Source organism: Macaca thibetana, chromosome 20 (assembly GCF_024542745.1).
Source record: "Macaca thibetana thibetana isolate TM-01 chromosome 20, ASM2454274v1, whole genome shotgun sequence".
Classification (NCBI taxonomy): Eukaryota; Metazoa; Chordata; class Mammalia; order Primates; family Cercopithecidae; genus Macaca; species Macaca thibetana.
The window spans coordinates 19,553,802-19,842,159 of NC_065597.1; the positions used below are offsets into that span (position 1 = coordinate 19,553,802).

At 36.3% G+C, this 288,358-nt stretch overlaps 1 long non-coding RNA gene and 1 pseudogene across 1 annotated transcript; one reads left to right on the plus strand and one right to left on the minus strand.

Annotated features, from left to right (window-relative positions):
• The first annotated feature begins 32,599 nt into the window (after positions 1-32,599).
• Positions 32,600-219,823, plus strand: LOC126943795 (uncharacterized). Its single transcript, XR_007721860.1, has 7 exons — positions 32,600-32,747; positions 33,101-33,227; positions 195,817-195,887; positions 201,019-201,239; positions 201,985-202,059; positions 209,096-211,721; positions 213,349-219,823. It is a non-coding gene; the product is annotated as an uncharacterized LOC126943795 (long non-coding RNA).
• Positions 219,824-270,140: 50,317 nt separating this feature from the next.
• On the minus strand, positions 270,141-271,184 carry LOC126945093 (mitotic spindle assembly checkpoint protein MAD2A-like; annotated as a pseudogene).
• Positions 271,185-288,358: the final 17,174 nt, after the last annotated feature.

Below are 288,358 nucleotides of genomic sequence, written 5' to 3' on the forward strand. Positions count from 1 at the left end.
ATATTGAAAAAGGGATTGCCTTGGGCCTCTTTCATGTGAGTAGAGCCCTCAGGATTTAGTCACCATCTAAAGGCCTTACCTCTTAATAAGACTGGATTGAGGATGAGGTTCCAACATATGAATTTGATGGAAGCAGAATCATTTCGACCAAAGCAATAGGTTGTATTGTAATTAGAGGTATAAAGAGGTGTAGCTGACTAAACAAATTGGCTTTTGTGCAGGATGATAGTACCACTGTGGCCACTCAGGATTCTCATTTATTCATTCAATCAATTAGTCAACACTTATTTATTGAGATACCAGGTAGCAAGAATGCAGTTGTCTGCAAGACAGATATCTATCCTGACTTCACGGGTCTTACAATTTAAATGAGACAGGCAATAGTGTGATAAATTGTAAGACTCAGAAGTCCATATACTCTGGAATATATGAAGAAGGTTTGGGGGAGTCAGCCCCATAGAGGATGTGATTCTAACTTGAGATAGAAAATGATGAAAAAGTGCTCATCATCACTCACCATCAGAGAAATGCAAATCAAAACCACAAAGAGATACCGTCTCAGAAACAACAGGTGCTGGAGAAATAGGAACACTTTTACACTGTTGGTGGGACTGTAAACTAGTTCAACCATTGTGGAAAACAGTGTGGTGATTCCTCAAGGATCTAGAACTAGAAATACCATTTGACCCAGCCATCCCATTACTGGGGATATACCCAAAGGATTATAAGTCATGCTGCTATAAAGACACATGCACACGTATGTTCATTGCGGCACTATTCACAATAGCAAAGACTTGGAATCAACCCAAATGTCCATCAATGACAGACTGGATTAAGAAAATATGGCACATATACACCATGGAATACTATGCAGCCATAAAAAGGATGAGTTCATGTCCTTTGTAGGGACATTGATGCAGCCAGAAACCATCATTCTCAGTAAACTATCGCAAGAACAGAAAACCAAACACCGCATGTTCTCACTCATAGGTGGGAACTGAACAATGAGATCACTTGGACACAGGAAGGGGAACATCACACACTGGGTCCTATTGTGGGGAGGGGGGAGGGATAGCATTAGGAGATATACCTAATGTAAATGACGAGTTAATGGGTGCAGCACACCAACATGGCACATGTGTATATATATATATACATATATATATATATGTAACAAACCTGCACGTTGTGCACATGTACCCTAGAACTTAAAGTATAATTAAAAAATTAAAAAATTTAAAAATTTTAAAAAAAGAAAGAAAATGAACCTAGGCTGGTCTAGGTCCTAGCTTAGAGCCATCTTGTCCAGACAATTCTAAAAGTGCTCTGTGGGTTTATCATTCTCTTGGGTTTGACCAGCAATCACAGGGACACAGATATCTGATATGTAAAATAAAATTCCAAGTAAATTATTTATTATGTGGAATCAAAACTTTAGTAGGCAGATCTTAGCTGTTCACTCTCAAGGGCATCCTTTTACTGCCAGTGGTCTTAATGCTAAACCCAATTTTTAATTAAACTGGCAATTGAATCATTTTTATTGCAAAGTTCAACAAAGTCATGCTGAACTCTGAAAAAAATCATCCAGGTCTCAGATTAGACTGTATATCTTTTCACGTAAGTTCGTGCACCCTTCTTTTAGTTTTCCTGTCCTCTGGGTCGTTCAGGATATATTTTGTCATTCCCCAATTTTAAAGCTGTCAGTCACCCTAAGTATGTTTAACTATCCTTTCTTCTTACATGCCACAATTCACTAAGATGGCCTTCAGCCATATTCAACTTGGACACTAACACATTGTCTCAACCATATCACTAGCCATCATAAACACGAGAGGAATCATAAATAAACACTGGGTTCAAATCTCTGTTCTGCCACCCTTTCACTGTGTGATGTTATCAAAAGTCATAAACCTATTTAAATGGGGTAATCATTACAGCCACACAAGGTGTTTAACAGGATTGCTATTAAAAAGTAAAAAGTTTCAGTATTAACATCCACCGTAGAGTAGACCAGGCAACGTATGACACCGATTATTACTTTGTTGCTACTGCCAGTCCTTTCTTATTCTTACTCCCACCAACACTACTAATTTCCTTATTCACAATGTATTAATTTTCTACACATCAGGCTGTCAGTGAGGAACCTGTTTCCAACATCTAGGGGAACCTTACATTGAATGGATGCATAAATTACAGGTGGTTATTAAAAGCAAGAAATAGATATCAGTAAAAGTAGATGAACATTTTTGAACAAAGAATGGTAGACAACAGAAAACTTAAAAAGTGGGATAAGAGAAAATATAATTGTCAGGAAGTAAAGCTTGTAAGTGGTAGGATGACGAATAAGGTGAGAAAAGAATGAAGGAACGAAAATCAGTGTTTTATTCAGATAACTGTTGCATTTATTTAAGCAACTTTTAAATCCCAAATGTCTTTCTAGGAGAAACTCTGATTTAAGTACATGTAAAATTTACTCTTTTAAGTAGGCCTATGTTGGTTTCTCTCTCTCTCCAGAGAGAGAAGAGAGAGAGAGAAGGAGGAGAAAATAAAGCAAAAACCCACTCCCGATTTGTAACTTTTGCTCATATCCGTGGTGTAAACATTCCCACCATAGTCGATTTCAAGCTACTACTTGACGATCACTGAATGAAGAATTGAAAAAAAAAAAATTCACAAAATTGACTTTCATGTGAGCTGGTACAAGCTGGCTCCAGAATACCTCTGCTTTTAAACCTTGTCAAAAGAAGAAAATGAACACCAATAGCACTGTATTTTTAATGGTGACCACAAAATGGGTCTTAATCCACATGTAAGGAGTCTAAGTGGGCCCAGCACATGTTGTGTTACTGACTCTTTATGGGCTCTAAGGCTGCATGTTAGGGATTTCTCATTTCCTTCTGAGTTCCATGCATGGCTTGAATTACAGTTAATTGTGACCATAAAAACCATTAATCATTTGGCAAAGGCTACTTCTGTGTGTGGGGAAATCAGGAGAATAGATTAACACATTAGGCAGGTAATAATGGTTTCTCCATCATAAAAATTTTATTAGAAATGGCAAAACATAGCATATAACTATCAACTCTTATTATTTATATCAACATTAAGCAAATTTTAAAAGAATACAAGCATAGAGGTCCAATTCAACTGTGACTTAGCCTCCATCTCATTAACCTATAAATGTTACTGTTATTTCTCCTAAATCTAACATTTTTTCCCCCTTGATAGACTTTAAAGAGATTTCTCTTTCCTCCTGGTGGTGTTTTGAGCCTCAGAAAACCAAGGCCTTGACATTTATATGTGTTTTTCTGATTTAGTCACTTACAGTTTTTTTTTTTTTTTTTTCTGTTGTAAGTTTCATCAATGCCTATTCTAAGTACATCTTTGGGAGGACCTTCTGATGTGTGGAAGCCAGCCGGAGGTGATGAGGGTGGTCCTGCAAGTGAATACTGAAACAACAAGCACATAGCTCTGATCAGGCAAATACAAATCGCCCCTTTCATCTATCATCAAGGCAGTGGTAAAAGGCTGGGCCTGCTTAGCTTGATCAATGAGCCTGTATTCTGCTACAAGGCACAGAAGAATGGGCAGCAGGGATGCTGAGGTGCTTTACGCCACCAATGCATCAGGTTGGTTCCCTGAAGGAGCTAAAGAGCCTCAGCCATACTCACTAAGAAACATTTTTTGAAGACATTCCAGCATAGAAATGTGCCCCCTATCACAGAGATACTAGTTAGCTGTCCTCTAGAGGTGGTATTGACAGGTTAAAAGAACATTATCAATTCTTTCAGAAGCCAAACACTGTTTTTAGATAGACATGAATGGGGCAGTGGATTCCCCAGAGAATTTATGCCATTAGAGGCATTGAGAGCTGTCCAACCAGGGGCCAGTTTGAAGTAATTGCAGAGAGCTGGTGCTGACCTTGGCAACCTCCGTAAGCCACCTCTGGAGGCACAGGAAATCCTTGGGAGGGAGTTCATCGTGGCCCAGATATTTTGTGCCACAAGCGTGATGTTTTCCTCCATGCAAAAGGCATCAACTCTGTTTACTCTTTAACATCCAAAGGGAACATGGAAAATGTTGCTTTTTTTTCTTTCATCATGGTATTTCACTTTTCCCTTCAGTTTTATTGAGCTATGATTGAGAACTAAAATTTGTACATATCTAAGGTATACATTTTCTCTTTTTTTTTTTTTTTTTTTTTGAGACAAGGTCTTGCTTTGTTGCCCAGGTTGGAGTGCAGTGGCATGATTGCAGCTCACTGCAGCCTTAAGCTCGTGTGCTCAAGCGATCCTCCCACCACAACCTCCTCAGTCCTGAGTAGCTGGGACTACAGGTGTGCACCACTATGTCCAGCTACATTTTTTTTTTAATGTTTTGTAGAGATCAGGTCTTGTTTTGTTGCCCATGCTGGCCTACAGTTCCTGGCCTCAAACAATCTTCCTGACTTGGGTTCCCAAAGTGCTGGGATTACAGGTGTGAGCCACTATGCCTGGCCACAATGTGATGTTTTGATGTACATATACATTGTGAAATGATTACCACAATCAGTACCACAATCACTAATGAGTGTATCTGTCCTTCACATGGTTGCCGTTTTATGTTTTTGTAGTGAAAACATTTGAGTTGTATAAGATACATCATTCAGGTATAAAATACATCATAATTAACTGTAGTCATCATGCTGCACATTCGATCTCCAGAACTTACTCATCTTATAACTGAAAGTTTGTACCCTTTGACCAACATCTCTCCATTTCCCCCCCCCCCACTCCCCTCTCCCCATTCCCTGGTAGCCACTCTTCTCCTCCATTCCTATGAGTCTGGCTTTATTTACATTCCACATGTGAGTACCATCATGCTCTTTCTTAAGCTTACATAAAATCTATTTAAACTTAGGAGTTCTGGAAGTTACTTAAAACTTACTGTAGAGACTCAGCTCAATCAGCAGTCAAAGCGGTTGACTTAGGTACTCGAGCTCTGAGCTGTAGGAATTAGTGTTTCAATACCCTAATGAGCTTTCAGCCTTCTCTAGGGTTCAAGTTTAGACATGAAAGAACCCAGCGCTTTAAAGAAGAATGCTTATGTATAACATATTCAGAAAGAATAATTATCGCTTACCTCACACTCTTATTTTCAGGCGCTTTGCTTAGAAATCAAAATTCATTATCTTATTTACTACTCACCATTACAATGAGACAGGTGCCATTATGTCCAAATTAAATGTGGGAAAACTGTTATAGAGTGAATATACATTGTGCCCAAGGATTTAAAGTTAGGAATTAACTTAAACTCGATGATTTGAGACTCCTAAGAGACTAATGGTTTACTACCTGTGGCACTGAATACATACATATGTGTTAGACATTTAAGAAAAGTACTTAAATTTTCCAAGTAGATTACTTAGAGAACTAAAAGTTTATTAGGTTTCTATTTTATTTTTGCTTTTAATCTATCACCTGTGGTTATCAGAGAAATCTTAATTAGGATTTACACATGTATGATTAAGTAAAAAAAGGAAGGAATTACCCAGGTAAATCAGACTCATGGAAATGTTTTCACATGAGTAGTTGAATATTTGAAACTTCGTTTTTGGCTTTAGTTATGTCTTTTTGTTTGGCTGATTATTTATTGAATGTAAAGGTAAAACCCAGTTTTTAAATTCTGTGGTATGTGGGGTGAGCAGATACTTAGGAAGTTTTCTAGTCCTCAGGGAAAGAAGTGAAGAAAGGACAGGAAAGCATTACTGAAGGGGCTTGAAATGGAAGCTCATCTGCAAGCAAGATGATATTTATGGTTTAATATCTTGGAAAACCAGTTTTGAGGAGCTGATTTAGCATTCTACCATCATAGAGTGAATTGATCCTCTTGTCCTTGCCTGAAGTCAGATGTAGTTAGATGAGATGAAGCTGATATTATTTGTCTGCAAACTCACATGAGCCAAATGTTAACCAGCTATTAAAAGCTGAAATGTTATCTCTTTCCCATGTTTTAAAAGACAGCCAGAGCAGAGCCACTCAGCATCACTCAAACATTCTCTGCCTGTAGAGTTCAGTTAATTTATTTTATTTTAAAAAATGTATTTTCTACTGTAAGAACCTCTAAAAAGGATGATCATAATTGTTTTTGCCCATGGAAAAGCATAAAGAATGCCTAAACTTGTATGGTCCAGTTATTTTTTTAGACATGCAAACACAGCAGTTCCTTTTACATTTGACTACCCAGCAATTTCCATAGTATCTTCCCAATTATATATTGTATACATTCTTTCACTACATAATAAATATTTTTATTTCTTGATTCAAAATTTTATGGTAGAAAGATCATCATGGCACCCAAAAAATGTGGAAAATTCCTCTTATTTTTAATGCCATCTGGATTTCTATAATCTATGCCAAATGACTATATGGATTCTAAAAATTATATAAAATTGCTTACTTAACTTCAATCTTACAATCTTTAGAATTTCATATGGAATTAGAGTCATTGTATTTCACCTTGCTGTTGATTTTTAAATATCTATTTTCAAAACAGTGAGAAAAATCTGAAAAAAAAAATCTTTCCACGTAAAAGATTCCCACTATTATTTTTAATGACAAATGTATACAATTCAAGCAATGAACAAAGTAAAAAAAAAAAATATGAGACTCTGGCAAAGTTGTGGACAAAAAGGAACTCTCATACACTGTTGGTGGAAGCATAAATTAGTTCCACCATTGTGGAAAACAGTGTGGCAATTCTTCAAAGATCTAAAGACAGAAACACCACTCGACCCAGCAATATATACCCAAAGGAATATAAATTATTCTAATATAAAGACACATGTACATGTATGTTCATTGCAGCACTGTTCACAATAGCAAAGACATGGACTCAACCTAAATGCCCATCAGTGTTAAGCTAGATAAAGAAAATGTGGTACATATACATCATGGAATACTATGCAGCCATAAAAAGAACAAGATCATATCCTTTGCAGGAACATGGATGGAGCGGGAGGCCATTATCCTTAGCAAACTAGCACAAGAACAGAAAACCAAATACTTCATATTTTCATTTAAAGGGGAAGCTAAATGATGAGAATACATGGACACATACAGGGGAACAATACACACTGGGGCCTTTCAGAGGGTAGAAAGAGGTAGAGTATCAGGAAAAATAACGCATGGGTAATAGGCTTAATACATACCTGAGTGATGAAATAATCTATACAACAAACCCCCATGACCCAAATTTACCCATATAACAAACCTGCACATATAACCCTGAACTTAAAAGTTTTAAAAAAAAAAAAGAAGAAAGTGTACATGTAGAAAAAAGGCATTTCCCCAAATCTCACCATCCAAAATGAATAATTATTTACATTTGGAGAAACTAATTCTAGTCACTTTGAAAAACACATGTACAAAAAGCAAAATAGATGAATAGATAAAAGTACATTCAAATAATAAAGTCTATTCTACAATTTAAATTATTTTATGGTCAAGTAATATATACAAGTCATAAAAAGCTATGTAAATTAACATCCTGTCTCCAAAAAATGATACAAATGATACAAATTAGTCTAACATCCTGACACCAAAAAACAGTAAACTAGGAAACACTTCAAAGAAAATATTTGAGATGGTAATCAAAAAACATGGGAGAATTTTCAAGATAAGTATGGTGTGCGTGTGTGTGTGTGTGTGTGTGTGTGTGTGTGTGTGTGTAAGTTGTGTGGTTAATGTGAGTGTAGGCAGTGTTTCTATGTATCCAGAACATCAGATACTATATCGGGAAGCTACAAAGCAGCCTGAATCAATTGGTAAATTCCATGTAGTGGTATAGATGAGATACAGACACAATGCAAGAAACTTAAATAAAGGAAATGAATTTGGTGAAGAAATTAATGCAGTAATAGAGGACTTTGTATGCCTTGAAAAGGCACTTCCTTCTGTAGGTGATGTTGTGCAATAGAAGATTTTAATTAATGAAGGACAAATTTATGCTGTAGAAGGATGACTGGCAGTTGTTTGTAGATTAAAGCGATGAATGGTGAGAGTGAAAACATAGTGATAAGACCATCATCATTCTTTTAGTGAGAGATGATGCGATCTTTTGTTTTATCAACATTTTTGGTATTGCTTAGAAAATACAAACAATTCAGGGAAAAACAGTACCTGAAACATGAAAAAAATATTGTCTGAAATGAAGAGCAATATGGTTTCATTTAAGGAAGTTTGAACGGGAGGATGTCTATTTTCAATATGAAAATTAAGGGCAGTTCAGGAATATAACATGAGAACTAATAAGCAATTGCAACAAAATAATACCAAGGTGTCTGTCCAAAATTTGCACGTAATTGACTGCAGTGCTTCTGTATCAGGTGAAATGATTGATCTTGATAAGATACTCAAACTCTCAAAGATATCTTTTGTCAATAAAACAGGTGAAACATATTATCAAGATGCTTTTTTTTTTTTTTTTTTTTTTTTTTTTTTTTGTCAGAACTACAGAATCAGAACCGATGCACAACAAAACTCTTTGAGGAGTATAGCCATGAGAGTAACTTTGCAGTCATGTAAAATCTGTGGTAGTCAGGGATATGCAGTAAAGCTCTGAGCAAACAGTTTCACAAGTGTAAGATGACTTGGGCACATTTAACCTAGAATGGGAATTAGTATCTTCCTTGCCATCATCATTCCCATTATTACCATTAATTAAATTCTAAACACTATGTACATTCAGCTCTAAGAAGTTGGCACTATTTTAACACTTCTCTCTCTGTCTCTTTTAAATCTCCCTTTCTCTCTCTCTCTCTCTAGCCCACGGGAAAACATGGTATTAAATGATTTAGGTTACTAGCCTCAGTCAATAACCAAGTCACCACCCAATCTGTCTAATTTTGGAGCCCATGCTGAATTAAGGAATGTTGAGAGTAAAAGCCTCTTTCTTCTGCCTGATTCAAAGGGATGGAACTAGAACAGTGAGCAGATAGCTCTGGACTGAATAGCAGAAAGAAATCATCAATAATATTTGTTGACCAAATATAATAGATTTATTTGAGATGACCCAAACAAGACTAGGTACTCAGTATGGGAAAGGAGGAGGGATGGGTGGGTATCAGGCATGATTTTTTTTTTTTTTTCTTGAGATGGAGTTTCGTTCTTGTTGCGAGGCTGGAGTGCAGTGGTGTGATCTTGGCTCACTATAACCTCAGCCTTCCAGGTTCAAGCAATTCTCCTGCCTCAGCCTCCTGTGTAGCTGGGGTTACAGGGATCCGCCACCATACCCAGCTAATTTTTTTTGTATTTTTAGTAGCGATGGGATTTCACCATGTTGGCCAGGCTGGTCTTGAACTCCTGACCTCTGGTGATTCACCCAACCAGGCATGATTCTAAATGTTTTATATGTAATAACTCGTTGAATCTTTATAATAATATTTTTAACAGGTCCTATTATTGTCATTCCCATTTTATACATGAGGAAAATGAAGCTCTAGCAGGTTAAGTAACTGGCCCCATGCTGAAAGCTAGGAGCTGGGATTAAAACCCATGTAGCCAAGCTCCAGAGTGAGCTTCTCTCTAGAAACACTTCAAGCATCAGAACACGTGGTTGAACTAAGTGAGTTTTAAGTTCCCTTCTAACCTTGAGACTCAATGATCGTAAGCACTCAGCTGGCTGACACATTCTTATAGAATATCTCCACATAGCATCTCTTCGATTGTGCACTGTCTGTCACATTTGGAAATTCTTGAAAAGAACTATCTTTGAAGGTCATTCATCTGCAAGTGCTATAATGTGAAGGGAATTGAAATCCTAATTTGAAGAAATGCTCCATTTGCATCTACAGCAGCTTTATGATTTATGACAGGGAGAGTTTTCAGCTTAGAGAGTTTTACAATGTAAGTGATTTTTCATTTTCCAATCTTAACAAGAACTTAGAAATAAAAAAATTAATCAATACATTTTAATGTTTATTAGAAAGAGTAATTTAAAAGGACATTTCCAAAGTTTTCTTGTTGAACACACTAGTTTACTAATCTTTGGTTGCAATCCCAATATAACAGGCAAATAAAGTCTCTAAAAGTGACAAGACAGAAAACATTTAAAAAACTCACAAAATTATAATGTAGTAGTTTGCTAATCATGAGAAGTCTCGAAAATACTAGCACTTAGCAACTTGAGGAAGCTGATCAATACAAAAAGTGATTATTGTAAATATTCATAAACCTTTGTGACATTTGACCCTCACTACACAACTTTCAAAATCCTATTTTTTTTCATTTCTTAGAATTATTCTGTATAGGAATGTCACTAATACAAGTGAACACAGTAAAATGTTGTGCTGCTCACACCTTTCTATATTGCAACAGATAAAAGATAATTCAGGAATATAATTATTATATACATAAAATTATTCTTCTTCAAGCAGACTTTTTATCTAAATATAATAAAGATGGGATGTTTTACCTTCTCATGGAATAACATTTTTTTATCTTCTTCTCCCCTCAGTAGGCAGAGAATAGCAGCAGTTATTGAAATGAAGGCAGTGAGGAGATACCAGTGTGAAAGATAATGCACAACCCAGTTCATCTAAATAGGTTAGGAAATTTCATTTCCACCAGATAATAACTCCTAGAGAGTCAACTTTCTATCTTAGCTGAAAACTCTCACGTCATAAATCATAAAGCTGCATGTAGATGCAAATGGAGCATTTCTTCAAATTAGGGTTTCAATTCCTTTGGAATGAATCAAATGGGAGTTTTTTGATTTTATTTCTCTAGGTCAGCATAGCTTGTCAGATTTAGTTATAATCAGTGTTAATAACATACCCACTAACGTTATGCTTATCCAAATGACACAGCTTAATAGTAGGAAAGTATTCCTTGAATAAAATAGAAGTTTAATGAACCACTGATTGATTCCTGACTCCAAACAGGTTCTTACAATGTAAATATAATTAAGTAATAAGCAACTGTAAAGACATTTAAATATAAATTTTTGCCTAACTATACAAGTGTTTGTAGTTTTCATTAGAAATTTCAAAATTCTGATTTTTTTTCTTTTCTTTTCTTTTCTTTTTTTTTTTTGAGATAGAGTCTCACTCTGTGGCCCAGGCTGGTGTGCAGTGGCACGATCTTGGCTCATGCAACCCCCGCCTTCTGGGTTCAAGCGATTCTCCTGCCTCAGCCTCCCAAGTAGCTGGGACTGCAAGCATGTGCCACCATGCCTGGCTGATTTTTGTATTTTTAGTACAAACATGGTTTCACCATGTTGGCCAGGCTGGTGTGGAACTCCTGACCTCAGGTGATCTGTCTGTCTTGGCCTCCCAAAGTGCTGGGATTACAGGTGTAAGCCACTGTGCCCGGCCTTTTTTTTTTTTTTTTTTTTTTTTTTTTTTTTCCATAAACTAAAAATTTGCCCAAATAGCTCTTCTCCACTCACTCTGGCCCACAGAATTTATGAATAGAATGATCATGAAGTGGAATTTTTGGACCTGGAACTCTTTACAACTCAAGTGTGATTACTTAAGAGTTAAGTGAACATTCTAAAGAAGGCAATTGGGAATGTTAAGATGCAAGGTTTCCATGTAATGGATGCTGCTGCACTATATCCTAGTATAGTTCCTAATGCACTAGACAATGATTAAAGGCATCTTGTAAGATTTTACCCATTTTAAAATCTCTACTTGTGTGAAATATTCAATGTCAGTGCTCCTTTTCAAACTTCAAGCTGAATGATGTGGAGAGTAGGAAGAGATAAGAAATTCCAAATGGACACATCTTCCAGAGAAAAACCTGTGCTAAATACTTGAAATGACAACTGGTTAACTAGTGGTAGCCAGAAAATAACTGCTGAACATTTTACATTTTTTGTTTTGCCTATGGGTATGACTAAATTTCAGTGTTTTACCTGCATGAACCCAATCTCAAATCCTATTTTCAAAAGCAAGCCTCATGTGTTTCTAGATATCTCTGATGCTTGTAAATAATTTAATTAAAATGACCAGGAATTATTTATTATAATTGCATGAAGGAGATTATTGTGGGTTTTAAGTAATTTTACAATATATATGTATTTTAGATGCCAATTGAATTATATATATACACACACACGATTTTGTTTTATATATATACATATAACACAGCCATATAAACATAATTTGCCTGTTTAATTAACAGCATTCTTAAAAGCAAATTATTTACAGTAAAAATGGGATACTATACTGAAACAATTTCAATGGAAAAAGGATATTATTAATAGCCATATATCAATAGTTGTATTAAATCCAAAATCACGACTGCCAGCAAGTTTATATTTGTCTCTCTCAGAGTTTCCAGATGGATGCTGGGTGAGATGAAATTGTGTTTTACAGAGGCAGTTAGTTTATTCTTAGGATAATTTTTCAACAGTAAGAAGTATGTACACTTAGCAAGGAATTCATTTTGTTTTCCTATGTGACAAATGGCAGTTCTTTGGTAGTTGGCCATTCAGCCCAAAGTGCCAGCTGGGAAACGAATCAAGACCATTTTTGTTTCCTTTCTTGGCATGTTGCCTATATGAATGCAGAAGAGATGCTTTTTAAATTATAGTACTAAAGAGAATCTTGGGTCCTGGCGTAGAAATGTATTAATGATCATGGAGATTTCAGATCACAGCATAGTGTGTGGTTAAAGTTCCAACTTACAGGTATCTAATTTCTCTTTATTGCAATGCTGATCATTGTTTAAGAACCTGTCTATAGGTTATGTCAGGCAAAAACAGATCTGAAGGTAAGAGTCTTTTTATAATCTCACGACTATATTATATACATTTGAGCAATACATATCAGAGTAGAAACTTAGTCTTTTAATGTTTCAGGAAAGTGGAAATTGTAAGAATGAGGTTAATTTTGGAAAATGGATTACTGAGGCAAACACACTTGCAGTCCTTGAATTAGAGCTTTTCGTGTGGCTTAAATTGAAATTACTTTTCCATCTGTTTGGTGACATAGATAAGAGCTGTACCAGTCACTTTCAGTATGTGTTGGGCAGGCCATTTCACCCCTCTAAGCAATTGTGCCCTTATCTGTGACCATGATGTCAGCTGCACCAACCTTACAGGATAAATGTGATCCTATGCCAAAAAAAAAAGCAATCGCCTATTTCCTGGCAAATGGTATGGGTTATTGTACTTGCTTGCATGCATGGGAAATTTTTTTGAAACTTGGAAAATAAGCATCTTAACTGCCATGCATCAGGCATGATAAATGGTAAGCATTTATAAACATTAACTTATCTAATCCACATTCCAGCCCCATATATATTAAAAGCAACAACAAACACTGAGTCTCTGAAATTTTAAATACCATGTCCAAGGTCATACAGCTACAGAGGTGTTAGGTGGCAGATCTGGCATTCAAATGTTTCCGCTTTCCAAACTCCATGCTCTCGTATAACATATTATTTTAGCTAATTGTTGTAAATATCATTTATAGGGAAATATATAAATATGCGTTAATCATACATAGCGGAAATATAAAGCAATTGAAAATTTATGTAAATTGATTTATTTCCTTTTATAATTTTCATAAAATATATGTAGATGTAAATATAAATATACTATATAAATATATAACACAGCAGTTGCATAGATATGTGTCTGTGTGTGTGTATGTGTGTATATGTAAATTGCTTTATCTTCTCTTGATCATTTCTATAGCAAAGTTTCTAATTAATCACAATGTTTCCCAGGCTTTACGCTCACTTTCTTGGAGACGACACTGGTGTATCTGAAAGGTCACTGGGCTGGGAGGAAGAGAGACAGGTCCTATTTCAGACTGTAACTTTACTTTCCTCATTTATGAAATGAAGGTGTTATGTCTAAGGATCATTCAGATTCTAAGAAGGCCTTGTTCTGGGAAGGTGCTAAAGATTTTCTAGTACTGTGCTGTGGTGAGAGAAGGAAGAGGAGCATCAGCAGACATTTCAGAAACATCCCATCTGCCATGACGTTTACAACAATTCAAAAAGAACGATAATAACCGAAAAATTTCTGATCAAAGCCATGGCTGAATTTATGAATTTGATTTTCATGCACATTCAGCTCTGAACATGAAGTGAGTCGTGAAATGGAATTTGAAGGGGTCATGACTGACTGAAACATGACTGACTGAAACATCCATCTGCCCAGCTCTCTACCCAAGCCCCCATGCTCACAAAGAAGATCTCATCCAGGTTGATATTTATCAGCTGCTATAAAATGGATTTAATCATTTGAAAACAGGAAAATCAAGTTGTCTTTAGACTGGTGATGAAACTCCTATTTGTTTTGGAGACTTTTCCCCCATTGGAAACATTAAAACATTACAAAATCTTACCTATTAAAAATTGTATGCAAATATATCTTAGGAATATGCTTGATTGCCTAAGTTTGTAGAGAATCAGTAAAAATTCTGATTCGCTGCTAAAGTTGTCATAAAAGTTTACAAAAAAGAACAAAAAAGAAACGAGGAAAGCTACATTAGTGTAGAACTTTAATATCTTTCATTCAAATAACGAGGATGATAAAGCAGAAAATATCTATAATACATATATTTGTAATTTTATTTTAACTTTAATGTTTAGAACTTTTAATAATTTAGTAAAGCTGAGTTTTCAAGGGTAGTGAATAATTTATGTTTTAACTGAACTGCTTAATCATATTAATAGTTTTCACATCATACCTCCAAATGAGAGTCTTTAATGTTTCAATTCAGATTAGTCTTCATTCTTCAGTCCAGAAAAACTAACTCTCAAACCAAAGAAAAATGATTGATGCTATAATTTACATCACTTTAAATTTGTTATTTCTATTTTATGTTTCACCTCATATTGTATGATTGATTGAGAAGTTTCAATGGATAGAATTTGTTCTGAAAGTTAATATAATAATATTGTCTTGCAAATTCAAAACCAATTTTTATTTTACGTTTTTACAAACAGAATATGTCTCGTTTACTGGCTTTGATAATTTTGACCCACAAATGCATATTATTGTATGTCTCAAAAATGACCATGAAATTAAAAAATAAGAAATTTGTAGACAAGTAACTCCAATGTCCTAAAACTGAATTCATTGTCAATTCTTTTATATCTAGATACCTGAAATAAAATTTCAACCTTAAGTGATTACTAAGAAAATTCACAGTTCCAAGAGCAGCTTTCATATTGTAAATTTGAGTTGTAAAACATAGATTCTCAGAGCTCCTCTGTGTTGGTTTTCCCATGAAACAGAATAGTATTACTGTTCTTATTAATGTAATAACCAGAATAGCACTTTTAATATTGTATTTCTAGACTTTGTTTATGTTTTTAATTTATTTTCTTTACCATAGTTGTATTAACATTATTTAATCATAGGCCTAGCTATTTACTTTTCAGACAACAGGATATTATTTATTCAGAACACATAGTTTTCATATTAGCCAAAGCTTTCTGAAATCATTCTTGTGTGTTAGTTGAATGTATAATTAGGCATTTTTCTAAATACACAATAATTACCCAGTAGAAAATGCTACCATTTCTATTTCTTAGTTTTAACATACAAAGAGCGGTTAGTAACAATAACAGAAGTGAAAGATCCAAACACTCTTTGAGTTTTAAAGTAAGTTTCCTATTGAGGCATAACCTCTATAAAGGAAAAGGCACAAACCTTAACTATGCAGTTCAGTGAATTTTCACAAAGCGAAGATATCCAGGTAGCTGCTGCAGAACATTACCAGTTCAATTATTTGTAGTTATTATGTATCCATATGTAACTCCAATGCTAACTTCTTTTTTTTCTTTTTTGAGATGGAGTCTTGCTCTGTGGCCCAGGCTGGAGTGCGGTGGCACAATTTCAGCTTACTGCAAACTCCGCCTCCTGGGTTCACGTCACTCTCCTGCCTCAGCCTCCCAAGTAGCTGGGACTACAGGTGCCCGCCACCATGCCTGGCTAATTTTTTGTATTTTTTAGTAGAGATGGGGTTTCACCATGTTATTCAGGATGGTCTTGATCTCCTGACCTCATGATCCTCCCGTCTCGGCCTCCCAAAGTGCTGGGATTACAGGCGTGAGCCACCGCGCCCAGCCTCCAATGCTAACTTCTACCAGCATTGATCAGTTTGACTTCTTTCATTAGCATTATATGAATAAAATTATAAGGTAAGAGCTTTTGTATTTTTGGCTTGTTTCACTCAACATTACATTTCTGAGATATACTCATGTTGTTGCGCCTGACGTTAACTGATCACCCTTCATTCCTCTGTAGTACTGCTTTATGTGAATATACCGGAAAGATACAGCCCTTGGTGGATGAGGATGTTCATAATGGGCCTGAAGTAACTAAATGATACACCTGGTTCACATATTAAATTTTGACCTGTGTGATGTGTGGAAAAGGGACTGCAGTGGGTCACAGCATAGCTGTCAAGAACAGGTGTAAGAGACTGGGACAGCTTGGAAGGTGGCCTTAGGGCAGAGGTAACTGGGAGATTAGAAAATATTTTTATGTAAACTACAAGGGTTTTCTAATTACTAGTGTGTAGGAGGTGAGAGTGGGAAAACTGTAAAGACGGACATTTCTTTATCAACTGGGTGGATGGAAATTATTTTTATTAAGATTACTATCAGAATATCAATAATATCAATGTTCCCCTCCTGAGCATGTGAAGTCTGAGCTATCCTGAAATATTCATATCTGTTAACTGGGCATTTGACTAAATGGACCAGAAGCTCATTAGAGCTGGAATGTAAGGTTTGAAGCTATTGATATACAGGTAGTATTTAAAGCCGTGAGAATGAATGCTATCATCTAGGAGGAAAATAGAGAGTTAAAAGAGGAGATCCTAGACTGAACCTTACAAAAATTCAATATTTTAGGGACCATATGAAAAGAGAACCTTGAAAGAGAGACAGACTCAGAAGAATTTCAGTTATAGAAGCAACAATGGTTAGGGTGGTGATGTAAAAGTCAAAAGAGAAGAGTGTAAGGGAGCGGGAGAACAACGGAATCAAATGCTGTTGGGTGTGTGGTAAGATAAGGACTGAAAAATGCCTATTGGATGTTACAAAATGGGTATCTGAGTTTGGCAGCCAGGTTGGAGTGAGCCATGAATGACGGAGAACTGAAGGCACCATGTGTAGACTACTCCTTTAAAAAGTCACCTCTGAGGGAAGTGGAGTATACAGTGGTACCTGTGGATTGTTTTTCATGTTAGAAATGATAAGGTGCATTGGAATGCTGATAAGAATGACTTAATTGAAAGCGATACAAGATACTGAACAGATCAATAAATAACCCAAGCCAGAGAGAACTCACTCTCCCGTAGTCATCATTCGGAGCTCCAGAACCATCTTCCCAGTTGCCAGATTCAGATGAGAGGTTGAACTTTCCCAAGGAGTGGCGTAAAGGCTTCCCAAGTAGCTTCTTAATCACTCAGACCCCCTCAGGTCACCTGAGATAGCACATGGCACAGAGACCACTCAACCAACAAGCAAAGCATTTGCAATCACAGTGCTAGGAGAGCAATAAACACCCTGCCCTGTGCTTTGCATCACCCATTACCCCAGGGAAGAGTCCAGTCATCCATATAAACCAGAGCACCGATGAACTTTGTTTCATGGCTCATCCTTCAGGTCTCAGATAAAAGACAATTCATTGTGGTGACTTCTCTGTGGACTGGAAAAGCCTAGAGATGAAGTACTGTGTTTTGTTCTCCCACTTACCTAATGTTGATTCAATAAATATTTATTAAACACATTATTAAGTTCCTAGGGCACTTTGTAATGCCTAACCCACAATAGATGCTGCAAGAAAATTTGTAAAATAAATAAAGAAATTAATTAATAAATGAATAAAGTCTAATAGAAGGAGTAATCAGGGTTGTTTTTTGTGGTAATTATCTCTCTGGAGCACATTTAAAAATTCTCCTGAACTTTGGTATTTAATGTACTGAGAACAATGTTTTGTCATATGTTTACTTACTTTTCCAAAAATTACACCCTTTATAAAACATTGAATCCATTGTGGAATGATATGAATGTTTAAAACACCATCTTTATTTATTAAGAAATCCTTCAAACAATTTAAATACATTGTTTTATGCAACAAACTAATTTTTCCCTAAGCTCATGTGACATACCAACATAAGCAGCATATAAGTCTATGAAATTCTAAATTGTGTAGTATCCACCCGAAATTAAAATACAGTGACCAACTAGGGCTTCACTCAAACATATGCTAGAAGGAAGAAACCCTGTCTTATTGCCTTAACTAAAGATCTCACTAGAATCATTCAAAAAGCTATTTATAGTTGAATATATAGACATTATTCAATATGGCTAGAAAATAATCAAATTAGAAAGTATGTTTTCTATTTTCTGACAGTAGGGTGGTGATATTTTCTGACAAATAAATCCAAAGGTAGATATATGGAGTCTTGCATTTCCTTCTTAACACATGTAAATATATTGAAGGTATGCTTCATTTACCATCAGCTTGTTTCTTTCTTAACTAAAACTACAACACAGTCCTCTCTCCCCATTGCAAAGGCTGAGTGTCCAATGGATGTCAGTGTTACTTATACTATGAAACATGTTTTTCTGAACTTTGCTTCCAGTTGTATGTGGTTTGAAAGCAGAAACCATGCTCAATTTGTGTTTTCTACCCAGATTTTAGAATAGCATCTGGCCTTTAGGAGAAGCATAATGTATTTATTAAATGAATGAATGAAGGAATGTATAAAAATCTTCCAGCATCAATGCAGGAGCAAGAGCTTGAATGGTGAAGTAGTGACCCAGGACTGGTAACTATCACCAAGGCCTAGTGCTATGTGTTCTTTAGAACATGATGAGTTCAACTAAGAGAGATTGTGTGTAATTTAAAAGTATTTTCCTGCACAAAACTCATGAGGATGGTCTAGTGTTAGGCGTGCTACAAGAGTCGCATCGGTACTCACTGCCCATCCTGCCATTGTTTTCCTCTGCCTGATTGTGGTTTCACCTCCGCATCCCAGTAGGATTCAGAATCACCATCCATGATGGTTGAAGGATTTCCTCTGCCCCTGCCCCTCCTCTATTCTACCCTTAGACTGGGGAAGACTTTCAAGTATCAGCCTCACATTTACAGAAGACATTGGTTCTGAACCATTCTTCTCAAATACACAGATATGATGGGGCTGAGATGGGATTACAGAGGAGTACATAGCAAGCCTTCAACTCCACTAAATCTATCCTCCTTTAAGTTAATAGTGACCCAAGATTGCCAAATTTGATGACTGCACTTCTGGCTTCAATTTAATTAATGTCTCTGTTAAGCCTAAATAGCCATACCCCTTTTCTGAGCATAAAATTTTCATCTCTTGTGCATTTATTTATTTTTGTGTCCATTCATTGATTTGAACAAATAATTTTGGATGCTGACTCCAAGCCAGCTGATATACAAATGCCTAAGGTATCATAGTAAACAAACAAAAAATAAAATCTCTATCAGGAGAGATCTTATGTTCTGAGGGCAGAGGCTAGGTGAAGACATGAGAAATAAACACATAAATGAAAGGGCAGATAGTTATGCAAATCTTAAAGAAAAATAAAAAGGGTACGATGGATAAAGGGCCAGAGATATGGGTCAAGATTACTATTTTATTTATAGTTATCAGAAAAATGCCATGGTAACAAAGTGATATTTGAATTGAGACCTGAGAACATGAAGAAGCATAATGTGAATATCAGAGCAATGGGCCTTCCAGGAAGATGGAACAGCATGTGCAAATGCATAGAGGTAAGAGCATGATCAGTGTATCTGCAAGAAGGATGATCTGGATGAAGAGGCATGAATAGATGTGATGGTAAATGATGTTATAAAGTAGCAGGTGGCTAGATTACATGGGACCCATGGGTCACAAAGAAGTATTCTGGTTTTACTTTTACTTTAATGAAATGATCTGACTTATAATACAAAAATGGATGCTTTATGGAAAATAAACATAAGGGGATGAAGAATGCAAAGAGAGAATGAATAGTTAGCTGACTACTGCAAAAATCCAATGAGATGATGTTGGATCAAGAAGTTGATCATGGAAGTACTGAAAAGTGGTTGGATTCCAAACATTTTGAATGGACAGATGGGTAATTTTATTGGTGGATTGGTTGTGGCTTGTGGCAAATAAAATGGATTTAAATAAAAAGAACTATGGGATAATTCCAAGTTTTTGGTCAAAGCAGCTGAAAAGATGGCAATATGGTTTACTAAGGTGGGAGAGACCACAAGAAATCAGGAGGGTAGAATTCTTACTAGCATCCAAGCTGTATTGCCTAGAACAATAAATCGGTAGTCTAAAATATGGAAGTCATAATCATTTATGTGTGCTTCACAATACCAATACGAAACTTATTTAAGTAGAAAACTATCTCTACCAATAATATGTGGGTGTGCATGCACACGTTACTGCAAATAAAACACACACACACAACAACAAAAAAGCATTTAGACTTGAAGAAGTTCTAATTTTCACTTCAAAGAACAGATGACTTTCCCCCTGATTTGATTTTTCACATCTAGACCATGGTGCTTGGTATGGACTATCATTCAGATTCTTCTAACTTGTGACATCAAAATACTGAATATATGAACAAGTGCCAAAAATAAATGTTCTGCTTCCTTAACTTTTTCTCTTGGCTTGAGTTTTCTAGGGGAAAATAACCAAGCTGCAAATAGCAGCTGCGTCCTGACTGCTGAACTGTCACCAGACCAAAAAACAAACTATGTAACAAGTTTGAGAATAGAGTAGTTCTTGCTCAGGTGGTTACAGAGGGATGGCATAACAGCCCCAAGACACACATGAGCTCAAGGCCTCATCATCACATACCTGGGATGAAGGGTGTATGTGCTTCTCTCCATTCTCAAATAAAGACTCAAATAATGAATGTCCAGGCATCTCAACAATTCACCCCAGATTGTTTCCTTTCATTGAGAGACAGGGTATGGCCAACTCTGAGGAGAATATACTTACTGGAATATCTCTGATTCAGTCCATCTTATTCCTCCATTGTTATTCTCCTAATTACCTTCATTTTTTCTCCACCAGTTACAGTTGTTTGTGTTGATATGGGATCAATACACTATGAAACACAAAGAGGAAATGTTGTCATATAGTGCCTTTGTATAGATAATAGATTGTAAAGATTGCAATATGAACACTTCACTTAGCCTTCTATGTGTAATCTACAAGATAATTAAAACTAAAAAATGGTTAAAATAGGTGACAGTGGGGACATAAAATTATAGGTTAGAAGAGTTTTACTTTTCATGATAAGTCCTTTGGCACTATTTATTTTTAACATGTGCATCAACTGCTTCGATTATGTATATTTTTAGGTAAATAAAAAGGGAATTTAAAATTTTGATAATGTCAATTAAATAAGTACTCTTAGCTATGAATAGCTAATTATACAGATAGCTATATATAAAGTCAGGAATATAATGAGTTACTCTCATAGTGTCAACACACCATTAACAATTGCAAAAAAAACCTACATGGTGCACTTTAATGGAAATGTCCATATGTAATTATCTGCTGTTCTTTGATCTTTTATTCTAAGAGGCTGAACTAAGACTAATAGGTCGATAAATGTCTGTAGATTGAAAAAATTGAAAGGTTCTGAAACTAGGATTCAATCCTCATTAGAGACTCATTGGAAGGGCCAATTAAATTTTGGAAAGCACAAGAAATTGTTGTGATATCTCAAAGTTCATTTTTATAAAGTTTATTTTAAATTTAAAACCATGCCATGTTTAATACACTAGCATATTTTATTTTACTGAAAATATATGCTTCTAATTTCTGTGTAAATCCTACTGTCAATCTGTTATTATATACCACAGAAGTAATATTTCTGGAGGAATCTGTGGGATAGTTGTCATTAAAAATATTACCCAGAATCTGAACACCCTTCTCAAATTAGTAGCAGGCCTTATTGTGTCAGGTGTTCAACATGCAAGAAATCAGCTTAATTCTCTTGTGGTGGCGAAGGCACAGACGTGTGTTATTTGAGTTCTTTCAACTGAATGCACCCACACAGGATTTGAGGGAGAGACATAAGTCCAGAAGGAGTGGAAACATCAATGTCATTAATTATTCAGTAATGCAGGTGTTCAAATTCAGAGTGGTCTTGGTTGTTTTTCCTACTGCCTGTCCTCTCTTTCAGTTCCTGATAGTTGACTAAGTCTTATTCTCCAACTTTCCAGGCATTTTTTTAGGCTTTCAGATCTCCCTTCTAGGCCTTATTTTTCTACTTAAGTTATCCAGAGTTATTTTGAGTTGCTTACAACCAAGAAGCATTACTGATAAAATAATGTAATGATGACATACTAGAATAAAATGAACTTATGTGCATGCAAGTTAATTATCAGTATAAAGACTTTAACAATTATTAGCTACAACTTGTATTTTGCAGGACAAGTAATAGGGGTATCAGAGCAACCAGAGTGAGTAAAAATGATTTTTAAAGCAACACAACTGCTTTGTAAGGGAATTAGAAAATATTTAAGGGCTCACTGTGATGTTTGATTTTATGTGTCAACTTGACCGTGGTACAAGTCCCCAGACATTTGTTCAAACATTATTCTGGCTATGTCTTTGAGGGTGCTTCTGGCTGAGATTAACATCTGAATTAGTAGACCCAGTGGAGTAGATTGCCCTCCCTAATGTGAATGGGCTTCATCCAAGTGTAGGGGAGATGAATTGTCTGCCCGTGGGAATGAGATGTAAAGGAGAAGTCACAATTCACTTGTTCCTTTTCACTAGTGAAGAATATAACTACGTAGAGCAGCCCTGACCAGCTGAAATACAATGTGAGCCACACAGGTAATTAAACAATTTCTGGCTGGGTGCAGTGGCCTAGAACCACTGTAGTTTGGTCACACCTGTAACCCCAGTATTTTGGGAGGCCGAGGCAGGCAGATCACATGAGGCCAGGAGTTCGAGACCAGCCTAGCCAACATGGAAAAACCCTGTGTCTACTGAAAATATAAAAATTAACCGAGCATGGTGGCTCATGTCTGTAATCCCAGCTACTTGGGATGCCAAGGCAGCAGAATTGCTTGAATCCAGGAGGTGGAAATTGCAGTCAGCCGAGATCGTGCCACTGCACTCCAGCCTGGGCAATAGAGCAAGACTCTGACTCAAAAAAATTCTGGTAACCACATTTAAAGTAAAAAGAAATAGGTAATATGGACTTAATAATTTATTTAAACCAAGGTATTCAAAATGTGATCATTTCAATATGTAATACATGTAAAATTTTATTAATGAAATATTTTATGACTTAAAAGATTTATATTCAATGTTCAAAATTCAATGAGTATTTTTACAGGACATTTCAATTCGGGCTAGCCACACTTCATATCCACAGTAGCCACATGCTGCTAAGGGCTACCATACTGGATGGCAGACCTAGTGCCACCAGGGAAAATAACAATGCTACTTTCAGATATTTTTCACTTCTTTGTTTTAAGAAAGTGGTATTTGGCTAACAAAGAGAATCACTAAGTGGATTTTTTTTTTTTTTTTTTTTTTTTTTTTTTTTTCCCGAGACAGAGTCTCGCTCTGTCACCCAGGCTGGAGTGCAGTGGTGCGATCTCGGCTTACTGCAAGCTCTGCCTCCCGGGTTCATGCGATCCTCTTGCCTCAGCCTCTAGAGTAGCTGGGACTGCAGGTGCCCGCCACCACACCCGGCTAATTTTTTGTGTGTTTTTAGTAGAGATGGGGCTTCACCATGTTAGACAGGACGGTCTTGATCTCCTGACCTCCTGATCTGCCTACTGTGGCCTCCCAAAGTGCTGGGATTACAGGCGTGAGCCACCACGCCCTGCCAAGCATCACTAAATGGCTTTTTAAATACCTTTGAACCACCAGTGAATAAGTTGTTGTAAAACCTGTGATTTAGAATGAATACCTACAGCTATGAGAACTGTGGTTTCACCACTCTGCCAACATTCTCTCTGCCTCAATTCCAGCCATGACCTGCATGCAAAAGGGCTCCATTTTCACATTTCCTAGAAATTCTTATCACCATGATGCAAACCAGTGACTTTTGATTTCATTTCATTTCTTTGTGTGTCATTCAGAGGGGTGGAAAGATGAGGAAAAATCTGAACAGAATGTTTGTATAAAATTCTGTGGTCCAGTTTAGCCATTCACAATATGTAAATAACCAAGGAGACATGTGTGTTCATGTTTGTGTGCAATGTCTATAAATTATCAGTGGCTAAAGCTCCAAAGACAATACAGACCATGAAGACATGTAGAATCATGACTGGAGAGAAATCCAATGGCAGGTTCACCAATCTGTCCCTGTCACATTGGCTTTCTGTTAAGAAAATAGCTATGTAACTCTTAAAGCTTTGTATTTACTTGGTTATATACGTATAAAAATGTGATTTTTGAATTGTCTATGAGCACTGGTGAGCTAAATGTTAGTTCAAACTAAGAGTACAGAGTATACTATAGAGAGCAGATATTCACAGCCATTCCCCATAATTCTCTTGCTATATGGTAGGTACTACCCTGGATGTATCTACTCTGCTTCCTTTCTTCTCTTATCTTTCCTATTGGCACATGGAGGTAATGAGATCTAAGTGCATATATGGAAATATGTGAGTATGAGCATGTGTGAAGGCACATGCCTTTTATGTATTTTTGTGTTTTTTAGCTTCATTGAGGTATAACTGATAAATAAAAATTGTGTATTTATTTAAAGCGTAAAACATGATGCTGTCATATATGTATACATTGAGGAAGGATTGCCACCATCAAACTAACATATCCATCACCTCATATAGTTACTTTTTAATGGTAGGAATGCTTAAGATCAACTCTGTTAGCAAATTTCACCTATAAAATACATTATTATTAATATACCACCATGTTGTACATTAGGTCTCCAGAACTTATTCATCTTATAACTGAAAGTTTGTACCATTTTACCAACATTTTACCATTTTCCCAACTCCAGCCCCAGGCAACCACTTTTCTACCCTGTTTCTCTGAGTTCAACTTTTTAAGATTCTGCACATAAGTAATATCATGTAGTATTTATGTTTGTGTGTCTAGATTATTTCATTTAGCACAATGTCCTCTATGTTCAACTCTGTTGTTGCAAATGGCAGGATTTCTTTCTATATTAAGGCCAACTAATATTCCATTGTACACACATGTACAATGGAATTGTAGAACACATTCCATGTATCTTTATTCATTCATCTGTTAACAGACTCTTAGGTTGTTTCCATTATCTTGGTTATTGTAAATAATACTGTAAAGAACATGGGGATGCAGATATATCTTCAATATAGTGACATTATTTCCTTTGGGTATATACCAAGTAGTGGGATTGCTGGATCATATGATAGTTCTATATTTGAATTTTTAAGGAACCTCTATACGAATTTCTATAACAGCTGCACAAATTTTCAATACCACCAAAGCAAAAAGGGCTCACTTTTCTCTGCATCTTAGCCAACACTTGTTGTCTTTTGACCATTTGCTAGTAGCCATAATAACAAGCATGAAGTGATATCTCATTTTGGTTTTGATTTACATTTTACAGATGAGTGATGTTGAGCATTTCTTCATATAATATTGGTCATTTCTGTCTTCTTTAGAAAAATGTTTATTCAGATTCTTAGCCCTTTTTTAAAAAAAAATCAGGCTATTTATTTTTTGCTCTTGAGTTGTATAAATTGGTTACATATTTTTGTTATTAACTCATTATTGGATAAATGGCTCACAAATATTTTCTCCCATTCATTAGGTTTCTTTTTCATTTAATTGATTGTTTCTTTGCTGTTCAGGAACTACTTTTCAGTTTGATGTGGTCCTACTTGTTTATTTTTGACTTGATTGCTTGTGCTTTTGGTATCATATCGAAAAACTCCCTGCTGAAACCAATGCATGGAGCTTTTCCTCTGTTTTCTCCTGAGAGTTTTAAGGTTTCAGGTATTATGGATAAGACTTTTATCCATTTTGTGTTGATCTTTCTGTATGGTATAAAATAAGAATTCAATTTTATTTTGTTTTGCTTTGTGTGGCTATTCGATTTTCTTGACACTATTTACTGAAGAGATTATACATTTCCCATTGTGTATACTTGGTACCATATGCCTGTTTTTGTGCCTGTGCCATACTTTTTTACTGTACGTTTGTAATATAATTTAAAATAAAGAAGTATGATGCCTCTGTCTTTGTTCTTCTTAATCAAGATTATTTTAGGTCTTTGGGATCTTTCATAATTTTATTTTAATTTGAAGATATATTTTTTCTATTTCTGTGAAAAATACTATCATGATTTTAACAAGTACTGCATTGATTTTATAGATTATCAAGGTTAGTATAGACATTTTGACAAATTAATTCTTCCAGTCTATGAACATGGGATATCTTTTCATTCATTTGTATCTTCTCCAATTTGTTTCATCAATGTTTACATTTTTCAACGTACAAATCTTTCACCCCTTTGGTTAATTTACTCTTGTGCATTTTATTCTTTTTTATGCTTTTGTAAATGGGATACTTTTCTTAATTTTGGAGGGATAGTGTATAGAAATGCAACTAATTTTTGTGTTTTGATTTTTGTATCCTGCAACTTAGTGAATTTGTTTTTTCTGTTTTTGCTAGAGTATTTAGGATTTCTATATATAAGAATGTGTCATCTGCAAACAAAAGCAATTTAACTTCTGACTTTCTGATTTGGGTGTCTTTTATTTCTTTTTCTTGCTTAATTGATCTGCTTTACTTCCTGTAGTATGTTGAATAGAGGTATCAAAAGTGGGAATCCTTGCCTTGTCCCTGATCTTAGAGAAAAAACTTTCAAATTTTCACTGTTGAGTATGATGTTATCCCTGAGCTTGTAATATATGACTTTTATTGTGTTAAGGTACATTTTTCTATACCCAATTTGTTGACAGTTTCTATCCTGAAAGGATATTAAATTTTGTCAAACATTCTTTCTGCACTTATTGAGACAATATCACATTTATTGATGCATATGTTGAACCATCATTGCTTCTTGGGGATAAACTCTGCTTGATTATGAATAATGATACTTTTACTGTGCTGTTGAATTTGGTTTGCTAGGATTGTGTTGAGGATTTTTTGCATCTATGTTAATCAGAAATTATTGTCCTGTTATTTTATTTTCCTGTAGTGTTCTTGTTTGGCTTTGGTATCAGGGTAATACTAGTGCTGTAAAACATGTTTGGAAGTGTTTTATTCCCTTCATTTTTTGGAAGAGTTTGAGATAGATTGGTATTAATTTTTATTTAAATGTTTGGTAGAATTAGCCAGTGATGTCATCAAGTCCTGGAATTTTCTTTGATGGAAGACTTTTGATTACTGATTAAATCTTCTTACTCATTATTAGTCTGTTCTGATTTTCTATTTATGATTCACTCTTCACAGGGCATATGTTTCTAGGAATTTAAATATTTTCATAGATTATCCAATTTGTTGGCATATAATTTTTCCTAGTAATTTCTAACGATTCTTTGTATTTCTGTGGTATCAGATGTAATATATTCTCTTTAATTTCAAATTCTATGTATTTGAGTCTCTTTTTTTCTTAATCTTGATGAAGTTTTGTCAACATCATTTATGTTTCAAAACAATACCTCAGTTTTGTTTATATTTTTATAGTGTGTTTCAGTCTGTATTTCATTTATTTCTGCTCTGATCTTTGTTATTTACTTCCTTCTACTAACTTTGGGCTGAGTGTGTTGTTTTTCCTATTCCAGGAGGTGTAATGTTATTTATTTGAGATATTTTTTCCTTTTTAATACAGGCATTTATTACTCTTCCCTCTTATAAATTCTTTTGTCCCATCCCATAACGTTTGTATGTTGAATTTTCATTTTCATTTATCTCAAAGTATTTTTAAATTTCCCTTTTGATTTCTTTTTTGACTCCTTCATTGATGAGGATTGTGTTATTTAATTTCCACATATTTATACATTTTCTAATTTTTCTCTTGTTATTGATTTCTAGTTTTATACCATTATGTTTGGGACGATGCCTTTTATGATTTCAGTCTTCTTAAATTGGTAAGAGTGGTTTTGTGGCCTAATCTATGATTTATCCTGGAAAATATTTTATGTATGCTTAAGATAAATGTGTATTCTGCTGCTGTTGGATGTTATGTTCTGTATATATCTCTTGGTTCCATTTAGTGTAAAGTATGGTTTAAGTCCAATGTTTTCTTAGTGATTTTTCTGTCTGGATGATATATCCATTGTTAAAAGTGATGTGTAGAAATCCTTTACAATTATTGCATTACTGTATTTTTCCTGTCAGATCTCTTAATATTTGCTTTGTCTATTCATTTGCTCCTATTTTGGGTACATCTATATTTACAACTATTATATCCTCTTGAGAAATGGACCCCTTTATTATTATAAAACAGCCCTCTCTATCTCTTGTTCTAGTTTTTGACTTAAAGTCTATTTTGTTTTCTGTACAGCTACTCCTGCTCTCTTGGTTTTCATTTGGAAAATCTTTTCCCATTACTTCATTTTCAGCCTATTTGTGTCCTTACAAGGGAAGTGACTCTTTTTAAGGTCGTCATATAATTGGATCTTATTATTTTATCAATTCAGACACTCACTATTTTTATTGGAGATTTTAATCTATTTACATTATTGATAGGTATTGCTGCCATTTTGGTAATTGTTTTCTGACTGCTTTGTAGATTATTTGTTCTTTTCATCCTCTCTTGCTCTCTTCCTTTTTAATTTTATCCTTTAATTATTTTCTCCTTATCTTTTGTGTATCTACTATAGATTTTTGCTTTGTAGTTACCATGAGGCTTACATAAAATCTTTTAGAGTTATAACAAACTATTTTAAGCTAATAACTTTACTTCAGTCATACATAAAAACTACACTCCCAACAGTATGCTTCTGAGATCACAATTTATATCTTTTTAGATTGTGTAGTTATCGTAGCTATAATTATTTTTACTACATTTATTTTTTAAGACAATACACTTACGATTTCGTGTGAGTTTTATACTTTCATGTGTTTTTATGTTACTAGTTAGCGTCATTTTCTTTCAATTCAGAGGCTTCCCTTTATCATTTTGTGTAAAACAGCTCTAGTGATGATGAACATCCTCAGCTTGTATTCATTTGGAGAAGTCTTTATCTCCCTTTCATTTCTGAACAACAGTTTTGCTGGGTAAAGCATTTTTGGTTGGCAGTTTGTCTTTCTTTTAGCACTTTAAATATATCATCCTACTTTTCCTTGGCCTGCAGGGTTTCTGCTTATAAACCCACTGATAGCCTGATGGAATTTCTTTATATATCATTAGCCTCTTTTCTCTTGGTGCTTTCAAAATCCTCGATCTTTGATTTGTGTGTGTGTGTGTTAGTAATCTTTTATTGGAGCTTGATTCTATGTCTTGGTAAAGTCTTCTTTGGACTGAAGCTTATTGGAAATCTTTGAGCTTCATATACCTAGACGCTTATACTCTACCTACATTTGAGAATTTTTTAGCCATTATTTTTCTAAATAAGCTTTCTAGGCCTTTCTGTTTCTCTTCTCTTTATTATACACCCATTAGGCAAAAGTTAGCTCTGATGATGGTGTCCATAAATTTCATAATCTTCATTCATTTTCATTCTTTTTTTTCCTCCTTTCACTGTATATGTTCAAATGATCTGCCTCTGAGTTCACAAATTGTTTTTGTTTGCTTGATCAAGTCTGCTGCTATTGTTTTCTACTGTATTTTAAATTTCATTCACTGTCTTTTTCAGCTACAGAATTTTCTTTGGTTCTTTTTAATATCTATCTTTTTACTGAACTTCCAATTTTGTTTACATATTGCTTTTCTGTTTTTATTGACTTGCCTATCCGTGTTCTCTTGTAGCTCACTAAGCTTCCATTGAACAATTATTTTGAATTGTCAGGCAATTTGTCTAACTCCATTTCTTTGGAGGTGGTTAGTGGAATATTTTTGTGTTCTTTTGGTGGTGTCTTGTTTCTTGATTTTTCTTGATCCCTGAGTCTTGTGTTGCTTTATTCACATTTTAAAAAGTCATCTCCAGTTTTTACTGGCTGACTGCAGGAAAGAAATACCTTCACCAAACATCTCAGGAATTTCATGGCTCTTTCAGATCTTTTCTGTAGATGTGCCTGCTATTGTTTTCTATGAGGGAGAATTCTTAATACCGTATGCCTTCTCTTGAAACTTCAAAGCTGGTGCTGATACCCTCTTGTTGTTTTTGGGTGGCACCCTAAAATACTCAAGTTTGTGTACTTTTTCCCAATCATGCAGAGTTAGGATGTCCGTCTGTACAAGCTGCTTGTAGTTGCCACCCACAAGGGTGTTTCTGATGAGTTGTCCTGGGTGAAAGAGTGAGGCACATTGAGCCTTTGAGGAGCCTGCTGGCCAGTTAGAAGTTCACAGGTGAGGTCTGCTAAGTGACTGATGGTTGGGCTTCCTGATGGAGTCTGTGGAGTGGTTAGTAGGGTCTGGAGTTTCACTTCTGTGCTCCCAGCCCTCTCAACCCCTCAGACATGTTGATTACTTCAGTACTTTGGGTAGGATGAGAAAAAAAAAGTGGGCCTCTTGAGCAATACCCCACATAGCTGAAGGAGTCAGATGCTCTGTCACTATGCTGTAACTTTCCCTTGTGGGAGAAACAGCAAACCAGTAGGGTGTCTCTCAGCATTAAGCGATGCTGTCTCAGGGGATAGAAAATTCCTTTTCTGCCATCTTGCTAACATACTTTTCAGATGTTTTATTAAAAGTTTAGGCTGGGCGCAGTGGCACACGCTTGTAATCCCAGCACTTTGGGAGGCCAAGACAGGCGGATCACGAGGTCAGGAAATCGAGACCATGGTGAAACCCCGTTTCTACTAAAAATACAAAAAATTAGCTGGCCGCAGTGGCGGGCGCCTGTAGTCCCAGCTGTTCAGGAGGCTGAGACAGGAGAACGGCGTGGACCCGGGAGGCAGAGCTTGCAGTGAGCCGAGACAGTGCCACTGCACTGCAGCCTGGGTGACAGAGCGAGACTTGGTCTCAAAAAAAAAAAAAAAAAAAAAGTGTATTGATGAATAGGTACACAAAATAAATGTACAACATGTATGTGAGATTCTCGTTCTGATGACATACATTTAAAAATATGTTATTTATTGCTTCAGGTATTACTTCAACAAATATTAAATGTCAAATTTGTTTGAGGCTTGAATCAAACATGCAGAATGCTGAGAATAAAGTGATAAGACATGCGTAATCCTTATCCTTGAGGAAACAAAATATGTTTCTTTTAGCTAGGCAGATGAAATTAGTAAAACCTGGGGCATAAGATGAGTTATACTGAAGAGTTTAGCCTTTTCCCAAAGACTCCGGAAAGCAGGTAGAGAATCTGGTTCATGTAATTACATGTTTATATAGCAAATATTACTCTGGTTTCAGGTAAAAATGAAGGAAGGGGAAAAAGAGTGAGAGTGAAGTGTGGAGATCAGAATGAAGTTGATACAGTCAGGCCAGGCGCAGTGGCTCACGCCTGTAATCCCAGCATTTTGGGAGGCCGAGGTGGGCAGATCACGATGTCAGGAGATCGAGACTGTCCTGGCTAACACAGTGAAACCCTGTCTCTTTTAAAAATACAAAAAAATTAGTTGGGCGTGATGGCAGGTGCCTGTAGTCCCAGCTACTCTGGAAGCTGAGGCAGGAGAATGGTGTAAACCTGGGAAGCGGAGCTTGCAGTGAGCCAAGATCGTGCCACTGCACTCCAGCCTGGACGACGGAGCGAGACTCTGTCTCACAAAAAAAAAAAAAAAAAAGAAGTTGATACAGTGAAAGGTGGGATATGATAGCTCCCAAATCACGGATCATGACTATGAATTAAGGAAACTAGATGAATTTTAGAAATCTTTATGATGTGAGCTTGCCTAATTTGGTTAGTAGATATTGCAGAGATAAGAAAGAAAAAAGAGATTAAAAAAAGTTTTGTAGCAAATTAATTGGGCACCCAACTTAAACATTTAACCAATTTTTCATATACAGTCTTGAAACAACCTAGAGATGGAAGTTTCACTTGTCAGTTCATGTATGTAGTATCATAATGGGTCAACTGATGTTATTGTGTTGATTTAGTATTTAATACTTTAAATAAGAAATAGGAGGCAATAGCTTGTATTGTCTCAACCTGTACAGAAAAGGTTTTGAAACCTAATATATTAGCTATTGCTTAAAACAATACATTATCTCATGTATTCTGTGTCATGAGTCGAGGAATAATTTAGTTAGCGTCCCGTTTAGAGTTTAACAAAGCTGCAATCAATATGTTAGCCAGAGTACTAGTCTCATCTAAGGCTCAACTGGAGAAGGAACTTCGTTTAAGCTCATGTGATTGTTGGCAAAATTCAGTCTTCTTGCAGGTTATCGCACTGAGCGTTATGACTTTTTTACCAGCTGCTGGACAGAGGCCACCCTCGGTTGTCATGTGGCCCTCTCCATATTCTAACTCACAAGATGCTCCGACCTCCCGCCTGGGCGCCCCAGTGGCGCGAACCAGAGTGCGCCTGCGCGCGGGCCACAAGGCGCTTGCAGCTGGGAGAAGCGCGGCCACACTGAGAGTCACGTGGTGCGGTATGCTGGGAAGCCGCCCCGCCTCTCCAAGACCTCCCTGCCGCGTCCCGCCCCACCCCTTTCCCGGCGGGAAGCTCTGAGCCGCTCTGAACTGCGAACTGCGCAGGGTGGCCAGGGGTGAGTGTCCATGAGGGTCGTGCGTCGCGCAGACCAGGACAGGTCCACGCTGGGGCGCCGGCTGTCAGTATGCCTTGCAGGGACCAGGGGACAAAATGGCGGCGGGGTGCGCCTCTTTAACTTTCATAGTACTTCATCACTCTTAAAACTTGAAGTCAGTTTCAGACTTGTTTGTTTCTCACATTCTATTTATTTGAAACCGACAAAAAGCAAGAAAACATATGGGAAATACACCAATGGCAGCTGGTTTCTTAAAAGCCAGCAAGGGAAATAATGTCTCCTAGGAAGACAGCTGTTAACAATCTTACATGTCATAATTACATATAGCATGCCACTTTTGTTGTATTCTGCAGGCTAGAACAAACTCACGAGTCTGACCTAAACTCAAAGGGAGAAGAGTATGCAAGAGCCAAAGCATGAGATGGAAACCATGGGGCCATCTTTGAGTCTGTCTGCCGCAGAAAGATGAACACAAATCCTGTGAGTCTCTAGATTATGTTTTTTCTATATGGTCAAAGATTTAAGGATACAATGATACCTAAACCAAAACAATAGTGTATTATAAACATACCTTTCTTGTTTTAACCTGTCTTACATGTTTGCTTTTCAATATCTCAAAAGTTGTGTTTGTAGACTTCAAATAAGTAATTATCCAGATATACTTGACTCAGAAAATACAACATTATTTTCCAAAGCAGTGAAAATTGTGCTTTGCGGCTCTGGAGATACTACTTTGAGCAAAAAAAAAAAAAAAAAAAAAAAAAAAAAAAGGTTAGAAAAAAATGTGCCTAAGTATCAGGGTGTCTTGTAATTCAATTGAAATTCTTAAAGCTTCTTTCTATTCTAATATTCTTTGTGTAATCCCTGATGAGTATTCTGTGTATATGGTAACACAAACAGGCTTAAATTTGGGACAATTTTAATACTGACTGGTAAGAAATTTATAGAAGAGATGAAAGAGCTGTTCTTACTGTTGCTTGTTCATCTTTTCTACTAAGTCTTATTGAGCAGAATGGTAAGAAAATAACTCCTAATACACATCACATAAGCAATGCATATAGACTACATGTATTGTCATTCATAAAATTTGTCTCTAACAACAACTATGTCAAAACTATGAATGTTGCATCCCATTTAGTCTTCTGTAATGCTTTTCATTCCTTAATTCACTATTGGCCGTGTTCTTGCCTATCTAAGACCAATTACAAAAGATAGTTTACTTTCATTTTTTTCTCCCGTTGCCATAGTTTCATATCAGTTAGGTAGAGCAGCAACTCCCAAGTGTTCCTATAATTATTTAGCGCAGAATTCTGAGTATCTGAAAATGCAAAATCCTGCAATACTGTCCAATTGTTTAATCACAGATATATGAAAGAATTAAAAAACCTGCAATGGTATGGCTAGCATGAGTACTCCAAAATAAATTAGGCATGACTGTTGCCATCAAGGGGCATGCAATCTATTTTGATAAATATATCTATGAAACAATGCCTCATGTTCTAAGTGCTGTGAGACTAACAATAACAGAAGAGCAGTGGTAAAACTACTAACAACTTTAGTATCAGGAACGGTATATCCTTTTTACATGAATCATCTAGTTTAAAATTAGTCCCATTTCTGTGAGGATGAGTTCATTTTATTTTTTTTATTGTGAGTATTAAAAATTAACACAATTTTAGTGTCTTAAAACAGTATAAATGTATTATGTTACAGTTCTGTAGATCCAGGTCTAGCACCAGTTTTAGTGGGCTAAAATTGAGGTGTGGCCAGGGCTGTTTCTCTCTGGAGGCCCTGGGAGACAATGTCTTTCTTTGCTCATTTAGATTTTTGGCAGAATTCGGTTATATGTGGTTGTAGGACTGAGGTCTTCATTTCCTTGCTTCTAGGAGCTACCCACATTCTATGACTCATGGTCTCTCTCCATCTTTAAAGCCACCCAGAGTCGGTCAGGTCCTTGTGTTGCATCTGACATATTCATCTACCTTGTTCTTCTACTTTTAGAAACCCATGTGATTAGGTTGGACCTACTTTAGTAGTCAAAGATAATCTAATCTCAGGAAGATTTACTCTTGTCTACACAGTTCCTTTTGTGGTATAAGGCAATATATTCACAGAAAATTAGGGTGTGGACATCTTTGGTACTCGCTATCTACCAACACAGCAATCGTTGTAGCCGTTTAAAAGATGAGAAAAGTCATTTCCAAAGCTACAAAGGACATTATTTAGACCCAGGGTGTATAATCTGTTTCAAGGCAATAATTAGAATCCATGAGTAGAGTAGAGACACAGAGGTGGGGCTCTATGTGGTTGGGGTTGCTTATATTCTTCAAAGTTTAGTGATCACCATTTTTTGTTTTTGCAGTAAAAGTCCTAGAAATGGACTGAAGGATATTTTATCCTCAACTAAGGGTGCAGGTTTATACATGGGTGGATAAACACTAGTCAAATTTCTCTGTTTATATGTTCCCCAAAATCTGTTCTATGGTCCATGCTATCATATTAATATATGTGTGCAATGACCTTTTCACATATTCAGACTCATCCATACCTTACTATCGCGTTTAAGTATAATAGCAGGTATTTAATCTAATTTCTGTATACGAATGTCCTGAACAAACTGGTTTTTCAGTGTTTTTTTCTGTTATCTGTTGACTTGTGCCTTAGATGCTTTTCCTTTTTCCTGCCTTTGCCCTTCCATTTACACCAGCTGAGTTACATGCTTGTCAAGAATTGGTTCTGTTCCCTTCAAAACTGCTTATGCTACCTGTAGTGGTTACGTGTTTTAATTAAATACCAAAAATATGATTAAATGAGTTTAAAGTAGAGGAAGTTTGTGGTTCAATTTAAAATGAAATTAGAAGCTTCCAAGAGACTCTAAAGAGTAGATTTAAAATCTCACCAAATTAGGTGTTTACACTATAACTGTAGGAGACCAGAAAAATATTTGGACGAATTTAGCCCTGAGAATGACCCCAAAAATGGCTGATTTTTCACACGGTTTGAAATGATGTAGAACTGGGACTCTAAAAAGATGCGTTATGCATTATTTGGATCTTGAGAAAATTACGGAGAGACAGTATTGGATCACAGTCACAGAAAGACCTTATAGATTTTTCCAAACACTGTTGGGGATAAATATATACATTTATGAGTTTGAAGTTAAAATATTAAGTTGATATCATTATGGTTCAGGTTTTAGTTAAATTTTAATTGACATATATAATTTACATACTAAAAAATCACCCTTTAAAGTATACAGTTTATTTTTAATATATTTATAAAGCTGTCAACTACTATTAGAAGAGCTACTCCTTGTTCCCCTCCTCCAGCTACTGGCAACCACTAATCTACTTTCTGTCTCAATGGGATTTTATTTTCTGGGCATTTCATATAAATTGAATCACACAATATGTAGCCTTTTGTGGTTGGCTTCTTTCACTTAGCATGTTTTCAAGGTTTGTGCACGTTCTTGCATGAATCAGTAGTGCATTCCTTTTTATAGCTGAATAATATTTAATTTATGGATATAACAAATTTTGTTTATTCATCAGTTGATAGACGTGGAATTTTTCACTTTTTGGCAATTATGGACAATGCTGTGAGGAACATTCATGTACGAGCTTTTGCATGGACAAATATTTTCAGTTCTCTTGGGGGCATACCTAGGAGTAAAATAGCTGAGTGATACGGCAATTCTATATTTAACTTTCTAAAGCAATATCTGCTTTCCAGAGGAGAATTGCACCATTTCACATTTTCACAAGCTACATATGAGGGATCTGATTTCTCTACATCCTTGCCAACACTTTTTATTTTCTGCCTTTTAAAATTATAGCCATTCTAGGGCAATTAGGCAAGAGAAAGAAATCAAGGGTACTCAGTTAGGAAAAGAAGAAGTCAAATTGTCCCTGTTTGCAGATGACATGATTGTATATTTAGAAAACCCCATTGTCTCAGCCCAAAATCTCCTTAAGCTGATAAGCAACTTCAGCAAAGTCTCAGGATACAAAATTAATGTGCAAAAATCACAAGCATTCTTATACACCAGTAACAGACAAACAGAGAGCCAAATCAGGAATGAACTTCCATTCACAATTGCTTCAAAGAGAATAAAATACCTAGGAATCCAACTGACAAGGGATGTAAAGAACCTCTTCAAGGAGAACTACAAACCACTGCTCAGTGAAATAAAAGAGGACACAAACAAATGGAAGAACATACCATGCTCATGGATAGGAAGAATCAATATCGTGAAAATGGCCATACTGCCCAAGGTAACTTATAGATTCAATGCCATCCCCATCAAGCTACCAATGAGTTTCTTCACAGAATTGGAAAAAAAAACTGCTTTAAAGTTCATATGGAACCAAAAAAGAGCCCGCGTCTCCAAGACAATCCTAAGTCAAAAGAACAAAGCTGGAGGCATCACGCTACCTGACTTCAAACTATACTACAAGGCTACAGTAACCAAAACAGCATGGTACTGGTACCAAAACAGAGATATAGACCAATGGAACAGAACAGAGTCCTCAGAAATAATACCACACATCTACAGCCATCTGATCTTTGACAAACCTGAGAGAAACAAGAAATGGGGAAAGAATTCCCTATTTAATAAATGGTGCTGGGAAAATTGGCTAGCCATAAGTAGAAAGCTGAAACTGGATCCTTTCCTTACTCCTTATACGAAAATTAATTCAAGATGGATTAGAGACTTAAATGTTAGACCTAATACCATAAAAATCCTAGAGGAAAACCTAGGTAGTACCATTCAGGAATAGGCATGGGCAAAGACTTCATGTCTAAAACACCAAAAGCAACGGCAGCAAAAGCCAAAATTGACAAATGGGATCTCATTAAACTAAAGAACTTCTGCACGGCAAAAGAAACTACCATCAGAGTGAACAGGCAACCTACAGAATGGGAGAAAATTTTTGCAATCTACTCATCTGACAAAGGGCTAATATCCAGAACCTACAAAGAACTCAAACAAATTTACAAGAAAAAAACAAACAACCCCATCAAAAAGTGGGCAAAGGATATGAACAGTCATTTCTCAACAGAAGACATTCATACAGCCAACAGACACATGAAAAAATGCTAATCATCACTGGCCATCAGAGAAATGCAAATCAAAACCACAATGAGATACCATCTCACACCAGTTAGAATGGCGATCATTAAAAAGTCAGGAAACAACAGGTGCTGGAGAGGATGTGGAGAAATAGGAACACTTTTACACTGTTGGTGGGATTGTAAACTAGTTCAACCATTATGGAAAACAGTATGGCGATTCCTCAAGGATCTAGAACTAGATGTACCATATGACCCAGCCATCCCATTACTCGGGATATACCCAAAGGATTATAAATCATGCTGCTATAAAGACACATGCACACGTATGTTTATTGCAGCACTATTCACAATAGCAAAGACTTGGAATCAACCCAAATGTCCATCAGTGACAGATTGGATTAAGAAAATGTGGCACATATACACCATGGAATACTATGCAGCCATCAAAAAGGATGAGTTTGTGTCCTTTGTAGGGACATGGATGCAGCTGGAAACCATCATTCTTAGCAAACTATCACAAGAACAGAAAACCAAACACCGCATGTTCTCACTCATAGGTGGGAACTGAACAATGAGATCACTTGGACTCAGGAAGGGGAACATCACACACCGGGGCCTATCATGGGGAGGGGGGAGGGGGGAGGGGGGAGGGATTGCATTGGGAGTTATACCTGATGTAAATGACGAGTTGATGGGTGCAGCACACCAACATGGCACAAGTATACATATGTAACAAACCTGCACGTTATGCACATGTACCCTACAACTTAAAGTATAATAATAATAAATAAATTAAAAAAAATAAAATTATAGCCATTTAGGAGAACATCTAGTGGTATGTCATTGAGGTTTTAACTTGCATTTCACTGATGACTCTTGATTTTGAAGATTTTTAAACATTAGTCACATATATGTCTTCTTTGAAGAAATGTCTACGAAATCCTTTGCTTCTCCTTGTTTTTGTACCATTTTGGATGTTCTTTTGTACTTTTAATTGACAAATATAGCATATATATTTATTGTGTACCATATGATGTTTTGAAATACATTTACGTTGTAGAATGGCTTAAAATGTTCTTAAATGGAATGAGTTGCATTGGGAAAAAATGAGTTGTCAGTTAACAAATTAAGCACATGCTGGATGAGCATCTATGTGGCCTTTACATGTATATATAGCGAGTGATTCATGATTGTCCAACAATGTGTATGTAAGTTGCATGAGCTATGAGATGATGACACACATGTCTTTGCTGCAGTTTCTCTTGTCAAACCCTGATTCATTGAAGATATAAATCTCCTTGTAAAAGTCCTGTGCCCATTTTTAATTATCTCATTTTGTGTGTTATCTTTTCACTGTTTTGATAATATCCTTTAAAATACAAAAGTTTTGAAGTTTGTAAAGTTTAATTTGTCTGTTTTTCTTTGGTTGCTTGTGCTTTTGCTGTCAAATGTAGGTAAACCATTGCTTAATCCAAGGTCACCAAAATATACAATTATGTTTTTAAGCAGTTTACAGTTTTTACTCTTATATTTAGGATTTGGGTTTTTGATTCACTTGAGTTAATTTTTATAGATGATGGTACAGCACAAGCAAGCCTCAACTTTTGGGTTCAGTCCAGAAGGGTTCTTGGCTTTGCACAGGAAAGAATTCAAGGGTGAGCCAGTGCTGTTAGTCATCTCTTAGAACTGTAGGTACTGTTCTTTGTAGAACAGGCCTAACTCATAGGCAGGGGGCCCAGAGTCACCAACTTATGGGCTCTTTTACAAACTGTATTTGTACTCCCTTACATTCGCTTTCAATTACATGGATGGGTGAGTCAATTCAAATTGGGGGGAGAAGTTTATTTATAACTTTCTAGGAAAGGGGTGGTAACTTCTGGGTAGTTGCCTTGGCACTTGTAAACTGTTATGGCGTTGGTGGGAGTATCCCAGTCCAATGAGCAATGAGGGCAACTAGGGATCGCTTTCATCGCCCTCTGCTGGTTCCTGCTAATTTCTTCACTTTATCCTGTTTGGGCCAGATCTTGTTTTGGTCAGCAGGGTTGTGACCAGAAAACAAGTCGTGGCAGTCTGTTACCACAATATAACGTAGAGTTCCAAAATCTTTTTCTTTTTTTTTTCCATGTTGATATCCAATTATCCCAGCCCATTTATAAAACAGATTACTCTTCTCTAGTTGAAGTTTTGACATCTTTGTTGAAAATTAACTGATCATGAATGTATGTCTTTATTTCAGAATTCTCAATTCTGTTCCATAGATCTGTATGTCTGTCCTCATGCTGGTACAAAACAGTCTCGATTACTGTAGCTGTGTAGTAAGTTTTGAAATTGGAAAGTGTGAGTCCTCTGACCTTGTTCTTCATTTTCAGTACTACTGTGACTATTCAGGGTGCCTTGCATTTCCATTTAAATTTTAAATCGCCTTATTTTGCATAAAGGCAACTGAGATTTTCATAGTGATTCCATTGAATCTGTAGATCATTTTTGAAAATATTTCCGTCTTTAAAAGATTGTCTTCCAGTCTATAAATGTGAGATGTCTTTACATTTATTTATATTTTTTTAAATTTCTTTCAGAAATTTTTGCAGTTTTGAGTATGCTCATCTTACACTTTTTGGTTATGTTTATTCCTAGGTGTGCCATTCATGTTGTGCTAGTGAAAATGGAATTGATTTCTTAAATTCATGTCCAGATTGTTTATTGCTAGTCTGTAGAAATATAACTGATTTTTATATCTTGATTTTGTATCCTTCATACATTAGAAACTGAGTTTCTAATAACTCAGTTATGGCCTCTAATTTTTTATAGATTCCTTAGGATTTTCTCTGTGCAAGATCATATCAATTGCAAATAGAGGTAGTTTCATTCTTCCTTTCCAATATGATTACCTTGTTTCTTTTTCTTGCCTAAGTGCCATAACTGGATCCTGTAGTACCGTGTTGAATATAAGGGATGAAAACTGACATTCTTGTCTTGTTCCTGATATTAGGAAGAAAACTTTCAGTCACTAATCACTAAGAATGAAGATAGCATTGAGCTTTTCATAGATGTCCTTTGTCAGGCTCCTTCCTATTGCCAATAGGTTTTCCTTTTTAATTGTGGAAGGGTTTGAATTTTGTCATATGTTTATTTTCTGTCTACTGGGATGGTCACGTGTTTTTCATCCTATGGTATTTGTTGATTTTTATATGATATGCCAACTATGCATTCCTCAAGAGAAATCCCACTCATCCATTGTGTATAATCCTTCACATGTTACATGTGTACTAGTATTTTGATGAGAATTTTTGCAACAGTGTTCATGAGGGAAATTGGTGCGGTGGTGTGTGTGTGTGTGTGTGTGTGTGTTGGGGGATGTCTTTGATTTTGTTTTCAGAATGATACTGGCCTCATAGAATGAGTTGTGAAGTGTCTCTCCTCTCTTTCCTCTTCTGTTTTTTTGGAGGAATCTGTAGAAGATTGTTGTTGATTCTTCTTCAAACGTTTGGTAGAATTCACCAGTGAAGCCATCTGGTCCTGTACTTTTTCTTATAGGAAGTTTTTCACTATTAATTCAGTCTTTTTTCTTCTTATAGGTCTATTCCAATTTTCTAATTTTTTTCCTGTTTCTTTTTTTGAGTCTGTTGTTTCTGTCGTTCTGAGGATTTGACCATTTCATTTAGGTTATCTTAATTTGTTGGTATATGATTGTTTATAGCATTTCTTTATAATACTTTTAATTTCTAAGATACGTAAAATATAAGTAAAAATACCTCCTCTTTTATTTCTGATTTTAGTAACTTGCATCTTCTATCTTTGTTTCTTTATCAGTCTTACAGGTTGTCAATTTGGTTTGATCTCGTCAAAGAACCTACTTTTGGTTTGGTTATTTGATCTTTTCAAAAAACCTGCTTTTGGTTTTGGTTACTTTCCCTACTCTTTTTCATTTATTACCACTGTAATCTTTATTTTTTCCTTCTGTTTGCTTTGGCTTTAGTTTCCTCTTCTTACTCTAGTTACTTAAGAAGTTGCAAAGATAGGTTATTAGTCTGAAAACGTCTTATTTTTTTAAGAGAAGGTTAGAGCTATAAATTTGCCTTTAAGTAGTGTTTTAGGTGCATTTCATGTATTTTAATATGTTGTGTTTTCCTTCACTTATTTCCAAGTCTTTTCAAATTTACCTGGGATTTCTTCTTGACCTATTGGTTATTTAATAGTGTATTATTGATGTCCACATTTTTGTGAGTTTTCCATATTTCATTGTTACTGATTTCTAATATAATTGCATTATGGCCAGAAAACATACTTTGTATGATTTGAATATTTTTAAGTTTATTGGGCTTTGTTTTAAGGACTACCATAGGGCCTAATCTGTAGTCTGTTCTGTTGGGTGGAGTATTTTATAGATGTTAGTTCTAGTTCATTTATAGTGCTGTTCAAATGTTGAATTTCCTTCTTGAATTTCTTTCCAGTTTTTTATTTATTGTTTAAAGGGGGATTGATTTTTGCAGCTGCTAAGGTTGACGTGCCTCTCCTTCAAATCTGCAATTTTTCTTTATGAATATTGAGCTCTATTGTTGGATTATAATATATTTTAAATTGTTATATTTTCTAGATGAATTAACCTCTTATTATAAAATCACCTTTGTATCTAACAACAATATTTTGCCTTATAGTCTATATTGTCTGATATTAGTATAGCCACACCAGTTCTCTTACTATTGTTTACATAGTATATCTCTTTCCATCCTTTTAATTTTAACCTGTTTGTGTCTTTGAATACAAAGTGTACCTTTGTAGATAGGTTATAGTTGACTTGTGTTTAGTTGACTTGTGTATAGTTGTGTTTAGTTGACTTGTGTTTTAGTTGACTTGTGTATAGTTGTGTTTAGTTGACTTGTGTATAGTTGTGTTTAGTTGACTTGTGTATAGTTGACCATTCTTCCAATCTCTACTTTTAATTCGAGTGCTTAGTCCATTATTATGTAATGCATTTACTGATAAGATAGGACTCACATCCACCATATTTGTGTTTATTTTATGTACTTCTTATGCATTTTTGAATTCTATTAAATTACTGTCTTTTGTTAGGTACTTCTAGCATATCATTTAATTCATTTGTCATTTCTTTTAATATGATTTTGAGTTTTTTTAGTGATTGGTCTGAGGATCACAATTAACATTTAACTTATAAAAATCTAGTTGAGATAATATCAACCTAATTTCAATAGTATACAAGGACTTTGCTCTCATAAAGCTCATTCCCTACTCTTTCAGTGTACCATTTTGTCACACAAATTGTACCTTTATATATTGTATGTCCATCAACATAGACTTATAAATACTGTTTTATACAGTTGAGGAAAAAATTAGTTAATAACAAAAAATACATTTATATTCCGTTTTCTATTTACCTGTAAAGTTACTTTTCCGATGCTTTTCTTTCTTTGAATTCAAGTTATTGTCTAGCCTCCTTTTATTTCAGCATGAAAGAATCTCCATTTAATTTCTTGTAGAGAACTTCTGCTAGTGATTTTTATGGTTTTCTTCTTGCCCATTTAAAATAAATGATATATTTTTTCATTGACAGACTTTCCTGCCACTTCTTTATATTACCTTGCCACTCATCTGTTCATCAACCCTGGACATTTGTAAGGTTTTCCATAGTATAGACTTTACTTGTTATGTGCTAATGGTGTGGTTTAACGTGTTCTTTGTCCTTGCTATTTCTTTAAATACTTGGTGCTGGATCTCAGGCTACAGCAGGCTCATGTTCCTTCCGTTCCATTGGAAAGACTGTAGGTGGTATTGTATTTTTTTTTTTTTTTCTTTTTTGAGATGGAGTCTTGCTCATCGCCCAGGCTGGAGTGCAGTGGCGCGATCTCAGCTCACTGCAAGCTCTGCCTCCCAGGTTCACGCCATTCTCCTGTCTCAGCCTCCCAAGTAGGTGAGACTACAGGTGCCTGCCACCACACCCGGCTAATTTTTTGTATTTTTAGCAGAGACGGGGTTTCACCATGTTAGGCAGAATGGTCTCGATCTCCTGACCTCATGATCCTCCCGCCTCGGCCTCCCAAAGTGCTGGGATTACAGGCGTGAGCCACTGCGCCCGGCCGGTATTGTATTCTTTAATCAGGAGGTACGTGATGTCTAGTTGCCTCACTCTTTGTTATATTAGCAGCAAAATGCTCAATGATTAGATTCATTAATTAGCTATTTTTGAAAAATTAGAGCATTTAAGTTCTGTCAGTTCTGTCAGCTTTTTTTTTCTTTTTTTTTATTATACTTTAAGTTCTAGGGTACATATGCACAATGTGCAGTTTTGTTACATATGTATACTTGTGCCATGTTGGTGTGCTGCACCCATCAACTCATCAGCACCCATCATCTCGTCATTTACATCAGGTATAATTCCCATGCCATCGCTCCCCACCACAATCCCCATAATAGGCCCCGGTGTGTGATGTTCCCCTTCCCGAATCCAAGTGATCTCATTGTTCAGTTCCCACCTATGAGTGAGAACATGCAGTGTTTGGTTTTCTGTTCTTGCGATAGTTTGCTGAGAATGATGGTTTCCGGCTACATCCATGTTCCTACAAAGAACACACACTCATCCTTTTTTATGGCTGCTTAGTGTTCCATGGTGTATATGTGCCACATTTTCTTAATCCAGTGTGTCACTGATGGACATTTGGGTTGATTCCAAGTCTTTGCTATCGTGAATAGTGCCGCAATAAACATACGTGTGCATGTGTCTTTATAGCAGCATGATTTATAATCCTTTGGGTATATACCCCGTAAGGGGATGGCTGGGTCAAATGGTATTTCTAGTTCTAGATCCTTGAGGAATCGCCATACTGTTTTCCATAATGGTTGAACTAGTTTACAATCCCACCAACAGTGTAAAAGTGTTCCTATTTCTCCACATCCTCTCCAGCACAAGAACTCAAACAAATTTACAAGAAAAAAACAAACAATCCCATCAAAAAGTGGGCAAAGGATATGAACAGACATTTCTCAAAAGAAGACATTCATACAGCCAACAGACACATGAAAAAGTGCTCGGCATCACTGGCCATCAGAGAAATGCAAATCAAAACTACAATGAGATACCATCTCACACCAGTTAGAAGAGTTTTTTTTTCTTTTTAATTTGCTGTGATGTTTTATAAGGAGACATTTCTTATGGGCTACTCTTTTGTTAATTACCTAGTGGTACTTCCTATAGACAAGGCAGGATAAATGCTTGATACTTTCCCTTTATTTACCGTTTTTAATGATATGATTCAGTTTCCTCTTGTCCTCCAAAGAATATTCTTTTTCTTAAATTTGTTCGCTTGATACTATGTTGTTGTTGTTATTTTTTGGTACTCTTTTGGAAACCAGAAATATAAAATTGGACAGAATGAGAGTCCATGCCTTTGAAACCCCCCAACCTATTTTCAGATTAAGCCATGTTTTGAGGCGATTTAGGAAAAATCACATAAAAATGGGATCTTCCCTTTGATTGTATAAAAACTTTGACCCTCCTGTACACATCTCCGGAATTCAGAAGTACTGAACAATTCCAGTAATCAACAGCATTTGTAAGCACTAGAAAGGAATCAGGTCATAGAACTTAGAATAGAGATAGGACAGACAATAAGCCAAAAAATTCATTTATAAATACACAAATATCCAAATATTATAGATGTTCTGAATACATCAAATGGAGTGCAATGAGTAAATCTAATAAAGAACAACTTATTGAAACAGAATGGTGATTTGAAAAAATCAATTTTTAAATTGGGTCTGGAAGAATGAGTGGAAGTCAACCCAAGCAAAGACAAGGGAAAAAACTTTCAGGCCCCAAGGGCAACGCATGTGGAGGGAGTTGAGGCATGAAATAACTTGGTGTAATTTAGGCAAAGACAGGAGGCTTCCCCTGAGAATGTCACTTAACTTGACCTGGGAACTGCCAGGTACAACTTGAGATGCGATAATAACATTGTTTCTTCCCAGTTTACAAATTAATTTTTTTCTAAACATGAACTTACTACTAATCAATGGGAGTAAAGAAAATAACTGATGTTAACCTTTGGTTGGTTGGTTGGTTGTTTTCAGAGATAGGGTCTCACTCTGTTGCCTAGGCTGGTTTTAAACTCCTGGGCTCAAGCAATCCTCCCATCTCAACCTCCCAAAATGTTGGGATTACAGGTATGAGCCTGTATCTGTTTCAACTGCATCTATTTCTATGTAATTTTGTGTATGATATGAGATAAGAAACAAAGTTCTTCTATTTTTCATTTGGACATCTAATTGTTTTCGTTGGATTTGTTGAAAAGAAAACCTTTTCCCTATTGAATTATCTTGGCAACTCTGTTGAAAATCGGTTATTATACCCATGGACATATTTCTAGACACTTTCTTTTCTTTCTTCCTTTGTTTATTTATTTACTTGAGACGGGGTCTCGCTCTGTCGCCCAGTCTGGAGCTCAGTGGTGCAGTCTCGGCTCACTGCAACCCTGCCCAGGCAACAAATTATTGTTTTGTCAAGCTGCCCTACCTAGTATTAGATTTACAACAAGTTTCCAAATCTCCAAGTACAAAAACATTTGTTTGACTACCAGAGAGTCAAAGTTTTCCTCAGATTCTTTGAAATCAGAGGAAATCAGTTTCTGAAATATTTCCAGTAACTGATAAGTGTGGACTAGTTCATGCACTGAAGGCAAGGTCTCTTTCATTCCTGGAGTTTCTAGGGTGGAAAAAAGAATGGTTTACTCCATTCAGTGCCTCAGATACAGTGTCCACTACCCTTTCTATTGCAGTTTTTAAACCAAATCAATTGATTAATTTACATAAAATAAAATTCATCGATTTTAAATATACTGTTAGATGAATTTTGACAAATACATACACCCTTGAAGCCATTATCATGATCAAAATGTAGAACATGTCTGTCACCCCCAAATGTTCCATTATGCCTTTTAAAAGTCACCACCCTTGACTCCAGGCAAGCACTGATCTTGCTGTCACTACAGGTTAGTTTATCTTATTCTAGATTTTTATATAGATAGAACTATAAGCTATCGACTTTTAGTGTAGGTTTTCTTTTTTCCAGCAGAATGTTTTTGAGATTGGTTCATGTTCTCATGTATCCGTAGTCCATTCTTTATTGCTAAGTAAAAGTATGTTCTATTGTTTTGATATACTAGTATTTACTTATTCGCCATTTGGTCAATTTTTGGAGTATTTCTGATTTTGGTCTATTATACATAAAGGTGCTGTAGACAATTATGTGGAAATCCTTGTGTGGACATAAGTTTTCATTTTTTCCTGGGTAGATTTCTAGAGGTAAAACTGATGAGGCATTTATACATATAGTAAACATATGTATAAGAAACTGCCAGTCTGGTTTTCAGAGTAGTTCTCCAGTTTTGCATCCCCATAAAACATGTAGAAGATTTCCATTTGCTCTGCGTGCTTCTGAACACTCGAAATTGCCAGACTTCTGAGTTTCAGGTATCTTAGAGAAATCTCATTATGCTAACATGCATTTTCTTGATGATTACAGATATTGATCATATTCATGTGTATTGGTCATTTATAAATCTTCTTTTGTAAATTATTTGATCAAACAAGTTGCACATTTTAAAGTTAGGTAGTTTGCTTTGTTACTGAGTTACAGTCGTCAGGATTATTAATCTATTCTTGATGTGCCCAATTATGTAATGCATCATCTATTCTTGATATGAAATCTAATGATATATAAATCTACTTTATAATGTAATTTATAATCTATTCCTGATATACCCAATTATGTAATTTTTACTGTCTTATTGAAGTTTAGACTTACACAATTTTGATAAAATCTAATTTTTTATTTTGTAATTCATTTACTTATTTATGCTTTTCAAATATCAGATTTTTAAAATGATTTGTGTTCTATTTAGAAATCATTGCATTCATAAATGTTGTGAGGATATTATATAATCTTTTCTAGAAATTATATTTATAATTTACCTTTCAGTGTTTCAACTGCATCTATTTTTATGTAATTTGGTGTATGGTATGAGATAAGAAACAAAGTTCTTCTATTTTTCATTTGGACATCTAATTGTTTTCATTGGATTTGTTGAAAAGAAAACCTTTTCCCTATTGAATTATCTTGGCAACTCTGTTGAAAATCGGTTATTATACCCATGGGCATATTTCTAGACACTTTCTTTTCTTTCTTCCTTTGTTTATTTATTTGAGACGGGGTCTCGCTCTGTCGCCCAGTCTGGAGTGCAGTGGTGCAGTGTTGGCTCACTGCAACCTCCCCATCACAGGTTCCAACGATTCTCCTGCCTCAGCCTTCCGAGTAGCTGGGACTACAGGTGCATGCCACCGCACCCAGCTATTTTATGTATTTTTTGTAAAGGTAGGGTTTCACCGTGTTGGCCTGGTAATTCTCGAACTCCTGACCTCGGGTTATCCACCCTCTTCAGCCTCCCAAAGTGCTGGGATTACAGATGTGAGCCACCATGCCCGGCCTAGACACTCTATTTTCTTTCATTGATCTATTTTTACCCTTTTTTTACACCAGTGCTATACCATTTTGATTAATGTAGCTATAAATATACATTTGAAATCAGATAGTGTAAGTCCCCCCACTTTGTTCTTATTGTACACAGTGTTTTTGCATCTTCTGGGTCTTTTGAATGGCCATATAAATTTTAGAATTAGCTCATCCATTTCTATTAAAAAGTCTGTAGGATCTTTGCATAGGATTGCCTTGAATGTTTGGTTTAAAGAGAACTGAGATTGGTTTAAAGAGAACTGAGGTCTTCACAATAGTTAGCCTGCTGATTCTCAAGAACATTGTATCTCTCCATTTACTTTCATCTTTTTTCATTTCTCTATGCAGTGTGCTTTTTCCGTTTATCATAAGACAGTTCTTATATCAATTTTAAATCTGTTCCTATTATTTTAAGTTTTTGGATGCTACAATAAACCATTCTTTTTAAATTTGAATTTACAATTCTTATAAGAATATATGTATTTCATTGTGTTACATTGTTAGCTTCCCATATTAGTTCTAGCAGCAGCTTTTAAAATAGCTTCCTTAGCATTTTCTCTATACACAATCATGTCTTCTGTCTTCATTTCTGTCTTACTTTCTAATGATTAAACCCATAACCTATTTTGCCTTGAAGTTTTTATTGGAACTTAAAAGTTCTTTCAGAAAAGGCAATTTGAAGACAGGCAACCATCTGTAGATAGTTAGTTTCTTTCCATTCTCTGTGTTCTTTTTCTTCTTCTTGCCTTATTGTACTGGTTACACTTCCAGTGCAATGTTGAATACAGGTTATAAAAGAGAAATTCTTGCCTTGTTAGTGATCTTAAGGAAAATCCAGAGTCTTTCATTGCTGGGAATGCTGTTATCTGTAAATTCTTCACAGGTGCCCTTTAAAATTCTGAAAAGATTCTTCATTTCTATGTATATGAGGGATTGGTCTGTACTCTATTAAAATATTGTATTTTTTGGCTTGTTTTGGTATAATGCTGGCATTATAAAATGTGTTGATAAGTAGAAGAGAAAATACACAATAGAAATTATTGTTAAGTAGAACAGTTAGTGTTTAGTTTATACAAAATTTCAATGTGGAACGTTTCTAGATGGGGGAAGAAAAAGCACAAAGTTTAATAGTACAGTCAGATTTCTTTAGAGAAACTAAGATTCAATACAGACATAGATATATAAGTATATACAAATATATTTAATTAAATATACACATTTAATTAAACCAGGAATTGTAAATGATGCTGAAAGTATCAATGTAGTTATTATAGGGTGAATTAATCTGAAAAATCTTTCTAAACAGAATTCTCAGGATGAGCTTTGGAATACATAAGCTTTGTAATAATTCTCCTAATTGTAATGTTCCCAACACCCTTTCCTGAATCTGAAAGAAGAAAATTTCTTACTTGTACTCAGGTTTGTTTTTAGTCAGTGGTTTATTATGTGGGCAGTCTCATATTCTATTATCTGTTTTACTTTCTCATGATGAGACCCAAAACCTCTTTGCTATGAGAATCTTATTACAAATTTTAAATCCCTTGAAAACAGCCAATCCTCAAAAATCCAGTTGCTTCTCTTTTCTGTAATTCCTTGAGTTTTTTTGTTGTTATCTTGAAAAATAGGTAGGGATACTCCAGAAGATTTTATACATTATCTCATGGTCAAAGGATGGACCATTATAGATATTACTATTGATATGGGAAAGGTTCCCTTGTCCCTCTGGCAGGATATGCGATGGGGGTGTGGCTTTCTTTTTCAGTGCCCGGCTACTCAAACCCCTAGGGGAGCACAGAGACGGGCAGACTGTGGGGGCTCCAAACCCACAGCAATGTATAGGGGAGATTGTTTATAGCTTCTGAAGCAGTGGGCACATGTTACAGGGTGTTTTCTTAGTTTGCATCTATAGATAGGTTGTGTTAACCAGCTCAATTAGACCCCATTTCTCATCACAAGGACAAAGGGATTTCTGTATCTCGGGGTTTCTTGCCTTGATGTACCAGAAGAATCAGATCCGTGGGCTTGGAGTATGAGTGCAAGGTTTTACTGAGTAGAAGTAGCTTTTAGCAGATGGGGGAGCCAGAAAGGAGATGGTTTTCCCCTAAATTCGGACTGCTGAGCAATCCTCCGACTTCCCCAGCCAGCCAATTGTGTCTTCTTTCTCCCACGTGTTCCTCACAACGTCCAGAAACTTCTGCCCTTTAGGGTCTAGGGTTTTTATAGGCCCAGGGTGGGGGGTGTGGCAGGCCAGGGTGGTCTTGGGAAATGCAACATTTGGCCGGGAAATGCCTGCCCTCACCTAAGTCCCTGCGGGTGGAGCCCTAGCTAGGGACCCACCCATCTCTATCCAGCACTTCCCTTCCCCACCTTCCATATCATTTAAAGGGACCACACTCTCCTTCCTGGCACTCCTGTATCACTAAGTTAATTCAAAAATAATCCAATAAAGTTTTACTTTTATGTCAGTTATCTTAAAACTTTACTTCATATTGCCACAAGCCAATTTCTTGAGTCTGTGTGTGTGTGTGTGTCTGTGTGTGTGTGTGTGTGTGTGTGTGTGCATCAAACAGAAAATCTGGTCTCATCTGTAAAGCTTGACCCAATGACACTTTTGAAATAGGTAATATTTGACAGCTCTTTTCTTCAAAATACAGCCTCACTTGATTGCACTGTATCTTGGGTTTTAGCTTTTCTTTAGTCAATCTCTTCCTTCAACTACGAAACTCCATATTGATGTTTTTCACCTCAAATGGATTCATTGATTTGGTTAAGAAGTTCTCAATTTCGCCATGTGTATAACTGAAATGGATGTCTCTTCAAGACAAAGGGATGTGTATTTTACTGATTCTTTCAGTTGATTAAGTGACTTTATGTTTATTACATTATTATATGCAAATGATCATTGTAAAAGGAAGCACAAAGTGTAAAAATTGAGTCTTTTCTTATATTCACCCTGATCCCACTAGTCAGATGTAACAGTAACAACTTGATTTGAGTCCTTCCAGATATATAGTGCTAGAAAAATAGATGATAGATAAGTAAATAGAATAAATGGAAAGTCGTATGAGATAATTTATTAAATTGTTTTACTCCTGTCTCCCACCATGGAATTTTAATACCACAGATACCTATTTATCTATGTGTGTATTGATGCATATCTATTGTTTTATACATAAAAAGAGTAAGTTTTTTTTTCCCCAAGAACCATTTTTTTCTTCCTTGAGTAAGATATTGCCCCTACAGAGAACATATGATTTAGATTATTGTGTTATTAAAGCTCTAGTTTGTAAAAGAAGAGATGTAAGAGTTTCACAGTTCAGAATATGACTTCATATGAAAGAAATTTATGAAAAGGAATCCAAAATAGAAGTTTTTAATAACAATAATGAATATCATATAATAAAAAGACCACCTTTGATGTTTATTAATTTGGATGTCATGATTATTTGCTTAAATTAGCCAGTTCTTGTCTAACATGTTCTGTTTCATAGAATAGTTAAGATATGAACATTGTAAGATCCTTGTATGATTTAACTAAATGATCCAGGGGGCTTTCGAGACGGAGAACACTTTTTTAAAAATAACTTTTGACTTTTCTCTTTTGTCAGCGTGCAGAAAAGTCTGAGACTAAAAGAGCCAACCTGACACTACTATCCTTAGAAAAGCCTACATACAAGGTTGGCTGTCATCTGGGAATGTAGGTGATCAAGAGTTCTCTCCACTGACATAAACTTCCTTTAAATAATAAGGATGACTCATTGTGACTAGACTATGCAAATGATGTGGTGTGTGTTAAACATCTACTTTCCTTCTGGGAGTCTGGAATTTTGGTATATGATAAGCAGTGGGTGCCTGCAAGACCAGCCTCAAATAAAAACCCTGGGCACTGAGTCTCTAAAAAGACTCCCAGTAGACAATATTTCACACGTGTTGTCACAACTCACTGCTGGAGGAATTATGCACACCTGTGTGACTCTATTGGAAAAAGACTCTTGGAATCTTACGCCTGATTCTTACCAACTTCTCCACATAATCCTTTTTTTCCTTGTCGATTATGCTTTGTATCCTTTCCGTGTAATAAACCTTGGCCATGAATGTTGTGAATTCTTCTAATGGTCATTGAACTGGGCGCTGGTCTTGAAGACCCTTGACACAGTTAACCTATTTGGGATTCCTACTAGAGTGTCTGTATGGGTTGAATTGTGTTTCCCCAAGAAGAAGTGTTTAAGTCCTAGCCCCCAGTATCTGTGACTGTGACCTTATTTGGAAATCGGGTCTTTTCAGATGTGATCAACTTAAGATAGGGTCATACTGAATTAAAGTGGTTCTTCATCTAATGTGACTGGAATCCTTATAAGATCAGAAGAGAGAGAGAGACAGACACAGAGGGAAGAAGGCCATATGAAGATGGAAGCAAAAGTTGGAGATATACTGCCAGATGAAAGCAAAAGTTGGAGATATACTGCCATAAATCAAGAAGCACCTTGGGCATGTAGAAGCTGGAAGAGGAAAGAGAGAATCCCCTGAGCCCTAGAGGCTGCAGAGGGAGCATGACCCTTTGAAAACCTTGATTTGGGACTTCTAGTCTCCAGAATAGTGACAGAATAAATTATATTCTGTATATTTTATATCATTATATATTAATTACATATATAATGTGTAATATATAGTCTACAATATAATTATATAATAAGGGATTACATTCAGCCTGTTTAATATATATAATTATATATATTATATAATATATAGCAATATACTATATACTACATATAATTACATAATATACTATATATAATTATATAATATATAGCATAATAGAATATATAATATAATTATATATTATATAGTCATAATATATAAATATATCATATAGTATTATAGTATATATTTATATAACGTATGACATATCATATGTTATATAACATATAGCATATGTTATATATGTTATATATTATATAAAATATATAATACATTACATATTGTATTATACAGTATGTATTATACATAGTATATATTATATGCTGTATAATTACATATTATATGCATATGCATACTGTCTTTGAAATCCCATATGCATTTTATGCATATGACAGTTCTCATTTGGACTTGCCACACTTCAAATGCTCAACAGTCATATGTAGCTTGCAGCTACCTTATTGGACTGCACACTTCTACTGACATCTTGTCAGTAGCACCAATGTATGTTAAATACATCTGATTTTATTATTATTAAAACATCCCCTGAGTAAAGGCAGATGCTGTTTCCCAGAGTTGCTGGCAAGCTTGATGTTTGATGAGTCTAGTAATGCACAGTATCTGTTCTCAGGTTGCTTCATCAGCTATAGCCTGTCTCCTGAAAGATAGCTCCCTCTAATGTCTCTACTTAGTGAGTCGATTTGATGTAAATGCCCTTTCAGCCTTTTTCCTTCTCCCACTAAGGATTTAGCATATGCAGGACAGGTAACTGCTGAATTTCCGAAACAGCCTCATGAAATCCAGTCAGTACATTTAGCAACTATTTTGTATGGCCAGGGGATAATTTAAAGGCTTAGACAATTCAGCAGCTACAGCAGGGAGATCCTTGGACTGTGGATCAGGATGGGCTGGAAAGGGTAGGGAGGGTTACTATTGGCTCCAAATGCAAGGGAGAGATCTATTCATAAATGCTGTGAACTTTGGAACCCCCAGCCAAAGTGTACTCTTGAGCACCATTTTCATTTAACAGTGTGCTCCATTGAGGTGTTTCCTCAATTTGAGTGTTTCTCAGACATCACCCAAGTCATGATGGGTGTTTCTGGTTTCAGGATTGCCGGGTCTCTTGATGTAGGACCAATTTCTGCCAATGCCTAACAACAAGCTCACAATTATGTTTCTAAAGGGCTGAATTGAGCAGCTGCATCAGACCGCTTTCAAGTCCAAAATCTCTGCCGTCTCCACTGAACAGCAATATTGATTTCTGCCAAAAGCTCTAGTCTGTGTGTGTTCCAGTTGTTGACACTTCTACAATCATTTGTGCATTCGGGTCATAAGGCTCAAGAGACACTGCCTGATTGACAGCCCTTTATAAATCTTTTATTTGCTTGTTTCTGTCAGGGCACAATTCAATCTCAGATTTCTTTCTAGTGACTTTGTGGAAAGGACTAACAATATCCCAGAGTGGAAGATGTGATTATGCCATAACTCAAACAGATTCTCCAGTCTCTGGACTGTTTAGTAACAAGGTCAAGACAGATTCTAAATTATTTCTTACGATAGGAGGAAAGCCTCTTCTGATCTGGCTCATGTTCTTTTCTAAATTTTTAGGACTGGGGCAGGTCTTGAATTGTACGGGGGTTTATCTGCCATGCTTTATTGACAGATGGGTGACTCAGTCTCTAAAGTATACTTCGCTTTTTCCTCTGAGGAGGCAATTAAGATATCATTGATGTTATCAACTCACTCCTACTGGTTATCAAGATCAAGCACACCTACCCTAGATTGTGGTAGTGTACTGGTTAACTTCAGTGTCTTTTTGCAAGCCCTGTTAATACGTGGAGGCAGTGTTCTTGCCTGACTTCTGAAATAGGTGTAGAAAAGAAAGCATGAGCTAAAATCTATACTGAATGGTCTTTGATCCATTTCCGCTTAGTGTACTTGTATTGGTTTTGCTTTCTGGTTTTCTGAATTATGTCTACGGCATATCCAAGGCTATGTTGGATCTACCTAGACAAATTCCCAATGGTCCACTATCAGTATGTGTAGCTAACTGCTTTACCTTTTTGGTGTGTAAGGGCTATTAAAAGAGAATCAATGGATTTACTGATTTTTTAAAGGTTGAGTAGTATTCTGTTGTGTATACGTACTATGTATTCTTTATTGATCTATTGATGGATACTTGGGTTGATTCCATGTCTTGGCTATGGTGAATTATACTGCAGTTAACATGGGAGTGCAGCTATCTCTTTGCCATATTCCCTTTACTTCCTTTGGGAATATACCAAAAAGTGGGATTGCTGAAACTACCGTATGGTAGTTCTAATTAGAGTTTTTTGAGGAACCTTTACATTGTTTTCTATAATGGCTATACTTACATTTAAACATACATTAAAATTCCACATTGTATACCATAAATATAAATTTTCATTTATCATTTAAGGAAAATAATTAATTGAGATCAGTATCCCTATTTTGATCATTAATGCTGATTAAGGCATTAATGTTCTCTTTTACTCCTGGAACTCTGTATTATTTAATGTTTTCTACAGAGGAGGTCTTAGGCAATTGCAAAGATTCTCGTTTATCATTTCAGGTAACACGAGGTGGAGGGTGACTATGGAACATGGAACACATTCAGTGTAATAATGTATGGGCAGAGTCCTCCATTCTCACATGACATCCATCCCTGTTATATACTTAGGTGATGGAGGTGAAATGAGAGAATACTTTCTCCAGTTGTATTTTCCAAATTAGAGTTTTAACTATTATGTTGTTCTTGTCTACCACAGCATATCAGCATTCTCCAAGTTTCACCTTTAGGCCTCTTAGACTGTCCTCCCAGCCCCTATGTGGATTTCTGTAGACTGATTGCCAAGAGTTAATAATTCCACATATTTTAGTTATTGCCCTCAAGCCATTCCATCCACATCACTTTTTAGTTCTTTGGATTCTCTTACTGAGGGGTGGTGGGCAGATCCCAAACCCTTATTTAATTTACATAAAAAAGAAATATGGCTTTAACTGAGGGATTACATTCAGCGTGTATAAGTATTTTCCATTCCAAATCATAATCCTTATGATTGGATTTGTACTTATCCATGCTAAGTTATATGCAGTGACTTTGAGGGGGCTTCTTAAGGTATGCATGTCATAGCCAACAATGAAGTTGGATTTTTACCTCTCAAGCCTCAAGATTAGGCCGCCAAAACCCTACTGAAAACCCTCTCAATTCCCCCTTTTTTATCCCGTTTTTCAGCAGCAGTGGAACAGTTCCAGCAGAGTAGGTCAAGCATCACTACTTTCTTTCTTCTTTATAATTTCCCTCTTTAGTCTCACCTTTCTTTTGGGAAGCGTGTACATTCCTGCTACCAATTAATCCCATACATAATAACTGAGGTTACTGTCTCTTGAGTACTTCTTGACTACTAGCTAAAAATATGATACATAAAAAGTGCAAATTTAGGGATCCCCCTAATCATAGCATCTATCATGGTTTGGGTCAGTGGTATCAAATGAGTATCCATTGTCTTGATTGTATTTATGATTTCAGGGATGCATACATATGCCAAAACTTAAAGTATATGCAATTTGTTGTATGTCAATTATATCTCAATTAAAGCTGTCAAAAACTATAGATGTATTATCCCAATTGCCATTTAACCAATCTAAAGTTGCCTCCACCTTTATCATTTCTACTGTTTCAGAACCACCAAGCTTGTGCATAATTATCAATGGATAAGAGACAGAAGAAGCAATATACATAACATCTGGGAGGCTCCTAATCCACAGATACAGCTTCCTAAGCTTCCTTTTCTATGCCAGACATATTTTGGTGTTGGAGTATGTCAAGCACATGGGACACATTAGCCATGAAGGCTGCTGAGTTCTGGAGTTCCACTAGACACATGGCTTTGCTCTGATTATATGTATAACTTACATGCTTCAGCCCAGCTTCCCATGATTTGCAGGATAATTTAATATAAGCAATCTAAATGGACCAGGACGTAATGCTGAAATCATTTCTAGATCAGTAGTCAGGATATAGCCAACCCTTTCAGGACCCTCATTTGTCTTCTATGTTAGTGTATTCCATGAGTCGATATTTGCAAAGAATTCTGGTCAGTGTCAAAACTTCTTCAGAGATCCCTGAGGAGGGAGGAATAAATTACAGCCCCATGGTTACTCTTTCATATAATATCTAAAAGGCCATTATGTGAAAAGATTGTCTCTGAAATCTAATTCTTGCCTCAGCCAGGTCAATTTAGGAAAACTGCACTGGCAGCAGCCAGCTCTGTAATGCTGCCCAAGCAGATAAAAGCTTGTAGATTTGAGTAAGGCCCAGACCACGCTTGCTGCCTCTATGGAAACAGATGTTTTCCTGTGTGAAAACAGCCACTTGCCTATGGACAAAGCTTTTTATAAGCTGGTTGTGGACACAGATGTCTTCAATTTTTTTTCCCTATAATGATACTGCAGCGAACAGCTTCTGAGATGGCCCCTAGCAATCCTGCCTCCACATCCAGGCCTTTATTCCTTCCCTGTGAATGGGTGCTGGCTGAGTAGTTCGTTTCAAACCAGCAGAATATGGCAAAAGTGGTGAGTTGTCACTCCCATGATTAGGTTACATGATATAGTCGAGTGGATGTATTCCTTTGCTGGCTTTGATGAGGCAAGTTGTTTTATCAAGAAGGTCCACATGGCAAGGAACTGAGGGCAACCTCCGACCAACAGCCAGCTAGAAAATGAACCCTCAACCCAACAGCTCATGGGAACTGGATCCTGCCAGTGATCATATAAGTGGACTTGGCAGTTGATCCTTTCCCAGTCAAAACTTAGATAAGAACACAGCCCTGGCTGACAACTTAATTACAGCCTCATGAGAAATTCTAAAGGAGAGAGCCCAGGTAACAATCATACAAACTGTCTCATAGGCCGGATACAGTGGTTAACACCTATAATCCTAGCAGTTTGGGAGGCCAAAGCAGAAGGATTGCTTAAGACCAGGAGGTGGCGGGGAAGGAGTGGCTTTGGGTATAAGTGCAATTTAGGCTGAATCCTAGAGGAAACTTAAAATTTCCTTTGGAAGATTTGAGGTTTATAATTAAAAGAGATTCCATAGGCTTGGCAATTAAAAAATACCAGATGTTGCATTGTGAACAGGAGGGTATCAATTCAGCACCTCTACCCCCCAGAAAGAAAAGAAATTCAGGGAGGGAGCAAAGAAACATTCCTAAAATGAATTAGAGCCAGAGGCCATTATCCTAAGTGAATTAATGCAAGAACAGAAAACCAAATACTGCATGCTCTCATTTATAAGTGGGAGCTTAACACTGAGCACATGTGGACATAAACATGGGAATTACAGATACTATGGAATGCTAGAGTCAGGAGGGAGAAAGGGAGCATGGGTTGAAAAACTACCAATTGGGTGCTGTGCCCACTACCTGGGTGCAATACGCCCATGTAAAAAAAACTGCCTATATATGCCCTGTATCTAAAATAAAATAAAATAAAATAAATAAAAAGTTGAAATTAAAAAAATACGTATATATACACACACATATGTGTATATATACATATAAGTATATACGTATATATGTATATGTATATATACATAAATATATACACATACGCACACACATCCAAGAGACAAAGATAATTGGGAAAAATATAACTATATTTTGGCATACTTTATGGTTCTATATTTTATGTTTTATCAGTTTTTTAAGGAATCACACAATAGCAATCTCTGGAAAAACAAATCCCTTAGAAGCAAAAGAATACTATTTAAATCACTATTCTCATTGCAAAGTATAGAGATAGTGAGACATTCAGATCATTATATTCATCTTCTAATGTTAGATTATTTTTGTATTTAAACTTTGAAGTTCACTGAGCTTTTACGTTTTAAAGATATTAAAATATGAAATTACTTATGTTTTAGTTTGAATAATTTTCTTTAATTAACTATATACTTCTCTGGAATATTTTGAAGGCTATCTAGTTAGCAGGAAAAAGCTATTTTTCTCTACGTTTTACTGCTTCCCATATTCTGGTGGAAATTACCAAAACAATTCAAAATGTGTTCAGGATATATGTAAACTTACCTCGGTAATTTTGAGGATTTCTGCTATATTTAACAGAGATTGGATCATTTTGAACTGAGATTGTAAGGATAACCCAGCAAATCTCCCTTTTTTGGTGAAACCATGTCAAGTCATTCGGTTGGGTATCATTAGAGACTGTTCTCTAAGATATTTAATGAAAACAATGGAAATCAATAGCTTGGAGGTTGGGGCAAACTGAGCCAAACAACAAACATTTCATTTGGAATCCTGTTTGTCATTAAATATCAAAAAAATTTGAAACAGGAATGTCCCAGGAACATAGTAGGTGCTCAACAAATTGATTAAATGTGTGTGTGTGTGTGTGTGTGTGTGTGTGTGTGTGTGTGTGTGTGTGTGAAAAACTAAGGGTTTGCCTACTAGTCTTCCATGGGCAGGAAGAAGGCTTTGTACATGACCTGTGGCTTTTTCAGGGTTTTCCCCTGACAAATACTGCAATTCTGCTTATGCCTAGTTGGTAGAATCTACTTACAAATGTTTAAATAGACCACCTGCACTCCCATAATTACCAGTGGATTTAATTCATTGAAACTTACCAGATTCTAGTGGTGTGAAAAAGTACATTACCTTTGAAATGATTTGATCTGTCTGTTTTTCTGGTTGCCTTAAATTCTATCCATTTATTAATCCAGAGGAGGAGTGAGTCATGAACCCATCATTCTGATAAAACCATGGGATACCCTTTTCTCCAGAACACAATTTTCCATCATTGTCACTAAAATTTTGAGAGGCGTATTACCATACAGCACGATAAACACTGTGTAACTTAGTATAAGGTATTGTTGAGAAAGTTAAATGCTTTACCTGAGATGTTTTTAATGATGCCCATGGGAGGGAAGGTTTTCTGAGCAGATGTAACTATAATTTTGTTGCCTCTGAGCATCGTCTTAGCATCGTTAAGACACTACCAAGCCGGAGGGAAGGTGTGCTGCCTTCACTTGACAGACTGAAGGAGAAAATGAAACCAATTCAGCTCACCTTTTTGGTAATTTTGTATGGACCAAGTTTTGTGTTGTATTCTGTATGTTTGTTTGTTTTACCTGATCTTTACTACTTAAGTTTTATTATTTTAAAAAGTAATAGTTCTTATTCTCATTAAACTCATTATACTCTTATTATACAGTTAATATCATACTCAAAATATTTTTATTATTTTTCAATTTATACAAACTTATGAGGAACTTATAAAATTTTGTTACATGTATATAATGTGTAGTGATGAAGTTAAGGTATTTAGTGTGTCTATTACCTGAGTAAAATAAATTTTTCTTAACTTTAGTCACACTACTCCATGTATTTGGAAAGTTGCTGGAAATCATTTTTGGAAGAAACTAGGATAAATTATTCAATATTTAAATACCAGGGAAAATATATAAAATATGCTCAATACTTTAAAAATATCTGCATTTAGGGCAAAGGACATGAACAGATACTTCTCAAAAGAAGACATACATGTGGCCAAAATGCATATGAAAAAAGGCTCAACAACACTAATCATTGGAGAAACGCAAATGTAAATGACAATGAGATACCGTCTCACACCAGTCTGAATGGCGATTATTAAAATGCCAAGAAACAACAAATGTTGGCAAGGTTGTGGAGAAATGGGAACACTTATACACTGTTGGTGGGAATGCAAACTAGTTCAGCCACTGTATAAAGTAGTTGGAGACTTCTCAAAGAACTTAAAACAGAACTACCATTTGACCCAACCATCCCACTACTAGGTGTATATATCCATAGGAAACTAACTTACTCTGTCAAAAAGACACACGCACCCATATGTTCATTGCAGTGCTGTTCACAATAACAAAGACATGGAATCAGCCTAACTGCCCGTCAACAATGGATTGATTAAAGAAAATGTGGTACATATACTTCACTGAATACGGTGCAGCCAAAAAATGAATGGAATCATGTCTTTTGCAGCAACATGAATGGAGCTGGAGGTGATTATCTTAAGTAACCTAGCACAAGAGCAGAAAACCAAATACCACATATTCTCACATATAAATGGGAGCTAAACATTGAATACACATAAAATAAAGATGCGAACAACAGACACTGTGTATCAGTAGATGGGGAAGGGAGGGTGGGCTCGAGAGCTGTCTGTTGGGCGCTGTGCCTCCTGCCTGTGTGATAGAATCATTAGTACCCCCAGCCTCAGCGTCACTCAATTTACCCGTGTAACAAACCTGCACATGTAGCCTTTAATCAGTAGTAGAAGTTGAAATTTAAAATTAAAAATAAAATACTAATAAAAGGATTTAAAATATTAAAATATATTTATTTTTAGTGATAATAATATATGAATGCATTATAGCATATGACTATCTTATAATTAATTTATTGCAAATCATAATAGAGTTTTTAAAATTTATATCTATTTTTGTAAGCATTGGACACAACTGTTAAGATATTTATAAAGGGATCATGAAGACAAAGTTATAGAGTTAGGATTATGAAGAGGTTAGCAACATAAAGTATTGCCAGGAAAGGAAGAGGCATTATTTTGTTAGAGAAATAACAGGTACAGTTTCAGGCAGGGAAAAATAAGTGAGGTATTTACAAATGTCTCTTCGTCTTCTACTCCTGTGATTTTTCTGTTAACTCTGAATACACCAAGGATAAATATTATTGAAGATAATTACTTGCCTTGGGAAATACCATGGGTGTTTTTTTCCTCCTCAAACACAAATAACAGCCTGTTCTGTTCAGTCACGTAATTTCTAAAATCTCATTCTGACATTTTCCCCAAGTGATTCAAAGTCTTGTGAGGAAACATTCTAGTCTTCAGAAACAAGTTTAGGATGCAGGTCTCTGACAAATTAAGCCTCATGATGCCTGAAAAAAAGGACTCTTGGGAGTGCAAAACGGAGAAGGTCAGTATCCTCTGCATATTCCTGAAAGAGAAAACTCACTCCTGGGGAATGACTTATTTCCTTCGTAACAAGGAAAAAGTGGATCAGGGTAAATATTTTTCTCTCTGATAAATGTATCTCTTGTAGTTATGGTTGTTTCTATGACAACTTCCATCACTTTTGAGAACAAGATACTCCCTAAATGCAAATTTTAAAAAGTAAACTACTGTACTTTTTGTGAAAGAAACCAAACCAAAACAAAACAAAAACACTTGTATGTAATGCAAAGGTAAATTATTATTATTTTTTCCATGATGCAGAATTACCTTTGCATCTTTCAGGATAGTTCTCATACGAATTGATTGATCTATGGATGGCATGGGTAGATCGAGTGATTCGAGTTATTTGGAATGATCCTTAGATATTCAACTTCTTATAGTGTTATTAACAACCAAATATAATAGTAATATGCAAATAAGCATTTAAGGACACTTGCAAAACCAACAGTGCAAAATTCTTGATACTTTAGATATCAATTTTTCCCTGAATTTTATTAAAATACATATTTCTTTTAACATATAAAGAATGAAAATAATAAAGGTAATAATTGGTAAATTAAACTACAATACGTGAGAATTTCTGTTCCTCATAGTTAATACTAGAATAGGATTTTTTAAATTGGGCAATATTAAGTATTTATGAGGATGTGAAGTAACAGGAATTCTTATTCACTGCTTATGGGACTTTTTATTTATATGACCATTTTAGAAAATAATTGGACACCATAAGATTAGGAAAAAAAATGTTGGCTAACACTTTAAATTATAGGTAAAAGATTGAGCAATGAGATTTATTATTTCTTTAGTTCTTTAGTTTGCTTTGAGAAATTGCTTTGAATTATATAGACACATGAAGAGACTGATGTGATCATTCTAGTTTTATTAATGCCAGGAATAGAGCAAAGTATTAAATGGCACTTTGACACTTTCGATATTATTTTAGTATTTGAGATATGAAGCTTTAGGCAAAAGAGGCAGGAATTAGAAGATAGAACTAGATAGCAACCATTATCAGGAAAGAATTACAGCATAACCTTTTATAATGTAGAAAAGAGATCCTTGATTAATAGCAAAAAATAAATCAAGCAATAAAAATGATTTTGAACTCAGAATTTCCCAGTGACAGAAGTTGGAGCCAGAAGATGGGGATGTGTACAAATTAAATTGTTTGGCTAAACTTCTGGTATAATACTTGAATTTCCTGAGAAAGTGAAAGGTTCTGAGAACAAAAAGACTTTAATTAATTGAAATTATGAATACTTATAAGAATGATCATTTTACTTATAGTATTTAGAAAATACTTTAAAAAAGTAAATACATCTAGTGACTGACAAATTATAAGATAGTTTTTATTCAAACAAAAAATTCTGAAATTGATTTTGAAGATTATTTGTGGTAGGGTGTGGAGAAGTTTAAACAGGAAATTATATAATACCATGATCAAGAAAATCAGTTCAATTAATTATTGATGATAGAAGCTAACACCACATAGTATTAGCTGGAAATCTTAGTTATTCACTTGTAAGACAATGTGAAAAAGAAAGAAATAATAATATTAAATATCAGAATGAAATACTTACACATTCTGACCTATTAATTGCTTTTCAGTAAAATAAACAAATTTTATCTGACTTTAAGGACAGTAAGGGCTACATGAGTGGAATAATACTAAGGATAAAGCTTCTTCAGACCTGTGGTATTTTTAGAAGATCATTTAATCAATCTGATTCCACGCAATTGATCTGAGTCCATAGGTCTGGTTTGATTGACATCAGTGATTCCAGTAGATCCTGGAAACAGCCAGGTGATGAGATCTGCTATAGGATATTATTTTAGGAACATGGAGATAGCACAGCCTCTTTCTCTTGCTGGCACTTATGGTGAAGACTTCTGTTGGTTCTGGCCTGTGTCCATGCTGTGCCTAGAGATACAAGCTTGATCCATTCACATATAATGTTAATACATGAAGGCATCTTTCGTCATCATTATGGTAACACACTGTAAAGAGTGAAGAAATGTTGAAATTATCTTGTGTGGTGGGTAATACCCAAAGTTAGGCACCTGTTACTCCTTCCCTGCACCTCCACGCAGCTGCTTCCATCACGAGATGAAGTCTAATCCACTTCCAGACCTCTTGAGTCTGGGCTGCTCTTAACGACTGACTTGATCAGTGGAATGCAATGGAATTGATCTTCTGGGATTTTGGAAGCAACTCATAGGAAGGTGGCAGCTTCCTATGCTTGCCCAGGGAAAACTGGGTCATGTAAGAAATCTGATAACCATGAGACCATCATGCTATGAACTACACAGTAGCCTCAAGGAAAGCCTGCCTGGAGAGAGAAGATTCCTGATCACCCTGTAGCTGTTCCAGCCACTCACTTGTACCTGACAAGTGAGTCTTGAGCTCCAGTCACCATCTAATGGCAACTGTATAAGAGACCTCAAATGCATACTACCTAGCTAAGTCCAGCCAACTCTCGTTACTATGACTAATAACACTAAATTATTGTGTAAGCCCATACATTGGGAGTTGGAGGTCGTTACTGCGATGTATAACTAAACATATTGACTTCAAATGGGGATATTTAGCATTTTATATTCTCCATTCTGCATTTTAATAACCTCCAAAAGTATCTTCTTGGCGTGTTTCTTGTTGTTGTTCATCTAATTAGCACCCTGATAAATTATTTGCCAAGAGTGGCTTTACTTCAGGCTACATTTCTTGTGTAGGTGTGTGCTTTCTACTGGGCTGTCAGCTCAATGATGCTACAAGCCTCTAAATTCTTTCAAGACTGCAGCACACATTATTTTTTGGCATGCTTTGATTATATCCCCTTTGCTGTCTGTCCCTGAACTATTTATGGTAAAAATTGATGTCGTGAAGGAGGCCCCCAAAAAAGAGCCTGCAAATAATATCAAAGCACAATATGTATTTATCTCTCTCGTCATATTAGCCATTAACAACACAATATGGTGGTCCCTTCTTAAGATCAATTTCCTCAAAATATACTACAGTTTCTCCTGTGTAAGACTGAAATATTGGCTCTAATTTGCATTTTTCCTGATTACCAGTGAGGCTGAACATTTTCTTTCCATGTGTTTATTGCTTTTCAGGTGATTGCTCATACATATTTTGTGCAGTATTGATTTTTAGGATTTCTTTATACTGGCTGCCTGAATAAGCTATAAAGATACTCCTTGCCTGTGTCTTGTGTTTTGAATCTGTTTATGATTGATTTTATTGCGTAGGTGTAGCAGTATTTCCTGTTTGATTGTGCAGGTTTGTTTAAGAGAGTCTTCTTTACCCTGATACCCCAAGAATAATTACCTATATATTTTCTAGACATTTTAGATAAGCTTTACTCATTGGGATGTTTACTATATTTGAGCTTGACTTTGCTATGTGATGTGAGCATGGGATGTATTTTTCCTATGGATGTTCAATTTTCCCATTAGCATTTAATAAAAGCCATCATTTCTCAGTGATTTGTAATGCCTCCCTTTTTCACAAGCCAGGTTTCCAGGCACACCTGAGTATGTGTCTGTGCTCAGTATTCTCTTATCTTGTCTCTTTGCCTGTGTCATATTAATACCATGCTCCATTAAAATATAGGTAATAGTTTAAACTTTTGTTTCTAGTTACCTCACAGTATTTTTCTTTTGCTGTTATAAAGGAGAGTGGTTTTTAAAATTACATTTTGTAATTAATCATTGCATTTGAGTGTAGTGTACAAAGGAAGTGAGTATATAACCAAAAGCATTCATGTTGGCACTACACTGCCTGATTTTTAACCCCAACATTACCACCTGGTAGTGACTTGTAAGTCTGCTGATTTTTGCCTTTTGCAGTCTGCAGCTCAGTTAATAAAATCAATTATGTTTAGAGTTACACTGCTAAATGACTCTAAAAGCCTTTTAACTATATTATTTGCTAATTCTCTGTGTGCCAGGCATAGCAAACTTGAGGTAGCAGGTATTTCAGTTACATGAAAGGAAAATGTTATAATTAATCTTGACACTTGAAGAAAATGTTGCTAAATGATATAAGGTATGGTTATAGTATGATCTGTCCAGCAGAGGGACTAGCAGACATAATACGTTGAAATTGAAATAGAAATATATTTGTTCCACCATATTGTGTCACTTAGGTTTCACTGTATTTTCAGCATATTTTATATAGCATTTTTCTCATGCCATGGACATCTGCATACATTTTTGCCCAATACTCTTTGCTTTTAGAGAAAAACAATGTTTCCCGTTTTAATAATCATTTCTGAAATCCTGGTGACTATTTTTGTGATAATCACTAATACTGTTCACAAAATATTCTTGGCTCTTTGCTTTCAATGCGCAAAAATGATTGCATTTCCTGAAACTCATAGTTTATTGAAGTCATGTGACTTATGATGACCTGTAAGCAGAAGTGACCAGTGACTCTTTGGTCAGAGCATTTAATTGCTGGTTTGAGATCCTCCAGAGATCTTTTCCCCTTTGTGAATGTTTTAAATGATGATTGTCCCATCAGCCTGTATCCCTGGGTCACTGTGAAGTGCAGAGCCCACCTGCTGCCTGTGATAGGGGAAAGTATAACTCTTGTTCTAAGCACTGAGACTTGGGGTTATTTATTATCACACCTGTCACATCCTAACTGTTACAGGTAATCATACCTAGAAAAAGGGCCTGCCGTAATGAAAACAGATATATGTAACCGCGTAATAGTTAATTGTCAGACTGAAAGTGAACTGATATTAAAGGCTCTAAGAGTGGTTATTCATTTTATTCTGTGATGAAAATATTTGGTCAAACTATGGCCTGAAATAGCAGTAAAAGAGCATAGAGACTGTATGGGACACATAGGGTTGTAAGAAGCAACTGCTGTTTATCATCAATTAGTGAAAGACAAAACTCAGAAGGCTTTTGTTAATGAAGGAAGTCGGACTCATATTGCAACAGTATGACCTTCACCCAGTGTTCCAACTTCTAAATGGATTAAAAAGACAGCTTTTAATTTTTTTAGGTTGTGAATGTGTGTTTATTAGCACAATTAAGTGCATACTTGGACAAATTCTTTTCATAAGGCCATGCTTTTTATTTTTATTTTTTTAGAGACAGTCTTGCTTTGTCACTCAGGCTGGAGTGGAATGGTACAATTATATCTCATTGCAGCCACGTCCTCCTGGGCTCAAGGCATCCTCCCACCTCTGCCTCTTGGGTAGCTGGGACTACAGGCACGCACCGAGTACAGCTAATTAAAAAAAAAAAATTAAAGATAAGGTCTCACTATGTATGTTACCCAGGATGGTCTTGAACTCCTGGGCTCAAGTGATTCTCCTGTCTCAACCTCCCAGTGTTGAGATTACAGTCATGAGCCACCACGCCTGCCCAGGTCATGCTTTTTTGATGAATTATTTCTTTTAGATCCCAAACTGGTTTAGCGTATGTATGGCACATCCCTTTAACAAATTTTCTCAGATTAAGTGGATTTCTAAAAAAGCCTCAAACAATTTTTTGCATGCTTAATTTATTGGGTTTCCTTACTCCTAAACGAGCCATCTTTGTTCATTGTTTTTAATAATTCTGCTAATTTTTCTTCTATATTTGTGATTCCTTCTGGCAACATATTGATTTCATTCAGTAGTTACCCAGAATTTTTCACACCAGAGACACTGATTTTCAGACATTTGCATCATCTTCATAACAAAATCCATATTTAAACATTTTGCTACGTCCTAAGCCTAGGGGCTACTCATATTGGATATTGCAATTTCCTATAGTCCCCTGGGTGAATGTATTTTATCACCTTCTTTGCCCAAAAATTCACAGCAGGAAGACTCAAGAACAATACTGCATTTGATGTGACACTCAATTTCTATTTTTCTGTATTCTCTGTAGTAGTTGGGCCTTGACACTTAGGAGCTTGTGCCGCCTAGTGTTCATGACCTTTATAATTCCCACTCTTTCAGCATAGGCAGGACCTGTGATTTGGTTCTAGCCAATGGAATATGGCAAAGATAAAGGGACTTGTCAGATGTAATTAAGGCCCCACATCAGTTGGAAGATGAGGCCGGGCACAGTGGCTCACACCTGTAATCCCAGCACTTTGGGGGGCCAAGGCAGTTGGATCATTTGACGTCAGGAGTTTGAGACCAGCCTGGCTAACATGGTGAAACCTTGTCTCTACTGAAAATACAAAAATTAGTCAGGCATGGTGGCACATGCCTGTAATCCTAACTACTCAGGAGGCCGAGGCAGGAGAATTGCTTGAACCTAGGAGACAGAGGTTGCAGTGAGCCAAGATCCTGCCATTGCATTCCAGCCTGGGTGACAGAGTGAGACTCCATCTCAAAAAATAAATAAAAAAATAACCAAACAAAAGGAAGATGACACTGGGTGGGCCAGACTTAATCAGAGGAAAATCTTTAAAGAGATTCTACTGGCAGCCTTCATAATTTTGTGGTCATGCTGTGAAAGGGCTATGTGACAAAGGACTGTGGCCAGCCTTTAGAGGGTAGTGCAACCCTGGCTGACAGCCAAAAAAGGGAGACCTCAGTCTTCCAAGCACAGGGAAGTGAATTCAGCCACCAGATAGGTCATTCATCCCAGTCTACGTCTGGATTACAATCTTTTGAGACCCTGTGCAGAGGACCCACTAAGTAGTTTCCAGACTCCTGACCCATGGAAACTGTGAGATAATAAATTTATGTTGTTTTATTAAAAATTTAATTGTATTTTAAACTGACAAGTAATAATTGTATATATTTGTGAAATGTTGTGACCGTAAAGTAATAATAAGTATGTGAGGTAATGAATATGTTAGTTCAACCTAATTTTTCCATAATGCACACATGTATCATTACATGAAATGTGTGTTGTTTTAAGCCAATAAATTTGTGAAATTTTGCTAAGCAATATAAAAAAGTACAGTTTCTTGCTATTTTTAATGTTAAACCTCTTTATTGATCTTAACATAGAATAAAATTTTCCTCTTTAAAGTATACAATTTAATGACTATTAGTATATTCACAGAGTTAGGGAATTATTATCACCAAAATCTAAGTTTAGAACATGTTAATTGCCCCTAGGTAACCATTTAACCATTAACAGTCATTTCCCCATACCACCCACAGCCTGGGCACACAATAATCTGCTTTCTGACTCTATCGATCTATTTTGAACATCTCATGTAAATAGAATTTTGTAATATGTAGGCTATTGTGACTGGCTTCCTTCACTTAGTATGGTGTTTTAAAGGTTCATTCATGTTGTAGCATGTATCACCACTTCGTTCCTTTTTATAACCAAATATTTTCCTTGCATGGATCTGTGACATTTTATTTACACACTCATCAGTTTACAGATATTTGGATTGTTCGAACTTTTGAAATATTGTAAGTAATGCTTACATGAACATTTGTATGTATGTTTTTGTGAGGCCGTATGTTTTAATTACCTTGAATATATACCTGGGAGTGGAATTGCTGAGCCATATGATATTCCTGTGTTTAGCATTGAGGAACTGTCAAGTTATTTTTCCAAGAGGCTGCACCATTATATATTCCTACCAAAAACGAATGAGAGTTTTAATTTCTCCATGACCTGTCTGACATTATTTTTGTCTTTCTGTTTTACTATAGTCATACCTGTGAGTATGAAGTCATATTTTGGTTTTGATTTGCAGTTCTCTAATGTCTGATGATGTTGAGTGTTGAGAATTTTAATATGCTTATTGAGGATTTGTATATCCTTTTGGAGAAATGTCTATTTAGGTACATCATTTATTGCTTTTAAAATTGAGTTGTCTTTTTATTATTCATTTATAAGTGTGATTTATATTCATACGCTTTTCTATGTGTGTACTAAAAATATTTGCAATTTATATATCTGATAAGGGACTTAAATATATACAAGTACTTATGTGTGTATTTGTATCTGTGTATATATACACACTTTTTTATCAGAAATATAATTTGCAAATATTTTTTCCTATTCTATGGACTATATTTTCACCTTTTTGATGGTATCATTTGTAGCACGTTTTTAATTTTGATGGGATCATTTATTTATCTCTTCTTTTGTCACTTGTGGTTTTTGTGTCATATCTGAGGAACTATTCCATAACCCAAAGCCACAAAGATTTACTCCTATGTTTTCTTCTGAATTTTTAACACTTGTAACTTGTGTGCTTGTTTCATAATTTATTTTGAGTTAATTTTGTTTAAGGGATGAGTTAAGGGCCCAACCTCATTACTTTGTATGTGGATAGACAGATGTCTCTGCACCATGTCCGGTGCTGTGTGGGCCTTACCCTGGGTCAGCATAAGCTACATTTTGGTCAGATGTTGTGCTTAAGCCCTCTTAGCTCACTAGACTTTGGCCTTTACCATTTGATGAGATCAAGGCTTGGAGGCTGTGATTACGGTTCATAAAGTTTAGGTTCTTGCCCTCATGTTCAGCCAGGGACTCATAGCTTGGCATTCCCCCTGCAATCCCTCCTACAGGGATATAGCTTTGGGCATGCACACAGCATTTCAGACTGCCAGAGATTGTTCTGATTTTATTTTAAAGCCCAGTTTCCTTTGAGTTTCATCTGAGTCATAGTTGCTCCTGTTTGCCCAGGGTTTGGGTCAGAAGTTACGCTTAACCCCCTAGTGACAGTGAGACTTCTGCCCTTTGTGGCTGGATCTCCACGTGACTTGTTGAATGATTTTAAGTCTGTGTCACCCTGTGTTATGATTGCTCCTAAGTGGGTGCATCTTAGCACTGTATATAGCTTTCCCAACCCCCAGGGATGACTGAGAATCCAGGATGGCTCTTACTGGCTTTCTCTTTCCTTGGTTCTCTCTGTTAAACATCCAGGTGCTCTGCCCTTTTATTTGTTACTACAATTATCATGGAGCTGTACACTGCCCCTTAATCATTCTCCACCAGAATCTCTGTTGTTTTGACAGTGTCCTTAGGCACAGACTTTTCCATATTCTTCTGCAAAGTCCATCCTATCAGGCAAGAGCTCCTCCTGGATACAGAATGAATGGATGTGTGAGTACTGCTTCCAGTGTGACACCTTGCTATGAAAGCAGGTGCTGGGAGGTTGGCAGCATCTAGGCTTCATGGCTTTCTTCTCCAGCACACAACTTCTGTCTCTCTCAAGAGTAAGCCAGGGCTAGGACAATTAGTGCCAAGCATTCTTGGTTTCCTGTGCTTGGAGTAGAGCTCCTATTCCATGCAGGAGAAGGAGGGCTTCCCTGTCAGCCACGCCTTCAAGAGTAGAGCTTGGGCAACAAAGACCTAAGGGAAATGAGAAATGTTAATGACCTACCTTTTTAGGGATGAACTGCAATCCTAACTTGTGACCTGAGAAAGAAGAGACTGTATTTCCAGCTACAGGACACACAGTAAAACTTCCATCACACTGAGCTTAGGGACTGGGGAGGGAGTAGGTTGTGGCTCAAATGCCATAGGTTTTCACTGTTCTTACCACTATTCAGTAGATTTTCTTGAACAGATCTTTCTTCATTCTCTGTATAACTTTAGGACAATTTCCAGATACCTTAGGGGGTTTTTAATAATTTCCTCCAGTTCAATGATTGTTTTGTTAGAGAGTGTGCTGGGCCCCACCATTCTGAAAGCCAATTTCTTCTATTATGTTTTGTGTTCATAATAATTTCACCTTTATGCTGCAAACTTCCTATTATTAATCTGTGATTCTGTTTCCAGTAAAACATATAAATCTTTTTACACATTAAAAATATAAAGGAATATATTATAAAAACAAGTGGGATTTTTAAATACTGTCATATTAAAGAGGAATTTGTCATGCTTAGAAGTAGATATAAATATTGCAACAAGTTGTAAAGAAACTTATTAAATAAAGTATGATAAGAAGGTACCCTGGAGTTTTGGAAACAGGTATTTTTCTGGGTGTGTAATGATTTCACATATTGAAAAATAAATACAGACTAAGTAATTAATTAATTAGAGCATGCCAACAATGGATGGAAATTATAGTTTAATTCTTTTTTTTTTTTGAGTCAGAATTTCGCTCTGTTGCCCAGGCTGGAGTGCACTGGCTTGATCTCGGCTCACTGCAAGCTCTGCCTCCCAGGTTCATGCCATCCTCCTGCCTCAGCCTCACGAGTAGCTGGAACTACAGGCACCCACCACCACACCCAGCTAATTTTTGTATTTTTAGTAGATACGGAGTTGCACCATGTTAGCCAGGATGGTCTCGATCTCCTGACCTCCTGAGCCGCCTGCCTCGGCCTCCGAAAGTGCTGGGATTACAAGTGTGAGCTACCGCGCCCAGCCTTGTAATTTAATTCTTAGTAAGTGGAAAGAAAACATTATAACCAGTCATGTTGAGATTAAAACATGAGAAATTGATATGGACTCATGTCTTTTAACATATGGATGATAGATCAATATATTTGCTACTTATATTCATATAAGTGTTGATTCTTGGATTCTAATCCAAGATAAGAGCTAGAAGCATCAACATCCTGTGATGAGCATACCTAGTGCCTGGACCTTGGTTTCCATAAACCATGACCCACTAAAGGAATTGGAAATTCTTGTTGAAATGGCTGATTTCCATGTTGGGGTAGGAAAAGTGGAAGCTAAGCCTGGAATGTCTCGTGCCCACAACTACGGGAGTACTTAAAATATTATGAGAGCAGGTCAGATGTCAGCTTGAAGGGGCTCCTTCTGGCAAAATCTGTGACAATCTGGGCATCAGAATAATAAGAGTAACAGAATATTTATGGAATAAAATACGCAAATATGAATCTGTACTGATATACATAAATTAATGGTGGAAAAGAGATAGCTGTTACGTGTGGCAGAGGACCAAACTAGGAAATGCAGAACTAATGATTTCTTATAAAATCACCTTCCTGTAACCATCATATAATGATTGATTCAGGCAAGGATCATTAATAGCTGCTATAATAGTGGGTAAAATTTTAATGAGGAACAAAATATTTACATAATTTCAAAGTATCTCCTTCAAATACTTATTAATCACACACACAAAAAATGGTAACTTCATAGGGAAGAAACCTGGTATACAATACCTAATGAAGAGATCAACTTCACATCATTAGTAAAGAAACAAACTGATGTTTTGTGTCTCCTAAAATAATGCTGTCCAGTGAGTACAGCATCACGTATGCAGTTTTCCTAGTAAAAATGCATAACCTGCATCTAGTCATGAGGAAACACAAGGCAAATATAAGTTGAAGGAAATTTTACAAAATAATTGGCTTGTACGCTTCAAAAGTCTTGAGGTCATGGAAAACAAAAAACGGTCTGAAAATTGTTTTATATTAAAGAAGAATAAAGATACATGACAATTAAATGTGATTCTGGTTTGGACTGTGACTAAAAATTTATGGTGTGATAGACATTTTTAAGACAATGGGTAAAATTTGAGTATGGGCTATAGAATAGATAATACTATTGTATAGTTGTTATGTACTCTAATTTTGATAATTATACTGCAATTACGTGAGAGAAAATGCAAATTCTTAGAAAATAGTTACTGAATTTATTGTAGAAAAAGGGATGTGATGTCTATGACTTACATTCAAATCATTCGGAAATATATATGTGTATATTATGTAAAGGTAAAGAAATATATATATATACACACATATATGTGACTACACACACATGATTAACAAAAGTCATTTAAAAAGCATACAGCATTTGACCCAGAAATAACACTACATATTATAAAATGCATTTGTTCTAAAAAAAATGACAATGGAGAAAAATCTATTTGCCTATCTATTGAACTGCAGGTTAGTTTTAATCATTTAAGTAGAAGCAACTTTAATTTCCCATAATAAAAGATTGATTAAGAAAACTAAATCAGGTTTATATAATATTAGGTTTCCACAAAATATTATTATAAAATAAATATGGTAATAGCAGAAATGCTTATGCTAACATACCCATATAAAAAGTATTAATGATAGTGGTATAAAATTAACTTGTGAAGTTGGAGTGGCAAGAAATGTGAAAATAAGTTGTAATGGAATTCTGAACAACTTTCTTTACTTTTTTATATTCTTGTGTAAATGTTCTCTAATAAAATATGAATGCAAAAAAAGTGGAGAGATCAGTCTTACAACCCAGCAAAATTACACTGCAAATATTCTGAGCTACATGTAGCCTTTGAATTCAAGTGAATTCATTTTTGTGAGCAGTAAATGAAATGGAAACAATGATGGTTGTAGTGTTCAACCAATTTGGATAGAGGATGGATTACCAGCCAAGAAAATTTCACTTAAATCCTTGGTTTATTTACCACATTCTCACACAGTCCTCAGCAAGCCCACAGTAAGTCCATAAAAAAATTATTCCGATTTCTTTTCTTTCTTTCTTTCTTTTTTTTTTTTTTTTGAGTGGGGTAAGTAGAAAAGAAAGTACTTCCCAAGTTCTAGAGGCTTTGTTTCATGTAATCAAGCTCAGTTGGATACATTCATGATACGTACACTATGCAGTGGAGAATGAAACAAGGGTTTTGTCAAAGGATTTTTTAAAAACTCAAACAACAACAGCAAAACACAAAAACAAGCCTTGTCTGAAGAGTACAGATATTATAGTCATGAGCACAAAAAGTAAAAGGAAGATAAATAAAGGGAAAAATCCTGTTTTTGAATTTGTTATGACTTAAAAATATCAAAGATGGGACAGTTATTCTAAGAAATTGTAAAAGAAAGATAATAACAATTTTGTAATCAGAGGAGTTAATATTTGATAAAACATTTAGCTTAAGATTAAGTCAGCTTTGTTCTGATTAGTTTATTTTCAGGTCTAAATGAATAAGGAATTAAATTAGTATCCTAAACACAGATTTCAAAGGTACCACAAAAGCAACTGAAGCTAGTATAAAACAAAACTTTTTTTCTTAGGTCTGGGTTCATTTATATGCCACCCTTAAGAACATACCTGTGAAGAATTTCACTGAGTAGTTAGAGGAGAGGGAATGTCATGGGTTTCAGCTGTTAAAAAAGGCATTTCATGGTGGGCATTCTGATTCAGGATTGAAAGCTAGTTCTCGGGATAGGAAGGATGCAGCGATAGTTCTGTGTATGATTAGTTAAAACTAATGACATTTTTTCTTGGTGAGAAAAGAGTCTTCATTTGGTTCAATGGCAGTCTAGCACATGGTGGGAGAGGGGGAGTGTATAGTAGGAGAAAACAAACAAGCTTTTTTCACCTGCTATATTCTCAACACACAACACAGGACACTTGTGTGATTGGATGTATGTGTGTGCGTTTCTTCCACACTAACCAGTTCCCCCACACCAGCTCGGTGTCCTGTAATTCAATTCAGTTGTGACACTGCTTACCTGGAATTTGTGCCAGATCCCATAGGCTAAGGTTTTAATCCCACAAGACTTTACTTCAGATTCCAGTTGCAAGTCCAGGCTTCCAGTACGTCTGACCTACCAGCTATAAATGGGAGGTTCTTGTAACCCCCTTCTTGGGTTCAATCATTTGCTAGAATGGCTCACTGAACTCAGGGAAACATATTATTTACTATTGCCAATATATTACAAAGGATATTTGAAAATACATAAATGAATATCCAGATGAAGAGATGTTGATAAGAGGAGGTTCAGAAGGATCCTGAGAGCAGGAGCTTCTGTTCTCCTGAAGTTGGGGCAGGCCACCCTCCTGGCAGTGGTCATGTTCAGCAGCCTAGAAGCTCTGCCAATCCCATCCTCTGGATTTTTAAGGAGGCTTCATTGCACAGACATGATAAATTACATCATTGACCATTGATGATCAATTCAACCTTCAGTGAAAGTTACAACCCTCTATTCACATTCCCCTGGCTGCCAACGGTCATCCAGAGGCTATCTAGCAGCCTCAGTCATCTCACTTCCAGATAAAAAGACACTTATCACTGCAGAGATTCCAACGCCCTTTGTGCCAGGAAATGGGGGCAGAAACTAAATTTATATTCTTATTGTTTTACAGGAAGCCACTCAAAGCCTGATTGTTCAACAAAGCTAGTTGGTTAGAATAATGTTAATAATAGTGCTTTCATTTAATATATCCTGGACAAATGCTGTTGTAAGGGAATATTTTCCTTTTATATAATTATAATTTAAGAAAGATTTCTAGCAGATTGATCTTGCAGAATTAATATAATGTAATATTGTCAAATGTGTTTATTCCCAACAAAATTTAGTTGGAGAGTGTCTATTTCAAAAGCAATTCAATCCAAAAGTTACATAAACAACAGCTGAAGAAAGTAATCTCAAGGGGTTGGTAATAGCTTATGTGTATATACACACACACCATATGCATATACACATATGTGTATAAATACAAGAACATATTACATATATGTAATAAAGATATTTGCAAAGCATAAAGGTAATAACAAAAACGTAGGAATATAACAGTCCAATGAATTAATCTTCCCAGAGAGCTACTGCCCAGAAAAGCCAATGTACTGAGAATAGCAGGTATTGCAGCAAAGAAAGAGTTTAACTATCGCAGGGCCAGTCAAGGGGAAGGACAGGAGGCGTTTCCCAAGTCTGCCTCCCTGAAAGCTCCTGGGGTGGCAGGGTTATCAAGGATAGTTTGGTGGGCAGAGGGCTGGGGAATGGGTGCTGCTACTTAGTTGGGGATGAAATCACAGGAATGCCCAATCTGTCTTTGTGCAGTGAGTCAGCTTCTAGGTGAGAGTCACAGAACCGGTCAAGCTGGTTCCTTGGTAGGAGTTAGGAATCTGAGTGAGTCAGTTGGTCACCAGAATGCAAAAGTCTGAAAAATATCTCAAAGACAAACCTTAGATATTGACAATAGTAATGTTGTCTATAGGAGCAATTGAGGAATTTGCAAATCCTGTGACTCCCCAGCTACGTGATTCTTGAGCAGAGCCTGTTTGCCCACAGCTCTGGCAACCAAGTGAATGGATGGTACTAAGAATTGCCTCCTTGGGAATTCCGTGTAGTTCATGGCTTTTATGATTGAAATAGCATTGATACAGGTCTGACCTTGTGGAAAGAAACAGATGTTCATGGACTTGGTTATGCCTGACCTTGCACCACTCATGTTAATGTGCAGTTTCCTGATTTTCACTGTAAGCTATACATTCCAAAACAAATTCTCTGGGTTTCATGGCTTTAAAATCAGGTTTAAACCTACAATTTATTTTCATGTGATAGTTTATTTTTTGGGGATTGTCATTAAGTCTCTGAAATGACATACCATTGATAACATCTTAGCAATATAAAAAACTAGGCATTTTTTGTACAAGTTACTAATATCAAAATGGAGTCACTTATGTGAAGCCCTAAAGAAATGGAGCTGGGAGGTCATGAAAAAGGAGACTTCATGCCCATATGCCTATAATTGGACTTATAAGAGCTTCTAGCCTATATGCCTAGGATGGGAATTATGCAAGGAACTCCTTAAAAATGTAGTATTCCAGATAAGCCACTTGCACGAGGATGCTTGCCTGACAACGTCTGTCTCTGCCAAGGAGCTAATGTCAACTCTTGCAAGAACCAATGGTTTTTGTTTCACAGAAACTTGCATGGATTTCTCCTTTTTGTCTTTAAAAGCTTCCCTGCATCCTAGCTCCTTTAAATGTGCCCATGGTTCACCGTAGCGTGTGTATCCCAGATTGCAATTGTCTGCTATTCCTGAATAAACTCTCCCTTTGGAAATCTTGTCTCTCTGTTATTCTTTTAATAATATAATAAACTCAAAAAACTAAATATTTAGTATTCTGAGTAGAGTATAAAAAAGGAATGCAGAATTTGTGAAAGCAAGATTTAGTATTAAATACAAGTTTAAAAATAGGAAGGAGTGAAGTATGAAAAAGAAAACTAGGGTTTGGGCTCTGACAACTAAGTTAATTATTCAGTGCTATTATGCAGATTGTTGATTTTTGAGAAATGATTAAATAGCTAAAAATATGTTTCCATAAATCTGTGTCCTACATTAGCTAATTTCCTCAATTTGGAGGTTACCATTATATTAGTAGACTCTTTAGAGCTGACTAGTGCAGAATAATAAAGACTCCAAAAAAGAAGGAACCTGTGGGAATGCATTAAAATAACTTTACCTGTAGAGGACTTAGGAAGTTGGCAAATGGGGCCCGAGGTGTACAGCCGAAAGTATCTTCAGTTGCTGAATAGAGAGAGAGAAAAAAGTGAGTATCTAGAAAGAAGCAATTTGCATTGTAAGGTGTATATCAAATGATCTGAGAGATAGCAACACATCAGGTGAATAATAACTTCATCTGCTGCAAGCATTCTTAACGTCTCCATTTAGTGCTTGAATGCATCTTTCTATTTTATTCTCCTATCTCCTACTCTCTCAAAGTACTCAGCACTACACAATATCTAAAGTTATCATTTCTAAGGCTAACTACATCTAATTTTTATCATGGGTTGTAGTTTTCCCATGTAGACTACTCTAAGGAAAGCTACGTTTCCACCTTTCCTTTTTGCTATATCACAGTGCAAATGTAAATTGCAAATCTCTTTACCTCTGAGATCGTGTTCTGGGTCCCCTGCAGTTACGGAAATAATGCAGTTATCATCAGAAGGTCAGAATCTCCCTACCTATATGGCCATGGAAAGCATAGTTTCCTGCTTCCAAATTGGATCATTTTTTTAAAAAAGCTGCATCTTGTTTGCCTCAGGGTTCTCTTCTGATATTCACATATTTCCAAACAGATTTTATTATACAGATAAGAAAAAATTATGATTGTTTCCATTTCTCTGAAACTATAAAAATTTACAAGAACCTCTATGTCAAGTTTCTGATTTTCCCCCATTAGGTAACTAGTTTATTTAATAACAGTGGTATAGGAATGTTTCTCAGAGATAGTCACTTTCCTGAAAGACATTATTGGAATTTCATAAAGCCCTTTACAGGGTGCTTTTGTCTCCCAGGCTCACTGCCTATCGTGGTTAACTTCATGTGTCAACTTGGGTAGGCCATGGTATGCAGCTGTCTATTCAAACAGCAGTCTAGGTGTTGCTGGGAAGGTATTTTTTAGATAAAATTAACCCTAAATTCAGTAATTTTGAGTAAAGCAGTGTACTCTCCATATGGAGGTGGGCCTTATCAGATTAGTTGAAGGTCTTAAGACTGAGGACCTTTGAGGAACAGGGAATTGTGCCAACAGACTGCCTTCAGATTCCAGCTGCATTGTCAACTCCTCCCTGGGTTTCCAGCCTGCCAGCCTTCCTTGCAAATTTCAGACTTGCCAGCCCACACAGCTGTATGCACCAGTTCCATTAAGTAAATCTCCCTCACTCTCTATTTTTACCCAAATCTATATAAATCTATATCTAGACCTATATATGTTGATATCATATATTGATATGTAGATCTATATATATAGATGTATATCAACAAGATTGATATAGATATAGAATCTTATTATGTTTTTCTGAAGAACTCTTCTTTCTTTATGATTGCTTTAGTATGTTTTAAGAGACTTAAATACATTGGCCAAGAGACTTAAATATATTATAATTACCCTCAGCTTGACTACACTTTACATAGGTTTCTTCCTGACTCTAGGGCCCTGGTCTCCATTTTTGTATAGCATTTACTGTAGAAAACATAAATGTAAATTTTTCTCTGCCCCTTTGAGATGTGATTTAAAAACAAACAAGCAAACAAAAAACCAAACCTCTTAGTAGTTTTTACAACCTAACTCTTTGAATGTAAGTATCAAGGGAGATAACACCCCCATCTCCTGGTTTCTATGGAAGGGTAGCAGCCTAACTTTGGTGACTGCCTTGTTCCTATTGTAAAACTACCCTTTTGTCACTAAGAGAGCAGAAAATGTACATTTCTATGGGTAGAGTCAGCTAGAAAACACATTTAACCTATGCATTCTCTCTCATCTCAGAACTTAAAATTTGTCTCACTCTTTGTTTCAGTGGAGTTGAGCTCAGACCAAATTCTGGCCTCTCTCTTTTACTGCAATAGACTTGAAAAAATTCTTTCTTCCCTGTTCAGCTTTTCCTGATGTAAATTACAATATAAAGAGGCTCCTCTTATGCAGAGGCATAAACATGATACAGTGGACTTTGGGGACTTTGTGGGGGAAAGGGTGGGAAGTGGGTGAGGGATAAAAGACTACAAACTGGATTCAGTGTATGCTACTTGGGTGATGCGTGCACCAAAATCTCACAAATCACCTCTGAAGAACTTAATCATGCAACCAGTTACTACCTGTTCCCCCAAAAAACTATGAAAATAGAAAGTAAAACAAAGAGGTTCCTCTTTTCTGAGTTTAATATTGAAGTTGTTAAAAGTTGGCCACAATCTTCAATCAATCAGATTTATATGGAATATTTAAATTTCTTTAATTGTTCAGAAACAATATAGCTGCCTGATAATGAACATAAATTTGCTTATTAAAATTACAGTGTTAAACCACACTGTACACAGAAGAAGTAAATAGTGTAATTCCAGAAGTTAAAAAGTTTACAGTAAAACAATGAATGATCTAGGAAAGTTTAGTAGCCATATGTGATGAATGTCAATTGTCTCTCTTTGTTCTACATCTCTCAATTCATCTGCTTACTGTTAAATCAGTTTCCCTGTAGCACTACTTTCTCCTCTGCATTTCATTGGTCAAAACTTCTCAACTCTTCCTCTGTGAACAAGGATTAAAACCACATGTTTTAGCCAAATATCCCAAGTCCAACAGACTTCTATCTGAATTCTAGTTTTCCAAAATTATATAAATCTAGGAAATGAAGGTTAAAGTGTCATTCTGATATTGCAAGATACTACTTTGTATGTGAATACTTACTGGTGAATGCCTAATATCAATTTCTGAAGATTTTTTTTCTCTTCTTGAGTTAATCTAATTCCCCTGAGATGAAATATTTATATATTTTTCTCTGTTGAATTTAAGCCTCACAAGTTAAATAAACCCTTATGAATTACAGACTGGAACCCTCCTCATGTTGTGAAATAATGAAATGCAAATCACACTTCAAATTGCTGCTCTACCTACTCTCCTCCTTTTTACTCCTGTTAATTAATCCTATTGGAGAAGCCATTGTCCATTTTGTGGACCACCAGCTGGATGATCAGTTTGCCTTGACTTACTTTAAAACTGAAAATTACTGTGCTGGCGGATGTCATTTTCTATGGTAATATATAGCCCTCCTGTACACAAGATTCCCATTGTTTAGTCAGGACTTTCTAGAATCTGTCCAGATGAACAGAAGATGTCAAGCCCCACCATGATTGGCCCATGCTCATAGAATTTATGCTTCTGGGATGATTTACTCAAGAACTAGACGGAGTGCGTTAGAACCAGTGCCTTTACTTGTTCACCAAATACATTTTATGTACTTGGTACATTGCAAGCTTTGTTCTACATGTTGAAGATGGAGAGGCAGGAAGACGCTTTCCTGGAAGAGCTGAGAAAAGACACTAGATTATATGTTAATTTTTTGTTAACAGTACTTTTTAAAGCAAAGTTTTTGCTAAATATTTAATTTCAGGCATTTTAGGTTCTATATGTTTCACAAGAAGATATGATATGTCAAGCATTTCATGGTTAGGAATATAATAAGGCTTCATTTGATAACAATGTTTTTCAATGGGAACAAAAAAAATAGACTTTACTGCTTGGCCTGTATGACACTGGCTTATGATCAGATCAGACAATGCTTGTCGTGTCCAAAAAAGGCAGGAGAAATTGCCAAGGGGCAGGAGAAATTGCCACTGAGCAGGATGCATTCTTTTGGCTCTGAATTTATAGGGAAAAATCAAGCCACAGTGACTGTATTACGTCTTAACAACACATTTTGTGTATTTGACACATTGCTGCTAACTTTTCAGCTATTTTTTTTTTGTCTCCTTCCTACTTCATTTGTTTCTGCCTTTAGAGACTGCTTTTTATGTTCTTACGAAGAAAAATTAATCATTATTCTGAAATTTGTTCATTTGTTGTTTATTTACATCTGCTTACACCCAAGGAGGTTCTAAGAAGCTTTCTAATAAGAAACTTGAATATGATTTTGATATGAAACCAAGATCAAAATAAGAGACTGCTAGTAAAAATGTAGAAAATATTTTATAAGAAAATTTACACTAAGTTTACAACTAAATTTACCTCGGAGATTTATCTCAGTGACTTAGAAGAACACACATAAATAAGATACATTCTCTTACTCTAATTCCTAGCAATAAACATCTTAACATTAATTTTTACAAAGTTTTGGGAGCCAGTGAACAATGTTATATTCCACAATTGCCTAATTTTCTTTTCTCTGTGTGTGTGTACCCATGAGTTTCTGTTTATATTATTTATCTTTTACTAATTATTTTTATTAATTATCTGTAGATTAATTTTGATGAGTGATAGTTATGTTGTAAAATGATAAAAATTGAATGTTCTAGACTAGTAATCTACAATGATTAATGAACAGAATTTAATATAATATGAATTTAGTCATTTCTGACTTGTACTGTATGTAACACTTTTTGCTTAATTTGGTTGCTCTTTGTTTTAATAATTCATTACTCCTTCAGCTTTTCAGTTGAAAGCTATTTTTATATCTTTTTTTCTGAAGAACAGCTAAACTTATTTCAGTCTCCTATAAATTCACAAAAAGAGGCACAAAGATGTTTGTCTTCCTCTTTATGACTCTGTGTGGCCCCTCCTGACTTTGGTTTCCCCAACGCTTTTGCCATGCTTACATTGATTTCTTTGCATGGAAGCCCAGATGATTTAATTTATATCTCTCTTCCTTATCTTTAGCTTTCCAGCTTCATATTTCTGCGTATTAAAATTCCAGATTAATAGTAGAATTTACTCTTTATGTCATTAGTGTTTTGTTTCCATCTCAACTGGTAAAACACCACCTGGGTGTTCTGAAATTTAAGGCTGGCACTAACTACTTAGAGTTAGTGTCAGACTCCACAGGTTTAAGGGCCCGGTCTTCCATAAGACTTCTCTTACTTCAGATACCAGACACAAGTGGTGTCCTCAGACAACCCATTCTTCTGACCAGCTGACTATCAATGTACAGGTTCCTATGATTACCCCTCAGGTTCAGTAACTTGCTAGAATGACCTAGGGAACTCATAGAAAATGTTGTAGTTATGATTACAGTTTTATTACAAAGGATGCATACAGAACATGGTCTGGGAGTGAAAAAACATACCTTCCATGTCTTTTCTGCATAGAGTTAGGGTGTGCTGCCCTCCTAGCACATCAGTGTGTTTACCCATCAGGATGCTGTACTGAGCTTTGAGTCCAGAGATTTTATTGGGGTTGTGTTATGAAGGCTTGCTTCTTGTATCATTGGCCATGTGATAGAACTCAGCTCCTAGCCCTAATCCTCTCCCTGGAGGTCATGCTAACCCAAAGACCAGCCCCCATCCTGGTGCTATTTACAGGTCTCCCATGAGTCACCTCATTTGTATAAAAAAGAGACTCCAGTCACTCAATCAATTGTAAGGGTTTAGAAGCTTTGTGCCTGGAACCAGAGACAAAGACCAGAGATATTCTTTATTACATCACAGATAATAGCTCCAAAGACTTCAGATGTGTGAAAACTGTAAAGGGGATGATATAAAGATTAACTGTTGGTAGATCTAAATCGAGGCTCAGGATTTCCTAATTTTTACAAGTATGAAAAGAACTTTACGTGGTTTATGAATGTGTAAATTGGCACAATCACTTGGGGGAAATATCTGCTAATATCGATTAAATTAGAATATATGAATATTCTTGATCCAGCAAATACACTTCTAGGTAAATGCCTGACAAAATTGTCCACTGTGAAGAAAAACTGTATGACATTTAAAAATGCGTATACACCCACACAAAAGATTACTGGGTTTTCTGCCTAGCTCATCCTTCTGGGTTTTCTAATTTATTGGTTTTGGGCTATTTTATAACTCTAGAGGGTGTAGGAAATGTAATGCTGTACATTAGTATTTTTTTCCTAGGAAGGTTAATGTATTTAATCTTCTGGAATGCAACTTACTATTGCCCTGCTGATGCTGACCAGTTTTACATTTACTTATTAATTTGTTTCAGCCTTTCTGTTTTCCTATATATGGTGTATTTGAATTTTCCTTTGAACCAAACACACATTTTGCTGGTTTGTTAATTCATTAGTAAGTTATATGTGCCTTTGGCATGTGTTATTTTTATATTTTATGGAATTCATGATTTTGCCTTTTAAAGAATATATCATTTACCACCATCATAAATGCTGCAATATTTATGGAAGCTTTATTTGTACGGGGAGAATAGGGTTAGTAGGGGGTTTGCAACTCTGTTTTATCCTCCTTAGGGACATTCTAGGCAGCTTTGACCTCCTTTAAACATACTGATGGAATTTACTAGCTGGAAGATAAACGAGGGCCTTCTGGGGCGGCTATATACCGATTTCTTACCTAAGAAAACCTTTTAGTATGCTATACCTGGTGTGTCTGGGTTGTATATTGTAAATAAACCTCCAGTGAGGATGTGCAGGGGATTCATTCCTCTGAACCCAAAAAACATACTCAGGTGGAAAACAAGGTGACCTATGGAGCTGCATCTAGAAAGAAACAAAATAATGATTGCTTTTGATATATGTCAGAGCATTTTATAAAAATTCAACTTGACTCTCATTTGATACTCTTGAAGGTGTAACTTTGCGGTCACAGCAGATTTGACTAACAACCCACAACTGATAAATGTGCAAGTAGTTTATGGCTCTTTAAAGTTGGAGGTTAACCAGCAAATATTGATAACATAATTTACTGCACTTCTGAGAGTCAGTCTCATGCATAATTTAGTCATTTTATTTAGACATATTTAGACATTTTTTTCTTGACTAGCTGGACAAATTCCCTTCTTTCTCAGTTCTTCCATAAGTGAACTTTGTTGTGTTCTTGATGGTTCCCTCATGGATGAGTTCCATACAATTTTGAGAGTTGTGTTTTATATCCTATTATCCTCAAGGGCTAAGAAGAAAAGGCATTCCAATATACTCGTGCAAAGGAAGGTTCTATATTTCATTACTTACTCTTAAATATTGTTTAAATTTTACTATTTTAAATACTTCATTCAATAGTTTCTTCATTGAAAAACTTAACAAGTCAGGAAATACTCTTACAAGAAGACAAGTACAACACTCATCCCAACAAAACTTACTCAAAAGTTAGACTTTTATAATATTTGTAATTAGGACCAGCATGGATTTTTTTTCTTTCTGGTCAGAGTGGGAAGACAAATTTGCTTTTTAAAATGCTTCCCGTATTGATTTCCTCATACCAACAGTAATATTTCCCTTAACAGAACTCTATGCTCTTGTAGGAATCAACATCTCAATGGGATTTTTGTTTATGAAAGAAAAGACTTATATGAGAGAGGTGAGGAAAATGTAGAACTAACTTGCTCTCCAAATTTAATATAAAAAGGAATTTTGGAGAAAAGAAATTGTTTTTGTTTTCCTTTTTAATCTCACAGATTGTTAAAAACATGTCTCTGCTAGTTATAGTAGGGGCCCTGTAGTTTTATTCTGTATGAATGGACTTTGAGTTTTTCAATGCCTTGTAAAATAAAGTAGTCAATGGAGTTTCAGTGTTCAATGTGGCATATAAGGAGCTTGAACACTTCATCCTAACAACAAGTAAAATTTAAGCGATCTGAAAAACAAGCAACTCATCTCAGATCTGTCAGAGAAGTGATATCACAGGGAAAATTTCTGCCTCAAAATCAGAAAAAGACTGTTGAACACAAAGACTCACAACTTATTAGAGTGGAGGCTTACAAGCAGGAACCTTCATTGTAACAAGAATCAAGTTCCTTTTACCTAGTTCATCACACCTGGCTATCAAGGAAAAAATTACATGGCATACTAAAAGGTATAAACCACAGTTTGAACAGACAGAACAAGCATAAGAACCAAATTCAGATGTGACAGAGATGTTGGAATTGTCAGCTCAGGAATTTAATACAACTACGATTAATAGGATAAGGGTTCTAATAAATGAAGTGCACAGCATGCCAGAACAGATGGATAATATAAAGGAAAGGAGGAATGCCTTTGATGGACTCATTAGTAGACTGAACATGGCTGAGAAAATAATCTTTGAACTTGAAGATATCTCCTAAAACTAGAAAAAAGAGGGTAAAAAAGGACTGAAAAAACCCAGAATAGACTATCCAAGAAGCGTGGGACAATTACAAAAGGTACAACTTAAGCATAATGAAAATATTGGAAGGAGAAAAATGGGCAAACAAAAGGCATCTTTCAAACAATGATGACTGTTAATTTTCCCAAGTTAATGTCATGTAACAAACCACACCCCCAGGAAGCTTGGAGAACACCAAACAGAATAAATGTGAAAGCATGTATACTAAGGCGTATCATATTGAAACTTTAGAAAATCAAGGGCACAGAAAAATTGTGAAAGGAATCAGAGAGAAAAATAGCTTACCTATAGAGGAGCAAAGATAAAAATTCTATCTGACTTCTCCTCAGAAATCATATAAGCAAAAAGAGAGCACGCAAAATATTTCCAGTACTGGGAGAAAAACAACATAAAATTTTATACGCTGTGTAATTACCCTTCAAAACTGAAGGAGAAATACTTTATCCAAAAATCACAAATTAAAAAAAAATTGTTGCCAGTAAACCTGCCTTGTAAGTAATATTAAAAGAAATTTTTCTGAAGAATGGAAAATTATATAAGATCAAAAACTCAGATCTGCATAAAGAAAGGAAGAGCATAGGAGAAGGAATAAGTGAAAGCAAAATAAAAACATTTATTATTCTTAACTGATGTAACATATAAGAAGTTTTTCAAAATTCCAGTAGCAGAAATATATTTTATTATGCTTAATCAATGTATTAGATAATAGATGTATGAAGTTTTAAAATATATATGTTTATGTATAAATGAATTGAATGACAGCAGTGATACAAAGGGCTGGAAGAATTAGAATTATTTTGTTATTGTGGGGTACTTTATCTATAAAGTGCTATAGTTTTATTTGAAAGTGGGGATTGATTCGTTGTAAGTATATATTCCAGGGAAACCACCAAAAATTTTTTTAAAAACCAAGAAATATAACTGATCTGCTAAGCATAGAAACCAAATCATACAAAATTCAATTAAAACCACAAAAAGCAGTAAGAGAGTAGAAGACAAAAATAGGAACAAAAAAGAAAGGCAAAAATAGAAGAGAGTAACAAATATATATATTTATGCAACTATATCAATAATCACTTTAAATGGCAATGATCTAAATTTAACACCAATTAAAAAAGAGAGATTATCAGAGCAGCTAAAAAAACAAGACTCAAATGTATGTTGTCTACCAGAAACCCACTGAAATTTAAACAGACACATATAAATTAGAAGTAAATGGATGGAAGGCTGGGCACGGTGGTTCACATCTGTAATCCTAACACTTTGGGAGGCCAAGGAAGGCAGATCGCTTGAGCCCAGGAGTACGAGACCAGCCTGGCCAACATGGTGAATTTCCATCTCTACTGAATACACACACACACACACACACACACACACACACAGACACACAAAAGCTGGGCGTGGTGGTGCGCACCTAGATTAATGTAATTTATTAGTGTCTTGTTAGGCTTCTTTTAAAATAAGAGGACACAAATTACTAACATTAGAAGTAAAAGAGGAGATATCACTGCAAATCTTATGAACATTAAAATGATACTCAAAGGAAACTATGAAGAACTAACTCTATGTCCAAAAATTTGATAACCCAGATGAAACGAATCAATTCTTTGAAAGACACAATCTGCCTAAACTCACTTAAGAAGAGATAGATAAACTGAATAGGCCTATATCTTCTAAATAAATTGAATCAATAATTAATAAACTTCCAAAACAGAAAGCACCAGGCCTAAATTGGTACACTGGTGGTTTTTAATCAAACACTTAAGAAATAATTTATATCAGTTCATATGTAACAAAAAAAGGAGCTCGAATAGCCAAGACAATCCTAAGCAAAAAGAACAAAGCTGGAGGCATCACATTATCTGACTTCAAACTATACTACAAGACTACAGTAACCAAAACAGTGTGGTACTGGTACAAAAACAGATACATTGACCACTGGAACAGAATATCCAGCCCAGAAATAATGCAGCACACCTGCAACCATCTGAAATCCTGAACCTAAAATAAAAGTTAAAATAAATCCTACAATGTGTTTCAGAAGATAGAAGCAGAGGGAATACTCCCTAATTCATTCTGTGAGGCCAGTGTTTCCCTGATACCAACCAAAGAATTATAATAAAGGAAAATTAAAGACCAATATCACGCAAGAGCATAGCTTCAAAAATTCTCATCAAAATATTAGCAAATCAAATCCAACAATGTATAAAAGAACTCTACATCAAGACCAAGTGGGATTTAGCCCAAGTATTCAGCCTGTTTCAACATTTGGAAAGCAATTAATGTAATCTGTCACAAAACCAAGATGCAATCCATGAAAGAATTAAACCTGAGCTTCTTTAAAATTAAAAATTTCTGTTCCACAGAAGACACTATAAAGAGAATGAGAAGACAAGTCAGAGAGAGGGAGAAATGATTTGCAAAACACATACCTGATAAATGACTGTTATCCAAAATATACAAATAACTTCGACAGCTTTATTGAGGTATCATTGACATAAAAATTGTATGTGTTTAAAGTGTAACACTGGATGTTTTGATATATATGTGTACCATGAAATGATCACCACAATTAAGCTAATTAGCACGTCCATCATTCTTACATAGTTACCACATGTGTGCGTGTGTGAGTGGTGAGAAGATTTAACTTAAGATCCACCACTCTCACCACCACCACAACAGAAACAAAGGCATCCAAATTATTGTGCACTTTCTTTGTGGCATGCATAGTGCTTAATGTGCATTTATTTAGTCCTCATTGCAACCTTATGTTTTCTTTAAAGATAAGAAAATGGGCTTAGAGAGTTTTAGACATTTTCTGAAGGAAACATGGTAAAGTGTAGAGTTCTGTTGTTAACCATTCATTTTAGCTGTTACAGAGAAGACAAAGGCAGAACAATTGAGCAGAACTTAGGAAAAACAAGAAACAAAAAACTAAATCAAAATCAAACTTTGCCATTTCAGGTCAGTCTTTAGTGGCTCCAAACAGTCTTTGGATACTCATCTAGGAATTGTAACCAAGTCTAACTCTTTATGTGTTTTGCTGAGCATTTGCTTCCTGATGGCAAGTTTACCAGCATCTGAAAAGTCAGTTGTCATGTGGCCAGTTTGTAAGTCAAGGAACCACTGGGTGTGGCCTGGTCTGCCTTTAGGAAGACCACTCCTTCCTCTTCCTAGAAGCCAGCTCCTCCAGCTCGGAGCAGCCTATATCTGGAGTCAGGGTGAGTGCAGCTTTAGAAAAGATACAATTTTTTAATTGTTTGTTTTGTTTTTCTAGCTTTATTGAGGTATAATTGAGAAATAAAAATTATACATATATTTATGGTGTGCACGTCGTGTTTTGATATATGTATACATTGTGAAATGATCACTCTAATCAAGATAATTGGCATATCCTTCACCTCCATAGTTACGTATGTATGCTAAGAACTTTTACGATCAATTCTCTTAGCAAACTTCAAGTATACAATACTGTGTTGCTAACTATTGTTGCCATGTTGTACATTATATCTCCAGAACTTACTCATCCTGCGTAATTGAAATTTGCATTTTTAAATCAACATTACTCAGTTTCCCCCTTCCCTCGGCCGCTGGCAACCATCATTCTACTCTGTGCTTCTGTGAATTTGACCATTTTAGATTCTACTTATAAGTCAGATAAAGCAGTATTTCTCTGTGTTTTTTTTTTTTTTTGAAACAGGGTCTCACTCTGTTGCCTAGGCTAGAGTGTAATGGTATGATCTCAGCTCGTGCAGCTTCCAGCTTCTGAGTTCAAATAATTCTCGTGCCCCAGCCTTCCAAGTAACTGGGACTACAGGCATGCATTACCATGCCTGGGTAATTTTTGTAGTTTTAGTGGAGATAGGGTTATAGGGTTTCACCACATTGGCCAGGCTGGTCTTGAACTCCTGGCCTCAAGTGACCTCGACTTCCTGAAGTGCTGGGATAATAGGTGTGAGCTACTGCACCTGGCCTTGTATCTTTCTTATTTAGCTTAGCATAATGTCTTCTAGTTCCCTCCATGTTGTCACAAATGGCAATATGTTAAGGCAGAATAATATTCCATTGCATGTATATGGCACATTTTCTTTCTTTCTTTCTTTCTTTCTTTCTTTCTTTCTTTCTTTCTTTCTTTCTTTCTTTCTTTCTTTCTTTCTTTCTTTCTTCTTTTCTTTTCTTTTCTTTTCTTTTCTTTTCTTTCTTTTTTTTTTGATGGAGTCTCGCTCTGTCTCCCAGGCTGGAGTGCAGTGGCATGATCTCAGCTCACTGTAACCTCCACCTCCCAGGTTCCAGCAATTCTACTGCCTCAGCCTCCTGAGTAGCTGGGACTACAGGCATACGCCACCACGCCCAGCTAACTTTTGTATTTTTTAGTAGAGGTGGGGTTTCACCTTATTAATCAGGCTGGTCTTGAACTCCTGACCCTGTGATCCACCCGCCTCGGCCTCCCAAAGTGCTGGGATTACAGGCGTGAGCCACCGCACCTGGCCTGTGGCACACTTTCTTTATTCATCCATCCACTGAAGGACATTTAGGTATTTTTCATAACTTGGCTATTGTGAATAATACTGCAGTGAACACTGGATTGAAGATACCTCTTTGTGATTCTGATTTCCACTTCTTTGGATTTATACCCAGCAGTGGGATTGCTGGGTCATATGGTATTTCCACTTTAATTTTTTTTAGAAATTCCATACTGGTTCCCATGTCGTTACTAATTGACATTTCTATCAACAGTGTATAAAGGTCCCTTTTTCCATGTCCTTGCCAACACTTGTTATCTTTTGTCTTGTTGACAGTAACTTTTCTAACAGATGTGAGGTGATAGCTCATTAGGGTTTTAATTTACATTTGTAGGATAATTAGATGTCTTGAGAACCTTTTCATATACCTGTTGGCCATATTAATTTTGTTTATTTGAGAAGTGTCTGTTTAGGTACATTGCCCATTTTTAAATTGGGATATTTGTATTTTAGTATTAAGTTGTATGTTTTCCTTGTGTATTTTGGATATTAACCCTGTATGAGATATATGGTTTGCAAATAAATTTTCTATTCTGCAGGTTGCCATTTCATTTTGTTGACTTTTTCCTTTCCTGTGCAGTATGGGCATAAAAACAGACATATAGACAGGTACAATTAAACAGATAGAGAGTCCAGAAATAAATCCACACATATACAGTCAACTAACATCTTCAGCAAGGATACCAAGAATACAGTTGGGGGAAGAATAATCTCTTCAATAAATGGTTTTTGGAAAACTGGATGTCAACCTTCAAAAGAATGAAATTGGACCCTTTTCTTATGCCATACACAAAAATCAACTCAAAATGAATCAAAGATTTAGATGTAAGACCTGAAACTGTAAAACTCCTAGAAGAAAACATAAGGTAAATACTCTTTGGCATTGGTCTTGGCAATGAATTTTTTTGGATATGAAACCAAAGCACAAACAACAAAAGAAAAAATAAGTGGAATTATATTAAATTAAAATGCTTTGGCACAGCAAAAGAAACAATCTACAAAGAACTCATGAAAACTCAACAATAAGAAAATGAACATCCTGATTAAAAATTGGCAAAAGACCTGAACAGATATCTCACCAAGGAAGATATACAAATGGCAAATAAGCATATGAAAAGATGCTCAACATCATAAGTCATTGGAGAACTGCAAATGAAAACAACAATAAGATACCATGAAACACCAATTAGAATGGAGAAAATCCAAAAAAAAAAAAAAAAACCCACCAAAACAAACAAACAAACAAAAAACACATGGATAACATCAAATGCTGTTGGGGATGTTGGGCAACAGAAACTCTTATTCTTTGCTGATAGGAATGCAAAATGGGCCAGCCACTTTGGAAGACATTTTGCTAGTATCTTACAGATCTAAACATTCTTAATATGTGATCCACTAGTCATGCTCTTTAGTTAATTTACTGAAAAGAGCTAAGAGCTAAAAACTTATATCCACACCAAAACCATCACATGGATGTTTATAGACCCCTTCATTTATTATTTCCAAAACTTGAAAGCAACCAAGATGTACTTCAGTAGGTTAATAAAGTATGGTACATCCAGACAATGAAATATTATTAAGCACCAAAAAGAAATGAGCTATCAAGCCATGAAAATACATGGAAGAATTCTAAATGCACATTAATGAGTGAAAGAAACCAATCTGAAAAGGCTATGTACTTTATGATTCCAACTATATAAGATTCTGGAAAAGGTAAACTATGGAGACAGAAAAAATATTAGTGATTGCCAGATCTTGCGGGGAGAAAGGGATGAATAGGCAGAGCACAGAGGATTTTTAAGGCAGTGAAATTACTCTGTATGATATTATAATGGTGGACACATGCCATTATGCATTTGCCAAAACCCACAGAATGTACATCACTAAGAGCAAATGCTAATGAAAACTATAAACTTTGAATGATAATAATATGTGAGTGTGGGTTATTTGATTGTGACAAATGTATCATTTTAGTGCAGGATTTTGACAGTGTGTAAGACAGTTTGTATATATGATGACAGACAGTACATGGGAAATCTCTGTATCTTCCACTTAGTTTTGTTGTGAATCTAAAACTTCTCTTAAAAGGTCTCTTTAAAAACAGTGGCCATGGGTCTATATATCTGTTTTGGTACCAGTACCATGCTGTTTTGGTTACTGTAGCCTTGTAGTATAGTTTGAAGTCAGGTAGCGTGATGCCTCCAGCTTTGTTCTTTTGACTTAGGATTGTCTTGGCAATGTGGGCTCTTTTTTGGTTCCATATGAACTTTAAAGCAGTTTATTCCAATTCTGTGAAGAAAGTCATTGGTAGCTTGATGGGGATGGGCAGTATGACCATTTTCATAATATTGATTCTTCCTATCCATGAGCATGGAATGTTTTTCCATTTGTTTGTGTCCTCTCTTATTTCCTTGAACAGTGGTTTGTAGTTCTAATTGAAGAGTTCCTTCACATCCCTTGTCAGTTGTATTCCTAGGTATTTTATTCTCTTTTTAGCAATAGATAATGAGAGTTCACTCATGATTTGGCTCTCTGTTGGTCTATTATTGGTGAGTAGGAATGCTTGTGATTTTGGCACATTGATTTTGTATCCTGAGACTTTGCTGAAGTTGCTTATCAGCTTAAGGAGTTTTTGGGCTGAGACAATGGGGTTTTCTAAATATACAATCATGTTATCTGCAAACAGAGACAATTTGACTTCCTCTCTTCCTATTTGAATACTATTTCTTGCTCTTACCTGATTGCCCTGGCCAGAACTTCCAATACTGTGTTGAATAGGAGTAGTGAGAGAGGACATCCTTGTCTTGTGCCGGTTTTCAAAGGGAATGCTTCCAGTTTTTGCCCATTCAGTATGATACTGGCTGTGGGTTTGTCATAAATAGCTCTTATTATTTTGAGATACATTTCATCAATACCTAGTTTATTGAGAGTTTTTAGCATGAAGGGGTGTTGAATTTTATCGAAGGCCTTTTCTGCATCTGTTGAGATTATCATATGGTTTTCATCATTGGATCTGTTTATGTGATGGATTATGTTTATTGATTTGCATATGTTGAACCAGTGTAGCATCCAGGGATGAAGCTGACTTGATAGTGGTGGATAAACTTTTTGGTGTGCTGCTGGATTTGGTTTGCCAGTATTTTATTTAGGATATTTGCATTGGTGTTTATCAGGAATATTGTCTTGAAATTTTCTTTTTTTGTTGTGTCTCTGCCAGGCTTTGGTATCAGGATGATGCTGGCCCCATAAAATGAGTTAGGGAGGAGTCCTTCTTTTTCTATTGTTTGGAATAGTTTCTGAAGGAATTGTACCAGCTTCTCTTTGTACCTGTGGTAGAATTCACCTGTGAATCCATCTGGTCCTGGGCTTTTTTTGTTTGATAGGGTATTGATTACTGCCTCAATTTCAGAACTTGTTATTGGCCTATTCAGGCATTTGATTTCTTCCTGGTTTAGACTTGGGAGGGTGTATGTGTTCAGGAATTTATCCATTTCTTCTAGATTTTCTAGTTTATTTGTGTAGAGGTGTTTATAGTATTATTTGATGGTAGTTTGTATTTTTGTGGCTCAGTAGTGAGATCCCCTTTATAATTTTTTATTGTGTCTATTTGATTCTTCTCACTTTTCTTCTTTATTAGTCTGGCTAGTGGTCTATCTATTTTGTTGATCTTTTCAAAAAACCAACTCCTGGATTCATTGATTTTTTTGAAGGGTTTTCTGTTTCTCTGTCTCCTTCAGTTCTGCTCTGATCTTAGTTATTTCTTGTCTTCTGCTAGCTTTTGAATTTGTTTGCTCTTGCTTCTCTAGTTATTTTCATTGTGATGTTAGGGTGTCAATTTTAGATCTTTCCTGCTTTCTGTTGTGGGCATTTAGGGGCCTCAGAAATAACACCACTCATCTCCAACCGTCTGATCTTTGACAAACCTGTCAAAAACAAGCAATGGGGAAGGGATTCCCTATTTAATAAATGGTGTTGGGAAAACTGGCTAGCCATATGCAGAAAACTGAAACTGGATCCCTTCCTTACAGTTTATACAAAAATTAACTCACGATGGATTAAAGAATTAAGCATAAGACCTAAAACCATAAAAACCCTAAAAGAAAACCTAGGCAATACCATTCAGGACACAGGCATGGGCAAAGACTTCATGACTAAAACACCAATAGCAATGGCAACAAAAGCCAAAATTGACAAATGGGATCTAATTAAACTAAAGAGCTTCTGCACAGCAAAAGAAACTATCATCAGAGTGAACAGGCAACCTACAGAATCGGAGAAAATTTTTGCAATCTATCCATCTGACAAATGGCTTATATCCAGAATCTACAAAGAACTTAAACAAATTTACAAGAAAAAAAAATCCAAAAGTGGATGAAGGACATGAACAGACACTTCTCAAAAGAAGATATTTGTGCAGCCAACAGACATGAAAAAAAGCTCATCATCACTGATAATTAGAGAAATGCAAATCAAAACCACAATGAGATACCATCTGATGCCAGTTAGAATGGCGATCATTAAAATGTCAGGAAACAACAGATGCTAGAGAGGATGTGGAGAAATAGGAACACTTTTACATTGTTGGTGGGAGTATAAATTAGTTCAACCATTGTGGAAGACAGTGTGGCGATTCCTCAAGGATCTAGAACCAGAAATACCATTTAACCCAGCAATCCCATTACTATTCTATTATAAAGATACATGCACACGTATGTTTATTGTGGCACTGTTCACAATAGCAAAGACTTGGAACCAACCCAAATGCCCATCAATGATAGACTGGATAAAGAAAATGTGGCACATATACACCATGGAATACTATGCAGCCATAAAAAAGGATGAGTTCATGTCCTTTGCAAGGACATGGATGAAGCTGGAAACCATCATTCTCAGCAAACTAACACAAGTGCAGAAAACCAAACACTGCATGTTCTCACTCATAGGTGGGAGTTGAACAATGAGAACACATGGATACGGTGAGGGGAACATCACATACTGGGGCCTGTCAGGGGTTGGGGGGCTTGGGGAGGGATAACTTTAGGAGAAATATCCAATATGGATGATGGATTGATGGGTGCAGCAAACCCCCCTGGCACGTGTATACCTGTGTAACAAACCTGCACGTTTTGTGTGTGTATCCCATCATTTAAAGTATAATAAATTTTAAAAAATCAGTGGAATAAATTTACTAGAATTCTAAAAAAAAAAAACAAAAAACAAAAACAAAAAACCAGTGGCCAATGCACTTTAGGAAAAAACATTTTCTGATATAACTTTAAGATTGCTTTTTTCCATTCCATGTTCTAAACTCCCTCAATTATTTGGAAAACTTCAAAAAAGTTAGACAACTCATAAGAGATGGACTCATGTCTATTGTGCTTGGGAAATAAACCAGAGGATCCACGTCTATGTTAGATGCAAGGTGGCACAAAGAGAGAAAAATGGTTGCAGGAATTTGGGGAAAAAGCTAATCAAAGATAAATCTGTACTATAATTTGATAAAAGACAAAATAGACTATAACTGGGAAGATAATGAGTTTCTCTAACCATTGCCTGGGTACATAAGACTGTCTTGCAGCTAACTGAGATTAGATCGTAGGATAGTAGAGATCTAGAGGTAAAAAAAACTTCATATTTTAAGAGTGTACTGAGCCTGCCACATGCAGCTAAAATCACACATACACAGCATAAGGAAGGTTGAAGAAAAACATCAAGTAGTCTCGATTTTCATATATTTAAAAAATTGTATTTTTCACTTAATAGTCAATGAATGGTTTTTAAAATCATTGTATGGAATTTTAAGCTGCCTTTTCATAATGTTTTATTGATCCGTATCATGTACAGAAAAAAAAAAGCACACTTCATAAAGGTGCAGGTTGATGTACAGTCACAAGCCAAATCCATTTATATTGCCAGCATCCACATCAAGAAACAAAACATTACCAACATTCTGGAAGGCCCCACTGTGACTCCTCACAGGCACTAAACCTCAATAATAACCACTATTTAGTTTCTAAGAGCAGAGATTCATTTTGCCAATTTTTGTCCTTTTTTATAACTGGAAACATAGAGTATATGTTACTTTGTGTCAGCCTTCTTTTGCTCAACATTACATTTGTGATATTCATCTATATTAATGTGGATTATTCATTTCATTGCTCTGTGGTATTTTACCTATAAAATGTCACATTTTACAAATCCATTAGCATTTAGTTCGTAATTTAGGAGTACTATGAAAAGTGATAACAAATATTCTAGTGCATGTCTTCTGGTGAACAAATGTACACATTTCTGTGATATTATACATAGGAGTGGACTTGATAGGTAATTTAGGTTTGCTTATGTTCACTATTAGTCCGTATCAACAGGAGTCATTGATGGCATCAATTTATCCTCTCAAAGCAGTGTATGGCAGTTTAAGTTTCTTCATAATCTTGCCAACACTTTTTGCCTTACTGAAGTCGATTTGGTAGACATGTAGATGTAATATATTGCAATCTTCATTTGCATTTACCTGATGACTAATGAAGTTGAAGATTTCCATGTTTGTTGGCCATTTAAAACTGTCCTGCCATGTCCTTTTGTCTATTTTTTGTCTTTTATTGTTTTTAGGAATTCTGCATATATTCTTATGAAGCAGGTTATGCACTAGTTAACAACTTATTGGAAGCTGATGAGAGAGAACACCCACACATATAAGTTACATAAAAAGTGATTAGTATTTACAGATAGTCAGCAAGAAACCAAAGAAGCCTAAGGTTCATTGCAGGTCAATCCCTGAAGGCTCTGGAAAGCTGCACATGGCAGATAGAGTTTCACTGCACATGTCCCACTTGCACCACAGCTGAAAGACCCTGAAGAGCAGCCTGCCCAGGGTTTTACACCTCAGGAGAAACAGGGCACAGTGGGCTAAAGTGTTAAAGAACATCCTATTCTAGGGAGAAGCTGGAACAAAGCCTGGGTTGTTCCAGCCAGTTCTCTCTTATCTCAGGATATTGCATTCCCATCAAAACTGTACAGTTAATTTTGAGATCTGCAAGTGAGAAAATCGGGGAGAACCAGGTCAGTCCAAGGCCACCCAGATAATTTTCCAGCAATTCTAAACACATGTTTTCTCTGATGGGTTTATAGTAAATATTTTATCACCCTCTTTGACTTGCCTTTTCATTCTCTTAATGTTGTCTTTATATGAATGGCTTTTACTTTAGACATTGCCCAATTTATACATTTTTCCTTAAATTGTTTTTGACTTAGTTAAGAAACATTTACTTCTTTATGGTCATAGAAATATTCTTCCAGGTATTCCTGTAAAAGCTTTATTTGATTACCTTTCATACTTTGATTTGCAAACTACCAGATGTTGATTTTTGTGTATAAGATACACAGTTAAGATACAGGTAAATATTAATTGTTTATTTTCAACACAGTGATCCACTTAACCTGGAGATGTTTGTTGAAAACCTCCTCCTTTTGCTTATAGAAATTTGATTTGTTTCAATGTTCAGTTGTCTAGTCTTGCCTAAATGCTGCATCAAAATTACCGTAGCTTTTTACTAGCTTTTTATTGTGGCATCACAATATAGTATGGATTTATCGTCATGTGTTTAACCATTCACCCACCCATTGAAGGATATTTGAGTAAGCTGTTTCAAGTTTTGGGCTAGTACAAATAAAGTTACTACCAATATTCATGTACACATTTTTGTGTGAACATAAGGTGTCATTTCTGTGGTTTAAATGCCCAGAAGTAAACTCACTGGGTCATATTGTAGTCCCATGTTTAGTTTTTGAAAAAAATTCCAAATTGTTTTACCAAGTGGCTGTCACATTTTACATCCAACTGACAATAAATGAGTGAATCGGTTTCTTTAAATCCCCATAATATATAGCATTGTCACTATTTGCATTTTAGATGTTATGAAAGGTATTTAGTGATACCTCATTGTTATTTAATTGGTGTCGAACATCTTTTCAGGTATTGTTGTTTGTATATTCTCTTTGGTTAAATGTTTCTTTGTGGGAATTTTTTTTTTTTTTTGCTCATTTTCTAATTAGAGTTTTTTTATTTTTACTATTGAGTTTTGAGAGTTCTTTATATATTTTAGAAAATTGTCTTCTGTTGTATATGTGGTTTACAAATATTTCCTCCAACTTTGTAGTTTGCCTCATAATCTACTTAACAGAGACTTTCTTAGAGCAAAGTTTTGAATTTTGATAAAGTCCAAGGTATTTTTTCTATTCATGAATAGGGCTTTTGGAGTCAAATATGAGAACTCTTTGCCTTGCCATACATACTGAAGATTTTATGCTGTTTATTTCTAAAATATTATAGTTCATATTTTACATTTAAGTCTGTGATCCATTTTTCATATGATGTGTCAGACTTAGGTCAGTGTTCATTTTTTTGCCTAATGATAGTCAGTTGTTGTTCTAGTACCATTTGTTGAAAGGCCATCTTTCCTTTATCAAATTGCGTTTGTACTTATGTGAAATATCATTTGCAATTTTGTGTGGGTCTATTTCTGGATTCTGTCTCACTGATCCATATATCTACCCTCCTACAAATACCACACAATCTTGATTGCTGTAGCTGTATGATAATCCTTGATTGTGGATAGACTGATTCCTTCTACCTTAGTTTTACTTTTAAAAATTGTTTTTCCTATTCTAATTATTTTGAATTAATATATACATTTTAGAATAATCTTGCCTATATCTACAAAAGAATCTTGCTAGAATCTTGATAGAAATTGGAGTAAATCTATGTATCATTTAGGAGAGAATTGATATATTTACTATATTGAATCTTCCAATCCAGGGACTTAATATGTCTCTCCATTTATTGATTTTATTTTTTATTTCTTTCATTAGCATTTTTTTTTTTTTTAGTTTTCAGCATTCAAGTGTTGTACATGTTTTGTTAGATTTGCGCTTAAATATTTCATTTTTGAGCTAATGTAAATAGTATTGTATTTTTAATTTTGGTGTCTACATGTTCATTACTAGGATATGGAAAAGAAATTTTTATCTTGTAGACTGCTACCTCGATGAACTTATTAACTTTAAGAGACTGTTTTATATTTCCTGCAGAAAAGTAGACATTTCAAGGGGTCTTCCTATAAAGACCCTTCAGAAGTAAACAAAACTCCTGAATGGCTCTCCAACAAGTAAAAAAATAAATAAATTTGTAATTGAAAGCCTCCACATACAAAAACAAGCAAACAAAAACTCGGGATAAGGAGGCTTTATTAGGGAATTCATTTAAGGAAGAAAGACTAGCAACTCTTTACTCCAACTACTTCAGAAAATAGAGAAAGCAGGTATAATTTCAATCTGATTTTATGAAGCCAGAAATACCTGATAAAGACATTAAAGAAAAATAAAACTCTTGAACAATGTCTTTCAGGGGTAGATGAACAAAAGTCCTTAACGAACTATGAACAAAACAAATTCATCCATATATTAAAAGGGAATACACAATGACTAAGTGCAGAACATTCCATAAATGCAAAGCTAATTTAACATCCAAACATATTTTAATGTAATTCACTATATAACTGGAACAAAGATAAGAGTCATATTATGATCTCAACAGATGCAGAAAATTCATTTGAAATAATTCAACACCTGTACATAATAAAATGTCTGAGCAAATTAGAAATGGAAGGTATGGTAGCTTTGTAATATGTCAACTTGACTAGAGACCAATAATTTTTCTCCAAATTCTCTTTCTTCTATGTTTCCAATAACATTGGGTCCAGAAGAGATACAATGTGCATAAAGTTTGGAGGTCGGGGTGAATAAGTCATCATCTTTCACTCACTTGTGCTAGGAAGGTAGGAGCAGGCACTTTCATAGCTGGTACAACTTGTTGCTCTATTGACTCACATCATCTAAGTAGGACAGCGGCAAGACCAGCAATGGCAGAACCTTCTGCTTAATCTTCCTTCAAGTTCATTGACTTTTGGGCCAGGTGTGTGTTTAGCTTTGCAGTTGCTATTGCTTTGCTATTGTATGAAAGATATTGAGTGAAGGACATCAGCTTCTCCTGCAAGACACCCACATCATTAAGATTGAGAAAAATGAAAACCAACATAGGTTTCTTCCTTCCTCATAGGTTCCAGCTCATGTGTATGGGTTACAGCTTATCCATAACTCCATTCACCTGTCCTCTTTCCCTGCCTGTTCCTTTGAGTTCAATCTCAAGCATTACATACAAAGACAGAGACTGCTTAGTCATCTTCCACAATTGCATAATATCAGGTACCTGAGATAGACAGATGATAAATATACAGATAGATAACTTACAGCCAACTTCATGCTTAATGGTGAAAGATTGATATTTTCCTCTAAGTTCAAGAATAAGACAAGATGCTTACTCTTATAACTTCTATTTCAGTGTTGTCCTAGAAATTCTAGGCAAATAAATGAGACTAAAGAAATAAAAGGAATACTTATTGGAAATGAAAATGTAAAAATATCTATAATCATAAATGACATGATCATTTATGTAGAAATTTCTAAAGAATCTAAATAAAAAGCTACCAGAACAAATAAATGAGTTTAACAAATGTGGAGGATTTAAACAAAACAAGAAAGAGTACATTAAATATATATGACTCTTGAATTCTAGAAAACAGAAATCTAATCCATCTTGACAGAGCACACTTGTGGTTGCCTGAGGCTGGACCTTGTATAAGTTTGATTGGCAAGGATCACAATAATGTATGTGCTCACACAGTTACATACAGAGGTGGATTTCTTTAAATTGAGTTTTTTATTTGATACGAGCTTGAATAGGTCATTTGATGTCTTTGGACAGAGGTTTAAATTTGAAAAAGCAGAATTTTATTGATGTAATTTCTGTATAGTTGGGATCTCATTTAGGGACAGCAAGATCTATAGGGCTGTCCAACAGGACCTTCTATGAAAATACAAGAGTTCTATACCTGCACTGTTCAATACAGTAGCCACAACTGAAAAATTATATTTAACATTATTTACTTTGAATTAGTTTAAATTTAAATAGCTATATGCAGCTGGTGGCTAATATATTAGACAGTTTAGAATTTTAGTTCCTTTGGTCTGAATCTTCTATTCTATGAGTTTATAGCTGCACCCAGTAATAAAGTCAACTCCTAAAATAAGTAGTACCTCAAAATTTTATGTGCAACTTGAGTTAACAGTCTGTGATACAGTGTGAATTATAGAAGACACAATGCCATGGCAGGGATAGAATGCAAATGTATTCACCAGAAATAAGGGGTTCTAATGGGTATGTGTTTAATTTCTGACTCTGGTATGTGTCAGCACACATACAACTGGCTGGTAAGATAAATGTTACCAAGTGTATTCTGTGAAGGAGTAAAAACTACTTGGATGCACTTTAAATGGTGATAATGCAAGTAAACAAGAACAGTGGTATTAAATTGTTTTCAGAGAACCAAAATATAACTTGCATTTGGAGAACACCACTCATTTAGCTTAATGCCAGTTTTTCTTTTTCTGGTGATTTCAACATTTATTTTAGATATGGAGGTACATGGACAGGTTTGTTGCATGGGTATATTACATGATGCTGAGGTTTGGGGTACAGATCTTATTACCTAGGTACTGAGTATAGTACCCAATAGGTGGTTTTTCAGTCCATGCCCCACTCCCTGCCACCTGCTTCTAGTCCACAGTGTTTATTGCTCTCATCTTGATGTCCATGAGTACCCAACGTTTAGCTCCCACTTATAAGTGAGAACGTGAGATATTTGGTTTGCTGTTTCTGTGTTAATTAACTTAGGATTATGGACCCCAGATTCATCCATGTTGCTGCAAGGGACACAATTTCATGAAATTTATTGTTTCTGAAAGTTGATTTGTTAAGAATTTTTCCCCACAAATTTGCTCGTTTTATACAATGTTTAAAGATGTGCACGGTATTCTTAAAAGTGATTGTCAATTTTCAAATAGACACATTCCCACAAGAAACAATGTTGGAAAATAATATTCTGCTTTCTCTTGAAGTGTGAAATCAAGACCTAAGTACAAGTAATTATTTAACCTTAACAGGCCTATAAATATTCAGCTTATAAGTAGAGGGAACAACGATAACACAGGAGTCCCTGGAATAACTTGCAGTGTTTTACTACCATTTTTTATCTGATTTATCCTTAAGAAATGTCTATGATGTACAGAGGTCAAGTCAAAATTATACTTTTACTATGAAGGTAAGTCTTGACTCAAGGGATTTGTTACTATGCAGAAAAATAAAGATTCTGTCTAAAAAATATATTTCAATATATAGCTGTAGCTCTATATCCATCAATATCTTTATTCTCTCTATATTGCATATTTCACATCTTTCAGAGTTCTTTGGGCACCCCTCTTATGAAAGTAAATGTACACATCACATATGACATGTAATAAATGACAATGATAGGTGTGGATAATATAATGTAAAACAGCATTTTGAACACATTTTCCAAGGAACACAACTCTTTTGAGATTGTCTGTTACAGAACTGTCTCATGGTCAAACAGAATGGGGGAAAACCTGTCTACCTTCCCTTTGGAAGATGCATTGATCCTATCTGCACACTAATGCACCTGAACTCATATATGACAGTGGGACTTGGATATTGTTGTCTAACCAAGTAGTTTACAAATGTATTTGAACAAAGTACCCCTTTCCATTGAAACACTCATTAACCTACTTCAAAACTAATGGTCCCAGGAAATCAACTGGGGGCAAGCTATCATGGAAAAGCTCCACTTGTTTTCAAGTGGGATTATAACATTCATCTTAGTACTTATTCAAATTTAATCCATATAACTTCTGGTGCTAACACAATTTTCCTTAGTTTACAGCAGCCTGACATAAGATGTTTCTTCCTATATTTAATAAATGGACTTCAATATAATACTCATATATGTATTTTTCCTGTAAAATTTTCTGATATCATTTCTATGTATATAGATTATGCATATATAACATGACATATCATGTGTTAAAACATAGTATTTTGTATTATTTATGGCTTTATTTTATAGATGAAAAGTTTCTATGCATTGTTAATTGACTGAAGTTTCCTATTGACTGACATAGCCAACAAACAAATGACAAACTGTACAAAAAGCCCCATCTTCAGGAACTTCTAATTTCTGACTGTCTGGTTAGAATGCTTGGCTAAGCAAGATGAGCTCTCTAAGCTTCATTTTAACATGCAATAGAGAGAAAGAAGACAAATTTATATCCTATCCTGTGTTAAAAAGAATCTTAGATATTTTCTAGAAATATATATTCATACTCTGTTATGTAATACATAATGAGAAATTATATGTATTTCTTATAAATAAGAAAAAATTAAATTGATAAAGGGAAAATAATAGTACAGAGATTTAACAAGTAAATGCAAGGCTGAGGAGGATTGCATAAGCGAGTTCTTAAAAATGTTGTTCCCTCCAATAGTCTTAGATTCTGTATTTGGAAATGGGTGTACAATTGATTTTATTTGAGTTTACTGGCTCTCTTTTTTTGCTTTTCCAGTATAACATCTAGCAACTAGATAAATATGCTGTTAAAATGCATCTTTAAAGAAAATTATATTCTGAATTTATCTAAATCAGAATGTGTTTTAGAAGAATTGTTTACAGAACTTGAAGACAATTGAATACAACCGTAATAGGAATTTATATGTTTGCATATTAAATGTTTATTCCATACTGGTTATAAATTTATATGCACATTCCAATCTGTATATTATTAATATGTATTTTACTGCGTCGTCACTGCTTCTTAATTATTCTGTTTTGCCAAAATTATTCTTTTGAAACGCAAATTTAAATAATTTCAGTGTCTCTTATTTATAGCCTTATTTCTTCATTATATTGACTATTCATTTTAGAAATATTCTATTAAAGACGTTTCAGTCATATGAAGTTTTTCAAGTTACTTGTTGCTTTTATGATTTGTTATGTTTACTTAGAGGAAATATACTTCTTGACATTCTTTATGTATTTTTGAGCATCTCTTCATAATATTATATTAGCGGAAGAGTGGTAAATAAGACTCATCCTGTATACATTTCTGGTTGGTTTGGTAGTAGCTGCCTGGAGTGTCTTCTGGAATAATAGGACATTTAGCATATTTGAAATGAGGAGTGTTATTAATTTTCAATGTCTACTATGGCTGCTGAATAGGGAAGTGTTCACTCTTATGCTAGCCTGTTTTTCTCCCTCTCTTCTAGTGTTCTAAAAATACTGTAGTATCCACTCCATAGTGTTTTCTGTGTTTTGTTATTTTGTTTGGATTATATATTCCATGATTAAACAATGAGAACAATCATGCACTTTCATGAATTTTTAACATTTTATTAAACAATATACAAAGTAGGAATACCTAAGTAGTTATTCCAAGTTATCCTTTTTCAATAACAATAATAAGATTTATAAGATATATATACACAAATACATATATTATTTTGAACTGTATGGTAAGTGTTTATTTTCTTGAGATGACACAGAGAAAGCATACAATTTCAATATTATCCAGCTGGGTGCGTTGACTCACTCCTGTGATCCCTGCACTTTGGGAGGCTGAAGCGGGTGGATCACCTGAGATCAGGAGTTTGAGAACAGCCTGGCCAACATGTTGAAACCCCATCTCTACTAAAAATGCAAAAATTAGCCAGGCATGGTAGCGGGTGCCTATAATCTCAGCTACTTTGGAGGCTGAGTAATGAGAATGGCATGAACCCAGGAGGCGGAGGTTGCAGTGAGGTAAGATCGTGCCACTGCACTCCAGCCTAGTCAACAGAGCAAAACTCCGTCTCAAAAACAACCAACCAACCAACCAACCAATCACACAATTCAATATTACCAGCCAATTGCAATTTACTATATAGTAGGCACTGTGTCAAGTGAATAACATATAAACAATAACATTTAACTCTCATAAAAACCTTTTTTGAGATTCCAATAAAAGTGGTACGTAGAGATTACTCAGTTTACCCAAAGCACCATAGTTGCAGCAGGGCAAGGAACAGACATACACACACACACACACACACACACACACACACACACACACACACACAGCCAGAGAATCCAGCTACTTATACTTGTACTCTTGGCAATTATTCTATCTGTAATTTTTTCCCCGCACCATCTCTAGTCTAACACAACTAAAAGTAATTATAAAATTAGTATAGAAATTTACCTGTGGTGGTTTGGGACCAGAAGATTTCCATGACTGGGAGAAATTAATCTTATTTAGGAAAGTAGAATGGGTTAGAAAATCACTGATAGGAAAGAGAACATGGAGTTCCCAAACCAGGTACAAATTTTTACAGTGATGACAATGTGCTCCAGTTTTAAAATGTTTTCACAAGCATTTGCTTTTTGATAATACAAATATCAGATTAAAAGTACTTGACTCTACTAAAATGCAGAGAAACAAATAGTTTTTTTTTCATGTTTTTGTAATCAAAGTGAGCAGAAATTCGGACTTGGCTGAATCAATTTTAGGTAAGTTCCACAGATAGCTTGTGTCTAGTCAATGGAACAGGAGATTTCTATAGTATCTTCTGAAAGATGTTGATGAGTTGTTTAGAATTAGAGTGAATCATACTAGATGTCAGTCTAGTGGTTTTCAGTAAGTTTTGTTTAATGTTCTATTATAGGACAAACAAAACAAAATATTATTTTCACCTGTAAAATATGAGCAAACTGAATTAGGCAAGCTTCTTTTGGTCCTTTTCTCCACCCCAGGGCTACCCCACAGTATGTCAGGGATCCTGTGTGGTTTCGGAACCACCAGTCTGTAAATTCTTGTTACGTGTGTGTGGTATCTTCTACCTTTGTATCATTGTGAATTAAAACACATTTTCAGTCCTCAGTGTTGCATTTTTTACTTTCTTTTCCATTTTGTTCTTTGGATTAACATTTAGCCTTCAGTGGTAGGCAGAATGAAGACACCCCCAAATATGGCCATATATTATTCTCTAGAACCTGTGAATATGCTACCTTTCATGACAAAAGGGCAATTTTGGTTGCAGATAACATTAATGTTGGTAATGAACTGACTTGATAATATGGAGATTATCTTGGATTACTCGGGTAAGTCCAATGTAATAACAAGGGAAGATAAATAAAATAAAATGCAAAGATAGAGACTGAAGGTCGGTCAGAATAATGCAATGTGATGTGAGAACTCTCTCTCTCCTAGCTGGCTTTGAAGATGGAGGAAGGAGCTGTGAACCAAGAACTGTAGCTGTCTCTAATGTGGAAAAGACAAGGAAATGCATTCTTCCCTAGAGTCACAGAAGGAACACAACCTGCAGATATCTTGATTTTAGTCCACTGACACCCATTTCAGATTTCTGACTTCCACGGCTCTAAGACAATAGTTTCATACTGTTTTAAGCCAGTAAGTTTGTAGAAATTTGTTATGTTAGTGTTGGAAAACTAAAATCCAACCTAGAAAACATAGCCCACAAATTACCTCTTCATTCAACGTTCCTCTGAATACCCCAGACTGCCAGGCTAGTTTGTGAGCTCTCCTTTGAGCTCTCAGACCTTCACCCCATCCTGTGTTGATTTGTGTAGTGGTTAGAGAGGAGATAGAGGAGAAATCTGCACTTGCCTGAGACTTCATCTTTAATTTTTGAATCTCTGTGATCACTCTTCTTGTTCAGAGGTGCTATAAAATGCATTGAATATGACTGTTGGTTATTATGTGCAAATAAAGTTATTTTAGAATATAATTAAACAATACACACATGCATATATAGTGTGTGTATATATATAATATGTACCTATATATACATATGATATATAGGTATATACATATGATACATATGATATATAGGTACATATTTTATATATTTTATATATAATATATATACTATATATATTATATATGAAATATCTACCTAGAGAATTCTAGTAGTTAACGTATCTTATACAGACTAATTTTATATAATATTTGAGACAACACCATGAGATAGGTGCTGTTATTGTTGCTATCATCATCAGCAACATCATCATCATTCAGTTTTATTTCTTTGGAAACTAAACTGAAGCACAGAAAAGTTGGCAAATCGTTGAACAAACTCCATGGTGGTATGCTTTACCGTCTTGTTTTCAACTTTGGCAGTGTGCCGCCTCCAAATCCTGAGTACTTAATCAACACAATCTGACAGCTGTTCAATATGTCCATATAAAAAAAGTCTATCCTCATAAATCACCTGTGATGCTAAAAGAGGAGGCTTTAGCTAAAAATATTAGGGCTATCGTACTGAAAATGACAGATCCAGCCAGGGGAGTGGATGAAAGCTGAAATCAAGTCACTGCAAGGTAGACGTACTTCAGGATGGCCTCCAGCCCAGGATTTTATGGGACAGTTTCCTCCTGCAAGAGATACATAGTTCTGTAATGAAGACAAACCATCTAACTTATACTCCTGTTTCCATTTGGCAGGAGTCTAAAAGTTTATTTTCTGTGGTCTAAGGAAAACATCTAAATGCCTCTAGAGGTATGTTGACTTGTTCTTGTTTATAACATGCTCCAGAGTCTCTGAAATGGAAGGACTCCTGTAGTTTCATGGTTATATGGTGGATACTGCAGTGCTCCAATCAGATGCTCACTTCAGGGCCCAGGCACTTATCCCTCAGCTGCTGGTGATATTAATTGGTGGTGGTTCACAGCAGCACCCCTCAATCTGTCTCCTCAGATCCTAGTGCTCTGCCTGTGAACAATGACTGGCTGAAGTGGGGAAACAAAGACACTGAATTTTGCCTTCTGCATGGAACTCTCTGTCTTTGGAGTCTGTTTCCATGGAATCCAGGCTAAGATTGTTTAGTATCATTTTATTGTTTTTCTTTTAATTTTCCTTTATTGTAGTAAAAACATGTAACATGAATTCTACTCTCAACAAAATTGTAACTGCACATCACATTATTTTCAGCACACATCACATTGTGGTTGACTAGAGGTACAGTGCCGCACAGCAGCTCTCTAGAGCTTACTCATTTTGCTTCACTGAAACTTCATGCCCCTTGATCAGTAACTCCCAGTTTCCTCCACCCTCTAACCCCTGGCAACCACTGTTCTACCCTTTGATTCTACGAACTTGACTATTTTGGGTACCTCAAATAAGTGGAATCAAACAAAAAAAAAAAAAGCATTTGTTTTTCTTGTTACTGAAGAAGAATCTGAGTCCTGAGAGGCATCGTGACGTTTTCTAGTTTGACAGAACCATAACCCAGAACTCCTGATTCCAGTCTAATGACTCCTTCAAAAAAGACTTGTAGTTGCTCGCAGTATGGAAAGAGCAGAGAATACAACTCAGTTTTATTTTTTTAAATCACTAAATGATATACAGTGTTAAATGATCTTATAGAGAGTCATGTAACTACTTAATGATTATGGATCTGGAAATTATCCAAATGCTATAAAGCTAAAATATGGCATATTTTAAAAATTATAATTAACATTCAATTTTAACAATTTATGTTATGCATCTTCCTGGGGAAAGTAAATTCTTTTCAAATCATGGTGGCGTGTGATAAAATTTTAGAGACAATAAAATCTTTAATACAAATTTAAAAGTAAAGAATGATAGTTTAATTAATAAAGTAACATATATGACTCAGTAAACATGGTACTTTTGTGCCTTGCACAAAATAACCATTCAATAAATGTTCTATATTATTATTATGAGTGAGTGCCAAACATGTATTAGACATTGTTGTGTGATTTGTCTAATTTAAATGTAAAGTCAACCCTATGCTACATTTATAATTATCACAGTTTTAGATATGAGGAAGCTGAACCTTTGTGAGGTTAAATAACTTGACCAATGTTACGCAGAAAAGCTACCCAAATCTATTTGGGTTCAAACCATGTACTTTTTCCATTGTATAAAATGGAGTCTTCCCAATAGGTAACATTGTTGTCAAAATAAAAATCATTTGAATTCCATTTTTCTCTGGATCCTCTGTGCAACAAATAAAGGATCATAATGCAGATAAAGCAATTCAAAAATTCTACATACTTTAAAGTAGACAAAGTTCTCCAGTTGTGCTCGTGTAGATATTGCCCTACCCTTCTTAGTGTGAAAATTTCTAAACTCTCAGTGAGCAAATATTTTGGTGGGAAATAAAGGAATGAATTAAAAAAGAAGATTGTGTTTATTTCTAACATTTAATTCTGAAAATTTCAAACAAATACAAAAATAGAGAAAATAGTCTCTGTACATTATTTGGAATTCTTCTAAAAGACTTGGCTCTTCTTCCTGATTTATTTATTTATTTGTTTATTCATTCATTCAAACATTTGTTTAAGTCCATTTAAATTCATGGATATATTTTGGGTTATAATCTAATACTATACTATTTATTTTGTTCCTCAAATAATTTCAGCTTTGACCACTGGGAGCTGTTTGATGTTGGCCTCTATATCCCTTTGGTACAGCCCATTCTTTTATTTTTTGAGTATATCTCTATATTTTAGTAGTATAAGATGTTCTAGTCTCATCTTACATATTTCCTGCTCTAGCCCTAGAATCAACTATTTCTCCAAGGAGCCTTGGTTCCTTTTATTAGTGAATGGTATTTAAAAGCCAAGATTTGGCAGTTGGGAGCTCTCATTTCTATGAGGATGTCATTGATTCTAAGCCCTGTCAATAAATGATAGTAGGTTGTATATATACATATATATGAAACACTGTATTCACACATATCTACAATGATTTCTATATCCATCTGTGTATGTATATACATGTGTATATTTGTGTGTGTGTGTGTGTGTATGTGTATTATCACTGGGTTCTAGATTTTTGTGCTTCCTTTTCTAACTTGCCTTTCTGAGAGGGGATAGTTTCTATTGAAAAATCTTCTGTTTTCTTATGTTTTTGTTTTTCTGTATGAAATACAGTCTTTCTAATTTTAAGATGTTCTCTTTGACATTTTTCAGCAATATATTTATTATGTGTTTTGGTGTGGTTTTCATTATAGTTGTCCTCTTTGATTTTCATTGACATTCTTAGAATTCTGAGTTTATAGTTTTCTTAAATTTGGAAAAAAATCTCTATTTTTTGGGACAGTTGGAAGACAGTGTTTGAAGAAATAGAGCTTTTTAAAATAGTTTCTGAATCTGTGCTTGTTTTCAGTGTTTCATCTTTCTGTGATTCACTTTAAATAGATTTCATTGTTAAGCCATAAGTTCACTGATCTTCTGCAATCTCTAGCAGTTCCAGTGTTTAAAAAATATCTTTCTTTTTTATCCTTGTATTCATGTTTTCCTTTAAATATGTAAGCATTATTATAATAGTTGTTTTAAAATATACATCTGCCAGTGTCATAGTTTCTGTCATTTTTGTGTCTATTTATATTGGCCGATTTTTCTCTTGGATATGGAGCATAGTAGGCTGCTTCTTCCTATGTTTAATAATTTTTAATGGATGCCACACATTGTAAAGGCTATCTTGTAGAGTTATCTGAATTTTGTTATCTTTATCTGAAGAATATTGACAGACATTTAAGTACTTTTGGATCATGTGATCCACCTGAGGCCTATTCTTATGCCAGGCTAGGGAAGTTCTAGTTTCTACATGAATCCAGTGATAGTTCACTCTTACATTAAGCTTACTGAATATCTCTGGTAGTCACCACATTCTCTCCAATCTGACCAGTTGGACATTAACATCTTCCCACACTATGTGAGCTCTCAGAATTATTCTGCTTACTGTTCCCCATGAGCCCAACATTATGGACTTTCCCTTTATACATGCAAGGCCTAGATCTCAGCAAGACTCGAGAACAACCTTATATATATTTTGGAGCTTTTGTTCTCCATAACTCCCTCTTTCCTAGATCCCTGCCTTACAATATCCAGCAACCTACACCTTCCCAAGCTCTGGTCTTGATCTCTTCATCTAAGGGAGGATACTCAGCCTTGTTTGGGTTCTGACTTGGAAAATGTTGTCCAACAGAAATGTAATATAATTACACAACACGTCTTATTTGTTGCTTTTTGTTAAGATATTACAGCCTTTCATGGCTTGATATAATGTCTGTAAATGTTTTATATTATATATTCGTATAGTTTTCAGTGGGGACATATTTTTTTCCCTGCTTTTACGTCATTGTTGAAATTGGAATTTCAAGTTGTTTTTCTCAGTATTTTTTCCTAGCTATTCTTACTCACTTGTGTTTACAAATAAACTTTTTAATTATCTCATCTGTTTCCAGAGAAAGCCTGAGGTTTTTGTTGTTATTGTTATTTGAACTTCGCAAATTTGTCATTTCCACTTTAACTCATATCTTCTCTAAGAACTTAGTATGTTTCCATTTTTTATATTTAATTTTTGTCTTTTGGAAGTGATCAATAATATTCCACATCTGTGTTTTAAACATTTTAGTTAAGGTTCCAATTAGGGATCTTGTTGGGTTTTTTGGCTATTGTAAATTTAGTCATTTCTTCCACTATATTTTCTAAACCTATTCTTGTTTGCATATAGGAAGGGTTTAGTTTGTGTATATAATTTTAAGTTAATTTTATTAACTCTATTTTTAGTAAATTATCTCATTAATTATGTTAGTGTTTCTGTTTATTCTTCTGGGGTTTCCAGATACATTACCATATCAATTGCATATAGATATAATTTACTTCCTTACTTTCAATTTTTATGTCACTAATTGCCTTCTCTTGGCTAATATCTTTGGCTAAAATTTCACTCAGTATACAGTGTTAAGCAGTGATAATTATATTGGGGATCACTTTCCTGATCCTGATTTTGGTGAACAAGTGTTTATTGTTTTCCTATTAAGCAAGAGTTGTGCTTTTGAAGTATCCACTAATTCCTATTTTATTGGGAGTTTCCATTATTTATTTATTTAGACCACAGATGGCTGTTGAATTTTATGCAGTATATTTTCTGGTCCTGTGGAGATGAATATGGTTTTTCTTTCTGGCTGTATAGATATGTTAGGTTATAACAATAAAACTTCTGGTATTGAGTAGCTCTTGAATCCTGGTTAAACTCAAATCAGTCATGATATTTTAATTTTTAATGAAGCTTTTACTATTTTTGCTAATTTTCTTTAGAAATTTTCTATCCATATTCATAAATATTAGTCTATCATTTTCTTTTACATACAATAATTATCATTTTTTAATTCTGGCATTAGTGTTACACTTGAATGATAAACAACATCTAAATGGCATTACAATTAGGTGATCTTCAAAAATAGTATATAATTAGTGAAAATGTTGGGGATGGGTGCTTTTAGAGAAAGCTTTTTTTTAGTGGTGTTTTAATACTAACTCTATCCTTACTATTTTTTTTAGTTGTTTTATATACTAGCAATATTTTGACCCATAAAAGTTTGCTAATTAGCTATCAGAAACTTTTTTTAACTTTATACTTAGCAGTAATATACAGTACTATCAAATGCAGTAAGAGATAGGGAAATATTTCTCCAAGCATAATAAAAGTTCATATATAGTTTGACCCTAGATTTAAAAATACTTTCTAATATCTGAATATTTTCTGATTTACAGCATCTAAATTCCAATGTTTGACACAATAACATTATTTTCATTAAGTGATTTGAAAGAAAACCTCATGTTTTCTAGATAAAATATTGAATGATTCAGAAGGCAAATGGTTACATTGACAAACTGGAAATAATATTTAGAATGGGCTGTTAATTGAGGAAGATTATTATATATTTAATATGCTAAAATAAAGCTTTTCTGGTGAGGAAAAAAATAGTAGCATTATCTATTCTGATTAAGAAGTCTAATTAACCTTTCTTTGAAAAGTGAACCCATGAAAATTTTGGCATGAGATATACTAAAAACGAAAAACAAAACCCAAAGTGCCCATAAAGGTCATGAGCTTTGCATATTGCTTTTTATTCTGAGACCTTCAACCATTGAATATGCATTGTCATAAGACAAATTCATGGAAGAAGTCTCCAAATACTAGATTGAAGGTTGTCTCAGCTCACTGAATGTGAACAGAAGAGAACTGTTATAATATTCATAAGCCAAAGTTAGTCTGAAAAGAAGTTTTTTTCAAAAAAGCAGAGCACATTTTATAATACATCAAACTACAATATTTATTCATATTCAATAAGCCTAGTTGTGTTTTATGATTAAAGATAATAAGGTCTTGTATGAATGACATTCTTGATGTACTTGAAGAAAATAAATGTTTAATGATATAAAAGCATACAATTTAAGGGCAGGTTTTTAAAAAGCAGCTTTCAAAAAAGAGTTCAAATTTACTGTTACAAAAAATAATACTATTTATGCAAGTCAAGAGTTCCACATTTTTCCTTTAATTTGACAATTGAGTTTTAGTTGTCTGTTTCCTTTAGTATTCGCACTTCTTCCAAGAAATTGAAGAAAGTGGTATATCTGTAATCAGATTATAGTCATTAATTTATCCTGAAGGGAAATAGAGAAACACATCCTGAATTTTTGTAGAGACTTGACTTTTTAGACAGTAGAGAGAGGAATTAAAGTTACCACAGATAAGGTAACTTTCAGCTATGGGAACTTAACAGTTTTAGCTAAAATAATGACTCAAATGCTCAACTTAATTATATATGTACATGAATGCCTATCTATGTCTATACCTATGTGTGTGTGTCTGTCTATATCTATTTAAGGAAGTAGGAGTTTTTGCCAGGTAAAAAGGAAATTAATTCCTATAGCAGTTATCTTATTTCACCTGAAATTTGGGTCTCTTAATGAAAATAGAAAAGAAAAATAGTATTTATTGCAAGAGTGGAAGTGAGGGAATCATAGCGAATGGGAGTCAGGACTAGATTGCAGCTCTGGACAAAGCAGCATGCAAGGCTTGCATTGTGAATTTTACCTCCAAATCAACTGAAAGAACAAACAACAGCAATCCCAAGAAGACCCACAGGCCCTCTGAAGGAAGTGGACTGCTCCTGCAGGACCCAGGAGACACCCCAAATACTCTGGGAGGTGGGTAGTCTCAGGCAAGTTTTCAAGCCCACCTGACCCTCCACCTAGAAACAGACTCAGGGCTGCTGTGGAGGGCACAGTGGGAGTGAGAGTAGCCTTTCAGTTTGAGTAGGAGCTAGGTGAGGCCTGTGACTGCTGACTTTCCCCCACCTCCCTGACAACCTGCATGACTCAGCAGAGGCAGCCATAATCCTCCTAGGTACCCAACTCCAGTGACCTGGGAATCTCACCCTCATCCCCTACAGCAGCTGCAGCAAGATCCACCCAAGGAGAGTCTGAGCTCAGACATGGCTAGCCTCACCCGCCCCCACCTGATGGTCCTTTCATATCCACCCTGGTAGCAGAAGACAAAGGGCATATAATCTTGGGAGTTCTAGGGCCCCACACACTGCCAGGTCATCTCCACACTACTATAGCCGATGCTTTCTGGAAAGCGCCATCTCCTGGTAGGAGGCCAACCAGCATAAAAATAGACCATTAAACCACCAAAGCTAAGGACCCTCACTGAGTCCAGTGTGCCCTGCACCACCTCCACCAGAACAGGCACTGGTATCCATAGGTGAGAGACCCATAGACAGTTCACATCACAGGACTCCGTGCAGACAACCCCCAGTACCTTTCCATAGCCAGGTAGACTTGCTGGGTGGCTAGACCCAGAAGTGAGACAACAATCTCTGCAGTTCAGCTCACAGGAAGCCACATCCGTAGGAAAAGGGGTAGAATACTACATCAAGGGAACACCCCATGGGATAAAAGAATCTGAACAACAGCCTTCAGCTCTAGACCTTCCCTCTGACAGAGCCTACCCAAATGAGAAGGAACCAGAAAACCAACCCTGGTAATAGGACAAAACAAGGCTCTTCATCACCCCCCAAAAAAATCACACTAGCTCATCAGCAACGGATCCAAACAAAGAAGAAATCCCTGATTTACCTGAAAAAGAATTCAGGAGGTTAGTTATTAAGCTAACCAAGGAGAAACCAGAGAAAGGTGAAGCCCAATGCAAGGAAATAAAAAAAAAAAATGATACAAGAAGTGAATACAAGAAATATTCAAGGAAATAGATAGCTTAAAGAAAAAACAAACATTCAGGAAACTTTGGACACACTTTTAGAAATGTGAAATGCTCTGGAAAGTCTCAGTAATAGAATTGATCAAGTAGATGAAAGAAATTCAAAACTCAAAGACAAGGTCTTCGAATTAACCCAATCCAACAAAGACAAAGAAAAAAGAATAAGAAAATATGAACAAAGCCTCCAAGAATTCTGGGATTATATTAAATGGCCAAACCTAAGAATAATCAGTATTCTTGAGGAAGAAGAGACTTCTAAAAGCCTGGAAAACATTTTTGCAGGAATAATAGAGGAAAACTTCTCTGGCCTTGCAAGAGACCTGGACATCAAAATACAAGAAGCACAAAGAACACCTGGGAAATTCATCGCAAAAAGATCTTCGCCTATGCACATTTTCATCAGGCTATCCAAAGTTAAGAAAAGTGAGCAGGGTTAGCTATTCTTTTATCAGACAAAACAAACTTTAAAGCAAAAGTGGTTAAAAGAGACAAAGAGGGGGCTGGGTGTGGTGGCTCAGGCCTATAATCCCAGCACTTTGGGAGGGCAAGGTGAGCGGATCGCCTGAGGTCAGGAGTTCGAGACCAGACTGGCCAACATGGTGAAACTCTGTCTTTACTAAAAATACAAAAATTAGCTGGGCGTGGTGGCAGGTGCCTGTAATCCCAGCTACTCGGGAGGGTGAGGCAGGAGATTCGCTTGAACCTGGAAGGCGGAGGTTGCAGTGAGCCAAGATTGTGCCATTGTACTCTAGCCTGGGGGACAAGAGTGAGACTTCATCTCAAAAAAAAAAAAAAAAAAAAAAAGACAAAGGGGCATTATATAAAGGTAAAAGGTCTTGTTCAACAGGAAAATATCACAATCCTAAACATATATCACAATCCTAGCACTGGAGCTCCCAAATTTATAAAACAATTACTAATGGACCTAAGAAATGAGATAGACAGCAACACAATAATAGTGGAGGACTTCAGTACTCCACTGACAGCACTAGACAGGTCATCAAGACAGAAAGCCAACAAAGAAACATTGGATTTAAACTATACCTTGAAACAAATGGACTTAACAGGTATATATAGAACATTTCATTCAACAACCACAGAATACACATTCTATTCAACAGTGCATGGAACTTTCTCCAAGACAGACCATATGATAGGCCATACAACGAATCTCAATAAGTTTAAGAAAATTGAAATTATATCAAGCACTCTCTCAGACCATAGTGGAATAAAACTGGAAGCCAACTCCCAAAGTAACCTTCAAAACCATGCAAATACATGGAAATTAAATAACCTGCTCCTTAATGAGCACTGGGTCAAAAACAAAATCAAGATGGAAATTTAAAAATTCTTTGAACTGAATGACAATAATGACACAGTCTGTCAAAACCACTGGGATACAGCAAAGGCAGTGCTAAGAGGAAAGTTCATAGCTTTAAATGCCTACATTGAAAAGTCTGAAAGAGCACAAACAGACAGTCTAAGGTCACACTTGAAGGAACTGGAGAAACAAGAACCAATCAAACCCAAACTCAGCAGAAGAAAGGAAATAACCAAGAGCAGAACAGAACTAAATGAAATTGAAACAAACAAACAAAAAAATACAAAAGATGAATGAAACAAAAATCTGGTTCTTTGAAAAGATAAATAAAATTGATAGACCATTAGCAAGATTAACCAATAAAAGAAGAGAGAAAATCCAAATAAACTCACTAAGGAACGGAACAGGAGATATTACAACTGACACCACAGAAATACAAAAGATCATTCAAGGCTACTGTTAACACCTGTATGCACATAAGCTGGAAAACCTAGAAGAGATGGATAAATGCCTGAAAAAATACAACCCTCCTAGCTTAAATCAGGAGGAATTAGATACCCTGAACAGACCAGTAACAAGCAGCGAAATTGAAATGGTAATTTAAAAATTACCAACAAAAAACGTCCAGGACCAGATGATTCACAGCAGAATTCTACCAGACATTCAAAGAATCGGTATCAATCCTTTTGACACTATTCCACAAGATAGATAAAGAAGGAACCCTCCCTAATTCGTTCTATGAATCCAGCATCACCCTAATACCAAAACCAGGAAAGGACTTAACCAAAAAAGAAAACTACATATTGACATTTTTGATGAACATAGATGCTAAAATCCTTAACAAAATACTAGTGAGCCAAATCCAACAACATATCAAAAAGATAATCCACCATGGTCAAGTAGGTTTCATACCAGGGATGCAAGGATGGTTTAACATACACAAGTCAATTAATGTGATACACCATATAAACAGAATTAAAAGCAATCACATGATCATCTCAATAGATGCAGAAAAAGCATTAGACAAAATCCAGCATCCCTTTATGATTAAAACTCTCAGCAAAATAGGGATACAAGGGACATACCTTAATGTGACAAAAGCCATCTATGACAAACCCAAAGCCAACACATTACTGAATGGGGAAAAGTTGAAAGCGTTCCCTCTCAGAACTGGAACAAGACAAGGATGCCCACTCTCACCACTCCTCTTCAACATAGTACTGGAAGTCATAGCCAGAGCAATCAGACAAGAGAAAGAAATAAAGGGCATCCAAATCGGTAAAGAGGAAGTCAAACTGTCACTGTTTGCTGATGATATGATCCTTTACCTTGAAAACCCTAAGGACTCCTCCAGAAAGCTCCTAGAACTGATAAAAGAACTCAACGAAGCTTCCGGATACAAGATTGATGTACACACTCAGTAGCTCTTCTATACACCAACAACAACCAAGCAGAGGATCAAATTAAGAACTCAACCCCTTTTATAATAGCTACCAAAAAAAAAAAAAATCTTGAATATACCTAACAAAGGAGTTGAAGGACCTCTACAAGGAAAACTACAAAACACTGCTGAAAGAAATAATAGATGACACAAACAAATTGAAATGCATCCCATGCTCATGGATGGGTAGAATCAATATTGTGAAAATAACCATACTGCCAAAAGCAGCCTACAAATTCAATGCAGTCTTCATCAGAATACTTCCATCATTTTTCACAGAATTAGAAAAAACAATTCTAAAATTCATATGTAACCAAAAAAGACCCCGCATGGCCAAAGCAAACTAAGCGAAAAGAGCAAATCTAGAGCCATCACACTACCTGATATCAAACTATACAATAAGGCCACGGTCACCAAAACAGCGTGGTACTGGTCTAAAAATAGGCATGTAGACCAATGGAACAGAAAGAGAATCCAGAAATGAACCCAGATACTTATAGCCAACTGATCTTCAACAAAGCAAACAAAAATATAAAGTGGGAAAAGGACACCCTTTTCAACAAATGGTGCTGGGATAATTGGCTAGCCACATGTAGGAGAATAAAACTGGATCCTCATCTCTCACCTTACACAAAAATCAACTCAAAATGGATTAAGGACTTAAGACCTGAAACTATAAAAATTCTAGAAGATAACATTGGAAAAATCTTTCTAGACATTGGCTTAGGCAAGCATTTCATGATGAAGAACCCAAAAACAAATGCAATAAAAACAAAGATAAATAGCTGGGACCGAATTAAACTGAAGCGCTTTTGCACAGCAAAAGAAACACTCAGCAAAGTAAACAGACAACCCACAGAGTGGGAGAAAATCTTCACAATCTGTACATCTGACAAAGGGCTGATATCTAGAATCTACAATGAACTCAAATCGGTAAGAACGAAACAATCCCATCAAAAATTGGGCTAAGGACATAAATAGACAGTTCTCAAATGGCCAACAAACATATGAAAAAATGTTCAACATCACTAACAGTCAGGGAAGTGTAAATCAAAACCTGCAAGAATGGCTGTAATAATAAAATCAAAAAACAGTAGATGCTGGCGTGGATGCAATGAACAGCGAACACATCTACACTGTTGGTAGGAATGTAAACTAGTAAAGCCACTATGGAAAACAGTGTGGAGATTCCTTAAAGAGCTGAAAGTAGGGCCAGACACATGGTGGCTCATGCCTGTAATCCCAGCACTTTGGGAGGCCGAGGCGGTTGCATCACCTAAGGTCAGAAGTTCGAGACCAGCATGACCAATATGGTGAAACCCCATCTCTACTTTTGTATGAAACTTTTGTATGAAAATTAGCTGGGCATGATGGCAGATGCCTGTAGTCCCAGCCACTCAGGAGGCTGAGACAAGAGAATTGCTTAAACCCAGGAGGTGGAGGTTGCAGTGAGCTGAGATCATACCACTGCACTCCAGCCTGGGAGACAGACAGAGACTCTGTCTCAAAAACAAAACTAAAGTAAACTAAAAGTAGAACTACCATTTGATCCAGCAATCCCACTACCCAGTAGTGCTGGAGAAAAAGAAGTCATTATTAGAAAAAGATAGTTTCACGTGCATGTTTATAGCAGCACAATTCACGATTGCAAAATCATGGAACCAACCCAAATGCCCATCAATCAGCAGATAAACAGTTGTGTATATGTATATATAATATATATAATATATAATATACATATATAATATATAACAATATAATATATAATAATATAATATATGTATATGTATACTATAATAAAATAATATATAATGTATAATATAATAATATAATATATAATAATATATACATATATGTGATGGAATGCTATGCAGCCATAAAAAGGAATGAGTTAACAGCATTTGCAGTGACCTGGATAAGATTGGAGACTATTATTCTAAGTGAAGTAACTCAGGAATGGAAAACCCAACATCATATGTTCTCACTAATATGTGGGAGCTAAGCTATGAGAACACAAAAGCATAAAAATGATATAATGGACTTTAGGAACTTGGGGGGAAGAGCGGGAAGGGGGTGAGGAATAAAAGGCTACAAATACAGTGCAGTGTATACTGCTTGGGTGATCAGTGCACCAGAATCTCACAAATCACCACTAAAGAACTGTGTAACCAAATACTACCTGTACCCCAATAACTTATAGAAAAATAATAAAATAAAATAAATTATCAATAAATAAAAAAGAAAATAGTGGAAGTGTTCAGCAAAAGGTATAGAAAGTTCCTTTAAATTGACTTACATTGATACCACTGAATATTCACAATGTGTTAATTATATATAGTTAAAGAATGTACTGGGAAGTCTAAACAGCAGAGATCTGAATAAATAGGTAGGATGTAGTCAGAATCCACGCTAACTCACATTTAAAAGGTTTTTCATTATCTCAAAACAGAATAAAATATAGTTTGTTATTATCCATGGTAATCAAAAATATAGCTAGCATAATGGATAAGTAATCCCTGAACCTCACATAGGTCGTGGTTTACCTACCATCACGTAAACTTGCCCAGAGCTGAAACCAAGGCACTAAACAGTCTTAGGTAACTTCTACCCTCCTTTCTTCTCATCAGCCTTGATTGGAAAAACAAAGTTCAAGTGGATTCTAGGAAATTTGTGGATAAGCAATATGCTGCATAGTGACAACACAGAAGATACAAGTGTCTGGAGAAGCCAGCTTGATATTTTTCACAATTATTGTAGAACACGCTGTCAGAAGGAGACCACCTATTGAAAACTTTTCTTAGTTATAAGTTGATTCATAACATTTAGAATTTGAAGCAGCGTGTAGGCAAAGATTTGTAAACCACCACCTATGGATGGAGACATTGGAAATCTTCATTTGGGGTACTGTTCATGTGATCTATGAAACTGACTGGAGAATATTTACAGGATCAACACGTTTTCATTTCATCCAAAGATGACAGTAGGTCTTGACTTTATGTATCAGTTTCTACTAACTTTGAACATCAATCCCTCAGGCCACTCCATTTCCCACAGCAAATACTTAACCAACATCATCAATGTCTCAAGTGTAAGTGTTTAAACAAAGCACATAGTGTATGTTCAAGCACAGTGGTATTTAATACAATATTACTGAGGAACATTTTGGGTCTCAGTAAATAATGAATACAAAGGTAACTATTCTCAAAGATAATTTCAAATAGTTCCTGTCTCAGAGATGGTACAATTTTTGTGCTTGTCAAAAGAAAACAGTAATACTGATTCAGTTCTTTTTACTCTTTGTGAAACAGTAGCTAGCAAAGGTTTATTTTTTTTTCCTTGGGTGATATTTCTAGATGAAGTGAAGTGCCTGAAAATTTCTTTTAATTTATTTGCAAAGCCGAATTCAGCACCATGATTCATTGTAACTGCTTCAGAACACCATGTGAGAATACAAAATAAAAACTCAGTAGAAAGGAAAATTCAAAGCACGCTATTGGTTAGAATCAAAATTTTTTTTTTTTGCAAGCATAGCACTTCAATCTCAATAGTGTTTGAAAGCCTCCAAAGCTTATAATGGTGTTGATACATATATTTTTTCCTCTCTGAAAATAACAGTCCAAGAGATAATGAAACCATAATTTCAAAATATTGCAACTGATATAAAATGGCTACATGTGTGATTCTGAAACACTGTATGTGAGCACTGTCTGTAAAATAATCATGTATTAAACACAAGGAGTAAGGGGAAAGAATTTTTTAAAAGGGAAGGCAAAGCAAGGAAATACTCAATATTGTGAAATAGCACTCTATTCAAATCAACGTTTCATTAATCCAACTTGAATAAACTTAATTCCCTCCCACATCTTAATCAAGACAGCCATGAAAGGATAGAAACCTGGAGATAGAGTTAAAAGTCAGTGAATTTAGCAAAGCCAATTTGTTCCTTTATATAAGAAATTACATCAATATCAAATGCCTTTTCTTTTCATTTTTTGAGATGGAGTTGTGCTCTGTCACCTAAGCTGGAGTGCAGTGGTTTGATCTCAGCTCACTGCAACCTCCACCTCCCAGGTTCAAACGATTCTCCTGCCTCAGCCTCCCGAGTAGCTGGGATTACAGGCACCTGCCACCACACCTGGCTAATTTTTGTATTTTTGTAGAGACGGGGTTTTGCCATGTTGGCCAGGTCAGTCTTGAACTCCTGACCTCAGTTGATCCGCCCAACTCTGCATCCCTAAGTGCTGGGATTACAGGCGTGAGGCACCATACGGGCATATCAAATGCCTTTTCTATCACACAGGTGTGCAATTTTAAACCCTTTTAGTATAGTCTTTAGATGATTATGGAAAAATTGTATCTCTCAATTTGTACATGCATACCCATAAGTGCATTACACAGTATATTTACTTGCAGCTGGCATACATTGGGTGAAAAGGGGAGAGCTAACACTTATTTTTAAGTTTGGTTTTCTTTCTCATTTATCAAAGGGTTAAAATAAGGTCCCAGTGGTAGGTATGCTTGAATCCAAAGGGTTTTTCTTTGTTTGTTTGTTCTTTATGGATTCTCTCCAATGTTTTTGTTAAGTTCTTGGGAGTCTTCCAGAACATTAGTTGGAAATCAGTATGACAGTCCTAAGTCTCTTGTTTTATTAATGGGAAGACTGCAGGTTAAATTACTTACTAAATACTATGTAATTTGCAGATGAGCTTCTGAGACCAGCATCAGGGTCCTACTTTGCCACACTGAAGAAACTTATTTTGACCTTTATTCTTGTGCCAGCAAGACTTTCACTAGTTATATTTCCCTTTAGTTCTACTAAAAATAGAAAAAATTAGCCGGGCGCAGGGGCGGGCGCCTGTAGTCCCAGCTACTCGGGAGGCTGAGGCAGGAGAATGGCGTGAACCCGGGAGGCGGAGCTTGCAGTGAGCCGAGATTGCGCCACTGCACTCCAGCCTGGGCGACAGAGCGAGACTCCGTCTCAAAAAAAAAAAAAAAAAAAAAAAATATGTAACTGCCATTTTAAGATTTGGATTTAATTCATGCAACACACTCTGTAATATAAAACAAAAATGAACATTTATCTTTTAAAAATTAGTATCATTATGGACCTGGTGCTTTTGTTTCTTCTCCCCTTCAATACCTTCAGTAGACATTTCACAGTGAAATATTTCAAACTGTTTTTCAAAACCCTTTATTGTGACATAATTGGTTTATAAATTTAGACTTGTTTGAAATTCTAAAACCATAAGGAATGTATTAAAAGCCACACTCAGAAGAAAATCAATAAATGCATACAAAATATTTTAAATAACCTAAATATACGTATACTTTTTGTTCTCTGTACAAACACACGTGTATGTGCATATATGTATATGTAGACATATATGTGTATGTTGACAAATATATGTAGACAAATATATGTAGAACAAATATATGTAGACAAATTACAGACTAAAAAATGTAAGTTAAATGATAATAAACTAGAAAAATTTGCAATACATATGAAGATTTATTTTCTTGATTTGCAGAGAGCTTACACAAAACAATGACAAAGTAAAATAATATACATATACACACATACCCATATATATACACACATATTTATGCAGATTCCAGAAAAATAAGTATTAAAGAGAATACTGTAATGAAAAGACATGATTGTACACAAAACAGATTCTCTAAGAAGATGAAAAATGATTTTATACCACTTGGTATCAAAGTATTCACTATCTGTACTACATAATGACGTATGCAAACTTAAAAATCCTGCTAGTGATCAGGATTGGGAATGATCCAGCAGATTCAATAGGGAGACAACTCTAAGTAGGTTTGGAAAGACTAAATTTATGATATAAAAGACTTCACATAGAAATCACTTTACATAAAAATGTAGTGATATGCAAAGTTTTTTCCTGGAAATTGCTTTAAAATGTTTAAGGCATTTAAAAGAGAAAACTAGAATTGAGATGTCTAAAGATTATATATATTTAGAAAAATGTATTAGTGATTCTAAAAATAGAGGGCTTTTACTAGCTAGTTCAATATGTGTATGTGTACACACCCATACACAGAAGCTAATATGCATACATATATTGCATCTGTAAATTTCTTTGTATAAATGTATATTACTCTAACTTAGATATTTATATTGGTATAATTATATGCAAGATTGACATTCACAGAATAAAACATGAAATCTTGTAACAGCACTTGGGAATTTTTAATTTTTGAGATACCCCATTGCCCATGGTTAGAAATCACTTCATGTGGATCTGCATTAATTTTGTAAACAAGGCTTTTAATTTGCTTTAGAATTTTTGATATACATTTAAATTGTTGACATAAAACCTTTGAACTTCTCTGAATTAAATCATACCCTTGGAAGTAAATTAGGACATGTGAGAGCTCTTATTGACTAACTTTCAGAGTAGTTGTGTTGGTTTATATTTCTTTGAGTGTTTTGTCATTTCTAAATTAAAATATTTCTAGATTAGAATTTTACATTTCAAGAGTTTTAATGAACAACTTTTAGTCAAAAAAATCACAGCCAATAATTTTTAGGTAGACATGGTCTTCTCGGAGTTATTTTAATAAACTACACTCATTTATAGTGAACACCTTTCTATGTAGTATCCAACTCACTGATTTTGCAAGCTCCTGAGTCAAGTAATCATGTGAAAATACTCACATTGTTTAGTTATTGAAGGGGTAAAATAATAACTTTATTGATGCATTTGAAATTCAATAAGATTTCTGCAAAATATTTTGGAAGCCTTAAAATATATACTATATCATTGTTTTCAGAGGGTGGAAGTTTTAGGAGTTGCTGCTTTTGAATGTCTTCATTGCTTCACATATTATTTTCTATTATATGTTTCAACAATGAACACATTTGAATGATTCTTTATAAATGCAGGTCACTTATATTTCACATTTAAAATTTTCAAGGAAACAGTCCAATGCAAAGGTGTCTTTTATTACTTCCTCGCTACCTGTTACTGCTATGCAACAATTTACATCACTTTTTTAAAATTATTTTTCTTGATTTAAGGCAATTCCATCCTTCCAATAGCTCAGGTCAGAATCCTTGTGGTTGTCCTTGATGCCTGTCTCTCTGTCATACTGTACATTAAATTTGTCTGCATAATCTGTCAGCAATGTGTCATAATACCCCGGAAACCAACCACTCTCAGAAACCAGCCTTCCCTGCAGCCCACAGTGTCTGAGTAGCCTTGTCTTTACCTGCGTCACTGTAGTAGACTCCCAACATCCAACCTTGACTTTTATCTTGCTCCCGTCAGTTTCTTCTCAGCACGACCACCAGAGTGGTTCTGCAAATATACACACTAGCTCTTCACACTCTCTTGTGTCTGCCCGTTTTCATTCAGGGTCTTGCATGGCTCATGAAGCTCTCAGGGTGCCCCCAACACCATCTCCCACCTCATCTTGACTCTCCCGCCTGCTCTCTCTGGTCCAGCCACAACTGGCCTCGCTACTATTCTTTGGATACTCCAAACATGTTCTCACTTGAGGCCCTTGGACCTGGCTGTTTCATCTCATATGAATGCCTTTTCCCAGAAAGAATCAAGTTTGCAATACATCCTAGCATGTCCACAAGATTTAGAATTTTAACACCACCTCCAAGAATCCCACACCATATTTTTTAAACACCTGACTCTGCTTTGCTGTTCTCATAATTCATATAGTATTTATCAATGTCTAATATCTTATATGATAAATTTATTTGCTTTTTTTTGTAATCTTTCTTTCTTTTTAATGATACATGCTACCGTGAGGTTAAGAAATCACCATACTCCCAAAGCACAGTACCGCATATATAGTATGTGCTGAATAGATATTTGAATAAATACATTTCAGTGTCTTTATCTTAATATTCACCAGAAATTCTATTTAGTAACAACACTCTACATATCATCATGATAAGATAGTAAACCTAAATGACTTTGGATGTTAGATATAAAAATACGAATTTTTTCTCAATAGAACTTTGACAGAGTAATGATTAAATACCAACTGGAATATTAAGGGCAGCTTACAGCTTAAGGTCACTTACACAATAGCTAGCCTTGTTTTATATACTGCAGGGGCTTATTGAGTCAATGGAAGAGATAGAAAGACTCACCAACATGAAATATGATCTTACAAAGTTCTCACAAAGACATAGTCGTGGCCAGAAGAGGATTCTTGTAACTTTGGATCAAGCTGTAAATTAATTAGAAAATTAACATTTCTAGAATGGGAGAATAGACGTGATTTTTAAAACAATGAATGCAGTTATTTCAGGCAGAGGCTAGACATTATGGAAAGGTACAAAAATGGTAAGTCTGGGGATCTTCATGAACTAGAGGATGTGAATTGGTGAGGAATGGAAAGTGAGTGTCCTTAGACAAGAAATGGTCAGTTTGTGATATATTTTTTTCAGCCATGACAAGGTTTTCTCTGATGTGTTTAAAGATCATGAATGTTGCAATGTTAAGACTAAGTAACTGAAAAAATTGCTAATTCTTGTATGTAATTATTCTATAAGTTTTTAGTACATGTTTCTGAGTCGAATTGATATTAATAATTTTAAAATACCATAATTGTAGGAGTAATTTGTTATACTAAATATTTTGATACATGAGTTTAAATTGTATTTTCAATATAATTCATTTGTATAACATGTATTATACAAATAAAGTCACAATTATGGATGTATCTTCAATATTAAGACTTAAGTGATTCATGTGATTTATATGAGACTAATTAAATAATTTATACATCATCGTATATATCCGATGAGTCTAATCCCTAGGTAATGTAATTTTAGATAAAATTATCATTCTACTTGCAATTCTAAATTTAAGTTAAACTTAGAGAAAAAACAGAGGTCACTTTGAATTGGTTTTGGGTACATGGTTTTGAATAAATAAAACTATCTAGGGATCATACATTTCTTGTACATGAGAGAAAAGTTAATGCATTTACTATTCATATGGCATAAAAATAACTATTCATATTGCAATAAAGTATTTTTCTTTAGAATATTAGAATAGTCAAGCATTACATCTCTTTCTATAAATAAGGTATAAATATTTTCAGTCATTGAAAGTCATCACTTCTATTTGGAACAAAATTCCCAAGGATAAACTTTATATTAAATTTTCATCATTAAAAAATGGCCTATTTCTATAGAGATTATCAAACATTAAGACGGCATAATTCAAAATAAACAACTTTCCTAATGGAAACCTGACTACAGTACTAGGTGTTATCTCTATTTATATTTTATGGTTTGCTTCTTTTAATTTTCTCTTTTGCTTCTGAGGGAATTTAAAAAGCATTTAAAATTAGCTTCTAGCTTTCAATAGCAGCTCGAAGGACATGTGTGCGGATAGCATTGGTATCAGTTAAAATTCTGATCATTTCTTTTTTGCCCCTAAGAGTAACATCAGCATATTTAGAATGGGAGTAAAAGCAAAGCTAAACAATATTCTAGCCGTTTTCCTCAAAATTGAAATTGCAAGAAATTAAACAGGAGTTTAAGTAACATACTGTTTTGAGCCTTTTTAGGTAAGTTCTGAGAGTAATGCTCTTGAAAAGTAATGGTTCAGGTTTGCTTTCTGTGAATGAGGTTTAGTTTTCAGAATTTCATTCAATAGTAATTTAATTACTAAGATAGGCTAATGTTAGCCTTGGGACATAGTGTTTGTGCAAAGTATTTATTTACTGTTTTCCTGAAACTTATTTGAAAACAAAACCTTGCTATGCCTCTTCTCACAAGCCTCTCATCCTATATTGTTCCTATATTCGTGGCTAAAAGCTCTATGAAAATTTACTGTAAAAATTCATTCTTTTGCAATTGCCAAGGAGGAATTTCAATTGCACATGATACCCAAAGCCAGTTTATCTCAAGAAAGGTATGGGGAGAATGAGAGGAAAGGCAGTTAGGTCATTAAAAATTGATTGTATTACTCTTGCCATTTGTTTATGACAGTATGCGCTGAAGTTGTTCTGTACTTTTCTTCAGATATAAAGATTAATTTTTATGGAATAGAATATCAATCTATTAATTATAAATTTGTAATTTAATTTATTTATGTCTGTCTCTTTTTTTGTCTCTCAGTGGTTGATTAATTCATGTTAATATACTGTGGGCCATAAAGTATGCATTTAAAAGTTGGATACTGTTCACTGCATAAGTTGGATAGAGAAAATTGAATAATATATAAATTTAGCTAGTGGAAATTGATGACAGAACAGTATTAAAAGAACACTTGCAGCCTTAATAAACTACCCATCAACAATGATGATGACTTCTCACTCATGCTAGAGGTGATAAACTTGCAGATGTATAAATGAGAGATGAGTTGATAATGAACAGACTTAGAAATTAACAGCATTCTAGGTTATTACAGAGAATAGTTATCAAGCCCAATGGACACTCCAAATTTTTCAGTTAAGATCAAGCTATTGGAAACGACTTACTGGAAGGTAGTAACTCAACTTCTAAAAAAAGTAGTATCCTCTAGGATATCTCCTTTAAAGAAAGCCAGAGGCAGAAGGAAGGCATTAATATATTAGTGATTAATATTATAGATTCGGATGACTTCAAAATGTCATTCATAGCTCAGTTTTTTTAAAGTATGACTTAAGTATTGAAATCTAGAATAAGCTGCTGTTAGTCCAAATATTGGTTAAATAAGTCTTAAGCAGGAAAAAAAGTGACACATTAAGAATTGGCTGAAGAGTGATTAACAAAAACATACTTGCCAAGACACCAGTAGGCTTAAGGTAATCCTACAAAGGATGCTAATGTACTTTGGGATGCAAGAAACCTTAATTCAGTTGGATGCTGGTTCATGTTTATCAACTGGCTCTGGTGACAGGGAGTAGTGGGCTCTGATTTATAACATGTGCCAATTTCTGCTATGTAAATATTCCCGCTGTGGCTGATTTTAGACTGTGTTTAACCATCACCTCATAAAATTCCTGACAATTTGACAATTGCATCTTATAAGCCGCTGGAGTCAGCTCTCGCACAGCACTGGCCAGAAGGGGCGGAGGGAGGGAGCTCTCCTAGTGACTGATTACTCACATTTTGCAATTTAGAAAGTGAGGTTTCAATCCTGACTTTGCTGATCATTTGCCTTGCAACTTTGGACAAGTTATGCACATTTACTGAGCTTAAGTTTTGTCACCAGTAAAATGGTACTAATGGCATTACTAACATCATAAAGTCAGTGTAATGATTAAATAAGGTGATGCATGTAAAACATTTAGAAGAATATCTGACAAAGAGTAATTTCTTAACAAGTAGTATTTATTGCCCATTTATTGCCCATACATGCAAGGCTCCATTTATTATCATGAGAATTATAGCTATTACATTTTTAATGCTTTTGCTTGAGGTATGCCTACAGTTTTATTTCTGTTAATCACAGACCGCTCTTAAAAATAAATTCTCACTGACTTGAAGGTGAAATAGATATCAATTTTAGTCTCCCAAAGCTCATATAATGTTATTATTTTTAATTGTCATCCTGTGTATGAAAGCAAACAATAACACTCTATTTTAAAGAATACAATGATGAGTGCCAGCCTATGGTATACCCCGTTGTTTTTCACTTTTATTCTATCATTTGTTTTCTTTTTGTTTCAATGTAACATTTCTCCACAACTTTGCACCTTTGTCTTCTCAAGTTTGGAATTATCTTATAACCTCTCCAATCACATGTCCTTATAATGTATCAACAAATAACTTTCACTCACAATATCTATTCTAATTCTCAACATCGTCCTTCTGAAGTAAGCACTACATTTGGATGTGGATATTGTGGTTCATGGAAGTTAAGTATTTTGCCCCAAATGATACATGTAATAGTGACAGATCTGGAATCTGAATTCAGGTGTTACATACCAAGTTAGTGATGTATTCAGGAGGCGAAATGACACAACTGAGCAGGAGAAGAGAGGACTTTTGTTGGGAACCATTAGCTTAGGAAGCGTGGGTTGAGGCAGAAGAGATGTTAAAACTACAGCCCGGTGGAGAATCAGTTAAAGTCATTTGTGTTAAGGAAAACTACAACTAAAAGTAAGTCTTTAGACTGATGAACTACTAATCACAGGGAGTTGAAGGATGACTTTGCTTTTTGTCAAGCAGAACTTCCAGAGCAAATGAGAACATATTCAAAGGTCTGTTGACATGGTCTTAGAAGAGTTTCCTTATTATTTTTATTTTATTTTATTTTATTTTGAGACGGAGTCTCGCTCTGTTGCCAGGCTGGAGTACAGTGGCACAATCTCAGCTCACGCAACCTCTGCCTCTCAGGTCCAAGCGATTCCTCTGCCTCGGCCTCCAGAGTAGCCGGGACTACAGGTGTGTGCCACCGCACCCAGCTAATTTTTGTGTTTTTAGTAGAGATGGGGTTTCACCATGTTGGCCAGGATGGTCTCAATCTCTTGACCTTGTGATCAGCCCGCCTCGGCCTCCCAAAGTGCTGTGATTACAGACATGAGCCACCAAGCCTGGCCAAGTTTCCTTTTGAAACATTTCTTTTCTCTTGGAATAAATGCAGAGACCAGCTGTATTAGGGAATTCTGCTAAGAGTCTTCTACTGGGGACCTGTGATAGGGGAAGACAAATTGGATTGGATCAGGAAAGGATTCAGGTTTAGTTCACAATATTTGATAGAGAAACCATTTGATGTTTCCCAATAATGGGCCAGTCCTAATTTCTGAGGTCTAATCAGTTACTTTGTTCAATTTTAGATAAACTTTATTGTCGCCTGTGGAGAATGTTCACAGAAATGACTTTAGTCTGTGTGAGATGACATTTAATTTGTACTTGCAAAACTGCTTTAAAGTCTAAATTTGACATGTGCTCCTCGGGAGAGTAATTTAGGTATGGTGTGCAGAGGTTTAATAAAAATAAATCAAAACACATACTTTCTTACAAATATGTTTTTAAAAATCCAATGACTGTGTTCAATGATGCTTAGAAAATAATGTGTGCACTTTATTACATTGTTGTACCTTAAAATTTAGTAAAACATCAAAGATAAGATGGATCCAATTAAATAAAATCAGAACCAAACATAATACCACATTATTTTTATGGTCAATGTTAGAATGTGTGAACAGTCATTATTTTAATATTTAACACAGACAAGTTTTGGTATAGACTCTTGTTCTGTACTAAGAGATGTATCCGGCTCCAGTTACCACTCAATTGATGATATCGATACACAGTCATTAAAAAGTTTAACCAAAAGATTTTTGCGGCCTGTATCAGTGCAGTTTCTGAAACAGCATGCCTCTACATAGTAAAGAAGCTCAGTGAAGTAACACAATGTAGAAAAGCAAAAATAATAAATCCCACTGAATATACCAATAAAACTGATTATTCTTAGAAATCATACAGTGTAACAACTTGACCTTATTGTAAGTCATTGTATAGTATGTTATTGTATAACTTATAATTAATTTATTGTAGAATTTACAATAAATTAATTTTAATTTGTTACCTTATTATAACAAATAATGATATATAAAATCTTGCATAGGGAAGTGTGCTGAGGTGGTGGCAGGGAATATAATCTCTAGCGCGAGAGTTGACCTCTCTTTCTTTTAGTTTACTTTTTACTTTCCTTTAAAATAGTGACAACAATAAAAATTCTCTGGTAGGGCTAAGAAAGGGATTAAATGAGACAACAGATAAACAGTACTTAGAACAGGGCAAGCAAGGTACAGCCTGAGTTCAATAAATGTCACCAATATTATCCAATTCTCTTAAGAAGTACTTACTTTTAGGGGTACTTTCCAAGACACGTGCTAACTATTTGTGGAAATTTGGTACAAATAATGATTTAAATATGGTAAAGTGTATGTGATATTTTCCTTTTCCTCCACTTGCTTGTACAGCATTTATTAATTGTATTCACAGGACGTAGCTAATTTTTAAAACCCAAGGGGTGTATTATTAGTTATACCACTGAATAGAATTGCAAAGGAGTCCGTAAATACACACAGAAGAATTGCTCTCTAACACTAATCATTATGTATAAAATACTATAGGAGATGCTCTCATACTTTGAGGTCATAATTTATCCTGTAGTATATCTGGGACCTGTTTTACAGTTGTTGACTTTCTAGCTTACTATAGCCTACTATGTAACTACTTGTCATTATTATGTGATTAGACTGATGACGTGATTAGAAGGAGCCAGACAGCCTCAGAGATGCTGTGATAGCAATGATTAAAAGTAATTTTCTTGATGATAGGGAAAAAAAATGTCTTGTCTGATTTCTAATGTAATTGGAAAGCATGAGATGGCAATTTATGTGAATTATTATATCATACTAATGAGAAAATGTATATTTACGTATTTTTAAGGATATTATCTTGTTTTCTCTAATCATAGAGAAAAATATTAACTTCAGTCTTCACACATATGTTTGCTCATAGTTCACACAAAACCCAATAGTTGCGAAGATAATCACAGAGGATCACACCTCTGGGAACTGTCAACATGCAGAGTCTTGGGGTCTACTCTCTTTCTGGGAGCCCTGTTGTTTGCACAGGTCACAGGCAAACTCACCAGCACATCTAAGATACTTTATTCTCTGTATTCAACAACCACTCATTTTTTCTGTGTGTGACTAAATTTTGTCGTGACCCTGACTATTCAAAAAGTCATATGAAATTAAAGAAAGATGAGTACAAGAAAGCAAGTCTGAAAAATATTCCCCTGTTAGATAATGTTTGCAGTAGAACCCTGCCAACCAAATCATGATAAACTCAATCCATTAGCAATTAAGAGACCCAGGATTACCCAGTGCCCTACATTCATCAGACCATACATTATCTGATCTGGCTGGTACACCTTGACTCCTTTATAGAGTAATAATTCTCACTCCAATGCGCTCAGCCTCCTTGTCATTGAAGTTGCACAGGAACTCTAAGTTTTGTCTCATTTTTCTGACCAAACTCCCAATCTCTCAACTCAAAACCATTCCAGCTATCCATCTTTTTCGTTCCACATTCTGACTCCTGCAAACTGTTAGATTAAATCATGCATTTGAGCAGATTGCTGTCATCACACTTTCTAGGAACCCAGTGGCAGCTGAGCTCCAATGCAGCTCGGCAATACTGCTATGTCCATTGGTCATCACCTGTGCTGCTCATCGTAGCAGCTATTTCAATTCTTTATTATTCCCCTCACAAAAATCTACTCTACCAGCAGTAACTTTTCTCTACAGATAGTTTCTCCTCCTCCTTCACAGAGAAAATTGGGTCTTTTAACCTATAATTAAAACGTTTGCCTTTCTACTCACTCTCATACAGCCTGTGTGTATATTCTAGTATGTCCCATTAAATATAGATCCTTCTTCTGACCTAATGTCTCTCTTTAGCTCCTGTTTTATCTTTTTCCTTCATTTTATAGCGAAGCTGTTTACTATATGGCTTAAATTAACTAACGTAGTTAGCGTCTCATTTAAAATTTTAATTTATAGTAAACAGACTTCTACGCCCATCAACTTCACTGGAAATTTTCTGGCTAAGTTCTTCAATTACTTTCGAAATGTCTTAGCCAAGGAATTCTGTGCAATTCTTATTTTACTTGAAGTCTCTATAGCCCTTATAGAGATATAAGTTATTTGTGTCTCTACTCTGAAGATTATACTTTCCATCGTAGAAACTTTTCCCTTTATAAAAAAGGAAAAATACATGCATATTCCCACCTCCCATGTTAAAGCAATGTTTAACATTTTCATAGATTTCTTTCAATGATTTTTCTATCCATATATATGCATTTTATACATGTGAACATTGTGCTATTTTGTGTAACCTATCATAAATATTTTCTCACACATTAAATGATCTTAAAAATGAGATTTTTAAGGCTGTACAATATTCATTATATGAACAAAACACATTATTTAATTATTTCATAGTTATTAGAAATTTCACTTTTACCTTATTTTACCTTTATTGTGGTATAACACTTTACTTTTTTAACAACTACATATTTTTCCCTTACTTTTTAGTTCCTGTGGCCAGTAGAGCAGTGATCAGTTGTCCCAAAAGGAAACAAAAAAGTTGTTCTCATAGCATTTGCTAGTTTCTCTGGTGTAAATAATTCCACCATGGTCAATTTCATATTACCAACAGCATGCCACTAAATGAAGAGATGGAATGATCTCTCAATCTGCGAATCAGGACTGGGGCCAGCGCACCACTGCCAGTGGTCCTTCTGCTCCTATTCAGGCACCAGAGCTTTCTGTGTTTGCTGTCTCAAAATTAGAACCATCCCCCCACCAAAAAGCAAGATATTTTGGCTTTGAGAATCCAGTTAGGACCTGGTAAAAAATAATCAAGTCTCTTTGATGGTACGGGGGTTGAGTTGGGTGTATGCTGTCAGGACATTAATAGGGCTTTATAGATTTTCTAGCAGCTTAGCATGATACATACCAAAAATAATTTCCGATTTGCCCTGGGGGGCAAAGATAGTGAGGTGGACACACTGAAATGACTTAGGGAAATGGCACTGCTCTAGACAAATAACTATAGACTGGCATGGAATATGGGCATCTCAGAAGATGCTGGCAGGAATAGCTAGCAGTGACCCCTTATACATAACTTCTCTTTTCAACATATTGGTGCTTAAAACTTAGATAAGTCACTTAGGGAAGTTATAGGAGTGGGAGCTAGGGGGAGATGAGATTAAATCAAATCAACTTTGCAATGCCTGGAAGAACAGAGGCTCAAAAAAGAAAGTTCAATTTCAGAAAAAAACAAAGTTGAATTACCTGTGCACTTGAATTCAGAAAATGAGCTTTCTATTCACCAATTTCTGTAACGCTTCTATATGTACTCTGATAAATAAATGTTCTTCTGTATCTCTAATTAATTAAAAAAATCAACTCCTAGCAAAGCAACTGTAGGATCAAAAAAAAAACAATTTTAAGGTTCTAGAAATTATGAAAAATTGCCTCACAGAAATCTCATAGCAATTTCCAGGGTAAAAAACCTTGAATGGATCCAGCAATCTTCCAACTTCATACCCCACCAACCCCACCTTCCCAAAAGCAGCTAGGGAATGCTGATACTGAGACAGATAACCTGGGGTATCCAACCATCTTCAGGAAGGTTTGCCTAAAAGTATTTATGCATATGCAGTCAGAAATATGTATTACATTCTTGAGAAAACTAAAAATTCTCTTTGCTGGAGCTGTCTGTCATGTATCTCCTCTAAGGGTAACTGTTACTTTTTACTTTGTAGTCAAAGATTTCCTGAAACTCATGAAGTATGTGGTCAGTGGTATCTTCTGAGGCTAGGGAGGTGACTGGGCCACTTTTGCAGGGGAGGGATTAATGATGTTCTCATCCTTCCTCATAGAGCTAGCTTCATCAATGTCCAGCCTACAGAGGGCCTTCCCAGGAGGGTAGGGGTTAATACAAACAAGTGGTGGTCTGCATAGCTCAGCAGAATCTGCTATGTTTCTGATAAATTGTGAAGAGTCACAGACGTTTGTCTGATGAAGGGCCTCAAACTCCTGCTGGTAAGAATTTGACCTTTTATTCAAATTAAAATGGGGAACCTCTGCAAGGTTTGAAAATTGGTAATGAGATTATGGGATTTGTGGGTTTAATTTAATTTTATTTATTTATTTATTTATTTATTTAATTTTGAGACAAGGTCTCGCTCTGTTGCCCAGACTGAAGTGCCGTGGCATGATCAGTTCTCACTCCAGCCTCGACCTCTAGAGCTCAAGCAGTCCTCCCACCTCAGCCCCTGGAGCAGCTGGGATGATAGGCACATGCCACCATGCCTGGCTCATTTTTAAAATATTTTTTTGTATCAACAAGGTCTCACTGTGTTGCCCCAGGTTGGTCTTGAACTCCTGAGCTCAAGCAGTCTTCCTGCCTGGGCCTCCCAAAGTGCTGGAATTACCGGCATACCACCACATGACCAGCAGGGGCTTGTGTTTTAAAATATAACTCCAGCTGCTCTTTCAGAGAATAGGATGAAACACTGTCAAAAGTAGAAGAAAAGAGACCAGTAGAGAGGCTCTTGCCGATGAGAGATGATGGCTTTGATTTGCATTTCCATAATAACTAATGATTTTTGAACGTATTCGTGTGCTTATAGGCCATTTTTATATTTTCTTTAGAAATGTCTATTCAAGTCCTTTGTCTGCTTTTAAATTTGTGTGTTGTCTTTTTGTTGTAGGAGTTCTTTATATATTATCAATATTAAACTTTTGTCAGATATATGGCTTGTAAATATTTTATCCCATGTGTAAGCTTTCTTTTCACTTTGTTGATAATTGTTTTTTGACATGAAAGCTTTTAACACTGATGAATTCTAATTTGTCTATTTTATTTATTTTGTTGCTCATACGTTCGGTGTAATGTATAAGAATCTGTCACCAAATCCAAGATCATACAAAATTTACCCCTATGTTTTCTTTGAAGAGATTTGTGATTTTAGCTCTTATATTTAGATTGTTATTCTATTTTGATTTAAGTTTTGTAAATGGTGTGAAGTTGAGATAAAAGTTTATACTTTGCATTTGGAAATCCATGAGTTACAGGATTATCTATTGAGAAGTCATTATTTCTTCATCAAGTTGGCTCCCTTGTTGAAAATCAATTTACTGTAAATATATGGGTTTCATTGCTGGAGTCTTAATTCTATTCAATCACTCTATTTGTCTGTCCTTATGAGAGTACCACACTGTAGCTCTGTAGAAAGTTTTAAAATTGTAAAGTGTGAGTTCTCCATCTTTATTCTTCTATGTTAAGATTATCTGGCTATGCAGGACCCCTTAAAATTCCACATGAGTGTGACAATCAGATTTTGCATTCTTGAAAAAAAAAAGTGGTATCCGAATTTTGATAGAGATTGTTTCAAATCTGTAGATTTCTTTGGGTAGTATTGACGTCTTAACAATATTACGTCCTCCAGGCCCATGAACATAAGATGCCTTTCCAGACATTTCATCTTTGGCTTCTTTCAAATTTTTTTTTTAGTTTGCAGTTTGCAAATTTTTCACATTCTTGATTAAACATCTTTCGAAGTATTTTATTGTTTTGGATCGTATGAAATGGGTTTAATTTCTTTTTCAAATTTTTCATTCCATTTTGTATGGAAACACAAATGATTTCTGTGCATTGACCTTATACCCTGCAAGTTTGCTGAAATCATTTATTAACTCTAGTCGCTCTCTTGTGGAATTTTAAAGATTTTTTTGTATGCACAGGATCATGCTATCTCTGAATGTAGATAGCTTTTCTTGTTTACTTCCAGTTGGAGTGACTTTTATTTCTTCTTTTTATCTAATTGCTATAGATAGAACTTCCAGTACAATGCTGAATATAAGTGGTAAAAATGGGCATCCTGTCTTGTTTATACTTTAAAGGAAAATGTTCAGGTTTTCAGCATTGTATGTATTAGCTATGAGATTGATAAATTCTTTTTATCATGGTAAGGAAGTCCTCTTATATTTCTAGTTTTCTTAGCATTTTTATCATAACAGAGTGTTGGTTTTTGTCTAACGCCTTTCTTCATTAATAGAGTTGTCACGTGTTTTGGTGTTCTACTTTTTGGCACATATATGACTATAATTGTTACATTTTCTCAATATGTTTATCATTTTATCAGTGATACGATAAAATATTCTGCTTTGTCTTTGGAATAGTATCAGTTTAAAGTCGTTTTTTCCTTGATACTTGTGTAGCCTCCCCAGATCTCTTTTAGGTTGATTGTCTTAAATATTTTTTTTCATCCTTTCATTTTCAATCTATCTATGTTTTAGATCTTGGGTGAGTCTCTAATAGAGAACATATAGTTGGATAATTTTATACATTTCTGTGATGCTGGCATTTCAGTTGAAGAGTATAATTCATGTACACTTAAAGCAATTGCTGATAGAAAGAACATCTACTCTTTTGCTATTTGTTTGCTGTATATTTATCCATTTCTTTCCTTTTTGTGCCTTCTTGCCTTCCCTGTCTTGTGTTTAGTTCAGTATTTCATGTGAGCTGTTTTGAGTCTATTCTCATTTTTGGTGTATATGATGTGTGTGTGTGTGTGTGTGTGTGTGTGTGTAATTATAATGGGTATTACAATTATTTAAATTAATAAAAAATCTAGTTTGAGTTTATACTACCTTAACTTCTATAGCATATACTCTGCTCCTGTATATGCTTCTATAGCATATACTCTGCTATTCCCCCTTTATATTGTTGTCAAAAATTATGTTTTTATACATTGTATGTTAGTGTAAATCTGTACACTTTTATGCATCTGTCTTTTAAATACTGTAGAAAATAAAGAGTTGTACATATGAAATACAATAATACTGGTTTTTATATTTGCCCATATAGTTATCTTTACTAGAACTCTTTATTTCTTCACATGGCTTCAAATTACCATTTAGTATCTTTATATTTTCAGCTGAAGGATTTTACTTTTACGTGTATGTCCCTGCCCACCTGCCACAGAGATTCACCTGTGGCCCCTGCCATTCCTTTGGAGCACTTTCACTTGTGGCCCAGCCCCTGCTCTACCAGAGTTCATTTGCCAGTGGCCCCTGACAGTTCTATTGTCAGCAGAACCTTGGTTCCCCTAGTGCAGGTAGTGTTTTACCTTGAGGGGCCAGAGAAGAAAACCATGGCCTGGTACCAGCCCCTCAGAGTTAGAGCATACAGCCCAGGAGTACTGAGCTCAGTCTTAGCCCTCCGAAAGCATCCAGAAATAAAGCCAATCAACGAAACTCAATTTACACCACAGTCAAACCCTCAAGGGCATCAAAGAGAATAAAAGCTAAAAGCACCATCAAGAGAATAGGAACTTCAAAGATTAAAGAAACATCAGCCTACACATATGAAAAAGAACAAGAGTAAGAATTTCCGCAACTCAGAAAGCTAGATGGCCCCTTTACCTCCATGTGAGCCCACTAGCTCTCCAGCAGTGGTTCTACGTGAAATGACCAAAATGACAAACACAGAATTCTGATTGTGAATGACAAGAAAGCTCGTTGAGATTCAGGAGAAAGATGAAACCCAATCCAAGGAATTCAAGAAATCCAATAAAACAAAACAAGAGCTGAATGACAGCTAGCCATTTTAAGAAAGAACCAAACTGAACTTCTGGAATTGAAAAGTCCACTACAATAATTTTATAATTTAGGCAGAAGCATTAACAGCAAAATAGACCAAACTGAGGAAAGAATCTCAGAGCTTGAAAACTGGTTCTTTGAATCAACTTAGACAAAAATAAAGAAGAATTTTAAGAAATGAACAAAACCTCCAAGAAATATGGGATTATGTAAAGAGACCAAATCTGTGACTCATTGTCTTTCCTGAGAGAGGAGAGAAAGCAAGCAACTTGGAAAACATATTTGAGAACATAGTCAAAGAAAATTTCCCCAATCTCACTATAGAGGTTGACATGCAAATTCAAGAAATACAGAGAACTCCTGTGAGATAATTTCTAGGATGGTCGTCCCCAAGGCACATAGTCATCAGATTCACTAAGATCAATGAAGAAGGAAAAATGTTAAAGACAGCTAGGGAGAAGGTTCAGGTAATATACGAATGAATCCCCATCAAGCTAGCAGCAGACCTCTCAGCAGAAACCTTACAAGCCAGAAGAGACTGGGGCCTATTTTCAGCTTTATTAAAAAAGAATTTTCAACCAAAAATTTTATATTCTACCAAATAAGCTTCATATGTAAAGGAGAAATTAAAATTCTTCTCAGGCTAGCAAATGCTGAGGGAATTTGTTACAACTAGACCAGCTTGACAAAATGTTCTTAAAGCAGTGCTAAATATGGAAATAAAAGAATGACAATTGCTACCACAAAAACACACACAAGCACATATTCCACAGATACTATAAAGCAACTGTGATAAAGTCTACAAAACATCCAACTAACAATACAGTGACAAGATTAAAACCCCACATATTAATGCTAACCATAAATGTAAATGATCCAAATACCCCATTGAAGAGGTATAGAGTGGCAAGCTGGATTAAAAAAAACACACACACACACAAATGAGGTCTAACTGTATGCTGTCTTCAAGAGACCACTCTCACATGTAGTAACACCTACAGGCTTAAAGTAAAGGGATGAAGAAAAATCTACCATGCAAGTGGAAAACAAAAAAGAGCAGGAGTCACTATTCTTATATCAGATAAAACAGACTTTGGTATTGCTTTTTTTTTTTTTTTTTTTGGGTACTGAAATTTATTTATTTATTTATTTTTTAAAAATTTATTTATTATTATTATACTTTAAGTTCTAGGGTACATGTGCATAATGTGCAGGTTTGTTACATATGTATACTTGTGCCATGTTGGTGTGCTGCACCCATCAACTCGTCAGCAGACTTTGGTATTTCTTACAGAATAGTTCTAGTGGTAATACCTTCTTTCAACTTCTGTTTATGTGAAAATGTCTTAATTTTGTCATCATTTTTGAAGAACAGTTTTATCAGTTGTGGAATTGTTTGTTGACTTTCTTTGTCCTTTTAGTACTTTAAATATGTCACTCAATCATTTTCTGCCCTCCATAGTTTTGGATAAGAAATCAATTATTAATCATATTGAGGATCATTTATACATAATGAGTTGCTTTTCGTTTACTTCTTTCAAGATTTTCCCTTTGTGTTTTGGCAATTTGATTGTAATGTGTCTTGAGGTGAAGTTCTTTAAGTTCTAAATGGAATTTGTTGTGCTTCTTGAATGTATGAATTCATGTATTTCACCAAATTTTGGAAGTATATGCCTATGACTTATGCAAACATCCTTTTGTCTATTTTCTCCTTCTGAGACTCTTATAATGCATATGTTGGTCACTGGATGGTGTTCCGTGGGTCCCTTAATCTCTGTTTACTTAATTCATTTTTCTTTCTGCTTTTCAGATTGGATAATTTCAATTTCCCTGTCTTCATGTTTGCTGATTGTTTCTTCTGCCTATTTAAATCTACTGCTGAACCCCTCTCAAGTGAATTTTTCTATTTCTGTTTTTAAGTTTTCATTTCCAGATTGTGTGTAGTTCCTTTTAATAATTTCTGTCTCTTTACTGGCATTTTTGTTTTGTTCCTTTCTCATTTTTCTGATTTTCCTTATTTGCCCCTGTGTTTCTTTACTTCTTTGAGCCTATTTAGTACAGTACTCTAAAGTCTGTTCTAGTTATTCCAGTGCCTGGACTTACTCAGGTATGGTTTTTGTCCCTTTGAATGGGCCATACTTTTCTATTTCTTTGCATAACTTGTGATTTTAATTTTTGAAATTGGACACATTTGAATATTATAATGTGGTAATTTTCTAAATCAGATTCTCCACTTCAGGGTTTACTTTCTTTAATTGTTGAAGGTTGTAGTAGTACATTTACTTAGTGACCTTTTCAAGCTAGTTTTGTATTGACCATCCCTTTAGCTCATATTCAATAAGTATTTTGATAGGGATTTCGTTGAATTCCAGGAGTTAAAAAATAAACCAAGAAAAAAAATGCTTTCATTCTGCTGTTTGGATCTGTGCTGGACTTTCTTTCACAGCATAGCCAGTCTTGCCCTAAGCCTAGGGCTCAGCCTGAGGGAAATATTTTGTCTTTGAAAGGCTTTTCTGAGCATGTGTCTTTCCCTGGAGTGTGTATGCCTTTCTGAATTATCCCATATATATAAGTGATTTTGAATGCTTTTCAAAATACCACTCCATAGCATTTCCTAGTGGATTTTAGATACTTTATGTTCTGTCTCACTATAATTTTTTGTCTCAGGTATCTATAGGTTGTTTGTTTGCCTTACAATGTTTTCAAGCAATGACCTTCACTTTTCCAACCTCAGTGGGTTTCAAGCTCAGAAAGACAGAGGTGAGAACCTGTGTCATCCCCAGACAGGTTAGAACAGACATACATAACAGTTTACAAATAGGATCTGCTCTGTTCTGTCAGGAAGCAGGGACCATCACCCCACACTGAGAATGCTGCCTGCCTTCTTTTATACTGTCATCAGGCTGGGGGGGATGTTGAGGCAAGGGCAAGTAAAAAATGGCAGAAAATTTTTCTATCATATTTAAGTTGTCTTTTTCCTGACTGAGCAATCATCTTTGTGTTGCAAATCTTTTACTGTTTTCCAGAGTTCTTATAAGGTTTTTTGTTTTGTTTTGTTTTTCTGACAGGTTGTGCATGTTTTTCAGTGTTTCTCTTGAGGAACAGAAGCTTGGAAGTGCCTACTCTATCAATTCATTGATGTCAGTCCAGCAAATAATTTACTCTATATTTATTATTCATTCTATGCAAATAAAAATAGATATGTGTGTGTGAAGATGTGATGAAGTGTCAGTATATAAGCCAGCAAGGGAAATGATAGTTCTTAAAGAAGAGGTGGAACGAGGACAGTTCTCTATTAAGAATGACTCTCCAATAAGAATGAATGCTCAAGTATCGGTTGACTTGGTCAAATGGTGCATAGCTAGATATATTTCAAAATTTTTTGCTAAGGCTTTATTAAAACACTGCTAATGCCTTAAAAGGACTACTTTGGATAATTTCACTTAATTAGTTAAGCATGTAAACATTGAGATAAATTCCTATATTATTAAATATGCTTGAATAATGTGATGTGAGTGGTGGCAGGGAGTTTTCTTCTATGGCTATACAATAATTTAGTTAATTAATTAGACTTTTAGGCTGCTATTAATTTTTTGCTATTATAAATAGTACAGCAGTGAGTGCCACAGTACCCAAGTTCATTTTGAATCTTGTATTTAGGTATCTGCTACCTTTTCAGACTTGGAATATAGATCTTCCCACTTGAGGTCCTTGGAATTACCACAGAAGTAATCAGTTTACATAAAGCCCACATGTAATATTCTAAAGTGTATTTTACTTCAGGAAAACAGTTTTTAAAAGGAAACAAACTAGTTAGGAAAGTTGTTTTGCAGATGAGAAGATATGGAGAGAGAGACATAAGAAAGATTGCTGACACAGTTTCATCAAGGAAGTATTATCCTTTTATTTCCCTAATTGTTGGGGGATTACAGAGATATTTTATCATATAAACTGAGCTTATGCATTTGAGATCAGGCATGTTCAGGGTGGTAGGGCCATAGATGACTTATGCATTTGAATTATTGTTATTCAGCATTTTCCTATTTTTCCTCAATTATAGTAAATAAACCAACCTTTACTGGTTTACATTATTGCAGACAAAACTGGCTCTTTAACTTAATCTTTTATAGATTTACAAATGGCTGGAAATGACTATCTTGTGCAGTGCTGTTTTAACTTTTACTAATTAAATCTGCTTTTTCTACTAAGCACGAATGCAGTGTGGAGAAACTGGCTGTTAAGAATATGTAGCGATTTCAGATCATTTAGTTTCAATCTTGCTCTGCATCTTATAGAAATAAGTAGAAGTCTCCATAGTTGGAACAGAGCATCAGAAGGAAGAAGAGTCCCTGTTGGTGTGTGTGTGGAAAGAGAAAATGAGGAAGAGACATATGGCAAGAAGAAAATTTTATTTAAACATAAGTTAAAATTTATACCTGACTTAGTTTCTGTAATTTTTATAACTTAAGCCATAAAAAGGTATGACAAAGAACAAGTTTTATTTTTTACTTATGTTTGTATGGTACTGTTCTAGAAAGAAAAGGTCTGATTAATTAATGACCACAACATCACAACTATGTTTTCAAATTCAATAATTGTTGCAGGTTCAGTTTTGACCTACTAAGGTCTACATTTTGGGGAAATATTTTCCAATCATATTGAAATAGTCTTCGAGCCAATTATATGTATATATAATGGATTATATACATATATGATTATGTAGACTTTCTGAATCTATTACTTCAAGGTCACCCAGAATTAAATAGCATCATATTGAAAGTTTTTATTGAAACACTCAGATATTAACGAAATTCCATAATAAAGTGTGTTGCGAGTCAGATCAAAATGTAGATATCAAAAAGAAATGCCAGTAAGTAATTCTCACTCACTTTGAGGGTAGAAAATTGTAAATAATTTTATGAAGGCAAATTGTTCAGATAAATTTGTTCTATTTGTTGCACCCACCAACATGCAAGAGGTAAAAGCTTGTGAAGTGTGTGAGATAGTAAAAGTATGTGTCTGTGTGTATATGTGGGGGTGAGGGGTTATCTACCTTCATTACCTTGAGGGTGGAAGGTGAGGCTTCTGTGGAACCACATGGAAAGCTTGCTTCAAACTCCCTGAAATGGGGGAAAAAGGTGGAATGAGATCTGATTTCTACGTTTTTTCTTTTTCTTCTTCTTCTTCTTTTTTTTTTTTTTAGAAGAAGTTTTGCTCTTGTTGTTCATGCTTGTGCAGTGGTGCGATCTTGGCTCACTGTAACCTCCACCTCCAGGTTCAAATGATTCTCCTGCCTCAGCCTCCTGAGTAGCTGGGATTACAGGCGCCTGCCACCATGAACGGCTAATTTTTGTGTATTTAGTAGAGACAGGTTTCACCATGTTGACCAGGCTGGTCTTGAACTTCTGACCTCAGGTGATCCACCCACCTCAGCCTCCCAAAGTGCTGGAATTACAGGCGTGAGCCACCACGCCTGGCCCCTGATTTCTGGTTTTAAAACTTAGAGGTCTACCAAACAAAACAAAACAAAATAAAGCAGAGAGGGAGAGAACACTGTTGTGAAGACTGCCAAAGGAGCAGAAAAGAAGTGACTCCATAGTAATTACCCTGCACTTTCACTGAGTAGGTACAAAAGACATATGAGTATTGTTCATGAACCAGACGTGGTCCTTGAGGTAGTGAGAGTCAGCCTGGGTCCTCTATGACATCTGAGCAAGTAAACCACCTGGAAGAGCATGAAACTCTAACAGAGAGTCCCTATGGCTTGAACTCTCAGAAAACTAGGAGTGGAGAGAGGGGTGGCAAGGGATATCACAGAAAACATCACTCAGATTGCAGCTGGACACAACCAGCTGATTGACAGGAAGGGGAGCTCTGAAGGAGTCACAGAAGCACCCATGAAAGAGAGGGTTCACTTGGCCAGGTACGGTGGCTTACGCCTATAATCCCAGCACTTTGGGAGGCTGAAGTGGGTGGATCTCCTGAGGTTAGGAGTTCTAGACCAGCCTGACCAACATGGCGAAAACCTGTCTCTACTAAAAATACAAAAAATTAGCTGGGCGTGGTTGGTGCCTGTAATCCCAGCTACTCGGGAGGCTGATGCAGGAGAATTGCTTGAACCGGGAGGCAGAGGTTGCAGTGAGCCAAGATTGTGCCATTGCACTCCAGCCTGGATGACAGGGTGGAACTCTGTCTCAAAAAAAAAAAAAAAAAAAAGAAAAGAAAAAAGAAAGAGAGAGTCTGCTTTTTAAATATCTTCTGGGTCTGGAAACAGTGAAGCCAGTTCACAACAGTGCTGGTTAAGTGAGAGCTTTCCTACTGCTTGTTTCTGTACTGGCTCTCTTTCATCAGTTCTACTGGCATCAGAAGTAGTGGCTTGCATGGGGTGGAGAGATGAGTGACATTGAGAAAAACCTACGTAGTGCTTTCCCGATAGATTCTCATTTCTGTCAGCCCACCTGGAGGAAAAGGATCAGTAAAGGTGGAAGGGTTGATTAATGTTTTTGACTAGACTCTTAACTACTGACTATTCTTTATACCTTAAGGAGGCCACAGGAATTTCTGTTATCTAAGCATGAGAAGAAAAGTCTGGGGCTCAAGCTTTAAATATACCTAAGTTTCTAGATGCCTTAGTTGCAAAGACAGCTTTTAAGGCTCTGGAAATGGTCTGAACTAATGATATATTTCCATAAAATTTTTAGAAGTAAGATACTTTAATCACAGTTACTTAAGACTGATTTCTGTCTCCTGTTTAACTTCTCCTCTCACTCTGACCCTACTTGACAACATTGTAGACATTTTGAGATATTCTTAACTTTCAGATGACTATTGGTATTTTTTCATCACTATCAATCATATCAAAATTCAAAAAGGATAGTTAAGAGTAAACTGTAGGAAAGATAAGATCAATCCAATACTATTACATGAAAAACTGTTTTTATTTTTTTTGAAAATAATATGCCCAGTAATTTTTACAGACTAGCAAAGAGAACATGTAATGGATCAAAGAGGTATTTTTCAGATCTTTTGTGAAGAATATTTTTTAAATTTACACCCTTATGACGTTCTAAATAGCCCATTTCGTGACTAACAGATGTAAATAATATTTTATTGGTAAAGTATTTACAGAAAGACAGAAATTATTCACATCAATTGGGTTCTAAGACTGGATGCATATGATGACAGCACTCAAAAGTCTTGAAGATTTCACAGACCAGAAGCAGCTAGGTTTATTTGATTTACACATAAATAAGTAAACATGCACAGATTGGATCAATGTTTTGAAGTAAAGACTGGAGGGAACATTCAGCATTATTTTGAGATGTTGAAAGATTAATCGCAGTCATTCAATTCTCAGGGAAAGGTGTTTCCCCTTTAGCAGTCACAGTGACAAGAGGCATTCCTGAAATAATAGAAATGCCATGAGAATCATGGAAGTAATTGTGAAATGTGGTTCATTTTTGCACTAGCACTTGGAAAAAAAAATGAAAGCAAGAATAGACCAATTAGATTTATTTATCAAAAGTCTTGTGTGAACACTTACTACAAAAAAGAGAAAACCTGCACAAATGGAGACAGTATGTCCACTTAAAAAATACAGAAGACAAATTATACTCTATTATTATAGATCTTGCATCAAATGTGACAGTGTTGAACAGCTGGAGATTATTGTGTGCTACTGTTAAAGACAAAACACTATGGATTTTTTTAAGCTTTTTTTTTTTTTTAACAAAGCCATCTGTCACTTTATTCAACAAAGTGGAATCATGTGGGTAATTATAACCTCTGGTTAAACATCAGATAATGGTAAGAAAAGTAAAGAAAAAGGCTGCAATCATGCTTTAAATAATACCAGTATATGACCTGAGGTGACATCAGCAGGTGTAGTGGCGTAAGAACATTCAAACATCCTCTTGTCAGTGAAACAATAAGAACATTGGCCATAATTGACAAACACCAACTTTTTTTCAGAACTCTGGAAATTTACCAAAAAGGTTAACACAGGGAATATGTATTCAAGAAGAAACAGCTGAATCTCAGCAAGAACAGTCTGCTTTGTCACATTTTAACTTTCCCTACTCCCATCCTCCTCTCCCAGCTTCCATGGTAACCTTGAAAACCAACAGTCCTGCAATGGCAGTGAGAGCCAGCAGCATAGCAGACACCAAAGGGGGCAGAATAAGTTTAGAACTGCCCCGAAGCACCATTCTCAGAGAACTGTCATTATTTGACCTGCCTAGTTCTGCAGAAACCCACACTAACAGGGCTCTTCTTCATTTGACCTGACTTGGCGCACTTAGTTTGAACAGCGTTTTACATGAGAACGTTTGTCAAAAGCAAACAAACAAAAAACCTAGCAGCAATTTTCTTTTTAAGATTTTGAGTGACTGAGATAGTGATAACAGTTATGTACATTAGTGGCTTTGGAAAGCTTTGCCATATTGCTGGGAATCTAGAATGTCACACATATGCCTAGGATTGTGAGTGTGCTAGAAAAGACTTGAGAAGGCACCAAGTAGTCACCTCTGGATAACTTTGAGGTTCTGTGCAAGCAGGAAGTGAAGACTAAAGCAGAGTTATAAACTGCTTGCCCAAGTGTTGAACCATTTCTCAACTTATGATGCATACAGAGCCCCTCAACAAGGCCTGGGGTACTTACTAGTTCTTGGCATTTAAGAAAACTGTGAAATCATTTACTTACCACTAAGCTAACTCAATAGGGACTTCAGTGGTCACACATGATGAAGAATACAGACTGTACAGGAAAGTCCCTAAACAAACAAATAGCGAAACAATGTCTACAAACAACCACCACAAATCATCTAGACAGGAAAGACTGAATTTTAGAATTGCCACATTGTACTATTCAAAATATCCAGTAGGTTGAAAAATTATGAGACATGTAAAGAGATAAGAAAGTACCCATGCCACAGCTAAAGCAGTGAAACTCTTGTCTCCGCTGTTGTGCTATTTATGATGTGAAATTGCATAAACCACAAACAGTCTCATAATCACCAGAGTGAATGATGGGTTTGCGGGCTTGTGCACAGAGGAAGGGAGAAAAGGATGGGGTTTATATGGGTGTTCGGATTGGACTTTTGCACTGAATGGGCTTGCTTTTCATTTGTTGTTGTTGTTGTTAATTTTTTGTTGAATTGTAGCACATATTCAAAAAAGAACACAATTTTTAAGTATGCAATTTGATGATATTCCACCTAGATTAGGACATAAACATTTTGTTCATTTCAGACTCTCCTCTCATGTTCCCTTCCGGTTTCAAACTCCTGATGCTATTTTTTTTTTTGCACCATAAATTAAAGATCTCATTTTTTTTTTTTCAGCTCAAAACAATTGGATTATAGAGTATATGTTCTTTTGTATCTGGCTTCTTTTGTTCAATATTATGTCTGAGAGATCCACATTATGCATTTATTTATAGCTTGTTTATTCTCACTGCTGAATAGCATATGTTATATAAGCATACCATTATTTATTTATTCTTTCTGCCCTTGATACAAATTTTGGATTGTTTCCAGTTTTTGACAATTAGACTGCTGCTAATAACATTATTTATTAAAACAAACAAATAAACAAACAAATATTACTCCCTGAAGCAAGCTCATAGAAAAAGAAAACAGTTGTTTAACAAGAGAGTTATCAGAAGAGATAACCCATAAGATAGCTACGTTCTTGATTCAGTACTATTTCTTGCAGTGTGGGCTATAGTTTAGATTTGCATGTGTCTCGCAGGCCTGAGACTCCATGAACAGACACAAAAATGACTAGCCAACTCTGTTTAAATCATTTAAGTGTTTATTTCAGAAGATCCCTGGACACTTAAGTCAATTGACTATCCAGGCATTCTGAGCTTGTGTCAGTTTTCAGCTCATTCCACCTGGGTGAGATATTTGTCTTATAAAGCCTCTTTTTAATCGTCGAGTAAAGCGTATCCCCTAAAATCTGTTGGCTAATCAGATGTTGGGGCACTAGAAATTGTTTTCAGCTCCAGAAATGGCAGGTGCCTGTACCTTGTCGTGATACTGTTCTTATTAATAGTAATCACAAATGAAAAAAACTTCCTTCCTAAGAGGAGGGAAGGTTGGTTCTGAGGAAGTTCATGCAGCAGGAGTGCAAATTCTTCCATCTAGGCAGCCAAGTATTGCTGAGATGGTGGTAGGTGAGGTCAGCTGGAGACGGTGCCTCCTGGATGTCCGGAGTGGCCAGTGAACTGCAGAAGGGGAAGGGGCAGGAGGGTTCCCTAGCTGCTAAGCAAAGGAGCATCCAAGGGTGAGAGATAGACCCTTCCAAGGCATGTGGATAGAGGAGTTGGTCATGGCTCTCAGACCCTGCTCTCCTTGGATCCGAAGGAATCCTTATGGAATTAGGGATGCAAAGCCCCAGACCATCAGAGCACAGCAGCCTCACACACTTCCATAATGTCTAAGAAGTTTTGACTGATGATTCTGCCAAACAGGAAGCTACTCACTTATCCATCCAGGCTCCTGCATCAGGGTTCCTGATGTTCTACAATAGTGGGTCCTTATTTAAGCATTCAACCCCCATGGCATGGTCAGAGCACAACGCTGCTATCCCTATCTCACATGCACAGGTAATTTAATGAAGGGATGTTGGCTAGGATCAGTGGCGTAGACCCTAACTTTCCCTGTGATGTCTGAGTGTGTGAAATTGTGCCATAGTGCATGCATTTCCCTCTCTGGGCAAGCTATCTTGAGGGTCTTACACAAGCAGAAGCATTGCGGAACTTGCCTTCCAGAACTAGAGTCCCCTAGCCCCAACACCACTGCAATATTTAAAACTATGGCTACCAAGCCTGTCCCATAGACCACCTTACAGAATAAATCCAAGTTCATTGTCGAGACACAGTCTGCACGCATGTGACATTTGGTCTTCCTTTAACATGATTGCAATACTGTACGGAGCACATCATAGCAAATAAGTCTCTACAACTAGGAGAATAATGACATTTTAAGGGCAACTAGAACAATTTGAAGGTGTGTTTCTAGAGTACATACATATGTAGCATATACTATTTATTCCTGCATTTATTATTATTTTGTGTCTTATACAAATGTGTGTATACACTTGCTTAGGAATAAAAAAATGTTTTCTAAAGAATGTCTTCTTCTGCTGTTATTTCCTGTTTGAAAACACAAGTCTCTGTGTGTAAAAAAAAATAATAATAATCATTTTTCACAGCAATGAGTGTTGAAAATATTACCTTCCCTGAAATCAATACATAAAGGATAATGGGAATACAGTAATGGCGGCTTCCTGGATCAGGCTGAAAATATCATTGCTATGTGGGTTCTCAAGGACAGCTGCTATTCTCTCACACTACTTTCAGCATCTTTATGCTCTTTATACTTGCAAGGAGATTACTGTCACTAGTCCTCCTGTATCTCTTATGCAAACCTTCTTTAGGCTTACAAAGTAACATTCCATCATCACCCACATCTAACAAGTGGAAAAGTCTGGCTTATTGGCATTTGCTCAAGGTTATAGAATATGTAAATGGCATATTTGGGGATAAAGTTCCCCTATCTTATTCTATCAATCAGGTGTTGCAGGTATAGATCACTGTTCACAATAGAAAGTGAATGACCAAGACACTGGAATGATGCCCTCCTCCACACCCTAAGAGGAAATTAATTAGAGTAAGTTTAACTTGTAATACAAATGGCACAGATATCATCTCAGTGCAAACAAAACAGACAACTTGCCGTTCGGTCATGTTATTTGTAGGGGTAGGGGGTGATATCATTATCTGACAAATATGAGAGGCAAAGATGAAGACCCCCACCAGGATCCTTCTAAGTCCTATGTCTTGAGACTAGAAACATACAAAGTCAGAGAAGCAGCCCGTAGTAGAGCTCTTGACCTAGGAGAGACCTATGTGTACATACTGTCTTTCACTAGAAATCATAGATGGTTTTCTCCATTTGTTTTATATCACCCTATAAATGAAACGCGTTTGCAAATCTACATTCTATGATTTGAAAGGTGACTGCATTGAAGAAATCATGCTATCCCTCATAAGCAGCACCTGAGGACATATTTTAATATGTTCCTGCAATATCTTGATCTCTAAATTTGGCATCTCTCTTTAATGACTTTCATAATGACTAGCTTAGGCCATCTATACTCAAGTGAATCCCAAAGAATTTCAGGGAACTGGCCAATCAAAACTGACCAATTTAAGAGATGTGAAGGGGCACTATTGATTTTTTAAAATGCTATTTTCAAGGATATTCTGACAGTTTTAGTGGTAGTTGGAATAATGTCAGATTTACCCTTTAGTAGAGGTAGATTAGATAGAAGAGGGCAGAATAATGTCACTTTCTGTGTTGCCAAACTCATCCTGAACTATGGTTTATGCTTCATTTTCTTAACTGAATTGGAAAGGAGTTTAAGTATTTTAAAAGGGAAAAAATGAATACGCATCACCACATTCTCCTCTATGTGGCATATAAGATAAAATAGAATATAATTCATACTGTTCTAAACCAAGTGGTTTCTGTAATAATTAGCAGACTATATTAAGTAATTAAATACAAGGCTTTAATTTTTGTTACTGAGGCTTCTTGATTCAATACTCCAGCTGTTCTACTTTCAATTTTAGGCTTCTGTTAATGAGATACAATTCATGCCAAATACTAGAAAATTGGTATGAGAAAGAAAGAAAATTAAAATACAAGTTCTTATTTTCCAAATGGAATATGATTATTATAAAATTTAAGAAATTTATATGATTGTCTATTTTCATCACAGACTTTACTACATAGTATTGATAACATCACAATTGGTCATTCAGAGCTATCTATTACTTATTAGATGCTAAAAATACAAATAAATTAATTGCATTTTTCTTGTAATAGAAATCACAGTTTTATATAGTTTAGTACACTGCGTCATGTTTTCTGTGCATCCACATTGATGTAATACATATCTTTATATATTATTTAGAGCCATAATACAACATATCAATAAGGACTAAGTATAAAGTGGGAGATTAGACATTGTGTGATTGTTACTTTTGCTGTATTCTCTCTATGAATAATTCTAAATTGGAAACACTTTCTCTAGCTTTCTTGGACTGTGTTTATTTTAAGCTTTAATGTCTTCAAGAGTAAGCCACCAATCATGGCAAAAATAACTCATATTTTATCCAGTATGATTGGGGAAACCACCAATATTTAACAAGCTTAATACATTTTAAGCTTTTGTGTTTTTTTTTCTTTCAGTTAAATTCAAAAACAGCCTTGCTCACAAAATCTAGAATTTCAGGAAAGAAATATGGAATACCATCTGCTCTAAATTAAAGAAATTCTGCTTGATATCTTGGTTCACACAAAAATAATGAGATCTTGAATATTTTTATGGTTTCCTCAGGTTTGAAGGTCAGAAATATTTCTCTACTTTTGATTTACACTGTTCATTAATAGAAATATAGTCATTCCAGTTAGTCCACATTTGTTTGATTATCACTGGCTGAATATATATCCTCCTTAAGAGACTATTTATTTTAAATTTCGAAACACCAGTTTCTTTTTTAAAAAATGAACTTCTTGTACTGGAATACTATTAGATGCACAGAACAGTGGCAAAGATAGTATAGACAATTCTGATACACTCTCCAGCTTCCCTCATTGTTATTAACACCTTATGTTGCCATGGTACATTTGTCAAAACTAAGAGCCTGACATTGGAACATTACTATTAACTGAAGTCTTGACTTCATTCGGATTCCATCAGTTTTTCCATTACTGCCTATTTTCTATTCCAGGATTCAATCCAGGATATCACATTATATTTAGTCATCATAGCTCACAGTGTCCTCTGATCTGTGACAGTTTCTTAGCCTTTCTCTGTTTCTCACAGCCTTCATGGACTTTAGGCGTACTACCAGGTGTCCTGTAGAATGTTCCCAGTCTGGGATCATCTGAAGTTTTTCTCATGATTAGATTGAGTTCATGGGTTTGGGGGAGAACAAGCACAGATATAAAGTGCATTTCTCGTCACCTCACATCACGGAGTACATATTAACGATATGACCTCACTGTGACGCTAACCATCATTTGATAAAGGTGGGGCTTGGCAGGTTTCTCCACTTTAAAATTATTCCGTTTATCTTTCCCTAGTCTGTTCTTTGGCAGAAAGGAACTAAATCTACATTCAATAGATTTGGGGAAAGGATAAGTTTCCCTGAAAAAAAAAAGGGGGGGATTATCTATATATGTAGGTAGAATATTTCAGTAAGGAAGTTTCTTCTTGCATATTTATTCATCCGTTCAATTATTCATTGGTGTCAGTATAACACATGCATATTATACTTGGGGTTACAGTCCAATAAAATGCTATTTTGTTTCTGAAGTTATTTTAGTTCTGTCTTTATTTCAGTTTCACATTGGCTCCTGTATCCCCTTGACATACCCCCATGTTTTTGTTTTTCTAACACTCCCTCATTTCCTCTTACTACAAGATCCTCCAGATACATCTTGTATTTCCTCTGCACCATCTCTAGAATCAGTTATTTCTCTAAGCAAACTTGATTTCCTTGTAATGGAAATCGTATTTTGAGGCCAATATTGGAGTACTTGGTGTGCTCATTGGTACTTCGAGTCCTTGCTTCTAGGCCATCACAGGCCAGTAGTGTATGAGGATACTAACCTATGCACATACACATATTTATAATTATTTTGGTAAGTATTCATCTACATATGGTAAGCCGTTAGGTTGGTGGAAAAGTAGTCATGGTTTTAGCCATGAAAAGTAAGGGCAAAAACTGCAATTACTTTTGCACCAACCTAATAAAATGAGTTCATACTGATATCTCTGACTCTTATCCCATACCATGGTGTTCAGTCTAGCTTTTCATACTTATTAATCTATCATTTCACTCTCTAGCAGAAAAGCCTGTCTCCTACCATCCACTACCTATTTGCATATTTATCCAAACCCAGTACATGTAAACATTTTCAAAATTAAAATACAACCTTATGAGAAACAAATTTACCAGCTGGAATACAGTGTTTATGTATATAGTTCTTTTGGTCTATAGCCTTATAATTTCGAGTCAAAACATTATTTTTCAAAATCATGTTTTTCTATGTTAGATCATAATTTTCTTTACATCAATCTCACTGAGAGTATTTCATGCATTTTTATTACTGGGAGAGTCATTTGTCACAGTCTGCATTCCATTCTGGGGTTCCAAATCTCCTGATTGATTTATTTTTGTTTGCGTACATTAAAGCTCACTCTATGATTTGCAGTTTATGGACTTGACAAATACACAGCATCATGTATCTACCTGTACAAAGTCATAAAGGTTAGTTCTACGGCTGTAAAAAGTCTTCTGTGCTTTCTCTAGTCAGTCACTGTCCCCTGTCGAAACCTCTGACAACCCTTGGTCAGTTTTCTAGTAGGTTTTCCTTTTCCAGAATGTCATATAAATGTAGTCATACAATTTGTAGCCTTTTAATTCTAGCTCCTTTCACTTAGCAAAATGCATTTGAAAGTCATCTATGGTTTTGCATGAATTAGTAGCTCATTCATTTTCATTGCTGAATAATATTCCACTGTGGGGATATACTACAATTCATTTACTATTCACCTATTGATACTACAGTTCATTTACTATTCACCTATTGATAGATATCCAAGTTACTTTCAGTTTTTGGCGATTATGGACAAAGTTGCTACATACAATCACAGGGAGATTTTTGTGTGAAAGTAAGTTTTTCAATTAGTTGAGTTAATACCTAGGAGCGTGATTGCTATATCAGATAATAAATCTATGTTTAACTTCATAAGAAAGAGCCAAACTCAGCCTCCTAAAGTGCTGGGATTACAGGCATCGAGCCACTGCACTTGGCAAGATTATCAATGTTATACATAAACTAGAAAACTCCTGGAACTAATAAGCAGTTATAGCAAGGTGGCAGGGTACAATGATAATATACAATAATAATTGTTTTCTTATTGATATGTTTTAGATGTATGTCCCCTCCAAATCTTACGTATAAATGTGATATCCAATGTTCGAGACTGGCCCTAGAGGGAGGTATTGAATCATGGAAGTGGTTCCCTCATTAATGGCTTCGTGACATCCCCATAGTAATGAGTAAGTTTTCACTCTGGTAGTTCACAAGAGATTTGGTTCTTTAAAAAGAGCGTGGCACCTCCCCTCTCTCTCTTGTTCCTTTTCTTACTATGTGACATGCCTGCTCCTGCTTTATCTTCTGCCATGAGTAAAAGCTGCCTGAGGCTTCACCAGAAGCCAAGCAGATACTGATGCCATGCTTCCTACACAGCCTGCTGATCCATGAGACAATTATACCCCTCTTATTCATAAATTACCCAGACTCAGGTACTTCTTTGTCACAATGCAAATGCAAAAAAAAAAAAAAGACTAATACACATATAGACTAGCAGTAAACACTTGGAACTTGCAATTAGAAAAAGGAATACAACTTACAATGGCACCAAAAAATAAGTTACTTATAAATATAACAAAATATGTACAGGATCAAATATACAAATCACAAAACTCTGATGAAATATATCATAGCAGATAAAAATAAATGGATAGATATTCTGTGTTCATGTATTAGAAGGTTTAGGATTTGTCAGAAACCAGTTGTTCTCTACTAGATTCAGAGACTCAATGCAATGCCAATCAAAATCCCGGCAAGATGTTTTGCAGATGTAAACAAACTCTTTCTAAAGTTTATTTGGAAAGGCAAAAGACCATGAATAGCCAACAAAATATTGAAGACAAACAAACTTGGAGTACTCACAATACTTGATTTTGAGTTGTTCATAAAGCCACAGTAATCAAGCAGTAATCAAGGCAATGTGATAGTGGCAATGAAGAGACACATAGACCAGTGGAAGAGAACAGAAGCCGGAAAAGACCCACACACATATAAACAATTACTTATTAACAAACGACCAAAGGAGATTTTTATGGAGAAAGGATAGTCTTTCAACAGATACTGCTGAAGGAAGTGGATGTGTATATCCTACAATAAATTGAACTGAGACCTAGACTTTACACTTTTCACAGAAACTAACTCAAAATGGATCATAGGTCTCAATGGAAAATGCAAAACTATGAAAATTCTAAAAGAAAACATAGAAAATCTAGGTGATCTTGTGTTTGGTGATGAGTTTTAGATGTAATACCAAAAAAAATGAAGGAAATTATTGTTAAATTATATGTTGTTAAAATTAAAAGTTTCTACTCTGCAAAGAGCATTGTTTAAAAAAGTAAAAGCTATAGACTGAAAGAACACATTTTGAAAATGCATGTGTAATAAAGGCTTGTATCCAAAATATCCAAATAAGCTAAAAAGTAAAACTCAAAAATAAGAAAATAACCCAGTTAATAAGTGGGCAAAAGATCTAAACAGACACCTCACCAAATAGATACACAGATGGCAAATAAACATATGAAAATATTCTCAATATTATTTGCCCTTTGGGAATTGCAAATTAAAACAAAATGTTCTAATGTCACACACATATTAAAATGGCTAAAGTCCAAAAAGAACAACAAAAACACCCCACAGAAACACCCTGACAATACCAATTTTTGGCAAGAAGGAAGAACAGGCACTCTCATTCATTGCTAGTGGGAATACAAAGTACACAGTCATTTTGGAAGAGAGATTGGGCATCTTCTTACAAAGCTAAACATAATCTTACCATATGATCCAGCAATCACACTCACAGGTATTTACAAAACAGATTTAAGAACTTAGGCCCACGACATGCACACAACTGTTTGTAACAGCTTTATTCATAACCTCCCAAAATTGAAAGCAATAAGCTGTTCTTCACCGAGTGAATAGGTAAACTGTGGTATATCCATATAATAGAAAGTTATTCAGCAATAAAAAAGGCCTGTATGAAGTCACGAAAAATATGGATGAATTTCAAATGCATATTACTAAGTGAAGGAAGGCAGTCTGAAAAGGCTACATACTGTATGGCTCAGGTTGAATAAAACAGAAAAATTTAATGTGGTGACACTTATCTGTATAATACTATAATTTTTAATTAATGACTATGCATTTATCAAAACCTATTCAACCTTACACTACAAAATGTGAACTTTAACGTACATAAATAATTTAGGACATCAGGAGAACCCTAAGATTGAATTCAAATGTAACAAAACAACCTAAATCTATTACAAATGTTGTAACAGGACAGTCTCACCAAAGGGAATGTGGGAAAATATTGCTGATATAAGCAACCTTGGATGTGAAAGAAGTCTGTAAAATTAAGTGCAAAAGAAACTCTGCCTAAGAATTTTACTCTAGTTAATAAAGTTGTTTATTACAGGTTAAGAATTCTGATACTGCCATCCATCTATACGGGAATTGAACAGTTAAATAAGTAGATGGCAAATAGTGAAATTTAGGTTTCTTATATTATTGGAATGGGAGTTTATAGCAAAGCAAGGAAGAAGCCAGAAAGACCCATGTTGTAATGGGTTAGCAGTGGATACATCAGTGTGAACTCAGGTTTAGCTTAATATAGATATGGATGGTTACTTATAGAAATGTGTATAGATATGTGTATATACATGAATTAGTGTACACTCATCTATTTCTTTATCCTGCCAGCTCAGAGCATCCAGAGGAAACACTCAGTAGCCACAAGCACACAGATATTGGTTTCTAATATCATTCTTCGTTAAAGAAACCAAGGATCCTTGGAGAAATGCCTGATTCTAGCCTTGGGGTAAACAAATTTATAAGACAGGCTTGTAACATCTTGTAGTGCCAGAAAGTAAAAAAGTGCTCACACACACACACACACACACACACACACACACACAGACACACACACACAGAGAGAGCGCGCGCGCGAGAGAGAGAGTGTTGGGGGTATGTCAAATGAATGTAGAAACCAACTATCCTGAAAGAGCTCGTAGTCGCCAAAGCTGGAACAATTTGAGCAACACAAAAAAGGAAGTAGTATTGTATCATAACCCAGAATATAAAATAAGCATCCATTATACCATACTAATATAAGTACCTGATTGAATAAATAAATTAAACAGATGAGAAGAGACAAAAATTCTGTGCAGAAGAATTACAAATAATGTATGTAGACATGCCATGCCATAGGAGGTGGAGAATAGCTCAACAACTTAAACGTCTGGTTTGTGCATAATGGCTTCCTACAAAGTACAGTATGGAAAGGAGATGGGGGAAGAGTCACTTTAAGTGATGAAACCTGTCAAACACTTTCTTAGCCAGATGATCTCCGTCAACCTCAACAGTGATAATCATATTGATAGGATGCACCTTTGATATGATGTGATGACAGTGGCATCTTCTGTATGGTTTTCCTCTCCAAAACATATAACCCCTGTCTAATCATAGTAAAGACACCAGATAAACCCCAACTGAGGAACATTCTATAAAATACTTGACCAGTACTCCTAAAAAACTGTCAATGTCATCAAAAAAAAAAAAAAAAAAACCAAAGGAAACTTCGAGAAACCATCACAGTCAAGAGTAGTCTAAGCAGACAGACCTACTAAAGGTAATATGGTTTCCTGGAACAGAAAAAGGACATTAGGTGATAACTAAGGGAATATGAAAAAGTATGGATTTTACTTAATAAAAATGTATGAATACTGGTGCACTGACTGTAAAAAATGTTCCATACTAATATATTGTGTTAATATTCAGGGAAATTGAGTGTAGGCTATATAAAAACCCTCTGTACTATCTTCAATTTTCCTGTATGTTGAAAATGGTCCTGAAAACATATTTTAAAAAAATGATATGTGATGAATATGATTAACCAAAGAGTAAAAACTGAAGAACTCTGTGACATTTTATCCTTTGAATTGATCAGCCTTGAATACATTAATCAGCAGATAAATCAATCTGTCATGAATGACTTACACATGAAAACACTATTGAAGGTTTCTTTCCAAATTTGAATTATTTAAAAGTTTATGCAAAGGACATTTACAATTCTCTTCCTAAGAGTATAATCAATTCTACTCATTTATTTTTAAATTTTTATAATGACTGGTATTCAAATATTCATTACGTTGGTGCAAAAGTAATTGCAGTTTTTGCCATTAAAAATTTTTAATGGCATTTTTTTAAATTTTAAATTGCAAAAACTGCAATTACTTTTTTACCAACACGATACTATAGGCATAGATACTTACTGGGAAAGAGTGAAATGCAAGAGTGGTGGACTTCTCATTCCCAAGAAGTATGTGTTCTGAGAAAAGGAGGAGACAGATATTTCCGGGAGTCGGGTGAGGACCAGACTCAGCGCTCCAGTCCCATAGCTCGGGCGTGTGCCCAGGAGCAGACTGAGATCTGGCAATTCAGAAAATGCTGCAAAGTAAACTTGTATTTCTAAGTGGGCACCACAATTCACAGCCGGAATAATTACAGCAATAACTTTACTCTTATGAGCTATTTCAACTAACTGTGGTGAGAAGACTTGATGCTGGACATTAAACAGAGACAGGATGGCTGTTTCCAAGAAGCCAGGTTGGCAAAAGCTCATTCATTATGGAGAGGCAGGATTCCATTTGTGTCAATATGTTTAACTACTCTGAAAGTTGTAAGAAACATGGTGATTTTCAAAGTGCTGCATATTTTAACTGTCCACACACTTGGAAAGGGGCTGACTGCCAGTTCATCACAGCAGGCTGGCGGGTCGTGTGCATCACAGAGCCTGCTTTGCTGTCACTCACACTCTGAGGGCTGTGCCTCCCTAGGCTGTGCCATTCCTCTCATCTGAAGGCTGTGCTCTCTCCAGAGGCCTCATTTCACTGCTCAAAGCAGTTTCCCTGATGTTCAGGGTGATGTGGGACTGGGTGAAGAGGCCAGAGTCTAGGAGGAGGGTGCAGCCCAAGAGGGTGAACAGGTGTTAGCTGGGTGGAGGCGGGATCTCTGGTTCAGAGGATAGCTCTGGAAAGGTGTGGAGGTTGGAGGTTGACTGACTGTGCCCTGAGAGTTGTTTTTCTTTTTTTTTTACTTCCTGACTTCTTCACCAGGAAGGAGGCTCTGCAACCAGGTGGCATCCACTGCCCTGTGGACTCTCTCACTGGTTTATGCCTTGAAGCTTCCTCACTGAACTCCAGTGAGGATCCACACACTTCAGAAACTGCACTTTTAACTCTTTATACTCTCCTTCCCTTTTCCGTCCACTGCATATAGTAAATAATACACTCCTTTAGGGGTGCCTGGGTCCTAGACCCAGGTTTCTCCCCTCTGCCTTTCCTATTGGTAACAGAGATGACCATGTCTGATAACAGGTCTTTGAATCTTGTGAACTCCACAGGGTTTTGCTGGAGTAGGGACACCAGGTGTATTGCCCAGGATGGAGGCATGGCTTGAAGAGGGGATGGAGCAGCACAACAAGACCCAGCTTCCCCAGCCAGCTCCCTCTGTACCCTTCATTGATGCTGCCTGGTGCTCAAAGGACCTCTGTTGGGACATGCTCCAAACCACTTATCACGCCAATTCCTTGAACCAGAGACAGGTCATGGACTGGTGGTTCAATGCCAGGAGCAGAAGGGGAAAATTCTAGAACTGGCACATCTTACTGTATGTCCAACAGTTATTAGGTTGGTGCAAAAGTAATTGCAGTTTTTGCTATTCTCTCAAGAGAGAGCAGGGGCTGCTCTGGTGCGAGAAAAGGCTCTTTCTCTCTCTCTCTTTTGATACAGGGTCTCACTCTGTTGCCCAGGCTGTAGTGCAGTGGCACAGTTATAGTTCATTGCAGCCTCTACCTCTTGGGTTCAAGCAATCCTCTCACCTCAGCCTCCCTAGTGGCTGGGACCAGAGGCACATGCTACCACACCTGGCTAATTCTTAAAGTTTGTTTTCTAGAGACAGAGTCTCTTCCCACTTCAGCTTCCCACAAGTGTTGGGATTACAGGTGTGAGCCACGACGCCTGGTTGCAGGGCTCTCTTATGTAGGACCCTAAGGAATAATTATTCTGACATTTGTTAAAATGATAAAGACTTTACTTAAGGTCATTGCAAAAGAGGTATTGCAATAGGAAAGATAGATTATGTTCAACTCCAAATACAACAAGAACAAGTGGAGATTTATAGCCAATGAGAAGTGGGAGGGAGTCAGTTGATTACTAAGAAGAAACAGCAAGAATAGGGGGATTCTTGCTAAGACAGGCCAAGGACCTACATATCAAAGCTGAGAGATGAAGGACTTGGTTAGATGTCAGCAGTGATAAAATATCAGCATTGATCAAGGAGGGGGCAGATTATTGCTAAACTGACTTAACAGGGTTCTTGCTAAGTCTAGGCCCCATAAGTCCAGCAAGAACAAAATGGACACTGAAGACCAAGGTCAAAGCCTACTCAAAAAGGGTGCACAGAGAAATATAACTAATGTTTGGTCAAGTACAGAGTTTTTTTCAGGGGTCACAGTTGACCTTGACCTTATGCCATGAGGTTGGTCCCATTGTCCACTGCATACTTCATTGTCCTTTCAACTATCTTTTACCTTCAAGGATGGTCAAGCTGCGCAAGCTTTGGGACTGGAAGGGAACATGATGATAGCAGGTGAGGGCAGGAGAGCGAGGTGTCTTGCAAAGCACTAAAAATGACAGCAGACAAGAAGTGAGTGACAAGACACTCAGCTCATGGAGCAGCCTCATCTTTTCCTGTCAACCCCCTTCCTCTCCCTACACAAGCATCAGTCGTCTCCTGGCAGGTGACTGAGTTCCTCCCTGCTTCTTGGCTGCCAATCCCCTAGCACTGGCTTCTACTCAACTCCCTTGCGTTCTATAATCCGGGCTGCTAGTAACCACAGACAGTCCCATTTTAATTTTGATGGCTCCATTTTATCATGTAAACCACTCTTCTGTTAACCACTTCCTCTATAATCTAAATGTCAGCTGATGCATTCCTGCCAGAAAAACTGGCTCAAAATACAAAACCCTGTCTTTTCATATGTTCACAATGCTTTCCAAAATGTATGCTACTTCCTGAGTAGCAGTAAGTGTCTTGGCCAGCCTCTCCAGTCATCCTTCATAGGTTCAGATCATCTCTTGGACCTGGGTGTACTGGTTTCTGGTCCGCATGGTATCAACTCAGAAAAATTCCTCAACTTCTACGTAATCACTGAAACACAGTAAAGCCTTGCTTACAGCAGTCATCCACTTGAAGAATTAGGATTTCGGAGAGACAATGGGGTACATATAGGAACAACAAATATCACATCAAATTGAACATCAGGTGCCTACATTCTTTTTGTTTGTTTTTGCTTTTTTGGATTTAAAATTTTTTTTAATTTTATGAGAACATATTAGGTGTATTTATTTATGGGGTACATGAGACGTTTTGATGCAGGCATGCATGCGTAATAATCACATCATGGAGAATGGGGTATCCATCCCTTCAGACAGTTATCCTTTGTGTTACACACAATTCGATTACGCTCTTAGTTATTTTAAAATGTACAGTTCTTACTGACTATAGTCACCTCATTGTGCTATCACATCATAGGTCTTATTCATTCTTTCTAACTAGTTTTTTGTACCCATTAACCATCTCCACCTCCCCCGAAACCCTCCACTACTCTTCCCAGGCTCTGGCAACCATCCTTCTCTCTATGTCCCTAAGTTTAATTGTTTCGATTTTTAGATCCCACAGGTGAGAACATGCATGTTTGTCTTTCTGAGACACCTACATACTTAAAATACTCTTCAATAACTATCACGAGGGATTTTTCCCTGTTTTACCCCTATTTAGTCCCTCAGCCTTTAAGAACTGAAGTCATCTGGGTGGCTACTACCAATTCACGTGTCTTCCCTTACTTCTCACCTCTGAATTGCCCCTTATGATTTCAAATTATTCAGTGGCTTAAGGACTGTCATTCTGTGTTCCCAAATATCATGGCCAAACTGTGTTACAAACTGGTGTAGACACGTCCAGAACTTTTATGATCACTTTATGAAAGAAAGCAGGGCCCCTTGCCTTTAAAAAGAATGGTCACTGTAAATAGCCACTGTCTCTATCCAATTCACTTTCAGACACTGCATTAGGGTGAAATACCTTTCACGGCCTAAGACAAGAAGAAACAATGGGAAGGTTTGGAGATAATAGGTGCAGTTGCAGGACTGGAGGGCAGGAGTGGTCTTGATGGGGTTTGAATCTTTTTGCTCTCGCCACAAAGATAGTACAGTCTTTATGTCTTTGAAGACTCCTTAAAATTCTTTTATGTCTGACTTCCCTGATGAAAGTTGGATGTTTCTGTTGTCACCACAAAGATATTAAAGTCTTTATAAGTCTTTGTAGACTCCTTAAAATTATTTTATGTCTAACTCCTTTTAAAATTTTAGATACATACTTGTTGAGGATCTTTTACTCGGGCAGCTGAAGGTAAAATTTAAGTCTTCACACAGAGAGGAAATATGCGTGAAAGAGCATTTAATATGCGTCATGTAAAATCTTACCTTTCTGACATGGTGACACACACACACACACACACATGCACACACACACATACACAAACTTGGTACATAATGTTTTACTTACTCCCTACATCATCCCAAAATTGTCCCCCTTTTCCAGGTGAGGAAATCTCAATACCATATCTCAATCCTACCTTCCTAAAATTATGTTCCAATCACAATTCACTCTTATTTTGCCTTTTCCCAGCTCTACTTCAGATATATGTGTCAGACAAAGAGCAGTGAACATTAGTCAAGAAAACTGAAAACAAAGAATATGGCAATAAAGGAGTTTAAGCCATAAAATAAGCTAATCACAGATTTTATTTTTTTAAAGAAAGAGCTCACCCTTGCATTTAAATAACTTAATATTGGCTGGGTGCAGTGCTCACACCTGTAATCCCAGCACTTTGGGAGGCCAAGGTTGGCAGATCACCTGAGGTCGGGAGTTCAAGACCAGCCTGATCAACATGGAGAAAAATACAAAATTAGCCGGGTGTGGTGGCGCATGCCTGTAATCCCAGCTACTGGGGAGGCTGAGGCAGGAGTATCTCTTGAACCTGGGAGGTGGAGGTTGCTGTGAGCCGAGATCGCACCGTCGCACTCCAGTCTGGGCAATAAGAGTGAAACTCTGTCTTAAAAAAAAAAAAAAAAAAATTGTGGATCAAACATTGTATATGTGAGGAAACTAATTATTCACAATAAGTGGAATAGAACTATGTGCTGTGGAACAAATGTACAAGTTGCATGCAAAGGTAAAGACGAAGCCTTGGTTTGGACATAAATTACTGGGGGAGCCCCACTCAACTAGATAGGAGGCCACAATGCCAGGATGACCATGTTACTTTTAGGGTATATAGATTCTGTGGTGGTTTGCACTGATTCCTAACAGTTCAGCCAAACTATTGAGCTGATTATATCTGTTTCTTGCCATCTAAAAAAAAATAAAATTTATCCAATAACAATCAGTTCTCCATTTCTGTACCCCTTCCCCAATTGCCCAAATAAAAGAGATTTTCCTACTTGCTGTTCCTGGAGAACTATTGTCGCTTTAGATTCATATCCACTTGAATATGTCTTAGATAAAGAAATTCATGGCCTGTCACAGTGGCTCACACTTGTAATCCCAGCACTTTAGGAGGCCAAGGTGGGCAGATCACTTGAGGCCAGGAGTTCGAGACCAGCCTGGCCAATATGGTGAAACCCCATCTCTACTAAAAATACAAAAATTAGCCGGCCACGGTGGCACACTCCTATAATCTCAGCTACTCAGAAGGCTGAGGCATAAGAATTGCTTGAACCCTGGAGGCAGAGGTTGCAGTGAGTTGAGATCATGCCACTGCACTCCAGCTTGAGTGACAGAGCGAGACTCCATCTCAAAAAAAAAAAAAAAGAGAGAGAGAGAAAGAAAAGAGAAGGAAAGAAACGAAAGGGAAAGACGAGAGAGAGAGAGAAAGAAAGAAAAAGGAAGGAAGGAAGAAAAGCAAGAGGGAAAGGAAAGGAAGAAAAGAAAGAGAGAAAGGAAAGAGAGAAAGAAAGGAGAAATTCAAAGAGAATGTCAAGATTTGAAAAACATCCTCCATCTTTCTGAAATGTAAAGAGTTGGTAGTTAGTCCTCATAGTTGTATATAGTGATGAGAATTTATTTATAAAAATAATGTATGACATAGACCAAATCATAGTATGATTTTTCACTTATTCAAAAAGAATTAGGAGGAAATGGGTGGATGAAAGAATAAACATAGTAACCACATAATGACTCATAATTGGTTGTTAGAGCAGTATAAAAATCAAAGAAGTAATTATTGCATTTAAATTAAAATGAAAAGGATACAATTTTCTATTCTCTCTGAAAATAATTGTATTTTATTAGTAGGAAATATGCCTCCATTTAGGTTCATTATGAGGTAGACCATGTTAAAAATATTTCAGTATTTTAACAAGCTAAAATAAACGTTGTGGAAAATCAAAACTTTACCAGTTCTTCATTGTAAAAGTGTATTTGAATATTTTGAACACAAAGAAGTATGCTAAAATATGTCAGTTTATCCATACTATATGACTTATTTTACCTAATATTGGCATTCTGTGTAAAAGATTTTAGAACACATGTTGCTTCTTCAAATAACCAAAGAGTTGGCTTCCTTTTTTTTTTTTCCCCTTGCTCTCAGAAGCTCCTAGAATTGTAACATCAGCTAGGCTGACTATTTTAGGCCAGATTTCATTGGAATGACTCTAATTTAAAACTAAATTATTTTTTATGGCACAAAATGCTTGTTTACTTTCCTTTTTCTGATTGTAGTTCATCATTCACATTATACATAATAGACTTACCATGTTTATTGGAAGGGACACAGTCAGAAAAGTCTCTAGTGAATGTGATTACCACATAATTGTTGTGCATAGACAGCTAACTTGAGAGGGACAGTTTCTAATATGTTGAGAAGTACTTGCCTCTTTTATGACTGTAACTTTGGTATTGTATAAAAATGCCATTTTTTGATTACTGTGAATAAGACTTTAACTGATTCAAGCAATTTTAAGGGCTTTTCTTTATGGATTTTCAAGTTAACTTTTAAACATTTTTTACTTCGATAAGCGTATTTCTCTACTTCTGTATTTTCATGCCTCATTCTGTATTTTTATTCACACTTTAGTTTTCTATCAATACTTATTTAGAATCAAATTTAAAATAAAGTTGAAGAGAAGGAGGACCTAATTTTAAATATATTCATAAAAATGCCAAGGTCAACGAGTAAATGTTTAAAATATCACATAATTCAGAGTACTATTCTCTATAATCTTCATGTCTAAAATTATATGGTCCATGTAGTAGCTACTGATTGAGAATCTTGCAAAACAGGTAGAGAGGTCAAGAGGTGGGACTGGTTGATATATCAGTCACCTGATTTATAAAGGAGCTACAGTTCTCTACCAAAGGGTAGCAAAGCTAAATATTCACATTTGGAACGAAAAGTTCCTAGCATAAATCCCAGCCTATCTTCATTCAAGAGAGATAGCTAGTAATAAGTGTTTGGTGAATGAATAAACTCATTCAATCAGAAAAATATTATCTTTTTATTTCTCTAGCAAAATTTTGGCTTTTTCCCTCTCTTACCTGTCCTTCTCCAACATTGTTGCTTTCCATGAAATAAAAGCAGTGGAATTAACTCAATTCTCAATGAGAAAAAGAAAACATACGAAGGGAAGGGGGTGGTTACCACTGTAGGCATAGGATAGGTAAAATAGGTACATAGCTTACAATAAATTTAAGCATAGGCTGGTTATTGTAGTGTGAAATGGGAAAAAATAAAAACAATATGAACGACATACATTTCTAGCCTGATGGACTGAAGGAATAACAATGTAGACATGAATACCCAGATACCACAGTTTTAGCATTACTCGACTGATCATTTTCGCAGTCTGAGCCTTACACCTAGTCACAGGACTGTAGATGACCACATTAGAATCCCCTGATAACCATGACCCATGTCTCTGAGACGACCTGAAGAAACTACTCTAATTGTAGTAGTGGGATGTAGACAAGATATGCATTGGGCACAGGTTGCATGTCCAGACTTGGAAGATTTTGGATAGATTTTCCTCTCCAATCTTAAAATCCACACTGAATGTCAGAGAACTTCCCTATTTAAAGTTAATACTATGTAATGTCTTAGATCTTCAGATGTCATTTGAAGTGATATCTAAATGATGACTGAACAGATGATAAGAAGGTAGTGCTGTATACAGGCGAGAGGGAGATGCATTTTCAATGGAGGAAACAGCCTGAGACAAAGCCTTGAGGCATGGAAGAACTTGGTGTGTTCAAAGAACTGAACAGCAGCAGTATGGACGGATAGTACCGGTTTCAAAGAAAGTGTGACAACTCACATTGGTCATGTAGACCACGAATTTCATGACTTAGAACCAAGATAAAAATAAATGTTTCACCTGTGCTGTTATAAGATGTAATTTTTAAAATGCAAAAGTAAAAATACGGGGAGAGTGAGGTAACTAACAAAAATTGAAAGACTTTAGTGTCATTAAAATGAGTGACCAATTTTTAATTTTTAAATAACCACCCCAGGGCTATGTGTGATATACATTTCTAAGTGGGGCTGCTGATACTAGACTTAATTAGGATGTGTACTTCTGTATACTAGTCATTTCCAGCATGTGTTCTATAGAACATTTATTTTAAATGTTAATTGTAGATTTTGGAAACAATTCTGAGGCCAGATTTCACTCAGTATATGCTGAGTATAAACTAAAAAATTGTCAGATCTTCAAACATGGAAATATGCATTGCACATAAGAAATTATACAATTGATATGGTCACTGCTCTCTCTCTCTTTTTTTTTTTTTTTTTTTTTTTTTTGGTCTTAAACTAACTTGGGGTATTAGAGTTTCAGGGAAGAAAATATGGTCATTACTGTGACAGGAAACTCTACAACAATAAATCTCCCTTGATTCTAGTTAGCTTATTATGAAATCATTTATTTTAATGTATTTTCCATTGAAATAATTTTGAAAGCTTTAATCTTAAAGAACATTAAATGGGCTGTTTCCTTAGGCAAAGGAAACTAATTGGATGACCTTATTTTGGATTATATTTCAAGCTGAAGTTTTATACCTAGATGTTGAAAGACCATAATCTGGTCAAAAGCAAAATAGGAAAATAAACAGGAAAAAAAAAATGTTATCCAGCTCTTAGAAGTGCTGCTGTGTTCTGAGGTCATCAATTAAGTTTGCATTGGTCAACCTAGCATTGACTTTAACTACATCAAATGCCATATTAATTTGGTCTTAACTCATGGAACCAATTATTGTCTAAAATAATCACTGTAACCCATAGAAGAAAAAAGTAGACAATTCAAGTCCTGTCTTGTCCTTCTGAAATAAAAGGGTGCATTTTAAGTAACAGTTTGTTTTCAAATTGTGTAACACTCATAAGAAGATGCAAAAGTTGTTAGCTTCACTTAGTTCTCCCCAGTGATAATATGTATCCATAATACATTGTCAAAATCGGAATCTGGTGGTGCTACAATATTATTTACTCAGATAAAGACTTCATTCGGATTTTACCAACTTTTACATACAACTTTTATATGTTCGTGTTGGTGCTATGGATATCTTTCAAGGAAGGATTTTACTGAGGCAGTTTTCAAAGAAAAGAGCTGCAGTAAGCAAGCTAATTAGACATCCACTGCTAACAATCTTGACCTCAATTAGGTGAAGGATTCCTAATTAAATCGTTACAGGCTTTTGTGTTAAATGGTAATTGACTGCCTAGAAGTTCTTCACAATTATATCATATTAACAAGAATGTATTTGCATTTTTAATGCTTTATTGATTTCCAATTCATTACAGGACTGTTAGTGTTCTTTTACCACGTCACTGGAAGGTTTGCAAATTGTTCTTTAAGGTTCACAAGCTTAGGGAACAGGTTAAAAAAACAACGAAGTTGGTGACCCACTCAAGTGTTTTGCAAACTGCTGCATTGTAGCTACTCCGTCCCATAACTATTACCACCTCTTTAAATATACAACTGCAGGTAGGAAAACAGAAGACTTAGAGAAAATGGAGACATGTCCTCGAGACCACTCTCCATTTCTTTCTTTAAAATGTTATCATTTAAATGCCTGGTTTCTTTGATTCAGGCCTGTTTTTCAAGGGACACTGTGAGTCATCTTGGCTAATTTTGTGGCATCCACAGAATCTTTAGACTTCAATATGATTGATATTTATTTAACCTGAATTTAGGGTCAATAATGATTACCTATGCTCATAGGAAACATATGGGATGTGGCTCTAAGTATCATTTCATTCATTAGTTTCTTTGAAATATTTAACCAGATCTGTTAACGATAGTTATTTTCTCCTCTACTGGGGCTTCCCAAACCCAGTAAAAAAAAAACTGTTACAGTGTGGTAAAATCTCGGTGTTTCTTCTACTCATGTCTGCTTGCTTTACAATTCATCATGAGCTGGTATTAAATTTTTGAACTTCAGATTTAACTGGTAATTTTATTTATTAGTTTAATTTAAAGTTCTGGGATACCTGTGCAGGAAGTACAGGTTTGTTACATAGGTAAATGTGTGCCATGATGGTTTGCTGCACCCATCAACCCGTCACCTAGGTATTAGGCCCCACGTGCATTAGCTGTTTATCTTTAAATGATGGAATTAACTTTAGAAAATCTAGATGAATTTCAGTACATTGGAAAGAAAATATGTATCATTCACTGTCTCAAATTCAGACTATGTTCTCTGGCAGTAGTTAGTAGTATATTTTCATTTTTTAATATCAAAAGCCATCTCAAAAATATTTTATCAAAAGTATCTCCTCCAAACAATAATCCACCATACCCGAGAGTCTACCATCTTATCTCCTGTTGTGTTACACACTACTTCCAGATTCAGGGTTTCTTCAACTTGATTTTAGGAAGGTTGTTTTCATGGATCATGCAGTCCAGTGATTTCTTGAGCATTACTTGATGCACATGACCCATCCATATACTAGGCTCATCATCTAAGTCTATAGAGCTCACTAATATAGATCAGATACTATACACTAGAATCCATGAACAGATGTAAATAAACCAGTTTTTAAAATATTTTTCTATTGATGCCTCCTAAGCATTTTCTAGATGACGAAGTCTATAATAAAAACAATCATTAGAAATTTATTTAAAAGAATATCTTTATAAACATGGCGGAAGGAAATATTTATTTGAAATCAGCAATTATTCTTACCAAACATTTCATTTAATTGAACACACTTTAAGAACCAAACACAGAGATAAATACTAATTTTTCTTCTCAGCCATAAAATATTAAGATAGAAATGATGTAAAAGCTAACTTAAAAGTTTGCTGCAGATTATGTATTTCAGGTCCCTAGTATTATTTTGGAGAATACGTTTCTTTAGATATTCAGATATAATTAAAAGTGCACAATGATTGAGATATAATTAGAAGTGATAATAAAACAAACCAGCAAATGTCATTTCTCCAGAAGCATATCATGGCAACATGATCTAGATAGCTCAGCTGATGGATAGATAGGCTGGTCTTATTTCTTTTCTTCTACGGAAGAACAGAGCAGACTGTGCCCGGCTAAAGAACTATTGTTTAAATTTTCACATATTTTCTTTCTCTCTTTCATAGTACTGGATTTCCTAATATTCTTGTACCAATTCAAATCCTTACATAGTACTTTAAAACATTTGATATTCATAGTATAGCATTAATCTACAAAAATACGTTAACGCACCCATTAATACAGTCATATTTTTCTTGTTTGCTCTTTGTGATCACTTACAAATAAAACTTCATCATAAAATTATTGCCATACTGTGCATTCATCTATGTTAGAAATAGTTCATTTCAATCACCCCATGTTCTTGGTCATGAACTGGAAAGATGGAAATATTGCCGATATATTACAGCTGAACTCATAATGGAGTCATGTGTAGATGTTAGTTATTTTACTACAATAACATGGGTTTATATGTATTTTCCAATTATTCTACACTTTTCCATTTTTACCAAATATATGATTGTACAGTTAATACTGTAAGTTTCACATTATAACTTTCGATTGAGTGATTTTATCATCAAAGTATGCAAGGCTTTATTTATGGGCCTACTCAGCTCTATTCAGCTGACCTGGCCTTGTCTTTTTATATGTTTTGCAGCCAGAAGGGCTCAGGAACTATTTGTACAATTCTTGTCTTCTTAAATATGATCACATCCTAAACCACAGGTTGTGTAACCTTCCCCAGAGGCAAAACCTGGACCCTACCACAGCCTGCATTGTGTCCAGCATCTCTCTCATGTTTTACAACTTTCCAGACCTCTATGCTACATCTTCAGAATCTCTTCAAATATTTTAACCTGTGTCAAATCTTTTTTTTTCTTTTTTCAACTCATCCATTTAGTTTCTGATTTCTGTGATATATTTCCAATACATTTTTCACTTCTAAGAAGTTCAATTTTTACCAAATATGCCTTATTTTTTAAGGAAATTGTGATTTCATAGAGCTTATAATATACATTTATAACTAAGTACACCTTCAAATAACACTATACTGCTTCATGGGTTGTGGAGATAACATACAAAAGATTATTCTCAATTCTGCCCTCCAATCCCCTATAACATTGTTGTCATTCATTTTGCTTATCCATATTAATCTATGAGATCAGTTAAGAATAAGATAAAATTTTATACTGCTTTCATAAATTCTTTCTCCAACGCTCTTCTTTTCTTCGTGTAGATGTGAGTTTCTTCCTCCTGAAAAAAATTTTTTTTTTTTTTTTGAGACAAGAGTCTCGCTCTGCCGCCCAGGCTGGAGTGCAGTGGCGCGATCTGGGCTCACTGCAAACTCCGCCTCCCGGGTTCACGCCATTCTCTTGCCTCAGCCTCCTGAGTAGCTGGGACTACAGGCACCCGCCACCGCGCCCGGCTAATTTTTTGTATTTTTAGTAGAGACGGGGTTTCACTGTGGTCTCGATCTCCTGACCTTGTGATCCGCCCGCCTCGGCCTCCCAAGAAAAAAATTTTTTAATGTTATTTCGCATGGTACTTCTGCTGGCAATGCATTCTCTTGATTTTAGTTTGTCTGAGAAAGTCTTTATTTCTCATTCATGCTTAAAGGATAATTTTGTTGGATATAAAATTCTAGGTTGGTGTATTTTGTTGTTTTTCCTTTGAACACTAAACATACTAAACTCCTTTCTTCTTGCTTGCATGTTTTCTGATGAAAAGTCCACTATAATTATTGTCCTTGTTCCGCTGGAAGTAAGGCAATTTCTTCCTGACCATAGCCTGTTTTAGGATCTAATTTTGGTTTTGTGGTTTGCTGCAGTATGAATGTAATATACCTAGGTTTAGATTTAAGGTATTTATCCGGCTCAGTCTTCTTGAGCTTCCTGTATCTTGGTTCAGTGTCTCATTCAATTTGGAAATGTCTCAGCTATTCCATGATGTATTTCTTCTGTTCTCGTCTCTATTTCTGCTTCTGATATTCCAATCTCTCATATATTACCCTCTTTGAAATTGTCTCACAGTTCTTGGATATTCTGTTTTAAGCATTTTTCCTCCTTTTGCTTATTAGTTTAACATGTTTATATTGATAAATATTCAAGCTTATTGATTCTTTTCTTGGCCATGCCTAGTCCAGTGAGGAGCCCATCAAAGTCATTTTTTATTTCCCTTACAGTGCTTTTATATTCTAGTATTTCCCTTTGATTCCTTCTTAGAGTTTCCATCTCTCTGTTTACATTATTTATCTATCCTTGCATGTTGTATATTTTTCATTAGAGTCCAATTTACAGTTCCAGAGGCTTCTTTTCTGGGTAACCTGGTCTTGTTGTTATTCTCTGTATTTGCTTTTGTCTTGAGATTTTGAGGTGACTTTATCCTGCCACCTCAGTTCTCACAAGTGTGCAACTCAATTTTTTCATATGTTTTCTTGTTGTAAAGATAGAAGTAACGATTTCTGAGCTTTATTACAGGTTAGATTTGTAATCATAACCTACTCTGCTGTATTTTTCTGATAATACTTTGTTCTTTTCTCATGTTTTGATCCACCCTTTAACATTCATAAATATTTTACTTCCAATAATTCCATGACCTATAGTTCTTAGGTTCTGATGCTGTTGGTAGGTTTTCTGGAAACTCTTGCTAATGTGTCTTTTTTTCCTCATGTGTCTTATAATTCTGAATTTTAAGCCCATCCTTGGTGGGTCTATCTTGGAAAATCAACAACTTGAATTGATGAAGTACCTCTTCTTTTGCAAATATGTTATTACCTTTGCAAGGTAGCAGGTGCAGTATCAACTGTAGACAACTTTAAATTTATTTATCAGTATGTGTTTTTCCTATTTGTAATAGTAGTGTGAATTCAAACCCATAAAGTATATGAGGGCATGCCTGTGCTTATAAATATTTAGGAGATTTCTTTTTCTGTCTTTAGCACAATCTGAAACATGCAGATTCACTTGTTTGCTCCTAAAATGCAAGGGTAATACTAGAAATATCTACTAGGATGTCTCCAAGCTTTTCAAATTCAACATGGCTAAATGTGAACTCTTTATCTTTTCCCTAAAGCCAACTTTTATTAGCATTTCAGGCATCAGGGATTGTCAGTGCTGCAACATTTCAGAGAAGAAAGATGCAATATTTAGGAAAAAATTTATTGAGGTTATGGGACTAATGTTTTAAGGTAAGGGCATGTCTATGGGGATCTAAATGAGAAATGATATACTGAAGAGCAGGCTGATGGATACCAGTGAAACCTCCAAGGGGGAGTCACACATGGTGTGTTGCGGCCAGGGTGAGCGCAACTCTAAAAGAGAACAGTAAAAAGGAACAGTGCAAGACACATTTTTAAAAGTAGGCAGAAGCCCATTGTGTGGGGACATAAATGACTGAAGATTTATGGGCTTTATTTGATAGGTAAACCTATCAATCAAGTAACCTACACAAATCAGGGTTTAAGGAAATATGGATTATTTCATTAAATTTGACTAGAAAGGGCAATTAACTGAAGTGTAGAATAGAGGCCAGTGTGGACTTCCTATAATAATTTAGTAAAGCATAATATAGTGAGAACCTCAACAAATACCATCTAGTTACAATAAATCAACATAGTGAAGAGTTAGTTAATTAAACAGTGTGTTTGCTACAGTCATTTAAGACTATAGATTTTCAACCATCTAAGGGGATTCTTATCAGGCCCTGTATTGGCCTTATAAGCCACTTCTAGAAAAAAAGGACTTAAAAATTAATTGTCGCTATATATGTTTTTCAATTTTCTTCATCGCACAATGTCAGGATTTCATTGCGTAATCCTTTGAGTATAATTTCGGGGTCATGAGTTTCTAAGGTTGTTATTTGTTATGTTGGAATGTTTTCAGCAATGGAGAAAACTTGAGTTTTTAAAAAAATTATCACTCACCCCTGATTCCCTCTCCTAATCCACCCATCCCAAATCTGCACCTCTCCCTGGCTGTCTTCTTGGAGTATCTCAGACTAAAATTCTGGAGCTCATCTTGACACCCTTCTCGTTCACAAATCACGTTGCTTCATCCTGCAAATTCTGAAAGCTCTCTTCAAAACGTATCCATAATCCAAACATCTGTCTCCTGCATGTTTGTAGGAACCTGCTAACTAATGTACATGCTTCCACCTCTTCCATAAAAAAAAAGTCTGTATTCCATGGAGCATCTAGAGCGAGGTTTTATTATTTATTCAGAACACATCATTTTATTTACTGAGTCAGACCACATCACACCCTGCTCATAACTCTCTGATGATTTCTCATCTCACTCAGAATAAAATTCAAAGTTCTAAAGCAACATGCCTGAAAGATGCTATGTGATGTGGCCAGAAAGCAGAATGTCTTGCTCCCTTAGGTCATTTAAGTCTCTTCAATGTCACTTCCTCAGAGAGACTGTCTCTTATCAGAGGATATAAAACCATACCACACCCTGCTGTCGCTCTGTTCCCAACTCTGTTTTAATGTGCTTTATTTTTATCCATCACACTAATCATAATGGTATTTCTACACATTTGTGGCATTTGATAGTTATCTATTAATAGCCTGTCTCCACAGAGCTTGCTGTCATTTCTAAAGCAGCCAGATCACTGCCAGGAACAAAGTAGGTGCTTTCTTAGTATTTGTTTGTTCATCAGCAGATATTTATTTCACAGTGTTTGAGGCTCAGGATAAAATGCTGAGTCAAATTTACATGTGTCCAATACATTATTAAACATAGAACAATAAAATGTGCATTGATTTTATAAAGAAGAGGGCTATAAACAGGGTCTCTGAGCTCCTATGGGGAACTATAAGTCACTTCTCTGAAGACTTGACATCTGTAGAGATGTGGGTGTGTGAAAGGTGTTTTTGGAGACAGGGCATTTCAGGTTGAGGATCAGCTTGTGCTAAGGCCCTCTGGCAGGAGCGAGAAAGGCCCAGTCACATAACTAAGAGAACTAAGAGAAGCCCAGTGTGTCTGTTGAGCATAGGAAGGTGGCAGACTGTGAGAGCAAGCCTGAAACTGTGGCTAAAACATGAAAGGCTGTCCATACCTTGATTAAAAGTATTCTTTATCCCTTCAGCAATTGAGCAGTTAGTGCAGTTTTAAATTAGGCGATCAAGTTTCTATCCTAAGAAGATAATTATGCTTCCAGTATGGGAAAGTCAGAGACTTTGAAGTAATTCAGAAGGTGGTAACATGAACTAGGTGCCTAATTACAGCTATAGAACTGTGGATATTTTCCTAGAGATGTTTGGAGGTCAAATTTGGGATGGCTTGGTGACTGATTAGACATGGGGCAAATAGGAAGATGTCGAGAACATATCCTAGATTAATGGCTTGCCCAAATGTAAGGAAAATGGTGTTATTCCCTGATTTGAGAGGAAAAGGAGGGTGAGAATATAGGAATTTGGACACACATTTTTCTCTCACATTGGCACTGATATTTAGACGCTGTATGATTGCTCCTGAGCAAACCCTGACCTCCAAATTATGAAAACTACATTGGTAAAAATAAGCTACTCATTTGAAGACTGTTCTCATATGCGTGAAGGCATGAAGGCACCTTAGCTGGGGCATAGTCCAGAAATGTTCTAGCAATAACTTTATGTCCCTTTGCCCTTTATTTTGACTTTGTTATGCTGCTAAGCCATGATTTACTCTCTCCTTGTTTTCAGGACAAGGTGGAAGAATTTGAATCTAAAGAATATTTTTAAAAGTATTTTTTTTCTCCAAACAATTTAAAGTTTGAAATATGCAATATATAATACATAAATAATAAAGCAATATATCTTCCAGGAACCGTTCTGTATAAGAAACAAGTCCTAGCGATTATCTTCGTTGCCAATAACTAGAATCTTAAATCAGAGACAAAATATTTGTCATTGAAAATATTAATGTCAGTAAAAAAATTAGAGGTGATTCTTCTTTTAATTTTAATAGAGGCTACCTCTGTGTTTTTAAGTAAATGAGAAAAATAAACTCAGCAGAAAATTTTATTGAATTAGAAATTGGTAGTTAAGTATGTTTGATTCTAATAATTGTTTTAGTTTTCCTCAACCATAAAAATATATGGCTGTAAGGCAACAGTTCAGGTTTGAAATATAAAATATTAAATCATTACTTAGATGCTTTGATTTAAGAAAACCAAAATATCTGAATAATTGCATATATTTTCACTTTTTTATATAAATGGCTGCTACTGTATAAAAATAGCCATGATTATAAATATTATAAGAAACTGAATTCAGTGCATTAATTTTGCATTTTTGTTCAGAACGTAATATTGAAGGAAACAAAGTTTGAACACATTCTGTAGGAGATAAATAAAAATAATATAGAACCATGCATCTAGCCATTTCCCATTAGTGCAAAGTATTTTCTGACTTAGAAAACCATTCAAATTCCCACATGAAAGAAGAATCACAGGCAGCTTCCTTTGAAGTAGATCTGACTTGAACTATAATACCTAGAGCTGAAAAGCACATTGAAAAGGAATCTTACTTTTCGTGATTTGAAGGAAGACACCTCACTGATATTGAGCATGATCGGGCAATTAGAATGAAGTGGAATTCTATAAGGAGGAATTATTTAAAAATAGATTGGTTACCCTTGAACAGATATGAATAAATGATAATAAGTTTAAAACATGAGATTATCATCTTCATGTTTGTATACCATTTATCTTGATATTCTGGAGACAATACATAAAACAAGATTATTAGAAAAATAGGGAGTAATCATTTCATTATTGAACACAATTTGTTTATAAGAAACTTCTTACTAATTTCCAGAGCTGGGCTCTTATGAATAAAGATTCTGTGAATACTTTATGTACATCCTTGTGTAGACACATGTTTTCATTTCCCATGAGTAAAGATGTAGGAGTCGAATTTCTGGATTATAGAAAAGGCGCATGCTTAACTCTTTAAGAAAATTTCGAGAAGGAGGTTAGACTAGAAGCTTAGCAAGATTCTGCAAGTGCTGACATTCTGTTGTGCAATGGTAATGCAGCAAAAATTAAAAGCTAAAGTACTGAACTTGAACTTAAACTAGGAATTCAGAGAATAGAAAGAATGATGTTTGCTTAAACAACAGAGGAGAAAATAATGAAAGATGTGTGACCAAGGATTTCAGGTGACTGGAAAATATTTAGTGTTCGGATTTATAACCAAGCCCAACTTTTATCCAGTAAGCCCCTTTTAGCTGGTAATCACTTTCTTTTTTTATTTTATGTGACAACAGTGATGCTAATCTAAGTCACTTTCAATCAAATTGATTGATGTTTCCATTAATTGGCTTACTGTTTATTATTAGGCTCAGGTATCATAGAAATGTAAAATGTGGGTTTCATTGCAGAATAAAACAAAGGTATTTTAAGCCACAATTATTTTCAAGAGTAAAATTTTTAATATTTTCATGATATTTGATATGTTATAAATATTTAGTATTTTCCTTACTAATGAATGGTTTCTAGCACCAATATCGATCACTGCTAGCTGGAAAATGTGATGCTTTTTTTCAATGATTCGCAGATGCAGAGAGTTCTGGTTAAGCATTCTACTTGATTTACTGTGGCTGGCCCCAACAATTGTGTGAATCTCCACTTGCAATCAAGCAGCAGCATGTGGATGGAGCTACCAAGTGTGGCAAATGATGTTTGCTACCAACAGCTGCTCATCATTTTCTTTGACAGATTCAGTTCCTGATTAGAGACTATAGCAACATTCCCCATCGTATTGAGCTGCGAATTCACAAATATAGCTGCCATTGGTCAAAATTTTAAGTGTCAAATAGCTATCTACTTTCAGACCTGGGGAAAAATGCACAAACTATAGTGATATTAATAAAAGAAACAGATACATTTTGTGGGTTTAGATCACATATTTCTATAGAACAGAGGGGTTCATGTGGTTGGAGAGATTTTATTTTTGCCCCTTTGCTTTCCTACAAGTAAAATGTCCCAGTAATTGAATATGTTTTGTCTATGCTAAGACCATTTCATTATCACGTGGATAGTTGAACTCAGACACTAAAAATTTTTTTGTGTCTTTTTTGTGTCTAATATTTTCCTTCCAAATTTTTTTTTTGTAAACAGTAAGAATCTTCTCTTGGTTATTGTTGAATTATTTTAAAAGAAATTTTCACCAATTATAACCATATTACAGTCCTAGTATATTTTTTTTAACTTTTTCTGCTAGGTTGGTCATTGTTGATTGAAGGGTACAATATTGGCCAGGTAGTGGGGAAAAAAGCAAGTGACAGAATAAAGCACGATGTTAATTAAATCTTAAATAAAAAGACTTGGTTCTGTTGATAGCTGTAGAATGATCTCTGTCTTCATGGCAAATCATAAAACCAAGAATCATGGCTTTTCTATCAATCCAATGTGAGAACTCCATCAGTTCATGTTGTTTCAGAGTTTCAGACTGTAGGTAAAATAAGTAAATGGAAAGGATCATCTGCAAGATTTCTTGCAAACATTAATAGCTGATACTGAAGTTAGCAAGAACACTACTGTCAGGGCAGAATCTTCAAGAAAAGACTCCTACACGAAGTAAGGTAAATGCACCTGATAGCAATAACGTAAGTATACCCTGAGAATGACCCTGCAGGGCAGAGGCACCTAAATATCTGCTCTGAGCTAGGGAATCCAGGAGTGGCCAGCCCTGAGATTCGTTCCTTGTCTATGAGAAACATCTAAGCCCCAGGGCCCTGCGTTAGAACACAGGGCCATACAGGGGATGGAGGCGCTGAGTTTTGGGGGTAAATGAAGGTTGCCAGGTGGAGGCTGTTATGGGGTGGGGGGAGCTAAGTGAAAACGCTATATAAACCGCATGCCCTTTTTAAGCACTTGCGGGTTTCTCTGCTCAGCCCGCCTCTACTCCGTTTTCTCTTCTGTTAAGTCCTACGTAAAACTCCGGTCTTTGCTAGCTCTGGGTTCCTTTTTTAGCCTCTTAAACTTGGTGTTACCCCCAGTGGAGTTGATAGGGGGTCGGTACAACACACTAGTAAAAGAAATATAAAAGAAAAGGAAGTTAAAACTTAGGATGGCTAGATATATAAATGTAAAATCCTGAAAAAGGTTTGTCAGGTGTATACCAGAAATAATAGAATGTTTAAACGTTAAATTTTGACTTTCGTAATACAAATGAAGCTTGAGGCTCTGATGACTAAAGGGACCAGGGTAAAAGCAGGGAGTGTGAAGATTGCCTGAGTAAAATCCCGAATCGCCAACCCCCAGGGAAGACACAGGTTCCAATGTGTTAAGTGTCCAACCTCCGAAGCGTTATTCTTCTGTTGTCAGTTTTGATGTTATAGGTGGTTGTTCATTCTTTTCTGGTGTGGGAGATTACATATCCCTCTCCAATCTTTAATTCAAATATTCATGGAGCACGTCGGTACTGTCCTAGACGAGGAACAGTGTTCGAGATGATGAAACACTTGCCATGAGAAGCACCCTAAGCAAATACTGCATAAAAACTGAATCTGTAGATAAAATACTAGATTTCGATCGTATCGAGACAGGAAAATAAGGTCTGGAGGCAGGGGACTTAAGGCGAGTTAGTGCTGAGTTTCCAAAGCTGGATCAAAAGGAAAACCCCCAAAGAGCTCTGGGTCTCTACGCAAGGGGACCTAACGCCAGTTAACACCAAAACTTAAAGGAAACCCCATCTCCCCCTTGCCCGCTCAAACAGCGAAAAACCAAAGGTACTCTATCTACAACCCTACTGCTTCCACCACGTTTCAGATGGAAAGTGACCTGGATTGGCCACGGGCCACACATGGGCCATCCCTTCCTCTGCCTAGGGCACCAGTTCACCTCAAGCTCTTACGAGCCACAAAACAAACGCTTTATCTAGAAAAGGGGCAGTGGATAGGGATCTCAAGAGGCATACTTAAAATCCAGAAAACTTAGCAACCAGGCTCCTGGGCGGCTCGCCTGGGTCCACTCCCACCCTGTGGAGTGCTGTCTTGAATCCCTGCTTGACTGCTTCCTTCCCGTGCTTCATTCCTTGTTGCTTTGTGCGTGGTTTTTTTGAGATGGAGTTTCCACTCTGGCCCAGGCTGGAGTGCAGTCGCGCAATCTCAGCTGACTGCAACCTCAGCCTCCCTGGTTCAAGTGATATTCCTGCCTCGGCACCCCAAAGTAGCTGAGACTATAGGCATGTGCCATTACGTTCTTCGTTCCAAACTCCAAGGACCCGGACAACTCGCTCAAGGCTTTCCTTCCCGTAACAGTCTGAGGAAAGTATTAATAGCTTACCTGTTTGTTGTATAGCAGCAAACATGTGGACAACACTGTTTACATGATTTAAACACCTTTCAAATGTTTGAAACAAGGCAAATCTGCTTAAATATTCGGAAAAATTACTGATCTTAACGCTAGTGAGTTCACATGGAATGGAATTCATCTGCTTAAGAAATCATTCTAAGAAACGTTGACTTGTTATCAGTGCAATGCCTAATTTTTGTAAGAGTCGCCTATTTGTAGTTTTTATGTAGACAAGATGGCACCAGAGAAATGCTTTAATGTTGATGTATAACATAGAACACCTGTGGGTAACAGATAACGCTAGTGAAACTAAGAGTTTTGAAGTTTTACATTCTGTGTTTTTTGTTTCCCCATCCTTACATTAAATTGATATTTTTACCCAACTTCGGGAGATGTCAGCTTTTGTAATTCTTGTAATAGTTGACTGAATAGGAAATAAAAAGTGCATTTTCTTTCCATTTTTCTAGCAGTAGATAAGTACTATGGGATCACTTTAGGATGAATATACAAAACCAAATGGACTAGCTTGGGGGAAAAAGTATTAAGATGCTCAATTGAAATCACCTGATAAATACAATGAAACAACAAAACAGATACTTTGTAAACACTTTATATTAAATAAGTTGATAGATTTCTAAGCCTTAAGGCTAACATCTAAGGAACTACAAATGTGTATGAAATTAAAAGCATGTCAAACTTGATTGCTTTTAGGACAGTTATCAAAAGATCACTGTACATTGAAGTCATTTGTTTTAAATCTCAGTTGACAAGTAATTGAGAAGCCAAAATTAAACCAAATGTAGTCAATTTGATCATTCATCTCCCTCACAAAACCTGTCATCTGGGATTGACCAATATCAATGTGTATCACTTGATTTTTCATTCAGATGTGCTGAATTTACCTTCAGCGTCTCTTATTCTTGCCTGAAGCTTCTCAAATTCAGAAAGTTCAAGTGACGTAGATCTTGCTATGGTGTTTTGGGCTTTTTCGTGTTAGGTTTAGGGGATATATGTTAGGTACAGGTTGTTGCATGGATAAACATTGCGTCACTGGGGTTTGGGGTACAAATTATTCTGTCAGGTAATAAGCATGTAGTATATCTCATAGGTAGCTTTTTAATCCTCACCCTCCCACCCTCCGCTTTCAAGTAACTCCCAGTAATCATTGTTCCCATCCTTGCGTTCATGTGTACTCAATGTTTAGCTTCCACTTACAGGTGAGAACATGCAGTATTTGGTTTTCTGTTCCTGCATTAACTTTCTAACCTCACCAATGCTTCATTAAGTACGTTGTTGCTATTTTCCACTCACTGCAAGTGACAACTTTGGAAATTGTGGTTTTTTGTTTTTCCTCCCTGCTATCTAACCACAGGTCACCATTTTTCAGGAATGATAAAATTTTGTTAATCCCTTTTCCAGGTTTTATTAACCAAGTCTTGCCAGTTTTTTTTTTTTTTCCTCCAGCTCTGGCTTAACATTTTCCTTTTCACCTACCTCTCAATACCACATGTCTTAGGTTTTTTTCTATGGCAGCATCACACATCCCCATCAAAAGTTAGCATTTTGAAGCAACAATGCTTTGTTGGTTTACTAACTCTGAGCCAGTTGGGTGGTTCTCTGGTCTCTGCTGGATTACACTCACCTGTTTACAGTGACTCCAGGTCAAGTAGGCAGCGCTCCTTCTCGGCTTTGGCTACAGGCTATATAATGCTGCTCTGAATTCAACAGGGCTAGCTCGGGCTCTTTGGGGGGGACAGAGGGGTTCTGAGTCTATAAAAGCATTTTCTGCGACTTGTTAGTCCTAGCAAGTCATAAAACTAGCCCAGATTCAAGCAATGGGTAAATAATTGCCCTTTCTCAAGGGGGAGGAGCTGCAAAATTGCATTGAAAAAGGATATAAAGGGGGATTTTACAGCTGCTTTTTCAGTCTACACAGCAGGAGTGTTTCCATTTATTTACCCAACACAAGTATGTATGTATGTGTGTGTGTGTATATATATATGAAGTCTTAGGAAGTCAACTGTGAGCATGACAGACAAAACAACTTTTCTTGGAGACCACGTTCTAGTAGGGGGAGCTAGAGCATAAACAAGGATAACCAATAAGAATCAGAATAACTGCTGTGAATAAATTAAAAACGCAGTAAGATTAGAAGGATGCCCTTATAGAGCTTTGTTTGTGAGCTGAAAGCTGAAATAACGTGAACTAGCCAGATTCAAAAGCCCTAATCAGGTGCAAAGCTTGCCATCATAGTACTGCAGGAAGGCTAAATAGGCTAGGCTGTACCACGTAACCAAAAGAGTTCAGGTCAAACATTTTTTCCCCAAGATTTCCAACATTTCTGAGTTGTTATAGGAGCAAATATGTCACAAAGAGCCTGTATTTGACCCTATACTAGGAAAGATCCTTCTTGAATAATCAAATGCACAGTGTTGGCAAGTGTTACATAATTGCTAAGTGTGAATTAAACTAATTTATGTTTAGTTCACTCTATGTATAGAAATGTATGATGATTTTCATACTTTCTGCAAAAGAATGAGTGAAAACTTTATGACTAATTCCATCTGCAGGAGTGAGGTGATTAACTACTGTTTCAAGTTTTTTAGCATTTCCTTAAGGCATACCTCCTATAAAATTATCCTAAACAATCCTAAATCATAGAATTAGTTTCCCATGGCAATCTTTATAGTTGATTATAATAAAATTAACACCAAAAAAGAGCAAACTTCCTGAGGTTTTTAACGCGCAGTAAGCAAACCAGCATCCAAATTTCTTCAGCCAGGTGGGTACCATGTGGCTGCCTTTAATAAATCTGTGGTTTCTGTTACATAATTCTCATTTCTACTCCCTCAGGTCCCTTTGGTAAGCTCTTACCCTCTGTTTTCTAGCTGAAATCATACCAATGCTAGGGAAATACCACTTTTGCCTTTTTGCTGAACAATGAAAGTTTTCCCATGAAAAACGATATCAAATAAGCTGGAGGCTTGTATTTTAAATATCTACAAATGTTTGTCTTGCGGGTTTAAAACTATTTGGGAATATAGAGACAAATATTGTCACGAGTGCTCTACTTACACCAGTTTCTCAGGAAACTTGAAAGAGATGAACTTTTAAAAGTTAGTAAAAGTTTTAAAACTGAAGTTGACTCCTTGTACCCAAACATATTAGACAAGCCAGCAAACACAAGAGGGCTTGTCTCCCTTGACACCTAACCCCATGGGTATAATTTCCTTTAATATGGAAACTTGAACTCGGTATGTATTTTGGATTTGGGTACACTTTTTTTTTCCTGTGTTCCTGAAAATACTATTTATGAACTTAGCTCATTAGTTCTCTACCTTGGCTGATATTAATCACCTGGGCAGCCCAGACATTGCTATGCAGAAATCTTACCTCATCTGATTTAATTGGTATAAGCTGAGGCCATTGGTAAGTTTTAAAATGCCTGGATGTTTTTCAGACCAACTAGAGAATTAGTCAATAAATTCTACTTTAAATTGCATTTAATATCTTAATGTCATAAATATTTCTGAATGTACTGACACATTTTGAATCAACATTTCATTCATTGTTGTGTGCCCACATCTTTTAATAATGGGTTATTAACAAGTCAGGGTATGTTGAGCTAAGCAACCACATGACAAAAATATAAAGGCATTGTATGCTAGGATGTGCTTTGCACACAAATTGCTTCAACTAATCATTTTAAGAGTGTAATTAAGCAGCCTGGGGGAAAAGATAGCTTCAGGTTCTGTTGTAGCATCTTCAGGCCTTAATTTCTTTAGTTTGGAAAAATCTGAATAAATGTGTGCCCCTTTGGGTAATTGGCCAAATCGGTGACATTTTATTCAGCATCTTTGAGTTCTAAATATTAAATGTTACAACTAAAGGACATCCTATGCAAATCAGGATAACTTTTTTAAATCTTCCATCTAGATCGTAAACAAGAAGTCACTTGTTTTCTATGTAGGCTAATGCCATTTTTTATCAGTTAGAAAAAGGTATGTACATATTGCATACATGTGCATATACACCAATGATAGCTCATTTTATATTGACCTCCTATGTTGGGTACCCCTAAGATGTGTCCACTGAAAAGCTCATAATACAGTGCCTCCAATCCATGTCAGTGATTGCAAGGTGAACAATTCTTATGTGCCACAAAGAAAAAGAAGCTTCTGATTTTACGGTACAGTGATCTTTGCTAAAAAGTACTTAGAATTAGGGAAAATGTTAAAATGTATCAAACACTTGGTATGCAACAGACATTGTCAAATCCTAAAATCCTAAAATTCACAACATCACATGCATTATTCCTAATCTACATATGGGGAGAATTGGGTTTAGGAAAGTTGATTCACTTCCCAAAGGTCACAGAACCGTGAGATAGTAAGATTCAGGATCTCTTCTTTTAACGACAGCGCTCTACTAAAGATCTAGTCTAAAAGTAACAAACTTTATTTTCAAAATAACATGTACAAAATTTTGTGTAGGGTTTCATGGTACCCCAAAAGAATGCTTGGACTGAGTGAGTTCTTAGCGTTCTGGAGCAGATAAGATTTTAAGTACCTAAAGAGAATTTGCCTGAACATCATGCTAATGTATAGTGTTTGCCAATTTGTGTGGGTAACGGAATTACATAAAGAATCTGAGGATTTTTAGAGTAAAAAGAATAAGTATTTTAGCCTAGCTCTTGAAATGAGGAACTTGGAACCTAGGGAGGTCAATGCACTTATTGAAAGTCAGAGTAGCAATTCAGGGCAGAAGACAGTACAGTGCTGATTTCTCAGGACCTGCTTTTGACAATGCCATTATTTAAAGTGCAAATTATAAATTCTATATATGTGGTAACTCAGTAAAAGGCAGCGAGGCAGTCATTACTGGCATTTTTATTCTAGAAAGATTGTCACTGGCATTGTGACACATATTAGGAGGCAGACAAATATCATCAGATTGCTTTCTCCTATGCTTCTTGAGTGAGAAATTTTCACACCCAAGACCACATTTGACAATACCTAGAGACATTTGTGATTGTTAGAATTGGAGGGAGGTGCTACTGGCATCTAGTGGATAGAAGATAGGGATACAGGTAACACAACCTACAGTAATGGAACAGCCTCCTTCCCCCTACATACACACACCACAAATATCTGGCACAAATGTTAGTAGTTCTGAGGATGGGAAATCCTTCAATGCTCCAATACCACACCGTTAAGGTCTGAACTATGGCAGCTGCAGTGAGCCTGAGTTCAAGTTTCATTCATTCACTAAACATTCATTGTAGATGTCTCCTTTCATATGACCTGCCCCTGGACGAAAGGTTGAAGATATGGACAAGGAAGCCCTATCCTCATCTGGCCCACAGCATAGTTGAAGACATTGAGTACTGAGCTAATCCAATACACTATTAAGAGGATTTGCATGGTGGAAACTTGCAGTAATGGGAACACGTGGATGGTGAGTTTTCTACAAGAAGCTTGTATTCTGTCACGGAGGAAGGCATTAAACTTTGTTACTTAATGATAGTTGATCTATGTGTAATGATTCTGCCTACCACATATATGGTACTACAACAGCAAACAATGGGATTGCATGTAACTTTGTGGTTTACGTCATTTCCATTGAGGAAGTAACACTTAAGGCCCAATTTTAAGACAAATAAGTGTCCTCTAATTTCATGGAACGTCACGTGCTAAAACACTGAGTTTAGAAGTAGGTAAGAAAAGGCTTGTAACCAGAACATAGAGAAAGTTGTGGGTGGGAAAGAGATGTTGGTATGGGCAGGGTCTTTCAGAGATTTCGGACCAATCGTTGTTGTTAATCCATCCATGCAAATAAATCCCCTGGAAGTACTGGTCCGTAGTACAATAGTATCCATGGGTCCTAGTGGAAATCGCTCGTGAAATAAAAATGAAAGCAATGCTAAACGCAGCTCTGCTTTCTGAATTTTACAGGGATATGATTAGAGTTTGAGATTCATTTACCTTCTCTTCAGTAAGATACCCCATCTCCTGACTCGCGTATTCGGGTATATTAATTTCTCACCACCTTTTTAGACTAAATGCAATGGCTGAGTTTACTTGTTGGTTACTGTGCTCACTACCTGGGTGACGGGATCATTCATCTCTCAAACTTCATCACAACATGTCCATGTAACAGACCTGCACATTTACTCCCTGAATCTAAAAATCAAATTAATAAACACAGTATCATCATGACGACTAAAACAGATGCAAAAAGGAGAATCCCAGAGTTGTTCAGGCTACTTTCCAAGAAGCGATGGACACTTGCTGCACTCACCGCTGCCAAAAGAGAAACTTAAGTTCTCTGTCAGTGTTCCTAACTCAGCTGTGCCTCCTGACCTGCTTTACTTGCTCCTCAGGGCTCCTTAAAGAAGGCAGAAGGGAGCTCCACCCTCCAGACAGAGTCACTGTCCTAAACCACCAGTGTATGTGGCCACATTAATGCTCTGAAACCCCATGTCTTAGAAACTCGAAAAACTTAAAAGTCAACAGAAGGAAAACTCGGAATGTGGCATTTCGATGAATTGTGGCCTTTTCAAAAGACATTGCAAATTGCAAATAAAGCTTTGCAGCTTCAGAGATACCAGCTGAAAGATCAGTGTGGGTTTTGTTTTTTTTTGTTTGTTTTTTTTTTTTGGTCAACTCTATTTTCTTAATGAAAATTTGTTTTGCGGAGCAATGGTGTCCCTCCAATTTCGTGGTATTTATATGAAAGATCATGCCTTTCCCAGGGGTAGTAATTTAAATGACTGGAAAAAATTGTGATAGGGAATTAGTGGTACACAAAGAAAATAGCTGTGTCTTTCAAAGTATATTTGTAACATGTAATACAGCCACTGTGTGACAAAATGGATGAATTAGTGTAGTGGTTAAAATATTTAACGCACAATTTACGTGTGACATGATTACACAGTGAATTAACAATTTGTATGTAGAAGCAAAATGGCTAAAGGAACAACCAGATACTGAAATCTAAACGTGGTTTTGAATCGATTCAGCTTCTCACTTGCCCTTTGCCCAGGTAAGTTTGTGGGAAAGTTGAATTTAATTGCTAATAGTATCTACCTAGTTGTTACTAGAACAGTGAATATTGTTGGAGAAATGATGTATATAAAATAGAAATCAATACACTATGACAATTGTCAAGTAGATAGTGCCTTTAGGAGGGACATTGTTTTCTGAAAGAATAGTGTTCCTATTTTGGGTAACTCTTGATAACAAGATAAAGTCCAAACATCTCATGTATTTTAATACTTATTATTATTTTCCTTGATAATATTCTTTGAAATCCAGTGCAAGTGAAAAGGCAGACCTCTAAATATTAGGATGTAGACAGATTGAACACAGCTTCACAGTGAAATTGTTTGTCTCTAGCATGTTGAGGATTTGAAGTCATTTGAATACTGAACTGATGTATTTAAAAATACTCAACCACATCAGTGTTTTTTTTAAAAGGGCACTTAAGTCACAAACTTCTATAATGACAAACACGACAAAAACAAAAGTGCGTTTTAGTTTTAAGGGAGCTGTACTTTGTGATAGTTGAGTGAATGTCTCCAGATTTCCCAGAGGAACTAAAAATAGTAGCTTGTCATATCATTTGCCATTTTAATGTTATTAAAAACATTGATAGTTGATGACTTTATTTTCAAAGAAAACTATATTGGTAAATACGGAAAACTTGAATATTTTTCTAGGTTATAAATTTGCTTTGAATTTGCTTATATTTGGGGTATGTATTCTAAGGTAAGTAAATTTCCCCTGTCAAATTGAACCATTATGGTTCCTGGTTTACAATGGAAGTCGAGTTGACCTGCTATTTAAAATGTAAAACAAAGTGTCAAACTGCCAAAGACATCTTTAACATACTGGACAAGAAAGTGAGTAATTGAAGTTGGGCAGAGCAAGCAATTAATTCTGTGATTCATCAAATCACTAAATTCCCCTATTTTGAAGATTGGCAAACAAAATCCGTGATGATCAAGATTTCCTTGTAGATTATGCATGTAAGACCACATCTTTCTTCAGGATAATTACTGTATTGACATTTAAATCATCTGTTTAAAAGCATAAGCTAGTGCCACGAGTTAATTCAAAAAAGTACAAGTTGACTGCTTACTATATGGCTCACAGTGTACCAAAGTGCTGGGGATATATTGGGGACCAAAACGGTCATTGCCCTCAGGGCATGCGGTCTTCTAATGTGTGTGAGCCGACACTCACGATTCGAACGTCAGGTTTATCAGGAAGTGAGTGGGTCAGAGCTGGACACAGAAAAGCTGTTAGGAGCTAAACAATTCATGGCTCAAGGAAAAAGGGGATTTAGACTGTGAACAGAAAAACACCATACTGTTACAAAACGGCAAACCAAGGCAACATAACAGCTAAACAATGTGCCCTTGGAACAAAGTCAGTGTGTTTGTTTCCACTTGGCACCTGCTGCTTCAAAAGATCCCTGCAGGCCTCCAAAAGTGGAGGGAAGTACTAGAGTGTCAAGTGGAATGAAATTACAAAGTTACAACCCACTTCTCAAAGATGCACTACCAGAACCCCAACAACTCAAAAACTGAACTGGATGCTGTGTGATCCAGCTCAGTCCAGGCAATCTGGTTTTGACATGTCAGGAGGTATTTTGATCTTGTGGAGGCCACCCACAGGGGAGGGGTTACTCAAATGGATTTCTGATAAGAGTTATGCTCAGCAGAGTGGCTTTGGAGGAGGTAAACTGGACCAGTCTGTATCCTAAACCCACAGGCATCCCCAGACACCCCCTTACCCTTTCCTTCTTCAACCTGAGTAGCTCCTCTTTGGCTTATACAAGAGATGGAGGTGCCCTTTCTACTTTAAAAGTGTGAAGCCCAAAGGATGAGAATAGTTTGCTATATACTAAATGATTAAGTAATTAGCTAACTACATATAGGAAACAAAAATGAAGTCATCCTAGCTCTTGGGTGGCTGCTGCCATTGCCCTCTTTACTGAAGACACTAGCTCCATCACTTGCTTGATGACTGCACTTAAGCTGTCTAACCCATTTAAGCCTCAGTGACCTCTATAGAATGGGGGTAATAATGGTAGCTTTCTCCTAGGATGTTTGAAAGAATTAACTGAGTAATTATATAAATTGCTTACAAGAAAGCCATAGCACATGGTAAGCACCCGATCAGTGTCATGTTTTCCCTGTTATCAAAGGCATCTGCTGCATCAAGGAAAAACTGAGATTGTTAAAAGATGAGGAAGAACCAGCATTAGTATTCTGCTTTTGTCTTTGAGCTAAAATTTTTAAGTTCAGTGATGAAATAGCTTTGACAGATGAATAGACTCGGGCAATAAGAGGATATGCTAAATTCCAAACCTTGCTTTTGGACTTCAAGACCTCCTAAGCCAGGATGATTCAGAGAATGATATTTCACCATAAGTGATACTATAGGTTGGGCAGGTTGTATGAGATGGCTCGATCATCCAGAAAGAGAAAGATTGCTGTTGAAAAGGTAGGAGTCCAAGGAACTGGTAGTGGCGTATCAAGATTCAGTGCCAGGAGCTGGACCTAGAGAGAGGACCCAGTGCACGCCATGCCCATGTGACTTACTCAAAGGGGAATGTGAGCAACAAACTGTATCAGAACCCTCCAATGAGGGTACCACCTTCATACCAGTTTCCTGATGGCATGAAAGCCATACAAAGCAAGGTGGGAAGATGGTGTCCTAGGAAAGGTTTTTGAAATAATGCCCTGATGGGGTTTGGCTCTGTGTCCCCACCCAAATCTCATGTCAAATCATCCCCACATGTCAGGGGAGAGACCTGGGGGGAGGTGATTGGATCATGAGGGTAGATTTTCCCCCTTGCTATTCTCGAGAGAGTTCTTAAAAGATCTGGTTTAATTGTGGTAGTTTCCCTTCACTGTCTCTTGCCTGCCACCATGTATGATGTGTCTTGCTTCCCCTTCGCCTTCTGCCATGATTGTAAGTTGTGTGAGGCCTCCTTGGCCGTGTTGAGTCAATTTAAACCTCCTTTCTTTATAAATTACCCAGTCTCAGGTAGTCTTTATAACAGTATGAAAACAGACTAATACGCCCCCACAGATGGCACTGTCGGTTATAATACCTGGAGTTTCCATGTGCTTTGAGCAGGAGAATACCAAGCTGTACACACAGCTTGATGACCTGTAGTTAGGCCTCAGTAGGACGGGGGACTGCAGAGAAGGGGGGAGCTTTTCACTGGAGGCAAATGACTAGAAACAAGTAGAAGTGACTGCCAGACAGTTGGCCCTCCTGCTCAGTCGGAGGCATGATCAGTCAGTCTAAGGCTGACCCCATAGCAGGTACCCCTAAAATTTAACCAAATCATTCACATGTTGTGGCTCTGTCACTCAGGGTGAAGTGTAGTGGTGTGATCATGGCTCGGTGCAGCCCTGAACTCTAAGCTCAAGGGATCTTCCCACTTCAGCCTCCCAAAGCTCTGGGATAACAGGCCAGATCACTCACTTTAGAGAGGAGACTAGAGGGACCAGAGAATGACTTCACACACATCATTAAGATTTGCTGGTGACTTTTCTTCACCCAGCAATCCTCTTGAGAGTAAGGGGAAAGAAAAGAAAGACTATAGAGAAACAGCCAGGAAAGGAGGGTTTCAACTTTACCGGCCCTTTCTCCCAATGAACCAGAGTTAAACAGGAAAGATGACTTTTGACCTGGAAGAGACGGTTGCCTTGAAACCGTCATCTGGTTCATTTATAGTCATGTTGTGGGCTCCTGTCTCCATGCCATGAGTTGTTACTATTGGTCTCCAGAGCAAGTTACAGAAAATATTTTTCAAAATATTTTTGAAAACTGCTTTTGTGTTGACCATTTTGATTACAGCAGGATTGAAATCGGAACCCTCTATAAAACATGCACACAGGCGGCTGAGGCAGGAGCATGGTTTGAACTCGGCAGGCAGAGGTTGCAGCGAGCCAAGGTTGTGTAACTGCACTCCAGCCTGGGTAACAGGGGAGAGACCCTTTCAAAAAACAAGTGGCGCAGTGGGGGGGAAAATGAACTCGCAGTTTTGCATTGTTTAGCCCTTACTATCGGAGTCACCACCATCTCCCTGCATTGCAGGTCCCTGTCTGGAGTCCCTGTGTGTACAGCTCGCTCTGCAATTGGAAGTTTCTACAAACCTAACACTCAGTCCTTCATAAAGCCAAATTATCCTTGAAGGAGAATTCTAGTTTTGTCTCATTTTGCCATCTACGGGGTGACTAATAGTAAAACCTGACAGTGAGTCAGGAACCATTCCTTGTGGTTTGAGTCATTAGTCATTTATGACAAACGTACTGTACCTCTTGAGTAACTTCTCCTTGAGGGGGGGAGGGTTAGGATGAGTGTCATAGAACATTTAGAATTAGAATCTTAGAGAGCTTCTAGTCTAATCTTACACATAAACTGAGGCCTAGGGGAACTATTGACTTTGAGGGGGATATGAGATTGTGAATGGCACAGCAGAGCCTCAAATAAGTTCTCCTGATTGTAACCCAGAGCCCTAAGGTACACACTTTAAGGCACATCATTGGAAGTGGCCTAAAAATGCACAAGCTTTCAAAACCACAGATTGGGTCGAGAATTCCATTTATAAACATCTGTTACTGGAGGCGTTACCTGAGAAAATCATGCACAGGTCAACTACAGAAAATATTTTGACCAGAGTTAGTCACGTCTTTTGCGTGCTTGCTTTCCTGAGGGAACAACCACTAGCTATCAAGAATTTGAGTAAAGAGTTTACTCAATTTGGGACCCTGGTGAAAATGAGAGAAAAATGTATCTGGTTTAGGATTTTGTTCGGAAGAGGGAAAGAGATTAGATTCATAGGTTCACAAAAGCAAACTTCATTGCAGCAGAAAAAATGCTTCCAGTTAAGAATTTCTAGGTTTATTGGAGTTTGGTGAAAGTAGATGCTATTGATGTAAGAGGTTAATGTCTGTCACAGTCTAGGTATTTTGCAATGACTTTCTTCACAGCATGTTCATTTTAAGAGTAAGGAGGTCCTTATGGTTCATGAAAGTTTAATGAGGATTACAATAGCCCCCCAGATACTTAAAACAGTCATTTAAATAACCATAGCCTCTGTTTATCATGAGAGGGAACTTGCCAATTTCGGGTATTAAAAGCATTCTTTGAAAAAGTTTTAGTTTCCACAGGCTTTTTCAGTTCTCTCCTACATACTGCAATTTATAAATCGCAGAGTATGTGTTGCTATGGGAAATAGCCTCTGGTCTGTTACTCAGACACATAAAATAATCCTTGGGTTCTGTTTTGTGTCTATACATACATATATATTCCACATGTAAATAAGATTATGCAATATTCCTCTTTCCGTGTCTGGCTTATTTCATTTAGCATAAGGTCCTCCAAATCTATTCGTGTTGTAACAGATGGCAGGGTTTCCTCCGTTTTTAAGGCTGAATAACCCATTATGTATATCTCATTTTATTAATTTGTCAATTGAGGGACATTTAGGTTGTTTTTATGTCTTGGCTATTGTGAATAGTGCTGTGATGAACATGAGAGTACAGGTATCTTTGAGGCTGTGATTTTTATCTCCTTTGGGTATTACTCAGAAGATGGATTATTGGGTCACATGGTAGTTTTGTTTTTAAATTTCTTTAGGGATCTCAATACTGTTTTCCATAATGGTTGTACCAATCTAAATTTCCACCAACAGTATATATGTGACCTTTTTTCCTCCACATCCTTGCCAATACTTACTTTCTTTTTGATAATAGCCATCCTTAAGAGTGTGAAGTAGTATCTCATAGTAGTTTTAATTTGCACTTGTGATTAATGTCGAACACATCTTCATATGTGTTGGCCCTTTTAACCTCTTTGGAGAAATGTCTGTCGGGTCCTTTGTTACATTTTTAAAAATTTTAGATTTAAGGGGTACACATGCTTTATTACATGGGTATTACTTGCATAATGGTAGGGATTGGGTTTCTAGTGTACCCATCACACAAATGTTGAATACTGTACCCAGTTGGTAAGTGTTCAACCCTCATTCAATACCTTTAAGTCCTCATACTGTATTCTTTATGTATACCACTTGTTTAGCTCCCACTTGATGTGATATTTTGATTCTTCTGGGGTTGGTGTTCACTTAGGATAATGACCTCCATCTCCATCCATGTTGCTGCAAAGGGCATGACTTCGTACTTTTTTTTATGGCCACAATATTTCATGATGTATATATACCACATATTCTTTATCCAATCAACTGTTGATGGATACTTAGGTTGGTTCTATGACTTTGCTGTTGTAAGTAGTCTTTGCCCATTTGTTGATTGGGTTGTTTTTCTGTTATTTTATAGGAGTTCTTCATAAATTTTGGATAAGGATATCGGATGTGATTTGCAACTTCTCAGTCTGTAGGTTGCCCTTCCAAAAACTAGTTGGTTGTGTAAGTTTGAATTTATTTCTGGGCCTTCTATTCTGTTCCATTGATCAATTTTTGTGTATTTATGCCAATACCATATGATTTTGATTACTATCAAACCTCAATATAATTGTAAATCAGGAAGTATGATGTGCCTAACTTGTTTTGCTTTCTCAGTATTGCCTCAGATACTCGGAGATTTTTGTGGTTTCATACAAATCTTAGGATTGTTTTCTCTTGTGAAGAATCCAGTTGGAGTTTTGATAGTTTGTGTTAAAGCTGTATATTGCTCTGGGGCGAATGGACATGTTTACAATATTCTCTTCCATGAACATGGAATATACTTTCATTTACATCTTCAATTTTTTTCATTAATGTTTGATTTCAAATTTCATCTAATTTGTATTGCAGATTTTTGTTAAGTAGATTTTAGCTGCTCTTATCACACACAGTGTGAGGCGACAGGTATGTTAATCGCTTCATTATAGTTAGCCATTGTCCCCCCTGTATGTATACATGTATATGTATCCAATAAAGCACCATGTTGTAAACCTCAAATATGAGCAATATTTTTTAAAAGGTAAGCCTTGGAGATATACCTTATTTTGCAAATAACTTGCTGTCCTTTTATCTCCAAATATCTCCTGTTATACATGTTGGCTATAAAAGATAAGGTAGGTATTTGAAAAGAAAGCAAATGAGGAATTTAAGTAAACATGTTCCCTGGAAAACGAACCCAAAGGGCCTAAAGAACATCTAAAAAGATAAGTGATGTTACTGCAGCTAATCTTTGTCAGCTACTTATCTCCTCTTATAAACTTTAACTTGCAGGTGCTTCAGAATCACCGGGAGGGACTGTTAAAACTCTCTTGCCAAGCATCATACTTGAGGCCTGTGACTTGGTAGGTCTGTGGTGGTGAAGCTCAAGAGTTTTCTTTCTAACAAGTCCCGGATGATGTTGATGCTGCTGATCTAGTCACCAGATTTGAGAACCGCTCTTCCCAGCATTATTTTAAGCATTTTCAAGATTGCGAAATACGTATAAAGTTTACCATTGTAACAATTTTCAACTGTAGTTTAGTGATATTGATTAGTCACATCCATCGCCACCCATCCATCTTCAGAACTTTCTCATCCAAGCAGAAACTCTGTACCCACGTATCAATAACTGTCCTCGCCACAGCCCCTGGCAATCGCTATTCTAGTTTGTCTCTATGAATCTGACTATTATAGATAGCTCATAAAGTAGAATAATATTTTACTTAGCATAATGTCCTTAAGGTTTATTCATGTTAGAGTATATGTCAGAATTTTCTTTCTCCTTAAGGCTGAATAATAACTCCATTGTTTGTACATACATTTCGTTTATTCATTGATTAACATGGGGTGGTCTCTGCATTTTGGCTATTGTGAATAATGCTGCTATGAACATGGGTATACAAATATCTGAGCCTTTAATTGTAATTCTTCAGGAATATACCTAGAAGTGAAATTGATGATTCTAAGCATTTTACACATAGGATTTTACTTCAGTTTTAGCAAAAGGTATGCTGTTATCCCCATTTTTGAAGTACGAGGAAACTGAGACATCCAGAATTCATCTAATTTTGCTGAGGTCACACAGCTGATAAACAGACCATGGATTCCAGTGGAGGCAGCCTGGCTCCAAGACTGACACCTGCTTCACTGCCTTCTATACCTGAAGAAAGCAATTCTTTTTTGTGGAAAATTCCCATAATTGATGCAGACATTAATTTTCTATGATAAGAGTGGAAGTAATTATCTCTTAAAGGGCTAGTATGGGATTAAATAAACATATGTAAGAAATTAGTTAAAAGATACTCTATCTAGTTTATGTACTCTTTAAATTTCTGAAACAATAGGCTAAACTGGTTCTAAAATCTGCCATTTAGAGGTCAAACCTATTTCCAGTTGCCCAAACAGTTCAAGTCTGAGCTGTAGAAATGACAGTCTCAGCGAAGTGTCCTTTGAATAATCAAAAGAGCAGAATTGGCCCTTTGCCATATACTCAATTCTCTGTGTAATTAAACCAAACCATCCATTGAGAAATTTCCACAGTGGCCTCTGCATGCAGTTCAGTTAAATTGTCATGTGGCATGGTTCGAAAGCCATGACTGGAATACTGTAGGAAAAAATCCAGCACAGTACATATGACACAGTATAACAATGTGGGTGAGAAAACCCACATGGGGCCCAGTTGAAGAGATTGGATTCTTTCCCTGGAATTCTCCTTTTGTCTTTGAACTGCCTCCTTGTATCTCTAAGATTCAGAGGTGCTTAGAGTATGACAGTGCATCTCAAGTATGAGAGAAATTGTGGTAAAACATACATAACAAAATTTAACCTTTTTAAAGTGTACAGTTTAGTGACATTGATTGTAGCCATGTGGTTGTGCAACAATCACCACTGTCCATCTTGAATTTTGTCATCCAACCTGAAACTCTGAACCCACGTATCAATAACTGTTGTCTCCTCTCCATAGCATTAAATGGTCAAAAGAGGTGAGAGTATCAACTATAGATATTTTACATATATTTCAAATGGGTACACTCATTCTGGAGTTATAATCAGGATGGGGTGTGGTTTATGGCTATTACATGAAGGCAAATAAGCATTTCCATTCTTCAAGCGTGACCTCAGATCACACATGCACATGCATTGCTTGCCAGCATCAATGATGGGAGAATTGTGGCAGATTGTTAGAGCATCGTTGTGTTGGCAATGAGAAGCCAACCTTTAGGTAAAAGACATGTAACCTGAAAATGTGTGAGAAATGCACGTTCTACTTTTTATCTAGTTTCTCGGTCATATATATATATATATATATAATGATTTCTAGAAATCTAGAGGAGGATTTGTCACACAGTTAAAATGTGAGCACTTCTTCCTGCATGTGGCAATCTCGTATGTATTTACAGACCCCACCCCGTTTGTTTGTTCCTCATCTCTAGTTTTCTACACTGCAACCTAAATGTTGCCAGCTCTTCCAGTTTCTTCCTGTATTTTATTATCACACTGCTGTAAGGAACTACCCGAGACTGAGTAATTTATGAAGAGGCTGAATTGATTCACAGTTCCACAGGATTAACAGGAAACATGACTGGGAGGGCTCAGGAAACTTAGAATCATGGCAGAAGCTGAAGGGGGAAGCAAAAGCAAAGGCCGCCTTCACATGGCAGTGGGGAGGTGCCACAGACGCTTAGACCATCAGATCTTGTGAGAACTCAATTTCATGAGAAAAGCAAGGGGGAAATTGGCCCTTATGATCCAGTCACCTCCTACCCAAGCTCCTTCTCCAACTTGATGTGAGATTTGGGTGGGGACAAAAATCCAAACCATATCGCTCCCTGAATTTTCTAACTTTCCATCTTATTTGTGGTCTCTGGGTGAACTGTCATTTTGGGAAACTCTGCCTAAACTTTGTTTCCTAAATTACCATAAACACAACTTTACTAGTTTTTTTTATCTATTTTTATGAATTTGGAAACTTATTATCGGGTACGTCTTATCACATCCTCCTATGCTTTGTTTCACTTAAATATTTCTATCTTTACATTTCAAAGGTTAGTGATAATTGATGCAAACGGGAAAAGCAAATTAAGCATATATAATTTCGTGTCTTTATTTTTAACATATTGCTTCCGCCCTGACTCAAGCATGTTTTTTTTCCTTATAAAAGTTTCATACAACATTTTTTCTTTAGATATAAGGTGTAATCCTAGATACATTCTAGTGGGAGCCTCTATATTTCTGTAGGATGAAGTATCTTTTATCAACACTTGACTGTATCTTGCTTTCCATATCTAGAACATGGTATCTTAATATCTGAGCTCAAACAGCTCTCTGTTCAGAAACATTGATTTCACTGGATGACTCTTACAGTTTTCAAAGTACTTAAAAATCTGCAACTCATTTAAAGGTAAGATCCAAGTATCACTTAGAGAGCTACATTCTGTAGCAATGTCTCTCTCCCAGGGAGTCTTACTTCTTGGAGATACACTTTCAAATATTTGGCTCTTTGAAGTCAAGACTATGCGTAAATATTCATGGCATTCTCTTTCCCATCAGTTGGATTATTAGTCACATACAAGAGATACACACTCGATCATTTAAGTAAAACAAGGCGTTACTGAAGAGAAATTTGAGGACCTCACAGGATCTCTGGGGTCTGAAGAGCGAATCTTGGTGGATATCCAGGAACAACATCAAATTTTTAAATGGAGCTTCTTGTATACTTGTTCAAAATGTGATTGGCCCCACTTCTTTCTCTAACCACTGCTTCCTGTGTCAGTTTCATGAAGACGTTGATAGCTTTCTGCAGGTGCTGTCAGGATGCCTTGTCTTGAACTTGCTCGCACAATCTACCATCTGAGAAGAAGCTTCCCTGAGACTGCAACTTTTGCGATACCTTCAAAAACCCAAGGGTAGAGGGAAGCTAATGCCCATGAGACCACCCTTGAGCAATAATTAGGATGAATCTGTCTTCCTCCCCTTCATTCCCTAGGTACACAGCTGTGACATTTATTTCACTAAAATTTTCAGACAGTCCTGGTAGGACATATCCTTGTAGCCCAAGTCAGTAGCGCATCCCTGTAGTAACTGCTTCCTGGCTTTGATTTCTGCCATATTGCCCTGCTCCCTGGGTAATGTCCCCACAAAAACTATCAGCTCACAAGTCTTTTTCTTCAGAGGCTTTCCTTTAGAGAAACTGACAATAACTATTATTTACCTCCTCTGTTTATAAGATAGTACATTATTTTCTTATTTTTTAGATGTTACTCTAGAGATTGCAGCATGGATTCTGGATTAAAAGTCTAATTTAAATTAGTACTTTTGCCCCATCTTAGTCAATGCCAGGGCCTTAAGGAACTTTTCTCCCTAACTCATGGACAGTTGGTGTTAAATATAATTTCTAAATTTCACAAGACATTGTCATGTCTATACAATCAGTAATCACTTGCTTTTACTCAGTTACCTGTTTAGTTGCACTTACTGCTCTTTTAGTATTTTCCTTCTGAGAGCACTTTCTGTTAATCCTTTTAGTGAAGGTCTGTGGTGACATACGCTTTCAAATTGTATTTCAAAATGTCTTGCTTCCATTTTCTGAAGAATCTTTTACCAGACATAGAATTCTATATTGACTGTTTATATTGACTTATTTTCTTCTAGTACTTTTGAGAAATGAGAAAAATTGTTTTGGCTTTCATTGCTTCATTTTGCAAATCCAGCCATTCTTGTTTCTGTTATGAAGTTAGTTAGCCAGAAAAAAAATGTATTAAAGATTTTTTAAGCAGTGTTAAGGGGCGTGTGTGTTTTTAGTAATTATCCTGTTTCATATTTATAGCCCTTAAGTTTGTGGTTTAGTGTATTTTATTAATTTTGGAAAATTATCTACTATTACATTTTCAAACATGACTTCTACCCCTTATCTTTGTCCTCTTGTCTGGGACTGCAGTTATATCAGAATTTTACCCATGTTCACTATCTTTTAAATTACTAGTAACATAACACATACTTTCTAAACTACTCTTTATTCATGGTATTTGATTCTCACCTACCCATCTAAAACTCTCAAACTATCTAAACTGCCATGATATGCATTCATTTGGCAGTTAGTTTCATTTTATATGGTTTTATTTCTAGAACTCCCATTTTACACTTTATTAAAGGTTCCAGTGTTTGCCAAAGTTTTTTGTTGTTGTTGTTTTTTGTTGTTTGGTTTTTTTTAGTCCCGCTTTGTCAACCAGGCTGGAGTGCAGTGGCTCGATCTTGGCTCACTGCAAGCTCTGCCATGTTAGGCAGAATGGTCTCAATCTCCTGACCTCATGATCCACCGCCTTGGCCTCCCAGAGTACTGGGATTACAGGTGTGAGCCACCGAGCCTGGCCTATCTTGTCTTTTTAATAGTATAAACATTTTAATTATCTTTTTTTTTTAAATGAAGTCTCACTCTGGCATCCAGGCTGGAGTACAGTGGTGCCATCTCGGCTCACTGCAGTCTCCGCCTCCCAGGTTCAAGCCGTTCTCCTGCCTCAGCCTTCTGAGTAGCTGGCACCACGGGTGCCTGCCACCATGCCTGGATAACTTCTGTATTTTTAGAAGAGTTTCACCACGTCGGCCAGGCTGGTCTCCAACTCCTGACCTCAAGTGATTCACCCCACCCTCGGCCTTCCAAAGTGTTGGGATTACAGGTGTCAGCTACCACGCCAGTCCTAATTATCACCTTTTTCGAGGTACGTGTCTGATACTTTCATTGCGTTTCTTTTGCACCTGTTTTTTTTTTTTTTTGTTTTTTTAGTCAAGTCGTCTTTCATGTCAAGTTGTATTGATTTCTGTATATTTACATTAAATATAAGACTTCAAGATTTATTTCTGCTTCAAGCAAATATCTAATTAGGAGTAGGTTGCCTTAATGTCTTTGAGAATTGAGTCTATTTTAAATGAGATGTTTCAACATGGTGAGCACTAGTTTCTGGTTCACTTATAACTTTAGGTGATGTCAGGAACCCAACGAAAAGCCTGGTTGGTTTCCCCAGTCCTTTCTTTGTGGGAGAATATAAACTCCATCTTTGCTTCCTCCTCCCAGTTGCATAGAACTGTAGCCGTTTCTACTCCTCTCAGTCCCTTAGCAACTGCTTTCAGAACTGGCATTGCCTTGAGTGGAGATGGAACGAAGTATATCAATCACATTCCTTGACTTTTCTTTTTCCAGATCTTGGCCCTGCAAATATGCATAGCCTTCTAAAGGTAGCTCTCTAATATCTTCAGACATTTTTGTTTCTTAGGACTTGGGGTCCAGTTTATTCCAGTACTACTGGAGACACAAACTAGTCTGCTGTCATTATAAAGTGAACTTCCCTTTTCTGATTTTAAAAACTAAAAGAGATTTGACAGCGTTTAGACTCACACTGCTTTTTGAAGGGAACTACTCACTGGCTGGTCTCACCTGTTTCCCTACATCTCACTCTTTTTCCCCAGGCAGAACACCAGACTGCAGAGTTCGTTTGATTTGAGCTACAATACCTCCTGGATATTGATTCACAGATAGACAAGGTGATAATAGCTTCTGTCTTGCAATATTGTTTGCTGACAATTAAGGCGCTATTTTTTTGACTGAAAACTTTTAGAGAAAGTACAGATAGTGAGGATAGTAATAATTTTCAATAAGAATCAATAAAGCTGCAAAGTAAAAGAACAGATAAAGCATGATGAGATTGTTGGAGGATTTTTTAAAAAAATAGTAACAGTAACATCTTTCTAGAGCATATTAACTTCTCTTTGGGGAGAAATAGTGTTATTGCATAGAACCAAGGGTATGTTAACCCTAATAAACACATTTTAAAAAGCAAGAACAAAACCACACTGGTAGAATACGAATGTTAACTTTTAGCTTAGGTTGACTCTGCTGATAATTAGCAAAATAAGCAACAGTTGAAATTTAGGAAAATCATTGTCCTTGTTAAAATTGTGGTGGGGAGAATATGGTATCTCTGTATTCATATCCTTCCCCACCTGGATATAACTCTTCCAGATTTTTGCAGACAGATTAATAATGAAATTGGCAAATGAAGGAAAGCCTGTGAGAAAGCTTCAGAGTAGAGTGGCATAATTCAGGCAATCGGAAGAACCAGTGTCGTAATCTAGCTCATATTACATCCAGCAGGCCAAGTAGTTCTTTTATATAACAATAAAAATTTATTCTAACATAAGAGATGGTGAAATTCCCAATGTTCTGTGTTGAGAAAGTTAAGATTATAAAGCAGGCTTCACTTAGTGGGAGCTAAGAAAGGGAGAAACCCTGGATAGAAAGAAAATGTTCATGTGCAAAGATAAGCTACAAAAACTGGTGATTTGGTTTGATGCGTTATAAATAACTGTAAATGGCAAGTTTGAGGGACTCTCAGGGACTCAGTTCTTTGTTAGACAAATAAATGCACATATCACAAGTGTACAAGCTGATGCATTTAAATAAGCCTACCCATGTGACTAACCATGACCACAGAAATCCTTCCTTGGCTCTTCCTGCTCAAAACTACAGCCAAAGCCATTATCTAGACTTCTAAACCAATTGACTATTTCTGTTTTTGAAATTTTTACAAACGTCATGACACAGCATACTTTGTGTCAAACTTCTGTTCATTAGATTTGAGATTATAGTTGTTCCTTGAAGCAGAAGCTAAATTAGTTTTGTATATTCCATTGCTTAAATACAATATAAATTATCTGTCCATTCTACAGGTGGTGGGTATCTGGGGCTTGGGCTATTACAAATAATGTTTCTGTGAATCTTATACATACTAAAAGATATATAATTATAACTGGATTATATACCTGGTGGTTGAATTGCTGGGTCATGAAATAAATATATATATATACACACACACATACACATACACACACACACACTAAATGTGAATACATATTCATATTTAGTATACATGGTCAAAGAAATGTCCAAAGTACCAGTAAGCATTTTCCCTTTCACCAGGAGAATACCAGTTACCTTCTCCCACATTCTCTCCAACATGTGGCCATCCTTTCAGTTGTATCCACTGTTGTCATCCACTGTTTCTTGGATGCTCTCATTTGGGAAGTGTGATTTGTTAAAAGTTGTTGATGTATTCTGGATATGAGTCCTGGTTACGTATTGCAAATAACTTCTTGCACTCTGCTTTGCCTCTCTAATCTCTTTGGTGTCTTTTCATAAACAAATGTTTTTAATGTTTTTGAAATGCCATCTATCAAACTTTGCCTGTAGGACTACTGCTTTTTGCATCTAGTTTCAGAAAATTTTGCTTACTCCAAAATCATGAAAAGTGTGTTTTGGATTCCGGTTCTCTGCAGAATTCCTCTCACTGATCCATATTTTCTTGATATAAATCGGTTTTAAACTTTCTCTGTGAACTACAAAATATGGTGATTGCAGACTGTTTACTATTGTTGCTATTGTTTTCTTGAAACGATTTCTTACTCTTCTAAATGTACATTTCGTATGAAAATAATTCCAGGTTCTAAATGATACCATATTCCTTCCTGGAAACTGGTAGGGTTTTTTTGTGTGTGTAAATTTAAAGTACAAGTGCAATTTGTTACATGCATATTGCCTAGCAGTAAAGTCTTGGCTCTTAGTGTATCCATCATGTGAATAATGTACGTTGTACCCATTAAGTAACTTAACTTCCCCACTTCTGCCAGCCCTGCCTGGTCACCAATGTCTGTTATTCCCAATTCTATGTCCACATCTACACATTATTTAGCTCCCACTTATAAGTGAGGTATATGACTTTTGTTCCTGAGTTGTTTCACTTAAGATAATGGCTGGCACAGTGGCTTATGCCTGTGATTCTAGCACTTAGGCCAAAGCAAGGATTGCTTGAGCTCATGAGTTTAAGAACAGTGTACGTAACATGGCAAAAACCCATCTCTACAGAAAGAAAAAGGAGACATGGTGCTGCCCGCCTATAGTCCCAGCTACTCGGGAGTCTGAGAAAGGGGATGGTTTCAGCCCAGGACATGAAGATAGTGAGAGTGACACCCAGTCTAAAAAAAAACATACGTATATGTGTGTGTGTGTATATATATATATATATATATATATATGTGTGTATATATGTATATATAAAAGTATATATAATTATATACATATGTATTTATATATATGGTTGCATGTAGTTAATTTACAACATCATGTATGCGAGCCGAGATTGCGCAGAGTTGAGAGTGGGTTTCGATTTTTTATAAAACCTGGCCTGTTTTCTGCTTACTGTACTTACAAGTTGTTTAACAGGATGCCTTACTACTTAGGGAACCTAAATTCTAGTTTTGTACTTTACTAAACTGTGAAACTGCAAAGTTCTGATTTTTCTTCTTAGAAATCGAGACCAATCTTCACTTAGTGTCTCACCCTGTGGCCCTTTTCCATTGACAAACAGCTTTAGAGATGAAAATTGGAGCAGCTAGGTTCACTTTTCACCTCTTCCCGTCCCTGCTGGGTTTGCCTCCTCAAGTCCTGGCTACTTTAAGAAATCTGAGCCCTGATGTTCGAATCCACCTCCTGTAAGACGGTCGAACACTGCTTAGCGGCTACTTTCTACTCAGTTTTTCTACATCCTACCCTTATGCTGTTTAACAATCTGCAAATGTCTTGACTAAAAATACGGAATGTTGGGCTCATCTCCAATGTGCTTTCCTTCTCTCCAGGTTCTTGGCTTCAGAAGTTCTAACTGCCTTGACAGCTCTGATACCTTCACAAATGTGTTTTTTATTATATTTCCTTTTCTAGTGTTCTTGGCATACATTTTGGTCAGCTGCAAACTATTCCATCACCAGAAGCATAAATCTTCAATTACTACTCTCTTGAGTCCAAAAATAAGCCATAAAAATGAAAGAACATGATTGATAGGACAAAATTACCATCAATCTAAAATATTTAAGTAAATGTATGACCACATTTCAAACGAGATTTGCTGATTTGATAATTGAAATGACTCATGGAGCTACATTAATTTGGCCCCTCAAGATCCCAAAATGAAAGATATAATTTAGAAAGTATTAGTATATATTTAATGCATTTGAATGCATAATATATGTATTTCACTTGAAATCCAAGAAACAGCATATTCTTGCCACAGAAAGCACTTTCCTAATTAGCTCTAGTGGTAGCTGTTATTTATTGTTCACAAGCAGTTTAATCTGCATTCTCATTAAATACAACTCATGAAATACACAAAAGGATTACTGCTTATTTATATTTGAGATGAGAAAATAAGCAAAGAGTGAAAAGAAACTTGTTTAAAGGCACGCTAGTAACTAGAGCAGCCAAAATTCAACTCAAGTGTATTTGATTCCAAAGCCCAAAGGCACATCTATTGTATATACTATTCAATAAATTTACCCTGAGTTAGCTTGGGAGGGAAACTACTGAGTATGTACATAAATATAAATGTAAATGGAATGTTTTCATCTTCTCGAGGAAATTTCAGCGTTCCTCATCCCGTGTGTACCAGCAGAAAGGACAATTGAAGCAAACACTTTAACCTCTACTCATCAGAATCACCTAATTTGTTACAATTTTTTAATAGTTTGAGGTGCCCACTGGGAAACTCGGCACTGATTGCATAAGCGTCACCAGGAGCTGCAGCTGTTCCCGCATCCCCGCTTGTTAGTGCAGTAACGCGGAAGTGAATATGAAGGCTATGGGGGCCCCTGTGATATTATTGGACTTTAGGATGTTATTAACAATTTTCAATACAAATGAGTAGTCTGCAGGAGGGGAATCATACTGTGATTCTACCTAATCAACATAAGAATTAAAAACAAGCTAACCGGGGAGGCACAGATGCAGATATTAGGTACTAAGCGTTTAGCCTGCCATTAGACTGGCAGTCATTGGATTCAAGGTCAGAACATATGTGCTCAGATTTATTATATTCTTTCCTACCATTTTCATTGAACCAGGAGCAAAACTAGAAAACCTCCTCACATAAATGTACAGAAAGAGTCTCTTTTGCTTCCATACTAAATAGAGACTCCTGGGACCACTCACTGGAGATCATATAGACTAAACTGAGATGTAAATCAAAATCAATTCTCACAGTGCGTTAATGATGAGAAAACGTTTTAGATGTGCCTTCATAATGCATTGTAATTTATTTAATCTCCCCTCTTTAGCTCTCTTAATATGTTAACTCTCAAAATATTTAATGCGCCCCCATCCCCAGTGTGTGGTGGCTAATAGAAATCCAGCCTAAAAGAGGAGTTTAGCATTTTTTGAACAGATAGGAAGTCTGGGGGGGGGGGTATATAAGGGCTTAAAATGTACATAAAATCCCATCTCTAGAAAAGTCTTCAGTGTAAAAGGAATGCTGCATTTAGTTGAATTTGTCTCTTGTCCCAGGTAAAGTGATGATTTCTTGGTTTCTTGTTTCAGTGGAGCACTTTCAAGGGCTCTTAAAATTATATTTTTATTTCATACACATATTAAGTGTCAGTTTATTTTGGCAACAACTTTAAAGGCTATTGAAAAATGATTCACCAAAAGCAATTAAAAATTAATCTTTAAAAGTAACCAGGCGCCAGGCGTAGTGGCTCACGCCTGTAATCCCAGCACTTTGGGAGGCCGAGGCAGGCAGATCATCTGAGGTCAGGAATTCAAAACCAGCCTGACCAACATGGTGAAACCCTGTCTCCACTAAAAATAAAAAATTAGCCGGGCATGGTGGCACATGCCTGTAATCCCATCTAGTCGGGAGGCTGAGGCAGGAGATTCACTTGAACCTGGGAAGCAGAGGTTGCCGTGAGCTGAGATCGTGCCATTGCCCTCCAGCCTGGGCAACAGAGCAAAACTCCATCTAAACAAACGCAAAACCCCAACAGTCCCACTTTCAAATCATTAGTCTTGGAAAATTTTTAGTTTCTAAAATTGAGCATCAAATGAGAATAGCCAGATCTTTTACCACTATATTGATAATCTATATGAACAGTAGATCCTTCTTATGAATATGAAGTAATGACAAAAATACCCAGTTATTTACAGATAAGGGTAGTTGATTACTTTCCAATTTTCTAATACTAGTTTTCTTGAGACAGGGTCTCTTTCGCCCAGGCCAAAGGGCAGTGATGTAATCACAGCTCACTGCAGCCTCCACCTTCACCATGCCCAGCTAATTAAAAAAAATTTTTTTCAGAGAGAAGGCCTCACTGTTGCCCAAGATGATCCCAAAATCCTGGGCTCAAGTGATTCTCCCACTTTGCTCCCAAGGTGCTGGGATTACAGGCATGAGCCACGAGCCACCACACCCAAAATTAATGGTAGATTTTTAATGGATAATATCGTTATCACCAGACAAAGGCCTACAGAAACCCAGGGCTAATGTTTTATCTGGAATGCACCTGATCTGTTCTTCCTCCTCCTCCTACATCTGTTATCACTATTCTAAGAAGGGCTGTATTCAAGTGGGAAGCACAGTGGGTTTAAAAATACTCTCCAGCCCTCATTGATCTGTAGAAAATATAAGGGACATAATTTATAAGATGTAAGAATACAGATCAAATTCATTCTTATATAGATACAATAGTAATTGTACGCTATTAGTCTGTTCTCATGCTGCTAATAGTTACCCAGTCTTGGGTATGTCTTTATGAAAGAGGTTTAGTTGACTCACAGTTAAATGGCTGAGGAGGCGTCACAATCGTGGTAGAATGCAAAGAAGCAAAGTCACATCTTATGTGGTGGCAGGGAAGAGAGCGTGTGCAGGGGAACTTCCATTTATGAAACCATCAGATCTCATGAGACTTACTCACCACCATGAGAACAGTATGGGGAAAACTGCCCCATGATTAAATTATCTCCCCCTGGGCCCTGCCCTTGACACAAGGGGATCTTTAAAATTTAAAGTGAGATTTGGGTGGAAACAGCCAAACATCACTAACAAATTCATTATTTTTAAACTATGAATACAGTATAACATCCTACTTTACACAATTGTTCTAAAAATAGTAATATATTGGATGGACTGACTGATTTTTGAACAGAATGGAATTTAATGCAAGGATTTTGGAGCTTACAAATCCACTGGAGGGATCCGAAGGTATGGGCCTTTCTTACAAGTCCTAGAAGAACAGCACACAGCATACAGGTGTCCCTCTGTTTCTATGGGACACTGGGTTATGTCTGTACTGATTGCATTATAGGCTTTTTATTTCCTTGTCATTATTCCCTAAACCCTACAGTGTAACAACTACTTACATAGCATTTACATTGTATTAAGTACCATAAGTAATCTCGAGATTAAAGTATACAGAAAAATGCATAAATCGTATGCAAACACGATGCCATTTTATGTAAGGCACTTGCACATTTTCTGATTTGGTATCCATGGGTTGGGAAAAAGGGGGTCCTAAAACCAAAACCAATCCTTCAGTCTTTTGGATACTGACCCTATGAGGTGACACAGTACACAAACTTGACTTTCCATCTAAATCACCTGGAAGGCTTGTTAAAACACACATTGCTGGGTCATGCTACCAGTTTCTTACTCAGTGTGTCTAGGGTGAGACCGATCACTGACTTTTAGAATTATTGCTCTAGGGTAATAACCACTGAGGCTGCACCTAGACCTAGGCTGGAGAGAAGCTGCTGCCACTGCTGGTGGAGAATTGAATGAGGAAACTGCATTCCAGAGAAGTCAGATCCAGAAGCCTCTGCTGCTGCAGCTGCCTCCTGACCTCCAGGAAGCTGTCTACTGGGCAATGAAAAGCTTCTGCAAGGAAGCTCCATCTCTCTCTGTGGTCCTGCCCATCAGAAGCCTGCACTTCTCACAATCTATAAGGGATTCTTAATTTTTTTTTCTTTTAGCTTTATCAGGTCAGAGGATATAATAGAGGTTAAAATAACCTGTTTGAGAATAACCAGGAGTGGTTATTTTTTAAGTGTCAACTTCTATTCTTTCTAGGTTTCCAGCATGGCAGATTATGGAATACAACATTTAAGTACTTGACTGATCTTCTCTCTTTTCTTTCTCACTGAAATTAACTAATTTATTTGACACAGAGTCTTGCTGTGTTGGCCAGATCTTGGCTTACTGCAACCTCCATCTCCTGGCCTCAAGCAATTCTCTTGTCTCAGCCTACTGAGTAGCTGGGATTACAGGCGTGTTCTGCGATGCCTGGCTAATTTTTGTATTTCTAGTAGAGATGGGGTTTCACCATGCTGGCCAGGCTGGTCTTGAACTCCTGACCTCAGGTAATCTGCCTGCCTCTACCTCCCAAAATGCATTGCAGGCGTGAGCCACCACACCTGGCCTTGTTTTAATTAATACTTCTATTTTGGAAAAAAATAGAACTGCAGAAAATTTGATAAGCACTTTTTTGGATTTCCACGTCTCCCTTCACTAACATTGTGTCATATCTACTTTCTCTATTCAGTGGTGTTTTTGCTGAATATGTGAAAGTTGTAGAGACCATGACTCTTCACTAAACTCAACATGTTTTATCAAACAACGGGCAGTTTTTTGCATAACCAGTGAAATTATCAAATTTAGAAAATTATTCAGTGATGTTACCAATATACTTCCATATTCAAATTTTTACAATTATTCTATGCTATCTATATGGCAACTTTTTTTCCAGCCCGTGGTCCAACCTGGGTCGCATCTTACATTGAGTTGCCATGTCTTACATGCTTTAATATGGGACAATTCTTCAGACATTCTGTCTTTCATGATACTGACATTCGTTGTGTGGTGGTCTGTTCAGAGTTTAGCTGAATCTTTCCTCTTGTTTCCATGCGAGTTACACATTTTTTAGCCGACTACTACGTAAGTGATGTGTCCTTAGATCATATCAGGAAACACCTATTGTCATTTTATCCCAACAATGGTAATGCTATCTTTTGTCACTTTAAGGTGGTGTCCACCAAATTTCTCCACTAAAGATACATTGTGCCTTTTGTTATTAAGCTCTGTGGTGAGAAATCTTGAAACCACAAAAATACCCTGTTCTGAAATCAACTTTGACCTAATGGTTTTAACATCCATTAATGAATTTTTTGTGCATTAGTTATTTCTAAGCTAGTTTCATATAATGGTTTTTCTATAGTCCCAATATTAATAGAATTAGCATTCTACAGAAAGAATAACCTTTTCTCCCGTTTGTTTGTTCCTATTAGGTAATGCATGAAAGAACTATTTTGTAGAAAAGAGCTAATAGTATTCTGACAACCCTTTAAAATATGAACCAAAAATACCCTTTGGATATGATAATAGTTCTTTGGAAAATTTGACACAAGAATCTGTGCCAAACCAAGTTAATTTTTATTTCGAGACAGAATCTTGTTCAGTTGCCCAGCTGGAGTGCAGTGGCACAATGATGACTCACTGCAGACCTGATCTCCTAGGCTCAAGCAATCCTCACGCCTCAGCCTCCAGAATAATTGGAACTATAGGTATGTACCACCATGCCTAGCTAATCGGAAAAAAAATTGTAGATACAGGTTCTTGCTGTGTTGCCCAGGCTAATCTCAAACTTCTGGGCTCAAGGAGATCCTCCCACCTCAGCTTCCTGAAGTGCTGGGATTACAGGCATGAACCCATTGCACCTGGCCAGAGTTTACTTTATTATTGGCACAAATGTCTTTTCATTTCTTGGTAAACATAGTATTGGCACATGGAAGATGATTTCAATGGTTGCCAGCTTTTGGAACGTTTCTGTGGCCTGGTTAAAACATGACAGCAAAGTGTGGGGAAGCAGGGGAACCCTCGTCTGAATCTTCATATTTAGAAACATGCTTTTGTTGTTCTTAGGTCTGTATACTCCTGAGATGACATCTTGCTTTTCTCAGCCAGTGCACTATCTTGCTTCTCTTCTTGACCAGCTAACTGTATATTTTAAATATGCATATGCAAATATAAATATGCATGTTAAATATTTTACATTTCTTTCATATTTTTGGATGCTTTAGCCTATAGCTCTTTGCAAAATTTTCTAGCCCTAAGAGTCTTATTGTGGCAACTAAATTGCATAGGTTATGACAAATAACTTATGGCTTATCTTACAGGAATTTAATTGCCTGCAATGTCTACATGTTTAGAGAGATTGGCATCAAATATCAACTTAGTGAATGATACAATATGCATTCAGTTTTGCTTCTGGAAAACATTTCTCATATCAGAAAAGGAGGATGTAGGAGTATGGGAAATAGTGCATTCTACCAAAAAGTAAGATAGTTCTTAAATACAAGTTTATTAATACTTATATACATATTTAATAAGCACGTCCAGACTGGGGATTCTGGTTAGTTTTATCAATGAAGGTAAATGAAGACATTTTGTAAAATCAGGGTAAATTTTTAAGTGGTTACTCCTTTGGTTTCTTTTTGTTTTGGTTTTAGATTATATTTTCCCCAAGAAATTCTGTGGTCTAGAAATATGTCACGTAAGTCATTCTTATTTATCTTTGAAATTTCAGTAAAGACATGTATACATGTAGTCTACAAATGATGCAGCGTGTGAGCAAGCTGAATGGAAGAGCAAGAAGAGAACCAAATCCTGTTTTTAGAGAGAACCATAGAGATGGTTAATGACTTGTGTTATGAACACAGATCCCCCCACTAGCCCTCGATTGACCACTCTATATTGATAAATGTTCGAAGTGATTTGTTCTCCAAGTCAAAGATGGCCGTGAGAAAACAAAGGACAGGATTATGTAGCAACTTGTTTTGACTATTTTTCTTTTAAAGCTACTCATATGTATTAAGTTCCTCATAGAATTCAGAAAAATGCAAAGGCGAGGAAAAGGTCAAATTTCAGAGGTGTGCAATTAGAGTGCTTTGTCTACTATGGGGGTGAAATGAAACATGGAATGATCTGATGTGGTTAAATTTAAGTAGTGTGAACTTATTTCATCAAGGCAAGTTTATTATAGCTGTGACTTGAACAGATCATTTGCTATGGCCACATTAGTCCCTCTGTAAAAACTCAGCCATGTATTTTGTGTGTAAATGCAGTCCTGACCATAGTGTATGTGTTCATTCTTCACGGAAGGCGACATCCTCTTTGCAATCTCAAGACGTATATTAGTTTGTAATTCAAAACTGTTTGTTGCCATATCAAAAAGGGAAATTAGTTTTTTTAGTTTTCCAACTATAATCGTAAACAATATTCCTTCAAAAATTTGATTACTATAGAGACCATTTGACTCCACAGAAATATCTTAATGCTATAATAATTATAAAAATGATGACAAATATTGACCACTGTGTTCCAGGCTCTGTGCTAAGTTTTCTGAATATAAAAATTTATGAATTACACTCAACAATAGTTGGCATCTATTTTGGAGGTGTATAAATTTAGGTTCAAGAAGGTTAGGTAACATCCCCATAGTCACTCGGGGAAAGTAAATGTTCATATGTGTAACCTCTCAGGTAACTAGGAAACATGTGAAATTAAGCAGTTGATTTTATTTTTCGTAAAAATATTAACCCATGTATTTAAGAGGTCAACATCTAACTATTTTTAAGCTGCATACAGTCTGATAAAAATATTTACAACTTCAGAGTTCAGTAATATGTGACAGTGGTCAAAATTATCACTGTTGGCAAAGAAATACCCTGGCATTTGTATAAAGGTCTGTTAAGCTGTAACCATAGCTGTGGAGTTCATTTCTAGCTTCTGTAATTTTTTCCAGACAAATCAGATTCCAGATTGCCTTGTGGCATTCACTTTAGGGTTTGTTTTTGTTTCATTATATTATTCTTTAAAGTTGATTTGCGTTAAGGACTATGCAGTGCATGCTATTTTAGCAGCTTTCCTTTTTTTTTTTTTTTTTTTTTTTTTTTTTTTTAAGTGTCCTTGGTGATTTTGAGAGGCATTTAGGAGTAAATGTGTGCAAGAAAAAAATATACAGAATAAAGCATATCAATGTAAATGGAAAGTAAATAGATACCTCTCAAGGAAAGACACAAACTATTTCCTGCTTCTCTGCAAATCAAAACAAAGCTTGTAGGTGCTACATTTATTTTCTTCACAAAAGAACCATGTTAAGGGTGCGAACATATTCGTGGATATGTATTTGTAAGTGTTGACAAACTCTTGTTTCATTTGTGTGAAACTCCTACACTTGCCTTTACTGAATCAAAATCTTTCCTTGTATTATGGTACTGCTTTTCCTGAGCTTTTTCACCAGTTAAAAAATTAAGACTTTAATTTCACTTACGGAGGGGGGTAGAATGCATGGGCAAATAGAGGAAAATCGTGTCTTTCAAAGACAGAAATAGTGGGAGAATGGTAGAGGATCTTTAACATATTTAGGTGAATTTAATGGCCAAGCTCAGTAATGTGAGAACATTAACATTCAGCACTTCTCTGAGTTAGAAATTCCTCTTCTCTCGTAGGAAGAAGGGAAAATGCATGTCATCTATTGAGGTCTTTTCCACCTCATCAAACAGCTGAGAATCACCAACTTATATTTTTGTATTACATCAGTGACTTTATAAATGACAATCTGCTTCAGTATATTTTCATTGTCAGCTCTTCAGATCTACCCATAGTCCTCCGAAGGGAATGTGACTTGTCTGCTTTCCTTAGAGGCGTACCTATTTTTTCTTGTGATGCTCCCTCCTCACCAGTGCTGGTCGTCGATGATTGTATAGGGGTGGATACCTGACCAATGGAAGTCATATAACTCACCCTTTTTTGTTCTGTGAACCTGCTTAGGAGTAACTATAGAGCAAACTCGCCTACCAAGAAGCCAACAGTGGGATGTTAGACACACAAATGGAGTGAGAGACCCTGAGGCTCTAGAATGGGCTGGGCAGGGAGCGGAGCTGCTTCAGTCCTGATATATTCCCTGTTTCCTCGAACAGACCACGTAAGACCAGGACCTACGTTGTATTCTGTCCTTGGATTCCACAGATACTCCTGCCCATAAGGATACTCTTGACTGTATGGAATTTGGGTAGAATTGCAGTCTTACTATTACTAGAACTACTATGAAACCCTCAAATATTTCATCAGTGAGTTCTGTATTCAGTGAACAAAAACTAATTGTAATGTAAATGCCAGATTCATTATTTACTCATTTATTCACCACTTTCTGATGTGAATGCCTCATGTTCTAGGCACTTTCCTAGGGACTGTGGTTATAGCAATAAAGAAAATGGACAAATATATTTGTCCTCATGAAACTTGCACTCCAATGTGGGAGATGAGTAATAAGAAGTGAGGGATGTTAATGATAATTTCTAGAGAAAAATTGAGGAAGAGAACAGGGAAAAACTAGAGGGGATGTTTGCATTATTTCATGAAATGTCCAGAGGAGCCTTTATTTGGCAAAACGATGCTGAAGCTGAGGGAATTAGCCGAGAGGAAAACTTAATGGCAGAGAACTTAGAAAAGAAGAAACAAGGAATAATGAAAAGGACTTTAGGTGGATCTTGCCTAGCAGGTTTGTAAAACAGACAATGGGGTGGCTGGGTGGCTAGAGTGAAGTGAGCAATTGAACAGTAGCAGAATTGAGATCACAGAGGAAACGGAGCCAGATTATGTAGAACCCAATTTCCAATTCTCCTAATTAAAAATCCTTATTGGCAACAAGGGACAAGAGATTATGCACAGACTGTTATCACCTGCTGAGTCCTCAGAGGCTGAGGTGACACACATGCTCCTCGCTTATATGCACTGGTGGAAGAATAGAAAAATAAAGCAATTGATTAAAATCCTGCTTATGCTATTTATATCATGTGATAATAGGATAATTAATTATAGGCTTCCAGGGTTTTTGTTAAAAGTAATGATAGGTGATTGCATGGAACATCTTAGCTTTCAATATAGGAGTTGATGACTCTCCTGACTTATGTTGGGGATTATTAAGGATCTATAGACTATTCATCAAGATTCATTTAGTTGCAAAAAAACCCTCTTCAAACCTAACTCATAAGATACAAACCATTCTAAAGAGAGGGCATGGAGCTAATCTTCACTGGGTATGTCATCCATGTGAAGTGCAGGACAGTAAGGGTAGTAGAACTCACATTCTCAGGATTCTTTCTCCTACATGGACTGCAGGCTTGCTTGTCTTCTCTCCTGGCTTTTTGTATGAGATAGGAGGCTCTGTCCTGGGTAGCTTGTGAACACCACCCCCCAGCCCCGCAAAGGCTTTAAAATACAGGCTCCTTGTGTCCTCACTTGTAATTAGAAAAACCTAGGGCTGCCTTACCTGCTCGCTCTCCTGGCCAGTCCTTAGGAAAACCACATCATTCAAGGTGCGGTGAACGGTTCGCTTCTCCACATCTTCCTCAACACTTTTGATCTTTTGGATTTTTGTTAATGCCCATCTTAACCGGTAAGAGGTGATATCTCATTATGATTTTGATTTTTATTTCCCTAATGATTAGTGATGAGTATCTTTTCATGTACCTGTTAACCATTTATACGTCTTTTCTGGAGAAATGTCTATCATGTTCTTAGCCTATTTTTAATCAGGTCATTATTCTTGAGTCATTGGAGTCCTTATACTTTTATATTAATCCCTTATTAGATTATAACTTGTAAATATTTTTTCCCACTCTGTAAGTTGCCTTTTCTCTCTGTTCTTTGTAGAATGCTTATACTCTGAAATAGTCCTACTTGTCTAATTTTACTTTTGGTGTTATATCGGAGAAATCACTGCCAAGCTTTTGCATAGCATTGGTGGGACTATATAATGGTAGAGCCACTGTGGAAACCAGAATGGCAGTTCTTAAAATAAAGCCAGAGTTACTAGCAGTTATCCAGCTATTCTGGTTCTGCATATACATCCAAAGGAATTGAAATCACATTTCCAGAGATAGCTGTACTCCCATGTTCATTACCACATCAATCACAACAGACAAGATATGGCAACAATTAAATATCCATCAACAGATGAATAAAGAAATGTAGTATGGATACATAATGGAATATTTTTCAGCCATAAAGAAGATAAGCCTGCCATATGCTACAACATGGATGAATCTGGAGGACATTATGCTTAAGTGAAAAATAAGCTGGTTACAAAAGGACTAAATACTGTATGACTCTATGAAACATCTAAATAGTGACACTGATAACAACAGAAAATAGAAAGGTGGTTGCCAGGGATTGAGGGGAGGGCAAATAGAAGTAACTGTTCTGCAGGTATAAAGTTTGTCATGCAAGACTGAATTCTAGAGATCTGCTTTAAGACACTGGCTACAGTACTGCATTGGGCACTTGCAAATTTGATATGAGGATATTTCTCATTAAGTCTCGTTAAGTCTTCTTACCACAAAAAATTGGGATGAAAGAGGGCGGAAGTCTTTGCCTAAGATGGATACGAGAGGATGTTTCCATCAGAGGGGAGAATTCATGAGTATGGTAGTCTCCCTTACCCACATTGGGGATACGTTCCACGACCCCAAGTGGATGCCTGAAACCACAGAGATAGTACTGAACCCTGTATATACAGTTTTTTTCCTATACATGCATACTTATGGTAAAGTTTAATTTATAAATTAAGCACAATCAGAAATGAACAATAAAATTGAACAATTATAACAATAAACTCTAATAAAAGTTATGTGAATGTGACCTTCCTCTCGAGATATCTCATACTGCTTTTGATGAAGGGACAAAGCAAGATGGCACAAGATTTCATCAAGCCACTCAGAAGTATGCAATTTAAAACTTATGCATTATTGGTTTGTGGAATTTTCCATTTTTTTTCAGACTATGGTTGAGCGTGGGTACCTGAAACCATGGAAAGCAAAACCACTGTTAAGAGAGGACTACTTTACAAGGAACAACATATAACCAAGCAAATGGGCTCCCCCAGGATTGTTAAGCATGTATAGTTAAATATAAAAGTTTATATGTATATGGTCAATTTTATGGAGAAAATACCCTTTTTCAAAGGAATTAAGATTTAAAATTACTGGGTTATTTTTTACTGCATAGGATGGATGCAAACAAAAATATGAAAAGAAAATATTTAACTCACAGAAATGGAATCTAGCGGTTAGTTCAAACGACAAACTACCAGTAAGTGCAGATGGGCAAGTAACAGAATTCTTCTGGGAAAGAGGCAACAACGTGTGTGACCTGTTGTCTACCCAGGTAACAGATACTGCATGTAACGTACTGTTTAGGAAATATTTTGGCATCATATTGCTTGATCCTGATGACAACCTTGTGAAGTTACCATTGGGTAACCCCCAGAGGAAGAAACTGAAGTTTAAAATTTTTTTTTAAATTTTCCCTATATGAAAAGAGAAATATTAAGAGTGGTAAGTACAGAGTCATCACATTTTTTGGTGTGGTCTATGAATTTTGACCAACGTGTATACTCATGCAATATCAACCACATCAAGAAATATTATATCTGACATCACCCCTAAAGTCTTCATAGCTAGTCCCCTTTCCCCACTCGTCAGTCTGACACCAATCTGATCTGTTCCTTTGATATTCCCTCTTCTAGGTTGTCATAAATGAAAGCATAAAATATGTAGCCTAAGTATGACTTCTCAGCATGAGGTCTTTGAAATGTAAGACAGCTGGGTGTATCAAAAGTTTATTCCTATATATTGCTGAGTAGTGTTTGACTTACTGTGTACCACTCACCCATTGAATGGGTTTTCAGCTTTTTCAAAATTATGAATAAAACTGCAGTAAATACTTACGTAATGTTATGGACATTGCTTTTTTTTTTTCTTGGGTGAATACCTAAATGTGTCATTGCTGGGTCGTATGTGTAGTATATGCCAAACTCTTTAGAAGGTGACTGTCTAATTTTGCATCATTCCAACCAACAGTGTGTGAGGGTTTCAGTTGCTTCGTATCTTTGTAGTGTTTAGCATTGTCAGTTTAAGTAGATTTGTATAACTCAGCTGATTAAAAAAAAAACTTGCAATCAAACATAAGCCTTTTGACTGCAGATGAAATAAATTGGATCATATATTTGAAAATGGTTCAGTGTAGTAAGTATAGAATCCCCTGTTGATGGATTATAGATTACTAATTAGCAAAATACAGAAGGTCACTGGAAAAGTCAAAATATGGATGGTTTGTGCTGATTATAATTTACTGCCTTCGTGGCAGAATAAAACGTCTCTAATTAGTGTCATCAGCAGAATTGGGAAATTTAAGCTTTAAAAATTGAGAAATTAGAAATTTCACTTTGGGCATAATTTGCCTCTGTCACCTTTAGAAATTAGAATAAGAAATTACGATGATTCATGATGCAGATTCTGCCTGCTTTGGTGATCTTGTGCTTAGGAAAGAATTAACTGACAGCATGGAGTCCTCTTCACCCATGGCCACTTACTGAAGGCCCTTCCTTTACAAAGGGCTATGAGCATTGCTGTGGCAGGAAGGATCAACTCTCTCATCTCTGGTCACAGATATGCCTGGGGGAAAATCCTACTTCCCCACAATGTAGAATTACTTCTGCCCTTCCTAAAGTTTTAGGAAAGAATATTTGATGGCCTTTGCCACTGAAGATCTTTGTGTAGGCAGGAACTATTCTGAAATTCCTTGTTAACAGAAATTCTTCCTTGAGAAGTGGAAGATGTATGGTAGAGAATACCAAACAGATTCTTGAGGAATGAACCCCTGTTATGTCTTGTTTCCTGCTGCCAATGATTTTTTTATGTGGTCTGTTTAGCAGTTTCATGTTATTTTTTTGCCTCCTTTTTTCTATAGGTTTTTCTTATTCCTTTAAGTTGTATTCTCGTATCTCAGTGAGCATACATTATAACCATTTCCTAAAACATGCTTGTTTCATATGAGAAAATTATTTCACTAATGATCTATTCCCAATGAGATGAGAGATGGTACTAAAAAATGCTTTCATTAGTTTCATATTCTTTTCATTCGAAACACTTCAGCTTATTTTTTGAAGGATTGCCATGCATTGTATCAGTTTCATATTGTTTCATGCACATGGTATGGCATTGAGGGGAATCACTGTTTACATAGGCTATGTGAGCTAAGAGGAAATTCAGCATCTCATTTACTTTCTTCACAAATAAACCTAACACTCTTTAAGATAAACTATATAGAATTTACCAAGGTTTCTCTTGGTATCAAAGGAAAAATATACCCAGTTTTATATTAGCCAGTGATTTTTACTGTGTTTTTCATACTTTAAATCTCTCCAACTACCAAGTGTTTCTTAACAATTTTTAACCAACTCAGCTCTTCAATATTCTCTCCTGTAGAGATTCAATTTCCATCTCTTACTCCTGCCTTTTTCCTCTCTTCTCACTTTCCCTCTTTCTTTTTCTCCCCCTGCCGCTGCCTCCTCCTTTTACAAAAAGTTCCATTCCAAAGGAGACAAGTCAAATAATAGTTATTTGAGTAACAATATCTGAAGCAGGGGTTTGGATGCTTGGTTGTCAGTTCTAATCCTTCCACTTGTAGCTGTATACTTCTGGGAAAGTTATTCAACTTCTCTGTGGCTAGTTTTCCAGTTTGGAAAAGTGAGTTAGTAAAAGTGCACCTAAAGCATTGGATATTTGAGGATCAAATGAGTTAAAGCATAAAACGCACAGTTCATTTCCTGGCACGTGGCCAGTGCCATGCTAGTGTCAGTTACCAGTTTACATTGTTTCCATGTAGAGCAAAATAGCCTTACCTTTGTGCACTCTTAGCATTCTGTTAACATTCAGGCCCCTGGATTTTCTTCTATCCAGGAGACTGTGGTGAATATTTTATAAACAAAAGTTTCCTCCAAAGAGAAATCCTGATGTTAGATCATTAGATATATTTGTCATGTTGCTAAAGGGAGACAACATGGTAAAAGACTTATCTTCGCACATTTTTATTTGAATTTGTGTTAACAATATTAGCAAACAATATTGAGGGCTAACCTTTAGTGGTAGCTAGCAAATTATTAGGAACCAGGTATTAGAATAAATTATTTTCATATATCATTTTAGAGAACAAAATAGTTTTTCCTGTTCTATCTCATATGAGATTTTTGCAAGTCTCAGTATATTAGAGACTTTGGTAAACCAGAATCACAGCATCATTGCGAAGTTCATACTGGGATGGTGGAGAAAGAATGCACTTTGGCGCCAAATGGCCCTGGGTCTGAGGCTCAGTCCACCAGTTCCCAGATGATTGACCTTTACCAGATAATATAACCTCTGAGTTTTGATTCCCTTCTGAGGGTGATGATACCCATGGGAACACTTACTGAAAGCATTACAGGAGATAATGGATATTAGAACCCACAACAAAAGAACGTACACATCAATAGTAGGTACTCATTAAATGTTATTTACTTCGCCATCCCGCACAGGTAAGAGGCGAAAAAAGTATCCTTTAGCATCATATTTACTGGGTAATCACTGCAATTCCTCTCTCTGCAACTAATTCCTATAAAGACTTACGTAAGTTATACCACGTTCAGGCCTCAATATCGGGTCGTCAGAAAAGATGGGAGATCAGAAGGCCTGAGATGGCTGCACTCCCAGTGGTGCACCTGGAGCAGAGGCAGGGCTGAAAGAGACGGGTCAAAGGAAACTTAGATCCATAGCAAGGTATCTGTGCAGAGAGTAGACATGGGCAAAATCGGCTGACTCCGTTAGTGTTGGCTACATGAAACATGAACACCAAATTGCAGAGGCATATGGAAGTACACATCTATTTTCATGGATATGCGGGTTAACTGGGGTCTGGCTGACGGAGGCTGGGCTCAGCTGAGGAGCTCTGCCCTGTGCCACAGCCACTGGGGTGGCTTGGCTCCACGTGTCTTCCATCCTTCCTGAATGGCGATGACCATAGTGTCCTCCCCTCATGGTGAGGGCAGACACAAAAGGACAGGAAGAGGAAAGACAGGCGTTTTAAGGCCTGGGCTTGACTTTGTGCAATCTCCTCTTTGCCAACATTTCATAGGCCAAAGTGCTTACTGTAGCCTGGATGACACACAAATCTTTACAAAGTTCTTTGCAATCACCCACAAAATCCCAGCTGTTCCAGTAGAGTTCATGCATGCTATCTAATAGGCTCACTAAAATGGCCAGCAAACCACTGTAAAAAATCACTATTAATTAAAAAGTTATACTTAGCACCCAGATTCTCATCCTATGGTCAAGCCATGCACATTTCAAGAGTCACCTTACTTTTTTTTCTCAATGCTTAAAATGTCCAAAGAGCTGATCCTTTCTGCCCAATCAGTGGTCCTTCCAGTGATGTGTACCCATCGAAACAACTTGATAAGTCAAAGAATTCTGTCAGGGTTGTCTTTAATACAGACTTTAAAAAAAAAGTCTTTGAGAATTAGACACTTTAAAATGTGTCTTGACAATGAGTATTTTCGCAGCAGGATTTTCAAAATACTAAATATTTGCCGCTGGAATACTGAACTATTATTAAAACTTCAATGTCTATCCTGTCTGATTTTTTCATTCCAGTTATCAGCATTAAAATAATGTCATAAGCAATCCACATTCTACAAATGTAAATATAAATGAAACCTCCTGAAATTCATCATGGCTCACTGAACCACAAGTAAATGGTTCTCTCTTTTTGGTATTATAACATTGTCACTCGTTTCCCTAAAATATCTTCTCTATTTTAATTCATGGGTGATTCATTTCTTGTTGTTTCATGTTTTTTTCTTTAGTTTTTTTTTTTTTGTTCGTGGTATTCATTGTTCGGTATAATTGGTGCCCTTCCAGGTCCCCAGTGCACCCACCTGCCAATTGCTCTTGTTTTTGGCCACTCAAGCATCAGACATGCTCACCTCCTGGGTATTGCTCTCAGCTGGGAGCTGCCTCCTCCGGGAGGTTAGTTCTCTCCATCACACTATGGTCTTAAGGTGTCTTGGATATTCTGTAGAATATAACTTTGGTTCATTATGTATGACATTATTTGGCTCTTTTGCTCAATAGATGAATAAAATCTGAATGCATTTCTCACAACCTGGTTTTGATTCAAACTGGCAATTACTCCAATAGATATTGAGGAAGATGGTGAGAATCAGTTACAGCTTTGGAATCACCTGCAGCAATAGAACCTTTGTTTGCCCCACTCTACTCTTACAAATTTCTGTAAGTATTACAGCCAAATAGGATTTCAGAGAAGCTATGCCTGGATGAAGTGAACTTCATGTGAGAGACAAAAGGATCTCTGCAGAGCAAGGGGGGAGCCCAGTCCAGACTCTTGATCACCTTGGGAAGCAAGCCTTTTGCTGACTGCTGTAAATGCTGGCTTCTAAGGTGTTACAGCGGCTCCCCTTCTCTAGAGTTACCCTTCAGAGATGGGTGCCCTCTTGCCAGAAATGTCACGACTTCCCAGGTGCAGCAATGGCCAATGACTGCCTACCTGATAGGGGGTGTATGAAAGGCCAAGCCCCTTGATACAAGGTGGAGACAGCTGTGTGAGGGCAACTCATGCCCCAAAGCCATCCACTGGAAGGAGGCCAGGCTAGACTTCACCTGAGACCGCATTTTTGCTTTCTGTCTATTCTGCTTTCCTTACTCCCTGCCAGCCATTACCTCCAGAGAACGTGAAGTAAGGTACTCCTGTGACTTTCTTGACAAACATCTATTGATGTAGTATATAAAGCCATGTTCTTTTAATAAACTAGGAATAATTTTAGTGTTACATAAGGTTGCAAATAAAATTTCCATACTGCCTTTACCCAACTATCTCAAATAACATATTACATGACACAGTACATTGTTCAATCTAAAACATTAACATTGGTACAATCCTCTTAGGTAGTCTACAAGCGTTATTTGGGTTTCATTTCTTTTTTTTTTTTTTTTAATTGATGTCCTCTTTCTATCCTAGGATTCCACCCAGAATGCCACATTACGCTCAGGCTCCTCTTGACTTTTAGAGTCTCTTTGTTTTCATGACCTTGACAGGTTTCAAGAGTGCTGGTGAGATATTTTGTAGAATAGCCCTCAAATTGGACTTCCTGATGTTTTCTCATGATTAGACTGGGGTTATGAGTTGGGAAAGAGAATATTACAGGAGTGAGGTGCCTACTCATTGCATCATCTCAGGGGGCAAATGACATCAACATGACATTTAAATGGTGATGTTAATACTGGTTGTTGCCAAGGGTTTTCATTGTAATGTTTCTATTTTACCCTTTCCTTCTATTCTTTGGAAACTAGTGAATAAATCCAGCCCTCACTCATCAGGAGGGGAATTAAGTCATACCACTTGGAGGGAATAAATCTACATATATTTAGAATTTTTCTTTAAGGAAGGTTTATCCCTTCTGACATTTATTGACTTATCCAATCATTTATACCAATATTGACTTAGAGATTTTGTTGTATTCTTTGAATTATAATAAAATGCTATCATAATTTGTTTTATTACTCAACATTGTTCAGCTTTGGCCATTGGGAGCTCCTTCAGGTTGACTCCTACGTCCTTTTGACGTGGCTCATATTTTTCTTCTTTAGCAATTTCTAACTTTCTGGCATTGCTAGATGCTCCAGGCTCATCTTATATTTCCTGCCTCAGACATACAATCAGACATTTCTCCAAGGAGCCGTAAGGGCCAATTTTATGTTTTCTAGAAAGTATAATATGCCAAACAATTTGTATTTCATAGCATAAGTTTATCCTGGAGTGGGTTTCTGGGGAAATAATTAAAAGGCGGGAAAATACCACATTCAGACACACAATTTGCTTTCTGGGTTCTCCCATTTTTCCTTTTAGTGGTGACTGTTGGATTCTTTCCACATATGCTTTATGTTAAGAGCTGCTTTTGCTCAATAACAAGTAGAGTTTGTGAATTTGTATCGTAATTAATCTTATTTGACCAAAACTATTTAATGGTTATTTGTTGTTCAGTTATTGCTAAGCTCAAATAGTTAAAAATAACAAGAATGTAACTCTTTCATGTGGATCATTCCATGGAAGACCAAGTGACTAGTTCTTCGAGAACTGAACCAAGGGATAAGAGAATGGACTGGACATCAGGCGGCTCCTCTCTGGTCCGTGATGATCTTTTCTTGATTCTGAGGGGTGGGCAAGAAGGACGTAGGCATTCTATACCAGGCACAGAGAAAACTGGAATGAAGGGAAATACCACACCGCTTCCCTCTGAGTGCATTTGTTTACTGGCTTTTTAACCTGTAACAACTTGATTGCATGTTTAGACAGTAGCTGATTGAAAAACTGTATGTGAAAAGATAAAAAATTTACTGTTTATTATTATTTTTGACAGTCTAGCTCTGTCGTCCAGGCTGGAGTGCAGTGGCACGATCTTGGCTCACTGCAAGCTCTGCCTCCCGGGTTCACGCCATTCTCCTGCCTCAGCCTCCCGAGTAGCTGGGACTACACGCGCCTGCCACCATGCCCGGCTAATTTTTTGTATTACTAGAGATGGGGTTTCACTGCGTTAGCCAGGATGCTTTCGATCTCCTGAGCTCTTGATCCACCCACATTGGCCTCCCAAAGTGCTGGCATTACAGGTGTGAGCCACTGTGCCCAGCCCTGATCTTCATTTTTATACACAGTTTAATCTAAAAAATGTAATGAACATTCAAGATGAATTTTTCTTCAAAAGAAGACTTCACAATTCATTTAAGGCTCCCACCTGTTCTTGCCTTCTCTACAGGAATTGCTTTGTCATACTGGCACCTTTTCTTGAATATATTATGTAAATAAGGGAACTGATAATTTGTTGAAGCTTTAGACTGGTGAGAATTTTCGAATATAGCTGCTTGGAATTTTCAAATACTTGCAGTAATCATTGCATATGATTTATTTCTAAAACAGGCTTATGGCATCATCATGAATGCAGAGAAAATTCTGTTAAAAAGTCAAACTGCAAAGCTTAATTAGCAGAATATATTTAACAGTAAGAAATAATTAAAAACACATTAGTCAATTAAAACAAATGTAGCAGAATTCTTCTGTTTTATAGTTGTATTTATTCTCTTCTATTCCATTAAAATGTCTTCTCTTTATTTTATTCACCACGAGACTCAGGTTTTACTTCTCTGTTCATTCCTCACTCTCATTTGCTGACTTCTCTTCATATGGCTTCTACCTGCTGGTCTGTCCTAAGATTCGGATTCAATCTTTCTTACCATCTATACATTTCCTATAAAAATTAATCCTGTCGGGCTGGGTGTGGTGGCTCACGCCTGTAATCCCAACACTTTGGGAGACCGAGGCAGGAGGATCATGATGTCAGGAGTTTGAGACCAGCCTGGCCAACATGGTGAAACCTCATCTCTACTAATAATACAGAATTAGCTGGGTGTGGTGGTGGGTGCCTGTAATTCCAGCTACTCGGGAGGCTGAGGCAGGAGAATCACTTGAACCCAGGAAGCAGGGGATGCAGTGAGCTGAGATCACGCTACTGCACTCTAGCCTGGGAGACAGGGAGAGAGTCTGTAACAAAAAAGAAAAAAAAATCCTGTCAGCGCTAATAGCATCCCTATATTTTCATCCCTGATGACTCATCACAGCTGGAGGCTCTTAGTCCAACTGCATTGTGAGTTCTTACCTGGATCTCTGTAGGGCATCTCAAACTTCTTGCTTTCGGGTGTAACTCTACCCTTCACAGTTGTCTTCATCTCATTAAATGGGTACAACATCTGCCTTCTTTTTTTGGCCATATTTTAGAAGTCATCTACATTCTTACTTTCTGTCATTTCCTACATCCAATGTATTGGTCTAGCTCTAAAATATTTTTCACTTACCTAAATGTATAGCCTTTTGCATCTAATTCTTTTAAGGTAGTGTAACATTTTTGAGGTTCATTCATATCACAGCATACATCAGTATTTTTTTTTCCTTTTTACTGCTGACTAGTGTTCTGTTCTATAAACATTTGTTTATTCATTCAGTTGATGGCATTTAGACTGCTTTTACTTTTTTTGGCTATTAACAATAATGCTGCTGTAAACATTTGCATACAAGCCTTTGTGTGGAAATACCTTTCTCTTTTCTAGGGTACGTTCTTGAGAGTAGAATTCCTGAGGTGTATAACAGATGTATGTATTTCTTTATTAAGAAACTGCCAAACTGTTCTCCAAAGTAGCTCTGCTGTTTTACATCCCCACCAGCAATGTATGACCTACATTCCTGCCAACCTTGTTATTTCTGTCTGATCTCAATTATTTTTGCTTTATAAATTTCAAGTCAGAGAATTCTAATGGAAACCATCAATTCGCATATGAAATGAATGGAATGTCCTGTGACATTGTGTTTCTACTGAGTTAAAGAATTTTAAAAAGTGATAACTAATAGATAAAAGGAAATTATAAATGGCTATGTTGTAAGCAAGGACAGCCATTGCACAGCATAGCAAGTCAACTAAATCTTTCTGATCCAATGAGGTTTGCTAATAATTAAGTGAAAATGAACCTGCTTCACTGTCGTAATCAACACGAATAGCTGTGTAGGTTTTCCAAGAATCAAATGATCCATCATTGGTCACATATCATAGATAGGGGTGGAATTAACCATTGCAGAAAGTATAAGATCAAATACATGAAGCCAGTAATACAAAATAATACCAGACATTGACACCAGTCATCATAGAAAACTACACTCCCATTTCATTAACATCCAGGGAATACAGAACTGCAGCATACTTGCTCAAAGTAGGAAAAATACTGGAATGAAATGATTATCTTGGAAGTCATCAATAGTAGAACAAAGATAATATTATGATTCAAAAATTTAAAAACTTCATAATTAAATATAGATATGTGTAGCTTTAACAGACTTCTTGACCGTTTGTCATTGAAAGTGCAATTATACCTTAATGTCTAAAAAACAGTAATAGCTAGTTACCAGGTAATGTAGTAATCAATGTGTTTTATATTTTAAGTTAATCATTAGCTTGAATTTGAGCGGTCAGTTTAAATCTTAGAATAATTAATAGGGTCCTAATTAATTTCTACTCAATTTTTAAATTTAAATATCTGAAATCTAAAATACATGCCTAAAGCAGAAATCCATTGGCTGCTAAATCCTGCTAGGAGATTTAGGAGACACATTTTGTTAAGAATGATAATAAAAAATGGTATCTTTTAGGGTCGTCCAATAGCCGTAACACATACAAATTATATAATAGAGATGTTAACTTACTACAGATAGACAATGTAAGAGAAGGTGTTTACTTTTTATGTGAATAAAAGGTAATTTTTTTTGGCAAAGAATAATTAAAGATCAATAATATCCCCTTTCACCTTGATATTGAAAAGAAAACAAAATCAGTGTCACCTCTTCTTACTTCCTATGTATTTCTCTCCCCATCATGCTTTATCACCCTCCTAATGTACAATAAATATGTACTATAGGATATAAATGTAACACTTTTTAAAGGCTTTACCATATTCTAAAAGGCAAATATTTACATTGACAATAAACTCAGAGAATTTACTGAAACAGATTGAAATCTCAGAAAACAAAATTACTATAATTGTAACTATTTGACAAAGCGTTAAATTATGCAAATAGTTTTTAATTCAAGCGAATGCCATTGTGACATTTCCAACACCCCAAATAGTCTCTTAAGTAACTATTACTGCTCCTTCTCAACAAGGACTATGTTTTTGAGTACTGTTGCTAAATGCCCTACATTGCCTTTTTTTCATTCAAACATTTCTTTTAGGTTCATGGGGTACATGTGCAGATATTTTACATGGGGTAAATTATGTGTCACAGGAGTTTGCTAGACTATTTCATCATCCAGATAATAATGAACATAGTTCCCAATAGTTAGTTTTTGAATCCTCACACTCCCATTCTTCACCCTCAAGTAGATCCCTGTGCCTGCTCTTCCCTTCTTTGTGTCCATGTGTACTCAATATTTAGCTGCCACTTATACGAGAGAACATGTGGTATTTGATTTTCTGTTCCTGCGTTAGTTCATTTAGGATAATGGCCTCCAGCTCCATCCATGTGCCTGCAAAGGATATGATTTAGTTCTTTTTATGTCTGCATAGTATTCCATGGTATATATGTCCCACATTTTCTTTATCTAATCCACCCTTGGTGGGCATCTAGGTTAGTTCCATGTCTTTGGTGTTGTGAATAGTGCTGTGATGAACATATGCATATATGTGGCTTTATGGTAGAATGATCTATATTCCTTTGGCAATATATGGTTGAATGGGAGTTGTAAGTTCTTTGAGAAAGTTCCAAACTGCTTTCCACAGTGACAACTAGTTTACATGCCCACCAACAGTATACAAGCATTCTCTTTTCTCCACAAACTCACCAATATCTGTTATTTTTTGACTTCTTACAAATGGCTATTCTGACACATGAAAGATGATACCTCATGGTGGTGTTGATTTGCATTTCTCTATTAGTGATAGTTTTTTAAATATATTTAACTGGAGGTATATCTTTTGAGATGTGTCTGTTCATATCGTTTGCCCATTTTTTAAATATAGTTGTTTGGTTTTTGCTTGTTGAAGTTTCTTGTAGATTCTGGATATGAGATTTTTGTCAGATATATAGTTTGATAATGTTTTCTCTCATTCTGCAAGTTGTCTGTTTATCGTTTCTTTTATTGTGGAGAACGCTAAGTCTATTTCTCAGTTTCATTTTTGTTGCAATTTCTTTTGGAGTCTAGTCATGAAATCTTTGCCAGGGTCTATGTCTGGAATAGTATTTCTTAAGTTGTCTCCTAGAGATTTTATAGTTCCAGGTTTTACATATAAGTATTCAATCCATTTTGAGTTAATTTTTGTAAACAGTGTAAGGAAGGAGTTCAGTTTCAATTTTCTGTGTATGGCTAACCAGTTATCCCAGCACCATTTATTGAATAGGGAGTCCTTTTTCCATTACTTGTTTCTGTTGACTTTGCCAAAGATCATATGGTTGGAGGTATGTAGCTTTATTTCTGGGTTCCCTAACCCATTTAATTGGTCTGTGTGTCTGGTTTTTGTACCAATACCATGCTGTTTTGGTTACTGTAGCCTTGTATAGTTTGAGGATGGGTAGTGCAATGCTTCTGGCTTGGTTCTTTTTGCTAAGATTGCTTTGACTATTCAGGCTCTTCTTAAAATTTGTAAGTTGCTTTGGACAGTATGACCATTTTCCACAACAATAATTCTTCCTATTTATGAGCACTGAATATTTTCCCATTTGTTTGTGTTACCTATGATTTTTTTAAGTTTTAAAATTATTGTAGAGCTCTTTCACCTCTCGGGTTAGCTGAGTCCGTAGATACCTTATTCTTCGTGACTATTGTGATTGAGATTGTGTTCTTTATTTGGTTCTCAGCTTAGATGTTGTTGAGTTATAGAAATGTTACTAATTTTTGTACATTGACTTTGTGTCCTGAAACTTTACTGAAGTTGTTTATCAAATCTAGGATCCTTTGGGAATAGACTATGGAGTTTTGTCAATATATTCATATTGAGAAATTTGCAAAGACAGAGTTGAACTTTCTCTCTTCCTGTTTGGATGCTTTCTCTTTCTCTCTTGCCTCCTGATTGCTCTGGTTAGGACTTCTAGTACTATATTGAATAAGAGTTGTGAGAGTAGGTGTACTTGTCTTGTTCCTGTTCTCCAGGGAAATGATTCCAGCTCTTGCCTATTTACTATGATGTTGGCTGTGGGTTCGTTCTAGATGGCTCTTACTATTTTGAAGATTGATCCTTCCATGTCTAGTTTGAGGGCTTTTAACATGAAGGGATGTTGAATTTTATTAAAAGCCTTTTCTGAGTCTATTGAGATAATCATGTGGTTTTTGTCTTTAGTTCATTTTGTGATGAATCACATTTATTGAGTTGTATATATCGAATTAACTTTGCATCCCAGGATTAAAGCCTACTTAATTATGGTGGATTAGCTTTTTGAAGTGCTGCTGTATTCAGTTTGTTGGTAATTTTATTGAGGATTTTTTCATCTGCGTTCATCAGGCATATTCTCAAGTTTTCTTTTTTTGTTGTGTCTCTGTCAGGCGTTGGTATCAGAATGATGCTGGCCTCATAGGAGTCCCTCTTCCTCAGTTTTTGGGAATAATTTCAGTAGGATTGATACCAGCTGTTCCTTACACATTTGGTAGAATTCAGCTGTGAATCTGGTCCAGGGCTTTTTCTGGTTGTTAGGCTTTTTATTACTGATTCAAATGCAGAACTCGTTATTGGTCTGTTCTGGGTTTGTTTCATCCTAGTTCAGTCTTGGGAGGCTGTATGTTTCAGGAATGTATCCATTTCTTTTAGGTTTTCTAGTTTGTGTGTGTAGAGATGTTTCTCATACTCTGAGGGTTTTTTCTTTTTCTACATTTAACGTGGGGTCAGTGGGTAATGTCCCCTTTGTCATTTCTGATTGTATTTATTTGTATCTTTTATTAGTCTAGCTAGTATAGTCATCTATCAATCTTATTTTTAAGAAACCAACTTTTGGTTTCATTGTGTAATTCCATTCCAGACGTTTTTGTATGGTTTCTTTGCATCTCAGTTTCATTCAGTTTAGCTCTGATTTTGGTTATTTCTTGTCGTCTGCTAGCTTTGGAGTTGGAGTTGGTTTGCTCTTGTTTTTCTAGTTCCTTTAGGTGTGATGTTAGGTTGTTAATTTGATCTATTTTTTGACATGGGTGTTCAGTGCTGTCAACTTTCCTCAACCCTACTTTAGTGTCCCTGAGATTTTAGTCTTCGATATTTTTTTCATTAGTTCCAAAGAATTTCTGGATTTCTGCCTTAATTTCATTGTATATCCGGAAGTCATTCTCTGGAACAGGTCATTTTATTTCCATGCAATTGTACGGTTTTGAGAGATCATCTTTATATTGATTTCTTCTTCTATTGCACTGTGATCCTAAAGGGTGGTTGGTGTGATTTCACCTCCTTTAAAATTTTTAATTTGCTTAGAATTGTTTCGTGGTCAGTTTTGGAGCAAGTGCCATGTGCAGATGAGAAGGCATATTTTGTTGAGTGGAGCATTCTGTAGATGTCTGTTGGACTATTTGGTCAAAAGTTGAGTTTAGATCCCTAATATGTTAGTTTTTTGCCTCAATCATCTAATACTGTCAGTGGAGTATTGAGGTCTCCCATTATTATGTGATTATCTAAGTGTTTTTGTAGGTTTCTAAGAACTTATTTTATGAATCTGGGTGCTCTGATGTTGTGTGCATATATATTTAAGATTAAGTCTTCTTGTTGAATTGAACCATTTATCATTATGTAATGTTCTTTGTCTTTTTTGGTCACTGTTGGTTTAAAGTCTGTTTTGTCTGAAATTAGAAGAGCAACCCTATCTCTTTTGTTTTCTGTTGCTTGATGTATTTTTCTCCATCACTTTACTTTGAGCCTCAGGTGTCATTGCATTTGAGATGGTTCTCTTAAAACAGTGTACCATTGGGTCTTGGTTCTTTATGCAACTTGTCACTCTATGCCTTTTAATTGGAGTGTGTATTTACATTCAAGACTATTGATAAGAGGATTTGATCCTATAATTTTGTTACTTGGTTGTAATGTAGACTTAATTTTGCATTTGCTTCATAAATTCAGTAATGTACTTCAGTGTGTTTTTGTGTTGGCCATTAACGGTGTTTTGTTTGGTGTTTTGTTTCCATGTTTAGCACTCTTAAGGTCTTCTTGTAAGGCAGGTCTGGTGGTAACAAATTCCCTTAGCATTTGCTTATCTCAAAAGGATTTTATTTCTCCTTTGCTTATGAAGCTTGTTTTAGCTGGATACGAAATTCTTGATTGAAATTTTTCTTTGAGGATACTGAGTACCGGCCCCCAATCTATTCTGGCTTGTAGGATTTCTGCTGAAAGATACACTGGTAACCTGATGAGGTTTCCTTTGTAGGTGACCTACCCCTTCTCTCTATCTGCCTTTAATATTTTTTTCTTTTGCATTTTCCTTGGAGAATCTCATGACTATGTGTCTTGGGGATGGTCCTCTGACATATAGTGTCTTGCGGGGGTTCTCCAAATTTGGGAATTTGAATATTGACCTCTCTAGCAAGATTGAGGAAATTTTCATGGACAGTATCCTCAAATATATTTTCAAAGTTGCTTGCTCTCTGCCTCTTCCGTGGACATCAATGAGTTATAAGTTTGGCCTGTTTACATAATCCTGTTTCTTGACAGTTTTATTTTTCTGAATGAATTGATTCAAAGAACTGGTATTCAGACTGTAAGATTCTTTGCTCAGATTGCTCTATTCTGCTATTAATACTTCCAACTGGATTATGACAACATATTAGCTGCACATGGTGGCACACACCTGTAGGCTCAGCTACTCGGAAGGCTGGGATGGGAGGATCACCTGAGCATAAGGAGGGCAAGGCTCAGTGAGCCAAGACTGTACCACACCACTCCAGCCTGGACAACAGAGTGAGACCCTGTCTCAAAAAAATATTATTGTAGTAAGTTTTTCAGCTTTATCAGATCAGTTTGGTTCTTTCTTAAAATGGCTATTTTGTTTTTCATTTCTTGTTTCATTTTACTGGATTCCTTAGATTCCTTGGTTTGGGTTTCAACTTTCCGCTGAATCTCAATCTTCATTGCCATCTAGATTCTGAATTTTATGTCTGTCATTTCAGTCATTTCAGCCTGGTTACGAACCATTGCTGGGGAACTAGTGTGGTCATTTGGAGGTAAGAAGATTCTCTGGCTCCTAGAGTTGCCATAGTTCTTATGCTGGTTCTTATCATGTGGGCTGTTGTTTGTTTGTTCTTTGAAGTTACTGTCCTTTGCATGAAGATTTTCATTTTTGTATTTTCTACCCTTGAGGGTTGACTGGTATTATAAGTTGGGTTCAACTGACTGACTTCATTTCTGGATGATTTCAGGGGGCCAAGGCTCAGCTCAGCACTCCTGGGCTACATGCTCTAACACTAGTGAACTGAGAACCAGGCCAATGGTTTCATTTTCTGGTCCTTGACGTTAAGCACCTGCTGTGCTGGATGGGCTGAGGCGTCCCCAGTGTGCTAGCAAGAACACTCTGATGGTGGGTGCTGGCAAAAATACTTGATCGCCGTGTTGGCTGTGGGGCCCATGCTCACAAAAACGCATCAACAGCATCAGGGTGGCAGCATCTGCGAATGCATGTTCACAGCATTGGTGGCATGTATTGCCTAGTTTAATCCCTCCTAACATTCTACCTACAAATATATTTACTGTCTTTTTATGGAAAACACAACAGATTTATTATGCTTAACTATTTTGTCTCAAAGTACAAGACCTTGGATTTGAATCTTGGCCTGATTATGTAGCTTGGTGTTAGAGCCAGTATACTATTCTATCTTCCTAATTCATTGTTGGAAAAGATGAAAGATAGCACATACAGTCACTTCATATTCATGTCCTCACGGAAGTCAAGGTCATATAGACTAGAACTATGCTCTCCTAAAAGCAACTCATTTTGGGGACACGTTATTGGAACAGCATCCAAAAGGAGAAGTGTGATTCAAAGTAGAAAAGAGAACAGAGACTGAGGACACATAATTACAAATTAACTAGTATGATTGGAGAGTTGGACAGTATATTCTCTGAAAAGCATTTGGATCTTTTTTGTGCTTTTGGCTATAATTTCCTCCCTCTTTCTGTGAGGACCTATACATATGAGCAGGGTGGCTAACATGGAGCTGCTAACATGTTACTATTCAAATTCAGGTCGTAGCTGTCTTAGATTCTACTAATGTTGACATTTCTATCACAAACTGTCAAGTGCTATGAAGTATGAAAGGTATCCTAAACCACTGAGAGACAAATATTTTACTCCAACCCCAGGAAGACTGGAGTGTGTGTGTGTATGCAAAATATCTTGCATATATACACATATTTTGCATATATACACATATTTTGCATATATACACATATTTTGCATATATGTATATATGGGTGTATATATATCTATACATATATACCCATATATACACGTATATATACCCCCATATATATACATATATGTATGTGCGCCCACATATATATATACATGTATATATACACCCACATATGTATATATTTCATCCAACTTGCCTACAGTAAGTTCACACCTTGTCTGAGAAAGGGTCACACATAAAACACTTGGGATATTGTCCAATATGTATATAATAGAAAACAAGCAGAGAGTATAAGTGTATCAGAGTGGCATGCTAGTTCCCAGACTCATTCTTAGAAGTAGGACAATAGATGTCACTGTCGAAGTCGCTAGTGCATGCTCAGTTTTTCTAGAAATCTTGATACAGGTATATTAGTGCTGATGGCTGTTCCACACTTCACCCATGGAGACAGACATTTAAAGTGTAATATAAATGAGCTAATGAAGAGATTCAACAACTCTCCATGCGTCTTTCTGGTCCACCATCTTTCTGAGGTTTGTGATAAATGCATTATAGTCAAGGTAAAACCAGGCTCTGGGAATACCATGCATTTTAAATTAAAATACATTTTTCAGCAAAGTATAAGCTGGGATAATTTTATATAGTACTTCCACTTTGGGTTAATACGATTTTTGTGGGATTTCTATGATAAATACAAAGGGCAGATGGAAATTGGACAGGAGTTTTCATCCTTTGGCACAAAAATCAATAGTGTGACAGTCACACTGTCAACTATAATGACAGGCCTATCGCACATTTTCACTCAGGAAAGTTCCCAGAAATCTGAGACCCTGGATGAGGAAAGAGAACTCAAAACTTTGTCTAAGATTTCATTTCTAGAGAATCCTGGCAGGTAGCATCACAGACCCAGTTTTAAAATGATTAGAGAAGTTATTACAGCATTTGGTCTATATCATCTTGGAAAAACTTTTCTAATAATAACTTGTTAAGTGCTAAGAAACACATTAAATGTGTAGTTTTTCAAGGAAAAGTAGTGAAACTCAACACTGGAAGCAGTTATTCAAAGTTCTTTAGTTATTGTGATCATGGGCACAAAAGCAATTAGGTCAAAAAATATTTGAACTGCTTTCAGAGCATGACAAAATTAAAGTCTCTAATTTGCATCTGAATATTATTCACGGAATTCTAATGTTTTCAACAAAGTATTCCTTGAAGATAGATACAAATTGGGATATATGGGGTATTGGTATATATGTATATAGATCAGTTGTGATCTATGTAACTGATCAGTTCCTGATCAGTTGTGAAATGGGAAGTGAACATCATAATTCTTTGCTGATTTTAGGTTTAAATTGTGACCAGAGGGGGGAGGTTCATTGTAGGATGTATATTTCATATAAACTCTTTACAAAGCAATACTAATATTATATACAAATCCTATCATGCCCTCCTTAGAATTATACTGTTGAAGGATGATGGTTAAAGACAGCTTTTGAATATATTACCTAAGTTTTGCTGCAGATACTTTAAATGGTGGTTGGCTCTCAATATGTGATTTGTGGATATTCTTTGTTTGCATTTAATTTTTCTAGATAGAACTATAATCACAACTAAGCAGACAACAGCTTAGATAATGATATTAACAGTATATTATCACTGGTATAAAAATAAATGTAAGATGGAAGTTTCAAGAATGCATTCATCCCATCTACCTTTCTTTAGGAAATATGTCTAGTCCCTTGTATTTCTGGGCATGTACTTGGCCTTCAGGCAGCTAATACTCTTCTTCTGAGAAAAAGTGTGCACTCTTAAATGTGCGCTCTTAGACCAAATGGAAGAGGGAGAAAAAGATACTTGCCAAAAAGTTACACTGCACTTTAGTAAGACAAGCAGTGGCACTGCTAGCCTGGCTGTCATGAAGGACAAGTCTTAAAAGGTGTTTTTCTCCAACACCCCTCAATCATTTTCTGGCCACTGCCTTCGGGGAAATAGGCAAATGAAGTTAGGGATGAGGTGGTCACATCAAAAAGGAAAGTGCCTGGGCCAGGTGCGGTGGCTCACACCTGTAATCCCAGCACTTTGGGAGGCCGGGGCGGGCAGATCACGAGGTCAGGAGATCGAGACCATCCTGGCTAACACAGTGAAACCCCGTCTCTACTAAAAATACAAAAAAAAAATAGCTGGGCATGGTGGCGGGTGCCTGTGGTCCCAGCTACTCAGGAGGCTGAGGCAGGAGAATGGCGTGAACCCGGGAGGCGGAGCTTGCAGTGAGCCAAGATGGCGCCCCTGCACTCTCTCAGGAAAAAAAAAAAAAAAAGGGAAGTACCAGATTCTTTCCTTTGACTTACTTCCTGCCAAAATATGCCCTCTTAAAATGCAAAGCCCTTTCCTAACCACTTTTTTCCTCTATACAACTGAAAATGTTAAAGTCCAAATCTTTTGCTCCCCGCCCCCGACTTTGTTTTATTATGTAAATTGAGTCTTCTTGGTATTTGTATGAAGACCGGATACAAGCTTCTGTGAGGTCTGCACATTTTTTTTTTTTAAAGAGACAGGGTCTCACCATGTTGCCCAGGCTAGTCTGGAACTCATAGGCTTAGGCGATCCTCCAACCTTTGCCTCCCAAATTGCTGGGAACACAGGTGTGAGCCAAAGTATCCACCAACATTTTTCTGTTCCCAGATAATTTATAGTCTACCAGGACTCACAAAGTAAATAGCCCTTCACATACAACGCACTTTTTTATTCAGGGTCTGAAATGAGATGAGTGAAAAGAGTTCCTTTTATTTTATTCAGTGGTTTTTACTTACTTAATCCTCACCATACCAACATCAAAACGCAGAAGCACAGACACACGTTTCTACTTGCATATGTCTCTGCTATTTCTCCCTATTTATTACTTTTCTCCTTTTCCCATTGGGTTTGTAGGGTCTGATGGCAGAGCAGGAGGAGGGAGGTGAGAAGCTAATCAGTAAACCCTAAATATCAGCTGCGTAGACCTGGCTTCAGTATAGATGCTTTCTTCTCAATGGCTAAACACACACACAAATTCATATCTTTTAACAATTCCTCCCTTTTCATAGTTATGCTTAGAATACAGAGGCCAACACAATTTATTTTAAACCTGATATCTATTTATTGTCTCTTTTGCCCACCGCAATATGAATCAGAAAATCTGAGGTGATTGCTTTTGTGAAAAGTATATGACACACATTTATTGTTGAAAAATGATCTGATTTTTCTCAGCCAAAACCAGAATAAATATAAGATAATGAGTATCTGAGAAAATAAGAGCAAAAACTTTATTTATTTATAAACTCTACAGAAAAATAAGCAAAGGGATAAAGCTTTTTTTTTTTTTTAACCTGAAGACCACCCCCTGCCCCACAATCCCTAGGATACATCTTAAATAGTCCTTCTGATTTTAAGAACAAAATAAACCATTTGATCTTTTTTTCCCCTAATTTCAAAATGCCCATGGTCTCATTAGTTCCATTTTTGGTGTTCTATTTTTGGAGCTGTGATGAAAGCTATTTCACATCTTTAAGATTTGCTAGTGCAGAAATAACGATCTCTGCACCCCAGATAATTTAAAATGGAAGTCCCAGTTGGCAGTTCTGGGAGTGATAAAGAGAAGCCATATGCACAGACATACTCTCTTGAGCCCCCAGCCAACTTGTCAGATCTTGAAAAGCACTGGAGGTAGAAGTTCCTCTGGTGAAGCTATGTTTTGGTTTGTCTCTATCTAATTTTATTCTATGCCGATGTAGGAGAAACCATGAAAAAACATGGGTCTACTTGATTTTGACAGCTCCTTGTAATTCTGATGGACTGGCTTTAGATAAACAACTTCATCTACCTACAAACTAACATTTAACTTAAATACATTTCCATAGTAAAAGGAACATAAGGGTGAATCTCTCCAGTGACTTCTGAGAGCTTCATTATGCTGATGACTGTTCCCAAATCCTTGTCAGCAGTAATTACCCATGTCACAGCTGACATTGCCACACAGAGGACAGAGGGAATGACCTGAGATTCTCCATGACATTGTTGTTCTGAGGAATAAGGAGTTCAACTCAATTTGGCTTTCTGTTGAATTTTCCAGCTAATGTTAACCAGAAATTTCAGGCAGGAATGTGGGGGCATAGGCAGAGGAAGTAGTAACATTTTAAACTAACAGTATTAACTTTTTTAAACCCTTGCAGTACCCCACATCACCATTGTAGGACCCATCTTAGTTACCCATTGTCCTGAGCTCCTCCACCCAATGTTTTGGCACTTCTACAATGCTTCTTACCTGCCTAGATATCTCGATCCACGTTCTGTCCTCATTCTTCCCTTATTCTTCCCTTAAAATACTCCAGGCTCAACTTCCAAATTTGTGTGCAACTTCTATATCGTAAATCTTATATTAAAATATTTATTCCCCTAAGTATATTCAAAGCTATCAATTTGCTAGTATTCCTTGAAGTTGGGGTTCTTACCTATTTACTTTATCCCCAGTATGTGAAATCGTATGTGATGACCACTGCTCAAAAAATATAACATTAAATAATTTTTCACATATTCCAAAGTTAATGAAAATCTCCAAAGACCTTGAACCATTGTGAGGCCAGTACATTCCTCCAACCATCCAGTGATAATGCCCTGAACCAGCCTAGTGGGACTCAAAATAAAAGGAAAGATTGAAGGTACAGTTTTGATTATTACTTGATGAGACAGCAAAGGGCTGAAAATACAGATAGCATCACTGAGCTTTGAACATTGAGGGAATAAAAATAGGATAAACAGTGAGAATACCCAAACCTGATGCCATTCAAAACCACATCATATAGTTATGACATTTGTATCCTAATTTATACACTGGTCCACTAGGAACGTACTCTGTTACACCTAATTTCTCATTGGATTTTGCCCTTTGGGTTCAGGAGCTCAATGAAGTTTAGCTGAGGAAACTGCCCAACTTTCTGCAAAGGGCTACTAGATGGGTAGCAAAGCTCTGTGTAGCAAGATAAGAGTGTTGAAATCGTAAGGAAAAAGCTTAGTGATGGCTGGCCTAGGAGCCCTAACTTTCATTAAGCATGGCTGATTTTGGAATCTAGGCCTGGAGCTCAAAGAGGGTGGACTAAGGAAAATGTGATTATTCTAATACTTCCTTTTCTGACCTAAACAGTGGTCACTGGCAAACATACATGTAAAATTATTTTTCCAGAAGCACACCTGCTATCACAATAGCTCCCTGACCGCAGTGACACGATCACCTTCAAAGAGATGAATCCATCAGTAGCACAACCCACCTTCACTGATGTGGTATTGTACACACCCATAAATATAGGTCGCGTCTAATTCTTAATCAAAGATAAAAGAAAATAGGAAAGAAAAGCTTCAGATTTTGCAGGATCTGACTTCGGATCAACACCACAGGTTATTTTATGGAAGGCATGGGTTAAGAGTTCTCCTTTTATCTCTGTGCTTAGTTCGGCTTGTACCTTCTTCAAAGAATGTGGGTTACATTCATCTCAAGCTTTTCTATCAACCTGCTTTGAGAGGAAAAAGGGCAGCTGAGTTAGTGCTAAATTGGCTCAAGTTTAGGCCCCAGTCAAACATATAACAGTTGTTCTTGTTGAAAATTTAATTTCTAAAGCAGCAGGTTTCTAGGCGAGACAGCTCTTACTCCAGAGTGGATTCCCTCATGTGGTTCTTGTGTGTGGCCTTCAATTATTTGCTCTGGAAGCCTCAATTTGTGGAGAATTATAATTGGTGTCATACAATTCACAGAACCTCAAGTTGAACTTAAAATGGTTTACAACAAACGATATCTCTCTCTCTTCATATATATATTTATATATATACATATATATGTATTTTTTTCTATAAGGACATATATACAAAACAGATTCCTACTCACACTGTAAAAGCACAAAAAATAGAAGTAGATGAAAATGTTGTATGTTTAGATGAGATTATCTTAGTCTAGTATGATTCTGATAATTTTCAGGTGGACTCTAATTATCTAATTAAGGAGAGCATGTCTGCTCTTTTAAAAAAAAAAAAAAAATTCTGGTGCTAAATTTTAGGATAATCACCAATGGAAGTCCTACAATGACCATATATTACATGCCATTAGAGAAGGGGGAGAAAGCCAGCAGACACAGGGAATTTGAAGTGAGGGAGACCTGAGTTCTTCAAATCGGGGTTGATGGAGGACTCACCATATTAATTATTAGAATATGTTCTTCCTTCACCGTTCACATTCCTATTTTTCACCCAGAAATGTGCCATACTGAATATAAAATAGTATGTCAATGAGAAAGTTTTGTTCTGAGTAACTAAAAAATATATATATATAAAAGAACAAGTGTAGCCAGAGGGTTTGCGATTGTACTTTCACTTCTCAGTAAGAAACCCATGTTGAATGTCCTTCCTTTCCCCCCCTTAAGGGATCATGAATGATTAAACACTTGGCAATACAAAAATATCAATTATAAAACATTGAAAGGAGAAATGTTGGTTAATAATTACTTCGCATTCAGTGACATAAAATACATCCAGTTCTTTATTTTAGCCTCAACAGCTTCCCATACAGGGACATTTCTTGGATGGGTCACAAATTATATTACAACATGTGTGTATTGTAGGTTCTTTTAGGCTACCTGTTAACTCCTTATAAATCAGGCTGCTCAGGGAAAGCTGATAAAAAGAAAGCACATTCTAATGGGAGACATCTATGATGTTTTCGTCTTGATCCAGGTAGTACTGCCACCTGTGAATCCATTTGCATTATTTAAGTTCAATTTCTGAAGAGAATCTAGTTCATTACAATGAGCATTATCTTTAAAGCTTTCTTAGAGTATAAACAAAATCTGATTGTAGATAACATACTTACTCTGGCTCGGAGGCACATTTCATTGTAATGTTGAAAATAATAAAAGGAGTAAAACATAGGATTGTTTTAATATGCATCTTGAATCAGAGACTACACTGTTTGGAAATAAACTTGACAGCAAAAGGAAATCTGAACTCTGTTATGCTAGAGAGTGAATGTTTTTCAGTAGCAAGACTTGCATCTTGCTCACATCCGTTCACATATGTGAAAGTAAAGCTTATGGACAAATAGGCAAGTTATTAAGCCAACTCCCTTTCAGTATTCTGGTGTTGTATTTAATTCTACTTTAAGGGTAGTTTTTCTTTTTGTTTTCCCTCTTGGGATAAAATTAGCTGGGAACTTGGCAATGTTTTCATGGTTTGAAGTTTTATCCTTGTTTATTCCTTGTACTTATTGCTGTGGTGGTGGTTCTAGTCTAGATTTCTCCCCTGAGGGGGAATAAGAAATAAGCAAACCAAACAAGCTGGTAAATAAGTATACATCAGAGACTTAAGTAAGGACAAGTGAGCATACAGAATAAACTCTGTATTATGAGAGAATGTTTCCAGCAAAGTGTTAAGCCATAGGAGGCCTTAGATAAAAACCATTGACATCTTTCTTATATTTGCTTCTAGAAATATACTAAGGTCAACAGAATTGATGATATGTACAAAATTGTTCAGATACACAGTGAAACATAGTTGTAGCTTTATATTTTCTTTCTACCGGTTTACACATGGGTATGAAAATGCTAACCAGCATTTGTATATCAAAACTATGCTTTTAAAAGCATGATAAAAGCTTTGCAGAGGCTACGTTTTGGTGCAGTCAGATGAAATGGGGAATAAAAGTGAGTCTCCAGCAGTAACAAACAGCAGGAAATGCTGTTCTCATACTCTTCAAAACTTTTCTTGTCCCTCACCCATTTGGATAATCAATTTATAGTGACATGCTGTTTATTACATGATACCTCTCTTTGCTGGAACTCTCACGTTTCTGGGACATTTTTATGAAGTGTCAGTGGTGTTTTGAGTCCAGCATAGTTACAAGTGGGAAGAAATAAGAAAGCTTTAACCCACTCTTAACCTTTCGTGTGTAAAACATTTAAAAATGCTTAAAGTTCAAACAATTTCTACTTGGTCCTCCTCTCCAAAGGTGGGAGAGTTTTTGTTGTACCTTATCCTAGCCACCAGTAGGTTTGGATAAGACATCTTCAAGTGGTTGCAACTAGAGAGCAAACGTTCATGGAGACAACATAAATTAGAGTGGGTACAAGTGGGCCAGCCCTTATTTTCAACTTGTTAGAACATGGGGTACAAATCTATTCTAGAAATATCTATCAGAATTCAGAGAGGTGGTCCTCAGTGTATCCCACCCCAGGTTCTATAATGAAAACATCTTGCAATGGATTGTCTCCACTTCCATTTCGACATTTCAATGACTGCTTCCCAGCAACAAAACTAGGAATAAAGTGTACGTTTCTGTGAATTCTAGACCCTTGTCTTCCCAGGTTTCCCATGTAAAAGAGTCATTTGCTATATTCCTTTCTGCAAAATATTTTTCTTAATCAGAGAGACCTGAAAGTACTCTTTTCTCTATTGAAATATTATTTGATAGTTTTCCCTTGTACCTTGAAGCTTAAGCGTATATTGATGCTCAAACAATGTTTAAAAGTTCTAGTAGATGGCTGTTTGTGGAATGTACTTATCTAGTAGCTGCTGTTGTGTCACCATAAATAAGTGCATTCCACAAACCACATCTACTAGAACTTTCAAACATTGCACTTACCAGGCCTTACTGTTTCGGTGCATGACACTGGTAGAATTGATGTTCACGTGGTGATCCCTGCAACCATTGTGTATATTATGTTACATGAAAAAAGGGACCCAGCACATAAGATTATAGACCCTAAATATCCCTTAAAACAGGGAGATTATCCTGGACTACGCTGGCGGACACAATGTAATTGTATCAGCCTTTAAAAGCAGAGAAATTTATCCAGCTGTGGTCTTGAGAGATGGGGCAGAAGAGAAAGAGTGATTCAAAGCATGAGAGAGGCCCTCACCCACCATTACCAATGGGAAGCTACATGGAAAGATTAAGAAGGGATGTGGCCAGGAGCAAAGGGAACTTCTACAATGCAGAGGGGTGAATTTGTCCAACAACCTGAATGAACATGTAAACTATTAATAGAGCTTCTGAAAAAAAATGCATCCTAGCGGACTCCTCAATTTCAGCTTTGTGAGACTAAGTAGAGGATACAGTTGAGCCCCACTGTCCCTGGACTTCTAACTTACAGAACTATGAGATAAGTGGTTGTAGTTTTGTAGTTATTTTTCAGAGAAAACCAACACTCGGACCACCCTCCAGCTGGCAGCATCACATATTTCTCTTAAGGTTTCTGTGGCCACCAGAGCCCATTCTGCCCTAGCAGGCTATAAGGCATAACTATGTACCAGGGAACTGACGGTAGATGAGGAGTCTCAGTTGGTAGATACATACCCTGGCTCTCTCATATGCATGCTGAGCCCTGTGTTTCTCAGTGCTCACAGTTATCTGGCAGGGCCAAACTCCAGTAGCCCACAGGACAGACGTGCTAATACCCTTTCTATTGAATTCCTTCCCTTCTGCCTCTTACTTTCCTAGTCTTTTACAATGTTTCTTGGAATCAATTTCCAAACAAACTACTTGCACTTAAATCAGAGTCTCAGGATCTGCTTATGGGGCAACCCAAAGTAAGGCAGCAATATTTTTCCTGACTTGTCTCTTTTGGAAAATTGCATCAGCCAATAATAAGAACCCCAATAGTAGCACTGTCTTTTTCCTTTTTTTTCAAGAAGGTATAATATATCTCTACTATCGCAGGCATTTTACGCCCATCTTATTTAATCTTCTCAACAAAAGCAAAAGGTTGCAACTGGATTATTCATATTGCATGGACAAAAAACTGAAGTTTAAGGCTACTTAGCTATCTCAGGATCTCACATGTGATACTGAGATGTGCATTATATCTATGTGACTTTAAAACTCATCTTCCTAATTGATGCTGTTTAACCTTCTCTATCTCAGGGTATAAACTGGAGTGCTGTGAAGTCCACAGGAATCATTTTATGAAACTCATTCCCAACAGATAAGAGTGAGAAAGCAGCTCTTCCTAAACAGATTTTTGCGGAACTCTGAGAAATGCTGCAACAGACCACAGCTCCTTGGGGTCGTGCGTTTTTCACTGCTCAATCCTTACCAGCTGCTAGCACAACTCCTGATATAACACCAATGCATGTGTGCTGAATATATGGGCAAATCTCTACTCTTCACCATAAATCATAATTCCTTTGCTTATGGACACTGTTCTGAGCTCTTCTATCTACTCATTTTAGTCAGCCTTTTATCTCTGCAGGCTCTGGTTAGGAAGTTGTTAAGAGGCTTCTTTGCCAGACAGGTTACTTAAATTTTCTGGGATGCCTAGGGCTGCCCTAAGGTATATCTGCTAATCCTGAATGCAGGCAGAGGAAAGATATGAGTGGCCAACCATTGGACTCTCTGCTGTTGTGTGTGGAAAGTCTTCCTTCACTGGTGTTCTTCTCGGCTAAACATTTATATGCAGTATTTTACTCTTTTATGTAATCTCTTATAAGCAGCAGCCATAGATGGATAGTACAATTGGGGAAGATCAAGAAATGAAATTACTTATTCACAATTATACATGTTGAATAAATCTTATAATTTGTCCAGTTTCTCCTAGTTTATGGCTCATAGTAAACCCTAAAATGTACTAAAGAGTAGAGTTTTTTAATTGAAGAAATACTACCTACACAAATTCATAACAGCACACAGGGTGTTTTTTATAAGAAAATCATAATGATATTTATCTGTAGCTTTCAATAAACTGTTTTCTTTCCTAGAGACCCTATTGTAATTCCACCCCCTCCCAAAAACAGACAAGATAAATTATTGAAGATGGAAGTGTAAGGTTCTTTCTTTTAGAGTGAGGAAAACAAACTACAAGTAGGAAAATCAAGAAGTTAGCTTAAGTGAGAAAACTTTTATAAACTATTAAGTATAATGTTTGGCAATAGTGGAGACTTTACAAATGTGAGTCTTAATTTATTTGTGTTGATATTTTTACAATGACATAATAGTTGAAGTAGTGATGAATATCCAGAGAAAGTGCTAAATAGCCTCTCAGAGCATGACTGCTAAGCCCCCAGAAACAGACTGACATGGTGCACAGAGGTCCATCTGCTGTGGAAGCTTACTCAGCACTTATTTTTGACACTTTGGAAGACTTATTTGACGGATGTATTCATCAGCTCTGGTTGTCATAACAAAATATAGACTAGATAACTTAAACAGCATAAATTTATTTTCTGACAGTTCTGGAGACTGGAAGTCAAAGATCAGGGTCCTAGCATGGTTGGGTTCTCAAAGGGCTCTCTTTCTGGATTTTATGACTTCCTTCTGGCGATGTCCATACATGGTAGAGAGATTGAGAGAGAGAACACACATACTGTGGTTTCTCTTCCTCCTCTTAAAAGGCCACTGACCCTATCATAAGGACCCTACTACCCTCATGAACTAATCTAACCCTAATTACCTCCCGATAGCTCTATCTCCAAATATAATGATAGTGGGGATTAGAGTTTCAATATATGAATTTTAGTGGGACCAAAACATTCGGTTCACAGTAACAGATTTTCAGTTTTCCCATTTAAAGTGGATACTTGAAAACAGAGACTCTTCCTTTGGATTTTTTTTTTTTTAAACAATCATGTAAGATGCTTAAGTGTGAACTTGAAGTAGCTCGCCCATAATGGGAGACATATATCAGGCTCCCTTCTCTACCAGAATACATCCTTGGATCTAGTCACTCATTTAAGATACTAGGTCACTAACATTTAGCCTGTAGGAAAAACCAGCTGGGGCCATGCATTTCACCCTCTGAATCTCAGCTTCTCTACCTGTACAATAAACCCAAATCAGAGGTTTCCTAAAATCCCAACAGATCTAACTCTCTTTCATTGTTCTTTTCGTGTTAATTACTTCTTCAAACAGTTGGTGTGTTACATGGTATGCAGAATTTTAGTAATGAAAAAGTAATAAATCTAATTAAAACTCCAAAAATATACTTAAGACCAGATTTGATTATTATTTATCATAAATTATATGTGTTCTAATATTTCTCACAACTCTTCTGATTACTTCCATTAGAAACTAGCACTTATTTAGAAGGGCCTAGTGCTCTCTAATTCATAAAGTGAAATAACCGGCTACAGTTTTTTTCCAACAGGGTGGTTTGTGGAAATATTGTTAGCATTCTTCTCCCACTTGGAAAGACAAAATAGTGTGTAGAAATTCCCACTATAATGTTTTTTCCAAGAAGCAACCCAAGAACTTAAAAACTGAAAGAAACCTCAAACCCTCTGAAAGGGTAGCAGGCGGCAGTTTACACCATGAACCAAGCAGAAAACTTCCTACAGGATGTGGTGAAGCTGTGCACACAACCAGCACGTTGCTACTACAAATAGTATCTGAGAAAGCCACCACGCAAAGATTCTCTATAACCAAAAAGTCAGAGTTTTTATCACTGAAAGCACTGAGAGCTGAAGCTAGATGACAATAAGCTGTAAACATTAAAGTCACGTCCTCAAAAGGAAAAAAGTTTTTAAAAAAATTCCAAATTAAAAATAATTAGAAATAGTCTACCCAAATGAGAAGAAGAAAAATATGTCTGGCAAAATGGAAAAGCCAGGTTCTATACAGCTCCAAAAGATCACACTAATATTCCAGCAGTGGATCCAAACCAAGATGAAATATTTGAAATACCACATAAAGAATTCAAAAGATTAAGTTACTCAAGGAGATACAAGAAGAAAGGTAAAAAATCAACATAAAGAAATTTAAAACACAATTCAGAGTATGAATGAAAATTTTCTTAAAGAGATAGCTATCTTAAAGACCAATCAGAACTTCTGGAAATTAAACACACATTTAGAGAACTGCAAAATGCAATGCAAAGTTTTAACACTAGACCAACTAGAAGAAAGCATTTTAGAGCAGAAAGGCAGGTCTTGTGAGTTAACCCAGTCGAACAAAAGAAAAAGAATTGAACTAACTCCCATAAAATAGACAATTATGTAAAATGACCTAACCTAAGAATTGCAGGTATGCCCAAGGGAGAAGAAAAAGGAAAAAGTTTGGAAAACATGTCTGAGGGAATTCAGAAAAGCTTCCCTGGCCCCTTGCTCTAGAGAGATAGGCATCCAAATACAAGAAGCCCAGATAATTCCTGGGAGATTCACTTTAAAAGGATATCATCAAGGCATATATTCATCAGGTGATCTAAAGTCAATATGAAGGAAAGAATTCTAACAGCAGTGAGACAAAAGCATCAGCCAACCTATAAAGGAAAATCTATCAGACTAATAGCAGACTTCTCAGCAGAAACCTTGCAATCCAGAAGGGATTGGGGTCCTATCTTTAGCCTCCTTAAACAGAGTAAGTGTCAGTCAAAAGATTGGTATAAGCAAAACTAATTTTCATTAAATGAAGGAGAAATGTTCTTTTTCAGACAAGCAAATGCTAAGGAAATTTGTCACTATCAGACCATCTCTACAAGAAATGATAAAAGGAATTCTAAATTTTGAAACAGGTCAATATGTACCATAACAAAGCCTCGTGAAATCATAAAACAGAGCCTATAAAATAATAACAATGAAGAAAACAGTAGGTAATAATCAACATGGTGACAGAACAGTAACTAAAATCTCAATATTACTGCTGAATGTAAAGGGTCTGCTTAAAAGATACAGATTGGCAGAATGGTTTAAAAAAATCACAAACCAAAGATCTGCCAACTTCAAGAAATTCACCAAACATTATAAGGATTCCTACAGACTTGACGGAAAGAAGTGAAACAAAGTATTGCGTGAAAATAGAAACCAAAAGTGAGCAGGAATAGCTATTCTTAAATCAGATGAAACAGAATTTAAAGCAACAATCATAAAACAGACAAAGAAGGTCATTATGTAATGACAAAAGGGTCAATTAAAAAGAGAATATTACAATTCTAAATAGATATGCACCTAGTTCTGGAGCTCCCATATTAATTACTACAACTAAGAAAAGACAGAAACAGCAACACAATAATAGTGGTGGACTTCAACACTTTATTGACAGCACTAGACAGATCATTGAGGCAGAAAGTCAACAAAGAAACACTGAACTTAAACTGTACTCTAAAATGGACCTAACAAATATTTACAGAACATTAATCCAAGAACTGCAGAATATACATTCTTCTCATCAGTACATGGAACATTCTCCAAGATAGACCATATTTTTGGCTACAAAATAAGTCTTAATTTTTTCAAAATAAAAATTATATAAAGTATCTTCTCGAACAACACTGGAATAAAACTAGAAATCAACTAAAAGAACCCTCAGCTATGCAAATACATGGAAATTAAACTATCTGCTCTGAGTGATTGGGAGTTAACAATGAAATCAAGATAAAAATTTTTGAGTTCTTTTTAGATGAAAGCAGTGACAAAAGTTATCAAAACCTGGAATACAGCAAAAGCAGTGCTAAGAGGAATGTTTATAGCACTAAGTGCCTATATGAAAAAGTCTGAAAGATCACAAATTGACAACCTAACATCACACCTCAAGGAAGTAGAGAAAGAACCAGCCAAACCCAAAGCTAGCAGAAGAAAAGAGATAAAGATAAGAGCAGAACTAAATGGAATTGAAACAAAAAAATACAAAAGATCAATGAAACAGACTATTGTTTATTTGGAAAGACAAAATTGATCTCTAGCTAAATTAAGAGAGAAGATTCAAATAAGCTTAACTGGAAGTGAAAATTGAGATATTACAACTGATACCACAGAAATACAAAAGGTCATTTGAGACTATTATGAACATCTCTATGCACACAAACTAGAACATCTTGAGGATTTGATAAATTCCTGGAATCATACAACCCTCCTAGCTTGAATCAAGAAGAAATAGAAATTCTGAATAGACAAATAACATGACATGAGACTGAATCAGTAATAAATAAATTGCCAACAACAACAATAAACTCAGGGCCACATGGATTCACAAATTCTACCAGACATTCAAATAATTGGTACCAATCCTACTGAAACTATTCCAAAAGGTTAAGAAGTCCACCCTAACTCATTCTATGAAGCAAGTATCACTCCGATACCAAAACTAGGGGAGAACATAATAACCCCCCACACTACAGACCAATATCTTCGATGAACTTACATGTAAAAATCCTAAACAACATAGTAGCAAACTGAATCCGATAGCACATCAAAAGATAATTCATGATGATCAAGTGAGTTTCATCCCAGGCATGCAGGGATGGTTCAACATATGCAAGTCAGTAAATATGATTCATCACATAAATAGAATTAAAAATATAAACCATATGATCTCAAAAGATAGACACAGAAAAAGCATTTGATGAAATCCAGCATCCCTTAATGATAAAACCCCAACAAACTAGGCATGGAAGGAGAATACCTCAAAATAATAAAAAGCCATGTATGATAATCCCACAGCCAAAATTATACTGAACAGAGAAAAGTTGAAATCATTCCCCCTAAGAAGTGGAACAGGAAAAGGATGCCCTTTTACCCCTTGTATTCAACATAGTAGTAGAAGTCCTAAGAGCAATCAGGCAAGAGAAATAAAGTGCATCCAAACTGGAAAACAGGAAGTCAAACTATATTTGATGGTGATATTATCTTGTACCTAGAAAACCCTAAAGACTCCTTCAGAAGACTCCCAAATCTGATAAATGAATTCAGTAAAGTCTCAGGTTACAAAATTAATGTATACAAATCGGTAGCACTGCTATAAGACAACAGTGACCAAGCTGAGAATCAAATCAAGAACTCAATTCCTTTTACAATAGCTACAAAAAAAATAAGATACCTAGGCATATACTTAACCAAGGAGGTAAAAGATCTCTGCAGGAATAACTATCAAATACAACAGAAAGAAATCATAGATGACACAAACAAATGGAAATATATCCTATGTTCATGGATCAGAAAAATCAAGTGGGGAGCGAGGGATGGAAAGTACCTGTTGGGTACAATGTTACACTACTAGGTCAGTGGTTACATTACAATCCCAGGCTTCAATGCCATATAATTTATCCATGTAATCAAAAACCACTTGTACCCTTAAATCTATTGACATAAAAACAATTTCATAGAAGGATACAGAAGGCTTATTTGAAGGGAAAACTTGAGAATCAACATAGTAATGAAAGTAACAAATTTAGCCATTGAATAAAAAAATGAAACAACAAATTAACACTTTCATTTGAATGAATAAACACATTTCTTATAGAAAGTTCTATAAGAACTGGAATATGTGCACAGATTAAAAGTAACTCCCCCTTACATAATTATGAATTGTAAAGGGAAAACTAAGTATACTTCAAGGTAGACACTACCTTTCCGTGGGATCCAGTAAACATCAACCAGCAATGGCACAAATAGTGAACATCATGTGATAAGATGCAATGAGAAAATGTCAGCACCGCTTTTGACATTCTTGCCACAGATACCTACCCTGAGTCTAATTCTAATCATAGGAAAAATTCTAATCATAGGAAATTATCAGATAAATCCGAATTGAGGGACATTCTCTAATGTACCTGTCCTGGATTTTCAAAAGTAGTAGGGTCATGATATGGGAAAGTATTGAGAGGTGAAGCCAGTTGGACTTCCTGGGTCGAGTGGGGACTTGGAGAACTTTTCTGTCTTACAAGAGGTTTGTAAAATGAACCAATCAGTGCTCTGGAAAAAATGCACGAATCGGGGCTCTGGTGCATTTCACAAACCTCTAGCTAGCTACAATCAGTGCTGTCTAAAAACATACCAATCAGTGCTCTGTGGCTAGCTAGAGATCTGTAAAATGGACCAATCAGCAGGACCTGGGCAGGGACGAATAAGGGAATAAAAGCTGGCCACCCCAGCCAGTAGCGGCAACCCGTTTGGGTGCCCTTCCCCGCTGTTGAAGCTTTGTTCTTTCTCTCTCCACAATAAATCTTGCTGCTGCTCACTCTTTGGGTCCGCACCCCCTTTTAATAGCTGTAACACTCACCTTGAAGGTCCGCGGCTTCATTCCTGAAGTCAGCGAGACCACAAACCTACCAGCAGGAACAAACTCCGGACCCAGTAAGACTGAAGAACATTTTATGTTACAGGAGAATAAAGAGATGTGAGAACTAAATTCTAAACTGATTCCCTTTGCTGTAAAGGATACCTTCCAATGTATTAGCAGAACTTGAATGAGTCTGAGAATTCAACGGTATAACATCAGTGTTAATTTTCTGATTTAGCTGATTGTTCTATAGTTATGTAGATTAATGTATTTATTGTACGAAATACATACCAAAGTGCTGGAGGATGAAGAGACATCATGTCAGCAACTTACACATACTTTTAGGAAAAACTTTAAAATCCACAAAATATACTTACATTTCTGTAAGTTTGAGATTGACTTTTTAAAAAGTCATTAAAAGAAACAACTAGCTACAATTATATTGAGAGTACTCTTGAAAGTAGGATAACTTAAGCAAATTATATTATCCTAAAGGACTGTGCTAGTATTGCTTTATTTAGAAAACATTAAAAATTATCAATTACCTGAAAATGAAAGAAAGACAGAAAAAAAAAGGCAATGCACTCAAAACATTAAATTGACTGAGGGTCTCTCATAAACTGTTACTACTCGGTTAAAATGATAAAATTGGCTTCCTGATGGACCAATCTATTGTCATGAATATTGTAGATATTTATTAATCACTATCTTGCTAGTGTGTACTCCAGCAAAAATTAGCAGTTAGTGGGGTAAGGCTTTGACCTTGAGTAAAAAAATAAATCAGTGAAGAAACAAGAAAGTTGTCTAATTATCAGCTTCAGAGGCCTTTATTTTCTTTAACAATATTCCTCAGACACCCCAGCATTAAGTTGGCAAAGTAATGAAGGAGGCTGGCAAATGCTTCTTTCCAATTTTGCTCTGAATATTTTTCAACTGCTAAAATCTTCTAAAAGTATGTATCCAAGCATGGCTTATGGGGGAAAAAAAGTAAAAAGCTAAATAAAAAACACATTATGCAGCAGAACTGATTTGAATGATTTATTTTAAAACATTACTGAAGAAAGGAAAGAAAAATTCTTTAGTACACAGAATCTATCTCTGAAATCCTTTGGGAAGATACAAATTTATTTTGCTCACATAATCTGGCAATAAAATTATGGCATAATCATAGAAACATTTTGTAAAATAATGCCTGGGATCTGAGTAATGCAAATCACTAGGCAATTTCCAGATATCCATATTATTTGCATATTTAGAACAGGCTACCTCTAGAAATCTATTTTATAGAAGGACCAAGATATGTGCACAGAAAAAAAAAATACTAAGTTTTCAAATGATTGTTATGCCTCTCTTTTTATCTTATTTCATAGTGACAAATACCCTTTTGTACATAGTACTCTTCTCCCCATCACCAGTGACACCACATGGCCATTCTCGCAGGAAGCATATGTCAAGAGAGAGGGGCCCACGTGCTTTGCTGCGTGTCCTAACCATGATAAGAAGTGATGGTGCCATCTACAGAATGAGTTAGTCCGTTTTCACATTGCTATAAAAAAATACCTGAGACTGGGTAATTTATAAAGGAAAAAGGTTTAATTAACTCACAGTTCTACATGACTGGGGAGGCTTCATGAAACTTAAAATTATGGCTGAAGGGGGAATCAGACATATCTTATATGGTAGGTGAGAGAGAAGAGTACGCAAAGGGGGAAGAGCTCCTTATGAAACCATTGGATCCTGTGAAGACTCACTGTCATGAGGACAGCATGTGGGAAACCTCCCCCATGATCCAATCACCTCCTTTCCTCCACACATGGTGATTACAGGCCTCCATGTAAGAATCCCTATTACAAGTCCCTCCCTTGACACATTTGAGATAAGATTTGGGTGGGGACAGAGCCAAATCATAACAATGAGGAAGATTGAAGGGACTCTAATTTTAAAAAATATAAAAAGATTAGATTTGGAATGCTGTGTTTTGAAGCGATGGCAACTTATCCAATATTAGATATCTAGGATTTTTTAAATCCCTCTTTCAAAAGAGAATTTCACAAAGACAGGTAAAGGTAAAACCTAGGGAAGTTCAGCGTCATAATTGTCAGGGCAGAATGGATTTTCTAAAGTTTGGGGCAATATTTTTTGTATTGCTATTGAAACAAATCTGCACAAACTTACTGTGGTGGTGAATAGTAGGTGTCACTTGATTGAAGGAATGTGTAGATAGTTGGTAAAATATTGTTTCTGGGTGTGTCTGTGAATGTGTTGCCAGAGAGATTGACGTTTGAGTCAGTGAACTGGGAGAGGAAGTTCCACCCTGAATGTGGGTGGGCACCATCCAGTCAGCTGCCAGTACAGCTAGAACAAAGCAGGCAGAAGAAGGTGGAATAAGCTGGCTTGCTGAGTCTCCTGGTTTTCATCTTTCTCCAATGCTGAATGTTTCCTTTGGTTCCTCCTGCCCTTGGACATCAGACTCCAGGTTCTTCAGCCTTTGGACGCTTGGACTCACACCAGTGGTTTTCTAGGGGTTCTTGTGCCTTCAGCCACAGACTGAAGGCTGCACTGCCAGCTTCCCTGCTTTTGAGGCTTTTGGACTGTGAACCACTGCTGACCTCCTTCTCCAGCTTGCAGATGGCCTATCATAGGACTTCACCTTGTGATCATGTGAGCCAATTCTTTCTAATATACTCCCTTTCATATATACGTGTGTTCTACTAGTTCTGTCCCGCTTAAGAACCCTAATTCACATAGTCATTTAACACAAATTAATTTTCTTAGGATTCTAGATAGCAGAGGTCTGAAATGGGTTTTGCTGGGCTAACATCTATGTGTTGGCAAGGTTGTGTTCCTTCGGAAAGCTGGGAAGAGCTCTCTAGAGGAGATTTTTTTGCTTTTCTTGTTTCTAGAGGCTGCCTGCATTGCTTGGCTCATGGCCCCTTCCTCCAATTTCAAACTAGCAGATGCAACACTCTGACTTCTGATTTCATGGTCACACCTTTCACTTTAACTCTTCTACTGCCCTCTTTCCCTTCTAGGGACCCCTGTAATTACATTGGGTCCACTGGGTGGTCCAAGATAATGTCCCCATTTTGTTTCTTAATTGTATTTTCAAAGTCCCTTTTGCCATGTAAGGTAACATAATCACAGATTCTGGGGATTCCAAAGACAATTTCACAAAGAGACATAAACATCAAACATATTTGGAGGTCATTATGCTGCCAACCACATCACAGGCAGTTAGAATGTACATGGATAGTAGAGAGATTTCAAGGGGGAAAGTGTGGAGAGGATATGGAGTTAAAGATGGAGATTCTCATTCACATCGTTAGTCAGCGTAAGGAAAAAAGTGTAAGATGACTAATAGAACATCTCAGTTGCCCCTTTGTGACTATGGAAATTTTTTAGACTTACGTCTAAATATACATTATTGAATATGCTTTATCAATATTTTTTCTAAGGTAAAATTTTCATAAAATGTATAGATTTTTACAAAATATATAATCTGATGAGTTTTGATAAACGTATGCATGTGGTTTACCACCACAGCAATTAAGACAGATAATTTTTTCATTCTAAACAGCAAATGTCCACCGATTTCATACTTCCAACAATATATTTTCATTCAAAAATTTTTAATGATCTATTGTAGATTGGATGAAATACATTTTATATGTGTGTACATATATATAAAATATATGTGTGTGTGTGTGTGTGTGTGTGTGTGTGTGTATGTATATGCCTGTGTGTGTGTCCGTAATGTTCCTTGACGTTTTCTGCTTCTAAAGGCTGCCTGGAAGGGGAAGAAGGGTCCCCTTCTTCCATTTTCAAGCTTGTAAATTCATAGCTTGACTTGATTCTATGGTCAAGTCATCGTCTTCTCTCACTTTGACTCTACAATATATATTTGGTTCATCATAAGATTTTATATATGTGTGTGTGTGTATATATATATATGTATTTTCTACCTATGTATTTATAAGTTCTCAAAGGATAAGGACATTAACCACCTAATACCAGGCTTAGGCAACTGGCCTACAACATTGTATTTGTCTGATTTCACACCGCTGATAAAGGCATGCCAGGGACTGGGTAATTTATAAAGAAAAAGGTTTAATGGGCTCACAGTTCCACATGGTTGGGGAGGGCTCACAATTATGGCTGAAGGCAAGAGGCATGTCTCACATGGCAGCAGAGGAGAGAATAAGAGCCAAGCAAAGAGGGTTTCCCCTTATATAAACCATCAGATCTCATGAGACATATTCACTACCAAAAGAACAGTATGGGGGAAACTGCCCCCATGATTCAATTATCTCCCACTGGGTCCTTCCTGCAACATGTGGGAGTTATGGGAGCTACAATTCAAGATGAGATTTGGGTGTGGAAACAGCCAGACCATATCAAACATTTTGATAACCTCCATTATTTCTTTTGCTAGAGTATTAATATTTACTTATCAGGAAAGTATAGTGCATATTGTAGATCTCTGAAATAGAATCATTGCTATTATAGTATCCTCTTCATGTAATTCCTGCATATCTTTTTATTTACCAGGACTGTTAGTGATATTAATCACAAGTTACTGCTTTTAGTAAAATATTTTTAGGCAGATCTTGGCATCTAAATGAGATGACTTGTTTTTTATAGTTCTTCCCCTAACTATAACAGATTAGCTATAAAATTATCTCAGACATATAATGGTTAATAAAAACCTAGAAAATAAAGATTAGACCGTATTAAAATTTTGTTTGGAGCTTGAGCAGAGTCCATAAATCTAAGTAAGTTGGCAAAAACAAATGAAAGTATTTCATATTTCACCTGGAATTTTAGGAAAGAGCAGTAGGAGAAAATGCATCTATATTTTTTTCGTGACTTGCAGGGAATAACCGGAGAAAGAAAACTCTGTGATCCCATGGATATCATGGTACCCTTGCCAATTGACTGGGCTACACACTCCTTATAATAAGTCTTAGAGACAATCAAAAAAGTATTCCCACATAAACCAAGAAAATGGATAGCACCAGAGCATAATGTTGTTGTCATTGCTGGAAGTCCAGGATCAAAGTTACATGTAAACTGGCAAACAGGGCAAAATCAGTGCAAGTGACTTACAAGTTTGAGTCTGAATCCCTGGCTGAGAGAGAAAGCTGAATCTCTGACGTGAATGAGGGTGGCCTCAGATGGAAATGAGTGATTTTAATTTAAGCAGCTTGCTGTTGACAGAAGGCACTATCTGCCATGCTCATCACTTATTAGCAGTGCCTATGGCTTCACACTTGAAGAAAACAGTTAAATTTATTGCAGTCATCTTTAGGCAACAAATATGGAGACAAAGTGGCAAGGGCTGCTTTTCCCAAATGTTAATGTGCATACAAAAATTAAAACAAGCAGGAATTTTAAACTATCCACATACAAGCCTCTATCTGTTTGGAGTAACATACTCAAGTCAAAATACATAGTACTATTTTAAAATTTAAAAAAATCACTTGACGTGTTTGCAAAAGAATGAAACTTAAAGAACGTGGGTTCTGGTGCTGGGTGATCTAAAGTTTGAATTTGCCCTGGCCCTGAGTTAGCTATATAAACAGGATATGCTACTTAACTTTCATAGCTTCAGTTTTCATCATGTGGAAAATGGAGATGATGCCCATCTCACTGTGTTTTTACGAAGGTTAAATGTGGTTATAGATTTAAAATACGTTGCATGCCTTGCACGATACTGGCTTCCCATCAAGAGTTTTGAATATATTACAGGTATTTTTTCCTCTTCTTCCCTGGTATCACTCTCAATTGTCTTTTGGTGGAAGGTACCACATACTGGAATATAAGATTGCTTTTTTTTTCTTTTCAAGAGTTCAACGAGGCCCCTCAATGTTGGAGGAACCAGGGATGTTCTGTGGACGTAATTCTGGACAGCAGAACCCATTTTGCTTCATGCAGAGGAGAATCATGCTGTCCTCAGAAAGAGGATTTATTCTTAAGCAGTTCTGGCTGACATGAGAGATAGTGATCCATCATGTTGGCATGGAGGGATGGGCAGGAGTGCACCATGCAGTAGGCATGCTCTCCTCTAGTACATTGAGCTGCCTCCATGTGTTACACACTGGCAGCAGAAGTTTTGGTGCTGTGAAATCTGTATTCTCTAGGGATGACTGAAGTTGTCATCCCAAAGAGATTTGAAGGGAATATACTCTCTAGATACAAATAACACATATCCTGTGTGACAGTCTGTCTTCTGGTTGCTTGAATTTATCCTGATGTTCAGTTGACATTACTGCTTTATGTAGAAATGGTCAAGTGATTTTTTTTCTTGTTTGCTTTTATATTTTTTATCACCTGAGCAGACATACAAACACACTTACATGTTTATATTATATATTTACAGCCCCAGGTTAAAAATGATAAAGCTGCGGTACTTACAAACAATTTAATAAGCCTGAAATTGTTACTAATACAATTTAAGAAGTTTAGTTAACTTTTTAAAAACTACCAGCACTTGTAAACAAATACTTCTTAAAAATTTGTAAGAATGAATACGCCTGCATACAAATCTTAGTTGATTTCTCTCCTTAGTTTAATGGAATAAAGAATGTTTTATTTTAATTATCTGATGGACATGATTACTGCAGATATTTTATCATGTTGTCATTATGATTTAGTAGAATTTTAGCGTTTAATTCTTAAATGTGCACAGAAACACTGCTCAGAGTCCTCTGGGCAATAATAGTATCTAGTACAGATGCATGAGGGAAAAAGAGCAGAGCTATTTACTGTTAGGAGTTTCTGGCCATTTAAATCTTTCACACATCAGTGGAAGAATAGATTTCTTAGTGCTGAAAAGCGCAATGATGACTTGCATATTATAGATTTGTGATTAAATGAAAACTTCAAATTTCACAAATCTATAATATACAAGTCATAATTGTGAAAACTTACATAATTAAAACCTTTTGCAAATGTATAATCTTTATGCATTTAGTAAAACTTTACTATTTTTTTCTGTTGAACTTTGTAATGACCTATTCTAGAACATTACATGAAATGGCAGCAAAGGAACAAGTTTCTTAAATACCTGTTCGATCGATTTCCATTCATGCAGATACATTAAGTTTTATACTGGTTGAAGTTTTTCTTTCCAAGTGGGCTATAATCAGATTGAAGACCAACTTTCCAGATTCTGCCAAATCCCACTTCTCACATTTCCAAGATTGTCTCAGGAACATTCTTGAACAAACAGGACAAGTCTTTCAAGTAGTGATTTTTCTTTTCATGAATGTAGGCATTACTCTATTAAAATGAATTACATTATGATAAAATGCAAACAAAAATTAATAGCAAAATATCTGATAAGACAAGATAAAATGTGACACATTTATTGAGTATTAAACAGGTTTAAATATTTAAAACTAAGAAGATATATGGCAATCTTAAATATCTCCAGAATATGAAGGGGAAATTCAGTTTAAAGCATAGACTTATATTTTCTTAATATTTCTGTAAATGTAACACTAGCTATTTTGTGCAGAGTTGTAGCCAAGTCAAGAGACCTGAGTCTTAGTCTCTAATGGTTTGAGACCTTGATGAGTCAATTAATACCTTTTAGCTTGATTTGACTGTATTTGATGACTTCCAAAGTTCCTATCCCAGACATTTCTTCTAAGTAGCAGCAAAGATGCTTATTGAATTGCGTGTTCCATTATCTTTGCTGAAGGGTTCCATAGTCATCTCTGCATCAACATCTCTGTTCAACTTGTCATTTTCCCTTCAGTCCTTAGGCCGATTCCAATTTTTGTTTAATAAGTGGCATTACCTCTTGCCTCTTTAGCCAGTCTCAGCCTCATCTCCTCCTCACATTCCATACCCATTCTTTTTCTCCACTTTCTACGTTTGATTGATTGCCAAGACCTATACATTCTAATTCTATAATTTCCCAATCTATTTCTTTTCCACTTCTGCAGCTACTTGAGTTTGAATCTCCATCACTTATTAGGATTACTGCAGTCCTGTTTTCCTCCAGCTTTTCTTCATGGGCTTATTTACCATATTCTTGGAAAATAAAACTCAAGTCAAATTATCCATCTTCCGCTACTGCCCACCTCTTGTTTAAAGTCCTTGACTGGCTTCTCTCAGATTGAAAAAAATCAAGATAAAACAGGAATTGAATTGAACACTGAGAACACACAGACACAGGGAGGGGAACAACACACACTGGAGCCTGTTTGAGGCACCAGGGGAAGAAGAGCATCAGAATAAATAGCTAATACTTCCAGAGCCTAATACCTAGGTTATAGGTTGATAGGTGTAGCAAACCACCATGGCACAGGTTTACCTATGAAACAAACCTGTACGTCCTGCACATGTACCCCAGAACATAAAATTAAATTAAAATTCTTATTAGAATTGAACTATTAATTTTTGACTGAAGGGGTAGATGCATCTCATTTTCTTCACCTACAAAATGCTATGCTCTAATTTGATTAAGGACTATTCAATCTCCCCAAATTCTACCATCGTAGATAAAATCCCTGTGCCTGTTTTTCCTGGCACTGGGATATCCTGTCCGTCTACCACCATATACTGTCTCTATCTCTTAGACACCCAGCTTATAATAGAGAAGGCAGAAACCAAAAGAATTGTTGATTCTTAGGATAACTTGGTTTATGCCTAAGTATGCCCTGTCTCAACACTGAGTCCAGAAGAATTATTGAGTCTTAGGATAGTTTTATGAAACAAATAATGCCCAGGGATTTCATGCTCTTGCTTAAAGTCCTTGATTGGCTTTTCTTAGATTAAATAAAAACCAAGATAAAATAAGAATTGAACTGAACAATGAGAATACGTGGACACAGGGAGGGGAACAACACACTTTGGAGCCTGTTAGGGGTGCGAGGGGAGGAAGAGCATCAGGATAAACAACTAATGCATGCGGGATGTAATACCTAGGTGATCTGGGATAGGCTAGGTGATAATATCTTCTGAGATAGGATGCCCTATCTTAAGACTGATTCCAAAATAATTATTGAGTCTTAGGGTAATATTATTAAGCTAATAATGCCCAGGGACACCATAGGATGCCCTGTCTCAAGGATGAGTCCAGAGCATCCATAAAGGTTTTTACATATGACCTCTGACCAAGTTAGAACATTCCCAGTATCTTTTCTATTCAGCCATATCACAACATCATAACAGCTCAAGTGGGGCAATACATGATTGGCATTTTAAGAGGTGATCAAGAAGGCTTTTGATGCTTGTCTTTGAAAAGTATTTATATTCTTGACATTTCAGATTTTCTTGACATTTCAGACTGTACATACAACACTATCAAGTCAAGCGAGGTTCTCTCTCCATTCCAACTTGTGTGTCCATGTAATTCAAATCAACTCAAATCTCTGCTTGCACAGCACATAGCAGATAAGAATCGACAATTTAAGGGATTACCCTGCATTTAAGGAAAGGAAAAAGACAGAAAACCTGTTCGGCTAGACAGAAGGGCAATATTAACATCGGACTGGAGCCATTAACATTTTGATAATCAAAATTCTGACATAATTATGTTCAATATGTTGTCAGCATATCCTTTCATTTTTAAAAGATAGTCATCAAAGTGAATAAATTTCTTCAAAATTCATAGGGAGTAAACAAATTATGCAGATGCTCTATGTAGGTCAGTTTCTCAACCTTGGCACTATTGACCTTTGGGGCAGAATGGCTCTTTATTGTGAGGGGACTATCCCAAGCATTGTAGGATGTTGAGCAAAATCCCTGGCCTCTACTTACTAGGTGCCAGTAGCACCTTCCCCCTAGTCCAACAGCTCAGATTGTTTCCAGCCATTGCTGAATGTTCCCTTGGAGTGGGGTGGCAAAATTTCCCCTCGTTGAGAACTAATGCAAATGAAAGACATGGTTGTTTTTAGATTCATGACACATTATTGGGTTATTTTTCAATGGTGAAGAAGAAATACATGTTGATTCTTTTTCTATAGCATTAGAGTGTTCTTTATATGTCTGTGGAATAAAGAGACAATTACGAAGAAATAATTTATAAAGAGTGGTATTCTGAACTTAATGAATAAATGCTTTTTATTGTATCCTTTTGGAGGATTATTTCAATAGCAAGTTCCCCTCCCACTTGTTCTGTCTTTGGTGGTAATCAAAGGAAAGTATATAAAGATATTAACTGAATATCAAGGGCTAATGATATAAAAGTATAAATAGAAATAGAAAATGAATTCTCCCTGAAGCAAAGAAAGATGAGAGACAGAGGACAAAGCAGGACAGAAAAAACACATTTCTTCTACTCTATTTTATTAACTCATTTAATTAAGCAATTATACTTCTTGCCATGGACCAGGACATTTTTACATTATTTTTGGTTGTTATATCATATAATCCTCATAATTCAATTAGCAAGGTGCTATTAATATTTCCATTTTGCAGTCGTGGAAACTGAGGCATACTGAGGTTAAATAGCTTGGAACAAAATCACACAGGTAGTAGTTGACAGGGCCAGGCCATGCCTGATGCTACCTTCAGCTCTTGTATTTAAACCCCCTACTCCAGTCTATTTGTGCTTCATGTCTGCTTAGGTCAGACTCTCTGGGATGCAGGCTATAAAACAGCTTTGCCTGCATGAATTTGAAATGGGTTCTTGGTATCTGTTCTTATAGCACTGGGAAGGAAGTAAGACCAGGAAAGGGAGAAATTGAGCTGTGATGCATTTGCAGTAAAAACCTCAGCTAATACTATTAGATCTACAGTGGGGAATGGGAGGGTTCTGAGTTTTCCCACCTCGAGTTTGGGAATGAATCTCTCTATCAAATCATAGACTAGTTGCTTGAACACATGCTGTTTCCAGAAGGGGATGCTACATTGGACATGGCAGTACTTTTCAGCCAAGGGCTGTGCTCAGTTGAGAGCCATCACCTGGGAGATCAAGTTCAATGAAACTGTGATCTGACTTTGCCCTGGTCAGTGAATGAATAGAAAGGCATGACATTTGTACAGTGTGCTGGGGAAATGGAAACAGCTAATGACAGCCAGAGAAAAAACAACCATGACGTCCAACCACAGGTCCTACCTGGTCTTACAAGAATTGTAGTGAATCAAAGCAGTGCCATGCTATCACCCATTGTCCACATGTGACTATATCAGGGCAGATTTGTGGGGATGCACTGCAGTAAGGAACTCTCTGCCTAGGTCCCTGGGTGAGGCACCACCTTCTGATTTAAGGTTTGCATCCACAGCTTAGTAGCCAGATCCCGACCACAAAGTTCCCAGAAATATATTTTCCTTTTATAGGTTCCATTCCTTATTTGTATTTGTCAGTCCAGGAGGCCGGGGCAGTGGCCTGAAGGACCTTGGCAAAATTATCAATCACCGACCTAGATTTCAACTGCAAGAATGTGACGGAAAACAGTCAGAATTGACAATATCTCACAATTTCACTAATTTTCCCCAGTGTTAGTTTGAACCTGTTCAAACCAAGTGTTTCTGGATGATGCTACCCCTCTTCAGTGTTGACTCGGTGGCCCAAGATGTGTCTATCATTTGGCCATGCGATCTTCAACACATTGCCCCTAGGTTTTCCTGGGGACGGATTTCAATCCACAGTCATCTCCAGAAGTGTGGTTGCTTCTGTAGAGGAAATAGGTCCTTCCTGTGGCTGAATTTGGTACCTTTACTTTCTTTGAAACAAAATTAAACTCTCCAGTTTCTCTGGCAGTTCCGGGTTCAGATCCTCTTTGACCGTCACCATGGACTCGGTGCTGGGTGACTTCGCCTGCAGTATCGTTACCCACGAGAAGAATGAGAGCCCTCCACAGAGGCCAGTGTAGGAGTCCTGGTGTAGGCACCAGGGTTCGGACCACAAATGGTCCCTATAAATGTGGAGTATCAAGGCTCGGGCCAGGCCTGCTGCTGAGGCATGGAGGCAGCCAAGTTTGAAATCATTCACTTGTTTGAAAACCATTTGTTGAGAAGACTGCTCTTTCCCCATTAAATTTTTTTTTCCGGCACCCTTATGAAAAAATCAGTGGCCACGTAGTAATCCATGGTGTGTATGTGCCACATTTTCTTTATCCACTCTATCATCGATGGGCATTTGGGTTGGCCCCGAGTCTTTGCTATTGTGAACAGTTGATGTCCTTCGCAGGGACATGGATGATGCTGGAAACCATGGTTCTAAGCAAACTAACACAAGAACAGAAAACCAAACATTGCATGTTCTCATTCATAAGTGGGAGTTGAACAATGAGAACACATGGACACAGGGAGGGGAACATCACACACTGAGGCTTATTGGAGAGTGGTAAGACACACAGTGCTCATCACAGCATGAAGAGAGAACAGTAGGGAAGGCAGCTGAGACCAGAGATACCAACAAAGGCAGTTCTTCTGGACTCCTATGTAACTGACATAATAGAGACCATAAGCCACTGTCTTTATTTGGGCATTAGAAAGTCTTACCAACGTTGTCCTGGGGCTTGGGGATTCAGCACCATATCACCAAGCACCTTGATCAGAATTCTTACATGGCTCATGGTAAAGAAAACCACAAAAGAAATAAGAATTCAGTTGAAAGGTACTTTAATATATGTGCTGAGAATCCTTTCCTCAAAAGTAACTTTTATGGCAATGCCTGCCCAATACATACATACATACATATGTATATACACACACACATACACATCTAGACAAGTACATTTTAATCTCAATTATTAATAATTCTTGTTTATTTTACTGACTATCTCTAAATGGGGAAGAAAGTTCACTTAATTACAGCTCAGTTTCCACCATATTCTTGTTGAAACAAAGAAAGTCCCACTTTTTAAAAGTTTGGTTTTAGGTTTGTGTGGTTAGGCTCAAGTAAAAAAAAAAAGAATGAATATTAAAAACACGTTATACCCATGCCTATGTCCTGAATGGTACTACCTAGGTTTTCCTCTAGGATTTTTATGGTATTAGGTCTAACATTTAAGTCTCTAATCCATCTTGAATTAATTTTTGTATAAGGAGTAAGGAAAGGATCCAGTTTCAGCTTTCTACTCATGGCTAGCCAATTTTCCCAGCACCATTTATTAAATAGGGAATCCTTTCCCCATTTCTTGTTTCTCTCAGGTTTGTCAAAGATCAGATGGCTGTAGATGTGTGGTATTATTTCTGAGGACTCTGTTCTGTTCCATTGGTCTATATCTCTGTTTTGGTACCAGTACCATGCTGGGCAAAGACTTCATGTCTAAAACACCAAAAGCAACGGCAGCAAAAGCCAAAATTGACAAATGGGATCTCATTAAACTAAAGAGCTTCTGCACAGCAAAAGAAACTACCATCAGAGTGAACAGGCAACCTACAGAATAGGAGAAGATTTTTGCAATCTACTCATCTGACAAAGGGCTAATATCCAGAACCTACAAAGAACTCAAACCAATTTACAAGAAAAAAACAAACAACCCCATCAAAAAGTGGGCAAAGGATATGAACAGACATTTCTCAAAAGAAGACATTCATACAGCCAACAGACACATGAAAAAATGCTCATCATCACTGGCCATCAGAGAAATGCAAATCAAAACCACAATGAGATACCATCTCGCACCAGTTAGAATGGCGATCATTAAAAAGTCAGGAAACAACAGGTGCTGGAGAGGATTTGGAGAAATAGGAACACTTTTACACTGTTGGTGGGATTGTAAACTAGTTCAACCATTATGGAAAACAGTATGGCGATTCCTCAAGGATCTAGAACTAGATGTACCATATGACCCAGCCATCCCATTACTGGGTATATACCCAAAGGATTATAAATCATGCTGCTATAAAGACACATGCACACGTATGTTTATTGCAGCACTATTCACAATAGCAAAGACTTGGAATCAACCCAAATGTCCATCAGTGACAGACTGGATTAAGAAAATGTGGCACATATATACACCATGGAATACTATGCAGCCATCAAAAAGGATGAGTTTGTGTCCTTTGTAGGGACATGGATGCAGCTGGAAACCATCATTCTTAGCAAACTATCACAAGAACAGAAAACCAAACACCACATGTTCTCACTCATAGGTGGGAACTGAACAATGAGATCACTTGGACTCAGGAAGGGGAACATCACACACCGGGGCCTATCACGGGGAGGGGGGAGGGGGGAGGGGGGAGGGATTGCATTGGGAGTTATACCTGATGTAAATGACGAGTTGATGGGTGCTGACTAGTTGATGGGTGCAGCACACCAACATGGCACAAGTATACATATGTAACAAACCTGCACGTTATGCACATGTACCCTAGAACTTAAAGTATAATAATAATAAATAAATAAATAAATAAATAAATAATTTTCCATTAACTTTTAGGAATGGATAACTAATTATTTAAAAAGTAAATAAAAATCAAATTCAAAAAAAAAAAAAAAAAGGCCGGGCCCGGTGGCTCAAGCCTGTAATCCCAGCACTTTGGGAGGCCGAGACGGGTGGATCACGAGGTCAGGAGATCGAGACCATCCTGGCTAACACCGTGAAACCCCGTCTCTACTAAAAATACAAAAAACTAGCCGGGCGAGGTGGCGGGCGCCTGTAGTCCCAGCTACTCCGGAGGCTGAGGCAGGAGAATGGCATAAACCCGGGAGGCGGAGCTTGCAGTGAGCTGAGAGATCCGGCCACTGTACTCCAGCCCGGGCTACAGAGCAAGACTCCGTCTCAAAAAAAAAAAAAACAAAAAAAAAAACAAAAAAAAACACGTTATACCGATTTTAGCTAAAATTACAGTATATTAAAGAAACATAGTTTCTATATTGCTTTTCTGAATAAAAGTACATGAAATTGCCTGTTGACACTTGAAGTTGATGTCCTGTACTGGCAAATATCTAGTTATCAAATGATACAGTATAGAATAAGAGAATGGGTCATATTGGTTAGCTTAGACCGAAGATTGTGAAAGTGGTGGGGCTTATTGTGTTTTCTTCATTCACTCATCAATCCATTCAACAAATGGTTGTCCTATTATGTGCGAGACATTGTGTCAAATGTGGTAGGAGATAGACATCAAAATGAAAGGTCAAATTCACTTTTTGAAACTTTATACATAAACATTAGTCTTAAGCTGATATGAGGATAATACGGACTACTGTATGATCTCCTGCTATGAATACTATTCACCTGTACGGTTCTTTATTTAAGTGTTCTTCCAGTTAGTTGTGTGCAATAATTACCTGCAGATAATCCAGTTGGAATAACTTTAAGTTGGGACCAAATAATCCCGATTTTAAATAGGTATTTGAATGTGAAAAAAAAAAATTGACTATTTTTTGATGACCCTTAAAACATTAGTATCATGTGTGCATGAAAAAAAGATTGACAAATATCATGTATTGGTATAACATATATTAACATTTTAAGGATTATCAGGAAAACAATCATGCTCATTAATAATGAGTAAATATGTTAATATATTTTTGAGTATACTTTTAAATTCTCCACTATTTCAAATTATAGCTAAAGAAAATAAAGAATAACAAAAACATTTATAAATACTTTTTTCAAGTCCAGCATTCAAGCATTTGAGATGGTAGCTTTTATTCAGATCTTAATTTGTTAATCTCAAAATGCAAACACATGCAGGTTTCAGTGGAAAACTTGATTTAAATCAAAGTAGAACAAATTACCTTTGTTTACCAACAGAAGTGAGTTCTAAGCATTTGTATGGAAAGCACACATTGTTGAAAAGGAAGGAAATGCAGCAGAAGATGAAAACTAGGTTGCCTCAGCGTTTTGCTTGGGAGTGGATGTTTTTGTAAAATGTGCAGAAGCCCTGATTGGTTTGTCTAAGTTATTTCTGGCAGCACTTAATCTTGTCAAGTTTCCTTTTTGAAAGTTTAACAGCTGACATCTACAGCAAGAAGAGTGACAGAAATTGTCAGTTTTTGTTTTTAACTCCTTATGATATTCTTTTCTGTGTTTCATTAATTTGTTAGAGATTTTTATTTTATGTAAAAACCGTGTTGAGCCTTTTAGAAAAAGGGTGTAAGAATATTGTTTGTTCCTAATCACAATATGCTTTTTGTAGGGTAATATCAACTGGTCCATCTGTCTACGGAGAAGAACAAGAGGAATCGCTTTAGTGTGTAATTTATTTCTTTGGCACATGTTCTCAACAGTGACTGTATCACAGCTATCCAGTAGGCACACAATTAGTTTCTTTTGATTTTTGTTATACTTCAGATCATTTAGCAATTCATTTAGCATTTTCCCTGGGCAACAAAGTATCATGTGAACATCTTAGTTTATGTGAACTTGTGAACATATAACTGCCTCATTGAAAAGGGGCAATTCAAAAGCCATATTTAAACATTGCTAACTATCCACATATTGGAGAAAATATGCATTTGTTTAATTGGAGCATCAGACATACCCGTCTGTAGCAGTGTGGGGGTGTTGCACAGGATTCCTCACAACTTCGTTAGTGGTAGAGTAATTTGCAAAACAACATGTTTAATCCAACGACCTCAAACTTTGTAGTCTGCATTTCATTCAACCTAATTCTACACTTGGTCTATCATGATAGATGAGAGAAGTAGTAAACACCGAGAGTTTAAAATGACCCACATATTAAAGTTGATATAAGGAACACAAATTTTGAAACTTACATGCTGTCACATAATGACAGCACTCTCAAATTCCCAAAACCCTAGAAGAATGCTTAGAGAAGCATTGGAAAGTACAATTAGAATTAATACAAGAGCTATTCTAACAGACACTGTATTAAGTGTTTTGTATATATTAACATGTAGTTCCCAGGATGTTCCTGAAAAAACACTTTATTCCCACATTAAAGATGGGGAAAAAAAAAAAACCAAGTCTAGAAGATCAGTAACTAAATTCAGATTATAAAACAATAAATTAGAAGATTAGAATTTCGACCTACATGTTTCACTCAGCTTTTCCCCTTTCCATGTTCTTGTTTAGAATAAATGTGATGTGTCTTTTTATTTTTTAAAAAAGCCTTTAAAATCCATATACTCCTAGAAGAAAACCTAGGTAATACCATTAAGGACATAGGCATGGGTAAAGACTTCCTGTCTAAAACACCAAAAGCAATAGCAACAAAAGCCAAAATTGGCAAATGGGATCTAAATTAAACTAAAGAACTTCTGCACAGCAAAAGAAACTACCATCAGAGTGAACAGGCAACCTACAGAATAGGAGAAAATTTTTGCAATCTACTCATCTGACAAAGGGCTAATATCCAGAACCTATAAAGAACTCAATCAAATTTACAAGAAAGAAAAAAAGGAAACCCCATCAAAAAGTGGACAAAGGATATGAACAGACACTTGTCAAAACAAGACATTCATACAGCCAACAGACACATGAAAAAAATGCTCATCACTTGCCATCAGAGAAATGCAAATCAAAACCACAATGAGATGCCATCTCACACCAGTTAGAATGGCAATCATTAAAAAATCAGGAAACAACAGGTGCTGGAGAGGATGTGGAGAAATAGGAACACTTTTACACTGTTGGGACTGTAAACTAGTTCAACCATTATGGAAAACAGTGTGGCGATTCCTCAAGGATCTAGAACTAGAAATACCATGTGACCCAGCCATCCCATTACTGGGTATATACCCAAAGGATTATAAGTCATGCTGCTGTAAAGACACATGCACACGTATGTTTAATGCGGCACTACTCACAATAGTAAAGACTTGGAATCAACCCAAATGTCCATTAGTGACAGACTGGATTAAGAAAATGTGGCACATATACACCATGGAATACTATGCAGCCATAAAAAAGGATGAGTTCGTGTCCTTTGTGGGGACATGGATGCAGCTGGAAACCATCATTCTCAGCAAGCTATCACAAAAACAGAAAACCAAATACCGCATCTTCTCACTCACAGGTGGGAATTGAACAATGAGATCACTTGGACACAGGAAGGGGAACATCACACACTGGGTCCTATTGTGGGGAGGGGTAGGGGGGATGGGGGAGGGGGGAGGGAATAGCATTAGGAGATATACCTAATGTAAATGATGACTTAATGGGTGCAGCACACCAACATGGCACATGTATACATATGTAACAAACCTGCATATTGTGCACATGTACCCTAGAACTTAAAGTATAATAAAAATAATAAATTCCAAAAAAAATCCGTATAGTATCTAGATTCTATATTTTTAAACATTTCTTCTTTTTTTCTTTAACTGAATACTATAGATCTCTCAGAATTCATTCTGTAATCAAATAGTTATCAGATTACTGTAAACCTGCAAGTCTGTGACTCCTGTATACCGTTGTAGGGAGCCATTAGGTGCTAGATGTGCTATTTTTCATTCATTCTTTCAGAAGTGTTTAGAGTCCACCATGTGCTGCTCATTGCGTCAGGTCTTGAGACAGAGTCCCTGGTCCCACATGGTTAACCAGTTTTATTTTAAAACTTTTTTTAAACTTACAGAAACTTTAACTTTGTTTCTTCGTTTTTATGTAAAGCTTAATTTTATAAAACACACAAATACAAAAATTTTAAGAGTTCTGTATCACAAGAAATTAAATGGTATAAATATCCACTGCTTCAGAGATTCAAGTTACACAAATTAAAATCTAATAATAGAAACTTCATTCAATATGGAAACTATACAGTGAAATAAATAACAAAAACGCCTACCAGAACATTTCACAGCTTATGAATTACTAGTTTTAGGATGTAAACAAAGATTCTGAGTATTCAGACTTCTGTTGTTGTATTTTATATTTATATATTGCTCTACCTGTACTGAGTAAAGCTACTTAGTAAAAAATGTCTCATTTAAGAAAACATTTAGCTTTATAGCAAAAGTTTTTTCATCTACAGTTACTACCACCAAAGGAAGTAACATTACAATGCTGACAAAAATCTACCAGTTCCTTTTCAACAATGTGCAATCAATTCATTATATTGACTCTAAGGTAGATCAAACAGGTATCAAAGAACAGAAAATTACACGCAGTTTAGTAAAGTACAATGTTGTTTTTTCCCATCTAAAAATTAACCGGTGAAATAAAACAACAACTATGGTTGAGTTGGTTTCAGGAAAATCACATTTGAAAATTACAGTTATATTATTTTCTCCATCTCATCCTCAGTCATTGAGAGGAACTGGGTAGGCCACCATGCTATTTACTTTGTGCACTAGGTAGTAAATGCAGAAGGAGACTTCCTCAGAATTGGTCATTCCTCTTCCTATTTTTCAGGTACAAGCAAATCTTTGTATAAACCAGTAGATCAAACGAACAAGGTCATTCCTCTTCCCAGTTTTTCAGATACAGCCAAATATCTGTATAAATCAGTAGATCAAAAGAACAAACTTCCACCAGTAGCAGAAATGTCACTGTAGCTGTGATCTATCTGATTACTAAACAGATTTCATCGTGGAGAGTTTTCTGAGACTATCCTCTGGGCCCAAGATGATCTTTTGCAGTCTCATCACATTTAGGGTCAAACTGCCGTCTTTCAAGGACCTCATCACTTTCAGTTGTTGAGATGATTCCAATCAGTTTCTGAACTGAAAGCTTGTATAGCCAATGCTTTAGTTGTTCCACCATGTTATTTAAGTATTTCATGAGCTCAAGATTAGTAGTTACAAGCAAGGTGAGCCCATAGTTCCACACTGGAGTAAAGTTTCTAGATAGATATATGCCATGCTGATATAAAATGCTGTTTATGCCAGATGAGAACTTGACCACGATTTTGGTACTTCTGCTCAAGGTGATGTTCTACTCCCAGGAAAGCGTTAGTGCATGGACAGGCCTATGGACCAGGACACACACCTTTACGTGGCGGACAGCGTTCCCAGGTCCCACTGCAGTTCTTGACCAATTGTTCCAAGAATTACCAGGTTAATAATTTTTTAACAATTAAATTTGAATTTTATCTCTTACCTTGCATTACAGTCAATCATGGAATAATAAAATAACAATAGTTATTATGCTACAAAAAATAAAGAAAAAAACTGGCCTAGACAGAAATCAGGTGAATACTTTTAGAATCTTGGATTGGTGGTAGACTTCCTAAATAAGTACCTAAATATGTCCATGAAGGAGTGTGTTTTGACTTCATACAGACTAAATTATGTATATTTTTAAAAGATCATAAAATTAACATAATGTGTGCAAAACCAGGAAAGATATTTATAACTTATGCTACACAAATGATTGATATTCTGAAATTTTAAAGGGTTCTTAAATTTTTAAAAAAGATAGAAAATAGGACAAAAGACACAAATACTTCAAAAAATAAATGTAGAACATCAAACCCATGGAAACATGTCTTGCTTGAACAAGAAGCCAGGACATGAGAATGAAATCGATGTGAGACAGTTTTGCGCTCCTTAGACTGGCAATACAGAAACGGGTAACATCCAGCATCACTGGTGTGTCGTCAATCTCAGCCCAATCCCACTGCCTTAATTTGGTGTTGTGATTGACGTTATTTGGATCCACAGTGCAGAATCCAACTTGCTGGCAAGGTATTGCTTACAGTCCCTGGAAACTTTGATCCTATTTTGTCCTGCAGAATAAATTCTCAAAGGGGAAGAAATTGAGTGACAGGGTCTGTTTTCCTCTTTGCTAATAATCCCCCAACACTCGCTTTGTGTTCCTTTCTGGAACTTAGATGTTAACAGAGATATAGAAAAGGGAGGTACATAATGATATGTGTACTTACACATTTTAATAATTCAGAGAACTCTTCTCCCCCTTTCTCACCGATACCGGAATTTTCTGGGTATAAGAACCTAATTGCAAACAACAGCATGCAAGTAAACATTGTTTAAGGTTATCAGTTATAAGCTACCTTGAACACTGAATTCTATTAACTTTCTAAAGATACTTTTGTATGTTTTCTACCCAACAGAAATCTTTACTATTAGTTTTCTTCGTCAGGATCATAGAACTGTTACAATGTCAACACTGTCAAGGGTATTTTGAAGTACTTTCCCTTTTTTGCTATGAAAAGCACACTTCTATTTATCACAGTTTGGGGTTGCATGATTTGAAGAACTATTCACTATATTATGATCATTTCAGCCAGAGGGGGAAAAGCCTTCTGTCAATTTCTCTGCTACCTAAATGTTCAAAGTTGTAATTAATTAGAAGGCAAGAATGTAGAGAAAATGCATTTCAAAGATAAATCTAGTCACTGAGAAGTTCATCATATCTTATAATTTTCCCATCTCTATAGCAACTGTCAAATTCATGTCTGCCTACAAATTTAGAAACAGAAGAAATCATAGAAGGGCATAAAAAAAATCTGGCAGCAAGCCAAAAAGGATATCTGACATTTGCATATTTGTTGTCAAAAATCTTCTACAATACAATTGGACTCGAGTGTTGAAAAGCATGGAACGCTAATATGTTTGGAATCTGGTGTTGAAAAGCATTGAACTCTTGAATATTTGTTCCACTTTATTGTTACGTGAATAATCAGGGAGAGACAGAGCATAGGTAATTCTGCCTTTATTTGCCGAAGGCTCATTATAAGTTCAAAGTCAGTCATATAATTATGGTACCTTATATCAAGAAGGCCCAGCCCCAACTGTTCATCCTCCAGTCTTCCTCCTATAATTTAATATAACCATCATATACCCAGGTGCTCAGAAACAAAACCCTGGAAATAATAAAATCTAAATATAACCCCTTATCACCATCTTTATTCTAAACCTATTTCAAGCTACCAACACATCTTACCCTGATTACTCACCATTTCTCCCTGGCCAACCCCTCCAGAGAAGCAATTTCTAAAGTTTTTAAAAGCATATGTTGGATCTTACCATCCCTAAAACTATCAACCTTGATAAAACTATGCAAGAATTCTTCATCCCATGATGGCCCCTGTCAGCTTCCTGAATTCGGTTCTACTCTTCAGTTCTCTCTCCCATTATTCATTATGGTTTAAACACATGGGCCTTCTCACTAGTCCTTAAATAAGCCCACCTTCTTCCCAACTTAGCACCTTTGCACATGACCAGCTTAATTTCGTCATTAAAGTCTCAGCTCAAATTTAAAGAGGCTTCTCTCAGGCGGGCACAGTGGCTCATGCCTGTAATCCCAACACTTTGGAAGACCAAGACAGGAGGACTGCTTGAGCTCAGAAGTTCAAGAGTAGCCTGGGCAGCATAGTGAGACCCCATCTCTACAAAAAAATAAAACTAAATTTAAATGGGCATGGTGGCGTGTGCCTGTAGTCCCAGCTACTCAGGAGGCTGAAGTAAGGATTGCTTGAGCCTGGGGGGTTGAGACTGCAGTGAGCCATGATCACACCATTGCATTCTAGCCTGAGCTACACAGTGAGACACGGTATTGAAAACAAAACAAAAATAAGGAAAAGAAAAAAAGAAGGAAAGAGACCTCTCTCACAATTCCAGTTAAATAGTTCTCAATAGTCCCTCACCAGTTTTTATCACTTCTGAAATGACCTCATTTGCTTATTTAACTGTTCATTTCTGGACTCCATCATGCTAGAATGAAACCTCCATCAGAGCACAGGCCTCTTTTTTGCCCCCTATGGCTGTATTCCACCTCTACCATGTGCCTGGGATGTACTAGGTCCTCAAGGCATATCAATAAAATATACTCTTCATGTCACAGATGTGAAATAAGATTCTTAGAGTTTATTAAAAATTTACTAAAGGTTTTCTCCTAAGAAATAGGCCGAGAAAAGAAATCCAGATTCCCTAAGTTGTATTCCAGTGCTCTTGTGGTCAGAGGAAACCCAGAAAACCTCTTTTTTACTTGCTTGATTTCATATGGGCGTTCACATTCATTGAAGAATTAGAGAGCTATAGAAACTGCCCAGAAAGATAATAAGGAAAACAAACAAACAAAAAAAAAATGTGAGCTTAAACCAGTCAATCATTCCTGAGCTTTTGACTATCAAATTTGATTTGAGTATAAAAGATAGTGGGTAAAATCTATTATTCCCCACATTTATATACCCTAAAAACAGGGACTCTAAAGAAATAGAAAGTAGAGATTGTACAATTGAGCAGTGCTGCTCTTTGGAAGAGAGGTATGTGTTGTTCTGGGCAGTCTATGTAAGTACGAAGAAGAAACTCCCTCCAGATGTTCTAGATGGTCTGCCCAATTATGAGAAAGAGCCTCACTCAAGTTGCTTCAGCAAGGGGAGGCTCATTTGAACGATGCATTGTTTAGTATGAGAATGTCAGTAGCAGACAAGGTAGCAACTATTGCACAGCTCTTTTAAAAAATAAAGATTACATATGGAAGGTAGTGGTCATCTCTTATTATATTCTGTCCAGTACTGCTCTTTCAACTGCACAGCTGCCCATTCATTATCTCATGTGATTCAGGCGGTATTGTCAATCAATGCTTTTTCTGTCTCCTGGCAAAAGCATGGCCTCTGACCCAGATTTAATTCATTGTGCTTTGTCACCTTGTAGTCTACTGTGATTAACCTAATGGGGGAGCATGTGACCTAACAGGACCAAATGGAACGTTCATGAGATTTTTGACAGATTCTAGGAGACAGTGCCTCTCCATATACTCTCTGGAATCATTGAAAATGCAAGCCTGGATGGTGGGACTCGTTATCATGGAGAAAAATTCCAAAAATGAAAGCAAGAACACAAAAGCAGAGCTCAGTGATGCACAGAAGATGAAGGCATACTTATGGGGCATGAACTTCTGGATCCCAATGCTCCTAAAGCCAAAACCATCTGCCTTGGAGCAGCTATGTAAATAAAAAATTGCCTTCCTGTGTGTGTGGCCTGATCTGTGCCTAGTTTGGTTTATATTGCTTGCAACTGAAGAATTTTGACCTTGCACTTGTAACTTACAAGTTTAACATTGTACATCAAAAGAAGTATATATTTTGGATATTAAATGTTTATTTAAATGAAATTCTATACAGTAGGATGTACAGTGATATATCATTAGTCTTTGACATCTGTTTGTAGACAGTTTTATTCAGTTCATTGATTATTTAAGGTGTGTATTCATTCATCAGAAAATCTCAGGCTGACATAAACTCAGATAAATTAATATCTATGCAATCACTGTATTTATAAGAAATAGATTCTATCTTATTGACCAATGGAAAAGGTGCAAAAAGAAATCATACTAAATATATGTGGTTCCTGTTCCAGATATTCTCTTCAAGACTGTATTTTTGTGGTTACAGGACTCAGGAAAGGTGATCTTCACTTTAATTCTAACAGACAAAGCTCAATTTCATCAGGGAAAAATAATTGTAAATCCTGATGATAAATCTCTCAGAGGAGTTTGCTGATTCAATACTTCAAGGCAACTAGTGTTCTGCCCTCTATTTTTATTGTTTTTGAATGATTAATATACAGGCATTGACTAATAATTTCTTTTGCAGAATTGGATTATAATGTTATTGATGGATTTAGAAATGGAACTTGAAGATATATTGTCATAACTATAGCGTTTAAAACATTAAGCCAATGGGGCCAAAGGAGGGAAAAGTATACGTAAATCTGAAGTTCAACTTCAAAATAAAAATTATGTGTGACAACTTTGACAAAATAGTCAAAATGACAAATCCTTATTGGTAGCAGGGCTCATACGTTTATAAAAGTCTCATCCAACTGGAAAAGTAGAAGACATATAAAGTACAACCAGATCCTCTCTTACGGGCTCTCAATTTTCCAAACAAATTGGATGTAAGGCAGATTATGAGAGTAATGTTGCTTCTAATAAAATACTGATTTTTAAATGAATTTTCTGGTACCATTCCAAGGAGAAAGTGTGTACCATTGAGACCTAAGGAGACTCAAGTACCTTGGGCTCTAAAAGAATTATTATGCTCTGTAGCCAAATGATATTTTTTAAATAATAAAGATTACATTAGAGATTTTCCTAAAGTGGAGATAACATTAGAAGTTGAGGTGACCTACATCTATTTGGAAAAATTCATTAGGATTTTATATGATGGGTTCAGGGGATACAGTTTTTCATTAAAAGGAGTGGGCAGTCAAGAGTATATATTTCCCCAGCATCAGACAATACACTATAGAAAGGGAAAACAATGTAATTAATAATGGCATTAAGAATCTGTCACAAGGTCTTACCTGTGCCCCTTTAGCCCCGGTAGAGAAGATATTACAGTAGAGAGGCAAGGACAAGTACTATTTAAAGTATGTACTTGAAGGAATACTTGAACACCACTATAAATTCAGCCCAGTGTTTTTTTTTTTTTAATCCTCAATTGTAATACAGCAGCATGTCTTCAAGAAATAAGGTTATGCATGGTTATAGTACATCAGATGGAGGAGTCAAGAATCAGAATTCTAGTTCCTAGTAGGCTGCAACTGACTTACTCAGATGTATCTCGGTTTCAACTTTTCTCATCTCTACAATAAAGTTGACAAAATGATCTTTAATATCCCTTTGTGTTCTGAAAGTGACCTGATTATATTATTTGTCTAGACACTGCCTGACCGTTTAATAAGCAGAATATGATGGAAAGTATTTTGTTCTATAACTTAAACATACAAACACAAAACTAATAAAAATAGCAGAAGATAGAAGGATTTAAAACTAAGGGATGTTGGTTATTCATTCTCTCAGATTTGTTAGATTTAGACTCTGAGGAGAAAATTGTTCTCCTCCCTCTGTCCGTTTTTCCTGGTCTTAATTTTCTTAGCCCATCTGAAGGCTAAAAATGTAATTAAATTGTACAATCCTGACTTGCCAAAATTCCTAAATGAATTGGAAGATGGCTTATATTTGCATGTAACACCGCTGTATATTGTTATAATGCATTATGCATGTTTGTATATAGATGTCTTAAATATTAGCTTTGAGTAAGTTTGCTTTCTCCATCAATTATCACATATCTATTTCAAAAAATTGTCCTAGTTTGCTTACACGTTACGTTTATTTATCTAAGTATTAGTTTGAGGAATGGGATATTTTCATAGTCCCAAAATGTTTCTTATTAATTACAGAAAACAGTAGCTATATTATGGAGATACCTGGTGAATATCACCTTAACTAGAGGTCAAAGTTAACATCACCAATAATGAAGCAAATTGACATCATTCCCTGCTCATAGAATCTGCTGCGAAAAAACACAGCCTCACTTCTGTGGTGTTCCTGCCTCGAATGCATAACATGAATCCCATCATGAGGAAAACATCAAACACATTTAAATAACTGGCCTGTTAGACCTCCAAATTTCAAAGTCATGAAAAACAAAGAACAGCTGAGCAATTGTTACAGATTTGAAAGATAATAGACATGCCAACTAAATGGAAAGCATGAGCCTGAATTAGATGCTAGGCTGAGAACAAAAATAGTCATCGAGGGCATTTTGGTGGAAATTGGTGAAATTTGATGATAGAATGAGGACTAAATTATATTACATCAGCATTAAATTTCCTCCTTTTAATAAATATGTGTTTGTTTAGCAGAATATGTTTGACCTGAGGAAGCACACACTGAAGTACTCACAGATAAAAGGGTACCAGAGCTGTAACTTTATAAATGGCCAGATGACTCGGAAAATAAAGCATGTGTGTGCATGAAGAGAGAGATTGAAAGAGAAAGGAAGGGGGGGGAATAGGAAGAGAGAATAAGGCAAGTGGAACTACTACTACCAGTACAATAGGCTCTATACGTACGTGTATATAGTGGTGCTTGGAACAAAGCCTAGCGTGATGTAAGAGCCAAGAGTTGTCCTTTGTTACATGTAAAATACATGACACCTGATAGGTTCTCCATGAATAATATTACAGTATTATAACGAATCCAATTGAAAACCGCTGCCTAATTTTTATTTTTTAACTTTGGAAGCCTAAAAAAATGTAGCTATGGGCCGGGCGTGGTGGCTTAAGCCTGTAATCCCAGCACTTTGGGAGGCCGAGACGGGTGGATCCATGAGGTCAGGAGATCGAGACCATCCTGGCTAACACGGTGAAACCCCGTCTCTACTAAAAAATACAAAAAAAACTAGCCAGGTGAGGTGGCGGCGCCTGTAGTCCCAGCTACTCGGGAGGCTGAGGCAGGAGAATGGTGTGGACCCGGGAGGCGGAGCTTGCAGTGAGCTGAGGTCGCGCCACTGCACTCCAGCCTGGGAGACAGAGCGAGACTCCGTCTCACAAAAAAAAAAATGTAGCTATGAAGATAGTACTGCATATTTCTACGTTATTCCAGTGCATTAATTTAGCATCTATTAAACTGAACACAGGAGCTATAACATACAAGACTGCGTTTGTGCTTAAATAAAAGGTGTACAATAGGCAATAATTGTTTAGAATGCTTTGCAATGCTTTTAAAGCTCTTTAAATGTACCCAACCACAGCATACTAATTTTAAATAATCAACTCCTATAGACTCATCAGAGTATAGTCTTAACTCGTTTAATAATACTTACATAGCTAAGGGCTTCCACATCAAGCTAAGCATACAGATTTTTATGAAGCTATTTCGTAGATACTTGGGCATTTTCTTTTAATATCTCAATATTATTATAATTAGTTCAGAAGGCCCAGTAACAGTTTGAGATAATTGTGCATAGATTAATTGCTAAAGGGCACAATTAACTTTTTATTAACGTTTGTGATAAGAAACATTCAACTTGGTTTCTAATATTTCATAAATTCCATATTTTAATTGTTCCTATATTAAGTTTTACTGCTTAATGTCCTTGAATATTTGCCTTGGGGATCAAAGCAAACACTCTCAACGTGGTTAATCCAAGGGAAAAACTTGCATTTGATTAGACAATGGGAGTCGGACAAGCACGCGCTTCAGTCTCCACTGCTGTCAGAGGCAAGAAAGAAGAGTTCCTTGATAGGAAACTTCCCAAGAGGACAAGCCTATAACAAAAGTAGTGTTTTCATAAAATGAGGTAGCTTATCTTTTTAAGGAACCCTGATTTTTCAATTATCAAAATCAAGCGTCACCCTGGAATCACCTTATGATTTGACGTGTTCAATCCTGAATTAAACATCAAGGATATGGGTGGTAGGTTGTTCACTCCTCAGGGCTCACAGGGTAGCCTATTCTTGACTTTAAGGAGATCCTCCCCTTACACGTTAAAAAATAATACCTAATTCCTCGAAGAGGAATCGTCCAATCTTCCTGCCTTGGGAGCTCTAATCTGGCTCTAAAATACTAGGAACCAAGCATCCTGCTATTTTTGGTAATTTTCAGTAAAATTCCTTTGTATTACCCTCATTTCCATCTAATGCTTCAGAGCTTAAAGGCTCCTTTTAGCGGTCTCATTAAATATTTAGATACAAATTCCCTTAATGGGGAGACATTTATATGATTAACTGATGTAGTAATTGTATTTTTGACACTTGGAACCACTCTTCCAGTGGCTTCTCTCTTAAGGTTACTTAAGCTTTGTTACTCCAGGGGCATTGAGAGTTAGACTTCTATTATTTTTTATTTTATTTTATTTTTTTTAAAAAAGAGGGTCTCACTCTGTTGCCTAGGCTGGAGTTCAGTGGCACAATCACAGCTCACTGCAGCGTCAACCTCCCTGGCTTGAGCAATCTTCCCACTTCAGTCCCCTGAGTAGCGGGGTCTACAGGTGTGTGCTACCATGCCTGGCTATTTTATTATTTTTTGTAGATACAGGGTGGCCTTATATTGCTCAGGCTGGTCTCAAACTCCTGAGCTCAATTGGCCCTCTGACCTCAATCTCCCAAAGTGATGAGATTATGGGCATGAGCCCCACTGTACCTGGCCTGGCAGAGACTTTAAATACAAAAGCTTTCTGGGCTGCTTCTCAGAGGCAGTACAGAAGGATTCCCCAGGAACCTCAGTCCTGCACACACAGCCTGGGATTCTAGGGGGCCTCATAGAGGAGGCTGCTCTGGAAGGAAAGGTGATGGAGGAGGAGCTGGGTGCCTTAGGGACAGGAACAGGGGAAGATAAATGTGGTACCAGGCCAGGTGCCTGAAACCCCTGGGAACTACAGCAGTAGACACAGAGCAGGACCCACTGCCAGGGCCATCTGAGAGGATGCCCCCAAGACACTAAATGCACTCTTTGGCAGGCCTGCTGGTTTCCTTACACATTTAAATGAAAAGAGCAAATTTGAAAGAGTATATTTTATGAAAAAACCTCCATTATGTATATTTAAAAGTGAAAGGCAAATTGCAAAGCTTTGTATGTATTTCATAGTTTATGTACATATGTGTGGGGAGTTTTAAATGCAGAAGAAATCTCAGTTCTTAGGGGAGGCATTGGTGTTGGGAGAAGATGATAAAATGGAACTTTTTATGTTTATACTTTTTTATTTTATTGATTTTATTTATTGCATTCTTCAAAAGCATTTGAATACAAAACAAATCACAATGTGAGAACCACATGTGATTCTAAATTTTTAGTAGTTGCCTTTTAAAAAAGAAACAAGTGAAAATTAAATATATGTTGTTTAACTTGTATCAAAATTATCTGTGTAATCAATATAAAATTATTGAATCCACTGTGTAGTTTATGTTCCATCAGTGTGGACCAGCCACATTTCAAGTGCTCAGTAGTGACATGTGACTACTGGTCACCAGATTGGACAATGTACTTTCATAGTATTTAATTCATTACAAGTATTTATTTTCATAATACAACTAATTTTAATAATAAAAATATATACTACACAAGCTAACACAGGAACAGAAAACCAAACACCGCATGTTCTCATAAGTGGGAGCTAAACAATGACAACACATGGACACAGAGAGGACCATCACACACCAGGGCGTGTCGGGAGGTGGGGGAAGTAGGAGGGGGTCAAGGGGAGGCAGAGCATGAGGACAAATACCTAATGCATGCAGAGCTTAAAACACAGATGACAGGTTGATGGGTGCAGCAAACCACCATGGCACATGTATACCCATGTAACAAACCTGCACATTTAGCACATGGATCCCAGAACTTAAAGCAAAATACATACATACATATATATATGTGTGTGTGTGTTTACTGAAAATGGCTGTGTACAAATGTCTCAACTACCCCATTTCTTTATATTGATAAGAATATAGCTAAATATCCTAACTATGCCATTTCTTTGTATTGATAAGAACGTAGCTGAAGCAGGTCACTTTCTCATTAAGTTATCTCGTTAGGCTAATTGAAGCAAGTAGCTTTCTCCTCAAGACCTAAACCACCTTGATACCAAATATCAGCACCACTTTTAATCTCTTTCCACTTAAGTAAGTGCCTCATCCAATAAATGTGCACAATACTCATTAATATTGATAAATATTGAAGAAGGAAATCAAAATGCCTATGCTTTGTAAATAGCATGGAACAGTGCAGGGAAAAATGCTCCTATCTCTGGGAAGTATGAGACAAATTGCAGAGTCATTATCAAGCACAGCCCTAGGGGTCTGGGGGAGAAAATCTGCTGGTTCCTGTCTGAGATTGAAAATTTAACATGGGCAGAACCTGGCCAGAAACAGTCGGAAAAGTTGACATGACCAAATGAGTAACTTGGTTTATCACTTCCTGGAAAGACAGTTCATCTCAGTGTTGATAAAAGAGGAACTCCTTAGTGTCCTGCAACCAATGTTAAACGAACAAATGTGACGCTCACTTTCGGTGCATGTAGCCACCAGCAGAAAAAATCATTACAACTAGGAAACTTGCTCCCATTGAGACTGTTGTCCCAGGTACCCAGAGCCGTTTTGACAGGTGGTTTTGTAATGAACAGCCACTTTCTTCCTGAGAAATATCTTCTTCCAAAACGCTATGCAAAGCTAAGGAAACAAAGTAGAGATTCATTTCTCAAATCATCTCTAAGAAGCTGCTTAATTTTATTCACTTCATTCCAAACTCAAAGCCCTCTATAGTTATTCAGAAGATCTTATGAGAAAAGAGAATTTCAGTCCTCCGTGGGGCCCCCTCCATGGTAAGGGGGATTTTATGGCTGTGGCACTACCTTCCCAGTGAAGCCCGTTTGGTTCATATAGCAGGATGGTAGGTGACCCCTTAGAATCACTGTACGCACTCACACTCATCTTCTAGAACATCACTGCATGCTCAGAAGACATTCCTGAAAAAAAATGTAATGCGCACTCACACATCACAGAAAATGTACACTCACACATACTCATAACACACAAATTCAGACACATACAGACATATACCACAAACACAACAGATGCTACACATGAGTATCCACAAACATTAAATGTTAATTTTAAACTATATTGCTGTAAGTTGTCCTGAGTCACTTTTGTTCGTAAATTAAAAGATTAGAACTTGTTCAAGATGTAAAACACATTTGAAAATCTGTATCTAGTTTTGTCTTTAGTTTTCTTTCCAGTTAATGTTTTCCATAGTTTTTCAGTTTTGATCCTTCTAACCTAATTGCTCTAAATTTTAAGTATCAGTAGGAAGAAGCAAAAGACTACATCATTAAAAATAACCCAAACATAATTTTCTGAGTGTTTTCTTTCTTGTTAATTTTTGTGGGTACATAGTAGGTGTATATGTTTATGGATTATATTAGATATTTTGATACAGGCATGCAATATGTAATAATCATATCAGGGTAAATGGGATATCCATTACCTCAAGCATTTATCCATTGTATTATAAGCAATACAATAACATCTGTTTTCTTAAGTAACTCTCTTCTCACCACATATACCATATATATTATATATCATGTATATAAAGCAACATCATAAATATTAAACAGTATCATATGTATGTGACTCTAATCATATGTGTATGTAACTGTCAATTACATGTCTATGAAGAATAAAACAATTCTAGTCAACTTTAAACGCTGCCAAGCTAGAAGCATTTTCGTCTTTATTTTTGAGGGTAAAGGAACAGACACACCTGTTCTTCACTTGCACATCAACTTTCAGGGGAGTTTGGCAACATTGGCTCTTATTGCTATGCAAGATATCTTTGGTCTTTCTGAAAAGGCTACCTTATTTGAGAACATGACAAGGCTTATAAAAAAGTACAACACAAACAATTTAAGAGCATCATAGGAATGACATGACATTTGTACACATTGGTGTTTAAATGTGATCTGCATCAGTTTTGAAGGAGTGTTATGTACACGTGGTTTGTTCTTTCCATCAATATTTCTCTCTGGATCCTCCAAAGACTCAGCCGGAGCATGTGCTCTTCTTTTTCTGACAGAATGATGTGAAAATATCTGTGCCTGTAAGGATAATTTCATCTTGTATACTGGTATTTTGCTTCCTTTAACCAAAGCCTTATCAATATATATTTTCTTGTTTCTGTGTCATATCTTCTATTCTTCACCAGACTTTCTGTTATAATATAAGAACAGATTCATGTAATCAGTGATAGATACAAGGATTTGGGCCTTGCTTTTGGATGACTTGTTGGTACCTGTATAGTTGGATGGTGTTCGGTGGGGAATTGTTCTCTTTTTATCAGAAAGCTATGCTATGTTGATATTTTACATCCACATACAATGTTGATAGTTAGATGGCACACTGAGACATATAAAAGACCCACTGCAATCATTTGAGATGTATTTGTGAGAAGGTATCAAATATTTTGAAACATCACTATTGTCGTATTTTTTATTCAAGCAAATTTACTTTCCTTTTATCCGTAAAAGATGCAAAACAAAATTCAGTAAGATTATTTTACTGAGCATCAAAAACTCCATTTAGGAGGCAGATGATAAAGGAGTCAAGCAAAGAAAGCTCAGTGGGCCCATTCTCAGAAACAACCTTCCATGATTTGAATTTCGTTAGTTGTATCAAGAACAAGGATGGAACGCTTATACTAGATGACTGCAAAATTGTAGGAAAATCCAAATTAACTCAATCAGATCTAAATTTACAATCATTAAAGGTGTTAATATCCTCAGAAATATTAATTAAATAGGCATTGGTTCCTTCCAATGTTTTTCTCCATTTGTATGTTGAGTTAAAAATATGTATGGAGAAAAAAAGTGTGTGTGTGTGTATATATATATATATAGATATATATGGATGTATATATATCTATCTATCTATATATATATATATAGAGAGAGAGAGAGAGACAGAGAGAGAGAGAGAGAGAGAGAGCTCGCCTGTTGATTTGACTCTTTAGGATCCATGAAAGGAGGAAAGGGTTACGTGAGTTCTAAAAACAAAAACTGTACCACTGCTCTCTAGTTTTGATTATATATGTAGCTGTATGATATGGTTTGGATCTGTGTCCCTGCCCAAGTCTCTTGTCGAATTGTAATCCCCAGTGTTGGAGGTGGAGCCAGGTAAGAGGTGATTGGACCAGTGTGTAGCACCTCCCTGCCCCTCTCTTGTTCCTGCTCTGGCCCTGTGATGTATGTGCTTTCCCTTGACTTTGCCACAATGACTAAGTTTCCTGAGGCCACTCCAGAAATCAGGCAGATGCCAGCACCTTGCTTGCCTGTACAGTCTCTGGAACTGTGAGCCAATCAAACCTCTTTTCTTTATAAATTATCCAGTCTCAGATATTTCTGTATAGCAATGCAAGAACAACCTAATGCAATATATATAATATGTACATATACAAATGAATGATATGTTGATTTGTGAATTATATGTAATATATTTAAATTCTGCAATAGATTTTTGTTCATTGAACATATAATATCCGTAAGTTAACCACTGTAGCCAACTTCGTAGCCTAGAGAGAGCAAATTATATTTTTTCTGAGCATTATTATGTGCAAAGTATTGCTAATATTGACCATACATGACTTCATTTAGTTCTGAAAAATACTCTGAGTAAAATGTCATTATTCCTATGTTATCTAAAGCTAATGGATTCAGGAGGAGTTAAAACTTCAAAGATAGTAGAGTAAGGAGCTCAGCAAACTTCTCCTCAGTAAAACAATTTTATGGTAAGAGTTAATCATAAAAATTGTTAAAATTGTCCTAAGGGTATATGGTAAAGAGAAACATGCTTTCAAGGAAGTCCACTAAATCTCAGAACAGTGAGTCTGTGCCATGTGAGTCATGATGTGCTCCCCACCATCTTAACTGTGGTACTGTACTCTGGACAACAGTGGCCAAAAAAAAGCTCTTTCTCCCTGCATCTGCCTTCTGGGGATACAGAACCAGACCTCACCATTGTTGGGGGAGCAGGATCTCGGTGTTTTTCACCTCACTTCAATCCCATGTTGCAGAGTCTGTATTATCTAGGTGAGAAAGAGAGGACCAATCTCCCTTCACCTGTTAACCGCCTCACTCCAACAGGGTGGAAGCTTAACTCTAGGACCTGCAGGCCAAGAATACTGGGGCCCCAGTCATCCTTATTTTATCTCACTCCTAGGGCAAATATTCCATTTCATGAGGGGCAAGCCAAGAAGACCATAAGCTACCATCATCTGGGAAAAGCAGTTCCCCACCCCCAGCTCTAGTACAGTGACGAGAGGTTCTGTCAAAAGTGAAAGGCAGGCCATAAGCAAGAGCTATGCAAGCCTGAGGGGACTGACTTTATTTAGAATCATTCGTGGAGAACTTCATGCCAAAGAACTTTGTCAGAAACAATGGAGGTCTTAGTAGAGCACAATTTATAAAAACGTGGTAACTTCATAATAAACTAGAAGTGTAGAGCAGCTAGAACTTTAAAACACAGATCCCAGAAAAAAGACATCCAAGATCTTGGGATCACTGTCAATTACTGAGCTTGGGAAGAGGATGCACCTGCACTAGACTGCGCTCAGAAGTATTCAGAACAGGGTGTGGGGAAGTCTTGAAAGCATTCCTTAAGCTACACGTAGACTCATCACAGTTCCTGGATAAATATGAGGCAAAATATGTAAACCCTTTTAACTACAATAGCAGCCTCAAAGCTATAGATATATCTAATGATAAAGGTTAAAAAAAAACTAATTGGTAAAGAATATTTAAGCATGACATTGGACCAGTATTGGCTTAATCTACTCAGGATAAGCCTAAGTAGCTAGGATGAAGGATGGTAACAAGGGAGTAAAACAGTCTCTGCAAGGACATGACAGGTTGCAGACTGTGGGGAAAACAGACTTCCCAGAATTAATTAAGCCAAGTTACTAAGCCAATAAACAAAAATAGAGCAAGCAACAAGAACAACTATTAGGGGTGGAGTGGGGTTGCTGTCCAAAATTACTGCTGTATGTTACTTAAAATGTCAAGTTTTCAAGAAAAAAGTGAGACATGCAAAAAAACAGGAAAAAGTGGCCTATATTCAGGAAATAGGCAATAAAAACAGCCTTTGAAGGGACCCGTACTGTCAATGTAGCAAAGACTTCAAAATAGCTATTATGAATATATGTAAAAAATTAAACCACATTTAAAGAAGGAAAGAACTATGGTTACAATGCTACCAAAATAGAAAATATTATTAAAGAGAAAGCATCATTCTTTTAAAAATAACCAAATACAAATTCTGGCATGAAAAGTATAATTGAAATTAAAAATTCACTTGTAGTATTCAACATTAAATTTGTGCTGGCAGAGGATGAACCAGTCAACTTGAAGACTAATAATATTTAAGCATTGTGAAGTACAGAGAGAAAACAGACAAATGAATGGAGCCTCAGAGAAATGTGGGATTACCATTAAGTATACCAATATATGCCTAATGGGAATGCCAGAATGAGAAAAGAAAAAGGGACAGAAAAAAATATTTGAAGAATGAGTGGCTGAAAACTTCCCTGATTTGATGAGGAAACATTAATCTGCACATCCAAGAAACTCCACAAATTCCAAGTAGTATAAACACAAAGTACTACATTGAAACACATTATAGTCAATGTTGAAAAGATAAAGAGAAAATCTTAAACTCATCACACAAGGTATACCTAATAAGCTTAACAGCTGACTTCTCATCAGAGACAATGGGCGCCAGAAGGGTAGTGGGATGGCCCTATTGTGGGACTAGATGGAAAGTAGTGGTATTCAAAGTGCTAGAAGTAAAAAGCAAAAACAAAATCTCCCAACCAAAAGTCTTATTTTGGCAAAGCAACCTTTCAAGAAAGACAAAGTCTTCCCAAATAAACAGAATGTATTGCTATCAGATCTGCCTTTCAAGGAATATGTAAGGAACTACGTCAATCTAAAAGGAGGGACACCAGAAAATAATTCTAATCTATAGAAAAAAAAAAAAAGCCTGCCAGCAAAGGTAACTATAAATGATGGTTTAATTGTGTATTTCTTCTGTCTTCATTTAACTTATTTAAGAAGTAATTGCATAAAATAATTTATATATGTTGTCTATGTACTGATTACACGTCAGTATATGTGTATCACTATACTAGGAGTTTCTTAACTTAAAGAAATGTAATATATTCGACAATGACCAAAATAAGTTGGAGAAACGCTTCATTGGAATAAGAAAATTACACAAGAAGATAAATCTATGAATAAATGAACAGAACTGGAAAAGTTAAATAAGGTTTATAGAACAAATTCTATGAATATATACTCCTCTCTTTTTTCCCCTCAGCTCCTTTAAAATGCATACAATAACTATAACTATAGTAATAACTATAAAAATGTATTGTTGGATTTGTAACATGTATAGATAAAATGGCACAGTAATAGCACAAAAATAGGGGAGATTAGAGCCATCCCTGGAATTAATTTAGTATACATATGAAGTAGATTTTGTTAAAAGATGTATATGGTAAACCCAGAACAACCACTAGTAAAATAACTCCAAATTATTTTTAAACATTTTTAAAATTAAAATGTTATACTACAAATTGTCAACTTATAAAAAAAGACAATTAGGAATGAACAGGGATTTTTAAAGAAACGAGACATGTGGAAAACAAAAAGCAAAATGACAGATATAAATGTAACCATACCAATATAACAGTAAAACACAATAAAGAACAGATTATCATTTTATATTAAAAGCAACACTTTTAATTATCGCCAATCAGAATGCTGCCTATAGGAGCCATATTTTATACTCAAAGATACAAATGGCTGAAAGCAGAAAGATGAAACAAGTTATGCCATGCAAACAGCATTCATGAAAGAGCTACAGTTGCTATACCAATATCGGACAAAGCAAAAAATGTTACTAGAGATCAAAAGGGGGGCATTTTACAATAAGTCACTCCATCAGGAAGATAAAACAGTTATAAACATAATTGCTAGAATTAAAGGAATAAATAG